At 42.9% G+C, this 288,358-nt stretch overlaps 2 protein-coding genes across 7 annotated transcripts in view; one reads left to right on the top strand and one right to left on the bottom strand.

The window, feature by feature from the left end:
- The window catches only part of LOC144506419 (glycerol kinase), a 102,366-nt gene extending 97,045 nt beyond the window's left edge, over positions 1–5,321 (top strand). The window contains exon 19 of the mRNA XM_078232527.1: positions 2,276–5,321. Coding sequence (XP_078088653.1) covers positions 2,276–2,295 — 20 coding nt within the window. The 3' untranslated portion in view covers positions 2,296–5,321. The remainder of the gene's footprint in view (positions 1–2,275) is intronic.
- A 106,519-nt stretch (positions 5,322–111,840) lies between these two features.
- tab3 (TGF-beta activated kinase 1 (MAP3K7) binding protein 3) lies at positions 111,841–231,393 on the bottom strand. 6 transcript variants are annotated; one of them, XM_078232520.1, is made up of 8 exons: positions 231,165–231,393; positions 167,879–168,074; positions 153,137–154,649; positions 150,066–150,226; positions 147,200–147,293; positions 137,169–137,261; positions 124,856–124,951; positions 111,841–113,629 (listed from the first exon to the last, which is right to left on the bottom strand). In XM_078232520.1, the coding sequence occupies exons 2-8, from the start codon at positions 167,978–167,980 to the stop codon at positions 113,481–113,483; spliced, it is 2,208 nt and encodes a 735-aa protein (XP_078088646.1). In that variant the 5' UTR covers positions 167,981–168,074; positions 231,165–231,393; the 3' UTR covers positions 111,841–113,480. The 6 variants fall into 6 exon arrangements, with proteins under 6 accessions (XP_078088646.1, XP_078088648.1, XP_078088649.1 ...); XM_078232522.1 differs by lacking the exon at positions 124,856–124,951 and adding an exon at positions 123,065–123,102; XM_078232523.1 differs by lacking the exon at positions 124,856–124,951 and having other exon boundaries at positions 111,841–113,626; positions 137,165–137,261.
- Positions 231,394–288,358: the final 56,965 nt, after the last annotated feature.

The following is a 288,358-nucleotide window of genomic DNA, read 5'->3' as shown; positions in this document are numbered from 1 at the left end:
AAAATTACCAGATTTATAAAAATAGCCAAGATGCAGTGAAAGGATTAAACTTCTTTACTTTTGGAGTTAAAAATATGCCCACTTTTTGACAATATATAATTGAGGATACATAATACATAAATATACATAAATTATTTTGCTTTCCAAGGTCTTAGCTCCAAAAGCTAAGATGGCAAGTTGCACAACAGAGGCAGTCATCTTCTGATGGAAGTTATAAGGCTCTGTAACAGTTACCCCATCAAAGAATTAATACATTATTAGTAAATAATCTTGAGCTGAAAACCCATAAATTGCTCTTTATAATATTAGTGGACAAACATTGAATAGAAAATCAAATAATCCTGGGTTCCAGTTCACTTTCCATTCAGGACCTTTTTTCTACAGTGCCCACGTGATCAGCCAAAACTGTTTGGAAAACTGTACTTAATAATTTATTTATTAATGTCATAAATAGGCTTACATTAACAGTGCAGTGAAGTTACTGTGAAAATCCCCTAGTCGCTACACTCTGGTGCACCTCTCCTGGCAGACAATGATCCAGACTAGTTGTTAATTAAATTGCTGAAGCTTCATTCTTCAGTCAGGAGACAGGCATGGATAATTGGCGGGTACTCTAATAGCTCACTATGACCAGTGGTGTCCACAAGGATCTGTGTTGGCACTTCAATTGTTGACCAGACTTGTTAAAGACGTAAATAATGGGATAGAAAGCCCCACATCCACACTTGTCCAAAGATAGATGACATTGTAAAAAAGTAGATGGAATCATATAATGTTCAGGTACACTGAGGGAGAATTTAGCATGGCCAATGCACCTAACTAGCATGTCTTTCGAACTGTGGGAGGAAACCAAGCAGACACTGGGAGAAGGTGCAGGCTCCGCACAGTGACCCAAGCGGAAATCCCTAGTGCTGTGAGGCAGCAGTGCTAACCACTGTGCCATCGTACCGCCACCCAGATTAGATCGGATAGGCTGACCAAATTATTGTTGGATTTCATTCTACAGATGTTTATGGGTGACTCTGCTGAACCTTTCACCAGCAAAATACAAGTTGATTTTTTAGCTGCAAATTATACAAATTTCTTCTTCTGGGAAGGCCCCAAAACTCCCAAGATGAAATCGAAAGTGATCCGATTAGGACAAAAAGTATCTCATATGAGGCATAATCCACATGAAAGACACTTTAAAAGCTTATTGAATTAAATCTCTGTTCAGGATGTCTACCAGTAGATTGGTGCTGGTACAGATTGTTACTAGTGACGAACCACATTCAACTCGGTGGGGAAAATTGGAAATTGTGGATGCATTGGAGGAAAGTGCCTCCACTTTGAATCTTTGTACTAATGTTGGCATTCACTATTTATAAAGTAAACCAGATCTTGAATTCAGCAAGGTAGATTGTGAAATATTTAGCTTTTGCTCAAATTTGTTAAGTATAAAACCCACATCGGGGGTTTTAATATTTTTGGATCTTGATTCCTGACTTAATTTTATTTCCATGTTTCATTCTAACTTGTCCGTTAGGTGGTGCATTTGCTATAGTACAAATTTTATTGTAACACAGAATGCTTGTGTCTGAGGAGGAAGAAGGGTATTTAATACTAAAAGGCTCGGATTACAGCTGTTGGCAGATGTAACCTAAAGAGCTGTCATGGGAACATCTGCTCTTATATGCAGGGTTTTACTGCCCTTCATGGTTGAGATGCAAAGTGAGCACATAATGGCTGCAGATCTCTGCATCCCACTCAAATAAGTGGAATAAACCCTTTGATGAACTGCAAATCAGTAGCTAAGCCAGGGAGTAGAATAATGTTCCAGAGCAATGTTAATTAACTGGTTTGTCTGTGTCATTAATTGCACTTGTAGGAGCAAACCTGTTTCTCAGGCCTGTAATTCTTCCATTCAGCTTCAGACAACTCTGTAGGTCATTGCCTTAGAGGAAAGTTGAAGCTTTAACCTTACTAATGTGCTGCTGGAAAATCAATATTGATGTGGATGGCTATACTATCACCATAACTCAATGTACACTTGAAAGTCCTTAAGCATTTGCTCTTGGCATCCTGCATCAAAACACACTAGATTTGTGTATGAGGGATGTGCTTTAATAGGAAAAACATGCAGGTTTCATATTATGCCAACAAAACTCTAATATAGACACTTGGTGGCTTGATTTAGAAATTCCTGAACATTTTGATGGATATCCACATTTGTCAGTCACCTGGCAGACAAAAAAAAATGGATAGTGTAATTCACTGTGTATTCTTTTCTTTCTAGGCACTGCAGAATTCCAATAGAGGTAATATAACTGGATAAAAAGATAACATGTAGTGCTTTGTGACATTTTGCCTCCAGATTGGCTAGAAATGCCTGGGAATGCTACAATTTTTAAAGAGCTGATTATTATTTTCTTATCAATTGTGATGTCTGGACACAGAGCATTACTTGAGAGTGCCTTTTTAGGTATTATCAAAATACAAATATATGCAGGTACTTAAATATCAGAACATAATAAAGAAATGGATCTGTGAACTCAGTACAAGAATTGCTGTGGAAAATCAGATGAAGTGGATGAAAAGAAACCCAAGGTGGAGTTACCAAATGTACTGTCTAATATTTATAGTCCAGGACTTGCAGTTTTGTACACACTGAAACTGTGGCTGTCTTTCACTGATTCCTTCCAGATGCTAGTGATTGTAGTAGAGTTGATTTGCAATCATTTGCCCTGCTAAAGCATCCTTTATGATAATATGTCTGCTGACAGGTCAGACGATGAGGACAGAAGTAAATGACAGTTAAATAAAGTTTAAGTTTATTTATTGTCACAAGTAGGCTTACATTAACACTGCAATGAAGTTACTGTGAAAATCCCAGAGTCGCCACACTCCGGTGCCTGTTCGGGTACCATGAGGGAGAATTTTAGCATGGCCAGTACACCTAACGAGCACGGCTTTTGGACTGTGGAAGGAAACCAGAGGACCCAGTGGAAACCCACAAAGAAACAGGGAGAACGTGCAGACAATGACCCAAGCTGGGAATTGAATCTGGTTTCCTGACACTGTGAGGCAGCAATGCTAACTACTGTGTCACTGTGCAAAGGAATGTTTTGAGTTATAAATATTTAAAAGTGCACACCTAAATAAAGACCGAATGGGGTGGGGGAGAACTAATCAGTAGCATAGATGGCCATAACAAAATCTCCAGCAGGTAGGAACACGTGATTACAGTTAGTTCTGAGACTATTAAAACTTAGAATGGCCCTGAGCAAACTTAATGTAGAGCCCTTGAAATGTAGTTATAGGTACTTCTTAATTGGCACATATGAAATTAGCAAAGGTTACTCTTTCCCCATACAGACAAAAAAATCATTTTTTTAAACCAGAGTTGAAGCAATGTGCCGAATATATGAGAACTGGTTCTCAACCAGGGTTCTATTGCCCTCTAGAGTTCACAAAAAGAATTCAAGGGGCCCAACAGAAATAAAAATGATAATATACCAATCAGAACCTAGATCAGGACAAATGATGGTTGAGATGTCTTTTCAATCAAGGAATGCCATCCAATGATGGTGAATCAAAGCTGGGATTTCTGTGCTAACAAAATACTTTTTTTTTAAATTGATGGAGTAGTGCCATTCTGGTGGGGTTTTTTTGAAGTTGCAAACTTGGTTTCACCTTCCTCTTCCGAATCCTTTATTAAACAGCAACATTAATATTTGGAAGACATTATATTATGCATGTATTGTACTACAGAATGAATGTAAACATGGATCTTGAAAAGTGTGTGCAAAGAGTTAATTACCTTTTTTCAAGCTTCAGTCTTTTGCAGTTATGAATAATCCAACAGATAATTCTTGCAGGTCATATAATGCCAGCTATTTAGAGTTCTTTAATCTAAACGGTCAATCAGAAATCCAACAAAGAACTCAAAAACACAAAGTTCTAATTCTTTGTGCAACTTGAATTCCTTTTGAATTATAGGGCTGTTCATCAATCATAGCAGGAGCAACAATAACATTTAATATGTGATGAAAGCGCAGGTTATCTTAATACTCATTAAAAGGAAACCCATGCAGTGCTAATATACTATCTGGAATACTTAACTGTGGTTGCATGATTTAGTATATATACCTAGAAACTGCTGAAAAAATATCAAGCAGCTATTAGACTGACACTGACTTTGGCCATTTTAGTTCTCAGAATGTTTGAAATCCACCTTAAATCTGAGTTACAGCAACTTTTGAAGAATTTATAAACCTATGAGAACAAAGTTTCTGTATTTCTTAAAATCATACAACGTAGTGCATGTGCTACTTTTAAACTTGTTTATAATATAATAAGCAAAGTCTTTTGTAATAATGTCCTATTTTAACAGCTGTCATTATGGCAACCCCATATATTCTTTGCTCTTCACTATTCTTCACAATACAGCATGATTGCTAACCTGGTAAAGCACCAAAATACATTTTTTCATGATTGCCTATTTTTAAAAACGAGCACAAAGTTGTAGTGGTCGGTCAGAAACTTTGCACTTCATCGTTGTAGAACCCTGGCATCAACTGCAGTTTACACATTACTGCTTCCAAAGGTGGTTGGATCTTGAGATAATGCATGGTATATTTAAGGCTTTACCTTTAATCTCGCCACTTCTTTCGCACTAATTAAAGATCAATAAATCCAATTGATGCTGTTGTTCAGGAGTATAATGAGTTTGATTTTAAAATATTTCATTGAATGTTTGTGTCACACTAAATCCCATTCTTCTGAAGTATGGTCAAATCTTTCTCACAATGCCATTGAATTACAGGGCTGTTGATCAATCATGGCAGAAGCATTTAATATGTGATGAAAGCATATTGCAGTGCAAGAATGGCCATTCCTTAAGCCTCTATAAAATTATCCATCAGTATATTTCAGTTTACTCAGCCACTACTCTGCCTGATGAGGCAGTGGACAATTGAACCTCTTCATTCAGTGGATCAGTTGTCAAGATTGTCCGAATAAATGATACATTCATCAATATGTATGAATGTTACAAGTTGTGATTTAGCATACTTTTACTCATGTCATTGAAAATTATTTATAGGAATGAATACAATATGGATTACTTGTAAATCAATATATTTATGCAAACTAGCTATTTTGAACAATACCTTCTTAAGTGAAAGTTGGGGAAATCAATTTTCAAAGAGGAAAAAATGATTTTTTTTTGTAAAATTGATTCTGGATTTTTTATTTACGATGTTGATTTCTATATATAAATATTTTATTTAAAACTTGTACTTATTAATTTGATGAACAATTTAATAAAGATATACACCACCACTTATGTGTTACTGATTTAACTTATTATTGTTCTCCATTGCTGCTTGCCACAAATGAAAAAGGCACATTTCTGTAGAGTAAAGCTTTCTCATATAACTAAAGTTTTAAAGTTTTTAAAGTTTATTTATTAGTGTCACAAGTAGGCTTACTGCAATGCAATACTGCAATGCAGTTATTGTGAAAATCCTCTAGTCACTATTGAACAATGGAGGGTAGAAATTGACTGCAAAATAATATGAAAGAATTAAATTACAAATGTGCTCTTGCTTTTGTTTGGCGCCTGTTCAGGTACACTGGGGGAGAATTTAGCAAGGCCAATGCACCTAACCAGCACATCTTTCGCACTGTGGGAGGAAACCAGAGCATCCGGAGGAAACCCACACAGACACGGGGAGAATATGCAGACTCCGCACAGACGGTGACCCAAGCTGAGAATCGAATCCGGGTCCCTGGTGCTGTGAGGCAACAGTGCTTACCACTATGCCGCCCCTAATTGATGCAAAAGAAAATTTACTACTAAATTTCTGGCTTACCTTTTACCTGCAGCTTATATTTTTTAACATTTATATCTTATATTTTTTTTAATTTCATTTACATACTCTTTATGTTGTCATACTTGCAATTATAAATTCCTTTCAGTGAGTGCAATTATTTAATTTTTGTTTATTACATTTCCAATCGCATCATTTCAAACAAAAGCAAGAGCACATTTGTAATTTAATTCTTTCATTTTTTCATATTATTTTGCAGTCAATTTCTACCCTCCATTGTTTAATAGTTTATTTGGGAACTGTTCTGCAGTATAAAATATTCCAGTTTCTATAATTCTTGTGCACACACCCAATCGAATTTTTAAAGTTTTTGTCCAATCTTTTTTGTCTGATTTGATTAGCCACTTTTCCCCAGCTCATTAACCTTAATTATGTGACTGGCAGAGCCAGTAAAACATGCCTTTGATTTTATAAAGGATTTGGAAGGTGACATGGTAGTCATACTGAACCTTCCAATGGTATTAGCAGGTATGAAGACACACGTTTACATTTTGATCAGGATTGCTCATGATTAGGTTAATTTCTTTAATTGTAATTTAGAATTATTTATCGACGGTGTAGCAGAGTTATAGCATATCCCTTCAGTGCACAGAAAGTACACTATTATACAAAAGTATTCAAATTTGCTTTGCTCATCGATGATCAACTAGTAATTAAAGAAAAAATTTAGCTCTAACTACCTCACAAACTCTTAAACTGAACTATTTAAAAGATGGTTGAGTTAAAATCCATAAATATTACTTCAAACGGTATGTAATCCTAAAAAAAATAGTGTTAACAAAATCTTACAGTAAAGCAAATTTAACAACTTTCAAAAGGAAATCTTATCATAAGGAAATTATCGGCCAGTAAGTTTGACGTCGGTGGTGGGCAAGTTATTGGAAGGTGTGATAAGGGATAGGATCTACAAATATTTGGATAGACAGGGACTTATTAGGGAGAGTCAACATGGCTTTGTGCGTGATAGGTCATGTTTGACCAATCTATTAGAGTTTTTCGAGGAGGTTACCAGGAAAGTGGATGAAGGGAAGGCAGTGGATGTTGTGTACCTGGATTTCAGCAAGGCCTTTGACAAGGTCCCTCATGGGAGGTTAGTTAGGAAGGTTCAGTCGCTAGGTATACATGGGCAGGTAGTAAATTGGATAAGACACTGGCTCAATGGAAGAAGCCAGAGAGTGGTTGTGGAGGATTGCTTCTCTGAGTGGAGGCCTGTGACGAGTGGTGTGCCGCAGGGATCGGTGTTGGGTCCATTGTTGTTTGTCATCTATATCAATGATCTGGATGATAATGTGGTAAATTGGATCAACAAGTTTGCTGATGATACAAAGATTGGAGGTGTAGTGGACAGTGAGGAAGGTTTTCAAAGCTTGCAGAGGGATTTGGACCAACTAGAAAAATGGGCTGAAAAATGGCAAATGGAATTTAACGCAGACAAGTGTGAGATATTGCACTTTGGAAGGACAAACCAAAGAAGAACATACAGGGTAAATGGTAGGACTCTGAAGAGTGCAGTTGAACAGAGGGATCTGGGAATACAGGTACAGAATTCCCTAAAAGTGACGTCACAGGTGGATAGGGTCGTAAAGAGTGCCTTTGGTACATTGGCCTTTATAAATCGGAGTATCGAGTATAAAAGTTGGAGTGTTATGGTAAGGTTATATAAGGCATTGGTGAGGCCGAATTTGGAGTATTGTGTACAGTTTTGGTCACCTAGTTACAGGAAGGATGTAAATAAGATTGAAAGAGTGCAGAGAAGGTTCACAAGGATGTTGCCGGGACTTGAGAAGCTGAGTTACAGAGAGAGATTGAATAGGTTGGGACTTTATTCCCTGGAGCGTAGAAGATTGAGGGGAGATTTGATAGAGGTGTATAAGATTTTGATGGGTATGGATAGAGTGAATGCAAGCAGACTTTTTCCGCTGAGGCTAGGGGAGAAAAAAACCAGAGGGCATGGGTTAAGGGTGAAAGGAGAAAAGTTTAAAGGGAATATTAGGGGGGGCTTCTTCACGCAGAGAGTGGTGGGAGTGTGGAATGAGCTGCCGGATAAAGTGGTAAATGCGGGGTCATTTTTAACATTTAAGAAAAACTTGGACGGGTTCATGGATGAGAGGGGTGTGGAGGGATATGGTCCAAGTGCAGGTCAGTGGGACTAGGCATAAAATGGTTCGGCACAGACAAGAGGGGCCAAAAGGCCTGTTTCTGAGCTGTAATTTTCTATGGTTCATAGATTCCTACAGTGCGGAAGGAGGCCATTTGGCCCATCAAGTCTGCACCAACCACAATCCCACCCAGGCCCTATCCCCATAATCCCATGCCTTTACCCTAGCTAGTCCCCCTGACGGTAAGGGCAATTTAGCACAGCCAATCCACCCAACCCACACATCTTTGGACTGTGAGAGGAAACCGCAGCACCCACCCCGACATCGGGAGAATATGCAAACTTCACACAGACAGTGACCCAAGCCGGGAATCTAATCCGGGTCCCTGGCGTTGTGAGGCAGCAGTGCTGCCCAACTATATATAATAAATACATGAGGGGAAAAATTACAGGTCATGGTTTAGAATTGCTGGATGGTTCTTTTAAAGGCATAATGGTCTTGGTCGCCTCCTTTGCTTTATTCTATGATTCTAGGTCAAAATTTAAGATTAGTTACAAATATGCAATTCACATTCCATCACATTCAAGTAGAATTTAGGGTAGAATATAATCTTAAAACTTGATTGATGGTGGTGACTGTAGACTTCACCCCCTACCAAGGCCTGGTGTAACACAATATCCAATAGGATGGATTAATCATGGAATGATGCCAGCCAGTAGTTAGCAGGCTCATATGGCATCTCAATCTAGTGGACAAGTTCATGCCTGCCACTTTGTTTATCAATCTGTTGCCCACAGAAACTTTAAAGACTGGAAAATGCTCATCAACAAACTTGTGCTGTGTTCATTGTAACTGACAACTGAATAAAAGGGAGTGGAACACACTTACACCATTTACTTGGCTTTGCTTTAAGGGAAATGGAAGCTGAAAAGAGCCAGTTGTTGCACTATCGCAGGGTAGCTAAGTAACAACAGAGCAAATAGGTCTTATCACAGTTTGAGTAAGTGCTCAGCTGTGGGTTAGATATACAAATTTGAGGAGCCATTTCTTACCAATCAACAATACCTGGAGCAGGAACAAGTTCTAAGGTGAGTAAATTTTAGTCAAAAACTAAATAACTTGGATGCCAGATAACAACTGATGAAAGAATAAAGTCTGTTCTATGTAAAAAAGAGGTATATTGAAGTTTAATATTTGATACAAGAGTTGAATTACATCTAAAAATTTACATGAGCAACATTTTCAAAGAAACGTTATGTGGCTTTCTTGCATGTTTATTAACCTTTATATTTAAAAAATTCCTGGGTTTTCTTTTCAGTAAATACACAATGGAGCAAGTTAACAAACCAAGGATTGAATTTTATGGTCCTGCTGGAACTGTTTTTAGACGGGGGTGGGGGGGGGGCGGGGGTTACCTTCTTCCCACCCAGCTCTGATTTGTTCCCCATTTAAATGATAGACTGGTGGGCATCAAACTTGGCAGCTTGCCCACTATTTTTAAAAAGATAACAGGCATTTGAGCTTGATTAACATGGGTCAGCTCAGGACTAGCATTTAACTTTGATAGGGGTTGGGATAGTGAGCAGTATGCATCATTCCCCTGCCACCCCCACCCACCACCTCCCCCCCCCCCCCCCCCCCCCCTCATAAGATTCAGCCCCAAAATTTATTTTGTCTGGATTAAGCTGAATTTAGATTTAATAATGTATTTTGTAACATCATTTTCTGCACCTAATGGAACATGAAGCAATCCAATTCTGCTGCGTCTATATCCAATGGATTGTCTTCTAGATTGGTCTGAAGCACAGTCCTTTGTTATGTGGTTAGGTTGTTATGAATCTCAACTCCTGAGGACATGTCAATCCCAGCCTCAATTTCCCACCCCAGTCAATACTCCTGACTTACTTAGGGGTGAGTACAAGCTCCATAGCTACGAGGCCCCACAAAAACTTCCTGTATATCCAGTTTCTAACCCAATTTTTACCAGAGGCCCATGAGTGTTAGAGTGGGATAGAACTGGAAGGTCCTTCATTATAACTTGCTGGGGGGTGGTGGGCAGACAGTGTCAAGGATAGGTCCATGGGGAACTCCATAGACAATATTGCAGAAGCAGAAAGAGGGACGGCATTGCTCGAGATATTCTTGCTATGACTGCATAGGCAAGAGGAGAAGAAGCAAGAGCAATAATCCAGCTGGAATTGTCAAATAAAAGCAAAATATTGCAGATGCTGGAAATCTGAGATCAAAATAGTGTCGAAGAGTCGTATTTGAAATGTTAATCCTGTTTTTCGCTGCTTTTTAGCGATTTCTGGTTTACATGAAGTTGTAGAGAGAGTTGAGGAGGGATATGGCACCATGTTCTCAGTCACAGAGAATTCCATTTGTGACCATGGTAGCAGCCAGCATAGCAGTAGTAGGGGAAGAAGTTTTGGTGGAGAGGTTTAAATGTGGAATGACAGGAAAAAAATGAACATCGATTTGAGAAATTACAACATATTCAAGGAGTTTAGAGAGGAAAGGGAGTTTGGAAATGGGGCAGCAGTTTACAAGAAGAGTGGGAGTGAGGGGGATATGATGACACATTTTGAAAAGGAGAGCATTACTCAAGGAAAAGACAGGAGGGCAGTGACCTCAAGGAGAGAAGGTAAACTGAGCTGATATGCAGGTTGAAATGAAGGATGAGGAATTGTTTGGTGCAGAGGTTGAAGGGAGTAAAAAAGATTCGAAAAACTGGAGGGGTGTAGGAGGATAATGGAGGACGAGGAATTTAAAAAGTAAAATTCGTGGAACAAGCTATGGGGTGGAATTTTCACAGAAAAATTCAAAGTGTTGAACGGTTTTCTCGCCAGTTTTTCCAGTGAGATAAGTGGTGGTAATTTATGGCACTCTGTGCAATATAGAGGCTATAACGTGATTCCTACCAATAGGAGACTGGGTGTAGCCTATTCACATTGAAGCTGGATACAGACTGCTTGGGGCACCATTGCCCCCCCCCCCCTCCATGGACCCCACCCTGGTCTCTGGCCCCAACCCCCTGATTGCTGGCCCCACCGACCAGCCCCCACCCAAAAGCAGAGTTCCCCCTTTCCCTCCCCTCCTACGGACCTCCTCCCCATCAGGCTCCACCCCCTTGGTGGTGCCTGGTGGACAATACCAGGGTGCCAGACTGGCAGTGTCAGGCTGTCACTGCCTAAGGAGCAGTGCCCGGACCTGCCCAAAAAACCTGGGGGGGCTTCAATCGTTGGCGGTCCCACTGGTGAGTCTATCATGTCTGGTCCCCGTTGATGGGAACCGTCTGTGATTCTCAGCCAGTGAGGACCTCTGCGAAAGGTAAGTGAGCCCGGACAATTACATTTGTTTTAGAACAGAGAACATAGAAAAACTATAGCACAAACAGGCCCTTCGGCCCACAAGTTGCGCCGGTCATGTCCCTACCTACCGAGGCCTGTATATAGGCTTACCTATAACCCTCAATCCTATTAAGTCCCATGTACTCATCCAGAAGTCTCTTAAAAGACCCTATCGAGTTTGCCTCCACCACCATTGATGGCAGCCGATTCCACTCACCCACCACCCTCTGAGTAAAAAACTTACCCCTGACATCTCCTCTGTACCTACTCCCCAGCACCTTAAACCTGTGTCCTCTTGTAGCAGCCATTTCAACCCTGGGAAAAAGCCTCCGAGAATCCACCCGATCTATACCTCTCAACATCTTGTACACCTCTATCAGGTTACCTCTCATCCTTCATCTCTCCATTGAGAAAAGACCGAGCTCCCTCAACCTGTCCTCATAAGGCATGCCACCCAATCCAGGCAACATCCTTGTAAATCTTCTCTGCACCCTTTCAAAAATTTCTACATCCTTCCTATAATGAGGCGACCAGAACTGAGCACAGTACTCTTAAGTGGGGTCTGACGAGGGTCTTATAAAGCTGCATCATTATCTCCTGACTCCTAAACTCAATCCCTCGATTGATGAAGGCCAGCACACCATACGCCTTCTTAACCACCTCCTCTACCTGCGAGGCCGATTTAAGAGTCCTATGGACCCTGAACCCAAGGTCCTTCTGACCCTCTACACTGCTAAGAGTCTTACCCTTGATATTATACTCCTTCATCCCATTTGACCTGCCAAAATGTACCACCACACATTTATCCGGGTTGAAGTCCATCTGCCACTTCTCCGCCCAGTCTTGCATCCTATCTATGTCACGCTACAGCTTCTGACATCCCTCCAAACTATCCACAACACCACCAACCTTTGTGTCGTCGGCAAACTTACCAACCCATCCCTCCACTTCCTCATCCAGGTCATTTATGAAAATGACAAACAGCAAGGGTCCCAGAACAGCTCCCTGGGGCACTCCACTGATGACCGACCTCCATTCAGAAAAAGACTCAGCTACAACCACTCTCTGCCTTCTGCAGGCAAGCCAGTTCTGGATCCACAAGGCAACAGCCCCTTGGATCCCATGCCCTCTCACTTTTTCGAGAAGTCTTGCATGGGGGACCTTATCGAACGCCTTGCTGAAGTCCATGTAAACCACATCTACCGCTTTTCCTTCGTCAACGTGTTTAGTCACATTTTCAAAGAACTCCACCAGGCTCGTAAGGCACAATTTGCCTTCGACAAAGCCGTGCTGACTACTTTTGAGCACACTAAACTTCTCTAAATGTTCATAAATCATGTCCCTCAGGATCTTCTCCATCAACTTACCAACCACTGAGATTAGACTCACCGGTCGGTAATTTCCTGGGCTATCCCTATTCCCTTTCTTGAATATAGGAACCACATCCGCAATCCTCCAATCCTCCGGAACCTCCCCCGTCTCCATCGATGACGCAAAGATCATCGCCAGAGGCTCTGCAATCTCTTCCCTCGCCTCCCACAGTAACCTGGGGTACATCCCATCCAGTGTCGGTGACTTATCTATCTTGATGCAATTCAAAATTTCCAACACATCCTCTTTCTTAATGTCGACAAACTCAATCTTCTCAGTCCACCGCAATCCTGTAGTACAACCACCCAGGTCTTTTTCCACCGTGAATACCGAGGTAAAGTATTCATTAAGCACCTCTGCTATTTCTTCCAGTTCCGTACAGACTTTCTCACCTTCATATTTTATAGGTCCCATTCCTTCACATCTCATCCTTTTACTCTTCACATATTTATAGAACGCCTGAGGGGTTCTCCTTAATCTTACCTGCCAAGGCCTTCTTGTGACCCCTTCTGGCTCTCCTAATTTCTTTCTTAAGTCCCTTCCTACAAGCCGTATACTCATCTAGATCCCTATCATCGCCTAGCTCTCTGAACCTATTGTACGCTTTCCTTTTCCTTTTGACTAGGTTCAGCACAGCTTTCGTGCACCACGGTTCCCGTAACCTACCAAAACCTCCCTGTCTCATCGGAACGTTGTCATGTAGAACTCCAGACAAACATTCCTTGAAAATCTGCCACCTTACTTCAGTACTTTCCCTCGAGAATACCTCCTTCCAATTTACGCCTCTAATCTCCTGCCTGATGGCTTCATATTTCCCCTTACTCCAGATAAACACTTTCCTAGCTTGCCTGATCCTATCTCTTTCCAATGTCAGCGTAAAGGAGATAGAGTTATGATCACTATCCCCAAGATGCTCCCCCACTGAGAGATCCGACACCTGTCCAGGCTCATTGGCCAGTACCAGATCGAGTACAGCCTCTCCTCTTGTAGGTTTATCCACATGCTGTGTCAGGAAACCCTCCTGAACACACCTAACAAACACCTCCCCATCCAAACCCCTTACCCTAGGGATATTCCAATTGATGTTTGGGAAATTAAAGTCTCCCATCACGACAACCCTGCTATTACTACATATCTCCAGGGTCTGTTTCCCTATCTGCTCCTCAACAGCCCTGTTACTGTTGGGCGGCCTATAGAAAACACCCAGCAAAGTAATCAACCCCTTCCCGCTCTGAATTTCCACCCACAGAGACTCCGTAGACAACCCCTCCACGGTGTCCACCTTCTCTACAGCTGTGACACTATCCCTGATCAGCAGTGCACCTCCCCCCTTCTTCTGCCTCCCTCTCTGTCCTTTCTGAACCATCTGAAACCCGGCACCTGAAGTATCCAGTCCTGTCCCTGTCCCCAAGTCTCCATAATGGCCACCACATCACACTTCCAAGCATCGATCCACACTCTAAGCTCATCCACTTTATTCACTACACTCCTGGCATTAAAATAGATACCATTGGTCTGAGCTCTCCCCTTCTCCATCACCCGTCTATTCTCCCTTTTACGCTGTCTATAATCCCTCTCTATTTGTGGGCTACCCTCCTCGCTCCCAGTCACCTCATCTCGATTCCCTCCCCCCAACCTTTCTAGTTTAAAGTCTCTCCAGTAGCCTTAGCCAACCTTCCTGCCAGGATATTGGTCCCCCTGGGATTCAAGTGCCACCCGTCTTTTTTATACAGGTCACACTTGCCCCTAAAGAGGTCCCAATGATCCAGGAACCCGAATCCCTGCCCCCTGCTCCAGTCCCTCAGCCACGCATTTTAATTGGAAACTCTACATCATAGCTACACCCTGGATGATATGGTCAGCCAATATCATTGGCTAACCTGATTTTCCTCTACCCCTCAAATTTCTGACTGGTGTATCATTTCACCAGGGTTAGAACATAGAACATAGAACAGTACAGCACAGAACAAGCCCTTCGACCCACGATGTTGTGCCGAGCTTTATCTGAAACCAAGATCAAGCTATCCCACTCCCTATCATCCTGGTGTGCTCCATGTGCCTATCCAATAACCGCTTAAATGTTCCTAAAGTGTCTGACTCCACTATCACTGCAGGCAGTCCATTCCACACCCCAACCACTCTCTGCGTAAAGAATCTACCTCTGATATCCTTCCTATATCTCCCACCATGAACCCTATAGTTATGCCCCCTTGTAATAGCTCCATCCACCCAAGGAAATAGTCTTTGAATGTTCACTCTATCTATCCCCTTCATCATTTTATAAACCTCTATTAAGTCTCCCCTCAGCCTCCTCCGCTCCAGAGAGAACAGCCCTAGCTCCCTCAACCTTTCCTCATAAGACCTACCCTCCAAACCAGGCAGCATCCTGGTAAATCTCCTCTGCACTCTTTCCAGCGCTTCCACATCCTTCTTATAGTGAGGTGACCAGAACTGCACACAATATTCCAAATGTGGTCTCACCAAGGTCCTGTACAGTTGCAGCATAACCCCACGGCTCTTAAACTCCAACCCCCTGTTAATAAAAGCTAACACACTATAGGCCTTCTTCACAGCCCTATCCACTTGAGTGGCAACCTTTAGAGATCTGTGGATATGGACCCCAAGATCTCTCTGTTCCTCCACAGTCTTCAGAACCCTACCTTTGACCCTGTAATCCACATTTAAATTAGTCCTACCAAAATGAATCACCTCACATTTATCAGGGTTAAACTCCATTTGCCATTTTTCAGCCCAGCTTTGCATCCTATCTATGTCTCTTTGCAGCCTACAACAGCCCTCCACCTCATCCACTACTCCACCAATCTTGGTGTCATCAGCAAATTTACTGATCCACCCTTCAGCCCCCTCCTTTAAGTCATTAACAAAAATCACAAAGAGCAGAGGACCAAGCACTGATCCCTGTGGCACTCCGCTAGCAACCTGCCTCCAGTCTGAAAATTTTCCATCCACCACCACTCTCTGTCTTTGATCAGATAGCCAGTTACCTATCCAATCGGCCAACTTTCCCTCTATCCCACACCTCCTTACTTTCATCATAAGCCAACCATGGGGGACCTTATCAAACGCCATACTAAAATCCATGTATATGACATCAACTGCCCTACCTTCATCAACACACTTAGTTACCTCCTCAAAAAATTCAATCATGCCCCTAAAGAGGTTATATGCATTTGTTTCCATATTTACCCTGATTGATCTACTTAACCCCCAGAGATTCTTCCCATGACTGAAGGGAAGTGTTTGATTAGTGAAAGGCTATTAGCCTGAGTCACTTGCCTCAGCTTTTGGCAAATGGTCAAACGGGTTTCATGAATATTTTCTGATGTTAAGTTCACCTCGAGTGTCCATTTCTGAACATTTCATTGTCTGAAGGCAGGAATGGTTTAGTCACATTGTTGTTCCATTTTCACATTCTATCCAGTTGTGGGTGCAAGCCTCCCCGGGAGGGAGAGTGATGGGGGTCTAAACTAAGACATGAATAGTGAAGGATTGTGAGGAGTTTATCAGCCACCAAAACTTCTAAATAATCACCCCAAGGAGAATGCCATAAAAGTTCTACACTTTTTATAACACACCAATACAGTTTTATTATTCAGTTGCTGATGTTGCGAATGTGTTGAAAGAACTTTGGAGATCCTGAAGTTTTGAAGAGGAAAGTAAGATAAATCCAGCACATTATTTAGTCACACTGGTAACAGAGTTCCCTGAAGGCCTGGAGATGGACTGTCTTGATATTCTCCTACACATAGTTTGATGCAGCACCCCAGATATGTGGCGCCAAGTGGGAAGACTGACAAAGACAGGTTACTTTATAAATTGGTGCAGAATGAGATAATTCCAGCTCTGTGGTTAAAATTCTTCTTAGTTTGCACTTTGATCCATCCATATTTTCTCCACACAATTGTCTCCAATGAAATGTGTTCAGTGTAGAAAGAATAATTTTGCTGTTTCTTTGACAGCAGCTAAACAACATAACATTTTTTCTTTGACATTTTAGAAGAATTATCACACTGGTGTATCACTGTGTGATTATGGCAGCATCCCAAAGAGTCACCATTCGAGAGATGCCTGATAGTTCCGTTCTTTCCTCTGGATTTGGTTCGGCAACACTGGGACAGCTACAACAGCCGCAAAAGAACAACACGGAGAATCTGAGAAAGAACCTAAAATATGACAAAAAAACACAAGCTTACAGCAATGACGATGGACCTGGAAAGAGGAGTATTGGCAAGAGTGGCGGCGTATGCCCCAGATTCACATCCAACCAGAGTTCTCAATGCTGCACGAGTAATGCAGAAGAAAATATCACGCATCTCCAAATGGAGCAGAGTGCTTCTATGGAGAATGTTTCTATGCCGCACTTCTTGCACTCATTGCAAGAGAAATCTTTATATCCTTGTAATCCTGAAGAACTAGAGAATCAATCATCAGGTATGCATCGTATAGTTAAACAAAGTAACCTAAAACATGCAGAGACACATCAACAACAAATTGAATCAGAGACAATAGATAATGTTATTGGAGATGAGCTTGGTGTTAAAGTCTCTTCAAGTCATCACACTTGTATTGATGCTACAGAAAGCACGGCCCCAGAGAAGCAAGTTCCATCTCTCTTAGAGAACCCTGAAAGATTATCTGACGCAGCAGTGGGAAGAAGCACTTGTGCAGATCACTCCAGTCCTAGGAGGTCACAAACAGAGCATTATCTTACAGAAGGCCATAATGAAACAATTCAATCGCAGACTGTACCTTACAGTGACAGTTTTAAACAGTTGATTAGTACACAGATCGAGAGTTCAGTGTCCCAGATTTCTTTCTCATCATCATCTTCATCATCATCATCAGCATCTATTGCATCACTGATAGAAGGCAGAACTCTGGGGTCAGAACAAATAAGTCATTGTGGAGACCCCAGTAATCCCTCTAGACACTGTATACCACAGACCAACAGCAGCATGCCCAACAAAGCTGAGGTAAGTGAAATCCCATACTTTTTTACCTTAAATTGGCTCCAATACTTTACAAAAAGAAAGCTAACGGCTAATTAATGATTTTTCTTTGATTTCAAATTTGAGCTTCCCAGGAAAATGTTCTCCACACAATCGCAATGCAAACCTCAACAGTTTTGGTTTACTTTTAACAATAATGGCTGGGATTCTACAGTCAGCAGTGAAGGAACAATGCTTGCTCTGCATTACACCTAGAGTTTCGTCTACTTTCCATGGGATTTTCCATAGCAATTTCAGATTACTGGAGATCCTTCATAATGCTGTGCCCTCTACAGGGAATCTATGCTGTTTATGAGTAATACAAGCAAAACGACATGCCTCTTCAACCAATCTGTTTATAGAAACATCACTGTGACATGCAGAATCTAAACCAGGAAATATAAATTAAAATATTTAATTCATTGTAAGATAAAGCAAAGGTCAGAAAAAGAAAGATGTGATCAAGAGAAAGATAAAATAGAAAACTTTTATAAACATTGATTTCATTTTGAATTTATTTCAATCCCTGATAAAAATTAAATTGAAAGCAATGAGATTCATTGTAAAAGGAAATTTTCATTAACAGAGAAATTGTTTGTGGCAGTAATCAAGATTTATCTATAGTGCGAAAAATTCATTTATATCTGAATGTGTCAGCCCAAGATTTCCCTATTGTGTTTGGTCAATAACTAGTGGGTAATTGCCCGAACTTTACTCTTTCCAGATATTAGTTTGTCCTAGAAAAGCAGGACAAATCTGTGAGCAACTTCCAGATTTCCATTGTTAACTAATAAACCAATGCCATATGTCACTATCCAATTTACACTATCATAACAGTATGCACTCAATGGGTTAATTCAATAGGGTGTTATTAAAATTAGCAGCAACAATATGGCAAATGAGCCTTGCCTGTTTTAATTCTCAGTTTATAACTGGTATTAACTAGTACAATAATAGGAAAAGAACCAGTTCCAGAGAGTGAACATCATTTGGAATTTAAACAGGGCAACACATTTGTACATCTAAGTTCATTTCCAGCATTTGAAAGACAGAATTACAGAATGTTCTAATTTTATTTTTTTCAATTTATTGATATTTTCATTTAAACACAATTTGCTGCTGTTATCAATTATCCATCCAGTAAGGCTGACTGCAACCAGAGTTTAATCAGAACTTAAGATGCGATATAACACACAAGTGATAAGCAAAAACATACAACCATGACAAATAGGTGTATAGCAATCCAGTCAAGACGGATGGGGGGGACAATCAGGCGTAAAGCCCTGATAATTATTTTTCATAGAATCCCTACAGCCTGCACCAGCAACAGCCCTACCCGTAACCGAATGTATTTACCTAGATAATCCCCCTGACACTAAGGGACAATTTATCATGGCCAATCAACCTAACCTATGTATCTTTGGAGTGTGGGAGGAAACCGGAGCACCTGGAGGAAACAGACGCACAGGGAGAAGGTGCAAACTCCGCACAGTGACCCGAGGCCGGAATTGAACCCAGGTCCCTGGAGATATAAGGCAATAGCGCTAACCACTGTGCCACCGTGCCACCCATAATGCCATCATAGATTTTTAAATGTATTTGAATGGCAATCCTGATGTTGAACACCGGGATTCCCATTATGTGATAGACGGGGACAGGGACGTTGGAACAGAAAATCCCGCCGCTGCAAACTGCGCTTTGGGACTCCTGTGAGTTTTCCTGCTCTGATCCCGTTTCCTCCCAAAAATGGGAGCGCAAAATCATCCCCAGGGTCTTTTTGTCCAATAAAGATATTCCTTATTATGAAATGGACAATACAATATTGAGTTCTTTGTCTTAACCATGGGCTGAATACCTGCCACTTCTGTAGTCCACCTGCCATTAACTTCTTGAATCTTTGCATGCACTTTGTCCTTGATCACTTGGCTCTTTACATCATCCTTTTCCTAACTCATCTCAAGTTTTTTTCCCCAACCAGTTCTATCCACCCATGAAAGTTTAATTATTCATAACTGTTCTATTATCATTTATTTATGCCCAAAGCTTTTCAATATGACAATTCAATCCAGATGTATTTACTTATCAGAGCCCTAGTGATTCCTGAAGTAATTTCTATTCCTGCATACTAATTAACTTTTACATTTCAACAGCCGTCCTAATTAAACCAGGTTAAATGAAAAACTTGACACAGCTTTGTAATGTTTGTCTATGTGCATTTATCCAGCAATAGCGCCTGTTCAGGCTGACTGCCATTCATTTCTCAGCTTTTTGATGAAGATCAAGTGTCAGACCAAGCCCAAGATGGGGTGCAATGCTTTGTCTTGTCAGCTTGGATCTTGTTTGTCTCTCTTGTGGGAACAATAAATTGGATTCAATTCGAATTTGGTTTTTGGAGCAAGCAAGGAATGGATTCGGGGTTGCCCGGTCCATTCTGAACATTGGCTTTGTAACTTTTAGAATGGAGTTAAAAAAATAAATTAATTATTAAAATTAAAAAGAAATCCTTTCCTCTGAATAATCATTCCATTAAATTTGTTTCTTGTGAAATTACACCCTCAGCAATTTGCAGTTAATAGAAACTTACCCCACCAAACCTATTCCTTCACCTATTTCAAGTTGATCAACTATATCCTAATCATATTTCAAATACCACCCATGATATTAGAGTCAAAGTATTTGCTTTTATGAATGTATTTGACTTCTAGGTTCTTACGTCTGAGAGAGTATACTTCAAGTTTCAAGCGCATGGCCTGCTTGCGTAGTTTATATTGACTATTTGGGTGTATTGACTATGATGAGCCAAATCTCGTTTCAACCTGGCAACTAGCTTTCACCATTAGATTTATTTTCTCACTCTTCAGCTGGAAATCCTTTTACACTGTAACTTGCTGAAAGTCTCAGTGAGGGTAACGAGATTTAAAGATTGAAAAATTAACAGAGGAAGGACTCAAATCAGGTACAGAAAGAGAAATAAAGAGAGGGAAAGAATGATTGAATTAAATGAGAGAGGAAAACACAGAAAGAAAAGTAAGAAAATAAATTTACACCATAGAGTCCCTACAGTACAGAAAGAGGCCATTCGGCTCATTAAGCCTGCGCCAACTCTCCAAAAGAGCATCCCACCAGGCCCTCCCTCCTATCCATGTAATGCCATGCATTTACCATGAGTAATCCACATAACCTACACAGTTTTGGACACGAAGGAATGATGTTTTAAATAATTCCTTTTCTGGGCCACAGAGATTGACTTTTCACGAACAATTCTCACCATATTAAAAGGGTGCATTCACTCTTAATTACCAGATCTAACTTGCTGCCGTGAGCTCAATGACCAATTAATAAACTAGTGATGGGTAATAAAATGCTGGCCTAGCCAGTAATGCCTACATCCTGTAAATTGATTTTTTAAAAAATGTAAATCCAACAAGTTCTTAACAATAATGGGGAGGCCAAGGGAGGGATGCCATTTATGTAGCGGCATAAATCAGTCAGTAAAATCTGGAGATTAGAAACTCAATACTATCCCTGAAGCTGCTGAATTTGTTAGTTTGAACATTAATAATGGTAGGCATTGGTGACACGCTGTTATTTTTCTAGCAAAATTCATCCCTACCCGTTTTAATTAATTCCCTAGTTAGCTTGATTTGTTTTACTATGATGATTTATTTAAACACCCAAAACATTATTTATCAATTTTGCGAGAGAGGGAGAACAATACATGTACAATATATATAAAGCAGTACATTGGAACATTTCTATTGTTTAGTTTTCATTTGTTTAAACAACTTATCCATATTAAGTGCCAGAAGCCACAGGACAATTCAGTAGATTAAAGCACTGGTGAGCACAGCTCAGTAGACTGTTTGAAAACCAATAGTTGTGACTTGGTTGAATTTAGTTACTTTCTGCCTCCTCCTGCTAACAACAGGAAACAGATTATTATCATAAACTTTATGTTCAGTGGACACTCTGCTGAAGAGTTTTGATGTTCCATCAGTGAATAACTCCAGTTCAGTATGTGAATTAATTCCAATCTGGTTGTTGTTATTTTCCACAGTGAGAAGCCTATTATAAACTCTTAAAAAGCAGCAGCAAACCACATAGAAATTTTATTCCATTTTTGGGGAGCAATGTAGAAGAAAAGATTTTTTTTAAATTGACAATTTCTGCTTATCTCTCAGCTTCCCATCCATTGTAAGTTTCATTTTTGTTGTTAGAATCATAGAATCCCTCTAGTGCAGAAGGAGATCATTTGTCCATTGAATCTGCATTGACAACAATCCACCCAGGCCCTGTCCCCGTAACCCCATGTATTTACCCTGCTAATTCCCCCTGACTCTAAGGGGCAATTTAGCATGACCAATCAACCTAACTCACACATCTTTTGGACTGTGGGAGGAAGCCGGAACATCCAAGGAAACCCACGCTGACAAGGGGCGAACGTGCCAACTTCACACAGGCAGTGACCCAAGGGCAAAATCGAATCAGGTCCTTGGCACTGTGAGGCAGCAGCACTAACCACTGTGGCCTCTCTGATTGTCAATTTACCTTAACCCAAATCATGGCAAGCATTAAATCTAGTCCACTTACCGCCAGTACCTTTCCAACTCCTCCCACAACCCTCCCTCTTGTGCCAAGTTGAAAAGTGGATGGGTGACATGAACTGCACATTGGCCATTCTTGGAAGTGCTGCTTAATTGATGTATCAGTATGCCATCATAGTTGAAGGTGTGGTAGCGTATCAAAGGTTGTTATGGGATGGTTAACAAATTCCAGTCCATTGTTCTGATGTTCTCCAGAAGCCTCCAGCTGCTTCCACCATGGCCACCACTGCTCCCCATATTGAGAACGGCATCCCCTGCTGAACTGGTGCTGGTGTAGTATCACTCATTCCTATCTGGCTGTGCTGGTGATCTTTGAATGGACCTGTGTGGTCAGTGTATCCGCCTGTCACTCACCAGAAAGCATGCAGTCAGAGGGGTCCAGCACAAGGGTTATTTAAGGAGCCAGGCACCCAATTTGCATATACGTCAACCTAGAATAATAAATCTAGAATAATTTCCGCGATTGTGATTTCTCTGTGAGTGGAAAGTTTGTGTTGTGTTGTGATTTGCTCGAAGAGCTGGTGATCAGTTCACAAAAGATTTGCAACAGGGATTCATAGAATCATAGAATCACTGCAGTGCAGAAAGAGGCCATTCGGCCCATCATGTCGGCACCAACCACAATCCCTCCCAGGCCCTATTCCCATAACCTCACATATTTACCCTGACACTAAGGGGCAATTTAGCATGGCCAATTAACCTAACCTGCACATCTTTGGACTGTGGGAGGAAACCGGAGCACCTGGAGGAAACCCACGCAAACACAGGGAGAATGTGCAAACTCCGCACAGACAGTGACCCAAGGCTGGAATTGAACCCAGGTCCCTGGCCTGTGAGGCAGCAGTGCTAACCACTGTGCCACCGTGCCACTGTGCCGGATTGGAGCAGCAGCTGCAATATCACTGGATCTACACAACAGGGTAATGGAATTGAACCTGCATTCTGCATGAGGGCCTTTGCCAAATGGATTCAGACTCCTCTGTGCTTTGACAGCAACTGTCTGTGATGTCAGCTAATCTCCCCTAGCATCTCAGTATGCATGCTCACCAGCATTCTCCAACATGCCTCCCCATTGAGATCCACATCTAATTCCCTTTGGTAGAACTTGTCTGCCATTTTGCCCTCTGGCATGTCAACTATGCTTTTTCCCCAGCCCAGCTGCAGCCCACTCATGCCCAGTGACTCAGCACATGCAGATCCCCACCTTATATTATTCTCCAAGATAAGTCCAGTTTCAGTGTCTGAGCTGAAGTGTTTGTTTCAAGTGACAGAGGATCCTTATCAGTGCTGTGTTGGTGCTCACTGTTGTCCTCCTTTGGCTGGTCAGGTGACATTTCCTAGGTGCCAGAAAACAGGAAATTGGAAAGGGGAGGATTGGGGTGAGGGAAGTGGGGTGGGGGTGCTGAAGAAAGCAAGAGGTCCATTGTCACACCATCAGCAGCTCGCTCTTCATGTCAGATAATCAGATAAGGATGAACTGGGAATTGAAGAGGGACATAAGTCAGGAAAATACCATCATCCTCATTTCAGTGCTGCCCGATGCAACAGATTCTGTTACAGGAAAATCATCACCTCAGCACAGTTTAGGAAATGCAGGGCTATGGTTCTGCTCTGTTCCCTACTATTGTCTGCCATCTTGTCCTGCAAGAGAGAGGACAGAATGACCATGATTATGTAGCAATGTGTTTGAGTGTTGTGCCTGTTATAGCAGAATTGTTGGAGGTATGGGGAAGCAACAGGAACTAAACGTGAGTCTGGCATCATTGGAATATGTGCGAGAGTAAAGTGGAGTATCTGGATTTTTGATATGAGTTCTGAGCGTTAGTTGAATGGTCGGGGTGTGGTGCATTGAGCAGTATGAGAGGTTAGTGTTGTGTTGGGTTGGAGGTTTCATGTGTAGATGTTGTCCTTGAGCACACGTGAGGTCATTAGACCCCTTGCGGCCCTGCTGCCTGGTTCTCAGGGCTAGAATCCAAGCGTTGATCTTCTTGTCCACCTGCTCCCAGTCCCTTTTGCGGGTTGTCCTTCAGGACCTCCTGGCACCCCATGGAACCATGGCATCCCTCTTCTGTCTACCTCCATGAGTAAGTCCTTGAGTGCCGCATAAGTGAATCTGGGAGCCCTCTCGCTCTCCTTCAGAATTGCAGAATGAATATTCTACAATGGCCTCCTAATCAACTAGTTTGGCAGGGGGGTGGAACCCAAAGCAGTAGGGAGACAGAAGGGAAGGTTGAGGACAGCACAGAAGTTAAAGAGAGCACGTTAAATAGTAAAGGCAGTGTCAGTAATCCTAATACTAGACAGGTCAGGCAAAAGCAGGACAGAGAGCAAGGGAAGTCCCGATTAGACTGCATTTATTTCAATGCAAGAGGCCTGATGGGCAAGGTAGATTAACTCAGGGCATGGATGGGTAGCAATGTGTTTGAGTGGGACTGGGATATTATAGCAATTACTGAAACATGGCTAAGGGAGGGACAGGACTGGCAGCTCAATGTTTCAGGATACAGATGTTATAGGAAAGATAGAACAGGAGGTAAGAGAGGAGGGGGAGTTGCACTTTTGATTAGGGAAAACATCACGGCAGTACTGAGAGGGGATATATCCGAGGGTTCGGCCACTGAGTCCATATGGGTAGAACTGAGAAATAAGAGGGGGGAAATCACTTTGATAGGGTTGTACTATAGGCCCCCAAAGAGTCAGTGGGAAATTGAGGAGCAAATATGGAAGGAGATTACAGATAGTTCCAAGAAAAATAGGGTGGTAGTAGTAGGGGATTTTAACTTTCCCAACATTGACTGGGACAGCCATAGTATTAGAGGGTTGTTTGAAGAGAAAGTTGTTGAGTGTATTCAGGATAAATTTCTCATTCAGTATGTGGATGGCCCGACTAGAGAAGGGGCAAAATTTGACCTCCTCTTGGGAAATAAGGAAGGGCAGGTGACAGAAGTGTTAGTGAGGGATCACTTTGGGACCAGTGACCATAATTCCATTAGTTTTAAGATAGCTATGGAGAATGATAGGTCTGGCCCAAAAATTAAAATTCTGAATTGGGACAAGGCCAATTTTGATGTTATCAGACAAGAATTTTCAAAAGTTAATTGGGGGAGTCTGTTGGCAGGCAAACAGACGTCTGGTAAGTGGGAGGCTTTCAAAAATGTATTAACCAGGGTTCAGGGTAAGCACATTCCTCTTAATGTGAAGGGCAAGGCTGGTGGAAGTACGAAACCCCGGATAATTCGGGATATTGAGGCCCTGGTCAAGAAGAAGAAGGAGACACATGACTTGCATTGGCAGCTGGGATCAAGTGGATCCTTGGAAGAGTATAGAGGGTGTAGGAGTAGAGTTAAGAGAGAAATCAGGAAGGCAAAAAGGGAACATGAGATTTCTTTGGCAGGTAAGGCAAAGGAGAATCCAAAGAGATTCTACAAATACATAAAGGGCAAAAGAGTAATTAGGGAGGGCTTCTTGAGGATCAACAAGGTCATCTATGTACAGATCCACAAGAGATGGGTGAGATCCTAAATGAATATTTCTCATCAGTATTTACTGTTGAGAAAGGCATGGATGTTAGGGAACTTGGGGAGATAAATAGTGATGTCTTGAGGAATGTACAGATAACAGAGAAGGAGGTGCTGGAAGTCTTAAAGCGCATCAAGGTAGATAAATCCCCGGGACTTGATGAAGTGTATACCAGGATGTTGTGGAAGGCTAGGGAGGAAATTGCAGGTCCGCTAGCAGAGATATTTGAATCATCGACAGCCATAGGTGAGGCGCCTGAAGATTGGAGCGTGGCAAATGTCATGGCTTTGTTTATGAAGGGCTGCAGGGAAAAGCCTGGGAACTACAGACTGGTGAGCCTAACGTCAGTAGTGGGTAAGTTGTTAGAAGGTATTCTGAGAGACAGGATCTACAGGCATTTAGAGAGGCAAGGACTGATTAGGGACAGTCAACATGGCTTTGTGAGTGGAAAATCATGTCTCACAAATTTGAGTGAGTTTTTTGAAGGGGTAACCAAGAAGGTTGAAGAGGGCAGTGCAGTTGATGTTGTCTACATGGACTTTAGCAAGGCCTTTGACAAGGTACCACATGGTAGGTTGTTGCATAAGGTTAAATCTCACAGGATCCAGGGTGAGGTAGCTAAATGGATACAAAATTGGCTGGATAACAGAAGACAGAGGGTGGTTGTAGAGGGTTGTTTTTCAAACTGGACGCCTCTGACCAGCGGTTTGCCTCAGGGATCAATGGTGGGTCCACTGTTATTTGTCATTTGTATTAATGATTTGGATGAGAATTTAGGAGGCATGGTTAGTAAGTTTGCAGATGACACCATGATTGGTGATATAGTGGACAGTGCAGAAGGTTATCGAGGATTGCAGCGGGATCTTGATCAATTGGGCCAGTGGGCTGACGAATGGCAGATGGAGTTTAATTTAGATAAATGCGAGGTGATGCATTTTGGTAGATTGAACCAGGGCAGGATTTAGTTAATGGTGGGGTATTGGGGAGAGTTACAGAACAAAGAGATCTAGGGGTACAGGTTCACAGCTCCTTGAAAGTGGAGTGACAGGTGGACAGAGGGGTGAAGAAGGCATCCGGCATGCTTGATTTCAGTGGTCAGAACATTGAATACAGGGGTTGGGACATCTTGTTGAAGTTGTACAAGACATTGGTAAGGCCAATAGAATACTGTATACAGTTGTGGTCATCCTATTATAGAAAGGATACTATTCAACTAGAAAGAGTGCAGAAAAGATTTACTAGGATGCTACCAGGACTTGATGGTTTGAGTTATAAGGAGAAGCTGGATAGACTGGGACTTTTTCCTCTGGAGCGTAGGAAGCTGAGGGGTGATCTTATAGAGGTCTATAAAATAATGAGGGGCATGGATCAGCTAGATAGTCAACATCTTTTCCCAAAGGTAGGGGAGTCTAAAACTAGAGGGCATAGGTTTAAAGTGAGAGGGGAGAGATACAAAAGGGTCCAGAGTGGCAATCTTTTCACACAGAGTGTGCTGAGTGTCCGGAACAAACTGCCAGAGGTAGTAGTAGAGGTGGGTACAATTTTGTCTTTTAAAAAGCGTTTAGACAGTTACATGGGTAAGATGGGTATAGAGGGATATGAGCCAAACCAAGGCAATTGGGACCATCTTAGTGGTTAAAAAAAAAGGGGCGGCATGGACAAGCTGGGCCAAAGGGCCTGTTCCCATGCTGTAAACCTCGATGACTCTATGATTCAGTACTGCTTCCCTTTAAAAGGAGATGACTGTCTGTACCATGTGCTGTCAGTGAGTGCACTTATGCCTTTCCCCCTACTAAGTAGCCTATAGTACAGCTCCTGCTCAGCATCATTACAATCAGGTAAATGAGGACGCAGAACCAAATCTGCATGCTGCCTATCTCCATGGCAACAGGCATGCACAGCTTGTGAATCACCACCACCAGGCCCAAAAATGACAGACCAATTCTTCAGTCTTTTGCTGTTCTTTTAAATTAGCAATCAACCTTCTGAAAAAAAAGGACTGCTTTACTAACTCGAATGGAAACATTAGTAGCAAGATTTATTTTCGTTTGGAACTTAGTTATTCTCTGTAGCTCTTTGTTGACAGTATTGTACATCCATTATCAATCCGATTAAATTGCTTCTTTTGACTACAGCATTTTCTCAAAGCTCCAGCAATTCGTTTAGTGGACAACCTAACACAAGCTCTTCCTCCATGCTATATGCACCAATTTAGAAACTGTTTGATTTTAAAATTAACCAGAGAGAATGCTTTAAGCTGGTGTGATGCCTCAAGAGATGAGCCTGAGCAGTGAGGAATGGATGTTACTAGGGTGATTTTTTTTTTGAGTGGATTACATTGCAGCCGGCACAAAATCTGCCAATTATTCCAGTTTGTTTTTTAAATGCATGCTGGGAGTGGCAAATCAGGAGTAGAAATGCAATTGGAAGATGAAGATCAGTGTATTGTTTGAGGTACTCATGACAAAACCCCCTCTTTTGGAGTGACAGATGAATTGTAGTCTCCAATGTGACTGCCATCAGTGTTAAAGCACAGCTGAGACACTGGCTCTGATGTATAGGGAAACGCATTGTTGCCAATTGTCAGCCTGAAGGCTACAGTTACTGAAGAAACTGGGTGTTAACAATCAACGTCTGAGACAAATGAACATGAAGGTAATGATTGAATTGCATCATACTGCTGTATGTGAGTCATAACCATCCTCATCTTGAATTATGTATATGGTTTGTGTAGTAAGGAATAATATTCAGTGTTTACCAACAGACTATGTGCCTGTTAGACTACACCACTGTGTGGTGCCTCGGTACAGAAGCAGCTGCGCGCTCTGCAATACAGCAGCAAAGTCCTCTTTGTTCTGAAATGACAGACCACCTGATTTCATTAAACACTTGTGTTCTGATTAACCTAGTAAAAGCTGTAACACATCTTCGCGCCACTGCTGGGAGGCTGTAAATGTGTTCGGTGGAGGCATCATCAATCATTTAAAGAAGTTTTCAAATGTAACTTAATAAAATATAAACTAATTAGGTTTGTTATGAAAATTGAACAAAGGAACTCAGGAATGACTAAAAAATAGCAAATATTAATGAGACGAAAAAGAAAATAGTCCAGGTAATACATACCTGTCTGCTCTGGAATATAGCAAGGAATTCAAACCTTTTAAATTAAGCTTCAACTTCAATGACTTTGCACCGACCTGCATCTTGTCCACAGAACTGTTCAAAAGTTCCAGACATGTGCAAAGTTCCTTGTTAAAATGACAAAAAATAAACAAAAGACATGTGTGACCATGGAATGAATAGACACCTCAAATCTTGTGACTGCTGCCTCTTTTCCAGATGCATTGAAGCTGCAGTTTTGTTTTGCTTCAATGTATGAAATTGATCTAAGATTTACATTCTGTGTGGGGTAAACAAATGGCCAACTACACTCTTGGCAAATATTTAAAGATGCAAAATAAATTAAAACTTGGAGAGGAATATATGTGCAGTTGTGATTACAAATGTTGCAGTATTTTTGTAACCTTGGTTTGTGCACTGTCATATGGGTAATATTTTCACACTAAGTGCAACATGGGATTTGCAGATTTTTGGCTGTGGTGGAAAATGTCAGTATTTTGTTGTAAACGACTTTTTAAACTTCACACAGCTCTATTTCACAACCCAGCAAACCTCAGAAAATGTCTTGTTAATTAATGTAGCACAGCAAAGCTTTATCCAGCATCCATTTGACATCAACGTACATTTTTCAGCAGAGACTGTGGTAGAAACAGGAAAGTTGGCTACTTCCTTACCCCACTACAGTAGCTACTATTGCGTAGGAAAATTCGGACAGCCAAATTGTGTAACTAACCAGTTAATATCTTTTGATGGTGTTCGTTGAGGGTTAAATGTTAGCCAGGATTCTGAGAGAAGTTCTCTGCTCTTCCAATGCTGCTATGGGACCGTTTGCATTTTGGAATCATAGAATAGTTACAGCACAAAAGGAGGCCATTTAGCCCATTGTGCCTATGCTGGTGTTCATGTACAATACAGCTGATCCCACTCCCCTGCCTGTTCCTCATTTCTGCCTCCATCACACTCTCATATATCACATTCTAACCACTTTCTTTGTAAAATAAGAAATAATTTTTACCTCATGTCACCATTGGTTCCTTTGCCACTCACTTTAAATTGATGTCCTCTGGTTCTTGACCCTATCACGATTGATTTTGAACATTACTATCCAATCTCCTCTCAACTTTCTCTTGTCTAAGAATAACACCAACGCCTTCCACCTATTCATGTGACTGACGTTCCTCATCCCCGGAACTATTTCAAGTAAATCTTTCTGCACCCTCACTAAACTCCCTACCACCAGATTCAATATCCACCTTCTCCGTCACTGGTGCATTGTGACTGCACTATGTATGGCTTCCAGGACACATTGTAGCAAGGCATTAAGGTTATTTTCAACAGCACTTCCCTCCTTCCCAACCTTTACCAGAAACCAAGATTTTTAGGAACATCATCATCTCTCAGTTCCTCTCACGGTCCTGATTTGGACGTGTGTCAACATTCCTTCGATGTCAATAAAGGTCAATGCACTATCACCATGACCACAGTGGTTCCTGAATGTGGCTTGCTACTGGATTCCCATGATAACTAAGAATGGCTAATAAATGATTTCGCAATTTTGTCTACAATGTTAAATTCTCCCTCTGTACTCAAACAGGCTCCAGAATGTGGTGACTGGGGATTTTCACAGTAACTTCACTGCAGTATTAATGTAAGCCTACTTGTGACACTAATAAATAAACTTAAAAACTTAAAACCTTCATATCCCTCCTAAAATGCAGTGCTCAGAATTGAACACCATGCTCCAGTTGAGGCTGAACTAGAGTTTTATAAAAGTTTATCATAACCTCCTTACTTTTGCACTCTACGCTTCTATTTATAAAGCCCAGGTTCCTGTAAGGCCTTAAAACCATTTTCTCCACCTGTCCTGCCACCTTCAACAATTTGTACACATACATCCTCATCTCGCCCTGCTCTTGCACCCTCTTTTAGTTTTACCCTTTATTTTAAATTGCCTCTCCTAATTCTTCTTACCAAAATGTGTCACCTTGCACTTTAATGCATTAAATTTCATTTGCCATGTGTTTGTCCAACCTGTCTATGTTCTTTTGCAGGCTATCATAATTCACAAAATTTCCAAGCCTTGTGTCTTCTACAAATTTTGAAACTGTGCCCTGCACAACCAAGTCTAGGTTATTAATATAGAACAAGTAAAGCAGTAGTCCCCTTGCCAACACTTGGGCAACATCACTATACACTTTCCTCCAGTCCAAAAAAAAACAACTGTTTACTATTGTCTCCATTTCCTGTCACGCTGCCAATTTTGTATCCATCCTAACACTGTGGTGAACCATAGATGGTTACCACTATGGGTACTGAACCATAGATGGTTAGCACTATGGGTACTTGTACATATGTTACTGTTGTCACTGTTGGGGTTAGGGGTGGGGTGTTCTACCTGTTGGTATTGTTCTGTGGTACACTCCGGTTGGCTCCGCCTACCTGTAGGAGTATAAAGGTCACTGCACTGCCGGGTGACCCTTTAGTCTGGGATTGTATTGTTATATAGTATGCTCCATTCTTGTTACTAATAAAAGTCTTTATTTCCTGAGTACGATCCAGCCTCCCGAGTGATTTAATCGCGCATCAAACACTTTCCCTTTAATCCCAAGGATTTCAACTATCTGGAGGGAAACAAATCCTTTGTCTAATACCTCATCCTATAAGACAAAATTTCCGCAGAATCTTATTGAACTGCTCGGATTTCTAGTGGGGCAACAATGGTTCCAAGACCATTGTTGCCCAATGTTGAAGTTGTATTGAATTGAAAAAAACTGGGATCCTGCAACTTTTAGATACATTGCACATAATTGTCAAAATTTTAAAAAATTCTCGACTTACTTCACCAGAAATGAATACATTTTATGTTGCTTTCAGGCTACAGAAATGGGGGTCACCCCAGACAGCCATGTGGCTCTACTGAGAGCCCTTCTGGCTGAAAAAGAGGAAGATCTCAGTCAGCTCAGCAAAGAACTGAAGAAGCTTCAGCACACCAACAAGCAACTATTGGAGGAACAGTGTTTAGTAATGTCAACAAATAAAAGACTTCAGAAGGAGGTAACTTTTCAGTTATCAATTTCTCTCTCAGTTCATGAAATGCACAGATGCGTAAATAAGGATTTCATACATGTAGAGAAGATAAAAGTTTCCAAAAAAAAACATTGGGAACCCATATAACATGGGCGGCACGGTGGCACAATGGTTAGCAGTGCTGTCTCACAGCGCCAGGGACCCGGTTTCAATTCCCGGCTTGGGTCACTGTCTGTGTGGAGTCTGCACGTTCTCCCCGTGTCTGCATGCGTTTCCTCCGGCTGCTCCGGTTTCCTCCCACAGTCCGAAAGACATACTGGTTAGGTAGGTGCATTGGCCATGCAATTTTTCCTCAGTGTCCCCAAACAGACACAATAACTTCATTGCAGTGTTAATGTAAGTTTACTTGTGACGCATAAATAAACTTAATGATGCTGTTTACACACTTCTCACCATCAATGCTTCATTAGTAGTTGGCTGATATTCCTTATGATGTGGAGATGCCGGCGTTGGACTGGGGTAAACACAGTAAGAACTTAAACAACACCAGGTTAAAGTCCAACAGGTTTATTTGGTAGCAAAAGCCACACAAGCTTTCGGAGCCCCAAGCCCCTTCGGGCTCCGAAAGCTTGTGTGGCTTTTGCTACAAATAAACCTGTTGGACTTTAACCTGGCGTTGTTAAACTTCTTACTGATATTCCTTAGCCAGGGAGTTAAATCGAGAATAATTGCGAGTAATGTGAAACAACAACCTGAGGCGAGGCCAAAAGGAAAAAAGCAAACAACTGTTTGCATATTTTTCAAAACTTTGTGAATAGGTTTGAAATGACAAAACAACCTTGTATTGATTTCCAGTTGTAATTGTTCAGCTTGCTTGTACAATTGAAAGAACACAGCGCCCACACGATAGCATTACAGCATAAACTGAAGAGAGTTAATTGGCTGTGCTACATCAGTGACAAAGAATTACTCCATAACATAAAAGGTTTGTTGTATTTGTGCACTTCAGAGATAATGGAGTTGGACAAATTGCTAGAATCAAAATATAGGTTTGCATTGTGAGCTCTTAATTAAACCCTGCCAATGATCAGAAGGAGAAGTAAAGATAATTAAGAAAAGTATTACTGCCCTCCAAGGTCGGTGCATTAATCCAGTGAGTAGCCAAATCGTCTTGGGTAAGGTCCTGGGATGGGAAATTAGAATGCCCACATTTATTTCAGGCTGAAGACCACTGGCAATTTTCAAATTGGTTTCCTGTATGACACACCTACAATATTAATGTACAAATCACCAAAGCCTATCTGGCCAGTGATCCTTAACTTTCACTTTTGTGGAGGAACCCTGCTGCTAATCCTAATTCTATTGAAATGCCTCCTGGACTATTTGAGCGATCACATAACACCACTGGTGTTTTTGGAGGAGGTTTGCTAAGCTGCATATCAAACTACAAAGATCATTTGAATTATCACTTATTTCCATAACTTTGTTATTCACAGTAGTGGAAACATAAGAACATAAGAAATAGGAGCAGGAATAGACAAAACAGCCTCTTGACCCTGTTGCACCATTTAATATGAACATGGCTGATTTTCTACCCAAATTCTCTTTCCTGTCCTCTTCTCATATCCCTCAATTCCCTGAGAGGCCAGAATTCTGCCTACCACAGCCTTAAATGTAATCAGTAATGGAGCACCAAAACTCCTTGGGGGGAAGACAATTCCAAAGACACTCAACCCACTGAGTGAATAAATTTCTCCTTATCTCAGCACTAAATGATCAACCCCTTATTCTGAGTGTGTGCCCCATGTTCTAGAATCCTCAGAGTAAGAAGTCTCACAACACCAGGTTAAAAGTCCAACAGGTTTATTTGGTAGCAAAAGCCACTAGCTTTCGGAGCGCTGCTCCTTCGTCAGGTAAGTGGGAGTTCTGTTTACAAACAGGGCATATAAAGACACAAACTCAATTTACAAAATAATGGTTGGAATGCGAGCCTTTACAGGTAATCAAGTCTTAAAGGTGCAGACAATGTGAGTGGAGAGAGCGTTAAGCACAGGTTAAAGAGATGTGTATTGTCTCCAGACAGGACAGTTAGTGAGATTTTGCAAGCCCAGGCAAGTCATGGGGGTTACAGATAGTGTGACATGAACCCAAGATCCCGGTTGAGGCCGTCCTCGTGTGCGGAACTTGGCTATCAGTCTCTGCTCAGCGACTCTGCGTTGTCGTGTGTTGTGAAGGCCGCCTTGGAGAACGCTTACCCGAAGATCAGAGGCCAAATGCCCGTGACCGCTGAAGTGTTCCCCAACAGGAAGAGTACACTCTTGCCTGGTGATTGTCGAGCGGTGTTCATTCATCCATTGTCATAGTGTATGCATGGTCTCCCCAATGCACCATGCCTCGGGACATCCTTTCCTGCAGCGTATCAGGTAGACAACGTTGGCCGAGTTGCAAGAGTATGTACCGTGTACCTGGTGGATGGTGTTCTCACGTGAGATGATGACGTCCGTGTCGATGATCCGGCACGTCTTGCAGAGGTTGCTGTGGCAGGATTGTGTGGTGTCATGGTCACCATTCTCCTGAAGGCTGGGTAGTTTGCTGCGGACAATGGTCTGTTTGAGGTTGTGCGGTTGTTTGAAAGCAAGAAGTGGGGGTGTGGGGATGGCCTTGGCGAAATGTTCGTCTTCATCAATGACATGTTGAAGGCTCCGGAAAAGATGTCATAGCTTCTCCGCTCCGGGGAAGTACTGGATGATGAAGGGTACTCTGTCTGCCATGTCCCGTGTTTGTCTTCTGAGGAGGTCGGTGCGGTTTTTCGCTGTGGTGCGTCGGAACTGTCGATCGATGAGTCAAGCACCATATCCTGTTCTTATGAGGGCATCTTTCAGCGTCTGGAGGTGTCTATTGCGATCCTCATCTGAGCAGATCCTGTGTATAAGGAGGGCTTGTCCATAGGGGATAGCTTCTTTAACGTGTTTAGGGTGGAAGCTGGAGACGTGGAGCATCGTGAGGTTATCCGTGGGCTTGCGGTACAGTGAGGTGCTGAGGTGACCGTCCTTGATGGAGATGCATGTGTCCAAGAATGCAACCGATTCCGGAGAGTAGTCCATGGTGAGTCTGATGGTGGGATGGAACTTGTTGATGTCATCATATAGTTGTTTCAGTGATTGTTCACCATGAGTCCAAAGGAAGAAAATGTAATCGATGAATCTAGTGTATAGCATCGGTTGAAGGTCCTGTGCGGTGAAGAGGTCTTGTTCGAACCTGTGCATGAAGATGTTGGCATATTGAGGTGCGAATTTGGTCCCCATAGCTGTTCCATGTGTCTGGATGAAGAACTGGTTGTTGAAGGTGAAGACATTGTGGTCCAGGATGAAGCGGATGAGTTGTAAAATTGCATCTGGAAACTGGCAGTTGTCGGCGTTGAGTACTGAGGCAGTTGCAGCAATGCCATCGTCGTGGGGGATGCTGGTGTAGAGTGCCGAGACATCCATTGTGACGAGGACTGCTCCTGGTTCAACTGCTCCATGTGTGCTGAGTTTCTGTAGGAAGTCCGTAGTGTCACAACAAAAGCTGGGGGTTCTTTGTACAATGGGTTTCAGGATGCCCTTGACGTAGCCGGAGAGGTTTTCGCACAAGGTCCCATTGCCCGATACAATGGGACAGCCGGGTGTGTTTGCCTTGTGTATCTATCGGCAGTAGAACAAAGAACAAAGAACAGTACAGCACAGGAAACAGGCCCTTCGGCCCTCCAAGCCTGTGCCGCTCCTTGGTCCAACTAGACCAATCGTTTGTATCCCTCCATTCCCAGGCTGCTCATGTGACTATCCAGGTAAGTCTTAAACGATGTCAGCGTGCCTGCCTCCACCACCCTACTTGGCAGCGCATTCCAGGCCCCCACCACCCTCTGTGTAAAAAACGTCCCTCTGATGTCTGAGTTATACTTCGCCCCTCTCAGCTTGAGCCCGTGACCCCTCGTGATCGTCACCTCCGACCTGGGACAAAGCTTCCCACTGTTCACCCTATCTATACCCTTCATAATCTTGTACACCTCTATTAGATCTCCCCCTCATTCAACGTCTTTCCAAGGAGAACAACCCCAGTCTACCCAATCTCTCCTCATAGCTAAGACCCTCCATACCAGGCAACATCCTGGTAAACCTTCTCTGCACTCTCTCCAATGCCTCCACGTCCTTCTGGTAGTGCGGCGACCAGAACTGGACGCAGTACTCCAAATGTGGCCTAACCAGCATTCTATACAGCTGCATCATCAGACTCCAGCTTTTATACTCTATACCCTGTCCTATAAAGGCAAGCATACCATATGCCTTCTTCACCACCTTCTCCACCTGTGTTGCCACCTTCAAGGATTTGTGGACTTGCACACCTAGGTCCCTCTGTGTTTCTATACTCCTGATGACTCTGCCATTTATTGTATAACTCCTCCCTACATTATTTCTTCCAAAATGCATCACTTCGCATTTATCCGGATTAAACTCCATCTGCCACCTCTCCGCCCAATTTTCCAGCCTATCTATATCCTGCTGTATTGCCCGACAATGCTCTTCGCTATCCGCAATTCCAGCCATCTTCGTGTCATCCGCAAACTTGCTGATTACACCAGTTACACCTTCTTCCAAATCATTTATATATATCACAAATAGCAGAGGTCCCAGTACAGAGCCCTGCGGAACACCACTGGTCACAGACCTCCAGCCGGAAAAAGACCCTTCGACCACTACCCTCTGTCTCCTATGGCCAAGCCAGTTCTCCACCCATCTAGCCACTTCTCCTTGTATCCCATGAGCCTTAACCTTCTTAACCAACCTGCCATGTGGGACTTTGTCAAATGCCTTACTGAAATCCATATAGACGACATCCACGGCCCTTCCTTCATCAACCGTTTTTGTCACTTCCTCAAAAAACTCCACCAAATTTGTAAGGCACGACCTCCCTCTTACAAAACCATGCTGTCTGTCACTAATGAGATTGTTTCGTTCTAAATGCACATACATCCTGTCTCTAAGAATCCTCTCCAACAACTTCCCTACCACGGACGTCAAGCTCACCGGCCTATAATTTCCTGGGTTATCCCTGCTACCCTTCTTAAACAACGGGACCACATTCGCTATCCTCCAATCCTCAGGGACCTCACCCGTGTCCAAAGAAGCGACAAAGATTTCTGTCAGAGGCCCAGCAATTTCACCTCTCGTCTCCCTGAGCAGTCGAGGATAGATGCCATCAGGCCCTGGGGCTTTGTCAGTTTTAATGTTCCCTAAAAAACCAAACACTTCCTCTCTTGTAATGGAGATTTTCTCTAACGGGTCAACACCTCCCTCCGAGACACTCCCGGTTAACACGCCCCTCTCCTTCGTGAATACCGATGCAAAGTATTCATTTAGGATCTCCCCTATTCCCTTGGGTTCTAAGCATAATTCCCCTCCTTTGTCCCTGAGAGGTCCGATTTTCTCCCTGACAACTCTTTTGTTCCTAACGTATGAATAGAATGCCTTAGGATTCTCCTTAATCCTGCCTGCCAAGAACATCTCGTGACCTCTTTTTGCCCTTCTAACTCCCCGTTTGAGTTCTTTCCTACTCTCTCTGTATTCCTCCAGAGCTCCATCTGTTTTCAGTTGCCTGGACTTAACGTACGCCTCCCTTTTCATTTTAATCAGATCCTCAATTTCCCTGGCTATCCACGGCTCTCGAATCCTACCTTTCCTATCTTTCCTTTTTACAGGCACATGCCTATCCTGCAGCCTTATCAATAGTTCCTTAAAAGACTCCCACATGCCAGACGCAGACTTACCCTCGAACATCCTCTCCCAATCAACATCCACCAATTCCTGCCTAATCCGGCTATAGTCAGCCTTCCCCCAATTTAGCACCCTGCCCGTAGGACAGCACTCATCCTTGTCCATTACTATCCTAAAGTTAACAGAGTTGTGGTCACTATTTGCCACATGTTCCCCTACCGAAACTTTGACGACCTGACCGGGCTCATTTCCCAGAACTAGGTCCAGTATAGCCCCCTCTCGAGTCGGGCTATCTACATACTGTTCCAAAGAACCTTCCAGTATGCATTTTACAAATTCCTCCCCGTCCGGACCCCCAGCTCTAAGCACTTTCCAGTCTGTGCCAGGGAAATTAAAGTCCCCCACTACAACAACCCTATGTTTTCTGCACCTATCCAGAATCTCCTGACATATCCTTTCCTCCACTTCCTGTGGGCTGTTGGATGGTCTGTAGTACACCCCCAGCATAGTGACTGCACCCTTCCTGTTTCTGAGTTCCACCCACAGCGACTCAGTACATGACCCCTCTAAGTTGTCTACCCTCTGCACCGCGGTAATATGCTCCTTAACTAATATCGCTACTCCCCCACCTTTTTTAGCCCCTCCTCTGTCTCGCCTAAAACACTTATACCCCGGAATATTCAGCTGCCAGTCCTGTCCTTCTTTTAACCAAGTTTCCGTCACCGCAACCACATCCAAATTCCGCATAAGCATTAAGGCCCTAAGTTCGTCTGTTTTACCCGTTACACTCCTCGCATTGAAGCAGATGCACTCCAGACCTCCAGGCCCAGTCAGGTCCTCCTCCTCCAGAGTGCTCCTCTTCTTAGCTAGCCTTGCCCTGGCCCCCAGCTCAACCCCAGCCTCAGTATTTACTGACCTCCTGTTTTGTTCCCCACCCCCCTGCCACACTAGTTTAAATCCTGCCGAAACACTCTAGCAAAACTCCCAGCCAGGATATTTGCTCCCTTCCAGTTCAGGTGTAACCCATCCTTTCTGTACAGTTGCCATCCTGACTTGAAGATTTCCCAGTTATCTATGAATTTAAAACCCTCCCTCTTGCACCAGTCCTTTAGCCACGCGTTCAACTGTAGAATCTCCCTGTTCCGAGCCTCACTTGCACTAGACACCGGGAGCAGTCCAGAGATTGCTACCCTGGAGGTCTTACTTTTTAGTCTAGCACCCAACTCCCTGAATTTCTCTCGTATGACCCCCCTGCTCTTCCTACCTACATCATTTTCACCAATGTGTACAATCACATCAGTTTGACTACCTTCCTTTTTAAATATGCTTCCTACCCTCTCGGAGACATCCAGTACCCCGGCACCAGGGAGGCAGACTACCATCCTGGATTCTCGTTCAGTCCCACAGAAGCGCCTGTCCGTGCCTCTAACCATTGCGTCCCCCACAACTATCGCTCTCCTAAACCCCTTCTTTCCCTTCCGGACCCCTGAGCCTGTCTCCGTGGAGGCGATCTGGTCCTCGTGGCTTACCCCTGGAGGGTCATCCCCCTCCACAGAATCCAAAACAATATACCTATTTTGGAGGGGGACAACCACAGGGGATCCCTCCACAGACTGCTCACTCCCTTCCCTTCTCCCATCTGTTGCCCATCCCTTTCTTTTATGGGAGACTGCCACTGGGGTACTTTCTGGCACATCACCCTTCTGACTATTACCCCTTCTAACCGTGACCCACGTGTCTTCCTTCCGAGACCCTGGTGTCACTACCTGACTATAACTTTTATCTATTACTCTCTCATTTTCCCTAACTAAACTGAGTTCATCGAGCCTCAGCTCCAGCTCCCTTACACGATCCTTCAGGAGTTGCAGTTCCACACATCTGGCACAGATATGGACTTCCGGGAGGCAAGTTGTCTCCAGGAACTCCCACATCCCACACCGAATGCAGTATACTGGCCTCCCACTCATACCAGCCATGTCCTTTTTAGTTTTTGGGAGATGAAACAAAAAGGGGGTGTAACCGAAGAAAAACAAACAAACAACCTTCCTTGCCTTCGCCGAAGCCCTGTGAGTCAAAGCCCTTACAGCTCACACTCTGTCCCCTGCTCACTCCGCTGCCCGCTAACGACGCTGCCCGCTCAAAGGTGCGGCCGACTTTTAAACCCTCCAAAACCTTCCCAGGCTGCTGCTGCTGGGCCTATTTCCTGTTTAGAAAAAAAACCCTCCGATTTTTTTCACAAATTTAACTGAAAAATAATTAAATAAATTAGTGCACAAACAAGCTCCCTTACCCTCAGCCTGCTCCTGTGGAACAATAAGATCTCCAATGCGGGGAGTACGTGGGATGAGAGCATGGAGGGTGCTCTGAAGGTCCGGATCAAAGGTCATGATCAGTCTGTTGAGTTGACGGGTGTGTTCTTTGGTCGGATCTGCGGGTAACTGTCTGTAGTGTTCCTCGTTGTTCAGTTGTCGGTACACTTCTTTGCAATAATCCGTTCTGTTCAGTATGACGATGGCCCCTCCTTTGTCTGCTGGTTTGATGACAATGTTGCGGTTGGTCTTGAGAGCGCGGATGGCGTTGCGTTGTGCTTGGGTGATGTTCGGGGCTGTCTTGTGGGTGCGGCTGATGGATCTGGTGTTGACGGACCTCCTGACGGCTTGGGCATACATGCCAAGTCGAGGGCAGCGGCCTTCCAGAGGAGTCCAATTCGACTCTTTCCTCTTCGGTTGCTGCACTGCGGATCTCTCTGTTGGCTGTTCCGGTTCATTGGCTGTCTCATTGTGTTCGCTGTTGGCCTCTTGGGGTTTGTGGAAGAACTCCCGCAGCCTCATTCGCCTGATGAATTCCTCTGTGTCTGCTGCGAAACTGATGGGGTCTATTTTGGTGGTGGGGCAGAAATTGAGCCCTCGGCTGAGAACTTCGATTTCATCTGGTTGAAGTGTGTAGTCCGACAAGTTGACAATGGACTTCCCTCCAGTGGTACTGTTTTCTACTGTGGTATCGGGGGAGGCTTGGTTGCTGCTGGTGGTGATGCCGAATTTCTTAAGTTTCCTGTTCTTGGTGTGCATGTAAATGGTGTAGTTCCTTTGTCTCGTCTGCTTGGCAGAGTTTTGCAACTGGTCTGTGTCCTGAGCGCAAGTTGAGAATATGGACTCTATCTTGGTTTCCAGGATGCGGCGTTTGCTGTAGAGTTGGTGTATGAGGTGGTTGAGGAGTGTGAGAGAGGTGCGACGGCAAAGTCTCTCAGCGTAGTCTGTGTTATAGGTTGACCTGAGTGGGTTCGTGATCTGTAGTCCTTTCGGTATCTTGTCTGCTTTCTTGCATCTTTGTAGAAACTTGATGTCTGTGTCAATATGCGCGATCTTCTTAGAGATCCTCTCCACTTGGAGCCAGCAATTTGCGGTGTCGATGGTAGTCATGATGTGGAGATGCCGGCATTGGACTGGGGTAAAACTGATAGCCAAGTTCCGCACACATGAGGACAGCCTCAACCGGGATCTTGGGTTCATGTCACACTAGCTGTAACCCCCACGACTTGCCTGGGCTTGCAAAATCTCACTAACTGTCCTGTCTGGAGACAGTACACATCTCTTTAACCTGTGCTTAACGCTCTCTCCACTCACATTGTCTGTACCTTTAAGACTTGATTACCTGTAAAGACTCGCATACCAACCATTATTTTGTAAATTGAGTTTGTGTCTTTATATGCCCTGTTTGTGAACAGAACTCCCACTTACCTGACGAAGGAGCAGCGCTCCGAAAGCTTGTGTGGCTTTTGCTACCAAATAAACCTGTTGGACTTTAACCTGGTGTTGTGAGACTTCTTACTGTGTTTACCCCAGTCCAATGCCGGCATCTCACATCTAGAATCCTCCACCAGGGAATGTCTACCCTTTCAAAACCCTTCAGAATTTTGTATGTCTCGAGGGCAGCACAGTAGCACGGTAGCACAGTGGTTAGCACTGCTTCTTCACAGCTCCAGGGACCTGGGTTCGATTCCCGGCTTGGGTCGCTGCCTGTGTGGAGTTTGCACATTCTCCTCGTGTCTGCGTGGGTTTCCTCCGGGTGCTCCGGTTTCCTCCCACAGTCCAAAGATGTGCGGGTCAGGTTGATTGGCCATGCTAAAATTGCCCTTAGTGTCCTGAGATGTGTAGGTTAGAGGGATTAGTGGGTAAATATGTAGGGATATGGGGGTAGGGCCTAGGTGGGATTGTGGTCGGTGCAGACTCAATGGGCCGAATGGCCTCTTTCTGTACTGTAGGGTTTCTATGATTTCTATGATTTCTAACATCATCTTTCATTCCTCTAAACAACAGAGAATAGGGACTCAATTTCCTCAGTCTCCCATCAGAGGACAACCCTCTCGTCTCAGGGACCATTCTAGTGAGTCTTTGGCGTACAACCTCCAATTCAAGAATATCCTTCCTTAAATATGGAGACCAAAAGTCCACACAACATTCAAAATGTTTTCTCATCAAAGCCCAGGGCAATTGCAACAAGACTTTCTTATTCTTGTTTTCCTATCCTCTTGCAATAAAGGCCAATATGCCATTGGCCTTCCAAATTGCTGGCTCCACCTGCACGCTGATTTTCTGTGTTTCTTGTATGAGCATATCCAGCTCTTTCTGAACATCAATATTTGAAAGTTCTATGCCTTTTAAAGTATATTCATTTTTTCCCATTCTTACTCCCAAAGCAAAAAACCACGTCAGTGATCTAGGGCCCCTGCCACCATTCCCACAGGCGGAGAGCTAATTCCTTTCTTCTTTAATTCAAGCGCTGGGGTCTATGGAAGCACCCCTCATTCCACAAATAACATTAGATCAGCTAAATTGTTACAGACCGGGGATCAGAGCTGGGACTCTCCTTTTAGGGGTCATTTACTCTGTGGATTTTATTTTGATGACAGATGGGGTAAGTGTCTTTCATTAGCAAGCTATAAATTATTTGGAAGGTTGAATATTCTATTAGAAAATTGGAACTGCGGCCAGATAGGTATACACTGAAGTCTTATCTACAATTATAAATTGCTTTAAAGCCCTATGTTTTATTGCTGAGCTTTCATGTGGCAGTTGCTGATACTGCCTGTGGCTGTGTTAAGAATTCTGGCTTAAATCCAGGTTGTTTAAATCTTGTATCTGCTGCGCCAGCCTCATCACCATGGCAACAGTGAAGCCTCCACTATTTTGGACTTCTTCAATTGCAACTTGATGAGCAATAAATGCTGGCCAGCCAGCGACGCCCATATCCCATGAATGAATTGAAAAAACTGATGGGGCTTATCAGCTAGACTATGAGCATTTTGATATTTAATCAAAGTCAAACAAACAGGACTATAAAAAATCTTCATAATTCAATATTCAGTTTTTATTTAGTTATCATTACTTCCTGAGCTACCTAATGCAGGTCGAATTGGTGACTCCAGTTTGATATATTCCTGGATACTTAATCATGTGATATAATGCATGGTGTCATAATCATGTGACATTTTTCCACTGTCTGGAAAGGATATTGCAATTACTTTAGTCAAGTATTTCATTATCACCAAGCCCCAAAAAATAGTTGGCTTTTGTTTTATAGTGTGCTGAATAACATAATTTATAATGCGGCATGGTGGCACAGTGGTTAGCGCTGCTGCCTCACAACATCAGGGACTCAGGTTCAATTCCGGCCTCGGGTGACTGTCTGTGTGGAGTTTGCATATTCTCCCCATGTCTGTGTGGGTTTCCTCCGGGTGCTCTGGTTTCCTCCCACAACCCAAAGATGTGTGGGTTAGGTGGATTGGCCATGCTAAATTACCCCATAGTGTCAGACAAACCTAGCAAAATAAATACATGAGGTTACGGGGATAGGACCTGGGTGGGATTGTGATCAGTACAGACTTGATGGGCCGAATGACCCCCTTCTGCACTGTAGGGATTCTATGATTCTGCAAATTAAAGGACTATTAAATAATAGAAAGATTTAAGAACAAGAAACACTTAAATAAAGAATATTTTTTACAAAACGCACCAATAATAAATAAAACCAAAACCCCAAAGCTACTTCAATTCACTGACTCCCATACCCAGTCAAGTACAAGTCTCGGGATGTGAGACTCAGTCCTTGTATTGGTATTCGTGCAACAAAGCTGTCTCAATCCTGGAGCCAATCCATCGGTGCCTGTAATGGATTGACGTAGCTCTCCTTCACCCCTCTCTCCTTTTTCACCCAATTTATGTTTCTCTCTCCATGGGTCATGTTTTGCCTCTCATTTTTCTCTCCCTCCCCCTATCTAGTTTATGTTGCTCTCTCTCCAGTTTGTGCTCTTGTTCTCTGCCTCTCTCCAGCATCTAGGCTATTTTTTGTTAGCTCCAGTAATCCTCACCACCAGCAATGAAATTATACATTCCAGCAGAGCTCTCACAAAGCAGTTTGGTTCCCAGCCATGAACATCCCGGGAATTGCACATGTGCAAAGAGATCATAGAAGCCCTACAGTGCAGAAAGAGGCCATCTGGCCCATCGCGTCTGCACCAACCACAATCCCACCCAGGCCCTATTCCCGTATCCCTACACATTTATCCGCTAATCCCTCTAACCTACGCATCTCAGGACACTAAGGGGCAATTTTAGCATGGCCAATCAACCTAACCCGCACATCTTTGGACTGTGGGAGGAAACTGGAGCACCCGGAGGAAACCCACGCAGACACGAGGAGAATGTGCAAACACCACACAGACAGTGACCCAAGCCGGGAATCGAACCCAGGTCCCCGGAGCTGTGAAGCAGCAGTGCTAACCACCTTTATGGGCGGCACGGTAGCAGAAAGAGCACATAAAGGGGCAATTTCCCCAGAGTCAGCAGCAATTCCACTCACAAGACTAATCATCCATTCCAGGAGATTCCCACCCAAAATAGCAGGAGGGGGAACTAAAATGTAGGGCTCTGAACAACAAGTGCTTTTACGAGATTTTCAGTCACAAGTTCAAGACATTTCCTAGTGGCAACAATGTAAGAACATGAGCATTGCTGAAAAAAAGAGACATGTCGAAGAGTTTTGTTTTGCACTCATCATTTTGCACTTGCAAGAATGCCAGTATAAAGGAAAAACAACAATTTATACTGTGAGAAGAAAATGCTGATCGGTTGACAAGTGGACCCTGATTGCATTGTCATGGAGAATGCATCAGTTGACAGTAACTGACAGATAATTACCAAACATTCTTTGAAATTTAGACCAAGCAACTTGGCACCGATTGGCCATTGCATTGCACTGGGGAATGAATCAGCAAATGGCTGTCACTTATTTAGATTAGCTGAAACAGGTGAAATGTGTGTATATGTTCTTTCTGTCTGCAAAGAACAGGGTCCTGTGTATTAATATGTGTGGCTTCCAGTACACACAAATGTGCCACACGAGAGCCTGACTAACAATATTAAATTGGTTGTCGGTGTAATTCTTACCATACACAGAATTATTTAGTGAATATTATCCAATTGCAAAATCACATCTAATGTTGGACACTGTTTTTTGAGTTTTGTAAGCACAGGCTTGTTAGATATGGTCAGTACCTTGCCCGTTGTGAACAGTGGCTGGGACGGCTGTTTGATACAATCCGCCAGTCTTTGTGACGTACGTCCTATGCACTCGGCGTCACACTGACATTGAAATTTATATACCACATTACTCGTTTGTGTGGTAGGCAGAATGTCTGTTTAGTTTGATGGCAGCATCCTGTTAGTTGCGAATACCACTCATGTTGCTACTGTATGGTATGAAACTAGCTTCATCTGTTGCTCAAATGTTTGAGATTCCTTTAATCTGAGGTAGCCTGGGCACTTTTTAGGGCTGAAAATGATGGCTTTAGACCCGTTCATGAGTTTGCAGCATATAATAGTCAGGGTAGTCATCACCCTGCCGAATGGGTTTGATGAGCCTATTTCAGCATCAAGCTTGCATGGTGAGAAAATAATTCGAGGCCCTATAAGGAGGTTTCCCATAAGGCCAATCTAGTAGAATGTGGAACTGTATGAATCTCAATGCGTGTATTGACCAGTGACAATAGGATTATAGTAAATCATAGTTGAAAACCCCTCAGCGGATTTCTCAACTAGCATGTAAAGGAAAGGGAGTTAGTTCATTTGACTAAGTCGTGCCTCACAAATTTGATAGAATTTTTTGAGGAGGTAACTAAGTGTGTTGATGAAGGTGGGGCAGTTGATGTCATATACATGGATTTTAGTAAGGCGTTTGATAAGGTCCCCCATGGTCGGCTTATGATGAAAGTGAGGAGGTGTGGGATAGAGGGAAAGTTGGCCGATTGGATAGGTAACTGGCTGTCTGATCGAAGACAGAGGGTGGTGGTGGATGGAAAATTTTCGGATTGGAGGCAGGTTGCTAGCGGAGTGCCACAGGGATCAGTGCTTGGTCCTCTGCTCTTTGTGATTTTTATTAATGACTTAGAGGAGGGGGTTGAAGGGTGGATCAGTAAATTTGCTGATGACACCAAGATTGGTGGAGTAGTGGATGAGGTGGAGGGCTGTTGTAGGCTGCAAAGAGACATAGATAGGATGCAAAGCTGGGCTGAAAAATGGCAAATGGAGTTTAACCCTGATAAATGTGAGGTGATTCATTTTGGTAGGACTAATTTAAATGTGGATTACAGGGTCAAAGGTAGGGTTCTGAAGACTGTGGAGGAACAGAGAGATCTTGGGGTCCATATCCACAGATCTCTAAAGGTTGCCACTCAAGTGGATAGAGCTGTGAAGAAGGCCTATAGTGTGTTAGCTTTTATTAACAGGGGGTTGGAGTTTAAGAGCCGTGGGGTTATGCTGCAACTGTACAGGACCTTGGTGAGACCACGTTTGGAATATTGTGTGCAGTTCTGGTCACCTCACTATAAGAAGGATGTGGAAGCGCTGGAAAGAGTGCAGAGGAGATTTACCAGGATGCTGCCTGGTTTGGAGGGTAGGTCTTATGAGGAAAGGTTGAGGGAGCTAGGAATGTTCTCTCTGGAGCGGAGGAGGCTGAGGGGAGACTTAATAGAGGTTTATAAAATGATGAAGGGGATAGATAGAGTGAACGTTCAAAGACTATTTCCTCGGGTGGATGGAGCTATTACAAGGGGGCATAACTATAGGGTTCGTGGTGGGAGATATAGGAAGGATATCAGAGGTAGGTTCTTTACGCAGAGAGTGGTTGGGGTGTGGAATGGACTGCCTGCAGTGATAGTGGAGTCAGACACTTTAGGAACATTTAAGCGGTTATTGGATAGGCACATGGAGCACACCAGGATGATAGGGAGTGGGATAGCTTGATCTTGGTTTCAGATAAAGCTCGGCACAACATGGTGGGCCGAAGGGCCTGTTCTGTGCTGTACTGTTCTATGTTCTATGTTCTATGCTCCATTTCAAATGTGAATTTGAGCACAGGATTAAGCCCATTAAGACATGCAAGGAATTATTACATGCAGCTGCGGATCGGGGTGGCACGGGGTGGCACAGTGGTTTGCTCAGCTGCCTCACAGCACCAGGGACCCAGGTTCGATTCCTGGCTTGGGCCACTGTCTGTGCGGTGTTTGCATATTCTTCCCGTGTCCACGTGGGTTTCCTCCGGGTGCTCTGGTTTCCTCCTACAGTCCAAAGATGTGCAAGTTAGGCGGATTGACCATGCTAAATTGACCTTTAGTGTCAGGGGGACTAGCTAGGGTAAATACATGTGGTTATGGGGATAGGGCCTGGGTGAGATTGTGGTCGATGCAGACTCGATGGGCCGAATGGCCTCCTTTTGCACGGAAGGGATTCTATAATCATAACAAACGTTTCATCCACATATCCGAGTCCACTTGCCAACCAATCAGCATTCTCTTTACACACAGTATAAACTGTTGTTTTCTCCTTGTATGGGTATTCTTGCAAAGTATCTTTATGAGTACAAGCTTTGACATGTCTCCTTTTTCAAAGATACTCAAGTTCTGTGTGAACTGTAAGAACAGTTAAAAGCAGAAAATTGCATTGTGGTATTGTTATTTATTCAAAAAAATTAGCAACTATATTGATATTGCTACCGCGGATTTCTTACGAGCTAATCACAGGAGACTCAGATTAGGTTATGATTAATTTTTTAACCTGTCCTGTTACCTTCAGCAATTTGTACACCTACATCATCTTCCAGGATTCTATAGACTCTAGAACAGTCCTTGCAGATTGGAGGATAGCCAATGTCATTCCAATGTTCAAAAAGGGAGGTAGAGAGAAAACAGGGAATTATAGACCAGTAAGCTTAACATCGATAGTGGGGAAAATTCTTGAGGACTTTATAGGCAGAGCGTTTAGAAAGCAGTGGCAGGATCAGACAAGAGTCAGCATGGATTTATGAAGGGGAAATCATGCTTGACAAATCTGTTGGAATTCTTTGAAGATGTAACTAGTAGAGTTGACAAGCGGGAGCCAATCAATGTGGTATATTTGGACTTTCAGAAAGCGTTTGACAAAGTCCCGCGTAAGAAATTATCGTGTAAGATTAAAATGCATGGGATTGGAGGAAGTGTATTGAGATGGAAAGAAAACTAGTTGGCAGAGAGGAAACAAAGAGTAGGAATTAATGGGTGCTTTTCAAATTTCCAGGCAGTAACTAGTGGAGTGCCATAGGGATCGGTGCTAGGACTCCAGCGATTCACAATATATATTAATGATTTGAATGAGGGAACAAAATGTAACATCTCAAAGTTTGTAGATGATACCAAGTTGGGTGGGAAGGTGAACTGTGACAAAGATGCAGAGATCCTTCGGAATGATTGGACAGGTTGGGTGAGTGGGCTAATCAATGGCAGATGAAGTATGATTTGGATAAATGTGAGGTTATTCACTTTGGAGGCAAAAACAAGAAGGAAGATTACTACCTGAATGGCTGTAAATTGGGAGAGGGAAGCGTGCAGCGGAACATGGGTGTCCTTGTGCATCAGTCACTGAAGGTAAGCATGCAGATGCAGCAGGCGGTAAAGAAGGCAAATGACATGTTGGCCTTCGTCATGAAAGATTTCGAGTACAGGAGCAGGGATGTGTTGTTGCAATTATACAGGGCTTTGGTGAGGCTACACCTAGAGTATTGTGTGCAGTTTTGGTCTCCTTTTCTGAGGAAGGATGTTCTTGCTCTCGAGGGGGTGCAGCGAAGGTTTCCCAGGCTGACTCCAGGAATGGCGGGACTGATGTATGAGGAGAGATTAACTAGGTTAAGATTGTTTTCGCTGGAGTTCAGATGAATGCGGGGGGATTTCATAGAGACTTATAAAATTCTAATAGGATTAGACAGGGTAGATGCAGGGAGGATATTCCCGATGGTGGGAGAGTACAGAACCAGGGACCACAGTCTGAGGATTCAGGGTAGACCATTCAGGACGGAGGTGAGGAGACATTTCTTCACCCAAAGAGTGATGAGCCTGTGGAATTCATTACCACAGGAAGTAGTTGATGCCAAAACATTGAATGAATTCAAGAGGTGGCTGGATATAGCATTTGGGGCGAATGGGATCAAAGGTTATGGGGAAAAAGCAGGATAAGACTATTGTGTTGGATGATCAGCCATGGTCATAATGAATGGCGGAGCAGGCTCGAAGGGTCAAATGGCCTCTTCCTGCTCCTATCTTCTTTGTTTCTATCCGCAGGTCCCTCACATGATTAGTGGGCGCTGCAGGTACAGGAGTACATTATCTACCTCCAAAATGTTATGTTTAAATTTGATCAGTTTCCTTTTAAAGTTTTGATTTGGTAGCTACGCACCTTTAAGAAGTTAGTTACTGTCCTATCGTATTCTGTTTGTCTGGAAAGACAGTCCAATAAAGAATTCTCATATACAGAAATCAAATACCCTTACTTGATTCCAGGCATTAACATGTTTTGTTTGCTTGTTCTTTATCTTAAGTTACATCAATTCAGTAGTAACTTGCTAAAAATTACATTGCACATTTTGTATCTTAGAATTGTTTCAAATTCAAGTAACAGTGTTGTTTGGCTGACACATTTCTATGAATGTTTATTTAATCTCTTCTTTGTTCTTTTGTCCACAGACGCTACATAGATTGTGTGCATTTTTATTCTCTTCTTAAATTCTCTTTAAATGTCAATTATTTTTCAATTTGTTTTTTGAAATACAAACTCATAGGAATTAAAATTAATTCATCAATTCCAATTTCTAAGGGCAGGCTTAGTGGGTTTTAAAAGTCAGATTGGTCAATGCGTTTACATCAGATATCCCATCGCAAGCACTTGTTTCTGGGATTAACATCCTAGCATGGAGCAAAATGGATTAATTCATTAGGACATGTCTGACAATTCAAAAACTTAACATTTTGTAATTCCTAGTTCTTGTAAAATTATAAATACATCTCCAGATGTTAATAGACAAGAATTACTTCTCTGCTAGTTTGCAAAGGGGTGGAGTAAAAATTCTCAGATGGATATTATTACGTCACCACTCTTCATTTGTTTTAATCTAACAAGAATTAGAGCTGGGATTCACTTTATTTTAATGATCTTTCCTTTTAAACCTATTTTCAGTATCCAATCTGAGTTTGTTTTTTATTGTGCCAGTTGTGTCAGGAATAACTCTTTGAACCTGATAACCAAAATGAATTATGTCAGCGCTTCTTGTGGTTCGTTTTTAACCTTTTGATATGCCTGTAATTAAGTCACAAGATAAGATTAATTTCCCAGAAAGATAAGCCCAAAACAGTCAAAATACAAATCTGTGAACATCAAAGTTTTTAAGTTTAGTTTATTTATTAGTGTTACAAGTAGGTTTACATTAACACTGCAATGAAGTTACTGTCCCCTAGTCATCATACTCTGGCGCCTGTTCGGGCACACTGAGGGAGAATTTAGCATGGCTAATGCAGCTAACCAGCACGTCTTTTGGACTGTGAGAGGAAATCGGAGCACCCAGAGGAAACCCATGCAGTCACAGGGAGAATGTGCAGACTCCACACAAATATGATCCAAGCTGGGAATTGAACCCGGGTCCTGGCACTGTGAGGCAGCAGTGCTAACCACTGTGCCACCGTGCCACCCCATCCACATAACACAAACAAAACACACAGATTCTCACATCTCATAAATTTCAAATAGTTAATTCTCAACATTCTCTCGCAGCTACAGCTTCTTGAAGAGACAGAGAACTACAAACTAATAATCCCTTGATTAAAATTAAAATAAACAAGATCCTCCATTCTCCTTATTCCAATGCCTGATCTTATAGGCATCGCCTATTCTGTGTTGATTCAAAATCTCAAGTGTGTTCTCACCACAACATATTAATCCTGAAAAATGTTTGCTCTTTATCTGGGGGTGATATAACAACACAATAAAATTCTCACACTTATTCCAAATTCCTCCTGACTATGCTTAAAGTTTCCACATTTAACTTTGATTTCCCACAAATCCAGAATTAAATCTTATATCAAATAACTTAGACACATACATATTCACAAGTTTCCGGGCGATTTAACAACAGATCAACTGTCTGCTGAAATAGTCAACTTTTCTACAGAACCTAAAGGGGAAGGGAAATAGTGGAGAAAACCTAGCATGCAATTTTGTCAATTTACGTAATTTTAGAAAATTTTTCTTGTTCTATTTTTCTTCAATTTTGCTCAAATTTAATCTCTTTTTTCCATCCTTTTCTTCTTTAAATCAATTTTCAATTTCCAATATTTGCTACTTAATCAAATTTGAAAGAAAAAGTGGTGAAATGTGAAATAACTCCTCAGAGGCCGGTGTCTCTTCACTAGTTTCCCTTCATTTAGAAACTTGTCTTCATTCCTAAGGGTGCTTCTCGTACAAATATATACATAGGTGAGACTCTCTGATTGGGCAGGCAATCCTTACCTCAATCAAGGAGCTCATACTCCAAGAGACCAACCTCATGGGCCTCATTGAGGTCGTTACACCCCTCTCCTCTAAGTCCAAGAAACCTTAGCAATCGTGCCTTATGGGTTTCTTGCAGTATTTTAGCACCGGGTCTGGTTCCTCCAACTCTGTACCCGACATGAGTGGGGTGTATCGAACAGGCGCTTGCCTCTTATCATGTGAGTGCCAGAGTTCTGGCTCACTCCATTCCTCGGGAGGCAATCATCCTCTTACAGCAATAACTATGAGTAGCCATCCCGAGAGTCCATTGCAGGTATCCTACCAGATTTATCTCTGCAGAGAATGGTTCTCTGTGAATGAATATATGTCAATTCCTATAAGCAAAACAGAGCCACGTATGAGCCTGACAGATTATCTTAGATTGGTTGTTACTTTTCCCCTTGGTAGAGGGGTCAATAACCAGAGGACATAGATTTAAGGTAATGAGCGTGAGATTTAGAGGGGATGAGGAAAGGTTTCTTTACATAGAGTGTGGTGGGAACCTGGAACTCTGCCTGAAATGGTTATAGAGGCACAAATGCTCACAACATTTAAGAAACACTTAGATGAGCATTAAAACGCCACATCATATAGATCAACTGCTAGAAAATGGGATTAGAATAGATAGGTGCTTGATGACCATGCAGACACAATGGGCCGAAGGGCCTCTTTCTGTGCTGTAAAGCTCAATGGGGGGTGGCGATCTTACCAAAGAAATTCTAAGTGCCGAATAAACGTGAAAATGGGAGAATCACACCAATTTTTTTGGACGAGTTCCCATAAGCTATCTTATGTCACTTAGAAGATCCTAAATGTGATTCTCGCCAGTAGAGGGAGTGGATGGAGTCTATTCATGCAGCGAAGCTAGTTGCAGACTGCAAGAGGGCCCTATTGTGCACACCTCCTGATCTCCCAGCACACTGTGTACAAGAGTACATACTGCACTGAGAATTTGTCACTCCCCCTACACCCTGGATATTGCACCCCCACCCCCCCTGATCACACCCCTCCCGATCACGGCTCCCCTGATTGCCACCCCCAATCGCAACACACTACCGCCAATCGCTGCTCCTGATTCCCTCCCAAATCGATTGCCACCCTCATTTTTCCCTTTCCCAAACCCGACCAATCACCGTCCCCGATTTCTCCCCCCCTCATCCCCCAGCTAATCGCGGCTTTCATTCAACACCACCCCCCTCCACCCCCCCCCCCCCCCCACCCCCAACCGTCGATCGCTGCCCCGGCAATCCCCCTTGCACAGTATGCAAGTCCCCACGCCCTGCTTCCTCTTCAGGCCCTACCCCCTTCAGGCCCCACCCCTTTTCTCTGCCTGCTGGCCATGGGCTGAACCAGGGTCCCAGTCTGACCAGTGCCAAACTGGCACTGCCCAAGGGGTACTGCCCACCCCTACCCCTGACCACCCAGGGGGGCTTCAATGGCCTCTGGTCCCACCAGCAAGGTAATCACGTCTAGTCCCCATTACTAGGTAGGTCATACATGTTCCTCGCTGGTGAGAACCTCCACTGGTGAGGCCAATAAGGCAAGTGAGCCCAGGTCTCACTAATAAAATGCAAATGAGATAATGAATATTTAAATCAGCCTCTCACCCTTTCCAGTGATTACACCGGCAGAACAGGGCCGGTAATATCACGAGCTGAAAGAAACCGAGCGTGACCTTGGTTTTTCACTTCTCATGCGATCTAATCGGCTCACCATGCCTCTCGATCGGCGTGAACAGCCAGTAAGATTGCCCTCTATGACTCTATCATTATATGACTCAAAGAATGTCCAGCCTATGTACATGCTATTGTACTGTGAGGGAAATTCCTAAACAACTTTGTTAATTGTGTGGTCAATAGAATGTCTTTTTAAACTGATGGCAGCATCCGGTTAGTGGAAAACACTGCTCACATAATAGAAATGTAAAATGGGTTGTTTACCCTGTTTTTTGTTTTCCTTTTAGCTTCATTATTATTGTGTGTTTTTAACAGTGAGTGGTGGCACAGTGGCACAGTGGTTAGCACTGCTGCTTCACAGCCCCAGGAACCCGGGTTCGATTCCTGGCTTGGGTCACTGTCTGTGTGGAATTTGAAGCTTATCCCCGTGTCTGCATGGGTTTCCTCTGGGTGCTCCGGTTTCCTCACACATTCTGAAAGACATGCTGGTTTTAGGTGCATTGACCCGAACAGGCACCGGACTGTGACAACTAGGGGAATTTCACAGTAACTTCATTGCAGTGTTAATGTAAGCCTGACTTGTGACTAATAAAGAAACCTTTTAACAGGCTGTATGACTTCAGGGAGTATCAAAACTCCATTTGATCCCCTCTGTGAAGTTCATTAGATGTTGCTGGTTTGTGATCACACATGTGGAACTGAGGCTAATTGTACTTCCTAAGCTCAGAGTCAAATCTGGAGCATTGCTGGTTTGTGTGGCTAAACATATTCATTGGTTAAACTCTCATTAGAGGGAGTTTTCCAAGGATATTCTTTATATAGCCCTCATTTGCACAGATAATTAACTGTAAATTGTATTCTAATTTAATGAGAGAGGAGGTATGCAAATATTCTCAGTCAACATAATGAGAACTCAAAGCCTGGGGATGTGCTCTTGCTGCAAGCATTGCTATGGAGCCAGATAGACCTGTTAATCTGGATCTGCAATTAGGTTTTATTTTAATATTGTTTGCTCAGAAAACATGAACATAAAAAAAATCAAGCTTTGACCATGAAAGTTATGTTGCTGAACAGGCACAATTTTAACAGCATTGTCCAGACATCTTCAGTGAAGACTAAAGCCACTTGGCGAGTGATCCATGATCCATATGTGAAATTAGTGAATAAATGCGTTAGGTGAAATTATAATTTTTTTGATGTGATTTTTCATTATTCTAACTACTTAGAGTACTAAAGCTATAGGAGACAAGGTTAAAGGAGATGCGTGTGATTCGAACCCCATTGCAGCTGCTGTGCTACAGAAACGAATTGGTAAGATTTCCTTCCATTTTTTCCACATGTTTAAAATACAATAAGTGCACACCTTTCTTTACATTTTAACATGGAATGCTGTTCCTCCAGTTCCTCAAAGCACCTTCATCTTCCAATGAGTCACTTTGCAGCCTTCTGCACTTGAGTTTGACAAATTCACACCATGAGCTCTGTCGTCCGTGTGATATTCTTCACAACCCAATCCCCCTGCAGGGCCAGTCTGTAATTCATTCTTATGTTTTGCTTTCAGAGAGTGCTGACCCTTATTCCGCTATTAACACATTCTGTTATCTGCTCTTTATGCACCTTTTAGCACCTGTCTCAGTCTTTAACACTCTCATTGCCACTCCCTGTCTTGTGCCTATGATGCCTTTGTTAAGTCGCTGCTGAGTTCCAGCCTATCCCTGATCTTTTATTTTGTTTCACTATAATCCATTACATTTCTACCTCTCCTCTGCTCTGAAGTAGTTACATGGACTCAAAATGTCAGGGGCAATTTGAACCCGCACTCTCCGTCTGCAGGAATGACAGCATGTGCCCAAAACCCTGCACCCTCGATGGCGCCACACGGCATCATTCAGTGCCTGTTAGAGTTCTTTGAGGAGGTAACAAGGAAGTTAAATAAAGGAGAACTAGTGGATGTGATTTGTTTAGATTTCCAGAAGGCCTTTGACAAGGTGCTGTATAGGAGACTGTTAAATAAGCTAAGAGCCCATAGTGTTAAGGGTAAGATCCTGGCATGGAAAGGAGATTGGCTGACTGGCAGAAGGCAAAGAGTGGGGATGAAGGAGTCTTTCTCAGGATGGCAGCTGGTGACTAGTGGTGTGCCTCAGGGGTCGGTGCTGGGATGACAACTTTTCACAATATACGTTAACGATTTGGAAGAAGGAACTGAAGGCACTGTTGCTAAGTTTGCAGATGATACAAAGATATGTAGAGGAATAAGTAGTATTGAGGAAGCAGGGGGGCTGCAGAGGGACTTGGACAGGTTAGGAGAGTGGGCAAAGAAGTGGCAGATGGAATACAATGTGGAAAAGTGTGAGGTTATGCACTTTGGAAGGAGGAATGGAGACATACACTATTTTCTAAATGGGAAAATGCTTAGGAAATCAGGAACACAAAGGGACTTGGGAGTCCTTGTTCAAGATTCTCTTAAGGTAAACGTGCAGATTCAGTCGGCAGTCAGGAAGGCAAATGCAATGTTAGCATTCATGTCGAGAGGGCGAGAATACAAGAGCAGGGATGTACTTCTGAGGCTGTGTAAGGCTCTGGTAGGACCCCATTTGGAGTATTGTGAGCAGTTTTGGGCTCCGTACCTAAGGAAAGATGTGCTGGCATTGGAAAGGGTCCAGAGGAAATTCACAAGAATGATCCCTGAAATTAAGAGTATTTCATATGAGGAACAGTTGAGGACTCTGTGTCTGTACTCGTTAGAATTAGAAGGATGAGGGGGGATCTTATTGAAACTTATAGGATACTGTGAGGCCTGGATAGAGTGGACGTGGAGAGGATGTTTCCACTAGTAGGAAAAACTAGAACCAGAGGGCACAACCTCAGGCTAAAGGGACGATTCTTTAAAACAGAGACGAGGAGGAATTTCTTCAGCCAGAGAACGTTGAATCTGTGGAACTCTTTGACACAGAAGGCTTTGGAGGCCAGGTCATTGAGTGTCTTTAAGACAGAGATAGATAGGTTCTTGATTAATAAGGGGATCAGGGGTTATGGGGAAAAGGCAGGAGAATGGGAATGAGAAAAATATCTGCCATGATTGAATGGCGGAGCAGACGCGATGGGCCGAGTGGCCTAATTTTGCTCCTACCTCTAATGGTCTTATTGTCTTATGAACCACAAGTGATGCTCATCCCTAGTCTGCAGCTTGTCTGTGACCACACAATGTGCTTCATGCAGGTGAGTTCCCGTTCCTTGGGGCACGCTCATGACAGCTACATCTTGGGACGCTCTCAGTTCCCAGCCGTCTTTGAGGGAGAGCGGCAACTAGAGAAATGGCTCCTCGGGGAAAGGGAGAACCCAGTCAGGGGGTAGCTGATGACGTCAGTGCGGAGGCCACAAGCACCAGCGGAGACTCATTACAATGAGGCTCACACTGCAATGCATGTGCTGGTCGAGCAGGCGATTGGCCTGCTGACGATGTTGGTCCAGTGCCTGAACCAGTCAGGGGATGCCCTTCAAAACAGCGTCCAGAGGGTCTTCCACATCATTGTAGTCTGCTGTGCTCTCCACCACTTGGTGCTGCAGAGGGGAGACCACCTGGACCAGGAGGAGATGGAGGAGCGTGAGGAGTATGTCAAGGAGGGCGGTGCGGGTGATCATGTAGAGGAGGAGGTGGAAGAAGCCCAGGCAGTGGACTGGGCCAACGAGCTTGGAATGGCTTCATAGTGTCTTGCTTCAGGAACAAGCAGGTCTAGGGAGCAAAGAGCTCTCCCAACATGGGGACTAATATCTAACCAGCAATGTGGTGCTAGCAGTATGCTCCCATGCTGTTTTCAGGCTTTATGGGCTGGGTGCTCAAGCTATTGGCCAGACTCTACACGGAATGAGGATGACTTGCATAGAGGGCAGGACGATGCTCCTCTCATCCTCAGCGATATGTCTGACAACTGCCTGACAGAGAGCTTAACGTGTCCTGCCATCGACTGGGGTTATCTTAGGGCTCAGAAACTCGGGATGCGCAGTGTCAGCTACGGCAGGCCCCGCCCACATCGGAGGTCCTCGTGTTAACATCCATCTTACAGCTGAAGTGGGCAGCCTGGCAGCACCTCGACAGCCCTTGGCTTCGTGATCACTAGAGAACACTGTTAGACATGAGCGGGGTGCACTTTGATGGAGGGGAGGTGAGGGGGGTTCATTCTTCCATAGATGGTGGGTGGGGAATTGGCTCCGGGAGGGGGAGTGCCAGCTGCAGCAGCTTCTTATTGTGCCATCAGTGTGGGAGGGGCATAGCGCTTCCATTCCGGGGGCCCCTGTGCCCCTCCATGGGATAGAGGGGCAGCTGGAATGTGACCCAAAAGCCCCGCCATCCTCTGGCGCTGATGCTCATGGATTCCCACCAGTGCCTGCACTATGCAGTCAGAGCCCCGCACCATGGAGCTCATGCCCTCAGACATGGAAGTCATGAGCTGAACATGTGGTGGACATCTCTTGTCATGGAGTGCACGTCCTGTGCCAAGGTCTCCACTGCGGTCCCCACCCTCGCAGTGATGGCACCATCTCCTTGGACAGAAGATGATGGGTTCCTCCATTCGGCCTTGAAGTCCGAGCAGGGATGCTGTCATCCCTTCCTGATGCTCGTGACTCTGCCTTTGCAGCTCCAATAGCAGTGGGACAACTGGGCCCAGGCGCACATCGTCAGCCAGGGTCTCAGCAGAGTACTGGGCTCTGGCATCCCTCCGAGTGCCAGTTCCTGGGATGTCCCTGCCTCTGCCTGCTGTGGAGCTTCAGCTGTGAGATGCTCACCAGTGAGTGACCCAGAAGCCTGTCTACTTAGTGATCCCACCGAGGTGTGAGTGTCTGTGGTGGTGCCGGGGTGGGTGATAGCTGTGATGCCTCTTCCATGGTGGGGTCCGAGAAGTCTCCCTTGGAGCTGCTGGAGTCCGTTGGGACCAGGGGGTGAGGATGGTCCGGCCTGTTTTGCTGATCGGCCTGCAAGAAAAGGGGCAAGGCATCAGTGGATTACAGCAGCTACAGAACAGTGCAGAAGGAGGCCATTCATCCCATTGAATCTGCACCAACTCTCCCAAAGAGCATCATACCCAGGCCCTCCTCTCCACCCTATCCCCATAACCCTGTGCATTTACCATGGCTAATCCGCCTAACCGACACATCTTTGGATGCTAAGTGACACTAATTTACCATGGCCAACTGATCTGATTACTCACTTGGACTTGAGGAATGACAGTGTGTCTTGAGGATTCTCACTTTTTTCTGCTGTCCCACTGCACCATCGGCACAGGTACACTCTTCCTCGGTCAACTCGAGGGCTTGTACCTCGAAACGAGTGAGGGTTCTGAGCCCATTCATGTGCGTTGTGGTTGAATTTGTCCTGCAATGACACAGATAGGGAGAGTGTGGGTGGTGGTCGCGAGATTGATGATGGTGATGAGGTGTGGCAGGCAGGGGGCTTGGGTGGGAGCTGGAGTGTGAGGAGCACAGCAATTACGGGGGGAACATGGTGATTAAGGGAGGGAGGGGGGAACCTGGCATCTGGTGTTGGCAAACCCGAAGGTGGCTGGGTGAAAGATGAATTTGGGGGTGCGAGAGCGGGGGGCCAGTGGGAGACTGGTGATGGTTCATTTACCCTGCCTGAGCAAAGAAGATCATTCATCTTCTGCCAACACTGCTGCCCTGTCCTCTTCTGGACTGTGCTTACACTGACCAGGGCTGCCGCTGCATCCCAGGCAGGGTGTGGTGACCCTGCTGGACGGCCGTCTCCTAGAATGGGGATAGAGTGTATTCCGCCTCTGTTCCACTGCATCCAGCATCCTGGTGTGGGCCTATCTGAAAAGCGAGGTGCGGGCTCCTTGGCTGCCATCCCCCGCAGTCATGGAACAAGCACTGGGGAGCTGTTTACGTGGAGTTTCCCAGTGCGTGCAGCAGTTAAATTGTTGTGGGGCAGGCAAATCATGCCACAGGTGCGTCCTGATTCTCGTGGGCATAAAATTATTACTAATGAGGCATAAACCTTGATCTGAAATCATGCCGGCACCGTCGGGGGAAATCACTCAATGTTTCATGCCGGAACCAACATTATGTCACTTCTTGGTAAGATTGAGAGAAACCTAGTGAGCAGTGAATCTGCCCTGTATTCCTCCTCCGCTTTAAGGTTCAATAAAGTCAACCGCAGAGGAATTGTCATCAGTTCCTATATTCAGAATTCAGATTATAGCAATAAATTATGTGGCCTTATGTGCCCCCTGAAATGTGAACACTTAACCGGATCCTCATGGTGCGTACCATCGGAGAAGTTGTCCATATGACACATTTTCAGGGAAAATATCAGAAAAATCCATGAATACTCATTTCACACTCAATATTACATTTTCCATTTAAATGCGGCTCACCCATATTTTATCTGTGAATTATTTAATGTAATCTAAGGCGTCAATTTCTGAATCGCGCAGTTTGAACAGTGATCCATCAGAAAGGATCTCTGCCTCTCCCATTCAGATACCCAAGCCAGATCAATGGGAGCAAAGCCAGTGTCTGGAACAATCACCCTGTATTTGTAATGAACCTAGACGGGTTCCCTCCAAGCATTCATCTAAAAAAATATTTCATTTACAAATGGCAGTTCATCAAAAATTGGGCAGGTACTAAATTTTAAAAATGTGAATGTCTCCCATTTACTCTTGGAATCGGGCTAAAAGCAGTGAGCCTGCAACTTGTGAAAGGCACGGTTTCTAACAATCATCTTGGTTGATATCATGAACATTCCTTCAATTTGAGGTCTTCCTTCAGACTCCTCTAAGTAATAATTATACTGGAGATGGGTGGCACGGTGGCACAGTGATTAGCACTAATGCCTTGCAGCGCCTGGGACCCAGTTTTGATTCTGGCCTCGGGTGACTGTCTGTGCGGTGTTGACATATTCTCCCCGTGTCTGCGTGAGTTTCCTCCAGGTGCTCCGGTTTCCTCTCATTGTCCAAAGATGTGTAGGTTGGGTGAATTAGCCATGGTAAATGCACAGGGTTGGGGGATAGAGAGGAGAGGAGGGCCTGGGTATGATGCTCTTTGGGAGAGTTGGTGCAGATTCAATGGGATGAATGGCCTCCTTCTGCACTATTCTATGGTTCTAATAGATACTTAGAAAAACCTTTTATTTTGGTAATTTACCATTGATAGAAACATTCCAAAATGGCACCTTTAAATCGTAGAATCCCTACAGTGCAGAAGGAGGCCATTCGGCCCTTCATGTCTACACCGACCACCCATCCAAGCCCTATTCCCATAACCCCTCATATATACCCTGCTAATCCCCCTGATACTAGGGTTAATTTAGCATGATCAATCAACCTAACCCGCACATCTTTGAATTGAGGGAGGAAACCAGAGCACCCAGAGGAAACCCACACAGACACTGGGAGATTGTGCAAACTCCACACAGACAGTGACCTGAGGCCAGAATTGAATACGGGTCCCTGGCTCTGTGAGGCAGCAGTGCAAAATGTGCCATACCTCCTACTGGTCATTGAGTGTCTGTACCCAAACTTTTCCTGTGTGTACGCAACAGGCTTGGATTTCTTCGAGACATCAGCTCCTTCCTCCGTGAATGCCTATATGTTACATGCACAGGAGAGAGAGATAATTATATATTGTAGAGTGTATGCAGAGTGGTGGGGTCTCCTTGTAAAGTAGAATGACACATGTGGAGAAGAGGTTTCCAAAAGCCAGGCCAAAGAGGCAACTTTGAAGGAGCATCTTAAAGGAAGAAAGAGGGAAGAAATCCCAGACCTTAGAGCTCAGCTCAGCTGAAGACATGGCCACGATGAGGGACTGGTAAAAATAGAAAATGTGCATGACGGCAGAATCAGAGGAGCACAAATATCTCAGAAGGAAGAAATTACAGATACAGGTAGGGACAAGGCTATGGATAAGAAAAGAATTAAAATTGAGGCATTGCTGGACTGGGAGCCAGTGTAGGTCAGTGTACATAAGGACGTTGGTTAAATGGAACTTGATGCAAATTAGGCTACAGCAGCAGAATTGTGGATCAGTTTGATTTCATATTTCAGTGGAGTATGGGAGGCCAGCCAGGAGAGCGTGGACATGTTTACAGGAGCACGGACATGGATGAAGATTTCAGCAACACACAAGCTGAGGCAGGTGTAGACGGGCGATGTTACAGAGGTGAAAGTAGGAGGTCTTGGTGATGGAGCAGATATGTATTTGGAAGATAGTGAACAATGTGGTTCAGCCAGTTGCCAAGGAAAGTGATAGAGTTACTTACCAGGGAACATCTCTGCTGAATATTGAAGACAAAATGCCTTTGGTTTTCCTAATTTTTAATTGCAGGAAACTTCTGCACATCCAGTATTAGATGTTACATAAGCAGCCTGACACATCAGAGACACTGCTAGGGTCAAAAGAGGTGGTGGTGAGGCAGAGCTGGTCACCCACAGCGTATATGTGGATTCTGATCTGTTTTGGATGATGTTGCTGAGTTATTGTGTTTATTTTCTTTCACCTCGTTGCAACTGAAGTTCTTGTTTTTTTTCAGAGGACTTAAAGAGTTATCTCAAGGATCTCCAGGAGGCCAATGATAGCGCTGTCAATGAACTCACCAAAGCTGATGAGGAAATCTCCCAGCTGAAAGGCGAACTAACTCAATTAAGATCGAAACATGCAGAAGAGCTACAGGATGCCAAGAAAGAGACTGACTACCTTAAAAATAAGGTGCTCAATTTTAAGAATTACTGACACTAAGCAGATAACATATATTTTTAAAAACCGTCATTGCTAAAGCAGCAATTATAGGAAAGCAAGATCAGATTTGGGTATGATAATTTACATTGTTGAGTAGCCTTACACCTGCCAACAAATCTTGAATACAATTGATGGGGAATAACTACAACTCCTGGAACTGTAGCTGAGTAAAGGAGTTAACCAGGTGAAATTCATCTTGCTTGGTGGGACAAAGAATAAAGAATAAAGTACATCGGAGATAGACATATTTCTAATTTTAAAAAAAGGAAAGAGGGATATGGGGAGCAGGTGGGGAGGTGGATTTGAGACCAGGGAGAGATCAGTCATGATCTGATTGAATGGCGGAGCAGGCTCGAAGGGCTGAATTTGCTTCTTTCTGTTCCTAATTCCTATGTTCCTATGTAACAGTTCCCCAGAAGGTAAAAGTCACCATAGTCCCAGATGACCATGGGCTGCTGTACCCCTTGAGGGGGAGAGCTGACTGGTGGTGATATAACTTGAGGATTACCACATCTCAAGCAAGGGGCAAGGCTGAGAAGGTAGAGCCTTCATGAATAACCTCAGGCGGTACAGGGATTGAACCTCTGCTGTTGACATCGCTCCACATCATAAACATGCCGCCAGCCAACTGGGCTAACTGGCCCCCAGAAGGATTCCCACAAACAATACCAAAAGAGGCAGCCAGCAACCCTGAAGAAAAGGCAGGGGTTAAATCCCTGTACTGCCTGAGGTTATTCATGAAGGCTCCACCTTCTCAGCCTTGCCCCTTGCTTGAGATGTGGTGATCCTCAGGTTACGTCACCGAAGAAAAGGCCCAAGATGTTAAGTCCAGACAATTCTGAGGCCTGAAAAAAAATCTTAGGATTATCGAGCGGTTACAGCAAAGAAGAAAGCTATTTGGTCCATAAAGTCAATGCTGCGTTTCTGCATGAGTCACTGAACTTGGCTCTTCCTCTGTCCTTTCCCAGGACAACATGTATAAACTTACCTTTAAGGGATAATTTTCTGACTCTGTCTTTGCTGTAACTATACAAACTGACTCCTTTTCGGGCCTGGCAAACTTGATGCCTTTAAAATGCACAATAAAAGGGCGGCATGGTGGCACAGTGGTTAGCACTGCTGCCTAACAGTGCCAGGAACCCAGGTTCGATTCCCGGCTTAGGTCACTGTCTGTGTGGAGTTTGCACATTCTCCCTGTGTCTGCGTGGGTTTCCTCCGGGTGCTCCAGTTTCCTCCCACAGACCAAAGATGTGCGAGTTAGGTGGATTGACCATTGGCCATGGTAAATTGACCCCAGTGTTGGGGTCTAGCTAGGGTAATGTGTGGGATAATGGGGATAGGGCCTAGGTGGAATTGTGGTTGGTTGCCGAATGGCCTGTAGGATTCTATGATTCTAAAAGGTTGAGTAAATAATAGAATCAAATTAGTTATGATATATGAAATCCACAGGTTATTAATACCCCATACATCAGCAATCCAGTGTGTGTTATTTACCCATTATATACAAATGATATTTTATTATAATTGGACATCAAAAGAAAATCAGGCTTGTTGGAAATGTAATAAAAATGAAAAATGCTAATTGTCTATAGAGTCATCATCTATTAGAGGAAGATAAGCTAAATGGAATTTATCTCAGGAAATCTGCTGCCCTCAATGCTGATTGACCTGCTGTGCATTTTTGACATTTTCTATTTAAACAATTAAAGCATTTGTTAAATTAGTGCACAGACTCCATCTAGTGGCTATTTGTGTTTCTTGCATAGTCTGAAGTGGTTTCCCTCAGTTCGGTCTCATATTTCCACTATATTCTATGGCCTATATTTTTCAAACCTTTCGCTGTGTGCAACTGCCATATTCCAGGGGACAGTCTTCCTTAACCTCTTGACAGTATCAGCTGTCCAAAGCAAAACAGTACCATCCATTGTAGAAAACATTTTTAGGATGAAACATCAACTGCAATAATGAGCTGGCATGCCGAGAAATGCAAGTATCTGATAGCAAGCAAAAACCTCAGAGATCCCAATCTGAAAACTTATACAGGAAATAGACAAAATCACCAGCATCTCATTGTGCTTCATTGATTCAGTGACTCGAATGTTAAGGTGTGGTTTATCAGCATGGCCCACTGATTTACTCTGGTTCCAACAATCTCAGATTAACAGATTGCATTCTGACCCATCCCGGCATACTTTGGAAGAGGATATTTTTGGCTTACTGGATGAAATCCAACAATTACAGAATGAGTCGCGAAAACTCAGAGAAGCCAACCACAGACTTGATGAAGAAAACCATCAACTGAAAGAAGTACTGTGGGATTTCAAGCAGCAGCGCGAATGGCTCTCGAAGAAAAGCTTCAAGAAAAAGACCGGCGAAGTTACCAAAAGAGGTATGATTCTAAAATTCTCAGAACCTCACAGCAATATTGATATAGTCAATAAAGATAGTCAACAACCTTATTATATATGACAGAACTCGGAACATTATTAATTGCTATTTGTAAATTAAATCTAAGTTTCAGTTTATTTATTAGTGTCATAAGTAGGCTTACACTAACACTGCAATGAAGTTACTGTGAAAATCCCCTAGTGGCCATGCTCTGGCACCTGTTCGGGTACACTGAGGGAGAATTTAGCATGGCCAATGCACCTAACTAACACGTCTTTGGACTGTGGGAGGGAACCGGAGCACCCAGAGGAAACCCACGCAGACACGAGGAGAACATGCAGACTCCACACAGACAGTGACCCAAGCCGGGAATCAGACCTGGGTCCCTGGCGCTGTGAGGCAGCAGTGCTAACCACTATGCCACCATGCTAGGATTTACTAATACCGTTCATGACACAAGAGATGCCGTACTATTATTTGTAAATGAGCAGAGGTCTTGATTTTCAGGCCAGCATTCTTTGTTGAAACATTCCTGCCAAAAGCATTTATTTGCTTGCAGTTTATGAGATCTTGCTGGTTATCTTATCTGCCTGTGCATAGGGACAACTGAATATTCATATTATTGCAAATCAACAATGCTCATTTCAGTGGTAAAGATAGTTTGGCAATAGTACTGGTAACATTAGATAAGCAAGGACAAGATTTAACACAATATTAATGGATTATTGTTTGCAAATCTCTTACCACCTTCTACTATGTTCTCATTTTCTTCTAATTGTTCATTTTAACCATAATTGCTCCCTCCTTTCCTAAAAACATAACTTCAGAATGGTTCATAACACTCTTCAGCATTTCAGTATCTTACTCAAGTTGACCACTCATCATATGCGAGCCAAGATACTAAAGATTATCACAGTTACACTTGATTCATTTTCCCCCAATGTCCACACACGTACTATGTAGCAGATATCACTAGATTATGATCAAGAGCAGGAAGCTTGGTTGATTTTAAATCCCTTCCCTGGGATTAACTGCTGCCAAGGATAAGATCAGCTAACTTGACACATACTTGATGTGTATGTAGGGCCTGGTGTCTTTACCCACTATATTATTAAGAAAGTCTTTTGTTACCAAGTTAGACATTTAGGGGAAGTTTGCAATAACAGAAATATTGACACCTGTCAAGATTCCTTTATTGGGAACCTGTCTCAGGGGCAGGGAATTCAGATGGTGTTCGTAAAGCAGAAGTGGAAATGAATAGGGTTGGGAAGCATTTTCTGATCAGGGCCAGTGTGATCTCCTGGACTCGTTTCGATCGCCTCAGGGGGTCGGAGAGGAATTTCCCAGATTTTTTTTTCCCCATATTGGCCCTGGGGTTTTCACTCTGGGTTTTCGCCTCTCCCTGGAGATCACATGGTCTGGAATGGGGGGGTGGGGGTGAGTTAATAGGTTGTGATGAACAAAGCATCGTAGCTGTGAGGGACAGCTCGGTGGATAGGATATTAGGATGTAGATAGGCTGGAAAATTGGGCGGGGATCCTGGATTCAGGATTCAATCCTGGACCGGGGAGCGGCGCGGGCTTGGAGGGCCGAAGGGCCTGTTCCTGTGCTGTATTGTTCTTTGTTCTTTGTTGTTTGTTCTTTGTTCTTATTATGAAAGTATTTTTGAAAAAAGAACTCAGAATAAGTATCGCTATATATAGGAAAATCCAGAAGCTCTATGAACTGTCGGATGCCAGTGAACTATTGCCTTACTTAGACTTTTTATCGTTATGTGAAAGTAACAGATGAACTGAATTGGGGCGTGATGAGAAACATGACATAAATACAATAGAATCATAGAATCCATACAGTGCAGAAGGAGGCCATTTGACCCATCGAGTCTGCAGTGAGAACAATCCCACCCAGGCCCTATCCCCGTAACCCCATGTATTTACCTTGCTAATTCTCCTAACCCACATATCCTGGGACACTAAGGGACAATTTAGCATGGCCAAACTACCTAACCTGCACAAAAAATAGATATTTATTTGAAGTTAAAACAAACATATAATTTCATAGGCTAATTCTCAATTTTAAATTAAATAAAATGGAAGAATCATTTAGCTTCTTGACATTACATTTTTAAAAATCAATGTTATTCCCCTATAATATGTGAAATTGGTGCTAAAATAATGGGCAACACGATGGCACAGTGGTTAGCACTGCTGCCTCAGAGCACCGGGGACCTTGGTTAGATCCCCAGCTTGGGTCATTGTCTGTGTGGAGTTTGCACATTCTCCCCATGTTGGCGTGGGTTTCCTCCGGGTACTCCAATTTCTTCCCACAGTCCAACGATGTGCAGGTTAGGTGGATTGGCCATGCTAAATTGCCCCTTAGTGACCCAGGATGCATTAACTAGAGGGATTAGAGGAGTAAAAGTGTGAGGTTGCGGGGATAGAGCCTGGTTGGGATTGTTGTCGGTGTAGACCCGATGGGCCAAATGGCCTCCTTCTGCACTGTGGGGATTCTATGATTCTATGAAAATAGATACAGTTAATTATATTGCATCAGCTAGCTATCCAGGGTATTGATATGGAAATATGTCCAATAAAGGAACATGGCTAATGAGTAATTTTTCCACAGGATTTAAATTTAAATTTCAAATCTTCAACTTAACGTTTTATGAGAAACATTTTTGTCCTTTGTGTAAGTGAGTTGGTAATTCTGTTAAAAGGTTTTTAACGAGCTCAATTTCAAGGTACATTTGATGTGGTCAGCTTTCATACGTCTTTGAAAATAGTGCTGTACATACAGGTTAAATAATGTGTTGCGATCCAAAGATGAAAGCTGCTATTTATTTTAATATATTTTTCATTGTATTTGATCGGTATCACAATCCACTAATTATTTCACAATTAATTTTTTACACTCCCACCTAACATTGAAAATTTACAGCACTGGCATTATTAAAAAGTGAACCCAACTGGTTCTGCATTATTAAATCTCTACTGTTTTTAATTTTTGGGATTCCTCCCTATTTCTTTTGCTGAATAATGTATGTGTCTTTGGTTTGCTAGACGGTGGTGCAACATCAGCACAGAAGTTAGAACGGCCACAAAAGGAACAAAAGGCTATCCGACAGAAAACCTCTTCTCTTCCATCCCAGTCCCAGGGAGCCTCCCCGTCTTCACAGCTCAGGTAAGGAAAGAGAGAGCTCGTTAATGTCTGCCACGATGGCAGGGTGACGATCGGTTGAAATTCTTCGGCTGTACCTGATAAGGTGGGTGAGTTTGTGAGTGGGTGGCAGGTTAAAAGTGTTGGAATTGTCAGCAAGTCACCAACCTACTGACCTCTCCCTTTAAGCTCAGTGTGATCAGAAGCCACTGTAGGTAGAGTGGGGTCAAATATTTTAAAATGTTAGGTATTCATTCTCTGCTCCTATAATCCTGATTCTGACATTAAAGGGTATGTGCATGGATTTCATGGAATTCACCAGAGACTGCAAGGTATGAGGGATGAGCCAGTGACAGGCAAGCTATGCTTTAAACATTGAGTTCTTACAACTGTTTCCTTGCCCAAGCGGAAGGGATTTCCTCATAGGTTTGTTCTGAGCAAGGGCTTTCACTGCAGTATTTTGTAGGTTGTTTCTGCTACTTTGAAGTCTATTGAGTTTGATCTATACTTCTAAGCTGTTAACCTTCAGATCAGCATGGGAGAACTGATACAGCTCTATCTTGGACTTCAGATAGAATGAATAGCCGCATCAGCAGCCTTCGCCTCAATCACTGCCACCACAGCACTAAGCTCCAGATTGCAGCAAACGATACTCTCATGCAGAATATAAAATCATGAAATATAAAGGCTGTCTGGACATGAATGAGCACCAGTGCCTCAGGAAGTTCCGGGTTTACTGTCAGGCGATTGCTGACATACCCAGCCTCCTGAAAGAGGACCTGCTGATAAGTGAATGTCCTATTCACCATCGCCATTCATTTCTTTGACTGGCTTCTTCCTGGTAATGTTTGTAGAATCTCACACTCTGCTGCCCACAATTGCATGTCCCATTGAACAATATCATGTGTGACAATGCTCAGCTCTTCTGCAGCCACCAAAAGATCATCTGTTCTGCGCAAGTACAGTAAGAGTTTTAACAACACCAGGTTAAAGTCCAACAGGTTTATTTGGTAGCAAATGCCATTAGCTTTCGGAGCGCTGCTCCTTCGTCAGATGGAGTGGAAATCTGCTCTCAAACAGGGCATACAGAGACACAAAATCAAGTTACAGAATACTGATTAGAATGCAAATCTCTACAGCCAACCAGGTCTTAAAGGTACAGACAATGTGAGTGGAGGGAGCATTAAGCACAGGTTAAAGAGATGTGTATTGTCTCCAGACAGGACAGCCAGTGAGATTCTGCAAGTCCAGGAGGCAAGCTGTGGGGGTTACTGATAGTGTGACATAAACCCAACATCCTGGTTTAGGCCGTCCTCATGTGTGCGGAACTTAGCTATCAGTTTCTGCTCAGCGACTCTGCTCTGTCGTGTGTTGTGAAGGCCGCCTTGGAGAACGCTTACCCGAAGATGTTGGACTTTAACCTGGTGTTGTTAAAACTCTTACTGTGTTTACCCCAGTCCAACGCCGGCATCTCCACATCATGACTGCGCAAGTACCCCAGGGAGCTGGCATGCTGCTTTGATCCTGGGCTAGTCGAGCTTCCCTGAGATTTACACATCTCAAAACAAAGTCATGACTCCTTGAAGACAAGGGTTACTCTCTGAAGATATGACTGATAGTACCTATGAGGAATCCAGACAGTGAAGCCAAGGAATAGAAAGCATCTGACCACCAGAGCTGGTATAGAGCAAGTAATCAGAAAGCTGGCGATGGGCGTCAGGTGCCTTCACTATGCAGCAGTCAACAGACATATTCATAATGATAGTAGTCTGCTGTGCTTTGTGCAGTAGTGATATCCAGTAAGGGGAAGATGCAGAGCAACTTCAGAGGAGGAGCAGTGTGATAAAGTTTACTTATTAGTATCACAAGTTGGCTTACATTCACACTGCAATAAAGTTACTGTGAAAATCCTTGAGTCTCCACACTCCGGCGCCTGTTCGGGTACACTGAGGGAGAATTTAGCATGGCCAATGCATCTAACCAGCACGTCTTTCGGAACGTGGGAGGAAACCAGAGCACCCGGAGGAAACCCACGCAGATACGAGAACGTGCAGATTCCGCACAGACAGTGACCCAAGCCAGGAATCAAACCCGGGTTCCTGGAGCTGTGAGGCAGCAGTGCTAACCACTGTGTCACCAAGCTGCTCTCAATGTGCAGTGTGCGGCAAGGGCAGCAGGAGCCCCACATATTGGTGCCTGGAATGACCTGATTCAGGCACACTTCACTTGGACTGAGGCAGTGTAACCAGCTGGTCCACAAATCCTGAACTCAGCCCCCAACACTGTGCAGTCCCAGAACATTTCATTGCTTTCATAAACACCCATTTTCATCCTTAACCCTTGTTCTATCATTCTTCACGAGGCAGAAGGCCACTTTGCAGACGGCAGGTAAAAACAGGTAAGACCAGTGAAACAGAAATGTAACATCGTATAAAACACCCAAACGTTTATGCAGCAGCAAACCCTCTGTCCTCCTTTTGCTACTATTCATTAGCAGATTTGGAGGCACGTATCCATGCTTTAACAACTGGGGAGATCTTGGCCAACATTCTCTGGGCTTCAAAGACTGGAAAAGTCCTACTACAAAGTGCTACACCAGTGCAGGAATACACTTGGTGGTGGTGGGGGCTATGGAAGGATAGAAAGGTCAGAGTCCCCACTCCCATGTCCAGATTTCCATGCTGGCCAAGAGCTGGAAAGCACTTTCCTGCACTCAGTGAGGCACTGAACAAACAAGCTGAGGCTTTCCTCCACTCTGCTTAAGGTGGCAGCTTGATGGTGCAAACCATTAGCGAGGACCAGCATGCATCTGGTTGACTGCCACTTCTGATGCTCCTTAATGGTGGCCACTCTTTCCAAAGATGTAGACATCAGGATACTTATGACAGAGACGGTCTCCTCCAATCTCTCTCAAAGCACGCGCCATGTTGCTGGAAAGACTGTGAGAACCCAGCACATTGCTGCTTTATTGATGGCTACTGAGGCCAGCATCTGTGTCCAGCTGGGATCCTGCACTATCCAACACGGATGCTCTACTGCTCTACCTGTCTCCAGTACGTGCTCCTGTATACCTGTGAAGTATGCTTCACCCTGTGATATCTGCCGTGGCGGTACCAATGAGGCATGTGACACTGTACCCTCTGAGTGAGTGATCTTCTTTAAAGAGTCTTTGCCCTCCTCTGACACCAGTTCGTGATGGACCTGTAGAATTTTAAAACATGAATTAGAACTGACTAGGACAACATCGTGCAGATCATCATATTTTGTTGTCTTGTGACATCAGCTCAAAATTAGTGTGTTTACATCATGTAGTTGTGTGACATTGAATTCTATCACCAGGTAACTGGGAGATCTCCATCTCCACTAGCCCTATATGCTGCAAAATGGCTTATGTCCATCACCACCTCTGTAGATGTCAAGGTGAAGATGATTGGAGGGCCACCTCCCGGTCTTCCCTTTCCCTTGTGTTCTGTACACTTTACCTCCAAGGAGAGAAAGAAGAGCATGAGAAGTAGATTATCTTGAGAAATTGGAAGGATATTTATGGAGGGTCATTGTGAGGGACTGATGTGGCACTGCATTAAGATGAAGGGGAATGTCAGGGTTGGCTGGTCGGATGGGTTTCAAAGAGGTGCCTTGACAGCTTGGGATGGGAAACTGCAATGAGGAATGAGGTACAGAAGGAGGCTTGGGAAGGTAGAGTGAATTGGTTTGAGGTAAGACACACATCACAATATAGTTAAACGTCACATGCTACTTAACGTTTTTGCTGTGAGGAGGTCATTGCACTGCTTAGTGACATTGTATCCAGTGGGAGCAACCCCCTGCTGCTGACTACCCTCAGCCACTTCCAACCATGAATGAAAGAGTGTGCTATGGACTCGAAATGTTAACTCTGTCTTTCCCTCCACAGATGCTGCCAGACCTGCTGAGATTTTCCAGCACTTTCTGTTTTTAGTTCAGTGTTTTGCTTTTATCATGCCATGAATGCTTGTTTTTACGAGACAAGCTTCTTCCTCCCCTCTTCAGAGGAGAGAATCTCCCTCTGAGCCCTTAGACCCCACAGGATCAACTCCAGAAATGCATCGCTGAAACATGTGTTGCTGCCATGCTCCATTGTGCCTCCGGTTCTGCAGCTTCTGGCTCTGTCTGAAGACCTCCACCATACTTGCAGTCTGACCCTTGCTGGGTCGCTTTAAATACTTCTGCTGAAATAGTCTTGTTCTAATTGGTCAGTGTAATGACTTTAACAAGGTCCACAAGGTGGGTTTTTCCTACAATCGACAATGGTTTCATGGTCATCGGTGGATTCTTAATTCCAGATATGTTTTATTAAATTCAAATTCCATCATCTGCCATGGCGGGATTCGAACCCAGATCCCCAGGACATTAGCTGAGTTCCTGGATTCTGGCGATGGGAAGTGTAGATTGGCACAGGCTGTTCTCTGGTAAGGATGTAAATGGAAAGTGGGAGGCCTTCAAAGGAGACATTTTGAGAGTGCAGAGTTTGTATGTTCCTGTCAGGATTAAAGGCAAACTAAATAGGAATAAGGAACCTTGGTTCTCGAGGGAGATTGTAACACTGATTAAGAGGAAGAGAGAGTTGTATGAAATGTACAGGCAACAAGGAACACATCAGATGCTCGAGGAGTATAAAAAGTGCAAGAAGCTACTTAAGAGGGAAATCAGGAGGGCTAAAAGAAGACATGAGGTTGCTTTGGCAGACAGAGTGAAGGAAAATCCAAAGAGCTTCTATAGGTATGTTAGGAGCAAAAGGATAGTGAGGGATAAAATTGGTCCTCTTGAAGACCAGAGTGGTACACTGTGTATGGAACCAAAAGAGATGGGGGAGATACTAAATGGTTTTTTTGCATCTGTATTTACTGAGGAAACGGGCATGGAGTCTACGGAAATAGGGCAAACTGGTAGGGAGGCCATGGAACCTTTACAGATTAAAGGGGAGGAGGTGCTCGCTGTCTTGAGGCAAATCAGAGTGGATAAATCCCCAGGACCGGACAGGGTATTCCCACGGACCTTGAGGGAAGCTAGTGTTGAACTTGCAGGGGCCCTGGCAGACATATTTAAAATGTCAGTATTCACGGGGGAGGTGCCGGATGATTGGAGGGTGGCTCATGTTGTTCCGTTGTTTAAAAAAGGTTCCAAAAGAAATCCGGGAAATTATCGGCCAGTAAGTTTGACGTCGGTGGTGGGCAAGTTATTGGAAGGTGTGATAAGGGATAGGATCTACAAATATTTGGATAGACAGGGACTTATTAGGGAGAGTCAACATGGCTTTGTGCGTGGTAGGTCATGTTTGACCAATCTATTAGAGTTTTTCGAGGAGGTTACCAGGAAAGTGGATGAAGGGAAGGCGGTGGATGTTGTCTACCTGGATTTCAGCAAGGCCTTTGACAAGGTCCCTCATGGGAGGTTAGTTAGGAAGGTTCAGTCGCTGGGTATACATGGGGAGGTAGTAAATTGGATAAGACACTGGCTCAATGGAAGAAGCCAGAGAGTGGTTGTGGAGGATTGCTTCTCTGAGTGGAGGCCTGTGACTAGTGGTGTGCCGCAGGGATCGGTGTTGGGTCCATTGTTGTTTGTCATCTATATCAATGATCTGGATGATAATGTGGTCAAGTGGATCAGCAAGTTTGCTGATGATACAAAGATTGGAGGTGTAGTGGACAGTGAGGAAGGTTTTCAAAGCTTGCAGAGGGATTTGGACCAACTAGAAAAATGGGCTGAAAAATGGCAAATGGAATTTAACGCAGACAAGTGTGAGATATTGCACTTTGGAAGGACAAACCAAAGAAGAACGTACAGGGTAAATGGTAGGACTCTGAAGAGTGCAGTTGAACAGAGGGATCTGGGAATACAGGTACAGAGTTCCCTAAAAGTGACGTCACAGGTGGATAGGGTCGTAAAGAGTGCCTTTGGTACATTGGCCTTTATAAATCGGAGTATCGAGTATAAAAGTTGGAGTGTTATGGTAAGGTTATATAAGGCATTGGTGAGGCCGAATTTGGAGTATTGTGTACAGTTTTGGTCACCTAGTTACAGGAAGGATGTAAATAAGATTGAAAGAGTGCAGAGAAGGTTCACAAGGATGTTGCCGGGACTTGAGAAGCTGAGTTACAGAGAGAGATTGAATAGGTTGGGACTTTACTCCCTGGAGCGTAGAAGATTGAGGGGAGATTTGATAGAGGTGTATAAGATTTTGATGGGTATAGATAGAGTGAATGCAAGCAGGCTTTTTCCGCTGAGGCTAGGGGAGAAAAAAACCAGAGGGCATGGGTTAAGGGTGAAAGGAGAAAAGTTTAAAGGGAATATTAGGGGGGGCTTCTTCACGCAGAGAGTGGTGGGAGTGTGGAATGAGCTGCCGGATAAAGTGGTAAATGCGGGGTCACTTTTAACATTTAAGAAAAACTTGGACGGGTTCATGGATGAGAGGGGTGTGGAGGGATATGGTCCAAGTGCAGGTCAGTGGGACTAGGCAAAAAATGGTTCGGCACAGACAAGAGGGGCCAAAAGGCCTGTTTCTGAGCTGTAATTTTCTATGGTTCTATGGTTCTACACCACTAGGCCATCGCCTCCCCAGTCCACAAGGTGGACCTGTTAGAGAATGAGCACTGATTGAGGCAGTTAATGCTGTCAAATCTGAGAGCTCTTCAAAGGTATGTAATTTGGAGGTTACTGGCACTCAGGGTTTATACTCCATACTGGGAAGTAATAACTATTGTAAATAAAGCTGAATTTGGTGAAAGGACACTGGCCTTGTGGGAGCTATTTCAGTCAGGAAACCGGAAAGTCTGATGCAGTGGTTGGATTAAAAAACCACTGACCAATGGATGGGTCAGGAATTTAGAAGTTCACCCCAAAGTTTTCAAAATTCATTTCAAGTGTCTTTTTTTCCCGCTCTCCAACTTAATATTTCAGGTGTCTCTCAATTTTAATGAAAGGAAGGTAGGTCGTCATTCCTTCTTGTTGAATGGTATTTTGCCTGTAGATTGACAGACTGCAGAATACTGAGCCTCTGTCAGCTCACAACTGAGAACATAGTCCAGTTGGCAGCATCTGTCGGAAAGTAGTGGGAGTGTAAGTGGATAAGTCTGTACGCACTATCAGCCTAAGTGTCTGTTTTGCAAGATATGCTATTGCTACATCAAGGCCAAATGGAATTGTGCTCAACTCCCCTGCAAGGGTGATGGAGATTGTTTATTTTCATTTGGAGACAGATTAACTTTATTATCTCTGTTTGTTTTTGAAACTGTTGGACAGATTTGAATATTTCAACGTTGAAGAGAAAAGTGGTCCAACCAAACCTCGCAAAGGAGTGACCTTGGATCAAAGGCTCCAAACGTGGGATGGTAAATTAATGTTGCTTAACATCAGTTAGTACTGTTTTGAAGGTCAATGAAATTAGAACAGCAGGTAAGAAAGATGTTCACAGATAATTAACTACATTTGATTAAGCCTTCTTTATGTGCAGTATAATACATGAATGAGAAAGGAGGAGGTCAACATTAACTTATAATATTTTAACCACTTATAGTGAGGACACAAGTTTCCATTTGGTGCCATACTTACCAAAACTTTTTGTTTTACCATTTCCAAACAAGGTGCAACACCACTCCAATCTCAGACATATCACACTAATTTTGATTATTTGTGGCCAATGTGATAAATTAATAAATTAGCGTGAAATTAGTTTTGCAGTCTGACATGTCTTTAGGATTGGTTTTGGAGATCTGATGTAGTTGAATTTCAGGGATTGATTTGAAGTGAATCCAAGTATGAATTCAGGTTAGATTTGTCTTTTTAAATAAAAATACACAGACAAAGATCTGAATATGTGCAGACACAAAGGGACACATTAACATTTGCTGTGCAGCCTGCTTTATATCATCCAGCAAAAGTTTCCCCTTTTTGCATTTTAACTTAGCATCTAAATCAAGACCACTTTGTTGCTCCTGATTCATTTCATATGAACATTTCCTCAGGGTTTCTCCTGATTGGTTGTCGACAGAAATCCCAGATAAATGCTTTTGCCCGTTTCTGCCCGTCTCCTACCAACATTACAACTGCCAACCAGGAGATATCACAGAGTTATTTGGAGGATAAGCTTGTGTTGTTTTGGTGCCTCTGTGTTGCACTGGATCAGGTTACATATGTATCTAACACTGAGTTTAACTTACACTGAACTGCTGTATTTTCTGCCCACAGATGAGGACAAAAACAGGGCTACAAGTAATGCTTCTCCAGTTTCAGTGGACAGTGACAACACAGAGGTTCTCCTCGCATCCTGCAACAATGGGACCTATAATCAGGTCTCAAATTCATACAAGCAACATCTTGGAGGTATTTACTAGCATGTCTTTCACTAAGAAACAAACAGCTTAGCTTTATTCCAATGTCTCCAAGCTAGATTGATTGATGGACTGCACTTTGTTTCCTCCAAACAACAAGATATGTGTGAATAAACTTTTGCCATTGTTTCCTGCCAGGCTAAGGGTATATTCACGGAATTAATGACTGTGATCTTTCCAGTCTCTATTCTACTCTGAAATTTCCTTTCTTGTTCCTCTTAGGTTTGATTTGCACAGCCCTACATGTTCTGTTGGTTTGGTGCATCTTCACACTCCATTGAAATCAAACCCCATTGCACCAAACCCTCTCTACTATTTTTCTCCAGGGCCTTGAAACTGCAGAACTCCTTAACCCTGTTAACCTTCTCTTCCAGTACTGAGCAAGTTTTACAATCCAAATTTAATTACACATCCCTCCTATCAGTTAGTCAAAACTTACCCCAAAGGAGAAGAGCCAGCTGCTCGATTGTATTACTTCCTGATACTGTAGTACTTTTTTTTTTAATTATATGAATTGAAATATCACCAGTCCTCAGTTGGCATTGTTATGGGAACAGAAATCCTATTTAATCAGCACAGAAAAAGGATCACAAAAGAGGTGAACTTGCCTTATTTGGTCTGCCACTGTGGCAAAATAGGAACATTTCTGTAATTTCTTTTATACACTTCTCAAATAGTGCTAAAGTTAAAACAGAATCTATTTTTTTCAATGGAAATTCAACATGAATGCCAGGAGACAAGTTATTTTTGGGATTAGATTATGTTACTTGGCTGCAAATTCTAAATGCTGATTTAAGTTGTGTTTGATACAGCAGGCACTCACAATTTTTCCGAGAATTCTGCCACAGTACATTTGATGATAGACAGCTTTGACCTCAGAAGTCTTAGAACTGGATAAATACTGGAGAATTTCTCCCATTGTCTTTCATGGAATCTCAGAATTGTTATGGCACTGGAGGAGGCCATTTGGCCCATCGTAACTGCACCGGCTCTCCAAATCAGCATTTTAGCTTAGTGTCATTCCCCTTCCTTACCCTGTATCCCTGAACATTGGTACATCCAAGTAGTTATCTAATGCCCTCTTGAATGCCTCAATTGAACCTGCCTCCAACACATTTCCAGTCAGTGCATTCCAGACCTGAACCATTTGTTGTGTGAAAAAGTTTTTGCTCACACCATACGTATCACCGCAAATCTGTGCCCTCTCATTTTTGATCCTTTTAAGAGCAGGAACATTTTCTCCCTATCTACTCTGTCCACCCCCCTCATGAATTTGAACATCTCGATCAAATCTCCTCTCAGCTTTCTTTCCAAGGAAATCAGTCCCAAACTCTCTCATCTATCCTCATAGCTGAAGTTTCTCATCCCTGGAACCATTCTTGTAAACCTCTTCTGCACTCTCTCAAATGCATTCACATCCTTTCTCTAGTGTGATGCCCAGAACTGTACACAATATTCCAGCTGAGTTCTAACTAGTGTCTGGTATAGGTTCAGCATAACTTGCTCTTGTACTCTATGCCCCCATTTATAAAGCCCAGAATAATATATGCTTTAACTGCTCTTTTCATCTGCCCAGCAACTTTCAATGATCTTTGCACATATACACTCAGGTCCCTCTGCTCCTGCACCCCCTTTAGAAGTTTACCCTTTAATTTATATTGTCTCTCCATGTTCTTCCTACCAAAATGCATCACCTCACACTTCTCTGCATTGAAATTCATCTGCCACCTATCTGCCCACTCTACCAACATGTCTATGTTCTTTGAAGTTCTGCACTGTCCTCTTCACAGTTTACAATACTTCCAAGTTTTGTATCATCCACAAACTTTGAAACTGCCTCTTGCACATCAAGATCCAGCTCATTAATAGATATCAAGAAAAGCAACTTCCCAATATCGACTCCTAGGGAATACCACTACAGACCTTCCTCCAGCCCAAAAAATATACATTAATCATTACTCTCTGCCAAAATTCAGCCACTTTTGCATTCAATTGCTACTGTCCCTTTTATCCATGAGCTATAAGTATTTTCACAAGTCTGTTGTGTGACCCTGTATCAAATGCCTTCTGAAGGTCCAAGTACACATCAACAGCATTACCCTCATCAACCCTTTGTGTTACCTCCTCAAAAAACTCCAGCAAGTTAGAGAAACACTGCAGCAGTTTATTCCTTTTCAAACTGCATGGATGAACTGAGGTGCATTATCCGTCTTGCATCTGAAAGAATGTTTCATCCAAAATTCTTGGCTCTGATGAGGTGCGAGAAGGGATATTTTCATTTCTTCAGTGACTTTTTTCACAGAATCATTCAGCACATGGAGAACATTTGGCCCATTGTACCTGTGCAATCCATTTGATTTGATTTGATTTGATTTGATTTATTATTGTCACATGAATTAACATATAGTGAAAAGTATTGTTTCTTGCGTGCTATACAGACAAAGCATACCGTTCATAGAGAAGGAAGCGAGAGAGTGCAGAATGTAGTGTTACAGTCATAGTTAGGGTGTAGAGAAAGATCAACTTAATGCAAGGTAAGTCCATTCAAAAGTCTGACGGCAGCAGGGAAGAAGCTGTTCTTGAGTCGGTTGGTACATGACTTCAGACTTTTCTAGCTTTTTCCTGACGGAAGAAGGTGGAAGAGAGAATGTCCGGGGTGCATGGGGTCCTTAATTATGCTGGCTGCTTTGCCGAGGCAGCGGGAAGTGTAGACAGAGTCAATGGATGGGAGGCCAATTGTTTGGGTGATGAATTGGGCTACATTCACGACGTTTTGTAGTTCCTTGTCATCTTGAGCAGAGCAGGAGCCATACCAAGCTGTGATACAACCAGAAAGAATGCTTTCTATGGTGCATCTGTAAAAGTTGGTGAGAGTCGTAGCTGACATGCTAAATTTCCTTAGTCTTCTGAGAAAATGGAGGCGCTGGTGGGCTTTCTTAACTATAGTGTCGGCATGTGGGGACCAGGACAGGTTGTTGGTGATCTGGACACCAAAAAACTTGAAGCTCTCGACCCTTTGTACTTCGTCCCCATTGATGTAGACAGGGGCATGTTCTCCTTTACACTTTCTGAAGTCGATGACAATCTCCTTTGTTTTGTTGACATTGAGGGACAGATTATTGTTGCCGCACCAGTTCACCAGATTCTCGATCTCATTCCTGTACTCTGTCTCGTCATTGTTTGGGATCTGACCCAGTACGGTGGTGTCGTCAGCAAACTTGAAAATTGAATTGGAGGGGAATTTATCCACACAGTCAGATGTATAAGGAGTATAGGAGGGGGGCTGAGAACACAGCTTTGTGGGACACCGGTGTTGAGGATGATCGTGGAGGAGGTGTTGTTGTCTATCCTTACTGATTGTGGTCTGTGAGTTAGGAAATTCAGGATCCAGTCGCAGAGGGAAGTGCCGAGGCTCAGGCCACAGAGTTTGAAGATGAGTTTCATGGGAATAATAGTGTTGAAGGCTGAGCTGTAGTCAGTAAATGGGAATCTGACACAGGTGCCTTTGTTATCTAGGTGTTCCAGGGTTGTGTGCAGGGCCAGGGAGATGGCGTCTGCTGTGACCTGTTGCAACAGTAGGCAAATTGTAGTGGATCCAGGTAGTCTGGGAGGCTGGAATTGATTCATGCCATGACTAGCCTTTCAAAGCACTTCATAATGATGGATGTCAGAGCCACCGGCCGATAGTCATTAAGGAATGCTGCTTGTTTTTTCTTAGGTACCGGGGTGATGGTCATCTTCTTGAAGTGGATAGGGACCTCAAATTGTTGTAAAGAGAGGTTGAAGGTGTCTGTGAATACTCCCGCCAGCTGATCCGTGCAGGATCTGAGTGCACGTCCGGGTACCCCATCCGGGCCAGTCGCTTTCCGTGGGTTGACCTTCGAGAAAGCTGCTCTGACATCTGCAATAGTGACCCCAGATACAGATTCATCCAGGGCTTCCAGGGTGGAGGGCATGCTCTCACTGACCTCTTGCTCAAAACAGCCATAGAATGCATTGAGCTCACCAGGATGGGGTGCGTTGGCGCCGGCAATTTTACATGCCTTCATCTTGTAGCCTGTTATGTCTTGCAGACCTTGTCATAGTTGGCGGGGGTCGGTGTGGCTGGCCTGGGACTCTAGCTTGGTCCGGTGCTGTCTTTTAGCATCTTTGATGGATCTCCTTAGATCATATCTGTTTTTTTTTGTATAGGTCAGTGTCGCCTAACTTTAATGCCCCAGACCTGGACTTCAGCAAGCAGTGGATATCCCTGTTTATCTATGGTTTCCGGTTGGGGAACACGCGGATTTGCTTCTTTGGCACACAGTCTCCTACACACTTACTAATGAAGTCAGTTCGTTCAGGCTGGTCACAGAGTTTTTAAATACTGACCAGTCACTGACTCCAAGCAGCCCCATAGGAGATCATCCGATTTATCAGACCAACATTACACGACTTTCTTTGATGGATTTTCCCGCTTCAGTTTTTGTTTGTAAGCCGGGAGCAGGAGCACAGCCTTGTGGTCTGATTTGCCAAAGTGTGGGCGGGAAATAGAGCAGTAGGCATGTTTGATATTTGAAATTTCCATTTGAAACAGTTATCCAATTAGTCCCATACCCCTGGACCTTTCACAGAGTCCTGCAAATAATTTTCCATCTTGTACTTATGCACTTCGCTTTTGAATGTTATTAGTGGATCTGCTTCCACCTCCCTTTCTGGCAGTGCATTCCACATCATTATACCAGCTGACTAAAAATAATTCTGCTCATGATCCTTCTTTTATCATTGCCTTAAATCTATGACTTCAAGGTATAGGCCCTTTTGCCAATGAAAAAAGTTTCTTCCTGTTTATCCCATTAAATTCCTCATAATTTTATAGGAAAATAAAAAGTTTTTTTTACATACACAAGAGCAAAAGCATTGATTCCAACTTTGCTTTAAAACATTGCACTGATTCAACAAGCAAAATAAACTCATTTTAGGAACCTATGACACCCTCTTCTTCACACCTGTATCCCTTTTTTGTACCTTTAACAATTTATTCAAATCTATAAATGTTCTGTCCCCCATTGTTGCTGAATGTCCTTAGGCAAACATCTGTTTGTAGTGCTGCTAAACTCGTCAACATATCAAATGCACTCATTCCATTCACACAGTCACTCTGTCCCTACCTTGCATTTTGCCACAATTTCAAAATATATAGCCAGAAGATTACCAGCAGAAAATATTTCGATTTCTGAGATATCCCTGATATTTGCATGACACCAATATTTTCCTGACCACGGAACTATTGCCTTCTTAAGCAGACCTCTTCTAAGACATATGGTGATAGTGTGCTGTTGATAAATATATATATATATATTCTTTTCCATTTTAAGGAGAATGTTTAAAATTCAACCTTTCGCTACAGGCGGTCGGTGTGTCTGGAAAAACATTTAGCTCAGATGCTGGGAGGGCAGGATAATTATTCATTTTAACCATGTAGTGTTTGCTAAGATAGATCTAATGGACTTTTGTTTAGAAAAAGAACAGTTCCCTTTGGGTTTTTGATTAAAGGAATGAAATGTGGGTTTAGATAGGCAGAATCATGTGATGATATGGTTAATGGGAGGAGCTAGGTCTGTAGCAGAGTAAAACAGCTTTTCAGTTCTGGCTGGGTTGGGCTTGTTTGAAGACAGACTTTTACAAGCTGCACTGAAGCTCATTCTCTCTTTCTGAAAGCTTCAAGACTGACCACACTCATTGGGTGGAATTCTCCCAAAAAATGAAGTGTGAAGTATCATAATGGTGCCTCTTGGACACTACCAAGGTGCCAGGCTGGCACTGCTCAAGGGGCAACTCCCTATCCCCAACCTACTGGAGGTGGGGGTTGGGGGGGCCTCAATGGCCTCTGTCCCCACCAGCAAGGTCATTAGGGTGGCACTATCACTGCTGTCTCACAGCACCAGAGACCTGGGTTCAATTCTGACCTCGGGTGACTGTCTGTGTGGAGTTTGCACATTCTCCCCATGTCTGCATGGGTTTCCTCCGAATGCTCTGGTTTCCTCCCACAGTCCAAAATGCGGGTTCGGTTGATTGGCCATGATAAATTGCCCTTAAGTGTCAGGGGGATTAGGAGGGTTATGGGGATAGGGCCTGGGTGGGATTGTTGTCGGTACAAGCTCAATTGGCTGAATGGCCTCCTTCTGCACTGGAGATTCGATGATGGGGACCAGCTTTAATCCCCGCTGGTGGGAACCTCTCCTGAAGGGGGCGGTGGGGAGGAACATTCACCGGCTCGGAGAATACTGTCCCAGGTGCGCTAATGATATTGAAATGGTGATTTCCACATGGTAACCAACCTTGTGCTGATTTCCAGCGAGAGGCTGATTACATTTTAAAAATGGCTTGGTAAAGTCACAATTAGCTGGACACTGGTCACGAATCCCGCTACAGGCCCCCCACTGACATTTACCACTCTGTTGTGCTACTCAAGCAGTGCAGCGGGCCGGGAAAATTGTGCCCTATTTGTAAGATTTGATAGGTGAGGGAGGGAAGGGAACAAATTACTCAGTTCATGTGGCTTTAAGATCTGTAAGATTATTGAAAAATACAAAATAATATGAGAACAGAATTGAATGTTATTGAAGAGATTACAAATCAGAAGACTGTTGAAATATGCATTTAGGAAATCTATCAAATTTGTTGATATTTTCTCAGCTGCTATATGTAATTAAAATACTTTGCATGCACTCTGATGCTATCCCAGTACTTTATTTGAAGAAAATACCACATCTTTTGGAATGCAAAATGTTTTCACGACTGTATTATACACAATTGACTAAAAGTATGGATTCAGAATTTTGAAACTTGAATCAGACTGTTTATGTGGTTAGTACCTAAGTGACCATCAACTTGATATTTTGGGCGTGATTTTCCCAGAAAAAAACAAAATGCCCAACAGGCAGGAAAACGGGCATTTTTCCCGCCTGTTTTTTGGGTGATGAATTTTAATGAATTTCCGGCACTGTGCACTCTGTGCCCTACAGAGACCATCAGGGGATTTACACCGGTAATGGGGGGTCCTAATCCAAGCACAGAGGCCAGCATTGGACTGCTGAGGGGGCAAGTGTACCTGCACCGATCTTCTACTATATCGTACACCAATCAACAACAACAACAACAAAGAACAACAAAGAACAATACAGCACAGGAACAGGCCCTTCGGCCCTCCAAGCCCACGCCGCTCCCCGGTCCAGGATTGAATCCTGAATCCAGGATCCCCGTCCAATTTTCCAGCCTATCTACATACCAATATCCTATCCACCGAGCTGTCCCTCACAGCTACGATGCTTTGTTCATCACAACCTATTAACTCACCCCCACCCCCCCATTCCAGACCATGTGATCTCCAGGGAGAGGCGAAAACCCAGAGTGAAAACCCCAGGGCCAATATGGGGGAAAAAAATCTGGGAAATTCCTCTCCGACCCCCTGAGGCGATCGAAACGAGTCCAGGAGATCACAATGGCCCTGATCGGAAAATGCTTCCCAACCCTAGTCATTTCCACTTCCACGAACACCATATGAATTCCCTGCCCCCGAGACAGGTTCCCAACTATCCGCAGTCTCGCTCTGTACTGGCACCAGCAAGATGATCATAGAATGAAGCCTTGAAACGAGAAACAAGGAACAATTAGCCCGCGCCGCTCCCTGGTCCAAACTAAACCACTCTTTTGTATCCCTCCATTCCCACTCCGTTCATATAGCTGTCTAGATAAGTCTTAAACGTTCCCAGTGTGTCCGCCTCCACCACCTTGCCCGGCAACACATTCCAGGCCCCCACGACCCTCTGTGTGAAATATGTCCTTCTGATATCTGTGTTAAACCTCCCCCCCTTCACCTTGAACCTATGACCCCTCGTGAACGTCACCACCGACCCGGGGAAAAGCTTCCCACCGTTCACCCTATCTATGCCTTTCATAATTTTATACACCTCTATTAAGTCTCCCCTCATCCTCCGTCTTTCCAAGGAGAACAACCCCAGTTTCCCCAATCTCTCCTCATTACCAAGCCCCTCCATACCAAGCAACATCCTGGTAAACCTCCTCTGTACTCTCTCCAAAGCCTCCACGTCCTTCTGGTAGTGTGGCGACCAGAACTGGACGCAGTATTCCAAATGCGGCCGAACCAACGTTCTATACATCTGCAACATCAGACCCCAACTCTTATACTCTATGCCCCGTCCTATAAAGGCAAGCATGCCATATGCCTTCTTCACCACCTTCTCCACCTGTGACGTCACCTTCAAAGATCTGTGGACTTGCACACCCAGGTCCCTCTGCATCTCTACACCCTTTATGGTTCTTCCATTCTCGATCGCCGGTCTCTTGCTCGTTGGCCCCAAACGCACTCTCTCTCTCATGCCCCACCCCAAGACATCACACCCCCAACCCCAGCCTCCAAGCGCCAGCCTGTCCACCAGCCCCCCACCCACCAATGCAGAGTTCCCCCTCATTTCCTCCACTCCTATCCCCCCCACCCCCTCGATCAGGTGCCTGGTGGATACTACCAGTGTGCCAGGCTGGCACTGCCAAAGGGCCACTGCCGCCCTTGACATTCTAGTGGGCCTTAATGGCCTCTGGTCCCACCAGTGAGACCATCACACCTCGTTGTGATGCTGCGACTCTCACTGGTGTGGACCTCCACCGGCGGGGTCAGAAACATTAACATTAACAAGCCCAGATGATTGAGTCCTGGGCTCGCTAAATAGATGCAAATCAATATTTGCACAGTGTAATCAGCCTTGCGTTGTTCCCCGGCACAAGGCTGATTACGTTGAAAAAATGGCCTGGGACAATCGTGATCAGCCAGATGCCAGTTGCGACTCCTGGTCGCGATTCCCATTTCTGACCACCCATTGACATTTCCCGGCCTGTTGTGCTACCCGAGCAGTGCAACAGGCCAGGGGAATCGCTCCCTTCATTAAAGATTAGTACAGAACCTTTTGATGAGAATGGATTAACAAATCAGCCTTGACCCAGCATGGTAGAGCTTGCGCAAAGCTAACATTTTTTTTCTCTCCTCCCTAGGTAGTCTGTTTGATCTAGGTGAGGGGAGCGAAGATGATAATATGTCATCGATAAGTCAGAGTAATGGATACCATCCGTTCCCAAAGACACAGTGTTCCAGTTCAACCCCCTGCAAATCCATACCTTCAACGCCTGCTTTTTGGAGCAACCACCCCAACAGGAAAAAAACAGTGAGGTTAGTGAGGAAAAGTCAGAGGCAATTGAATTCAGAGATCTCTGAAAAGATTGCTATTTTCATATTTTGTTGTAATGTTTCAGATCATCTACTCTCTATGGTATTTGTCAGATTTTATTGATTTCAATGGGATGAAGTACACATACATTCTATAATGTGTGAGTATTCTGCACATTACCACCCAAACATTTGCTCAAATGTCCCACCAAGCTGGCCAGCTAATAGATCACCCCGTAGTTCTGATCTGCATATCACAATGTGGTCACAAGTGGGACTTCACAACAGCTTTAAATTGATTAAACATCAATTAAAACATCTTTGTTGCAATGTTGGCACAGTGGTGAGCACTGCTGCTCACAACGCCAGGGACCCGGGTTCGATTCTGGCCTTGGGTGACTGTGAGGAGTTTGCATGTTAATAAGAACATAAGAACATGTTCTTCTCGTGTCTGCGTGGATTTCCTCCGGGTGCTCCGGTTTCCCTCCACAGACCAAAGGTTAGGTGGATTGGCTATGCAAAATTGCCCGGTAGTGTCCAAAGATGCGTAGATTAGGTGGATTAGCCATGGTAAATGCATGGGATTACAGGGATGGTGGGGTGTGGTATGGGCGCGGGGGTGGGGGGGGGGGGGGGGGGGGGGGAGGGGGGAGGGTTGCGATGCTCTTTCAGAGAGCATTACTTTTTTTTTAAGTGCAGTGTTAATGTTATATTTCAAAATACATTCATTCAATGTAGAATATCAGACATTATTCAACCATGAATATTTAAAGAATTAACAGTAATTGTGTATCAGCAATCTGGTTATCTATGTATACCTGATTTTAGACTTTGGTATAGGGATCATGCCTCTCACAGACATCATTAATCTTCAAAAAGAGATGAATTTCCCAAGAACCAATTGTGGGAGTCGAACGCCAAAATTTCACATTTTATGACTTTAACAAACAAACTAAAAATCAACATAGATAAAACTTTACCTAACAGGCCACTGAGACACCAAAGTAAAGAGAAAGGCAAGCTTCTCATTCTCCAACAATAGTCCCATTGTTATGAGGTTTGCTTCTCCCCGGTATGCCAGGTCAAAACTTTCAGTGTTCTTCAACAATTGTTCCACTATCTATTTGAGTTTTCCAGGTCCAATTATCAGCAGCAAGGCTTGGTGGCTCAATGTTTCCTAAATCTTCAAGAGTTCCATCTGTTGCCTTCCTTTTTAACAGAAGCTGAAGTCTCACAAGCTTCCTTGGTCACTAGTGTATCTACTTTCTCACAGCAGTAGCTTGTTTGTCTCCATGTCTCAAACAGCAGCTGTCCTTTTTCTGTGAGATTTCTGTGAAAAGGTGTTAAACTGGCATCCAACATATCAATGTGTTTTGGTTCAAGTTTCTCTCCCTGTGGAAACCAGAACACATGGACATGTCTCAGAGTTGAATCGTTCATTGTGACTCCACTGTCTCCCTTTTCAGAATATTCTGTTTCTGTTAAAGGGGATATTTTAAAACATATCCACATTGTAAGGTTCAATATTCATTATAGTTCTCCTACATATATATATCTACGCAGCCTTACTAAGGAATGGTAGATTTTTTTTAAAATTGAGGTTTGGTATTAAGTACATTCAGCGGGTGCGACATGGCTAAGATCTAGGGTAAAATTCCACTTACATTGCTTCAAATAATGGCCTTTAGAGATAAAAGAACAATGTTTTAGCCTACTCTGCAAACCAGTCCTCCTGAAGTTTGAAGTGGTTGAAATAGTACTGCAATGGTTTTAAGCCAAAAAGTGTTCTTTCTTTTAAATAGGTCCATTGATAAGGCAGTGCTGCCCCGACGTCCATTTGCTCCCAGGGACATTGCAGATCTGAAAATCGGGCATCTTGTTAAATTCTCCCGGCCTGCAGGAAAAATCAGCAAAGGAGTGATAAAGTACCTGGGTCATCTACCAGGTCGACAGGAAGCATACCTGGGTGTAGAACTGGAAAGTGATGAAGTAGGGCGACATAATGGAACATTTGAAGGAGTTCGTTATTTCATTTGGTAAGTTTTCATTCCAAATTTTTGGTCTGAAGCTAAGTATGTTTAAAGTGTGCGTGTTTCACAAAAACCTTTGCTTTTTTCAAATAGTGGATATAAAGTCTTGGAAAAATATTTACCACCCACATTTTCTGTATCACACTTTTGGTGCATTTCTGTAAAATAGCATTAATAAATATTTTGCTTGGCCACATTATTTATTGAGGATTTGATTTATTATTGTCACATGTATTAATGTACAGTGAAAAGTATTGTTTCTTGCGCACTATACAGACAAAGCATACCATTCATAGAGAAGGAAAGGAGAGAGTGCAGAATGTACTCTGAAGGAAGCTGGAAAAGAAAACACGAGTGCTGGAAAAACTCAGCAGATCTAGCAGCTTCTTGGGAAATCTACCGTTCCCAAGAAGTTATATATTAGCCACAAAAGGTTTCTCACTTCACAGATGCTGCCAGATCTGCTGATTATTGGTGTTTGTATTTCAGATTTTGATCTGATCTGATTTGATTTATTAGTATACAGTGAAAGGTATTGTTTCTTGCACGCTGAACAGACAAAACATACCGTGCATAGGGAAGGGAAGGGGAGAGTGCAGAATGCAGTGTTACAGTCAGAACTAGGGTGCAGGGAAAGATCAACTTAATGTGAAGTAGGTCCATTCAAAAGTCTGACAGCAGCAGGGAAGAAGCTGTTCTTGAGTCGGTTGGTATGTGACCTCAGACTTTTGTATCTTTTTCCCGGTGGAAGAGAGTATGTCCGGAATGCGTGGGGTCCTTGATTATGCTGGCTGCTTTTCCGAGGCAGCGGGAAGTGTAGACGGTGTCAATGGATGGGAGGCTGGTTTGCGTGATGGACTGGGCTTCGTTCACGACCCTTTGTAGTTTCTTGCAGTCTTGGACAGAGCAGGAGCCATGCCAAGCTGTGATACAACCGGAAGGAATGCTTTCTATGGTGCATCTGTAAAGGTCGGAGAGAGTTGTAGCGGACATGCCAAATTTCCTTATTCTCCTGAGAAAGTAAAGGCGTTGGTGGGCTTTCTTAACTATAGCGTCAGCATGGGGGGGAATCAGGACAGGTTGTTGGTGATCTGGACACCGAAAAAACTTGAAGCTCTTGGCCATTAAGCACACCTAAAAACTTGAAGCTCTCGACCATTTCTACTTCATCCCCATTGATGTAGACAGGGGCATGCCCTCCATTACGCTTCCTGAAGTCTATGACTACCGCCTTCATTTTGTTGACATTGAGGGAGAGATTATTGTCGTCGCACCAGTTCACCAGATTCTCTATCTCTTTCCTGTACTGTGTCTCATCATTGTTTGAGATCCAACCCACAAATGGTGGTGTCATCAGCAAACTTGAAATTCGAGTTGGGTGGGAATCTGACAATACAGTCAGAGGTGTATAAGGAGTATAGTAAGGGGCTGAGGGCACAGCCTTGCGGAGCACCAGTGTTGAGGATGATCGTGGAGAAAGTGCTGTTGCCTATCCTTACTGACAGCGATCTATGGATTAAGAAGTCTAGGATCCAGTTGCAGAGGGAGGAGCCGAGCCTCAGGCCACAAAATTTGAGATGAGTCTCGTAGGAATAATGATGTTAAAGGCTGAGCTGTAGTCTATGAATAGGAGTCTGACATAGGTGTCTTTATTATCTATGTGGTCTGGGGTTGAGTATAAGGCCAGGGAGATGGCGTCTGCTGTGGAGCTGTTCTGACGATAGACGAACTGTAATGGATCCAGGAAGTCTGGGAGGCAGGAATTGATTTGTGCCATGACTAACCTTTCGAGATTTCCAGCATCCACAGTATTTTGCTTTTATTTTGGGGGAAGGTAATTTGTTGAATACACAATAACAATATCCACAAACTATTAATGACTATTAGATCAATAGGGGGTCATAATAAAAGCAAATTACTGCGGATGCTGGAAACTGAGACAAAAAAGAGAAAATGCTGGAAAATCTTAGCAGGTCTGGCAGCATCTGTAAGGAGAGAAAAGAGCTGACGTTTTGCGTCCCGATGACCCTTTGTCAAAGCTTTGACACTAAGCTTGCACTAATGTTTTTGCGTCGCGGGCTGGGAAAATCGCGTGTCGGCCGATTCGTTCCTACGTTCCTGCCACACGCGCATCTCCCAGCGCCGTATATCCGGTGCCACCTGAGCCGCGCTGGAAACCGATGGGAACAGCAGCTAAATACTTTGCATCTGTTTTTAATCTTATTTTAATGTGATTAGCGGGCTCACGACTGAATTCTCCGGGCCCGCAAGCATCTCCCACTCCGTCAGGAGTATTTCACTCCAGCAGGGTTCAGACTAGTTTTCCACTTTCAGGGAACTAGCGGTTGACCCCCTGCTGGAGTGAAGGGGACGCAATTGGGGCCCCCCCTGGGAGTCGGGTGGTTGGGGGGTACTAGTGGGCATGGGCACCCTGGCAATGCCAGCCTGTGCCTCTGGCACTGCCCAAATGGTAAAGTGCCTATGCCTGGGGGCATTTTGGCACTGCCTGATCGGTCAGTGCCAAGGGCGTGGGGCTTGCTGGGGGTGGGGCCCAGGGGGGCAATATGAGGGAGGCCAGCATTATCAGGGCGGGCTGGGGTGGGGTGCGGGCAGATCGTCCCTGCAGCGGGGTGGGGTGGGGGCTGGAGATTGGGCTGTCCATGATGTTTGGGGAGGGGGGGGGGGGGAAGGGAAGATGGAGAGGGGGGGGGAAGACTGGGGTTTGAGACTGCCCGGGAATGGCCGGGGGGTGGGGGGGGGGGGGGCGCAATCGTACCATGGGAGGGGAGGGGGGGGGGTAGGTCTCAGCCTTCCCGGTGGGAATAGGCCCCGCCCCCCAGAAATTTAATGATATTCATGATTGTGACCTCTGCATGGCACAGAATGTGGGAGATTCTAGTGTGTACTCCCACTGGAAAAAAAAGTGTGATTTACTCCAGTTTTCCCGCAAATAAGACAATAAGAGAATCACAGCCAAAGTGTTTGCTGTGTGCATAGATATAGGCTGGTATTTTATCATCGGGCCTACTACAGGAATCGGAGCAGGCTAGGGGTGGAGAATGGGAAGGTCCATTTACCTCGGGCATCTCGAAGATAATGACTGGACTCAGTAAAATCCCACTGTTGAATAGAGGTTTTATCTTGCAAGAAGACCCAGTGATCGAGTTAATTCAATTTGTCGTAGAATTGGATTTGATTAGAATTAGACCGAAATGTTTTTATGTAAACTCCATACGTGCCAAACTAAAAATCTAGCAAAAAGTGAACATAGGCACCAAAAAGCTGACAACTCGAGCATAGCCCCGATTGTAAATCATCATGTGTAAAATTAATTACATGGACTTTGTAATTCAAGCTGCAGTCGTATTCAAGTCCTTATTGTATGCGAGGTGAAAACCCATGAGCACATGAAATCAGAGGACGGAAAGGTGGGGGTTTCGGGCTGGCCAGTGATTGAGCGAGCCAGCCAACTGCAGGCTGACAGTTCGGAGCCACTGTGCATGTGCAGAGGTTCGGTGGTTTCAGCCTTCCGGGTGGGAATAGACGCCGCCCCCTAAAATTTAATGATATTCACGATTGTGACCTCTGCATTGCACAGAATGTGGGAGACTCCAGTGTGAACTCCCACTGAAAAAACCAGAGTGATTTACTCTGGTTTTCCCGCAAATGCGACACTTAGAACTTTTTTGGGAGAATCGCGGCCCAAGTGTTTGCTGTATGCAAAGATACAGGCTGGTATTTTACCATCCCGCCTGCTACAGGAACCAGAGCAGGCGAGGGGTGGACAATGGGAAGGTCCATTTACCTCGGGCAGGATTTGACGATTTGGGGATGAACGAGGCTGCAAACTCCTGCCCCTATAGTATTTAACACCCCAAATAGATTCAAGTGAAAACTTTGGTGGCAGTGACTAACTTTCCAATGAAATGTAACTAATACTGCACGATCATCCCAAAAGCTTAACCGCATTTTCTGCTTTCTCCACAGTAAATTGAACAAAGGAGTATTTGTGAACTTCAATAAAGTTATTATGGCCTGGGAGTAGTAGGGAGGCCTGGGAGGTGGGAAAATTGCAGCAGAAGGAATACAACAGAGCTACCACCTACCCGATGTAGAATTCCTTCAATCGCAAGCAAGAAGCATCCTTTTTATGGAACAAAGTGATTCTGCTCATCTCATTTTATCATCTTGAAGATAATGACTGGACTCAGAAAAATCCCACTGTTGAATATAGGCTTTATCTTGCAAGAAGACCCAGTGATCAAGTTAATTCAATTTGTCGAAGAATTGGATTTGACTAGAATTAGACTGAAATGGTTTTATGTAAACTCCATAACATGCCAAACTAAAAGTCTCGCAAAAAGTGAACATAGGCACCAAAAAGCTAACAACGAGAATAGCCCTGATTGTAAATCATCACGTGTAAAATTAATTACATGGACTTTGTAATTCAAGCTGCAGTCGTATACAAGTCCTTATTGTATTAGAGGTGAAAACCCATGAGTACATGAAATCAGACGGAAAATTGGTGACATACCTCTAAGCAGATCCAGAAGACTTAAGCTTACTGGTTCATTTTACACAATGCTTCAACCAATGCCTCACACTTTCTCAGAGCCATCCCTTGCTTCAAACATTATTCTACCTCTTGTTATGATCAACGTAGAGACTAATAACTTTCAAAGCAAAATTTGAACTTCCCAGGTATTCAGTAAAAGGCACAAAAGATTTCATAATTTAAAACTTTTACTGTGACAAGTGCAAAAAGAACATTAATTAAACACTGCTTTATTTTCATAAGGAGCAGAAACTTTAAACTACTGAAATTTGCCCTTTTCAACTTTTAATGACAGCCAAAAACTCAATTTTGTTATGTTACCCAGTCTCTTTAGTAATTTGCAGCTCCAAATTGTGTTTTACTTCTGTTCTTTTCCTTTCCCAATACTATCTTCCACATTTACAAAACAAAAACAACATGTCCCAAAGGTGGTTTCTGTTATTACGATTTTGTGTGAGGAATGCAATGTTGCTCATGATCATGACCCTATAGAGATAAATTGAGAGCAGGTATACAGCTGAAATTGTTCCCGGGGTGACCAACATACTATCATCGGGTTTATTCAGTTTAACAGCCAATTAATCATTTTGCCAGGATTTTATTATTGAAATAACATTGTGTGCAAACCATTATCGTTTGGGTGATCCTTTCCATTGTTGTTATACATGTTGCTGTGTCTATCACAATCTCTTTTTATTTAATTTAATCTGTTAAAATGAACCACGTGTAAATGATTTACTATTAGATAATCGTGATGCAGTGTTTTTTCTAAGTCAATAAAGGAAGAGCATTCAATGCCATTTCAGATTTGTTTTCTCAAAATGCATGCCTCATTCCATACTTGTTCAATATGTGACCTGCCATTAAGAACATTAGTCCCAATTTTAACTTGGAGCAGCAGTAATGTAGGTGGAAAACAGTGCAGATCCTGGCAGCCTGAGAAATCTCATCTCCTGGGCCTTAGGTGCTCTATCAGATTCCAGCTTGAACCTGGTGGACCATCAGACAACAGGCCACTGCTGGAGACCAAAGTACCGATCATAAATACACGGGTAAATTGTTCAGAAGTCAGGTCATCCCTATTCCTCTTAGCCCCAAGTCCAATACAGTAAAATCACTTGCTTTCTTTCATTACTCATCTGGCTCTGACTCACCTTCCCAATTGATTGTCTTTCTAATCATAACTTTCCAGTTAAACTGGCTCAGGAAAATCATTTGGTGTTCTTCTTGCCTGCTTCGAGAAAAGATTAAAATTTGGAAGCTATGGGGAGAGAGCAGGGCCTCAACAGCCGAGCCTCATGGATGATTTTAACTTCCCATCAGGTTTCTGTTAGGTTGGCAGAGTTAAAGAAAAAGCCCGAATTATACCAAAAATAGGCTCAGTTCCATCATGGTGGAAAATTAACCAGTTTCCTGCTCTTGTTTAACCCGTACAGTTAAAATATTGCCAATTCTTACACATTGAAGGACTGGCAGACTGAAACCACAGCATTTGTTCCTGCCTCAAAAGAGATTTGCAACAATAATGCACCAGTGATGACGTGAATTGTGTTGATGGGGTTGTTTGTATTGCTGCTCGAGAACAGCATCATTTCATAGCAGTCACCTTGACTTGTTTCACACTGCTCTTTCTCCAACATCAGCAAGGGAGCTGAGACTTGACAAATTGAGAGCAGAAATTAAGTCAAGAATTAGAAGTACGTCGGTGCAATTACTATTTTTTAATAATGAATAATTGTCATTTCTTTTAGCCTTATTGTAGTTCAGTGCAATTTTTCCTCAGTTGGCATCGCCAATTCCTTAATGAGATCTAAAAAGTTCAAATAAAAATCCACTTTAGCATTACCAGCAGCGAGTGCAGAATTTTATTATTCATTCATAAGATGTGGGCATCACTGGTTAGGTCAGCATTTATTGTCCAAGGTGATGTGCTGTCCTCTTGAACTGCTGCCATCCACGTGTTGTAGGTACACCCATAGTGCTGTTAGGGAGGACTGACTCACAAACAGTGAAGGAATGGCAATATATTTCTAAGTCAGGATGGTGTGTTGCTTGGAAGGAAACTAGCAGGTGGTGGCCTTCCCATGCATCTGTTGCCCTTGTCCTTCTAGATGATAGGGGTCAAGGGTTTATAAGATGCTTTAAAAGGAGCCCTGTTGGTGATGGAGGGAGTGAATGCCTAAGGTGGTAGATGGTTTGTCAATCAAGCAGATTGGTGTTGAGCTTCTTGAGTGCTGTTAGAACTGCACTCATCCAGGCAAGGGGAGAATATTCTATCACATTCTGGACTTGTGCCTGTTGGATAATGGTCAGGCTTTGGGGAGTGAGATGGTGAGTTATTCACTGCTGCATCCCCAACCTCTTGTAACCACAGTATTCACATGGCTGGTTCAGGACAGTGTCTGGTCAATGGTAAACCCCAGGATGTTGATAGTGGGAGACTGAGCAATGGTAATGCTATTGAATGTCAAGGTGAAATGGTTAGATTTTCTCTTGTTGGAGATGGTCATTGCCTGGCATTTGCGTTGCCTGACTATTACTTTCTGAAAACCAGGGTTGCTTTATTGCAGCTTTACCTCCAAACTGGCCTTCTTGTGAATACAGCTGCTCACTGGAAGTTCAGGAGCATGAAATTAAACATAATGGATGCCACAATGCTGCAATTCACACTCAGCAACCAAAGATAGATTCCCATTCTACAGGAGAGAATAAAACAAAAATCACCAAATGCTTGAACAGATTTCATGTAACAGTCCTACATTAACAACTGCAGACTGAATTTCCACAAATCCTCTTTACTGAATCCCAGTATGGAAATTTAGCACAACAGAAAACCCTTTGTTTGTAGCTACTGTAACAAAACAGGAAAAGCAGGAAGTACTCACTTCCTGGGCAGGTGGTGAAGGGGTGATTAGCCTCACCACCATGTTTGCTCAATCTCTGGCTGAAAAATTCCCCATTTCAGGGCAAATTATTAAGGACTCCTCTGATTGCAAGAACATAAGAACATAAGAAATAGGAGCAGGAGTAGGCCATTTAGCCCCTTGGGCCTGCCCCGCCATTCAATAAGATCATGGCTGATCTGATAGTGGTTTAGTTCCACTTACCCGCCCACTCCCCATAACCCTTAATTCCCTTATTGATCAGAAATCTATCTACCTGTGACTTAAACATATTTAACGAGGCAGCCTCCACTGCTTCAATGGGCAAATAATTCCAGAGATTCACTCCCCTCTGAGAGAAGAAGTTCCTCCTCAACTCTGTCCTAAACTGACTCCCCCTTATTGAGGCTGTGTCCTCTAGTTCTTGTTTCCTTTCTAAGTGGAAAAAGTCCCTCTGCCTCTACCCTATCTAGCCCCTTCATTAACTTATATGTCTCTATAAGATCTCCCCTCAGCCTTCTAAACTCCAATGAGTACAGGCCCAATCTACTCAATCCTCATAAGATAACCCCCTCATCTCCGGTATCAACCTGATGAACCTACATTGTACTCCCTCCAAGGCCAATATATCCTTCCGCAAATAAGGGGACCAAAATTGCACACAGTACTCTAGTTGCGGCCTCACCAGTACCTTGTACAATTGCAGCAAGACCTCCCTGCTTTTATACTCATGCCCTTCGCGATAAAGGCCAACATTCCATTTGCCTTCTAGATCACCTGCTGCACCTGCAAACTGAGTTTTTGCGATTCATGCACAAAGGACCCTCTGCAGAGTAGCATGTTGTAATTTTTCACCATTTAAATAGTCAATTTTACTATTATTCCTTCCAAAGTGGATAACCTCACACTTGTCAACGTTATACTCCATCTGCCAGATCCTCGCCCACTCACTTAGCCTATCCAAATCTCTCTGCAGACTTTCTGCATCCTTCACACAATTCGCTTTCCCACTCATCTTTGTATCATCCGCAAACTTTGTTACCCTACACTAGGTCCCCTCCTCCAGATCGTCTATGTATATGGTAAACAGTTGAGGCCCCAGCACCGATCCCTGCAGCACGCCACTAGTCACCAACTGCCAACCAGAAAAGTACCCATTTATTCCAACTCTCTGCTTCCTGTTAGATAGCCAATCCTCAATCCACGCTAACACTTTACCCCCAACTCCATGTACCTTAATCTTCTGCAGCAACCTTTTGTGAGGCACCTTATCGAACGCCTTCTGGAAATCTAAAAATACCACATCCACCGGTTCCCCTCTGTCAACTGCACTCGTTACATCTTCATAAAAATCTAGTAAATTTGTCAAACACGACTTTCCCTTCATGAATCCATGCTGCGTCTGCTTGATCGAACCATTCTTTTTTCCAGGTGTCCTGCTATTTCATCTTTAATGATGGATTCCAGCAATTTCCCAACTACGGACGTTAAGCTAACCAGCCTGTAGTTACCCGCCTTTTGTCTACCTCCTTTTTCAAAAAGTGGCGTCACATTAGCTGTTTTCCAATCAGCCGGCACTTCCCCAGAGTCCAGCGAATTTTGGTAAATTACAACCAACGCATCTGCTATTACTTCTGCCATTTCTTTCAGTACCCTGGGATGCATTCCATCCGGGCCCGGGGACTTGTCTACCTTTAGTCCTATTATCCTACCAAGCACTACCCCTTTAGTAATAGTAATCGTTTTAAGGACCTCACCCCCTACAGTCCAACGACCGTCAATTTTCGGTAAGCTATTTGTGTCCTCTACCGTGAAGGCCGACACAAAAACCTTGTTTAAGGCCTCGGCCATTTCCTCGTTTCCCATTATTAAATCCCCCTTCTCGTCTTCTAAGGGTCCAACACTTACTTTAGCTACTCTTTTCCTTTTTATATATTTGTAAAAACTTTTACTATCAGTTTTTATATTTTGTGCTAGTTTAGTTTAATAATCTATCTTTCCTTTCTTTATCGCTTTCTTAGTAGTTCTTTGTTGTTTTTTAAAGCTTTCCCATCTTCTAATTCCCCACTGGTTTTGGCCACTCTGTATGCATCAGTTTTAAATTTAATACTCTCCTTTATTTCCTTAGTTATCCATGGCTGGTTATCCCTTTTCTTACATTCCTTCTTTATCACAGGAATATATTTTTGCTGAGTACTGAGAAAAATCTCCTTAAAAATCCGCCACAGTTGCTCAGCTGTCTTACCAACTAGACTGCCCTCATCCTATTGTACTCCCCTCTGTTCAAGCAGAGGACACTGGTTTGGGACCCTACTTTCTCACCCTCCATTTGTATTAGAAATTCAACCATATTGTGATCACTCATTCCAAGAAGATCATTAATTTTATCTGTCTCATTACACAGGACCAGATCCAAGATAACTTGCTCCCTCGTAGGTTCTGTAACATACTGTTCAAGGGAACTATCCCGACAGCATTCTAAGAACTCTTCAAGTCCACCGCGTCTGACTTGAGTCAACCAATCAATATGCAGGTTAAAATCCCCCATGATTATTGCTGTTCCGTTTTTGCACGCATCCATTATTTGTTTGTTTATAGCCCGACCCACCTCAAAGTTATTATTTGGGGGCCTATAGACCACGCCCACCAGTGACTTTCTCCCTTACTATTCCTTATCTCCTCCCACAACGATTCCACATTCTGCTCCTTAGAGCCTATATCGTCTCTCACTACCGTCCTGATATTATCTTTAATTAACAGAGCTACCCCACCTCCTTTTCCTTCCTGTCTATCCTTCCGAAATGTCTGATACCCCTGGATATTCAGTTCCCAGGCCTGGTCACCCTGTAACCACGTTTCTGTAGATCATGCCACTAGGTCATACCCATTTGTACTGATTGTCTCCAAGTTAATTAGGAACATAGTTGAGTACGGTGCTTTCATTACTTTTTTAAAAAAAGTACAAGTGCAAAACATGAAATGATTCTACTTTTAAAAATCTCTGGCTATAAAACATTACTCAATTTTGATCAGTTCTATCGATCTGCTGAAAAATATCTCCATCAAAGCAATCATGACTTCCATAAAGGAACTGAATAATTCCCGGCAGAGGAAAGACTTGCAGGGCTACAGGGCAGGAGAATCAGGCGGGACATGATGGCCTCTCCCTTCTCTGATTCCACTAAACTGTTGGTTACAGTAGAGTTCAACGATTGAATCATAGAAAGATATGGCATAAAAATAGGGCATTCAGCCCATCACACCTGTGCTGGCTCAACAGATCTAATTCTTCCTTTTTCCCAATAGCCCTATAAATACTTTTCTCTACAAATGCACCCAATATTGAGTGCTGTTATTGGATATCCTTGTCCCACCCTTTTAGGCAGTACACAATGACCACAACTTATTAGGTAAAAAAAGATGCTTCCACATGTCAGCTCCATAATATAATAGAAAGTTACCACTTCCTAAAATGCAATGATGAGGCTTTAATCCACAGGGTTTATTTTTCCTTTGTTTTCAATGCAAATTTTTTTATAACCAAACAACAAATTCAGGACTCTCAAATTTCAGAAATCAAAGCTGTCATTCTCCCAAGCAAACAGCTGTACAAGTCAATGCAATTGCTTCAATTTTGGTTAAACTAAAAAAGAGATTTGATGCACTTTCTAAAACATAAATCATGGGTTGCTAAGGGATCCAGGCATATTTTCAGCTGAATCCTTATTCAAAATCTTCAATACTGGTATGGCATCAGCAATCTAAAAACAAAATAGTACTATAATTATACAAGCAATATCTGGGTTAATAAATGCAGGTTCAATGATTCTAACTGACATACAGTTGCTTCTTTTTGTTGATTTATGATATGGAAAGCACAAAAAATAAAACTGGCTTCAACAAAAGTAGCAAAAATCTTAATGCACTTACATATTACGGCACAGACTTCAAACTCAAATTTCTGACAGAATGCAACCAATCTGTGTTATTCAATACAATACAAAGTTGATGTAAACACGATTCCATGCATGTTCATAACCAGCTTGTTTTACAAAACAGTTTTAAACTGGGAAGGGGGAAATGTAGAGTATATATAATGTTGCTTATAAATGATTTAAATTGAATCGGGCCAGATTGAAGTTCTTGGGAATAAGATTAGTATTTATGGTATGGATTTGGGTTCAGAAGGCTGTATAAAATATATACCATATTGTTGGGAGAATTCTACAGCGCCACTCAGTGGAAGTCAGAGGAATGAACATGTTTGGCAGTGAAAGATTTGTCCTTTCACATTGTCTCCTGCCGGTTCAATATGGCCTCCTGCGCATGTGCACTGCTCTATGCAAATGTCACTCTGCTGCACCCAAAACATGGGTTTTGTAGGCAGGAAATGTATGCAGGTCTTATTTTGGAACTATAGACTAAGGGCAGAAAAACGATAATAAATAATTACATTTCCACTAACAATGTTCAAACAGCACAGGCACCAAACCTAATAGCTGCTCTCACCGTGACTGGACCGGCTCCCCCTCCTAATATTTTAATTATAATCAAATTATCAATTAACCGTCATTCACAATTTACAAAAGGGGCAAGAAAAACGTTGCTGATGCAAAAGCAGAAAACTCTGGAGGCATTCAACGCAAGATGCTGCCTGAGTGTTTCCTTTCTTGTTCATCAGTTTGCTGCTTTAAATTACCCACATCATTTCTTAAAATAGTGCAAAAGGTTTTGTTGTTTGACACTGAATGAATTTCAATCTAGCAGTGTCAGGTCAACAAAATCCTGTTCTGCTGCTATCTGATACAATGTGCTCACGCCTAAGAGCTTGTAAGGCAGAAACTTGGCGGGGAAACCAGTAGAATGTGGATGTGCAGCATTGGCAGCAATGTTCTTTAGCCTTGGTGTGGATGTTAGCCATATCAGGAGGCTACAGAAAGGGTGATAGAATGGCTCTGCTTTGCACTGGGTTCACATTTTTCCACAAAAATTAAACAATTTTCTTAACATAACAATTGAGAACTGACATTGCAATGTTCGATCTAAAAGATGACTTCACCAGAGTCCCGTCCCCAAACAATTGGAACTGGACATGTTGAAAACCCTGTCAATTATGGTGAGAAGTTCTAGGTTGAAGAAAAGGGAGGGCATATCAAAGGTGAGTCTGGTAGATGGGAGTCATTAGAACAGGTGTGACGGGAGTGGAGAAATTATAAGTGACTGAAAGTTCAGGGTCATAATTGTTAACTAATGGAGGTGTTCCAGAAAGGTGTCTCCCAATCTGCGTTTAGCCTCTCCAGTTTAGAGGCAACCCCATTGTGAGCTTCACAAACAATTGGAACTGGACATGTTGAGAACCCTGTCATATATGGTGAGACATTCTAGGCTGAAGAAAAGGGAGGTCATATCAAAGGTTAGTCTGGTAGATGTGAGTCATTAGAACAGATGTGATGGAAGTGGAGAAATTGGGAGAATGGAATCGAGTCCTCAGAGGAAGCAGGATGTGAGAAAATATACGAAAGGTAGCTGTGCAATCTGTAGGTTTATTGTGGATATTGGCGAATAACCTATCTGCAGAAATGGAAATAGAGAAGGTAAGAAGGGGAAGGGAAGAGATTGTAAAGCCAGCTTCATCCTCCATACTTTGCTTTTGTAAGACCATCTTAAAGGTGGGTACATTGCTTTTAAATCTTCAATTGAAGCTGGCTTTACAATCTCTTCCCTTCCCTTTCTTACACTCGGGCAGCATCTTGCGTTGAATGCCTCCAGAGTTTTCTGCTTTTGCATCAGCAAAGTTTTTCTTGTCCCTTTTATAAATTGTGAATGACGGTTAATTGATAATTTGATTATAATTAAAATATTAGGAGGGGGAGCCGGTTCAGTCACGGTGAGAGCAGCTATTTGTTTGGTGCCTGTGCTGTTTGAACATTGTTAAGGTTTGATAAGGTGCCTCACAAAAGATTGCTGAAGAAGATTGGGTCACACGGAGTTGGGGGTAGGGTGTTAGCGTGGATTGGGGATTCGCTACCCGACAGGAAGCAGAGAGTCGGAATAAATGGGTGCTTTTCTAGTTGGCGGATGGTAACTAGTGGCGTGCCGCAGGGATCGGTACTGGGGCCTCAACTATTTACCATTTATATAGACGATCTGGAGGAGAGGATTGAGTGTAGGGTAACAAAGTTTGCAGACGACACAAAGATAAGTGGAAAAGTGAATCGGGTGGAGGGCGTAGAAGGTCTGCAGAGAGATTTGGACAGGCTAAGTGAGTGGGCGAGGATCTGGCAGATGGAGTATAACGTTGACAAATGCGAGGTTATTCACTTTGGAGGAAATAATAGCAAATTGGATTATCTAAATGGAAAAAAATTACAACATGCTACAGTGCAAAGGGACCTGGGGGGTCCTTGTGCAAAAACCCAGTCTGCAGGTGCAACAGGTGATCAAGAAGACAAATGGGATGTTGGCCTATATCGCAAGGGAGATAGAATATAAAAGCAGAGATGTCTTGCTGCATCTGTACAGGGCATTGGTGAGGCCGCAGCTGGAATACGGTGTGCAGTATTGGTACCCTTATTTGCGGAAGGATATATTGGCCTTGGAGGGAGTGCAGAAAAGGTTCACCAGGTTGATACCAGAGATGAGGAGTGTTGATTATGAGGAGAGACTGAGCAGATTGGATTTGTACTCGTTGGAATTTAGAAGGCTGAGGGGGGATCTTATAGAGACCTATAAGATAATGAAGGGGCTGGATAGGGTAGAGGTGGAGAGATTCTTTCCACTTAGAAAGGAAGCTAGAACTAGAGGGCACAGCCTCAAAATAAAGGGGGGTCAGTTTAGGACAGAATTGAGGAGGAATTTCTTCTCTCAGAGGGTGGTTAATCTCTGGAATTCTCTGCCCACTGAAGTGGTGGAGGCTACCTCGTTGAATATGTTTAAATCACGGATAGATGGATTCCTGATCGGTAAGAGAATTAGGGGTTATAGGGATCAGGCGGGTAAGTGGAACGGATCCACTTCAGATCAGCCATGATCTTATTGAATGGCGGGGCAGGCTCGAGGGGCTAGATGGCCTACTCCTGCTCCTATTTATGTTCTTAACCTTCTCTATTTCCATTTCTGCAGATAGGTTATTCGCCAATATCCATAATAAACCTACAGACTTGCAGAGCTATCTTTCCTATATTTTCTCACGTTCTGCTTCCTCGGAGGACTCAATTCCATTCTCCCAATTTCTCCACTCCCATCACATCTGTTCTAATGATTCCCATCTACCAGACTAACTTTTGATATGCCCTCCCGATTCTCCAACCTTATACTTCTCACCATGTCCAGTTCCAATTGTTTGTGAAGCTCACAATGAGGTCTCCTCTAAACTGGAGAGGCTAAATGCAGATTGGGAACACCTCCATTAGTTAACAATTATGACCCCGAACTTTCAGAAACGTATCATTTTACTCTTCACTCTCATTTTGATCTGTTTGTTCACAGCATCCTGCACTTCCAATGAACGTCAACGTAAACTCAGGGAACAGCATCTCATCCTTTAATTAAGTGCCTCCTGGACTGAACATTGAATTCAATAGTTTCAGACCATAATCATTGCTGCCTCTTTGTTTTTGGATGACAATTGCTGATAATTATTCTGCATATTCCCATTGACACCTCTTCTAGGCACATCTTTTTATTCGTTGGTTACCGCATTACCCTTTTCCCCTGTACCATCATGTCTTTGGTCATTTAAAGTCTCCTATCCTCCATCCTATCACAGACCCTTTTATATCACAGGAGTGCTACCATTCAGGAAGCGGCCATTTGGCCCCTTGTGTCTGTACCGGGTTGTTAAACATGCATTATGACTTGTCATTCACCTGCTTTCGCCCATAATCTTGCACATTATTTCTATTCAAATAACCATCCAATGAATGCATCGAATGAACCTGCCTCCACCACACAGGCACTGCATTCCAGTCCCGAACCATTTAGTTTTTTTTAAAAACCACATTCACTTTAAATCTGTATCCTCTCATTCTTGATCCTTTTACGAGCAGGAACAGTTTCTCACTATCTACTCTGTCCAACCCTCTCATTATTTTGAATAACTCTATCAAATCTCTTAGTCTTCTCTCCAAGAAGAACATCCCAACCTCTCTAATCTATCTTTGTAGCTGAACTTTCTCATCCCTGGAACCATTCTTGTAAACCTCTTCTGCACTCTCTCCTATGCATTAACATCCTTCCCACAGTGTGGTGCCCAGAACTGCACACAATATTCCAGCTGAAGATGATGAGAGTAAACTAGCTCAGTATATAAAAACAGATAGCAAAAGTTTCTACAAATATATAAAATGAAAAAGAGTGGCTAAAGTACAAAGAACAATACAGCACAGGAACAGGCCCTACGGCCCTCCAAGCCCACGCCGCTCCCTACTCCAAACTAGACCATTCTTTTGTATCCCTCCATTCCCACTCCATTCATGTGGCTATCTAGATAAGTCTTAAACGTTCCCAGTGTGTCCGCCTCCAGGCAGCGCATTCCAGGCCCCCACCACCCTCTGCGTAAAATACGTCCTTCTGATATCCGTGTTAAACCTCCCCCCCTCACCTTGAACCTATGACCCCTCGCGAACGTCACCACCGACCTGGGAAGAAGCTTCCCACCGTTCACCCTATCTATACCTTTCATAATTTTATACGCCTCTATTAGGTCACCCCTCATCCTCCGTCTTTCCAGTGAGAACAACCCTAGTTTACCCAATCTCTCCTCATAACTAAGCCCTTCCATACCAGGCAACACCCTGGTAAACCTCCTCTGCACGCTCTCTAAAGCCTCCACATCCTTCTGGTAGTGTGGCGACCAGAACTGGGCACAGTATTCCAAATGCGGCCGAACCAACGTTCTATACAACTGCAACATCAGACCCCCGCTTTTATACTCTATGCCCCGTCCTATAAAGGCAAGCATGCCATATGCCTTCTTCACTACCTTCTCCACCTGTGACGTCACCTTCAAGGATCTGTGGACTTGCACACCCAGGTCCCTCTGCGTATCTACACCCTTTATGGTTCTGCCATTTATCGTATAGCTCCCCCCTACGTTAGTTCTACCAAAATGCATCACTTCGCATTTATCTGGATTGAACTCCATCTGCCATTTCTTTGCCCAAATTTCCAGCCTATCTATATCCATCTGTAGCCTCTGACCATGTTCCTCACTATCTGCAAGTCCAGCCATTTTCGTGTCGTCCGCAAACTTACTGATCAACCCAGTTACACCTTCTTCCAGATCGTTTATATAAATCACAAACAGCAGAGGTCCCAATACAGAGCCCTGCGGAACACCACTAGTCACAGGCCTCCAGCCGGAAAAAGACCCTTAATAATAACACTTCCATTTCTACAAAGTCTCATCAAAAATGAAATCCATACATCCCTCTGACTTCTGTGACCAAGCCAGTTCTCCACACATCTAGCCACCTCCCCCTTTATCCCATGAGATCCAACCTTTTGCACCAACCTACCATGAGGGACTTTGTCAAACGCTTTACTAAAGTCCATATAGACGACATCCACGGCCCTTCCCTCGTCAACCATTCTAGTCACTTTTTCAAAAAACTCCACCAGGTTAGTGAGGCATGACCTCCCTCTCACAAAACCATGCTGACTATCGTTAATGAGTTTATTCCTTTCTAAATGCACATATGAATCTCACCTGATGAAGGGGCAATGCTCCAAAAGCTCATGCTACCAAATAAATCTGTTGGACTTTAACCTGGTGTTGTGAGACTACTTACTGTGCCTACCCCAGTCCAACGCTGGCAACTCCACACCTGATGGAATGCATCCCAGGGTACTAAAAGAGATGGAGGGGGAAATAGCAAATGCACTAGTGGTAATTTACCAAACTTCACTGGACTCTGGGGTGGTTCCCGCAGATTGGAAAACAGCAGATGTAACGCCATTGTTTAAAAAGGGAAGTAGACAAAAGACAGGTAGCTATAGGTCGGTTAGCTTAACTTCTGTAGTAGGGAAAATGCTTGAATCTATCAAGGAAGAAATAACAAAACATCTGGATATAAACCGTCCCATTGGTAAGACGCAGCATGGGTTCATGAAGGGCAGGTCATGTTTGATGAATTTGGTGGAATTCTTTGAGAACATTACATGCGCAGTGGACAATGGGGAACCTGTGGATGTGGTGTATCTGGATTTCCAGAAGGCATTTGACAAGGTGCCACACTAAAGGCTGCTGCATAAGATAAAGGTACATGGTGTTACGGGTAATGTATTAGCATGGATAGGGGATTGATTAACTACCAGAAAGCAAAGAGTGGGGATAAATGGGTGTTTTTCTGGTTGGCGATCAGTGACTAGTGGTGTGCCTCAGGGGTCAGTGTTGGGCCCACAATTGTTTACGATTTACGTAGATGATTCGGAGTTGGGGATCAAGTGTAGTGTGCCAAAATTTGCAGATGACACTAAGATGAGTGGCAGAGCAAAGTGTGCAGAAGATGCTGAAAGTCTGCAAAGGGATATAGATAGTCTAAGTGAGTGGACAAGGGTCTGGCAGATGGAGTACAATGTTGGTAAATATGAGGTCATCCATTTGGTAGGCATAACAGCAAAATGGACTATTATTTAAATGGCAAACAATTGTAGCATGCTGCTGTGCAGAGGGATCCGAGTGTCCTTGTGCCCTCTTTTTAGGTCAAACCAAATAAACAAACTCAGATTAAGTCAGGACAAAGTAAAAAGGGGCAGCTCCCCAAAAGGAGGATGAATCACAAAAAGTTGGTTTGCAGGTGCAGCAGGTAATTAAGAAGGCAAATGGAATTTTGTCCTTCATTGTTTGAAAGATAGAGTTTAAAAACAGTGAGGTTAATGTTGCAGCTGTATAAGGTGCTGGTGATGCCACACCGAGAGTACTGTTTACAGTTTTGGTCTCCTTACTTAAGAAAGGATATACAGGCATTGGAGGGGGTGCAGAGGAGATTCACTAAACTGATTCCGAAGTTGAGTGTTGACTTATGAGGAGAGACTGGAATTCAGAAGAATGAGGGGAGATCTAATAGAAACATACAAGATTATGAAGGGAATAGATAAGATAGAAACAAGGAAGCTGTTTCCATAGGCAGGTGAAACTAGAACTAGGAGGCATGGCGACAAAATAAGGGGGAGCAGATTTAGGACTGAGTTGAGGGTTGTGAATCTGTGGAATTCCCAGTGAAGTAGTTGAGGCTACCTCATTGAATGTTTTTAAGGCAAGGACAGATACATTTTTGAACAGTAAAGGAGTTGAGGGCTATGGTGAGCGGGCAGGTAAGTGGAGCTAAGTCCATGAAAAAAATCAGCCATGATCTTATTGAATGGCGGAGCAGGCTCAAGGGGCCAGATGGCCTACTCCTGCTCCTAGTTCTTATGTTCTTAATCAGCATTTTGTACTCTTGGCTCTTGCATTCTATGCCCTGATTAATAAAGCTCAGGATATTAAATGCTTAATTAACTGTTCTCTCCAACTGTCTTGTTGCCTTTCAATGATTTATGCACTTATACACCGAGGTTCCTCTGCTCCTGCACCCCGTTAAGAATTCTACCCTTTACTTTATATTGTCTATCCATGTCTTTCCGACACAAACACATTATCTCCCACTTCTCCTCATTGAACTTCATCTCCCACTTATCTGCCCACTCCACCAACTTGACTATGTCCCTTTGAAGTTCTCCTCAGTTTAAATTACTTCCGAGTTTTGTGTCACCTGCAAACTTTGAAATAGTTCCCTTAATCCAAATCAAGAAAAGCAAGGAACCGAATACTGACCCCTGGGAATCCACAACAAACCTCCCTCCAGCCTGAAAAATATCCATTAACCTCCATTGTGTCCTGTCACTCAGCCAACTTTGTATCAATGTTGTTACTGTTCCTTTTATTTCATGAGCTTTAACTTTGCTCAAGTCTGTTGTTTGGCACTTTATCAAATACCTCGTCAAAGTCTGCATACACCATTTCAACAGCTTTACCCATATAATCAAACTGCTCTGTTACCTCACAAAACTCAAGACAGTTAAACACAATTTGCCATTTATAAATCCATGATGCCTTTCCTTAATTCATCACATTTGTCCAAATGACTTAATTTTGTCCCAAATGATCATTTCTGGAAGCTTCCCCACCTCAAAACGTTAAACTGACCGACCTGCAGTTGCTGGACTTATCTTTTCACGCTTCTTTGAACAAGGGTGCAACATTTGTAATTCTCATAGTACCTGGCATCACCCCAAAGTCTAAGGGAAACAGGAAAATCACAGCCAGTCCCAGCGCATTTTCCACTCCAACTTTCTTCAGTATTCTACGATGCATCTCATCTGATCCTGGTGCCTTATTAACTTTTCAAATACAGACAACCTATCCAATACCACCACCTTAACAATTTTAAACTTTGCAAGTGTCGGAACTATGTCATCTTTCAACCATGCTTTGCATGTCATGTCCTTCCCAGGTACAGACAGATGCAAAGTATTCATCTAATTGCTCAGCTATGCCCTCCACCTCCATGTGTAAAAATCTTGGTCCCTGATCAACCCCACTCCTTTTACCATTTATATGCCTACAGAAGACTTTGGGATCCCCTTTAATATTGGATGCCAGTCTTTCTGCATACTCCCTCTTTGCTTATCTTATTTGTTTTTTCACTTCCTCGCTGAACTTTCTACATTCAACTTGATCCTGGTTGTATTACCCACATGACATTTGTCATAAGCACACTTTTTCTTCTTCACCTGAATCTCCATCTGTTTCGTCATTCAGGACTTGTTTTGTCATAGGAATATTCCTGGAAGGTGCCCAAACACAATTTCTTTAAAAAGTAGCCCATTGTTCAGTTATCATTTTGCTTAATAAGTTCAATAGTTAAAGGTCAATCAATTATGCTGAAATAAAACTCAACGTTGCCATTAATTTTAGTGGAAAGTATCAGTAAGTCATGACTTAAGACATTTTAAACTAATGTCTGTTCACCTCAGACATTTTTGCGTTAAGAAAATTCAAATTTGCCTCTGAAATTTGTGCATGATGTCAAAATGTAAACTCTCAAAAAACAAATAATATACAATGAATTTACTCAATCCCGAATGCTTGCAAATGTTAGCTTGAGTATGATTTAAGAGATTCTCTCAATTGGAGGATTTGTAAGTTTTAAAACAAACCTGCATTAAATAGACATTTTATATCCTGTTCGAGAGATATTTGTACCTGAACCCTTCCCCATTTCTAAAATTGCTTCAACTAGCTCACTGAATAACCTAAAGCAAACTCTGTGAGCTGTATCTGCAAATCAGAAACAGAAACTCAATTTCTTAATCAAGTACCAGCAAAGAACAGCATGCAGAGTGATAATTATAAGACCTGCATCCACAGCACTTCAGGCAGATCACTGCAGTAACTTTGTCACCTGGCCAATGCTAAACCACATTAGGCTACATCTGATGCCTAACTGCCTGTGCAGCAACTTCAAAATGTGGTTAACATGAGACCAAACTGAATTTAGAGCATTTCCTGAAACTAGCTTTTCAATTCTAAATGTTCAACATTTTAAAAATTAAAAAACATTGCTGCTTTCACTCTGAACTAACTATAATTTCTCCAATGTAAAGAGTTGCTGTATTTTGTCTGCAAGGTCCAGGTCTTCAAGTTATCTTTTTCCTATTTCTAGGCAGTAACAGAGAAAGCTCTCTCGAAGTCAATTTATCTTGAAGCAAGTTTACTTGCCAGTTAGCAATTTGCATCAAAAGCTACAACTAACCCATTCACTGCCAAACTCTATTCTACCTTCTGATTGGACAGATTCGACTTAAAATTCGGAATCCAATGGTATGGACAATACCACACCACCAGTTCTGAGGTAGGTCTGGGGAATTTTGCCCTAAAGAACGCCTACTGTTACGACCAGGATGGGAGGAATCTACAGATTACCCAGCCCCACTACTCCACAGGTCACACAGAATCCCTTCAGTGCAAAAGGAGGCCATCCAGCTCATCAAGCCTGTATCGACAACAATCCCATCCAAGACCTATCCGTGTAACCCCACATACTTATCATGCTAATCCTTCTGACACCAAGGGGCAATCTAGCATGGCCATTCTACCTAATCTAGTCTGCACACTTTTGGATTGTAGGAGGAAACCAGGGATCTCAAAGTAAACACAGACACGGGGGCAAATGTGCAAACTCCACACAGTCACCCAAGGCCGGAACTGAACCCGGGTCCCTGGCACTGTGAGGCAGTAGTGCTAACTACTGTGTCACGATGCCGCCCAAAAAAATCTTCAACTACTTGCTGATCATCGAATCAAACATTTACAGTCGTGCAGACCCTTCTCACAAGATGGATTGGTCATAAGGTGTCTTAAAACATGATTCCAAGTCTGGGGTTACTTCCAGCTCCAATACAATCCCTGCCATTAATCACAAATCAGGTTCCCAAATTGTGGCTATGACACAGGAAGATGGGGAAGGATTATCTAACCCAGAGTGCATTTTATTTTAAAAGGAAAATGCCCTTGGTGACATTCTCCAGTGGAGAAAGTAATTCCAAATTCCTTTTGGGATAAGCAAATCACTGAACGTAAATGATTAACATTTTATTTTGTCAATACTTCTGTCTTAAAGCTAACAGTAGGGGACATTCTTCAAAGCACCTGAATGGAAAGAGATCAAATATTTGCTCGATGAAGAGGAAACAAGTGGTAAGAGAAAGGGAAATCCATTTTTCTAGGAGACGTCAATTAAATAAAGTGGGAAGCCCCAAAACTGATTAGGTCAGAATGGTAAAAGTCATGCTTCAGAACAATGCACTAGAGAACAGAGATCTGACCTTGAACTGATACTAATTAATGACCCAGACATAATTTGGAAAATAGAAGTCATGGTCTGCTAGAGAGGAACAACCACAGCGACATTACATTTTAGAATCCAGAAATTTCAAAGAACGTCAGAGCAAGTTGCAGGAGTAAACCAATGGCCACTTGAGCCTGCTCTGGTATCAATGTAGATCTTCTGCCTCAGCTCCACTTGCCTGCCTGTTCTCTATATGCCTCAATTTCCTCATACACCAAAGATCTATTTCCTAACCTTGAATTTATTCAGTGACAAATCTTCCACAATACTGACTGAAAAAAAATTCTCACCTCAATTGTTAATGATTGAGTTCCTATCTTCAGACTGTATTTTAGATTCCTCATCCAGGGGAACAATCTCTTAGTGGCTACCCTGTCAAGCCCTTTCAGAATTTTTTATGATTCAATGAGATCACTTCTCATTCTTCTAAACTCCAGAGTGTAAGACCAATTTATTCATAATTGGCCCAGGAACCAATTTTGTCAATCTTTATTCCATGCCTCAATAACATGCATCCTTCCTAGATTGAGGACATCAAAGTACATACAAGTACTCCAGGTGGGCTCTCACCAAAACCCTATACAAATGTAGCAAGATTCCCTCATTATATTCCAACCCTCTTGTAATAAAGGCCATTGTCATTTGCCTAATTCCTTAATGTCACTGCATGCTAACTTGGTGTTCCTTGTATAGGTACACCCAAGTTGCTCTGAGCATCAACATTTAGAATTTTCGCACCTTTTAAAAATATTCTGCTTTTGTATTCTTCCACTTACTTGAGTAATCTCACACACCAGACATTGTACTCTATCTGCCACCTTGTTGCATTGTCAGTTACCCCATCTACATCACTTTGCAGATGAGAAGTTAGGTATATCACATCAAAAGGGTCATATCATATCACATCACTTTAAAGGAATTAAGGATGAATGTGAGGAAATTGTGGAGATAACTGGACAACTTGTTCAATACATCAGTACAGGACAAGGATGACCCTACTCAGCAAGCTCAGACTAAACAAGTGTGGCCCTATATGAAACAAAAGGCAAATCAAATCAAAGATTAAATAAAGAGGAAAAATTACCTCGACAACCCTGAGTTTGGAAAGAAACAAGTTCACTGGGATAAACACTTTTTATTCGTTCATGGGTTGTAGGCGTCCCTGGCTGGGCCAGCATTTAATGCCCATCCCTGAGGGCACTGAAGAGTCAATTACATGGCAACATGCTAAAAAAAATATAAAGACACAGCTGCAAAGACAAAACATACAAGCATTTTCTTCAGCACTTTGTAGCAAAAGTCAATCAGGGAAGAGATGTTTGGTCAGGAATTGGTAGCAGAATGATTATTTCCTACAAGTCAGGAGTAAACAACATGTCCTTCTACAAATCGGGAAAAAAACAATATATGTGATAAGGAATCATAGGCAGACTAAAAAGGTCTCAAAAGCAATAAATTCTTCAAGGTAAATGACATTTATTCCAGAGTGGCAACAGAAAGGAGGAGCACAGGGTGGTGCCCAGTTTTGTTTTTAAAAAGAAAACAACCACAGGCAATTACAAATGTATTAGTCTTGAATTCTGTGCAACATGATGGAATTGATCTTAATAAACTTGGATTAACTGTCCAATAACCAACACAAGCTCAGAACAGGATATTCCTGCCTATCCTTTTTGACTTCAATGAATTTGCATTTCCAATGGACCGAGGAAAACCCTATAACGTGTTGTGTTTTCAAAAGGCATTTGCAAATTCTACATTGCAGATTATAAGTTAAGATGAGAGCTGCAGTTATTCAGGGCAAATCTTGGGATTCATTTGAATATTACAGAAGGGTAAACAATGGTATTTGTTAAAGTTGTAGTGGGTCCTCCATCTGAAAAACCATTCCACATATTGATCAGCGTTTGTGAAGATTTCTCTAATATCAGTCCTAAATTTCTCCTTTACCTGCTTGGGCCTGTGTTTATTGTCCTATTCATTTGTCCTACTCATGTAATTTACTTTGAGGTAATTTCCTACAATTAGTTTTTCCACAATGTTAAATATAGTGTACGTCTAAAAGGTCACTTCTTGGAAGGGCAAGATACCAACTTATTGCTATTGAAGAATTTTATCTCTAATCTTTTCTGTTCTTTGTAATATCGGTACCAATGATGAGGTTTGCTGTTTGAAGTCTTCAGCCATATCAGGCTCAGTACGGAAATGAATAAAGTTTGTACAATGCTGTACCATTTGTTCTCAGGTTGTAATGCACTTGACTTTACCAAAAATACATGTTAAACGCTCCATTACTTTCCAAGTAAAACCAAGTAAGTTATTTTTCTTCACTTTGTGACTTTATTTGTAAAATATTGCGGCCACCAGAATGTTCATATATGTACCATACATGCACTGTCCCTATTAGCCTTTGCACAATTTTGCCTCCCGCTAAAACTTCAGACGAGATCATACATTAAACAATTATTTAAATTGTAGAGAGCAGAACCATACAAAGATAGGTGCTTCATGTGTAGAACACAAACATCCTATTCACTCTCAAACCTTTTTCCCATTCAGCTGTCCAGACCCAACAAATGTGTGATTTCACAAAGAACAAGTACTTTATTATAGTTATAGCAACCTGAAGCATTTGAACTAAACATCACCTTTAATAATACATTATAACATTGTATGCATAAAAGTACCAGCAAGTTCATAATGAACTTTGATTTGTGGGTCCAGCAAGTATCATTCTTTTGCGAATGAAAAAAAGTTCCAACAGTTCTCTTTTACATTTGCAGTGTGCGACCATTTAATTTCAGGCTGCGTTTAGCAAATTTTAGTACAGGCTGGTTTCTTAGTGATGTGCAAACTCACTCTCATTAAAGAGCTATTGATTACTAAATGCACCTACATGGAGAAGGTGGTGTACAAAACATATCTTCTGTGCTGTAAACAAGATGATTTCTTTACAGAGTGGAAGCTCAGGAATTGCTTAAGTAGCAGAACAACTCCCCGCGAGAATGGGTGGGTGCGAGTCTTGAGCAGGTTGTGGAATACTTGCCTTTGGCATAAGTTTGCTGTACAGTTATGGAGCAAGGCCTAAAGGAAGCTTTGTTAAAAAGAAATTAAAAAGCACACATGACTTTTAAAATTGAAGGAAAGGGCCCACAGCCTAAAATCATTTCCCTAATAAAGAGCATGCAGCACTGTTCTGATCTGCAAAGACTCAATTATTCACCAGTGTCAGTGATGTAGTTCAAAGGACACAGTACAAGCAAAAGGGATTGTTGATTATGATTGTATTTTAGAACACACAAAAGGCAATACCTCATCATCTGTCCATTGTGACAGTCTCATAAATTTAATATATAACTGATTTGTGTAAAGATTGCAATTACCCTGAAGAAAGCAGCAATTACAAGTAACTCAAGTCTTTTACCCTACTGTAGTGTCACTGCAGTCCCTTTTGCCTGCAAGACTGAGTCAATATGCTAACAGTTAACAGATGTAGCACAAGGGACAATCCACCCCAAATGAAAGCAACCAGAATCCTTCATGATGGGCATTTTTTTTTTGCAGATAGACTTTCATTTAGGTAACCAAATTCATCCTAAGGATAGATACCCTTCAAAGATAGGGCATCAAAACATCATCCCGACTTGTGATCCACAGGCCTAGAAGTGGCAACTGTGGTCAGCTTCACTGAAGACCATCTTCTTGGCAGCTGAATGTTTACCGAGTGCATCACATAAAGAAACATCACTGCGACAAGATGCTGCTTTAAAGTTTAGCATTTCTACTGTGATGCAGACAGCCACGATTGCACTGTGAATTTAGCTGACTTTCGATGTGCAGCAGATTTGAATTTTCATCTTCACTAAGGCCTGACAGATGGTTTACAAATGTTCAGCCCCCTTGCAGCCCCCTAAGTTGCAGGATCCTGCTTATTGGCAAGTGCAAGCCCACTTCGGTTCAAGTGTACCTCGGCATTTCACACTGTTCACACCGGTTCAGCGCTGGATGGTTCAGAAAGGTGCAGCTGTTGCAATTCCAAGGAGCACCTTCAAAATCCTCATCGCGTTGATGTGGCCTTGGGCTGTATGCCAAGACTGGACCGGCTTCTGCAATACAGATAAAGTTAAGTTCAGACATAATGGTAATTTCACACTATAGTCACCAAGTTTTCTGATTCAGAATAAATTTAATCAGTACAAATAACTTAATATTTAAGAAATAAATAAGAAATGTTGCTTGAAATTAAGTTTTTCACCCCTAACTTCAAGCATCTGCACAAGCACAATTACCAAAATATGTCTGCATTTGTCTCAAAATATTCTGCTGGCAATTATTTTTCATAATGAAATACTGGCACTCATTCTGCCAGATTAAGTTAAAAAATAATCCTCTGGAGAATCTAACAAACAGCATTTCCTTAACACGTGCTGAGTTTAAAAATCAAATCACAAGATGGCAAAGTTAAGCATTTCAAAAGCTTTAGGCCTATTTTTTACGACCAACCAATGCAATGTAGGATAGAAATACAGGTCAGAGTTTTCTATTGTACGTCAAGATGATGGTCAAGTGCATCAACCGCAGACTGTGTAAAAGAGCTGATTAATACAGTTCTTTCACCTCTAGTTCTTGGATTTGAACCTAAATGGGATGTGACTGTCCATCTGTGCTTAGTTCAGTGTAGGTGTGCCAGCAAATATCGAGTCTCACTTAAAGTCGCCACACAAATGGGAAATAAAAATTATCCTAGGAGTCGCATCAGACATTTGCTTGCCAGATAGGTTAAAGATGCATTGTCTGGAGAGTGTTGAAGGATCTTTCATTATCTAAAAGAGTCCTTGACCATGCAAATCTCAGAAGTATTGAGAACTGTGAGGATCATAGTGACAGACTTCAAGAGGACATATGTAGGAAGACACATAGCAGATAAAATTTAAAGCAGAGAAGTATGAAGTAATACATTTTGGTAGGAAGACCAAAAAGAGAAGCAATATAAAATAAAGGACAATTCTCAATAGGGTGCAACAGCAGAGACACTTTGGGTATGTGTGTGCAAATTATTGAAGGTGGAAAGGCAGGTTGATTAAGTGATTAAAAAGACGCACATGATCCTGCACTTCATAATAGAGTAAGAAGTTTAACAACACCAGGTTAAAGTCCAACAGGTTTATTTGGTAGCAAAAGCCACACAAGCTTTCGAAGCTCTAAGCCCCTTCTTCAGGTGAGTGGGAATTCTGTTCACAAACAGAGTTTATAAAGACACAGACTCAATTTACATGAATAATGGTTGGAATGCGAATACTTACAACTAATCAAGTCTTTAAGAAACAAAACAATGGGAGTGGAGAGAGCATCAAGACAGGCTAAAAAGATGTGCATTGTCTCCAGACAAGACAGCCAGTGAAACTCTGCCGGGATATTGGGTTCATGTCACACTATTTGTAACGCCCACAGTTGCGTGGACCTGCAGAGTTTCACTGGCTGTCTTGTCTGGAGACAATACACATCTTTTTAGCCTGTCTTGATGCTCTCTCCACTCCCATTGTTTTGTTTCTTAAAGACTTGATTAGTTGTAAGTATTCGCATTCCAACCATTATTCATGTAAATTGAGTTTGTGTCTTTATAAACTCTGTTTGTGAACAGAATTCCCACTCACCTGAAGAAGGGGCTTAGAGCTTCGAAAGCCTGTGTGGCTTTTGCTACCAAATAAACCTGTTGGACTTTAACCTGGTGTTGTTAAACTTCTTACTGTGTTTACCCCAGTCCAACGCCGGCATCTCCACTTCATAATAGAGGCATAGAGTACAAAAGCAAGGACGTTATGATGAACCTTTATAAAACACTGGTTGAGCCTCAATTGGAGTGGTGCACAATTCTGGGCAACACACTTTAGGGAAAGAGGGTGCATGAAAGGTTTACAAGAAAGATTCTGAGATGAGTGTTACGAGGAAATAGAAAAACTGAGGTTGTTCCCCTTAGGAGTAGAGAAGAATGAGAAGAAATTTGATAGAGACATTAACAAATCATGAGAGGTCTAGACAGAGTAGATAAGAAAAAACTGTTTCTGACAGTGCGTGGTTGAGAACTAGAGGTTTCAAATTTAAGGTGATTGCAAAATTAGCAATATCAACATGAGGAAAACTTTTTTTAGTCAGCGAGTGGTTAGGCACTAGATTGCACTGGGCAGTGCCAACTCATGCTCTGAAAAGAAATTGGATAAGCTCCTGAACAGAAAAATGCTGGACTCTAGGGAAAGTGCAGGGCAGTGGGACTAGCAGAGTTTTTTCTGAGAGAGCTGGAATGTGCTGAATAGCATCCTTCCATGCTATAACTCGTCGAGGCTCTTTCGACAGCACCTTTCAAACCCCTCACCTCTATTCCCGAGAATAGCATATGGGAAGACCAGCACCTGCTGGTCACACATTTTGAAAATATATTGCCGGTCTTTCACTTATGCTGAGACAAAATGTTGGAACTCCCTCAATAGCAATGTGGTTGCAGCTACAGCACAAGAACTGGAGCAGTTCAAGAAGCTGGTGAATCTGATGTGACGACAATAAATCTCCCCCAAATGTCAACAAAACGAAGGAGATAGTCATCGGTTTCAGGAAGCGCAGTGGAGGACATGCCCCTGTCTATATAATTTGATTTGATTTATTGTCACATGTATTAGTAAACAGTAAAAAGTACTGTTTCTTGCGCGCTATACAGGCAAAGCACACCGTTCATAGAGAAGGAAATGAGAGAGTACAATGGGGACGAAATAGAAATAGTCGAGAGCTTCAAGTTTTTCAGTGACCAGAACAACAACAACCTGTCCTGGTCCCTCCATGTCGACGCTATAATTAAGAAAGCCCATCAACGCCTCTACTTTCTCAGGAGACTAAGGAAATTTGGCATGTCCACTACAACTCTCACCAACCTTTACAGATACACCAGAGAAAGCATTCTTTCTGGTTGTATCACAGCTTGGTATGGTTTCTGCTCTGTCCAAGACTGCAATAAACTACAATGGGTTGTGAACGAAGTCCAGTCTATTACTCAAACCAGCCTCCCATCCACTACATGGTTGTTGGAAGATATTCTGAGAGACAGGATCTACAGGCATTGAGAGAGGCAGGAATGATTAAGGACAGTAAGCATGGCTTTGTGAGTTGAAAATCATGTCTCACAAATTTGATTGAGTTTTTTGAAGGGGTAACCAAGAAGATAGATGAGGGCAGTGCAGTTGATGTTGTTTACATGGACTTTAGCAAGGCCTTTGACAAGGTACCACATGGCAGGTTGTTGCACAAGGCTAAATCTCACGAGATCCAGGGTGAGGTAGCCAAATGGATATAGAATTGGCTGGAAGACAGAAGCCAGAGGGTGGTTTTAGAGGGTTATTTTTCAAACTGGAGGCCTGTGACCAGTGGTGTGCCCCAGGGATCGGTGGTGGGTCCACTGTTATTTGTCATTTATATTAATGATTTGAATGAGAATTTAGGAGGCATGGTTAGTAAGTTTGCAGATGACACCAAGACTGGTGACATAATGGATAGTGAAGATGGTTATCTAGGATTGCAATGGGATCGTGATCAATTGGGCCAGTGGGCTGATGAATGGCAGATGGAGTTTAATTTAGATAAATGCGAGGTGATGCATTTTGGTAGATCGAACCAGGGCAGGACTTACTCAGTAAATGGTAGGGCATTGGGGAGAATTACAGAACAAAGAGATCGAGGGGTACAGGTTCATTGCTCCTTAAAAGTGGAGTCACAGGTGGACAGAGTGGTGAAGAAGGCATTCGGCATGCTTGGTTTCATTGGTCAGAACATTGAACACCCGAGTTTAAACGTCTTGTTGAATTTGTACAAGTCATTGGTAAGGCCACACTTGGAATACTGTGTACAGTTCTGGTCACCCTATTATTGAAAGGATATTATTAAACTAGAAAGAGTGCAGAAAAGATTTACTAGGATGCTACCAGGACTTGATGGTTTGAGTTATAAGGAGAGGCTGAGACTGGGACTTTTTTCCCCTGGAGACTTGGAGGTGATCTTATAGAGGTCTATAAAATAATGAGGGGCATAGTTCAGCTAGATAGTCAATATCTTTTCCTAAAAGTAGGGTAGTCTAAAAACAGAGGGCATACGTTTAAGGTGAGAAGGGAGATACACAAAAGGGTCCAGAGGGGCAATTATTTCACACAGAGGGTGATGAGTGTCTGAAATAAGCTCAGTAAGAGTTTTAACAACACCAGGTTAAAGTCCAACAGGTATATTTGGTAGAAAATGCCATTAGCTTTCGAAGCGCTGCTCCTTCGTCAGATGACTTGTGGAGTGGAAATCTGCAGATGACGAAGGAGCAGCACTCCGAAAGCTAATGGCATTTGCTACCAAATAAACCTGTTGGACTTTAACCTGGAGTTGTTAAAACTCTTACTGTGTTTACCCTAGTCCAACGCCGGCATCTCCACATCATGAAATAAGCTGCCAGAGGTAGTAGTAGAGGCGGGTACAATTTTGTCTTTTAAAAAGCATTTAGACAGTTACATGGGTAAGATGGGTATGGGCCAAACACGGGCAATTGGGACTAGCTTAGAGGTTTAAAAAAGGGCGCCATGGACAAGTTGGGCCGAAGGGCCTGTTTCCATGCTGTAAATCTCTATGACTCTACACTTCCCATTGCCTCGGAAAAGCAGCCAGCATAATCAAGGATCCCACGCACCCCAGATATGCTCTTTTCCACCTTCTTCCATTGGGAAAAAGATACAAAACTGACTCAAGAACCGCTTCTTCCCTGCTGCATTAAGTTGATCTTTCTTGATAGCCTAGCTTTGACTATAACACAACATTCTGCACTCTCTCCTTTCCTTCTTCACGTACGGTATGTTTTGCCGGTTTGGCATGCAAGAAACATACTTTACACTGTATATCAATACATGTGACAATAATAAATCAAATCAAAGCTGGTGCATCACCATGACAATTAAAAGAAAGTTAAATTTTTAAACAGAGGACAGAAGCAAATAAGCAAAACTAAAAACTTCCTGAATGTCAGGCATCACTGTGCAGCCAGGAAAGTGGGGAAAACCTCTTTATGAGCAAGTTGCAAAGTGAAATATTACTAGCAAGTGTTGTACAAGAGCTTGAATTTGAACAACTTGCATTTAGTGTTTTTAGACATGATTCCCATTCGTTTACATAATGGGCAAGATACGGGATTAGGACCTGGCCTTTGCTCAGCACTTCCCCTGGACACCTCTTGTACAAGGATTTATGGATATGAACTAGGTGTGTGGGCCATTGCATTAAAGAAATAAAGGAGCAACAAAGTGATTATAGCAAGTCAAAAGGTGGTCTTCCTTCTCTGGGACACTACCACATATTGATTTAGGTATAAATTGTGATATATTTTGGTTACAGTCAATGCGCTACTGTAATGCAGTTAATGTAATGCAAATTGAATGCAATGCTCTTCCAAATAAAGATTTAAACTATTCTGAATTAGTTTTAATAGTCTCTGTTAAACTGAATCTAATTTAATTGCAAAATGTGGCATGGGACAAAATAGTACAATAAAGAAAATCCTATTTCATTTAGTAACACACGGAGAAATGAAATGCAAATATTTCAAATTTTGTTTTATACAAAAAGATCAGTCTACTAGCTTTTCAATTTCAAATGATTATTGTTTTGTGCAGCATTGATGGAAGTGAAGAAGTCTGATACAACTTTTTTTGAGATCTCCGATGCAATGGTAATAACTGCATTACAGTAGCGCATTGACCGTAACTAAAAGATATCACAATTTATACCTAAATCAATATGTGGTGTCCCAGAGAAGGAAGACTAAGACTAGCTTTTGACCCACTATAATCACTTTGCTGCTCCTTTATTTCTTTAATGCAATGGTCCCCTGTGCCATAATTTAGCTTAATCACTATTAAAATTTGTGGTGTGCACAGCTGCCAGTATACATTCATTTGCTGGACTATGATGCAGTGCAACATTTTTCTTTATGGATATTCAAGCTTCAAGATTAAAAACATGAAAATGAGAAACAGCCACAACTCTATAAGGAGTAAGGGAAATAGAATTGGTCCTGTTTAAAACCATAACATCAACAGCTTCACAATATAATTTAGAATTCATCACGGCCAAATAAATTGATTTTTTTAGGATTGCAAATATTTTGAAATGGCAGCACACGGCCAGACAATGTTCTGTAAGGTGAGGCTACAGAAAAGAAAAATCACAAATAAATGTATTTGGGTAGTTGCAAACATTAGAAGTGTCATAGCCATTTACATGTTTAACAGCAATTTCTCAGGCAATTGATAGGTTTGGCAATATGATTTAATTCGGGTTGTAAAGGAAAAGATGCATGATCTGCAGCAACAGGCTGCAAGTTCACCTAGTTCAGCAAACACTCTTGCACTGGCCCTGGCATTAAGACATCCAACACACAGGAACATATTTTTGGTATCTGGAGCAGTTGTCATTGCCTCAAGTTATCAATCGGTCATGGACAGACATGTGGGCCTGCTGCAATGTTCCAGTGAAGCTCAACGCAAACCGGAAGAACTGCATCTCATCTTCCGGCTTGGCACGTTACAGCCTTCCGGTCTCGAATTCAACAACTTTAGATTATTATCCCACCTCAACCACTTTGTTTTCATTTTATTTAATTTTTAACTGTTCTCTATCTTATATTTCCTTATCGTCTTTATTTTTCTTCTTCCCCCCCCCGCCTTTTCTTACCTTTCTCCCCCTTTACTTCTCAATTTTACCTCTCTCCCACGCATCTCCCATGTCCCCCCACATCTTCATCTGTCACAGTTTGCCCTCTGATTTCAGCCTCTCTGCCATTTGGCCTTTCACAGCTTCTATTGTCTCAATGGACCGCCATTAGCACCTCTAGACCTTTTCTCTTGTTTTTGTGGCTATGACTCATCTTTCATTCCCCCACTCTACTGTATAAATATCTCCCACTTTCTATGCCTTTTAGCTTTGACAAAGGGTCATCTGGACTCGAAACGTCAGCTCTTTTCTCTCCTTACAGATGCTGCCAGACCTGATAAGATTTTCCAGCATTTTCTCTTTTGGTGGGGATTTGCATTTTTTCAGCAAGGCTTTGAGGACATAGAACAGGGCAATGATGGCATGGTGGTTAGCACTCAGTGCCAGGGACCCGAGTTCAATTCCCAGCTGGAGTCTACACATTCTCTCCATGTCTACGTGGGTTTCCTCCAGGTTTCCTCACGCAGTCCGAAAGACGTGCTGGTTAGGTGCATTGGCCATGCTAAATTCTCCCTCAGTATACCTGAACAGGTGCCGGAGTGTGGCAAAAATAGAGGATTTTCACAGTAATGTAATTGCAGTGTTAATGCAAGCCTACTTGTGACACTAATAACTTTAAATATAAACAAGGGCTTACGGTATTTGTAGTGATCAATTTTGAATAATTGCCTATGCTCTAAAGAATTGCTCAGCACAAGACGTTCCGTGGCAACTTTAGGCCAGTGTATTCCCAACACAAAAAGCTGGATTATATTTACTTTTCTTCCAAGCAAATGTTAAACATGCACTTATCTATGGCTAAACTACTAATCAGAGTTGACAAATTTAGCCAATCTTACTTTCCCAGATGAAATACATTCCTCTGCCACTAACTACAGATATAAGAGGGTGCATTGCAAAATGGTCTATAATTAGATGAAATCTCTATTTTAGAGAATTCAAACAAACCATGCTTTAACTGACATTTTGAAAAATAATGGACATCTTGCGTGTGCCTGGAATTAAGACTTTTTGCTGCGTCTTTCAGCAGGATCATTTGCACTATAACTTGTTGATAGTGAGAATTGATAACAAGGGCAATTAGACATCTAGGACCAACAAGGTGAAACCAATGAGATTCCAGGATTCAGAAATAGAGGAACCATGAAGGAGGAAGGAGAACAGAATCAAAATCAGGGATAGAAAAATAAACGTGGAGCAGGAAAGAGGGATTAGTTTGACAGAAAAAAAACAAGAGAGAAAAATGCAAGCAAAAATAAAATTCCCTATGTTCCGGACTGAGACTCAGCAGTTTAAATTGTTCCCTTTCTGGGAACAGTAAAGATTGAATAACATAATTACATACTTAAAAGGGAACTTAGACTGTTAATAATAAGCTTTAATTTACTGTAGTGAGTTTGATGGGCAATTAATGCACAAATTCAGAAAGTGTTTAAAAATTACCAGGGAGGCAGATGACATGCTGTTTGTGCAAGGCAAAAGTTGGATGGACCATTGTATGCTGGAGAGTCACAACTCAGTGCATCTATTCTTCCTCTGAACATGTTGGCCAATTCATATCATGCATCATGAACCTAATTTTCTTTACAGGAAGCTGACTTTATAAATCTGCTGTGTACATCTCAGTATTTGATTAATATGTTAAACGTGTCTGCTAAGTCAGAAATGTCACCCACTTAGATCCTAGCCAATCTGGTTAATTGCAACTTCCATTTATTCAGCACTTTTAATTAAACTATTTCACAAAGGGAGTCGAGTCGAAACTGAGTCAGTCTTGGTTTCCAATAGCTTGTGATTAAACTCCTCTTTCAAATAGCTGAGTCAAAGTGATTGGTTTTAAGAAGCCTTTTAAAGTCCGTGAAGGAGAGGTGCACAGGTTTGGAAGGGCATCCTGAAGAACAGTCAAGATGATTGAAGACTTGGCTACCCACGAAGGAAAAAAAAACTGCTCTTATATCTGTCACATCTTCAGGATGTCCCAAAGCACACAACTAATACATTACTTTTGGAGTATAATGATTATTGCACAAGCAAAATAGGCAAATTGTACACAGGGAGGTCTGAAAACAGCAAAGAAATATACCACAAATTAATTTGGACACTTCTATGAATAACACCATGAAATTTCCAGTTGATTAGGCAGGTAGGATCTCAGTTTAATGGCTCATGTGAATGACAACATTAACAGTGCAGGAATCCATCAATGCTGCAAAGAACTATCAACCCAGATTAAGTTCTCATATCCTCATGAGGCTTCAAAGGCACAGGTCCTACCACTATTCAAGTACTGAATAGGAAGGAAAGGAGATACAAAAAAACAGAAAGAAGGATTGAGACTTTAAGCTGGGGGCGTTACATATAATGTGGGTGATGAGGATAAAACTTTTACATTTGATTTGTTGGGAACAGGAAATTAATGTAGATCAGCAAGGGCTGGGATGATGTGAAAATTGAGTTTAGTATGAAATAGGATGTCTGTGGCATAGTTCTGGGTGATTTGGAGTTCATGGAAGATGGAGATCTGATAACCATCATGTAGAGCATTGAAAAGACAGAAGATTTTTGGCAGCAAGGTTGAAGCTGGAAACGTTGCAATGATTAAAGTAAGCAGTCTTGGAGTTGGAGTTAATATGGATGTTGAAAATCAACTTTTGGTCAAACAGGTTACACATGGCAAAGGTGCAGCCAGGCATGAAGGTGAATTGGTGACCAAAGTGCAGAATTTTTAGTGGGTGCCACAAAGAATGGTTTGCTCTTACTTTCAACTGGAGGAATGCGTGGCTCAACCACAGTCTGTCTGCAAAAAAACAAGCATGAGTTTAAGGAAGGAGGAAAAGAGATGGAGTTAGGCTTTGTCAGCATACACAGGAAGGTTTACCCAGTGGTTGTAGATGATCTAATGAGGAAGGATGTAAGAATGGATAGGTGGGGAAACTATGGAGGTGAATGCAGGGACAGCTTTGCCAAAAATGCACCAATTGTCACCATGCAAGACTGTCCCACAGAGATGGATCCTGAAGGGGAGGTAATGGGGCAGGTTAGCACTGCCTAATACATTGAAAACTGCAGAGAGGTCGGGGAGGATAAAGCACCGTGGTCAAAGGACACAAAGTTACTGCCTGACTTATGGCCTAATGGTTGTCAGGTTATGTTATTCAAAAGCATAATTCAAAAAGGCAGACAATGCATTTTATCAATTACACGCTTTCCTACGATGTGCCAGCATGTAAAAAAAACACAACTCAGTCGGGAGAAAGAAATGCTGTTGAGTGTCGCAAGCATAATTCTGCAGCTGCTGGAAATTGGAAATAAAAAGCTGCTAAACTCAGTAGGTCAGGCAGCATCCATGGAGAGAAATAGTTAATGCTTTGAAATGTTAACTCCATTTCTCTCCACATTTGCTGCCTGGCCTGAGTATTTGCAGCACTTTTCCTTTGTATTTCTGTTTATAGTGTCTATGCGATATGCTACTAATGGTGTAGTTTCCATGAATATTTGTGGCCGGATAGTGGGGATATAGTGACTTTGGTGAAGATCAGGATGCAGATTCAGGAATTCTCTACTCCCAGCTTCCTGAATTTTAAAATCTTCAATGTCATCTGAAGATACTGAACTATCCAGCAGCACTGACTCAGCATTTTCAAAAGTTCAATTCAGATTTGCTGAATTTGCATTACTTGACTACATTTGCATTTGTAAAACATTAAACTCTATTTTGCTCATTACTAAATTCAAGTTACTGAATAATTCAAATTTTATAGTTCAAGAATATTTGCTTGCCAGTAGACTGCAGATTCCACTTCCACCCCTCCAAAACCTCTCAATCGTTTGACCCTTTCTCCCAGTATAAACAAATGGCTGTCAAATCCAAACTACATTTGCAAAACATTTGACATGGGTCATATTATGTTACATGAGAATTTTTGCTTTGGAAGTTCCTGGACCGTTAAGACTATAAATTGAAACAGTTATGCATCAGCTTCATAGCTCCTCCAGTGGACCAGGGAAAATTCACCCTTAATGCTGCAGGTAAAAAACCAGAGATCAAAGAGAAAAGCTCTGTCCAAAATCATTAGTATCCAGTATCTGTGACACTATGAAGTCTGAGGAACAATGCAGCATGAAAATCTCATTAGATCCTCTGCAGAGTGAAATTCCTTTTGAAGATGATTGGATAAAGGAACGCATCATTATTAGAACGGTGTAAACAGGAATTCAAATTAAACCATATCACTATGTTTACTATACAATTAGCAGACAAAACATGAAACATGAGAGCTATTACTCCAAATATAGTCAATAAAACTGCTTTCTTCAAGGGACCAATAGGCCAAAGTATCTTAAAATATATAATATTAAAAGCAATGACAGTTTAAAGAATTAGACAACATCAATCCAAGGTGCTAATTGAATGTTCAAAGTCTGAAAATATAAAAATCAAGAACAATAAGTTTATTTAAAAAAAACATTTTGGACTGGTCCTTTTGCCTTATGAGCTGAGAATATCTACTCCAATCTGGTAGTCAGGTGACATTCACGGAAGTACCCACCCTCAGCTGGAGCAGCCTGGAAATCAGAGGAGTCCTTCTTTAACTTTGAAGTCACACTAATTTTCCTTGCTTTTCTCTCTAGAGTACCTGAAGGGTCTGTACAAGACAAGTCATGAAGATTGAGAGGGATAAAGGGGCAAACCTCTGAAAACCTACATCACAACCCCAACACACACGTAAGACGCCACAACTAGATACAATACATAAAGCACATTTCTTAAACATTTATCTAGCTATTTCACACCACTAGGGTAAACTACTGAATAAAAAAAATCCAACAAAACATAAGAGCAGCTGACACCTTCATGAAACCCAAAGATTCATGCACAGACAATCCTGCACAGACATCATTGGTGGGATAGCACTAAGGTGAGAAAATAATTTACAAGTTCTTCAGTTTTGCTGTGAAGTATGCCCACGGGTTGGCCTCAAGTTTGGTTCAAGAACATCACTTCCACCAAAAGAATAATGGATTTTAACAGGACCAGTAGGTGTCGAAATAAATACCAGTTAATGGATGGATGCCTGTTGGACTATTAGATTGTGAAGACAAGTTTATGATATCAACCAGGGTTTTATCCTTCTGTATTCCCACAGGCTGCATTCATAAGCTCTTGAAACCTCAGGCTACTCAGGTGTTTGAATGTTAATATGAAGCTTCTAAAATGCATACTTTCAAAATAAATATACTGCACGTGAGGAGAATGTTACCACGGAAAAAGAAACCTTACAGGCCGAGTTATGAAACATTTTCATTTTGTGCATTTTAACCTACAACATGAAGGCTTGAGTTTAATCGGAAAGGATGCTCAGTTTAAAAATTAGTTTGTTAAAAAGGATGCTAATGTCAATTCTCACCCTGCAACACCTTTGTACAATTGAGCTGTAACAACTGGAATAGATTGGTATTATTCCATCTCCAATTCAACTACACCAACAAATAAATGATGCAGTTGATTTATCCCAGATGAATATTATTTTGAAATCTGACTTTAAGATTTACATTTTGTGAGACGAAGAATTAAATTGGAGTTGTGCAAATTTTCATCTTCTCCAAGTTGATATAAAAATTTTAACAACACGACACAATGAGGTTTTACATGCAAGTTCCTTCCAAGTCTTATTTTCTCATCCTGCTCCTCCATTTATGCCATACCATTTATGCTGAATGAGGAATGCACTTTCCACATTCAAGCCACATTGTCGACATCACCTCCTGTGCCTCAACAGCTAGTTCAAGTAAGGAGTGACTGGGATATCCTCATATTACTCTTCTCTTCAGCAGCATGGTGGCACAGTGGTTAGCACTGCTGCCTCACAGCGCCAGGGACCCAGGTTCAATTCCGGCCTTGGGTGACTGTGTGGAGTTTGCACATTCTCCCCGTGTCTGCGTGCGTTTCCTCTGGGTGCACCCGCTTCCTCCCACACTCCAAGATATGTGGGTTAGGTTGATTAGCCATGCTAAATTGACCCTAGTGTCAGGGGGATTAGGAGGGTAAGTATGTGGGGTTATGAGGATAGGACCTGGGTAGGATTGTTGTCGGTGCTGACTTGATGGGCTGAATGGCCTCCTTCAGCATTATAGATTCTATGATTCAATGAAACGACTTCATCTGTTTTCAATACTCGAGGACTGAAATAAAATCATGATTTCAATGTTTTACAGGGATAAAACCTGACTCCACTGCAGAATGCGATCAAACACCAATCTACCCCATTTAAACAATGAGAAAGCCTCATGTTTAGAATCACTTTCTACTATGCTAAAACTACAAATATAGGAGATATCAGCCATAAACCTACTACAAAAGCTTGACTTGTGTGATTGTGGAATGTAAATATTCTAACATCAAAGTTAAATGGAAACTTTAGCAAATGTTCGCTCACAATCAAATTCTCCACAACAAATTAGTCAGAAACAGTACTTTGTACAAAACATGGTTTCTTCTTCATGGGTTTGGAGAAATGAACAGGTCACACATTGTAACCTACAAAGCGTTGTGTTAATATGTCACTAATTATGGTTAATACTTTTTCCACTGGTTCCAGTTGTTTGTTGTTCCACTCCACTAAATCTCAATCAAGTCACAAGCTCAATAATAACTAAAACATAGTATCACATGAAATACCATTTACACCAGATTAAAACAAATTACTTGGACAACTTTCAAAAAAATTTGTATTTTGCAATTTCTCTGCTGCTCCCTTACAAAAACACTCCATAACTTCAACACTTAATCTAGGCTAGCACTTCAGTGCATTACTGAGACATTATCAGAGATGGCATCTTTTGGCAAAGAAACTGAGGTTCTACCTGCCTGTCATAGTGGCGACACATATCCGAGAAGAGGAGAATTCTCTGGGCCAACATTCCTCCTTTAGTCACATCACAATAAACAGGTTCATTGGTTGTTTTTGCATTTGCTTTTTGTGGCTTCAGCATCTGGCTACAGAAGTGTCATCTTCAGCTGTCCCTAGATTCAATTCGGTTGTGAGTTTCTGACACGGATCCACAGGTAACTATGGTGTGGAGATGCCGGCATTGGACTGGGGTAAACACAGTAAGAGTTTTAACAACACCAGGTTAAAGCCCAACAGGTTTATTTGGTAGCAAATGCCATTAGCTTTCTGAACAGGCCGATAGGCGATTCAAATATCTTTGGGCACATGGGGCAGGATGTCCCACGAGGTAGACGGATCTAGAGTGCAAGATTTGCTTCCTTTCCTTCTCTGCCACCACTCTGCCTCATCATTAAGACTTTGCATCCATTCTAATGGACAAGTTGCTGCTATTTTGAATGATTAGTAGCAAGCTCCTCACAGTCATTAATGTCAATTCTGCTGAACTTCAAGGAGAGTTTCAGAGTGCCTTTGGACCATTTCCTTTGCCCTTCTGGAATGCTCCATCATTTGAGAGCTGAGTAAACAGAACATAGGGAGGAGATGCTCTCCAGCCATTCGATCAGAGTATCTATTTCAGTGAAGTTGATTTTATAGGACTTTCGCCCAAATGCTTGTGGAAATGGCTTTAAGAACGACACTAGCATTTGCTGAACAGTCTGCTCATGAAATCCAGAGGATGCAACTGGAGCATCACTGCTGGAATTTCCCGAGCGCTCTAATATGTTGCTGATACACGGTTCAGGTTGCACTGCAGTACAGTAGTGTGTGTTATCTGCTCTCCACAATAGAACTTTTGCTGATTTGGCGGTATTTGCCATCTACTGCGCTTTGCAGTAATTTATAGAAAGCCAAGCTAGCGCAGGTGATTCAGTGCTGGATCTATTCATCAATTTGAGAAATGTGTCTGTCAAAGCATGGGAAGTGCTCAAGCATATTCAAGAACCTCTCCTTCAACATATATGGGAGGTAGAAAATTTCACTTCCCAGATGTGCGTTGATCTGAGTTTTGTTTTGGCAACATTTAAAGACAGGCAGAGTTTCTTGTATGAATAATTGAAGAGATTGACAGTGAGTTTGCAAATCTCATGTACAATGGATGAAAACACTGCGGTCACCTACAAACTGTAGATCATGCATGGCTACGATGGTCAATTTAGTTTTGGCACGGAAGTGACTGAGGTTAGAGTTTTCCATATGCATGGTCTTTAACACCGACACCAGCGGACAGAAGATCTTTGACGGTGTGAATAGCCGCCATCAGATAGATTGTAAATAGTACGGAGACTATCACAGATACAGATCAAGATTTTGAAGGGAACTGTTTCAGATCTCTCAAGATAGTTGCCATTATACCATCAAGAAACAATGCAAGGTTGTGATAAAGCTTTTTGGACATCAAAACTTTTGAAGAACAATTCACAGAACTATTTAGTCAAATACTTCGGTCGTGTTGGTGAAGGTTGTTGTTTTTCCCTCATTCATTTGATTGCTTGTCGCAACTGTCACTGTCTGTGTGGAGTTTGCACATTCTCCTCGTGTCTGCGTGGGTTTCCTCCGGGTGCTCCGGTTTCCTCCCACAGTCCAAAGATGTGCGGGTTAGGTTGATTGGCCAGGTAAAAAATTGCCCCTTAGAATCCTAAGATGCGTAGGTTAGAGGGATTAGCGGGTAAATATGTGGGGGTAGGGCCTGGGTGGGATTGTGGTCGGTGCAGACTCGATGGGCCGAATGGCCTCCTTCTGCACTGTAGGGTTTCTATGATTTCTATGAACTCTCCCATCGATGCTGGTTCACCCTTGGATACCATCACAGGGTACTGCTGAGCTGTTGGAATGCTGCCTTCCTGACTTGTCACCTTGGATTGTTTTGATAGGCAATGTAGGCTGCTCATTTTTGTTCCAGGAGATGACTTTCAGCATAATTTTCATCGAATCAGCCACAAACATGTTGATTCAGCCATTGGTCGACTGAGCAAAAGAGTATTTGAGGACCAGGATTTCAAACCCAAAGCCACGATAAAGGTTTACCAGATAGCAGTGATCCCCGTGCTGTTATATGCTTCAGAGACTTGGACAACCTACAGCAGGGCACTTCATAACACTGGACAAGACTTACTAGCAGTGCGTTTGTAAAACCCTCCAAATCCAGTGGCAAGAAAGGTTGCTCAAGAGCAGCATCCTCTCCCAGGCCAAGGAGCCCATCAATGAGATACTGATTATTCAAAACCAGCTCCACTGAGTGGAACATGTCATTCACATGCCTGACACAAGACTTACACCCGCAAAGAACTCCAGAAATGATCAAACATCTTTGCCAGCTCACAGGAGACCCTGCCTTGGGCCCAACCAAAGTGGACATGGCTCATCCAGGAAGGCACCAAACACAGAGACCTTTTCAGGAATATATGTGGATGAAATTTGGAAGGAGCACGCAAACGTCTAAGCAACCCATCTAACCAATCCTTCAACCAGACGTGGCAGATTGCACAGTGGACTTATCAGCCATCTCAGCACCATTGAACCAGAGTGGAAGCAAATTATCCTTGATCCCAAGGAACGCCTTAAAGCTAACGTGGCAAATGTCATGATTCCGGGTGTGCTGTTGAAGGAAGCTTGGCATCCTGTATTGGGTATGCATTGCTGCCACTGTGCATCACTGGTGGAGGGAGTGAATGTTTAAGTTGATCGATGGAGTGGCAATCAAATGGGGTGGCTCAGTACTGGATGGCATCAAGCCTCGAGTGTTGTCGGAACTGAACTTATCCAGGCAACAGAAAAGTATTCCATCACACTCCTGTCCGTCTTGTTGATGGTGTTCAAACTTTGGAGAAGCAAGGAGTGAGTTACTATGCACAGAATTCCCAGCTTCTGACCTGCTCTTATAACCACAATATTTTTATTGCTGGCCCAGTTCAGCCGCCATTCAATGGTAACCTTAAGCTGTTGATAGTGAGGATTCAACAATGGCGCTATTGAATATCAAAGGGAGATGGTTAGATTCTCTCTTGTTGGAGATAGTCAGTCTGGCACTTGCGCCATGTGAATGCTACTTGCATTTAACAGCCCAAGTCAAGATATTGTCCAGCTCTTGCTGCATATGAACATGGACTACTTCAGCATCTGAAGAGTTCTGAATGGTGGTAAACATGTCAGTGAACATCCCCACTTCTGAGTTTGATGTAGGGAAGGTCATTGATGTTGCAGCTGAAGAGGGTTCAGTCTCGGACAATACCCCGAGGAACTCCTGCTGCAGGCTCCTGGGACTGAGATGCTTGGCTTCCAACAACCACAAGTATCCACAAGCACCGATTTCTCTTCTTGATCCAAGCATGAGCTGCAAAGTACATATATGCTTCAAACTGTCTACCATCACATGACTCCATCTCGCCTCAACTAATCTGCCGCTGAAACCCACACCTGCGCCCCATCTCTAGATCTGAGTATTCCAATGCTCTCATCTTGCACTCTACATAAACTTGAGCTCATCCAAACCACTGTTGCACCTGTCTTGTTCATCCATTGCCCTATGCTTCCTGTAAGAAGTTTCAAAACACCAGGTTAAAGTCCAACAGGTTTATTTGGAATCACGAGCTTTCTGAGCGCTACTCCTTCATCAGGCATCACTCACCCCATGAAGTAGCACCACTCCAAAAGCTCATGATTCCAACTAAACCTGGTATTGTGAGACTGCTTACTATACCCAACCCAGTCCAATGCTGGCATCTCTGCACCTGTGCTTCCTCGCTGATATTGCATTTTAAAATTCACATCCTTGATTTCAAATCCAACTGTGGACATGCCTCTCCCTAACCTCCTCCAAGCTAACCACACTCTCAGGTCTCTGTGCTTCCCCAGTTGAAACCACAATGACATTTTAATTGCTCTATTATTGGTGATTGCACTTTCAGCTGCCAAGGTCCAAACTCTGGAAATTTCTCCCTAAACCTATCCGTCTCTCTTATTAGCTTAGGACATTCCCTAAAACCGGTCATCTATATTAATATTTACTTATGTGGCTTCATCTCAAATTTTATTTGAAATTACTTATGTTGAGCATCTGGAGATATTTTACTATGTCAAAGATGTTACATAAATGCAAGTTCTCGTTACGATATAACTACCAGATCGTCTGTGGTATTGCTTAAGATGTTATTTTATAAATGAAAGAACACATGTTACAAGATGTATTAGAGTGACTTAATTTTGGTAACTACATAGTATTTTGGTAATTTTATGCTGTGAAGCTTTTGGAAATACCCTAATTATAGTTGCTATGGAAATAAAAGTTCTTCCTTTATATCAACAGCTGTTCAGTGGTAGCTTGTCCACTCCCATTGTAGTTCATATCTTGCTGTATCAAGATCGTGCTTCGTGGGCAGCACCCATCACTTGAGGCAAGAAGCACAAGCTGATATACTATATTTAATACATCATACCAAAAGGTCTCGCATGGTATTGCTCGAGATATGTAATACGTTTAAGAGCTAGGCTAAATAATTGCGTCCCTTTACCAAAAAAAACCTCATTCCGCACTTTACTTTCCAACTGCAGGCCTTCCCTGCTTTTGTCTCTTATTTAAACATAATGAGCTACCACCATTAAAAACCTTCAGACATCCTACCAAGAGTTTGCTAGGCAGTGCCAGCTTTTCAGTGCAATTCATCTGAAATTGATGTACCCGACTAAACCTAAAAAGTTTTAAGCAAAAATTACATTATAGGCAAATCAAATTTCCACAATTCTGTGTGCTACTTTCAAAGCATTGCACAATAAGTAAAACTGACCATGCCCCAGGACAAATTAATCACTGTTGAGAGTTCCTGCTAAGTATCATTTACATGCTTTCACAAAGGCCCTAAAAATTAAGCTGTCAATGTTGGGCACAAGGAGACACTTAGAAATGTTTTAAAAACTTCTGATCTTTAAAAATTTACTACAGAACTGACACCAATACAACTAGCAAACGGTTCTGCATGTTTTTTAAAAAAAAGTTATTTTCAGCAATTTAAAATCAGGTTACTCAGGTGGTGGATCAACACTACTCACAAATGCTATAAACAGTACTTTCAGCTAGGCGTTTAATCAAACTGAACCGAGTTACCACTCAAATATATCTTGAAGCAAAACTTGCTTTTTAAGTCACATTTTAAAACAATGCACAATTGTTTTAGGTCATGACCAATTGTGCATCCTATAAACTAATTTGAGCAGCAACCAGAGAAAATAACACTCAAGAAAGGAACAATTTGCATCAGAATTGCTGAGTTTATTTAAAACAGAAATGTTACGTGCCACACTTTGGTATTTTGTGCAGCCATTCTCTGCTAAGTTTTGATAAGAATCGTAAAGAAACAAAAAGATAGCTTGAGAAATTTGAATGTCAGGGTTTTGGTAGGTTAAAGTTTACAGGTTAAAACTAAGGCTTTAAGTGGCAACAGACCATTAAACCTGCATATTTAATGTTGTGAAATAGATTGTTTTTTGTTCAAAACCAAACTTGCCCCATCTGAAAGTTGAGCGAAAAATGGCAAAAAAAAACATTGCCCAGGGCATTTAAGTGATTTAGAGGAACGATAAGACCAAATATTAAGTGACAAGAGGTTGTAAATCAAGAAACTGTGCAAGTGTAAACATAATTGCAATTAGTAATTTTTGCTTGATTTTTAGTTATAACTTCAGGCGTGCTACAAGAAATCCATTTCTTTTGTGAGTAATGCCACAAATCAAATAATGATGCAGCACAGGTGGTGGCGATTTGGCAGGTTGTATTTGCACTAGCAATTCATCCCATTCCATGTTCTTTGCCAGTAGCCCCACAAATGTATCCCCTTTAAGTATTGATCCAATTGCCTTTTCAAAGTTATTCTTGAAGCTGTTTTCAACACCCTTTCTGACAGTGCTTTCTAGGTCATAACTTGTATAAAACAATATTTTTCCACACATCGCCTCTATTCTTTTGTCAATTCCCATAAATCTGCATCCTCTAATTACCAGCCCTTCTTTCAGTTATTTTTTTTTAAACAAGTCATTTGCAGTGTTTCAAAATCACTTCTGTAGGAGGTCAGACCTGCTGAGTTTATCCAACATTTTCTGTTCTTACTCTGGCAGTGGATTCACACCAATTAAAAAAGCTTTACAAAAAACCCACTTTCAGTTGTTTTATCAAATTGTACTTGGTTATCCTTGAAATATATAAAGGAACATTTTTAAAGCATGTTCCTTAAAATATACATTTTAAAATGATGCATGATTGCACAAATTCATGACAGACTTTTAATTTAGCATGAGTTTGAGTAGCAACTAGGAAAATGTACATTCAGAACGGGCACAACTTGCATCAGGTCTCTATGATTTTGAACAACTTTTCATTCACTTTCTCGGTTCAATCTCAAGTAACTGAGATCTTTATTCCCCTGAAAATATTCTAGTAAATGTCCTTTGCACCCTCCCTAAAGCCTTGCTTGACCTCTTTCATAAAATGTGGTGTGCAGGATTGAATGCAATTCTCCAGCTGGAGCAAAATCAGTGTTTTGTACGAGCTCGCCACCATTCATTGCTCTCTGCCCCTTAGCCAATCTCATACCCATGTGGCCACTGCCTCTCTAATTCCACATTATTAACAAGTCTATTATGTGGAACTTTATTAAATGCTTTTGGAAAGTCCATAAGCAAAAGTCCTTTTCTTTAATTAAGGGCTGATTTAGCACCTCAGCCGTACCCTCTGCCTCCAAACCCATTCTTTGACTATCTTTTTAAAGTTATGTTTATAAAAATCTTTTGGGATCCATTCAATGTTACCTGCTTATCTATTTTCACACGTTCTCAGCCCTTCTTTTCCTTTTCCAGTTTTCCAATACTTTTGTATTTAGCTTGGTCATTTATCTGTAAATCTTTGATTCCAATCCACCTGGGCAAAAACTCTTTACAACTCAATGAAATTAGTGCTCCTCTAGTTGAATATTTTCACATTTGATTTTTCACCGTCATATTCTGTAACAACTCTAAGCCTAATAATATTGTGATCACAGTTTTCCAAATGTTCTCCCACTATTAATATCTGCCTTAGTCTTTAACATTTTCATCACCACGATCTTTTTCTTATGGCCAACTCATCTTTGTCATTTAATCTCTCCCGAGCTCCAACCTGTCTCTGACTTTCTATTTTGCTCCACCTGCTCTCTTCAATAACATAAAATCCATCATATTTCCACTGCTCTTCAGTTCTAAAGAGTTAGAACATAGAACATAGAACAAGTTAAGTTTGCTGACGACACCAAGGTAGGTGGTGTTGTGGATAGTTTGGAGGGATGTCAGAAGTTGCAGCGAGACATAGATAGAATGCAAGACTGGGCGGAGAAGTGGCAGATGGACTTCAACCCGGATAAGTGTGTGGTGATCCATTTTGGCAGATCCAATGGGATGAAGCAGCAGTATAATATGAAGGGTACCATTCTTAGCAGTGTAGAGGATCAGAGGGACCTTGGGGTCCGGGTCCATAGGACTCTTAAATCGGCCTCGCAGGTGGAGGATGCGGTCAAGAAGGCGTACGGCGTACTAGCCTTCATTAATCGAGGGATTGAGTTTAGGAGTCGGGAGATAATGCTGCAGCTTTACAGGACCCTGGTTAGACCCCACTTGGAGTACTGCGCGCAGTTCTGGTCACCTCATTACAGGAAAGATGTTGAAGCCATTGAAAGGGTGCAGAGGAGATTTACAAGGATGTTGCCTGGATTGGGGGGCATGCCTTATGAGGATAGGTTGAGGGAGCTTGGTCTCTTCTCCCTGGAGAGACGAAGGATAAGAGGTGACCTGATAGAGGTTTACAAGATGTTGAGAGGTCTGGATAGGGTAGACTCTCAGAGGCTATTTCCAAGGGCTGAAATGGTTGCTACGAGAGGACACAGGTTTAAGGTGCTGGGGGGTAGGTACAGAGGAGATGTCAGGGGTAAGTTTTTCACTCAGAGGGTGGTGGGTGAGTGGAATCGGCTGACGTCGGTGGTGGTGGAGGCAAACTCGTTGGGGTCTTTTAAGAGACTTCTGGATGAGTACATGGGATTTAATGGGATTGAGGGCTATAGATAGGCCTAGAGGTAGGGATATGATCGGCGCAACTTGTGGGCCGAAGGGCCTGTTTGTGCTGTGGCTTTCTATGTTCTATATAGACTTAATGTTCAACTCTTGCTTCTCTCTCCACAGATGCTGCCAGACCCGCTAAGATTTCCAACATTTCCCTATTTAGTATTCTCTTATGTGCCCGAAATACCTTGGTTAGCTATTTGCTTCACAATTCCCTTGTCTGCATGATCTCCATTTCTGAACTATTCTTTACTATTGGGGTTTGTCTTTGGCAGCATTTTGCACAACTTGCATCTCCTCTGTAATTCTTCATCCTGGGGTCCTTTCCCACTAAATCAGCATTTTGTAATATACAGTAGCTTCGATAATTAGAAGTGTCCAAGAATAGACTTCAAAACAGGGCAGGTTTTCAAACACATGAAAGGATTGAGGCTAGGTAAAGATACAACTAAGTCAACCAAAAAAAAGATACATCCTTGTGACAGGATAGTCCGTCTAACAGGAATTGTTGGTAGCAAGGTAGCATATGATCATCAATTGTTTACAACCATTGTTCTAGTGTAACTGCTCTGAACTAGGGATGCACAATATCAACTTTTTGGAATCTACAAAAATAGGGATAAAGGTTATTTGTCAAAGTACCTTCAGGAGGATAGAGTGTAGAAATATGGACATTAGATAAAAATTTAATGAAAATAAACGTGAGATTCATTTTGGAAAGAACAAAAGCATACAGACTAAATGCTAAAACTTCTAGAAGGAGTAGAGAAACAGACACTTAGGGATTCAAAATTACAAATCTTTACAATTGGGAAGCTAAGTTAATAAGATCGGGGGAAAAAGTTTGAGGTTCGAGATTTCATGAATAGGGATATCAAGTACAAAAGCAAAAAGTTAATGTCCGGTTTTAAGTACCTGTCTTCAGGATAGATATCATTGAGGGTGTGGAGGCTTGGTTAGATTAGTTTAATTAGGGCCTCTTATAGATCTCAATAAAAGCTCAAAAAGCAATCAGGTGGAAAAATCTAAATCCGAGATGTTTTTGCTGAAGTAACCATGAGAAAAACAGATTTCACTGAACAATTAACCAGTGACATAGAGAGATAAATTTATCACAAAAACATCAAGGGGATTTGACGGTCAGCAGCATATAGACTATCCAAACAAAAGAACAAAGAAAGTGGATAGATTTTTTTTTGAAGTTGAGATGGAACTAGGTTGATTGTTCTTTCATGCATCTGGAATAGAAGTGAGGGGCCAAACTGTCATCTCAAGATCTTGCAAAAGTGATACAATTCATAATTTGTACTTACATCTATGTCATACTTTCAAAACATAGTTACAGATCTAATCAAAGGCCTAACTTGATCTATTTTACTTTCTTACTAGATTAAACCCTACTCATAAATTAGGGTTGTGTATTGTATCTTACTCAAAACAACCCCACCTCCTCTCCAACATCTAACTAATTGAAATTGCAAGGAAACAACCTACCATTTAATGCATTTTATGTAGTTCAAGTACAGGCATAAGTAGACTGAATTTTGTCCCATCAATTCTATTAAGAGAATGTTCTCATTGAATGGAGGCTACCTCCACTCTAATGCCATCCAAGAGTTTACTTCTCTATTATTTGGGTGTAGATGGATAATCAAGACAGCTGAGGTATATCCCATTTTCTCATGGACGTAGCATGGGAGTTAATAATTAGAATAAGCATTTTCTAATCCATAGTGCTATCCCTGTTACAGATTAAAAGTCAAAACAGTCTAACACATTTGTAAGAAAATAAACATCAAGAGCAACATTGAACATACAGTATCAGTTAGTAACTTACCTTTTTTGCTATGCTTTGGGGGAACAGCTCCTACAGGGCCAGTGAGTCCAATGTTGTCATAAAAATTATTAATGGCTTTTGGGTCAAAGTTCCCTGAAATTAATACAAATAGAAAGAATTAAGGGACAAGATTTCAAGCTAACTTTTAAAATAGCATTCAAACAAGCACAAATTACTAAAACCTGACAAGCAACAGTTTAATTATGGAACTCAAGTTTGGGATGAGGCAGGAGGAATATAGGCTGCGCAAGGGGATAGAGCAGTTGAGATGCGGGGCATGGGAGGATAGGCCAAAGAAGATTGGAGTGCAGTGCGATGTGGCAAAGGCAGCTGGAAGAGCAAGTGGGAGGAGTGAGGAGAGGTGACCTGCTGAAGGGAGGGGAAGTAGGAGATGTGAGCGCATACTTCCATTTATTTTGTGTTTTCCAAGAACCTGTTGGATTTATAGGAACCTTTATATTTCCAACTACTAGAGATTAGACACTATTCATTATACATTGTTTTACCATATGGCGCACAGGTCCTTTTGCTCTTTTATCCAAAGTTAATAACCTTATATTTATCCACAATATATTTCATCTGACATCAATCTTCCCAATCTGTCTTCCTGCACTACAGTACTTTTCGTAGTTTATTAATTAAAATTTGTTCATTCCTTTCTACATTCCAATCTGTGTTGTCTGTAAGCATTGATACCCAAAATCCACATTATTATACGAATAATGGTCTGAAACATTCATAGAAGCATATATAAAAATAAGAGTAAGCCATTTGGCCCTTCAAGTCTGCTCTGTCATTTATTATGATCAAGACTGATCATCAAATTCAATACTCTGATTCTGCCTTTCCTTCATATCCCTTGATCCATTTAGCTCCAAGAGCTAGATCTAATTGCTTCTCGAAATCGAACAACATTTTGGCCTCAACTGCTTTCTGTGGTAGCAGATTCCACAGATTCACAACTCTGGCTGAAGAAATTTCTCCTCACCTCGGTCCTAAAAAGTTCTCCTCACCTCAGTCCTAAAAAGGTTTACCCCTTATCCTCAAACTATGACTCCTACTTCTGGACTCCCCTACCATCAGGAACATTATTTTTGAATCTACCCTGTCAAATAGGCACTTATAAAAAGATCTAACAGGATTAGACAGGGTAGATTCAGAAAGAACGTTCACCTCTCACTCTTCCAAACTCCAATGAATAGAATCCTAGCCTCATATGACAGTCCTGCCATCTCAGGAATCATTCTGGTAAACCTTCACTTCATTCCCTCTATAGCAAAAGCATCCTTTTTCAGATAAGAAAACCAAAGCTGCACACAATACTCCCGGTGTGGTGTCTCAGCAATACACTATACAATTGCAGTAAAGCATCCCTATTCTTATACTCAAATTCTCTCGCTATGAAGGCCAACGTATCATTTGCCTTCTTTATTGCCTGTTGTAACTGTGCACTTACTTTCAGTGATTGATGAGGACACCAAGGTCTCACTGAGTATGCACCTCTCTCAATTTACAGCCTTTCAAATAATAATCTGCCTTCCTATTTTTGCTACCGAAGTGGATAACCTCACATTTATCCACATCATACTAAATTTGCCATGCATATGCCCACTCACTCAGCCTGTCCAAACCATGCTGAAGCATCTCTACATCCTCCTCAGCTCTCATCCTTCCACCCAACTTTGTAACAGCTGCAAATTTGGAGATAATACATTTAGTGCCCTCATCCAAATCATTAATATATGTGAAGAGTGGGGTCCCAGCACAGACCCCTGCCGCCTCTAGACACTGCCTGCCAATTGAAAAAGGGCCAATTTACTCCAACTCTTCGCTTCCTGTCTGCTAACCAGCTCTCAATCCATCTCAACACACTACCCATAGTCCCATGCGCTTTAACTTTACAGTTATCTGCTATGCAAGATGTTGTCGAAAGTCTAAATAAACCACATCAACTGGTTCTCCCTAGTCAACTCTACTAGTTACATCCTCAAAGAATTCCAGTAGAATTGTCAAGCATGATTTCCCTTTTGTAAATCCATACCGACTTGTCTGATTATACCACTGCTTTCCAAATGCTGAGGAATGAAATATTCGATAATGGATTATACCAACTTCGAGTATTGATGTTAGGCTCACTAGTCTTTAGTTACCCGTTTTCTCTCGACCCCCCTTTTTGAATAGTGGGCTTACATTAATTATCTTCCAATCTGTGGAACCATTCCAGAATCTAAAGAATTTTGGAAAATGACCACCAGTGGATCTACGATTTCGAGGGCCACTTCCTTAAGTACCCAATGTAGAAGGAGGCCATCTGGTCCATCGAGTCTGCACCAATCACAATCCTACCCAGGCCCTATTCCTGTAACCCCACATATTTACCCTGTTAATCCCTTGACACTAGTGTCAATTTAGCACCAATTAACCTAACCTGCATATCTGTGGACTGGGGGAGGAAACCGGAGCACCCGGAGGAAACCCATGCAGACATGGGAAGAATGTGCAAACTCCACAGTGACCCAAGGCCGGAATTGAACCCGGGTCTCTGGCGCTGTGAGGCAGCAGTGCTAACCACTGTCCCATTAATTTCCCCAAAACCATACTTCCACTAATACTGATTTCCTTCAGCTCCTCACTAAAACTTGTGTTTCTCAGAACTTCCGGTATATTATTCATGTCTTTCTTTGTGAAAATAGAAGCTAAGTACTAATTTAGCTCAACAGCCATCTATTTGTTCCCAATTATTCATTCCCCTGTTTCTGACAGTAAGGGGCCGACATTCATTTTTGTCAACCTTCTCTTTACATACCAATAGAAACATTTAGTCAGTTTTTACTTTCATGCTCGATTTTCCCTTTCTTAATCAATCCCTTGGTCCACCTTTGCTGAATCCTCAGGTCTATTGCTTTTTCTTGCCAATTTGTATGCTTCTTCTTTGAATCTAATATTATCTCCAAGTTCCCTTGTAAGCTATGGTTTGGCCACAGTTCCCTTTTCATTCTTGCGCCAAATAGAAATAAAACAACTTTTGGAGTTCACCCATTCACTCCTTGAATGCTTGTCATTGCCTGTCCAACAATCGATACTTATATAGCACCCCATCATCTACCGCACTTATATTTCTGGACTTGCCCATTATATAATCATGAGCGTGTTTTCACGCGGGGAAATTACAAGGATTTCCAAAGCCGTAACAAAATGTTGGTGGCTGCCAGGATGAAGCACAGCCGGTTCAAAATCGTTCCAACTGTGGCATCTTGCGAATTAATTTATTGTATTCTTGTTTCAAACTATGCACTAACCTATTCAACAATTATTTTTTAAAAACTCAAAAGTTTGCTTTACAATTTCAACAAAGTTTTCTATTAGCCCAACTGGGTGCTGACATACACAGAATAAACAAAGCGTGCCAAAAAAATAGGTTAAGTGAGCCAAGACTTTGGATAGATGCTCCCAAACTGCAACTTCAGGAGGTTTCCAAGCAACAATGTTAAGAGGGATGAAAATTAATTCAAATAGCTGGAGATAAAGAGGCGCTGATGACATTAGCGAGGAAGTTTAAATAAGCTGTCAGTTCATCAACTGGCATTTCTGAACCTTTTTACAGTTCATTGTTCAGTAATATTTTACATTGTTTCATTAATAGAAAGAACTTTACAGACTTATTGGAAGATTTAAACTTAATTTCTTAGGATCAGATGTTCACTAAAGACATCTACCTTATACACATGTAAAAGTCAACATTTTCAGACTAGCTTTTTGACCAAAAACCATGAAGTTCACTTTTACTTTAATATATACAGCATGGCGAGCAACCATACCGGATTTTAAGAGATGGTCCAGTAATCAAAGTGATCGTTGCTTTTCCCATTTCAGACCTTAACTTTGCACCTATGCAGTATGCACCGACACATTTGTACTGTTCCTAGCTGCCTGACCTGATTATTTGTCCAGTAATAACCCCGGCGGCACTTTGCTCTTACAGGCTCCCATGCAGCCAACACAGTCATGGGATTGTCAACACACCCATGCACCACCAAGTTCACCAGCAACCCTTGCCCCATAGTGTGGTTCCCCTCCACCAAACCATCCCTTAATTTTTTTTCTGACCAGAGTTGGTCACCTTAAAAAACTGTGTCAAGCTAATGCAATATAGGCTGTTGGATTTATGGATACAAATTCGAAAGTTGACATTTTACATTTTAAAGTAAAATATTGTTGAGGGGTCATATGACCTTTCTTTCCTGTCAATTTACATGGAACTACACAAGGCCCTGAAGCTAATCTTCATGTCTGGACAAAACATTCGAATGCAAATGAACTTTCGGAACATTTCATCAAGAAGTCATTAAAATGCAACAGATCTTTACTCTGGGTAATTACTGCCCTTATCCAAATAATTAAAATAAATTGGTTATAATACTGCTTGCAGACTTTTCGGCTTCTAAGTGGAATTTCAAAGAATGGGTGTGAAAAATGATATGTGAATGGGTGAAACTCAAACCCTGTTGTGCGTCAATGGCTTAGGTACCAGAAAGCATTTGTGAGGATAATGGCCAGAAACACATAGGTCACATGACAGAAACTAGGGTTTCAGACAAGGACTTTAATGAGACATTTTTGGAACAGAAGGGGAAGAAAGATGCAGATCAGTGAGGGAAGAGGTCCTGCATAAAGAATCATCAATAGGCAGAAAATTCAGGCTGGCCTTTTTTGTTCTATTTGTGGAACCAAATCAAGTTTCACTACAGGAGCTTTTTCACATCTTGCCTGGAGTAAAGCAAGAGAAAACCTTCCACTACAAGCAGTGAACCACAGTAAATTCATCTTCCTAAACCTCCAGGCTCTATTTCATCAGTGGATCATAAAAGGAACTATTGGCTTTCAACATTTCATCTTGGAATCTTCAAACAAAATTCAGATTGAAAGCATGATAACATCTCAAGATGGATTAATAAAGTTCAGATGGGGGGAGAAAAAAAAAATCAGTGGCTACTGAACAGCTTGATTTGCATGTCAAGTAATGTCATGCAGACCTGCCAGGATTACTTGAACCGTAGGCATCAAGTGATGAAAACAGGAGATGGAACATCACCAAAAAAGGAATGGACAACAAAGCACCACAGACAAATGATTGAAAATGAGATTAGCCCTTTGCCTCAGCATACTGGTTTCCTGTCGGTTACATATTACTCACTGAGTATCTAGGACTATAACAGCAAAATCTTAGATATGAGACCCAGCCTGTGTCAAATTAACTGATGTTAGCCAGGACATTATTGGGCCACTCAATTGTCCAAGTGTCCCACTTTTTTATTGTAGCACCCATGCAAGAAACAGTTTTGAATTTCAGGTAAGGAGAAAAATTGGTTCAGCTTTGATGCTCCTGCAGCTGCCTAGTTTGTCAAGATTTAGGAGTACATAATGTCTATTAAGCAAGATCCAAGAAGCTTAACAGCCACTTTGTCAATCGCCTGCAAAGAACAGAAGGGCAGAAAAATATGGAAAGAATAAAAAGCTTTTAGGCCCAATGAAACAGTTCATATGGAAAATGTGAAACCTTCACCAATCGGAGCGTACGTACACTGATTTCTCACAATAACTTGGGGGGAGGGTTTGGTGGAGGGGTGGGTTAAGGTAGATGGAGCAATGTTTCAATAAAATATAGCTGAGGCAAAGCAAAGTTCAAAAGTAACAATGACACATAGAAGAGCCTTTCAAAAACCATTCCACCACATAAACACCTTCATTTCAAACTAAACATCTGGAATAAAGTATTTTCTTTCATTGAACACTGCGATGTCCTATTTGGCACATTTTGTTGCTGTTAGCATGCGAGTTTGCACTGCTAGCAGAGCAACACCAATCTGGAACAGAAATGTACTGGACTATGAAGGTCATTTCCCCCTAAATCAGAGGCTCACCTGAATCCTACACCCTTGACCAAATTTTTGATAAATGAACCCATCAAACTAATTGACAAGTACTGCAATGTCAGGAAATTCCTGTCTGATTAAGTTCACAGTTTTGTCTACTTATGTGACCCTAAAATATAAAAAAAACTAGACTAGTTTTATTACAGTATTACACTACAAAACTAACATTCTCACATACTTTTAATAGAAAAATGTAAGTAATTAAATATGAATGATTTTGCTTACTGAGGTGTAATTTCTATCCAATGTTTTTACTTTGTCTTTTGATTTTCTCTACCTATTCTAATTATTCACACCATGCCTAATCTTTAGTCCTGAAAAGAATTATATTCAAATTCCTTTCACCTTTTTTCTCATTTTCTTCACTCCAAATATCCACTTTGGAGAATGAAACAACACTTTAAAAACTAACGTTCAAACCGTAATCTCAGGTTCACAGACCATGCAACATAGTGGTAGAAGAATTGAGAAATGACAGTAAACAGATGCAACGTCAGGCAGAATAGAATTAGTATTATCCAATTTAGGATGACTTGGTTACAAATATTTGTGCTGCAAATAGAAAACTGCCCCATTCACTCATATTAATATTTTTCATGTGGATGAGCTCAGAAACAAAGGGTCATGGTGGCCACCATCCTCTGCAAGAGGTGCTGCCTGCATTCTGATCATCCTGTAGGAATGACCAAACTATGCACAATATTCACAGGACTTCCTCATCCCAATAAAGTTTCCCAGGTTATGACCAGATTTATTACAAGTAATTACAAAAATCAACTTGTTCTAGAAAGGTCAACTGTCTTCGGTACTTCCTGTTTTCTGAACAAAAACTGTGCTTTCATAGAAACCATGTATCAATGCAGTTTCCTTTAGCTACCCCACGACATACTTTCTTGGATCACCCCCTTCTTCTGAAGGGTACTGCAGCAGGGTGAATTTAACATAACAAAGATTTTTACTCATGAAAAGCATTAAATAACAATCAGAAATAATTATGCCAGTTCAAGACATTCAGACATAAGATTGGGAAAGACTTGGATTGTGATAAATGACAAAATGTGGTTGATTAAAGGAATGAACATATAAATGCATACGGAAACCAGAACTAATAGCAATAACTGCAGTAGATACAAAACAAACTTGATTGACGTGTTAAATCAACCACTTTGGACTAGAAGAGGGTATTTTCTAAATGGTGAAAAACTCAAAAATGGAGGCCCAAAGAAACTTGGGGGTACGTCATCTGCATAGATCATAGAATGGTACAAAAAAACTAAAAGGTTAACAGAAAGCTGGCCATTACATCTAGAAGACTGAAGTACAAGCAGAAGTCATGCTTCAAGAATACAAAGCTTTGGTTAGAACATACTTTTAGTATTTCAGAAGTGAAATTAGGAAACAGCTGCACGTGCTAGATATTTGGAACAACCTTCCTCAAATGGCAATTGATGTCAGATCAACTGCTAGTTTTAAATTGAAGATTGATAGATAATATGTCAAACCCAAAAGGTATTAAAGTAAGGGCTGTGGGACAAAGTTGGATGTGGAATAATGTTGCAGATCAGCCACTGAATATCAAAACAGACTCAAGAGACTAATCTGTCTACTCTCATTCCTTTTTCCTGCCAAAACCTTTTAATACGTAATGGATATAAATAGATGAAAAAAGGAGAATGTTCAAGCAGGACAATGATGAAGAATTCAAGTCAAACAACATTGAGGTTTCATGCATTCATGGATAGGGGCAAAAGCAATACGAATGTTCTGTGCTCTGATATTTAGTAAACTCTTAAATGTCCCTTGGCTCATGAATTTAACCATCCTGTGTTTGAATAATGTTCAATTCTACATAAAAGCTTAAACACATCCACATTGTCACTAAGACCATCTATTCCCACCTCCATAATAGCACCAACTCCATCCTTGCCTCAGCTTTTCTGCTCTAGAAACCCTCTTCCTTGTCTTTGGTACCTTTAAACTTCACATTCCAATGCTCTTCTGGCTGACTTCACATCTTCCATCCCCCCCAAGCCTCAAGTTCATTCAAAGTTCTGTTGCCCAGATACTAACTCTCACCAAGGCCTGTTCAACCCTGCGTTCAATGAACTACAAAAAAACCCCCAGAAAATGCTGGAAAATCTCAGCAGGTCTGATAACATAACAGCATCTGTGGAGAGAGAACAGAATAAAGTTTCAAGTCTGGATGTCTGTTTGTCAGAGTGGATAAAGCCAGCTCTATTCTCTCTCCACAGGTGCTGCCAGACCAGCATTTTCTGTTTTGGTTCAGATTCCAGCATCCACAGTAATTTGCGTTCATCTCAATGACCTATACTGGTTTCCAATTGAGCAATGCCTCAATTTTAAATTTCCCATTCTTGTTTCCAGATCGCTCCATGGCTTTACTGCTTCCCACTTTGATAATCTTCAGCCCAACAAGCTTTTAAGATTCCTGCACTCCAAATCTGTCCTCATGTGCATCCCCAATTTTAATCATTCCACCAACTAAAATTCTGCCTTCCACTGCCAAGGCCCCAAGCACTGGAATTCCCACCAGCCTCTCCATCCTCCCCAGCCCACCCAAATGTCTCCACTTCTCTTTCTTCCTTTAATGCACTCCTTAAAATCTAGCTCGTTGACCAAGCTTTTCGTCATCTGCACTAATAACTTGTAATGTGACTCAATCTCAAATTGCATTTGATAACATCCCAGTGAAGTATTCATGGAATGGTAGGGCGTTGGGGAGAGTTATAGAACAAAGCGATCTAGGGGTAGGGAGTTCATAGCTCCTTGAAAGTGGAGTCACAGGTGGACAGAATGGTGAAGACAGCATTCGGCATGCTTAGTTTCATTGGTCAGAACACTGAATACAGGAGTTGGGACATCTTGTTAAAGTTGTACAAGACATTAGTAAAGCCACACTTGGAATACTGTGTACAGTTCTGGTCACCCTATTATAGAAAGAATATTAAACTAGAATGAGTGCAGAAAAGATTTACTAGGATGCTACCGGGACTTGATGGTTTGAGTTATAAGGAGAGGCTGGATAGACTGGGACTTTTTTCTTTGGAGTGTAGGAGGCTTAGGAGTGATCTTATAGAAGTCTACAAAATAATGAGGGGCAAAGATCAGTTAGATAGTCAACATCTTTTCCCAAAGGTAGGGGAGTCTAAAACTAGAGGGCATAGGTTTGAGATGAGAAGGGAGAGATACAAAAAGGTCCAGAGGGGCAATTTTTTCACACAGAGGGTGGAGTGTATCTGGAACAAGCTGTCAGAGGTAGCAATAGAGGCGGGTACAATTTTGTCTTTTAAAAAGCATTTAGACAGTTACATGGTAAGATGGCTATAGAGGGATATGGGCCAAACGTGGGCAATTGGGACTAGCTTAGTGGGTAAAAAAAAAAAGGGCACAGTAAGTAGTCTCGCAACACCAGGTTAAAGTCCAACAGGTTTATTTGGTAGCACGAGCTTTCGGAGTGCCGCTCCTTCATCACCAGTGCTCCGAAAGCTCGTGCTACCAAATAAACCTGTTGGACTTTAACCTGGTGTTGTGAGACTACTTGCTGTGCCTACCCCAGTCCAACGCCGGCAACTCCACATCAAAAAAAAAGGTGGCACAGACAAGTTGGGCCGAAGGGCCTGTTTCCATGCTGTAAACCTCTATGACTTGGTGCTGTATTATGTTATTAGACACTATAGAAACAAAAGTTGCTGTTGTCAACAAATAAGAAATTTAAAATAGAAACACACAATACTGGAAGTGTATTCGTCCATTGTAGCAGAGCAAATTTTGCATTTCAGGTCTCATAAAAGATCGTATACCTGATAAGTGCTTCCTGTACAATGCTGACTGAGCAGCAATTTCAGTCTTTTTTAAAAAAAAGCAGAAGTACATTTGCACAAGTAAACTGGTGTTACCTATTCACATACTACGTTGAACATAGACAGCATACACAACCACACAAGTTAATGTGCAAGAACAGTTTCATTAAGTTTGCTTATCCGGTCATGCATCAATTGTCATTAGCAACGAAGAGTAGGCATTAAAACCCAAGCAACACATCCCTTACCCTCATGAAATGTAGTAAAGACCACAAACCTCTGGACTGTAAAAGGTCAATTTCTTTCAAAGTACAGTCAATGTCTATTTGAAGTTGTCGGTTTAGACTTCGTAATCTAGTCATCTCCTCTGGCTGTGAAGGCAAAAGAAAACAGTGATAGCCCAAACTATTAAAATTAAAACAATTCAATATACTCATGTGCTCAGATTTTTGATAGACAATTCACGACGAAGGTGCCCTCGTATAATATTGGCCGACATCACAGATACCAGACATATTACATTACTGCTGTACACTTTGAATTAGCAGTTGTTGAATAAGATGATGCATCTTACGTGTAGCAGTCAGGACATCATCAGATAGCACAGATGACATAACCAACCCAGCAAGAACTAAAATCCCTGATGCTCATCCATTTGCTGTAACCTAACTTTCCCAGAATTTTAAATGTAATGGGAAGGAAATCTTCTGTTGCTTTCCATGGAGAAAAGAATCCAGCACAAGATTCAATGCAAGCTCTATGAAAGAATCATTTTCCCAATAATGCAATAATTCCCAATTTTCCCCATAAAAAATATGATTGAAGAATAGATGATGCATTTTCAAAGTATCGAGAGATAACAAACAAACCAGAATGGGTCCATGGGAAACTGCACGTGGAGTATATGTTCGCTTCAAAAATCTTCACTTTAAAAATAATCATGAGTACACCAGCTTGGACAAGCAGAAAAACAGTATCGAAGATTGTTAAAACTTTAGGGTGACTGAGAAGGGATTATCAATAACATTCTGTAGCCAATCAAAAAAAAGCCATAGTCTAAGGCACTTATCTCATCACTAGTTCCTAGACTTAGCACTAAAACTTCTTATAAAAATAGCTGTTCTTCTCTCTGATCAACTATAAAGTGCAAGAAGTGCAGAAAACAACTTTACCCACAGCCATATTTTTGTTATGCAAAAATTAAGGGTTACAGAGGCAGATGCAGTTAGGATACTGCCAATATCTACTCGAATGTCAGAATAGGCTTGTCGGGCCAAATAGCCTATTCTCATTCCAAGGTTCTAACAGGTACAATTGGAAAGGTCAGGCAAAAACTACTTCAACCAATTTGGATGAAATTGCCTGCAATCAATTGCTGTCTTATTAGCTTTGTTGCCTGCCTATTACTCCTTAAAATATGGTCAGGTTCATCTCCTTACTGGAGACATAAAAAGTTGTTGCTTCCATATAACAATTTTTCACAAAGGAAAATGTTGAGGGAGCGGTGCTGAAACAGACAGTTATCTTTCAGGATACAAGCACGAACATAATAACTTCATAGAAGTATCTAATGTGTGGAGTTAGAAACTAGATGGTTAGTCCTTAACCTACATTGCTGGCAGAATGTCAAAAATATAGTGGAATTGTTCAATCTACTACCATCATAGTGGCCCTCTGACTTAAAAAAGTTGGATTGCAGCAATAAATAAGTTGAGCAAAACATTATGTTTAACCAATTCCCAGCAGTTGGGCTTCCTTCAAAAGGAATAGCTAATTTTAAAAAAATAAGAATTTACATACATGGGGTCCATGACATACAAGGAAACCAGTCAGCCCAACCAATCCATGTTGGTTTTTATGCACCACTAAAGCCTCCTCCTATCTTTTCTCATCTTAACTGATCATAATCATTTCCCCGTCACCCTTAAATGTTTGCAAATCTGCTGTCCTTTCTTGCTCTGGCCTACATGCGACTCCAGATCCACAGCAATGTGGTTGACTCTTAAATGCCCTCAGGGATGGGCAAAAAGAGCTGGCCCAGCCAGCACATGAAGGAATGGGAAAAAAAGCTTGTGAAAATACTCCCAGCATTTCTGAAGTGAGAGTTCTAGGATTTTGACCCATTGACCACAAAGGAAAGATAATATACATCAAGCTGAAATAAAACAAATCATCTCAAAGACTATGATAATCCCATGTATGTGATGCCAGTTTCCTCTTGTATGAAGTCAAATTCATAAGACTATCATGCATCAATGCAGTACTGTGCCTTAAATTGAAGTAAAATATTTAATATCTTGATGCAATATTTAACACATTTTTTCAGGAGAAAAGATGTATTCATTGAGCAGCAACTTGGGCCAGCACACTGGTTGCACAGATACAACATTTGCAATACTCTCTACCAATCACTTCACAAAATTTAGGTAACTTTAAACAGAGTAATTAACTGTTCACCTCCAAACCCTCAATGCAGTGCTGCACAAAAGGAGGATTTTACCCAATGCCAGCTGCTGAATGTGACCTTCACCATCATCCAAGCTTGACTGACTCATTGGCCAAATGACATCTCAGCTCCGTAAAGAAAAATCATAAATTTCTCTCAACATCAAAGTCGTTCAGAAAGGTTAAAAAAAGCTGAAAAGGTTAAGAGTAAAGATTTTATTTTGATTCCGTCATTCCTACACCTTTCAAATGTACAAACCATCAGAAAATTTGTTAATTCTATCTGGAAAGTGAATTATTTTTTAAAGAAGTTGCTGAAAACGTGTCATATTGGGTCTCAGTCTAAAAAGGACAACACCAACAGGTGCACGGTTTGTCAGAGAGGCAGAGGAGGAATACAGAACTTTGAGGTTCGGGATGATAATTCAAAGATATTTCAATTAGTGAGTTTAGTAGCAGCTTAACTTTAAATCATGTAGAAAGGTTGGGTAGAATGTAGTAGCCATACCACTGTGAAATATAAACAATATAAACAGAACGGCTTCACAAGCAGGAGTTGATGACCTCGAAAGAGTACCATACAAGTCATATCCACTTCGATGACTTAGCTCAAGATATAAAGACCCACAGAAAGTTAAAACCTAAATGTCCAAATTATTTACTTCCCAAATAAACAGCATTTTAAATAGTGTCCTTACTGTAGGTATTGATGTATTCGAGTTCACTCTCCTCAACCGTCGTTGCATTAAATCATATTCCATTTCATTGACCTCGGCCTTCAGCTTCTCCAGCTTTTGCTTTTCCAGGTTTAGCTCTTTTAGCAATCGCTCCATTCGAGCTCTCTGATGGAGCAAAAGCGCTAAAGACACATTGTAAAAATCAGTCACTGAGCAGAAAAAGTAATATCTTGTTCAGACGGACAAGTATTAAAACCATTACTCGGTATGGAAATAACCCTGATTAAGCCAACGTTGAGCAGGTTAGATAAACTCAGGCTATAATCTTTTCCATCAGTCTTCTCTTCTCCTCTCAAACAAACGGGAAAAAAAAACTAATTGCCCAATTCAAATATGATTCTTCTGTCAGTGACTCAAACATCCAGAATAAGAAGTACATCCAAAATGAAAATTTTCTTTGTACATTCGGGGTCATTATAAAAATACATGTCAAGGGCTCACTGTGTGCAGAGAAAAGAATTTACTTTCAGCAGATTAGTCATAACCCTCTTTACTGATAGTACAGATAAGCATCAGTGTCACAAAGATGCAAAGACAGCAATTCTTGCCAATGAAGTCTACAGTGGGTTTATAAAAATGATTAAGACTTATCCATTCCCAAAGCAATATACTGTAAACTATTACATGCATTCTGTATTAATAATAATTTTAATTACAATCCCAGAGGCATTTCACTCTGTTAAACACTTTACAATAATATTCCTGCAAATAGGCCATACAACTGACTGTTCACTACAATTAACTTAGCAAAATTATTAAAGCTGTTCAAGTTAATTTGCGATTTACAAAATGAAAACTTACATTTTACCACGAATCATTTAAATAGTCTCATTTCCATGCACTTTCCTCATAGCCCTGAAAATATTTTCCCTCTAAAAATGTACCAAATTTTGAATGCTCCTATTGAATGTATGCTTTCTCCACACTTTTCAGGGAGTACATGACAATGATAACTGACTATTCCAGGCTGCTCTGCCACCACAAAACACACTGCGGCGGTGCACGTTGGGTACATATTACCCAATATGTTAAAAAAAGTTTCTGCATGCACTTCTAATATACAACACAAAGCTCCAGTTTCCAAAAACACAATGATGGGGCTTAATTTACAGAGTTTATTTTTCCTAGTTTCAATGAAAATTTTTTTTAAAAATAGGGCTTCTCAAATTTTTCCAATCAAACAGCTATGCAAATTATTGCAATTTTCTAAAAGAGCTGTATGCCTCAATTTTTGATAAAACTGGAAGAGATTTTATGCACTAAAACAGAACTATGGGATCCTGGGATATTTTGCTGAATCCTTATTGAAAATCTTTATCATTGATATGACATCAGCAATTCTGAAAGAAAATAGTGCAATTAAATAGCCAAGATGTGGGTTAATAAATTGAGTTTCAATGATTCTAACTGGCATACAATTAGAAACAATTGCCCTTTTTTGGTGATGTAGGGTATGTGACTTTCAAGTGAAACATTTTGTTCTATAACCGAGTAGCTATTCCGGCTTCCACATCTGTAACCTTAGGCTAAGTGCAATGCAGAAACCATTCCAACAACCTACAAAGAAATCAAATTTATTCTACAGGAAAGTATCTACTTACTTACTCATAACTTCACCACTTAAAGAGTTGACACCTTCCCTCATCAAGTGGAACAAATTCAATTGCTCAGGGCTGACACAGGAAGCACACAATGATTTAAAAAGAGCTTGGATGAAGTGAGGTGCTCAACGTTCAGTGTAAAGTTTATTTATTAGTATCACAAGTAGGTTTACATTAACACTGCAATGAGGTTACTGTGAAAATCCCCTAATCACCACACTCCGGTGCCTGTCCAGGGACACTGATGGCCAATGCACCTAACCAGCATGTCTTTCGGACTGTGGGAGGAAATCAGAGCACCTGGAGGAAACCCACGCAGGCACGGGGAGAAACGTGCAGACGCCGCACAGACAGTGACCCAAGCCAGGAATTGAACATGGGTCCCTGGCGCTGTGAGGCAGCAGTACTAACCAAGCCACCCCCAGAATTTTATAGCTACAATCTTGCTTCAGTGGAACACAGGCTGAAATCAGGGGGTCAGACTAAAGCAGAACACAAGACAGGGAATAGGAAGAGATTCTGGTCAAGAAAACACCTCCTTCCAAACCATTTCCTTCAATTTCTGTGCTTTTTTTGGCTTCTAATTCTGCAATCACAGCTAAATAATCTTTGTTCAAAATGATCCACATTCATTTAAAATAATTAACCTAGATCTTTGTTCAATCTTCAACAAAAACAAGTTGAATTTGGCTGTCTTTTATAAAGTCTTAGAATAACCCTTGTTTACTTTCTCTGGTCTCTCTCCAACGTATTAATTTCCTTTTCAATAGGGAGGTTGGGTTCCAATCTTGCTTTGCAGGAGTGTTAAAATTATCCATTTCAACATAAAACAAATGTTTTTCCAATGGTCAAGCTGAAGGAACTTAAACTAAAACCGGTTGACAAGGTGAGATTGAAAATATTGGAGACAATCTTAGGCATCCTCTCTCCAAAAACACACCTGACAGCTATTAAGTGAAGATATCAAGGATATGGAGCGAAGGCAAATAAATGGAGTTACGGTACAGATCAGCCAGGATCTTATTCAATGGCAGAGCTGACTCATGGTGTTGAAATGGCCTACTGTTCATTTTCATGCACAAATTCAGGTAACCTCTACAGCAGTTTAGACATTGCATGAACGCAAACTACCCATTGTTTCAATTAAGTTCGGGATCCAAACTAATTTTTAAAGGGCAACTTAACATTTTTTCCTTGCACAAAGTGGAGAAATAAATCTGTCTACAGCAAGCTTATGAATTTTATTCTTAATTTAGAATAAGAGGAACTTATCGAGACTGATAGCGGCAGCACATATCCAATAAGTTTTAAACTGTGTTGCCTTATCTCTCATATATGCTGTAAACTGCACGAGACATAACACAATATTTAACTTGTGCTCTTGCAATACAATGTATAAAAATACCAAAATCTTAAGATAGCATACTATACCTTGAGTGTAAGCATAGTCATCTGATCCTGAACTCGACTTTCGCCGCTGCTCTTCATTTCGTTTGACACTAGATCCCGTTACTGCTGATATTGGTTGTATAGGTTCTGGGGCTCCAGGATGCTCTCCATGGCAATCAACTAAATTCAAGATACTCCCAGGGTCAAAAGTAGGCGACGCCACACCTCGTGAAATTGAAGGGGGCCTGTTTGGGGAAACTGTAATTTTGAAGGTGTATTTAGTATTTGGCTGAGTTACAACCACACGAGGAGAGTTCACTTGGTTACTGCCAGCAGTTGTGGACCTAGGTCGTGATGGTTGATGGTGAATATACGTCGGTGGTACACTATACACTGGCTGTGGTTGAACAACACTCATTTGTCCCGACATTCCTCTTGACGGTGAGCTGGAAGGTGAATTGGTAGCAATATAAAGCGTAGGCTGACTCCGTAAAGCAGGTTGACTGCTTACAGGGGATGAACTTCTTGTAATGCTGGCACCAGATCTTTGGGGTGTTTCCAATTTGATTTCTATCTGGTTTTTCATAGGCCCTTTAGATAATCCAGACACAGAATAAGGGATGTAGGACAATGATTGACTGCTTTGTTGTGGATAATTCTGTGGAGGCTGGTACGGGAGGTGTGTCATTGTAGGAGAACTAATAGGCATGAAGACATGGGAAGTCTGATGACCTTGTTGGTTGGCTTGTACCTGATGCTGTGGAGAACTGTAAGGTGAGCTGAACTGTGATGGGGGTGGCGACCGAAATGCTTGCTGAGGAAGCTGAGGCTGTTTGGGAGAATACTGAGAAGGCTGATAGGTTTGCTGCGGTTGATAAACTGGTGGAGGATGATGATTATACTGTGGAAGAGGGCACTGGCTCGAAGTCCAAGCTGTGTTCTGCGGAGTCTGTCGTCCAGATGCTGGCCTAATGTAAATAGAATTACCAATCCCATAGGGAGTATTCTGCATCTGTGATGGACCACCATGTATGTGCAAAGCAGTAGGAGCAGTCTGACCAGATGGCACATTCTGTGACAAGGTTACGGTAATAGGGTTCATGGTGTACCGAGGTATGGGCTGATATGTTGGAGAAACACCTTGCATAGGTGATGCGTTCATGCTTGGTTGAAGGGAAGTTGGCTGTTGAGATGGTGGGGGAGGCGTACCTGTATTTCGTCCCTGGTCACTGACAAAGAAAGGGTTGTAGCCAGATGGATTGGCTACAATTGCAGGGGCAGAATGTGGCTCCTGTATTAGTCGCACAAGTTGTTTACCACCTCCGCGTTGAGGGTCAATATGGCCATCACTTGTGCTATGGACCAGCGTTCGACCACCATTGATTTGACCCCCATCCCCTGCCTGGTATGTTGCTGGAGGCTGGATACCCAGGTTAATCTGCAGCATGTGGTTCCTGCTCATTCTGGCATCATCAGGGCTGTGGAACTCCCCATAAAGATATTTGCTGCTTTCTTGGGCAAGGGCCAAACAACAGGCTTCCAGATTACTGTTATTCTTAATTGAAAAAGAAATTTTAAAAATGTTGAGTCATTACAACATTATTGCAGCTCACATTGCAACCTGTGGACAGTTTCAAACATGCAGATGAATTTTAATATGAATCCAATGTACAAGAGAAAAATATTTATCCGACAATGTAATAAGGCTTAAAATCATTGGCGTTTTAAAAATACAATGCAATGCCATGATGGGGAAGAGCTATTCTTTTTGGCAAAGTAACGGGGAAGAGTTGAGTATTGTGAAATGAGAAGTTGGCTTGTGGCTATACATTCTCACCAGCCTAGCGATTTGAAGGCAGTACAGATTAAGCATGAAAGAGAAAAAAAGCCACTTGAGGTGTTTTTGCACACCAGTAGCATGTGAAAACGTATGTTAGAAGAATCAAATCAAGTGGGCTGGAAGAGGATGGAAAAAATTGTTTGCTGTTGGAAGATACATATCAAATGTAACTGAAGGACTCATACCACTCTTTGGTGGGGTAGTCTTAAATGCCAGTTTACCAATACTCAAAGAATGCAGAGGAAAGTCCCGCCATTTGTGGGGGTTACATTCCCGCAAAACTTTGCAAATGGCAAAATCACAAACGATGAACATACTTCACAACTGAAGTCAATGAGATAGGTTCCAACCATTCTAAAATTTGACATACTTAAAGGATTAAAGGCAATAAAAACTATGTTTTTAATAAAATTAAAGGAGAATTTACTGAATAAGTTGTTTAATTAAAAAAACTTCTCACTTAGAGAATGGAGATGCACTGTAATCAAGAATTAAATCACAACAAGGAACACCCATATGCAAACAGTGGCAGATGATATATGCACCGTGTGCACTTTCTACTGCAGAAAACATGTCATGGACATCTTTCTTCTTTAAAAAAAACTTTATTTAGGCATTCGGCATTTTCTAAAGATGGTCTGTTTTTCATTTTTAATACAGTGGATAAGTGAACATTTTGGCCCACAATGGGTGAATTTGTGTACAAAGACTTTTGCGTGGATAAGTAGTCACAAACAGCAGGACTTTACTGCATATCAAAATGCACTTTCACTCAAATCGGCATTAACATTGTAATTCATGAACCGTCTGCACTTCTTAAACTTTTCTTTTCTAAAGGTTGAGTCCAAGGAAAACAAATGACAGCTAACCTTTATGCCTTTGATACAAACAGTGAATACTATTTGTTTTGACTGATACAAATCAGTGTACCACAGAACACAGGAACATAAGGAATGGAAGCAGGAGTAGGCCCTTCAAGCCTGCCCTGCCATTCAATACGATCATGGCTGATCCATGCCAGCCTCAACTCCTCTTTTGTGCCATTTCCCCACAGCCCTCTAATCCTCAATCTATCAAATATTTATCCATCTCCATTTTAAATACTTCTAATGATCCAGCCTCCACCACCCTTTGGGGTAGAGAATTCCATAGATTCACCACCCTCTGCGAGAAGAAATTTCTACACAGCTCAGTTTTAAACGACCAGCCCTTTATCTTGTAGCTATGTCCTCTTGTTTGAGCCTCTCCCACTGGTGAAAACATCTCACCATCTACCCTGTCAAGCCCCCTCTGAACCTTGTACATTTGAATAAGATTACAGGCAGGGGCCATCACAGTCAAGTCCTATCTCAGTATGCACTTTACAAAATGAGTTCACTCAATAGTAATGAGTACCAATTACCCTGAACATTTTCCTCAGTCTCACCAAGTTAAAAATCAAATCTGGAACCTTAATCAGTACGGTTCAAGTACCTTACCTTTGCAAAGGAGTGAAGCACTAGGTCATAGCCTCTCGAAAAAAATTTAATACAAATCTTGAACTATAACTGTATTAAACAATGCAAAGTTCAATGCTAGCCTGTAAATCAGAACAACAATGTTTCAGTTCCAATCAAAAACATGCAAGTTGATATTCTGGTGTACAAAACAATTACAAATCATTTTCTGACTGTTACCATTTAATAAATCAAAATGTCTGTTCTTCACACTTGGCATTTTATCCCTATAGTGCATCACTGGTACAATATAATATTTCAGGATGCAAAATTTGGGCTATGGTAGTGATAAGTCTACATAGGTGATTCAATCAAATTGAATAAAATCTAGATGACAGCACAGAGTTTTAGCATCTCAGACCTAGATTTCAATTATTGCAGAATGATTGATCAGCAAAATCAATATAGAGGGAGATAGTAAGAAGTTCATTTGAAAATAAAATACAAGTGTGGGCGATTTTCGTTCAAACCCGAAAAATGATTCCATTGCACAAATCACACACCATTCAGCAAGAAACTGGAGGATTTTCCTCAGAGAATATTTGGGTGCAAAATTAGAAAATAATACATTGGTGCAGTATTTATGCTTACTTAAGGCTGAAGTTTATTTATTGGGGGAATTTTAAAACTGCACCTGGCCAAAGCTGTGCTAACCAGAGATATTTCATGCTGCAAAAAGCAAAACAAATTTAATCTCTCCAAATGCCAGAGTTCTTCATACCAAAATTAGTACAATATTCCCTCTTCCCCCACAGGAGGGCACAATAAACTACACACCAGATATATGTGCACATTCTACTACGTGAGAGATCAGTCAGAATGAACTTCCGTAACGTATGATCAACGGTACAATCTCCCATATTAATCCTGTGAAACTTCCTAGTACCAGAGACACACTCAACAACACAATATGGCCAACCTTCAAACTCAACTTTATTTACGTTTTTAATGCCATGGTTTTGATATACAATATTGCATTTGTTCAAAACATCTCTGAAAAATCCTAATGAATACATCTACAGAATATCTTAGTTATTAATTGTAGCCTTCTTGCTGCACAGACTATAGTTCTGCAATCATACAATATACTCCCCCATACAAACCATTTTCTTATACCTAGTTGTCACTAAATTCAAGTATTTTCTTCAAATTCAATAACAGCAACAAAAAGTGCTTTGTCTAGTATCAGTGTCTGGTAATAGCAACGCTAGCATGGATTTTAGCCCCGAGGGGCATTCCTGCGATGGGTGGAAGAGGGGGTGGCCTCGCTGCTTTGAGATCAGGAAATCCAGAAGAATAGATTTCCCTAAACATCTAGCAATTTTTAATTCCAGGACGTTTTTAAATTCTTTTTCTTCACCTGCAGGCAGCCTGAATGACTAGCTACAGGTCAGTCAGGAGAGGGAAGCCGATAGCACAAGGCCACTACTGAGAAGAGCAGGAAGTTCTCGTGGTGGTCGCTTGGGGGCAGGAATGGGATCACATGCAATCATTGGTGGGGGAAGCATGATAATTTACTGGGAAGCTTATTGGACCTGAAGGAAATATTCTTCCTCTTGACCCACAAGCAGTGCTGCAAACGTAATTACCTCAAATTCAGCCCTTCTCACTCTCTCTTGTTTTCTATGCTTACTTACCCCTGGAGAACGTAACCAATGTGAGTCAAAAATAGTGTCATTATTAAAATAAAGGTATGCAGCTTCTTATAATGCTTAAATGTTAGACCCGCGTCACCTCCTGTGAGCAGATTAATTGCTTGTCCCTCCCCTCATCCCATCTCCATTAAAACCAAGTGCGTGGTGTTTTTTTTTTGGGGGGGGGGAAAGAGATTAAGATTCAGTCCATTATTCTCAAATTAAGTATCCAAACAAACCAAAAAGATGATATGCTTACAGTTACTGCTATTACACTGTGATTTGTAGATTTTTTTTTTAAGGCGATGTACACAATTTCATAATTTGTTTATAAAGCTTATTTTAATATATGTTCAGCATTCTGTGGGGTACCTAGATGCATAAGAAAAGTCCAAGATTAGAACAGGCAATTGGAATCAACTGAAGTTTATTCTACCACTGAATCCAACTGTATCTGAACTCCAGTTTCACTTCCTCCAATGTTGTATCTGGAAATTGCCCAAACCGAAATAGCTCCCAATGTTCAAAAGTATATTTTTCCCATTTATATACTCTGCTCCGCTTTTGCGCTATCACCTGGGATATCTTACCTGCACTGTTCAATTTTTAATAAACTTGGAAAAGTCCCCATTTAATTGTCTTATCAGACTGTACAATAATGTTTCTTCAACTTATATTTATAGGTAATTCCCTTACAATATCGTCTCTTATACATGGGAATCTTTGCTACAGCATTGGGGCAAAAGCTAGAAGCAACATTCTAAGACTGATCTTGCCAGTGCATTGGAAAACTTTGGAGAAGCCTTTACTGGCTTGTATCCTACTGTTCTTGCTGTATATCTGTTGTGTATTGAAGACACGATCCATGGTAAAGCCTTCGGTTAAAAAAGAATGGAGCTTTATTAATGGTGCGAGATCTCTTCCATGGCTGCTTCTACTCTCGGTTTGCTGCGCTAGGTTTATTACACCACTTCTGGTGCTGACAGCATCTTTTTAAACTCCTTTTGACAGCCTATGTCCAAACGTGAACAAAAAGGGCTGAACTATGGAGGTGAGGCGAGGGTGACTGTCTTTGATATCAAGGTCACATTTGACAGTGTGAAAGTAGCACTAGCAAAATTGGAATCAATGGGAATGATTGAGAAAACTCTTTGCTGGTTGGAGTCATACCCAACACAAGGGAAGATGATTGCAGTTGTTGAAGGTTAATTATCTCAATCTGAGGACATCACTGCAGGAGTTCCACAAGGTGGTGTCCTCGGCTCAACCATCTTGAGCTGCTTCATTGATGAATCTGTCACTATCAACACTCTGGGGCTATCACTGACCATAAACCAAACTGGACTGGCCATATAAATACTGCAACTATAAGAGCAGATCAGAGGCTCAGAGTCTTGTGGCAAGTAACTCAACTCTTGACTCTTCAAAATCTGTCCACCATCCAAAAAGCACAAGTCAGCAGTGAGATGCAAACAGTCTCCACATGATTCCACGCGTAGCTCGAATAACACCAGAGGCTTGATCCCATCCAAGACAAAGCAGCCTGCTTGATTGGTACACCATCCACAAACATTCAATCCCTCCACCACCAACACAGTTGCAGCAGTATATACCATCTACCAAATGCACTGCAGCAACTGTCCAAGGCCCCTTCTCCAGCACCTTCCAAACCTGCGACCTTTACCACCTGGAAGGACTAGAACAGTAGACACATGGGAATTCTACAACCTTCAGTTCCCCTCCAAGTCACATATCATCCTGACTTGCAACAATGTCGCTGGATCAAAATCCTGGAACGCCTAACTAAACAGGACTGTGGGGATACCTATACCACATGGATTGAACATAGAACATAGAAAAAATACAGCACAAACAGGCCCTTCGGCCCACAAGTTGCGCCGGTCATGTCCCTACCTACCTAGGCTTATAGATAGGCTTACCTATAACCCTCAATCCTATAAAGTTCCATGTACTCATCCAGAGGTCTCCTAAAAGACCCTATCGAGTTTGCCTCCACCCCCACTGACGGCAGCCGATTCCACTCACCCATCACCCTCTGAGTGAAATACTTACCGCTGACATCTCCTCTGTACCTACTCCCCAGCACCTTAAACTTGGGTCCTCTCGTAGCAGCCATTTCAGCCCTGGGAAAAAGCCTCCGAGAATCCACCCGATCTATACCTCTCAACATCTTGTACACCTCTATCAGGTCACCTCTCATCCTTGGTCTTTCCAAGGAGAAAAGACCGAGCTCCCTCAACCTATCCTCATAAGGCATGCCAACCAATCTAGGCAACATCCTTGTAAATCTTCTCTACACCCTTTGAATCATTTCCACATCCCTCCTGTAATGAGGTGACCAGAACTGAACACAGTACTCCAAGTGGGGTCTGACGGGGGTCTTATAAAGCTGCATCATTATCTCCCGACTACCAAACTCAATCCCTCGATTGATGAAGGCCAGCACACCATACGCCTTCTTAACCACCTCCTCTACCTGCAAGGCCGATTTAAGAGTCCTATGGACCCGGACCCCAAGATCCTTCTGATCCTCTACACTGCTAAGAGTCTTCCCTTGATATTATACTCCTTCATCCCATTTGACCTGCCAAAATGGACCACTACACATTTATCTGGGTTGAAGTCCATCTGCCACTTCTCTGCCCAGTCTTGCATCCTATCTATGTCACGCTGCAGCTTCTGACATCCCTCCAACCTATCCACAACACCACCAACCTTTGTGTCGTTGGCAAACTTACCAACCCATCCCTCCACTTCCTCATCCAGGTCATTTATGAAAATGACAAACAGCAAGGGTCCCAGAACAGATCCCTGGGGCACTCCACTGGTGACCAACCTCCATTCAGAAAAAGACCCATCTACAACCACACTCTGCCTTCTGCAGGCAATCCAGTTCTGGATCCACAAGGCAACAGCCCCTTGGATCCCATGCCCTCACTTTCTCGAGAAGTCTCGCATGGGGGACCTTATCGAACGCCTTGCTGAAGTCCATGTAAACCACATCTACCGCTTTTCCTTCGTCAACGTGTTTAGTCACATTTTCAAAGAACTCCACCAGGCTCGTAAGGCACGATTTGCCTTTGACAAAGCCGTGCTGACTACTTTTGAGCATACTAAACTTCTCTAAATGTTCATAAATCCTGTCCCTAGGATCTTCTCCATCAACTTGCCAATCACTGAGGTTAGACTCACCGGTCGGTAATTTCCTGGGCTATTCCTATTCCACATCCGCAATCCTCCAATCCTCCGGATCCTCTCCCGTCTCCATTGACGACGCAAAGATCATCGCCAGAGGCTCTGCAATCTCTTCCCTCGCCTCCCACAGTAACCTGGGGTACATCCCATCCGGTCCCGGCGACTTATCTATCTTGATGCTATTCAAAATTTCCAACACATCCTCTTTCTTAATGTCGCCAAACTCAATCTTCTCAGTCCACCGCAATCCTGTAGTACAACCACCCAGACCTTTATCCACCATGAATACCGAGGTAAAGTATTCATTAAGCACCTCTGCTATTTCTTCCGGTTCCGTACAGACTTTCTCACCTTCATATTTTATAGGTCCTATTCCTTCACATCTCATCCTTTTACTCTTCACATATTTATAGAACGCCTGAGGGTTCTCCTTAATCTTACCTGCCAAGGCCTTCTTGTGACCCCTTCTGGCTCTCCTGATTTCTTTCTTAAGTCCCTTCCTACAAGCCGTATACTCATCTAGATCCCCATCATCGCCTAGCTCTCTGAACCTATTGTACGCTTTCCTTTTCCTTTTGACTAGGTTCAACACAGCTTTCGTGCACCACGGTTCCCGTAACCTACCAAAACCTCCCTGTCTCATCGGAACGTTGTCATGTAGAACTCCAGACAAACATTCCTTGAAAATCTGCCACCTTACTTCGGTACTTTCCCTCGAGAATACCTCCTTCCAATTTACGCCTCTAATCTCCTGCCTGATGGCTTCATATTTCCCCTTACTCCAGATAAACACTTTCCTAGCTTGCCTGATCCTATCTCTTTCCAATGTTAGCGTAAAGGAGATAGAGTTATGATCACTATCCCCAAGATGCTCCCCCACTGAGAGATCCGAAACCTGTCCAGGCTCATTCACATGCTGTGTCAGGAAACCCTCCTGAACACACCTAACAAACTCCTCCCCATCCAAACCCCTTACCCTAGGGATATTCCAAATCGATGTTTGGGAAATTAAAGTCTCCCATCACGACAACCCTGTTATTACTACATCTCTCCAGGATCTGTTTCCCTATCTGCTCCTCAACAGCCCTGTTACTGTTGGGCGGCCTATAGAAAACACCCAGCAAAGTTATCAACCCCTTCCCGCTCCAAACTTCCACCCACAGAGACTCCGTAGACAACCCCTCCACGGCGTCCACCTTCTCTACAGCTGTGACACTATCCCTGATCAGCAGTGCCACTCCCCCACCCTCTTCTGCCTCCCTCTCTGTCCTTTCTGAAAGATCTGAAACCCGGCATCTGAAGTATCCAGTCCTGTCCCCAAGTCTCCATAATGGCCACCACATCACACTACCAAGCATCGATCCACACTCTAAGCTCATCCACTTTATTCACTACACTCCTGGCATTAAAATAGACACCATTGGTCTGAGCTCTCCCCTTCTCCATCACCCGTCTATTCTCCCTCTTACGCTGTCTACAATCCCTCTCTATTTGTGGGCTACCCTCCTCGCTCCCAGTCACCTCATCTCGATTCCCTCCCCCCAACCTTTCTAGTTTAAAGTCTCCCCAGTAGCCTTAGCCAACCTTCCTGCCAGGATATTGGTCCTCCTGGGATTCAAGTGCCACCCGTCTTTTTTGTACCCCTAAAGAAGTCCCAATGATCCAGGAAACTGAATCCCTGCCCCCTGCTCCAGTCCCTCAGCCACGCATTCATCCCCCACCTCACTTTCCCGTGGCACAGGCAGCAATCCTGAGATTGCTACCTTTGCGTTCCTCCTTCCCAACTGTCTATATTCCCTATATTCTCTTTTCATGATCCCTTCCCTCTTCCTATGTCAACGGTACCAATATGTACCACGACCTCTGGCTCCTCTCCCTCCCGCCGCAGGATATCTGGGACACGATCAGAGACACCCCAGATCCCGACACCAGGGAGGCAGACCACCATCCGAGACTCCCGTCTGCCTCCGCAAAAACGCCCGTCCGACCTCCTTACTGTTGAGTCCCCGATTAATACTGCCTTCCTCTTCCTTTCCTTCGCCCTCTGAGTTACAGGGCCGGACTCTGCTCCAGACACACGGCCACTACTGCTTCCCCCAGGTGGGTTGTCCCCACAGCAGTACTCAGACAGGAGTACTTATTGTGAAGGGGCACATTCACCGGGGTGCTCTCTATCACCCGAGCTTTCCCCTTCCTGGACGTTACCCACTTGTCAGCCTCCCGTGGCCCCGGTGTGACCACCTGCTGATAGCTCCTGTCTATCACCTCCTCATTTTCCCTAACCAGACGAAGATCCTCGAGCTGCAGTTCCAGTTCTCTAACATGGTCCCTTAGGAACTGCAGCTCGACACACCCATCACGGATACGGACATCCGGGAGGCCAGGAGCCTCCAGGACCTCCCACATCCTACATTGGGAACAACAGACTGGCCTCACACTCAATTTCCCTTCTTATTTCAAGGAACACAGAGAAACGTACTGAATTAAACTTACTCCGCCGCGCCCTTTCCACATAAGCCCTCAGAGCCAAAGCCCTTCAGCTCTCACTCTGCTCCCTTCTCACTCCGTTGCCCGCTCTCAACGCTGCCCGCTGGACACTGCGGCCTCCCCTTTAAACCTCCCACACGGTAAAAGAAAATTCAAAAACCCTTCCCAAAACACCCCGCGCGCGGCCTACTTCTGGTCTAGACTTTAAAAGTTTAAAAAATAAATAAATAAACAAACCATGCCCATGAAAAAGTGATTTAAAAGTTGATTTCTTACCCCAGCACTCCTATAACAAATAGCTCCTCCTTGCCTCTCTCAGGATGAACAATGAGGATGATCCCCCCAGGTAAGTAGCTTTTATATTAAAAGAAAATTCAAAAACCCTTCCCAAAACACCCTGCACGCGGGGTGTGTCAAAATCCTAGAATGTCCTCCCCAACAGTACTATGGGTCTACCTACACCACACAGATCGCAGCGGTTCAAGACGAAAGCTCACCATCATAGAACAAAGAACAAAGATTACAGCGCAGTACAGGCCCTTCGGCCCTCAATGTTGCGCCGACCTGTGAAACCAAAGCCCATCTAACTTATACTATTCCAATATCATCCATATGTTTATCCAATGACCCTTTAAATGCCCTTAATGTTGACAAGTTCACTACTGCTGCAGGCAGGGCATTCCACGCCCTTACTACTCTCTGAGTAAAGAACCTACCTCTGACATCTGTCCTATATCTATCACCCCTCAATTTAAAGCTATGTCCCCTCGTGCTAGCCATCACCATCCGAGGAAAAAGGCTCTCACTGTCCACCCTATCTAATCCTCTGATCATCTTGTATGCCTCTATTAAGTCACCTCTTAACCACCTCTCTAACGAAAACAGCCTCAAGTCCCTCAGCCTTTCCTCATAAGACCTTCCCACCATACCAGGCAACATCCTGGTAAATCTCCTCTGCACCCTTTCCAATGCTTCCACATCCTTCCTATAATGCGGCCACCAGAACTGTACGCAATACTCCAAGTGCGCCCGCACCAGAGTTTTGTACAGCTGCAACATGACATCATGGCTCCGAAACTCAATCCCTCCACCAATAAAAGCTAACACTCCGTACGCCTTCTTAACAATCCTATCAACCTGGGTGCCAACTTTGATCTTAAGGGCAATTAGGGATGGGCATTAAATGCTGGGCCTAGCCAGTGATGCCTATATCCCATCAATGAATCAGGGAAAAAAATCATTCATTATTTCTTCAAGTCCCTTTCTTAGTATCCCTTGCTAATTTAATTTCATTCACTGCAAACTTACGACTCACATTTTTAACTGATGTGCAACACTCAAGTTTAATTAATTCAATTGTCAGTCTGCATGTCCTATCACTTTATCGACCTATCGGCTTGGGTCACTGTCTGTGTGGAGTTTGCACATTCTCCTCATGTCTGCGTGGGTTTCCTCCGGGTGCTCCGGTTTCCTCCCACAGTCCAAAGATGTGCGGGTTAGGTTGATTGGCCATGCTAAAATTGCCCTTAGTGTCCTGGGATGCGTAGGTTAGAGGGATTAGTGGGTAAATATATGGGGGTAGGGCCTGGGTGGGATTGTGGTCGGTGCAGACTCGATGGGCCGAATGGCCTCTTTCTGTGCTGTAGGGATTCTAAGATTAACTATTTAAATGCTAGAATCCATTATTAAAGAGATGATAATAGAGAGATGATAGCAGGATATTTTAAAAAATCATAATACATTCAGAGTCAGCATAGTATTTTGGAAAGGAAATCCTGTTGGACAAATTTAGAGTTCTTTGAGGGTGTAACAAGCAAGGTGAATAAAAGGGAACCAGTAGATGCAGTGCATTTGGATTTCCAAAAGGAATTTTGGAATGTGTAACATAAAAGGTTATTACACAAGATAGGAGCTTAATTTCAGAGAAAACATAATAGCATAAATAGAGCACTAGCTAATTAAGAGGAAATAGAGGCGCGATAAATAGGGGGTAATTTTCAGGATGGTAAAATGTATCTAGTGGGGTGACACAGGGATCAGGGCTGGAGCCTCTATTATTTACAATCTATATTAATAACCTAGATGAAACGACTGATTGTGGCCACATTTGCTGACAATATGAAGAATAGTCGGATGGCAAGTTGCAAAGAGGATATAAGAGTAAAGTGAGTAGACAAAAATTGGGAGATGGAGTATAACGTGGAACATGTGAGGTTATCCACTTTAACAGAAAGAACAGAAAAGCAGAATATTAGAGAGGCACTACAGAATGTTGCAGTAGAGAGACCTGTGTGTTCTTGTACATAAACCACAAAGTTAGTATGCAGACAGAGTGAATAATTAGGACGGCAAATTGAATGCTTAAAGTTTTAAAGTTTCATTAATCAATCACAAGTAGGCTTACATTAACACTGCAATGAAGTGACAGTGCAAATCCCCTAGTTGCCACACACCAATGTCTGTTCAGGTACACTGAGGGAGAATTTAGCATGGCCAATGCACTTAACCAGCACGTCTTTTGGACTGTTGGCCTTTAATGCAAGGTGGAGGGAGCAAAGAAGTAGGCAAGACTTGTTACAACTGTACAGGGCACTGCTGAGGTCAGATCTAGAATACAGAGCAAAGTTTGGTAACCTTAAGAAGGGATATAATTGCATTGGAAGCAGTTCAGAGAAGGGGCACTAATCTGATTGCTGGGATGAGGGGTTTCTCTTAGATGGAAAAGTTGAACAGGTTGAGTCTATATTTATTGGTTTAAAGAATGAGTTTATTGAAACATAAGATTCTGAGGGGAATTGACAGGGTTGATGGTGACAGAATATTTCTTCTCGTGGTATATTTAGAACTAGGAGCATGGTTTCAGAGTAAGTATCCCAGTTAAAACTATGAGGAGGACTTTCTTCTCTCAGAGTGTCATTCATTGATGTTAAGCTGAGGAGCCAGCAATGCAACATCGACACCCATTTTCCCTCCTGCAAAATTACACTTGTGCCTAGTGACATCCCCATGGTGATGATCAATACCAAATTTCTTCCTTGGGCTCCTTCACCAATTAAGAGTGTATATTCCTAGGAACTACTTTGGACAGTAATTGGTGACAATTTGACTTTTTCAATTTGTACAACTAACAGGCATCGTTTGCTTCTTTACTTGTCCCATTACAGTCTCATTTTTGCCTTGCAACATCATCCTTTTGTCATTTCATCGCTCCGGTCTTCAACCCCATCACAGACCTTCCCCTGGTTCTTTCCTTGCCTCTGTACTTAAAACTCGTGACATCTCTTAACTTTGCCCAGTTCCGATGAAAAGTCATCGGCCTGAAACATTAACTCTGTTTCTCTCTCCAGGTGCTGCCAAACCTAAGTGGCTTCAACATTTTCCATTTTTATTTAGGATATATTTCATCTGACACAGGTGATGTTAGCTATAAGTCTTCATAATGTTAGCATCCTTTTAAAATGTAGTTGAAAATCTTTGATATTGGACATATTACAGAAATTGCATAGCAAATAATCTTCAACTTTTTAAACAAAGTCTCCAAGAAATATTGCTACTTTTTAAACTTGAAGTTAGAGACAAAACTAACAGTCATCTTTAAACTACTCTTATGATACTGCAAGAGCAGTGTGCTATATTGTGCTGGGCAGAACTCATCCTCTGAAGTTTTCTTACATCTCAAATACTCCCTTCAGTTCTCGGAGTTCCGGTGTCTTTTTTATTATAATTGAGCTATTTCTTCATTTATTTGACTGACTTTCTTTTACATATTTTTAAGTTGTGTACATATATTTAAGTGTATAAACTTGCATACTTCTTGAAAATCATCCCAATCATTTTGTTCTTTTCAGTATAAATTATATACATTCTGCATGCTCCTAATGTATCAAGAGACAATGCCAGACAATTGTTTCGGAGACAAGCGAGTCAAACAACTTTGACTGTAGTTAGAGATTGTCAAGCCATAGCTGGAGATCTTTTGCAATTGATTTAGCATCTATGCAATGATTTAAAGCAGCACAAAGAAAAAAAAAACGACACCAAGCTTCTACTTTACTGCTGTTCCAAAATAAAAACATTTAGCAGCTGATGGGTCCTATTTTAAACACAGTACCTGCAGCATGCACTGAGACACCACTCCTTCTGGGATCTCAGGGAAGCGCTGCCGGAGGTCATGCAGCATCTGCATATCAATCTGCTGGATGCCCTGCGCCATTGTCAGGATTGGATGGATATACTGGAACAGTTACAGGGGATGGATGTCAATGGGCCTGCCAGTGCCTACAGTCCTCCGACCCTTCTGGCATTTTCTGTACAGAGAGAGAAAGACGAAATAAAGTGAAAATTTGAGGAATGGATAATACACTGAGTTTTACTGCTAGTCAGAAACACAGGCTAACCACCACCCACATACAAAGCACACACTTATGCACATCATCAAAAAGTCTCCAATTGTAATTAGTTCTAGGGCATTTAGAGTGCAGTGACTTATGCAAATATAATATTTAGCACGTATTAAATTTGTTCAAGGTTCTTCCCTTATCTAGTGGATGTTAAGCAGTCTCATGGAAAAGCCGAATTCTCCAAAGTAACCAGATAAATGAGGCAGAAACAAATTTAGTTATTTCAAATATCTCAAGATACAGAATCTCAAACTTTGAGTAACTACACAAATGATGTTTGTAAAATATACTGCACAATTTAAATGCGTACAGAGATTGAAGCATTACAGTGTGCATAAAAGACACAATATGCCAGATCCAGAGACTTGCAACTCAGCAAAAGGCTACCAACGTAAGTAACCTGACAAGTAGGCAATGTTGGACTCGCATTTAAAAAGCTGTACTTTTTATTAATCATCAGTTACAACAGAGACTCACTCAGTTCAGTTTTACATAGCACAGAAATAATGCTGACTTTACTGTCAAAGCAGTACAAACAGAAAAGCATTTTCACTTTCTGGTAATAATGTTAAGTTGAAGAAAAACACAACAATATACATGCATTTTCAATTGGACACACAACTATTGCTAAATGACATCTGGTTCTTATTATTTTTGATGAGAATAGTAATACATGAGATTACTAAAGTCAATATTTCTAAAACTTTGTGGTAGGCTTTCACATTGCAATCTATATCCACCGGATTCTATACAAGCCAATATGAAACAACCTCTTCTAGGTATCTTGCTACTAATACACTAGAAGGCATTTCTACTTATAGCCTACATTTTGATGATGACCTCAGGCACCAGGCACTGGACATCAAAAGGGCAGTTTAAAAGTTGTCCCATCTCAATAATATTTTTGTATCATTTAAGTTAGTGTCACAAGTAGGCTTACATTAACACTGCAATGAAGTTACTGTGAAAATCTCCTAGTTGCCACACTCTGGCACCTGTTCGGGTACACTGAGGGAGAATTTAGCATGACCAATGCACCGAACCAGCATCTTTCAGACTGTGGGAGGAAACCCAAGCAGACACGGGGAGGATGTGCAGACAGTGACCCAAGCCGGGAATCAAACTCAGGTCCCTGGCACTGTGAAGCAGCAGTGCTAATCACTGTGCCACCATGCAGTATAAACTGCACATTAACAAAAGCTGCATACACTGTGCTAAAGTTAGCTAATCATTTTAAGTACAATATTATATAAATTGTGTGACAGCAAAAATAACTTCATCCAAAAAATATTCTGCAAGTGTTTTCTGGTTTTTCTACATGAACAGTGGAATCCAGGGCAGCAATTTGCAATGATAGGAAATCGACAAGGAGAGATGCCCAATAATATAAAACCTTAAACTTTCAACAAAGGCAAGCAAGTCACTGCCCATATTGGCTTACCGAAGGACAAATGCCAAGTGGCCACAATTGAAGGTATATGTAACAAGAAGTTTAAAATATGGAATCAAAGAAAAATGAATACTACCGCATGCTTTTGCTAACTTTCTTTAATTTCCAATTAGCTGCAACAAAAACAAGCATTAAGCTTATGCTCCTCCTGTGATACTTTCAAATTACCTTGAACTTCATACCATCTTGGGGGCAAATCAATAATTTATCTTCACTCAAGGCACTTTATACTGCAGCATTTGTTCAATTTACAACAACTAAATGATCAAACACTGTTCATATAGAACAAGAGTATAACTGACAGGACACCAAATCCTCTTCAGGGAAGTGTCAGTCAGCCTTTATTCTCCTGCAAAAATAGAAGCTTGAAACATAATTGATGATCATAGAATCAAATAGTTTGGTAGTGCAGGCTATCATATGGCCTAGATTTGTCCGCGTGAGAAATTCTATTAACCCCATTCCCCATATCCAACAATCTTTTTCTTCTTTGGATGTGTATCCAATTCCTTACAAAAGCTGAGAATGAATCTCCATCCACCACCATATCATGGAACATATTCCAAATCCTACGTGGTCAGTGTATAAAAACAAGCTTACCCTCATATCTCCTTTGGGTCTTTCACCAATCAGCTGGAAACAGTTTATTTTTCTTCACTTGATCAAAACTGTTCATGATTTTGAATACTTCTATCAAATCTCACCCACAGGCTTTGGACAGGGCATGGAGCTGGTCACAGAACAGACCACCAGGCAGTGGTTCTCCAATCACTTTTCTATGGATGTGAGGCATGGACAGCCTACCGATATCACATAAAACTAGGCGGATTCCACTTTCAAATTTAAAGTTTAAAGTTTATTTATTAGTCACAAGGAGGGCTTAGATTAACGCTGCAATGAAGTTACTGTGAAATTCCCCAAGTCGCCACACTTTGACACCTGTTCAGGTCAATGCACCTAACCAGCACGTCTTTCAGCCTGTGGAAGGAAACCAGAGAACCCGGAGGAAACCCACGCAGACACGGGGAGAACGTGCAAACTCCACGCAGACAGTGACCCAAGCTGGGAATTGAACCCTGGCGCTGTGAGGCAACAGTGCTAACCACTGTGCCACCATGCTGCCCAAGATCTACCTGCAACATCAGGTGACAGGACAAAATCCCTAATATTCAGACATAGCTGACCTCACATTTCTGCCTACTCCCAATAACCTTTCATCCCCTTGTTAATCAAGGGTAGAATTTTACCAGCATGCCCACCCGAGGTTCGTACAATCCCGCCCGAGGCCAACGGAGAATGCCGTTCTCCGAGCCTCACTCGCCCCGGAATCGGGGCGGGCGTGCTGGTAAAATTCCGGCCCAAGAGTCTCTCTAGTTCAGCATTTAAAATATTCAAAGATTCTGTTTCCACTGCCTTTTGAGGAAGAGTTCCAGAGACTCTCAACCATCAGAAAAGAAATTTATCCTCATTTTTGTTTCAAACAAGTGACCCCTTATTTTCCCTAGTTCTAGATTCCTCTCCACATCCACCCTGTCAACAGCCCTCAGGATCTTAAAGGTATCGATCAAGTTGCCTCTTGCTCTTCTAAATTCTAGTGGATACAAATCTAACCTCTCCAACCTTTTCTCAAAAGCCAACCCACCCATTCATGGTATTAGCCTAGTAAACATTCTCTGAACTGCTCCTTACATATTTACATCTTTTCTTAAATAAGGTGACCAATACTACTGACACCAAAGTTCTGGAAGGTGTAATGTATCTGATCTAAAGAGCATGCTCATCAAAGATCAGCTTTGCTGGGTTAGCCATGTGGTTCATATAGCGGGTTCCCACATACCAGAGACTGTATTCTAAGCCAGTTGATAAAAGAACCCACACCAGAGGACATCCTAAACTCAGATATAAAGGCATTCTGAAAGCCAATCTTGACAGGGTGATTCTCCCAAAAAAATTCTCAGTGTCGGATTTTTGGGAAAACTGGAGTAATTCACGCTGGTTTTTCCAGTGGGAGCTCAGACTAGAATCTCCCACACTCTTGCATTGCTGGGTGCACCAGTGTAAATCACGTTGGAAACCAGTGGGCAGGACCTATTCCCACTGGAGAGGCAGGCAGCAGAGTGCTGAGCGGGCCACTGCGCATGTGCCAATCTGTCAGCGCCAAGATCGGTGCATGTGCAGTGGCCCGTCTGCCGGCCTCCTGATTGCTGGCCAGCTCGACCAGTGCGGCACACAGAACTGGATGCAATACACCATCAGCACAACACAAAGCCAGTGCCTTCACCTACCCCACCAACAGTGGTTTCATGTGTAATATTTATAATTGAATTGGTAAATTAAGATTTGCCTCATTACATCGAGGCCACGTCAAACTAGACAGTAAATAATTGGTAAACATTTATCCAAAGCAATGGGAGAATCCATATCAACTTCTTCTTGGCCCATTCTGTTAAGGAAAGGAAACCTAACTTCTCCAGTCTATCCACCTAAAAGTTAATTTATTAGTGTTACAAGTAGGCTTACATGAATATTGTAATGAAGTTACTGTGAAAATTCCCTTGTCGCCACACTCCCGCACCTGTTCAGGTAGAGAGAGAGAGAAATTAGCATGGCCAATGCACCTATTGAACCAGCATGTCTTTCGGACTGTGGGAGGAAACCAGAGCACCCAGAAGAAACGAACAATGACCCAGGCTGGGATCGAGCCCAGGTCCCAGGCGCTGAGGCAGCAGTGCTAACTACTGTGCCACTGTGTCGCCCTGTAATTATAATGCTGATCCCTGGAACCATTTCAGTAAGTTTCTTCTATATGGTCTCCAAAGCCTCAACCTCTGTCTTAAAAGTGTAACGCCCAGAAGTGGGCACAATCGAAATGAGTTCACATGTCTGGTTAATGCTGGCAGTTACATTTCTGTGCAGTATAAATGGAACTATAATTAGATTGGATTAAAACATTGAGTTGAAATATGATTACAGTTGTATCAAATTTGAATTATGTAAATTTCCACAAATGATACCTTCATTGTTCCACAGTGCCAAAGACAGCAAAGTCTCATGTTTGACAGCAAATCAAAAATTGCAGAACTACAGATAAATTAAGTTTTGCTCAGTTGATAAACAGATCTTAATAAAATGCCAAATCTATGCTGCAACTTGCCAGAAATAGATTAGGATTACAAATTGACAAACATCTGGAATTAAAAACAATCGTTTCTTATGGTTGACTCAGTCACTATAATTACCAGCTGCTCCCAACTATCCTCAAAATTACAACTACTTGTATTTTAAGGGTTCTCAGAAAGCTAGATGGCAAAAAGAAAAACTATGTTCCACAGATAAATTCTGCAATTTAATTAGCTGATTCCAAACAAAATCTCAACCAAATGTTGGACACAACACATTAGAATTTAGTAAAAAGGAGACAGTTGTCAACTGTGCAGAAAGTATGAGAAAGCAAGTTTGGAATTGGAGTTTATGAAAATACATTTATATTCATTATGAGGGGGAAGCAATTTTATTTCACCTAGGTCAATTTCAACACCTGCAATATTTAATAAATTGATGATACGCCAGTCCAAACCACATGCACAGCAGCCAATATTGACTAGCTATTCGAACAACTTCATGCAATATGTTCAGATTTATTTATGATACCTGAAGCTGCACGTGCACCCTAACCAACAGACTGAAGTTCTGAGCCAAAAAACAGAATTGGGGAGAGATAATATAGTCGCATCCGATACAACATATCCCAATTCAGGATGAGAATCCAAGGCACCTTAGGGAAAACATCACATCAAAGACAGCCAGGACTGATCTTCTGCCAACAGTTGCAACCAGCATTGAACATTGTAGCTCAGCATCATCAAATTGCAGTGACGGCAAAAATGGGACATGTGGGTCTCAAGATGCATGCACATTTCTACTGCACCATTCCGAAAAATCTTTACTTCAACATCAAATGCAACATCTTCATTTTTATTGATTATTTCCCATGCCTATTCATTTCCCAATAAGTTAGTACTCGAGGCAGGAAATTTTACTGGGTTTCTTACAAACTTCAGTCTCAGATGAGCAACAACAACATTTATGCTCATTTCTCAAAACATGTACCTGGCAACCTTTACAACAAAGAAAGCAAGTATGGAACTGGGTTGTTGGGAAATAACTGACTCACGAAACAGGTTGACAGTACATCAAGAGTTATTAGTCGGACAGGTTTCCCTTAACCAACATCAACATTGAAAGGCCATGATGAAAAATCTACTTGCAGCAACCCTTTTCAGTGAGGGAATTAAATTCCACAAACCTCAGTAGAAAGTGACTCAAAAATCATCCAGACTATTTCAGTGCATCCAAATGTCAAAAACAAGCCTTCAAAGCTATAACCACTGTTTGGAATGGTGTCCTGGAGGCTTGTACAGAGTTATGTGGTTAAATTCATGAAGTCACATACACCTTTGGAAAAGAGTTTGCTGATAACAGCTGACTTAGTAAACCGACATGTGCACTTGCACCAGATGACACACAGGTAGCAGCACAAAGAGAAAGAGAACCCTGTATTGAATTATATAAAGGAAATGTAGGAAAGATTCTGAAATTTGTTGCATCGACAAAGGACCTTTCCTTTATTACTTTTATGCAGGCATTGAAGATGTGATGAAGGTAGGAAGGAAGTTTGCCAGAATGATACCAGGAATGAGGAAGTTCAATTATTGTGCAGAAACTAGGATTGTTCTCCTTAAGAGCAGAAAAGTCCAAGTGAAGACCTAATAGAAGTAGTCAAAGTAATGAGAGGCATGATGGAGCAAGTAGGGAGAAACTATTTACTCTGGCAAAAGTGTCAATTTCAAATAATTGGCAAAAGAACCAAAAAAGGGAAATGTTTCTACACAGAGGCTTGTTTAGGTCTGGTACACATTACCTGAAAAAATGGTGGATGCAGATCCACAGGAATGTTGAAAAATCAATTAAACATGGACTTGAAAGAGGACAAATTTATAAAGTTACTGGGGGAAACTGAGATATGCAAGTAAATAGGACTGCCATTCCAAAAAAACCATTAGATACATGATAGGCTAAATGGCCTTTCTCCTGTGCTGCAAGATTCTATGATTCTTTCAGTCAGCTTCTTTCAGTTAGAAAACCTGAAATGGATCAAGTGCACTGTTATGCACACAGACCATGGAATCAGTCCTTAAATGCAGAAACAAAAAATGCTGAAAATGCTCAGGTTAGGCAGCATCTGTGGACAGAAACATCGCAGTTCCTTGGCAACTTAAAGGTCACAGTGCAGGAGTGGGATGAGAAATCATTGCAGATGATTCTATGACTGCACCTCGATAATTAAAAACTGAACCTATTGAAGGACGTTGCGATCTCACTCAGAGGGGGCAGCAAAGGAGAGGTGTAAACTATGGACAAGTACTGAACCTTAATGAGGGACAGTGAGTCACAGGTATACCACACGAGATATAACTTGTGATTTTATTCAGGGCCATCTCTGCTGTGGCCAATCTTAAAACCTAATTGGAGAAGTTTCAATATAGAGCTATGTGAAAGATACGTACTGAATTTGGAAGTGGCAAAATGATGAAGGACTTTGTAGAGAAAACAAAGGTTGGAAATAGATTGGTAATTTGATAGAAGAGTGTGAACAAAAGCTGCTGCAGATGGTAGAACAGGTTGGGATTTTGTAGAGGGAATTCTGCCAGTCGATTGTAAATTAAGTGTGACAGCATGAGAGGAGATGGAAGTGTTAAGAATTTCTGCTAGCAATCGGGGACTGAAGGGAAAATTTGATGGTCAGCAGTTTAGTATGAATAGGGACCCAAGAGCAGAAGGTGGGTTCAAAATCAATTTGGCTGTGGGAATGGCAAGAGAGGAGAGGTTGAAAGAAAGTTGCCAAGGCATGCTTACAAGAATCAAATTTCACATTTCAAGTAGCGAAGCAAATCTTAATATAGTATGCAAACACTAGAATGGTAAAGACAGAAGAGAAAAAGGCTCTTGGCCGGGGACAGGTATCGGCCCCATCATTTAGACTGCTAACTACTGGCTCAGGATCTCATCCCAGTGATGGGGATTCATGGTCTCCCAAATCAAGAAATGTCAAAACAAATGGTGTGTCACAAAGAGGAATTTTTTTTGCATAGTAAAAAACTGTACCAAGTTGAGATATAATCTAATTTCAAGCATAAAGCATAAATTATCTTATGCATAAATAATAAAATATGTTTCCTACATCAAGAAAAATGATTTTATTTTCTGCCTCAAAGGAAGAGGGGTAAGATTTTTAAAAACTCCTGAAATATTTGCAGTGCTTTATTTGATTTCAGATTAAATAATGGCGAACAGTGCACTTTAATTATCTCGTTTTAATATTCTTCCTCCTCCTTACGTACCTCACTAACTTTATAAAAATGTCATATTTCATTTTACTTGTTTCTACTGGGGTGCTGCACGCCTGCATATTACTTTGATAGTGGTGCACATGACAAAATTCATTCCACACATGGATGGAAAAAATAGGGGGAACATTGGGTGGCAAGGTTAGTGTACATATGGAAGCTGATGCTGTGTTTTCGGATGTTGCCACCTGATAAGAAAAGGGGGGGGGGGGGGGGGGGTCTAGGATCAATCCCTTGGGACAGAGGACAGAACAACATCTAGTGCAGACAATTCTGACTAGAGTTTAGGGAAGGATGGAACTAAACCGGTGCAATCCTATCTAGTTGGGTGCCAATGGAGAGACATTAGAGGAGGGCGGTGCAGTCAACCAGGTAAAAGCTGCGGACAGGCCAAGGAGGATAGTTTACCTGTGTCACAGTCACTTTAGGTGTAATTTGTGATTTGTAAACAATTCTTGCATCTGGTTACAGTTCACTGCAGTAGGCGGCCAAGAATTGAGAACTGCTTGCAAACAATTTTGAATCTTTCAGCAGTTTAAAGCCTACATGCAAAAAACGTACATTGAAGAACTGTTTCCTGCCACTGCATTATTTTTAGAATCATGTTGCACAGCACAGTCCACACACACAAATTTTTAAAAATAGCAGAGAATAGAATTGCACTTCCTCATCATACAAGCTTTCACATGCAAGAATATAATGAAAATTAAACTTCAAATTTGGGAGGCAGATACAGAAAAATAGTTGGGAGACAAGAAAATGAATATGAAAAAGGAACTATGACTCTGCAAAATGAAAAGAGGGATGGCTTAGGAAATACACTACTTTTTAAAATAATCTAGTTATGAATCATAGAATCCTACAGTGCAGAAAGAGGCCATTCGGCCCATCGAGTCTGCACCAACCACAATCCCACCCAGGCCCTATCCACATATCCCTACATATTTACCCACCAACCCCTCTAACCTATGCTTCCCGGGACACTAAGGGGCAATTTAGAATGGCCAATCAACCTAGCCCACACATCTTTGGACTGTGGGAGGAAACCGGAGCACCCGGAGGAAACCCACACAGACACACGGAGAATGTACAAACTCCACACAGACAGCGGCCCGAGCCGGGATTCGAACCCAGATCCCTGGAGCTGTGAAGCAGCAGTGCTAACCACTGTGCTACCATGCCGCCCAAAAGGGTCTTCAAAACAAATAACTGGAATTGGTGACCAATTACTAGAATTTATTTTCAAAATTAAATAATTTTCATCATATGGCTCACCAGGGCGGTTGCATTTCTCCATAAAAAGGATGTTCTGCTTCTTTCAGCAAGGTGGAGGAAGTATAGTAGCAGTAGCAGAGTGCCCATGGTTATTAGGTACTGGGCAGCATTTACAGTTCTTTCCTCTTACCTCCCTTCCTATCCTTTCTCTTTAAGTCACACTATTGTGCTGAACTTGAGCACATAAGTTTTTAGAAGCCTGAATGCTAACTAAACATGCTAATGCAATAATTGTAGGTTCAGCGATGGCTTGAAAGGTATTTTTTCCAAAGCATCTAATCACTCCAATTAAAAATCCTTGAGAAAACAATAACTTGTCACAATATACATAGGTACAGAATACCAAATATTACAAACTTACGCAAAACAGCTTGAATTCAAAAATTGAGATATTTGATTACATCTATTTGTAGCATATTGAGTTTACCAAAATGATATTACAAGAAATCAAAATAAAATTACAAGCAAGCTAATGCATAATTTTCAAGTTCTTTACTTCGAACTGAAGACAGTTTTGGCCTGTTATGCCTTTGACAGCTGTAGGCCACCAGTCTGATCATAAAGCAATCTAAAGGGAGGGCTTCAATAAACGTTACACAGTGTATATATATAATGCTCTAGTATTTAAGGATTTAACCCAAGTGCAACTAAAAAATAATGCAAAAGTTTCATAAATCATAAAAATATGTTTTTGATATTGGGAAGTACTATTTAGCGAACTAAACCCCATTGGCAATTTTCTCCTTCTTTTGAGTTGTTTTTAGCAATCACAAAGCAAACCATTCAAGCCCCCTGAAGATGTGGCAGCCCAGAATCAGAAAACTAATTTTCTGACTGCAAGGTCTGCAGAGAAATTGGGCCAAAATCTTTTCCAAGGACCAAAAAAGTAAAATGGACAGCCGAGGGACTGCAACTTTTCTTCACAGGCACACGAATATCCCTGTCTCAGAGGGTATTTATAAAACAATACATGCTTTTGAAATACACCATTTGAATACTAATGGAGCAAGGGGCTTATTTCCCACAATTGTGATAAAATAAAAACTGCAAGTTTTGAAAAAGCAATTGTGAAATGTAGATAATGAATAATTGTGAAAATTCACAAAACCTCATGCTAACAGTAACTGGTTGAAAAATGAGTAGTGAAGCATATCCAATAAACCATCAGTTTAAAACTCTTCTATGTCCAAAGTTGATTTTTAAGAAGCTTCCCATCATAAAGTACATTTCTGGAAAAATGTGGGCCTTCAGACGACCACAAACACATTATGCAATGTACAGTATGCAAGCTGGCAACAATTTTGAAATGCAAATTTCCTGCTGGCGCTCCACGAAGACTGTTGACTTCCTATCGTCATCACATACACGAATGACATGCAGAACTTAGTAAGGACCTTGGGGAGCAGATAACAACTGCATTTATATACCATCTTGTACATAATAAAGTGGTCCAAAAGCATATTTCACTACAGTACTGTATCCACAGGCTGACAAAGTGCAACAGTATAAAACAGGCCTCAACTTCGCCAAATACTTCGGCAGCTCTTTTTCATTAATTTCTTAATGAAATTCTGACATACATTGCACAAAACTGGGTAATAAGACCGCTCCATAAAAATGGAAGTACCAGTTTAGGATCCACCCCAACACACACTGTTCATCTAAAGTTGTAAAAAAAAATCCATACTAATAGAAAAATTGATGACATTATAAGAAAATTGTGTCTAACATGGATAAAAGCATTGTGAAGGTAAAGGAACATAATTAGTACAACATTTTCATAGTGACTTCAAAATATAATTTAAATTGCATATTAGACACAATTCAAGAGATGTTATTTGACAATAACTGTCTTGGGAGCATTATGACATCTGATTAATAATCACAGATGGCTAGCAGACTACAATAAAACTGCAGACTGATGTATTAAAATTATCCTTTTCATACATGCCTTAAACCCATCACGTTTTCATAGACCTGTCACAGTTTCAAAGGGAAAAAGGCAAGTATTGTGATCAACAATTTTACACTAAAATCAGATGCAATATTTACAATAATGAAAACAGAAAATACTATAAAAAAAACCTCAGCAGGTCTGGCAGCATCTGTGGAGAAAGAAATGGAATTAACATTTTGAGTCCATATGATATTCTTCAGGGATTGTATTTATATAGCCCTTTTAACAGAATAATGAATTCCAAGTGCTTGACAGGAGTATTATGGGACACAATTTATCTCTCAATGCAATGGAAATATGAGGACAGATGACCCGCAAGCTTAATCAAAGAGGTAGGTTTTAAGGAGGGGCTAAAAGGAGAAAAGAGAGGAAGAGGTTTCAGGCAGGAATTCTAGAGCTTCCAGCTTCAACAGCTGAAGGCATGGCTGCCAAAGATGGAATACTCAATAAGCCTGAATTGGAGGCGCACCCATATCTCAGAAGATTATAAAGTTAGAGGAGATTTCAGAGATAGGAAGTATTGAGGGATTTGAAAACAACCATACAAAGCTTCAAACTAAGGCTTAAATGGGAGCCCATTTAGGTCAGTGAGCACCACTAAATTAATTAAACATAAATGAGCCAAGGCTCTGTTTCAACATGATATTTGTTGTACTACAGTTAGAAAAGATACATTGGTCTCGCTCTTGGCAGAGGGGAAAATGGTCCAACTGAGATAAGATGCTTTCTTGACAATTATTGTCTGCTTGGTAGGACTCCTGCCTCAGAGTCAGAAAGTTCTGAGATCAAGCACCACTGGGATTCAAGCACACAATATAGGCCAACAGTTAGTATTAAAGGAAATGCCACATTATTAGAGGATGGTCTTCTGTGAAAATACATGTTACATGTGAAGATACATATTATTCAAAGTAGGTCTTCCCTCAGTCTTTCTAGAGAATGCTTTACTTTACAGTATATTCCAATTGGAGCACTAGTTTCTCAGGTAATGCTTTCTTCTGGTCAATAATACTGTCCACAAGAAACCCTGGAGGGAATTCAGAAGAAACATTATTACCCAAAGCATGGGAATGTCGAACTAACTTGCTATCATGGGAAGTGTTTGAAGCAAATAGTATAGATGCATTTAAGGGGAAGTGAAAAGCATAGGTCCATTTAAGAGGAAGCTACACAAGGATGGAGGGGAAAGGAGAGGAATTACAACGATACAGAAAAAAGGAGGATGAGTTGAGTGAAGCATAAACAATCATGAACTGGTTGGGCTGCATGGCCTATTCGTGTGCAGTATATCCAACGCAACTGATTGAAAACATCAACCTGATCAGTAGATGGCACGGTGGCACACTGGTTAGCACTGCTGCCTCACAGCACCAGGGACCCAGGTTCAATTCCAGCTTTGAATGACTGTGTAGAGTTTGCACTTTTCCCCATTTCTACGGGGGTTTGCTCCGGTTTCCTCCCACAGTCCAAAGATGTGAGGGTTAGGGGTATAGTAGGATAAATATGTGGGGTTACCGGGAGAGAGCCTGGGTTGAATGCTCTGTCAGAGAGTCAGTGCATACTCAATGGGCCGAATGGCCTCCCTCTGCACTGTAGTAATTCTATAAATATTCAGCAAAAAACATCCAACCCCTTTATCATGAGGAGGGTAGATTATTATTGATTTTATTACCCAAATAGAATTGAAGATATTTCATTACCATGCAGATTCACATAACCTTCGATGTTTCTGCATAAATCGTGGCCCTTCGCTCTACCATGCCGACCAGTTTGATTTCCACATTGGAACGATTCACTTTCACTGTTTTGCCCTTTTGTTACCAGGTGGTTTAATATTTTTCTTCAAGTAATTATCTGATCCCCACTTGGTTAATTTCATTAGCCATTTGTAGTTTATTTAATAACCCATTTGCAATGAAAATGCTTCTTCTAAATTAATTTTCTCTTGCACCTTAAGTATTTTGATTCTAAGTTTATTAGAGTTAGCTTGCTCTGTTGGTAACACTTGTTTGAGTCAGCAGGTTGTAAGCTCAAGGTGAGCAACAGAAACCCGAGGACGTAAACTATGCTGACATCTCACTACAGTGCAAAGGAACTGCTGCACTGTAGTGCCATCCTTCAGATGCAATGTTGAACTGAGGTTCAGTCCGTCTTCTCGGGTGTACGAATAGGATCCAATGGCACCGTTTGAACAGAAAGAACTTTTGGCATCCTGACCAATATTTATCCCTCAATTACCAAGTATCTGGTCATTTTTCTCAGTTATCTTCCTGCGCTGATTGCTGCATCTCCCTACAAGTGACAATACTTGGAAAATTCTTAATTGTCTTGAAATCATGAAAGCACTATAAAGTACAAGTTATACATTTGCTTCCTACTCATGCACATATCCTGCAATACATTTGAAGACATTAATGAAATTGTGGATGAGAATATCTATCCTTTGGCTCAGCATCAATTTTTGACTGATCATACCTTGAGTGAAATTCTTGGGATGTTTTTCAATGTTGGAAGGGCAAATTAAGTAAAAATTGTTGCAAGCTGCATCTTTCCACAGAGACCCATCTATGTTTCCAGACAGTTCTGAATTGTTTAATTCAGAAAACATCATATGCAGTCATTATGGAGCTTTGTTTTATATCACCAAATGCTGGAAAGCACATGCTTTTGGATCACAATAGTGTTAGGGAATGTAGAGATAGCTTAAATAATTTATATTTGTATTGTGTGTGTTAGAAATAATGTATAAATTTCAGTTTAAGCTAACTGGTGATACTATATTTATTTGCATAAGGGTGAAAACTTCTGTTTAGCATCATGTTAAAAAAAATGTGCCTTCAAGTCTGTAGGTTTAATTTCACTTTAAACTTTGCCTGCATTATAATGAAGGTTTTCCAACTAAGCTTTTGCTTAGCTGCCAGAGGTTCACATTAAAAAACAGCAGCACTTGAGTTTCAGTTTGGAACCAGGTAACCCCGAGGCAAAAAGCATTCCATGGAAACAGCTAGAACAGGCAGGACAATGCACAGTCAGAAGGCCAGTTCCAAGCTAAAGAACAGAAGATTCCAGAAACTAGAAAATGGAATAGAGGAAAGTCCAGGGCGGCTGTGAAGTCCAAGAAAGTTAAAGGAAGGAGCAGAGAAAGGCTCCCAGTTAAAGATAGGGTTGTAAGGTACAAATGTCAACTAGCAAGAAGCCAGACATCTGAGGTGACCCGAAGGTTGGTGACACCTTAATACAGTCTGCAAAGCAGTGGTGTTCTGTTGGCATGGCTGGGTACCTGAAAGATTGCAGGGTAGCTTGAATACATGTGGTGATCTAGGGCAGAGGAATACCGAAAGGAGAGGTTGAAACCCTGGAGGTGGATTATTGGTGAAGGCATCCACGAGAAAGCCTCGTGTGGGAGAAGATTCCAAAATATGTTCTTTGAGTGGAGATTGGAAACCCCAGTTGGAAGACAGAGTTCCGGTGAAATCAATTGGTTCATGGTGAGAGCGCGATCTGGGGGAACAGATAAGAAATCTGCAGAAGTTGTACTGGGTGGCTGGCACCTGTCATTTGGTTTCAGAGCATGGTGTGTCTGCCCTCAATAAGCACACAGTCCATGTAAACCAATACGCAAACTATGAACATATTATGTACAAGATATATTTTGTAACTTGTGTTATCTTTACAAATCTGTATGTCTGTAAAGGTATAGCTGGGGTGAAGGAGTGGTTTATTATAGCTAATCTCTTGTTTATAGAATCATAGAATAGAATCATAGAATCCCTACAGTACAGAAAGAGGCCATTCGGCCCATCGAGTCTGCACTGACCACAATCCCACCCAGGCCCTACCTCCATATCCCTACATATTTATCCACTAATCCCTCTAACCTACGCATCTCAGGACACTAAGGGAAATTTTAGCATGGCCAATCAACCTAACCCGCACATCTTTGGACTGTGGGAGGAAACCGGAGCACCCAGAGGAAACCCACGCAGACACTAGGAGAATGTGCAAACTCCACACAGACAGTGACCCAAGCCAGGAATCGAACCCAGGTCCCTGGAGCTGTGAAGCAGCAGTGCTAACCACTGTGCTACCGTGCCGCATTAACAAATTATTATTTTGTTAAAATTCATTAGCAGTCCTGTGACTTTGTCCATCAAGACTCCAAACTAAACAAAAAATGTGACGATCTATCAAGATCTAACTTGTCTAGAAGTATCAGTTGGGATTGTAACAATAGTTTGATTTTGTCACTGTTAGTTTTCTAGGCCAAGCAGATACAAGAGTATAATATCATTACAAAGGCAAAATACTGTGGTTGCTGAAAATTTACTGGAAACATTAACTCTTGTCCATTCCACCAATACCAGACATACTATTCACAATATTTTCTGCTCTTATTTCTCCCATGTCTGCATTTCGAACAGGTGCTCCGGTTTCCTCCCACAGTTCAAGGATGTGTAGGTAGGTGGATTAGCCATGGTAAAGGTGCGGGGTTACGGGGATAAGGGTGGAGGGAGGGCCTGGGTGGGATGCTCTTGCGGAGAGTCAGTGCAGGCGTGATGGGCCTAATGGCCTCTTTCGGCATTGTCGGGATTCTATGGTTCTATGGAATATTACAATTAGCAGAGAGAAATTGCAGAGCTGGATTGGTAACAGATGGGTTACAGTAGCTGTAACAGAAGAAACACTGGTTAGTGAGCATCATGACGACCCCAATCTTGCCCTCTTGAGGTGGAAATAAAGTATACAAACACAGATGCGCACACCATTTGGGCTCCCACTGTAGCAGCTATTCTGTCTGGTAAAACTATTTGTTCTTCCTTTCTTTGACCTATAACAGTTTTATTAATATCTCCATATATATGTATAGTTGATATCCGACCACCGATCTCAACCAAGGGGCTAATAACATTTGGTTTCCCACTAATCCAGCAAAATTCAACAGTTCCACAACAGGAACAGAAACTTTCTGCATGTGCCTTCGTGTGGGGTGCATGGACTGTGTCCAGTATTCCTAATGTTGGCCAATGGCTGCCTTATTTGATGGCCTCAGCCTTATTCCCACATGCTCTTCATTTGCCCAAACATTAACACACAAACTGAAGAACCCAAGGTTCAGGTATGTTTAATTCATAGAATTCATAGAAACCCTACAGTGCAGAAGGAGGCCATTCGGCCCATCGAGTCTGCACCGACCACAATCCCACCCAGGCCCTACCCCCACATATTTTACCCGCTAATCCCTCTCACTTACGCATTTTAGGACTCTAAGGGGCAACTTTTAACCTGGCCAATCAACCTAACCCGCACATCTTTGGACTGTGGGAGGAAACCGGAGCACCCGGAGGAAACCCACGCAGACACAAGGAGAAAGTGCAAACTCCACACAGACAGTGTTTAGGTGACTCTATTGCACATTTAAAGGAAAGAAAGACCCAATTGTCTGTGTGTCCCAATTTGCTCAAAAGTGAATCTTACTTGCAAGTTCCTGTGCTGCAGATGGTGCATCAACGCTGTTCAACAGGATTATCATTAAGAGCTTTGTCAAAATATATACAAATTGTACAGCTGCATAATGTCAAACTAACCTTTCAAAACGTATGCTCAATTTAAATGCAATCAGTGCACACTGGCTTAAACTGGTCTTGCCACATTCCAATAAACATGCTCAAAGAAAATTTGTTGGACGTACTGCAATAGAAACTATTGCCAAAAAAGCACATGGGTGGGATAATTACACCCAGGAGGGCAGAACCAAACATTAGTTTCTGGAGCATGTTCAGAGCATTACAGTAGATATTTAACTCAATTTTGCACAACTGTAATTTGAGAAGTCTTCACTTTTACCAGCTGTAAAATTAGTGCGTGCGTGTCTGAGGTAAATATTGTCTAACTGGGAAGTAAGAGAAAGCAAAGTTTCTGTAGTAGCTGATTGTTTGATAATTGCTCATGATGCACCTTAAAGGCACTTTATACATACAAGTTGTTGGTGATGCATTCTTGGAACCTCTCCCTAAGAGGGGAGAGGATTTCCCTTTACTGGCATTTTCACCACTGACAATTCATTAAGACAGAAATTACGTTTGAAGAGATTTCTATGGTCTCTAAATACCTGAAGCTGACCTTTTGACCTGTAGCATTTGTTATTCTGTTTGATCAGGTCCGAGGCTTCAATTCTAGTCCATGAGATAAACCCATTTCAGGCGAGAGAGATATGAAACTACATATATTGTAAAAACATTTAACAATGAATCTTCTGAATACATCTCATAAATAGTACTAAACGCACCAATATATTGCAAATTACTCAAATCCCTTTTGCCACTTCAGTTTTAATGCAATTTCACTGCAGCATTAAAATTTGTAAATGAATTGACTCCGCAGTCCTGGTCTTACCATGCAACTCACAATCGTTAAGATGCCGGCTTTGTGCTGCTGCAGGACAGTCCAGTTTGCAAATGACAACTGGCAGAGAAGTCCAAAACTTAGCGAACTCAGCAAGTTCGAATTTGCTACTTAAGATTGCACAACACATGTGCAAGTCATCACCATATACAATTAGCTGCATATCATCTTAATAAATAGTCTTTGTCCCCAAATATATCAAGGCATTTTATATTCTGGTTTTGACCAAAATACCCCAGCTGATTAGTTAACTTCCAAGATCGACATTGTAAAGGCTTTTTTAAAGAAAGCAATATGTAAAAATCACTTTAAAGCAGCAAAAATTTTCCCCTAAAAGAATGCAAAATCTGAATGCCCAAATTCAAGAGTCAGAAGACTCCAATCAGATTGATCAAGTGCAGAGGTAGAGCACAATTAGGCTTGGACAGAGGGATACTATTTTTTGAAAATGTGTTTTCAGCATGCTCAGAGCATGCAATTTTAAAATTATAGATAAACTGAAGGTTGAGGAAATGAAAGTTTGCACAGCACTGTGCACAATGTATCCTTTCGAAACATGTCAACTGAATCTCAGCAAGCCAGCATAAATGAGCTATATAATGCAAAAAAAATTGGTAATTGAATTATTCCAAAATAAACAAATTTGATCTGGACTTAACTGTTGAACAAGGATCATCTCATAAGCTTTTAAGTCATAAGGAAGTTATCGCTGAAGGCTCTTCATGACTTGTAGTTCTCCAAGTAGCAATACCAAGAAGAACGGATGCAAATGTTAACCCATTTCCTTCAACTTATGAAATATTCAGACTCATTGGTAAAAGTCAGGAAAGATGTAATTTTGCACATTTTGGTGTAAAAAAAACACTCCATCTTCCATGCAGGAAAAATACCAAATAGGCAAAACTTTGACAGTTGTAAAGATTGGACACACATAATACAACACCGTATATTTATAAAGCACCTTTAACATGGGAAAGATCCAAATGCTGGACAGATGGGCAATCAGACAAAAATCAACACCAGTTCAAAGGTGCTGATACTATGCTGGGTGGCATGGAGGGTGGAAAAGAGTCCGACCTGGAGAGAGAGAGAAAAGAAGTGTGGGCCGGGAGAGTGGAGGGAGGGCTAGAGAGGGAGGACTAGAGATAAAGGGGAAAGGAAGGGGTGGAAATTGTAAGCGGACAAATATTTGCTTATAAAATACTGGATGCAAAATAAACAGGCTAACAGAAACTGGAGAGGTAAAGCTAGGTATCGTTGGTGTATATGTAGAACTTGATGTCTTCCAATGGTGTCACTGAGGGATAGCATGCAAATAAAAAATAGGAGCAGGCCAAGGATAAATCCCTTGGGTACTGTAGAGGTTAATACTAAAGAGCTGACAAGAGGAGGCATCGTAGAAGATCCACTGTAGAATTCTGGGGCTCTTAAAATAGTGGTATGGGACCTTTTACAACTACCCAAGGAAGAAGTCAGGACTACATTAAAATCTCATCTGAAACACAATAATTCTCAATTCATCACTTTCAGCAATGTCAGCCGGGGTTCATTGGAAGCACTCTGGCCGAGTCAAAGTTTGTGGGGTCAAGTCCCACTCCAGGACTAGCACATAAAACTCTGGGCTGAGAATCCAGTGCAGTCTCTTGGGTGGGACATTAAACTGCCTTCAACAGGTGGACATAAAAGATCACATAACATTATTTAACATTACCAATACCTATTCCAATATATGTGACAATGACAAATCAAATATTTTTGAGGGGTCCTATGTCCTGGCCAATATTTATCCCTCAATCAATGTCACAAAGCATAAATGTTTGTGGGGGCTCTCTGTACTGGGTTTCTTACAACAGTGATTACAATTGAAAATGGCTTAATTGGCTGCAAAGTGCTTGGAACATCCTGAGGTTGTGAAAGGCAAGTCTTTGCAAGTCTTTTTTTCTTTCAGTATTCTACTGAAATGCAAGCCTGTGATTATGTGCCCGAGTCTCTGCAGTGAGACCTTTGAGCTCAGTGGTATCATCTGCACTGACTGTAAGAAAACTTTGCATTTTAATGATTTCCACTCGATGATTAACTTCGGAACATAGGAGCAGGAGTAGGCCATTCAGCTCACTGAGCCTGCTCTGCCATTCAGTATGCTCATTACGGATCATCCACTTCAATGTTTTTCCCCCCACACTACCCCCATTGTCCATTTACAGCATCAGTATTTAGAAATCTGTCAATCTCTACTTTAAAAATACTCCGTGACTGAGCTTCCACAGGCCTCTCGGATAGAGAATTCCAAAGATTCACAACCCTTTGAATAAAAAAAATCTCCACATCTTGGTCTTAAATGGCTTCCCCTTATTTTGAAATTCTGCCCCCTGGTTCTGGACTCCCCTGATGTGGAGATGCCGGTGTTGGACTGGGGTAAACACAGTAAGAAGTCTCAACACCAGGTTAAAGTCCAACAGGCTTATTTGGTAGAACAAGCTTTCGGAGCGCTGCTCTTTCATCAGGTGAGACTCACCAGGGAAACATTTTAATGCATCTACCCTGTCTATCCCTAAGTATTTTGCAGGTTTTAATGAGATCACTTCTTATTCGTACAGGCCAGTTTCCCCAATCTTTATAAGTCAGTCCCGGAAGAACTCTGGAAAGGTATTATTGCCATAGAAGGCGTGCAACGAAATTCACCAAAGATGGGGGGTTCAAAACGACACACAGTACTTCAGGTGTGGCCTAACCAAGGTTCTATTCAATTGAAGCAAGATTTCACTACTCCTGTACTCAAACCCTCTTGCAATAAAGGCCAACATACCATTAGCTTTCCTAATCGTCTGCTGCACCTGCATGTTAGCCTTCAGTGACTTATTGATGAGGACACCCAAGTCCTTTTGTACATTTACACTTTCTAATCTCTTGCCTTTTAAGAAATACTTTGCACATCTGCTCCTGCTACCAAAGTGGATAACCTCACATTGTATTTCATCTGCCATGTTCTTGCCTGCTCACTAAGTCTGTCCAAATCCCCTTGAAGACACATTGCATCTTCTTCACAACACACATCCCTACATAGCTTTGCGCCAATTGCAAACTTGGAAATATGGTATTTGCTCCCCACATTCAAATCATTGATATGTATTGTGAACAGCTGGGATATGGATCATCAGGTCCCAGGAACTTATCAACCTTTAGTCCCATTAATTTCTACAATACAACCTTCCTTACTGATACAAATTTCCTTAAATTCCTCCTTTTCCCTAGTTCCTTAGAGCTCTCTGGGAGATTTCATGCATCTTCTTCAATGAACACACATAAAAGCAAGCATTTCGCTTCTCTGCCATTTCTCTATTGTCCATTATAAATTCTGCCTATAATGGACACATTTGACTTAGTCAACCTTCTTTAAAACAAATCTATAGAAGCTTTTACAGTCTATTTTGTGTTTTGCTAGTTTACATTCCAGTCTCCCTTTCTTTCAATACCTTGCTTGTTTATTGCTGCATAACCTTAGAATATCCAGTTTAATCTAATCTATTGTACATATCAATTACTTAAAATAAACAAGTACTTCCAGCTTTCAAATGGAATACTATAGTTATTCAACATGCGGGTGTGCCTGCATTTTGCAAGGCTCAAAGGTTTGTCAGTTAAGTGACAATGTATTGTACCTTACTAAATCAACTATCAATAACAGAAGTTGGGTGACAAAATTTGTAATGTCATTGATTCATTCAAGACTGGTCACAAATTAGGGTTCAAATTTAAACATGTGTGTGGGAAACATTATACTGCATAAAATACTCCACTTGGTCCAGTATGCACAAAATTAAAGCTTAAAAATTACTTTAAGTTGGGGATATTCAACATATGGCTTACAGACAAATATGGTCCATAAGATCCTTTCATCTGACCATAAGCCACCTACTGGTTCTGCTCAATTAACCATTTAACTTAGTTACAGTTCTGCTTCAACTACTTAAATCTCCTGGTCCTTAAAGATATCCAAATTAATATATTTAGATGAATTAGGGAAGAGGCTGTGTCACCAGTCAGCTGGACTGGTAAATCTGAATTATTGGGAAAAATAAATTTAAGCTTTGCAGAGATGGAAAAGGATTTTTTTTTTGCACAGTGGCTTATAATGTGTGCATTTGGAGCAACTTGCTTTTCTATGTATGGGTCTAGCTTTCTTTATATATACACATTAATACAGGAGTGGACTTGTTGCGTGGCGTTCTTGGTTGCAGTGCGTCTGGATATTTCTAAATTTTCCTATGCATTAGAATATCTAATTGTGCAGGCAGTGCATCGAGTACAGTATTTGTATTGTACCTGGTGAGGAGGAAGTATTTGGATTTCAGATATGATCACGCAGCCTACTCACTGGTTTCAACTCATGCATCCGGTGCTGAGATCCAGAAAATTGGACATCTCTGCCTTAGATGAACAGATTTTTTACAACAATTATCCTTTCTGCAGTAAACAGTTTGTTCCTTAACTGTTTGAATTGCATTTCAGCTGCACTTTTCTCAAACCATTTTCTGTGCAAAGTAGTATTTATTTTACTCAGGTGAAGTCAGGCAACCGAATTAAAAACCTGAAGAAATTGAAACAAGTACTTTGCCAAGGTACATACACAACTGATGCCACTAACATCCATTTATCACATTTGGAAATTTAAAATTTTAGTTTAGAAGGAAGGTAGGGATGGCAAACAACAAAATTGAAGGCAGTAATCAAAAAATGATTAAGAATACAAGCAAGCAACAAATTCAGCACAAAACACTGAAAACTAAAAGAAATCAGAACCAAAAGCATATTTCTGAAGGAATTTGAGGTTTGTTTTGAACTGAAATGCTGAATTTTTCACCAGAAAAATATTTGCTTTCTTCTTCTGTCCAGAAATGAGCTTTATTGCATGAGTGACTAGAAATCACTCGTGCAATAAAGTTTTATGTTTCACAAAAACAATTGCTGTAAAAGGTTAGGTCTCCTGTCATTTTTATTATAAGTTGAAGTTAGAGTATAACTGCACATCACACTACTGGGACACAAACCTGGTGCAGCAGCAGATCTACAAGATAGTTATCCTTCAAATTTGAACTCAAGTAAAAACAACTAATTGCTGGTGCGAATTGCACACGGTTTTAATTGTTTCCATGTTCCTTCAATTCCATTTTCTGGGGTTAATTCATGGATGTGCTTATCCAGCTCGACAACATGGGATCGGTTGGGCAATGAGTGTTTTTATTTTGCATTATTTATGCAATAAGTATTTTTTCTGTGGAGCATATTTTATGTTATTGGTGAATTGAATGACCTTGGTGATTTTCTGAGTTTACTTGTTGATTCAAAATGAAAATTCATGTGCATTAGTGGGTCTCAATTTATAAGTTTGTATGTACAAAGAACAAAGAAAATTACAGCACAGGAACAGGCCCTTCGGCCCTCCAAGCCTGCACCGACCATGCTACCCGACTTAACTAAAACCCCCTACCCTTCCAGGGACCGTATTCCTCTATTCCCATCCAATTCATGCATTTGTCAAGACGCCCCTTAAAAGTCACCATCGTATCTGCTTCCACTTCCTCCCCTGGCAACGAGTTCCAGGCACCCACCACCCTCTGTGTAAAAATCTTGCCTCGTACATCTCCTTTAAACCTTGCCCCTCGCACCTTAAACCTATACCCTCTAGTAATTGACTCTTCTACCCTGGGAAAAAGCTTCTAACTATCCACTCTCTCCATGCCCCTCAATCTCGTAGACTTCTATCAGGTCACCCCTCAACCTCCGTCATTTCAGTGAGAACAAACCAAGTTTCTCCAACCTCTCCTCATAGCTAAAGCCCTCCATGCCAGGCAACATCCTGGTAAATCTTTTCTGTACCCTCTCCAAAGCCTCCACATCCTTCTGGTAGTATGGCGACCAGAATTGAACACTATATTCCAAGTGCGGCCTAACTAAGGTTCTATAAAGCTGCAACATGACTTGCCAATTGTTAAATTCAATGCCCCAGTCAATGAAGGCGAGCATGCCGTATGCCTTCTTGACTACCTTCTCCACCTGCGTTGCCACTTTGTGACCTGTGTACCTGTACACCCAGATCCCTCTGCCTATCAATACTCTTAGGGTTCTGCCATTTACTGTATATTTCCTATCTGTATTAGACCTTCCAAAATGCATTACCTCACTTTTGTCCGGATTAAACTCCATCTGCCATCTCTCCGCTCAAGTCTCCAACTGATCTATATCCTGCTATATCTTCTGATGGTCCTCACCGCTATCTGCAAATCCACCAACCTTTGTGTCGTCCGCAAACTTACTAATCAAACCAGTTATAAGAACATAATAAGAACACAAGGATGTCCCGAGGCATGGTACATTGGGGAAACCATGCAGACGCTACGACAACGGATGAATGAACACCGCTCGACAATCACCAGGCAAGATTGTTCTCTTCCTGTGGGGGAGCACTTCAGCAGTCACAGGCATTCAGCCGTGGATCTTCAGGTAAGCATTCTCCAAGGCGGCCTTCACGACACATGACAGCGCAGAGTCGCTGAGAAGAAACTGATAGCCAAGTTCCGCACACGAGGATGGCCTAAACCGGGATGTTGGATTTATGTCACATTATCAGTAACCCCCACAGCTTGCCTCCTGGGCTTGCAGAATCTCACTAGCTGTTCTGTCTGGAGACAATACACAAGTCTTTAACCTGTGTTTAATGCTCCCTCCACCCACATTGTCTGTACCTTTAAGACCTGGCTGGCTGTAGAGATTTGCATTCTAATCAGTATTCTGTAACTTGATGTTGTGTCTCTGTGCACTGTTTGAGAGCACATTTCCACTCCATCTGACGAGGGAGCAGTGCTCCGAAAGCTTATGGTATTTGCTACCAAATAAACCTGTTGGACTTTAACCTGGCGTTGTGAGACCTCTTACTATATCCAGGCTTCCAGACTGTATCACATGGTAAAGCAGATGCAAGGTTAGCTCTCAGCTCAGAAGATAGTTGTCACTAAGCTGAACCCTTGCTGCCCCATGACTTGGAAACAACATCTGTATCAGGGACAGAGGTTCCCATAGAATTGAAGATTACAACAAAGTGATGCTATCCTGCTATTAGGTTCATTCAAGGTTCCCTGCTCTGCCCAAATAGGTCTCCCACTTCGTGTAGTCTGCAATACATATATGTAACAACTCCCAGCTTTCTGGCTGGAACACAATGTGTCACTTTTTCTCATTTCTTGCAAAAGAGGAAGTGCAGTCAACCAACTCTGTATTCATGTTAGAATTCCTCAAAACTATCATATGCATGAACTTTTCTGACAAATCATTGAAACCTTTTGTCGAACACCTGAAAATCCACATACACTGCATTCCTTTATCTATCCAGTTATTTCTTCAAAAAAAATTAACGTAACTTGCCTTTAATAAGCATAGAGCAGCTGATTTTCCTCAGTAAGCTCATGCATTCCTAAATGCTCACGAATTTGACCTTAAATTATGAATTCCAAGGGTTTGCCTACAACTAAAGTTAGACTAACTGGTCTTTAGTTAATTGGTAAATTGTTACATGAGATGCTGTCCAATATCAAGGGACAATTTTCATATTTAAGATGATTCAGAAGATGTAACAAGCACCTCTGTCTCAGAATTGATACAAACATATTTTGCACTTCACTTTTGGGCATTACCTATCATGTCTCAAGGTACTACTTCAGTAGCACGACCATTTGGAAATCAGCAGGTATGAGCAGTGATGGATCCTCCAGCTCCATTTTTCAAATAGGTCTAGTTACTTACTGCTAAGTTGCCACTAACAAGTTCGGAACCTTCAATGTTGAAACAGCCTCCCTACTTGTAGTACATTTTTAAAAAATAGTTTTGCCAGTTCTGTTGTCTTCTGGGAATTTCAAAGTCAGACCTCCAGAGACTTTTCTCCTCTTAATTTTGCCTTCCTCCAAACTACTTATTTTTGAAGTTTGTCTTCTGAATATTGCGTTTTATTGTTTTGGCAGTCAGTCAAACCTTTTAGTGTCTGAGATCAAGCATCAGGATGTTCCTGTCCCTGTTATCAATTGCTGCCTCCAGGGCTCTCCTCCCACCCTCTTAACAATTTTAGCAATTCATTAGAGTTCAAACTGCAAAGACAGAAGCTAGCAACAGCTATGCATAAAAAGGAAAACATAAACCAATTAAATCACTGAACATTAACTTGAAATATGGTTTGCAACATGATAAAGACATACAAAATGGGTAGAAATTAAGGATGAGATCTCAGCCTCTGCAATTTGCCTAGAGATTGAGCTCACCCGTCCCAGAGCCACTGCTCATAGCTGAAAAGGTAACAACATACCTGCCCCTCTGAGCAGGGGCAAGAAAACTAATTTCTCTCTTCAATCTACTGGCAACAGTCCCAAGTTTAACTCCCTTATCAATTTATTGAGCAGTGACTTTATTTTTGATATTTAGCTTCTCAAAGCCTTTCATAATTTAAGAAACCTTAATCAGATTTTTCCTCAAGCTTCTGTTTCAGGTTCAAATTTTTTGGAGCCACCTCTAACCCAAATATCAGTGAGTGAATTTTCACTGTACCCTTTTAATGGCTCCAATATCTTTTTTTGTAATGGTATGGTCAGAAACTCATACAATACTTGGAACTGTGGGCTAATATCTTACACAAATTCAACAGTACTCAATTACCTATAAATTCAATGGCATAAAATACAAAACTCAGAACCCAATTGCCTTTGTGTGACCTTTTCTAACTGCATAGTTTTTAAGATCTACATACGTGCCTCCTGTGATGGTTTTTCCATGCTATTAAGAAAGCTACTATTTTAGGATACACTATACTATTTCACTACATTAACCAAAATGTGCTACTTCACATTTCCCTGCATAGAACCGCCAACTTCCATTTCAGCAAGATAAAAAGGGCACTAAACCAGATAAACTGGAAGGAAAACATTTCAAAGAAAGCAGTAGACAAATGATGGAATGCTTTAAACAAAGAAATTATTAGTGTATAGACCAGACATGTTTGCATTGGGTAAAAATGATACAGCAAAATGCTGGAGTTCAAAAGCAAAATACTGCGGATGCTAAAAAGCTGAAATAAAAATAGAAAATGCTGGAAATAGTCAGCAGATCTGGCAGCATCTGTGGAGAGAGAAACAGTCAACATTTCAGGTCTAAGACCTTTTTTCATCAGAAAACTGCTGGTAAAGCTGTAAGATCCTTCAATGGGAGAGAAATTAAAATGAGACTTTTTTTTGAAAAGCAATTAGCAAACGTGGGGATAATAAATAATACAAAAGATGTAGAAAATGAAGGGCACGCAAAATCCAACCACTCAAGATGGGGGCCAATAAAAAATTCTATGTTGGAGGAGGGAGCAGCACAGATTGTAAATGAGCACTCGGGTCCCATCATCACAGAAATACAATAATACAAATGGAGATGGAACAATTTGAGATACACCTATATATAAGGGAGTAGCACTGAAAATGCTGATGGAACTCAACGTGAAAGAGATTCCTGATGGAATGCATGCTAGAATACTTCAAGAAATCCGGAAGGAATTAGCAGGCATTTTGACCACAGTTTTTAAATACATCCTTGGACATGGAAGTCATGTCTGGAGAATACCTTGGAACCTATTCATTTAAATAGGTGAGAAAGGAGTAAACCTGTAACTATAGAATACAGAAAGTCATTATCAATAAGGATAGCCAACATTGATTTGTAAAGCCAAATCATGTCTTACAGGCAAGTTCACTGATAAACGTTAGATGTTGTGCATAGGATTTTCAAAAAGGTGCCTCACAAATGGCCCTTTTTGTTTTAAAATGGCACACTGTTTCCCAGCTTTTTGTAAATAGGAGATTCCAAGCAAATCATTAGTTAGGTGGCTGTTCAAATATTATATTCAGTTTTGGGCTTTTACATTTGGAAAAACATCAAATCCAGGAAGAGGGTACAAAAGAAATTATGTTATGAATCTGAATTGTTAAGTCGGTTTTTGTCTCCATAGATGCTGCCAACCTAATGTGTATTTTATTTTAGCTGCTATTATTACAGAAAGATTCAGATGGCCACCAACAACACATGGATGGAATGATGGCAGAGAAAAGGGAGTTTAATTTCCTAGGAAACTGGGCCCACTTCCAGGAAGGATGGCCTTCACCTAAACTATAGAGGAAACCATGTCATTGCAGAAGACAGTGGCGAAAGATTTGAACTAGTTAAGAGTGGGAAAGGAAAATCAGCACAAATCAAACTGAGATAAAGACCAGCAGGTCTCATGGACAACTGGGAACAGTTTTCCAAATAAGAGTTCTGTACAAATTTTTAAAAATCAGTTCCAATCACAAATTTAGCTTAAAGAATATGATACAACAATAAAAGCTGGTTGTAAATAGAGCAAAAGTAAAAGTAAAATACTGCAGAGGCTGGAAATTTGAAATGAAAATAGAGAATGCTGGAAAAACCCGCAGCATCCATGGAGAAAGAAACAGAGTTAATGTTTAACTCTCATGCGTCTCATGCACAAGGACCTGGGGGTCCTTGTGCATGAGACGCAAAAGCCCAGTCTGCAGGTACAACAGGTGATCAAGAAGGCAAATGGGATGTTGGCCTATATCGCGAGGGGGATAGAATATAAAAGCAGGGATGTCTTGATGCACCTGTACAGGGCATTGGTGAGGCCGCAGCTGGAATACTGTGTGCAGTATTGGTCCCCTTATATGAGGAAGGATATATTGGCATTGGAGGGAGTGCAGAGAAGGTTCACCAGGTTGATACCGGAGATGAGGGGTTTGTATTATGAGGAGAGGCTGAGGAGATTGGGTTTGTACTCGTTGGAGTTTAGAAGGATGAGGGGGGATCTTATGGAGACTTATAAGATAATGCGGGGGCTGGATAGGGTGGAGGCGGAGAGATTCTTTCCACTTAGTAAGGAAGTTAAAACTAGAGGACACAGCCTCAAAATAAAGGGGGGTCGGTTTAAGACAGAGTTGAGGAGGAACTTCTTCTCCCAGAGGGTGGTGAATCTCTGGAATTCTCTGCCCACTGAGGTGGTGGAGGCTACCTCGCTGAATATGTTTAAAGCGCGGATGGATGGATTCCTGATCGGTAAGGGAATTAAGGGTTATGGGGATCAGGCGGGTAAGTGGTACTGATCCACGTCAGATCAGCCATGATCTTATTGAATGGCGGGGCAGGCTCGAGGGGCTAGATGGCCTACTCCTGCTCCTATTTCTTATGTTCTTATGTTCTTATGTTTAGAGTCGAATGACTCTTCGGAACTTGAATATAAATTGGACATAATTGGGAGCTAAATAATCCAGGCTACTGGATCTTTTGAAACTACCAACAGCAATACTAATATAAAGCCATAATCACTGCAGCAGGAAAAAAAATGGCATTAATCAGTGGATAAAACAGTGTGGTTATGATGGAAGATTTTATTTTCCCCCAAACTGGGAAGCAGCACAAGATTTGATGCGGCCTTGTCACCTAGATTGGCAACTGGTTCTGAGGCAGGAAATGGTGTAGGAATTAAAGGGATGTAATCTGGTTCCTGTGATGTCATGGTGTTCCTAGAAATCTGTACTGGACCCGTCAGCTTATCCAATACAATGACCTGTTTAAAGTGCAGAGTTGGGTGTTCAAGTTTGCAGGTGCCACCAACTAACTTGTGTGGTTAGCAGAAGGAAGCCACAAAGGGATGTAAATGTGCAAAATAATTGCAGGGTTCAGGGTAGGGTATGCAATGTCCTCAACTTTCCATCTAAGACAGACAAATTGGACTATTTTCTTAATGATAAACTAGAAATTGTGAAAGAGCACAGGGATTTTGGTATCCATGTACAAGGATCATTGAAAACCAGTGCTCAGGCATAAGAGTGTTCTTCAAGAAAGTTGGATTAGGGAAGTGAGGAAAACATGCTTCAATTGTATAGGGCATTGGTCAAACACTATATTTTGGTGATCACCTATGGTTCAAAGGTGTACTTTGCAGATTCACCAGAATACCAGGGCTTAGAGGGTTAAATTATGACAACAGGATAAAGGTGATCTAATCAAGATCCTTAAAATAAGGCATTTCATAAGGTCGATACAGAGGACATACTTTCTTCAGTAAGAAAATACAGATTATAAGGGGCATAATCTTAAAATTAGAGCTAGACCACAAGTGTAATCAGAAACTACTTTTTCATAAAGTAGAATCCCCAAACACATTCCTAAAACACAGTGGGCTTTGATTAAGATGAAATTTTCAAAATGGAGATCAATAAGTGATTGCTCAATTAGGACATCTCGGGATAAGACTTTCTCCTATTCCTGTGAATGACGCCTTGCGAGTTATTTCAGAGAACCAGCATAGGTACAATGGAACAAATGATTACCACTTCTGCTGCAAATTCTAGGAATCTGCTTAACTGCTCACTCTGCTAATTTGACATTGCCCTCAGTATACAGTTTGCCAGGACTCCTAATTACAACAAACTTTTGCATCATTCCTCTTGGGTCAATATCGAATTAATCTGATTTTAGAAAAATAAAATAACATCTCAAACTTCCACAGTGTTTGATGAAGCCCCACACAATTGACTATGAAGATTCAAGTATACAGTATTAAGGGCAAACTAGTGTTTTGGAATGAAGAGATGACTGAAGGCCGGAAATGCAGTAGATGCAAATAGATATTTCCCCAAGTTGCAAGATGTAACTAATACAATGCCCCAGGGTCTCTTCACTCAGAACATAAACTCAGGTGCAAAGTAAAGAAAAATTTACAAAAATTGTTAAATGTGGAGAAGTGATTATGGCCAGGTCCCCAAAAATTTCAATGAAATTAATGAAACATTTCCTGAGTTCACAAATCTGTGCCGAGTGTCATTGGGACTAATGGGAACAAACATTTCTAAACTTCCAATTGTATTTTATCTCGTCTTCAGCTGTTTTCCTTTACGTGTGTTACTAACTGATCAAGTGTTTCCCAACTTTTTTTTAATTAGGGTGTAAAATTTGCCACCTGCTCATTCCTTTCAAAGAATCCAAACTTGTTTGACACCTTTACTTTCAATTTAAAACAGTCTTTCAATATCTTCATGACTTCACCCTCCTGACCACAACAGCATACTCCAACACTACAACCACCCCCACATGTACTTTGTGCAGCCTACATTCCTCTCTTCACACATCCCACAATGAGTTATGTTTGCAGTTATCTCAACTCTACTTCCCCCCCCCCCCCCCAAGTCTTGCCCAAGATTTTTTGCCCCAGCCACTTTCTCTCTCCTGCTTTAAAACTCACCTCCGTTACCCCTTCTAATATCTCCTCTGTCTACACTTCCCACTGCCTCGGCAAAGCAACCAACATGATTAAGGACCCCACGCACCCCGGACATTCTCTCTTCCACCTTCTTTCATCGGGAAAAAGATACAAAAGTCTGAGGTCATGTATCAATCGACTCAAGAACAGCTTCTTCCCTGCTGCCATCAGACTTTTGAATGGAACTACCTTGCATTAAGTTGATCTTTCTCTATACCCTAGCTATGACTGTAATTCTGCACTCTCTCGTTTCCTTCTCTATGAATGGTATGCTTTATCTGTACAGCGTGCAAGAAACAGTATTTTTCCACTGTATATAAATACATGTGACAATAATAAATCAAATCTTGAGCTCTGTATCTATTTAACAAAATGGGCAGAGAACAATTTATTGGAGATAATTACACAGTAACACATTCCTTGTATTCCTTTGAAAATCAAGTGTACGCTTAACAAAAAAGTGAAGAGTGGGATTAATACCCAAGGTTTCAAATATATAATATTTCAAATATATAATATATAATAGGAAGATAAAACCTTTAAAATAGTTATCATAATTCGGTGTTATAAATAGGGTTTGGAGTACAAGAGCAAAAAGTAATGAAGAATTTATACAAGGCATTAGTTAAATCACATTTGGAATACTGTGGGAAGCTCTGAGCATGTCATTACGGAAAGGGTATTAAAGCACTAGGTGTAGATTTAACCGGATATTAGGAATAGAAAATTATGAGATAAACTTGTGATACAGGGTCAATTTTTCCCAGAGAAGGCAAAGAGGAATTTCAATAAAGAGTTTTAAAATTATGAAGTGCTTTGACAGATTGAATTACGACCATTTTCTCTGGTTAGGAAATCAATGATGTAGGGATCTTTAAGAAATTGAGTAGTCGAATTTTCTTCATGTAGAGATGCTTTGCCACAGGGAGAGATTTAAAGCACACGTATTTCTTTGAGAAATTGGTTAAATACTGGAAGCAGAGGAAGAGTGCCATAGCTATGGTAGAGAGAATGGGATTAGTTTTGGATTGCTCTCACAAAGATCCAATATAGCCAAATGGCTTCCTTCTAAACTGTATCATCTTGCAACCGAATACAATTGTTTAGAAAGTATCCACAATGAACACAATTGCTTGTAGAATAACACACAAATTGGAGCTACATCCATTCTGGTAATGAGTCTTCGGGCAGATATCGTTCTGGAGCTAATCAGGGAAGAGGACAAATATACACTACCTTCACAGTAGTTCAAAAAAAAGTTCCAAATTATCTCAGCAGCCACAGGCAGACCTCCTTCAGGTTCCAACAGTGCAACCTCTGTGACAGATCTGCCATTTAATAAAATGATCTGACAACGGACACAGTTCAGACTTGAGAACATGTTAAAGGAAGGGTGTGTCCATTCTACCGCAACACAAGTAATCAATGCAAGCAAGAACACAATCATATTGAAAATCTTAAATTATCAGTTCTGAAAGATTATTCTACATTGCTAGTGGAAACGCCATACTTATTGTACAAGGAACGTACTTGCAGTGCAAGTAGACTGCACATTGCACTTTAATATCATCAACAGAATGGCTTCAATATCATTCACTTGCTGGCCCCTGTTTAAAGTCATTTTTAAGCTAAACATGCAAATGAAAAAGGTTCATTGTTTAGCTCTTCTGAGGTTAAGTGCACACCGCAGTATAAAAGTCTGACAGTTCCCAGCTCAAACTGAAATCTGGTGCATTCCAAATGGTTCTTGTGCAGCAATTCCAATATCTGGGCCCTCCAAACACAAAATGAAGGATTGATAGTTTTTGGTATTGATTGCTTGAAACTCAGCACATTTTGGTCAAGGAGAAAAAAAGTGTTAACCAGGTTGTCACATACTAATTTTTGCAAAGCTGATAAAAAGTGTTATGCTTAAATATTTTCATAAACATTTTACATGTATTTAAATACACCATATGAAATAATGTGCTTCCATTATCCAAAACTTCCTGACATCTTGTGAAACGAGACCTCACTGCAGGTGACAGATCTAACATCAGAGTTAAATAATTGTTTTAATCAGCTATGAAAGGTAGAACCTCAGTTGGCACTCGTGTGAAGATGACGATAGAACATCACTTAAAGGTTAACTCTTTACGCAAAGAAATGCAACTGGCCATCTTATAAACTTCGATGCAGTGACAATAAATGCTCAAAGCAAAATCCAAACATTGAACTAACAACTGTCATTTATATATTCACAACAGAGGTGAAGCAAAATTTTCTCTCTCAATGAGTCTTTGGAATTTTCTTCCTGAAAAAAAGTGTGCTGGTTGAGTCTTTGAATATTTTTAAGGCAGAGGTGGATAGATTCTTGGTAAGCAAGTGGATGATAGGTTATCAGGTATCGGTGGGATGCAGATTTGAGGTAACTATCAGATCAGCCATGATCTTATTAAATGCCAGAGCAGGCTCAAAGAGCTGAATAGCCTACTCCTGCTCCTGGTTCATACGTTCACATGTATGGCTGCTTTTAAAACATCCCATCGTGTTTCACAGGAGTATCAAACAGGAGGACAGCTGAAAAAACTCAGGAATATCCCGAGGAGGTTCAACAACCCTGCCAGCTGATTGAGTCCTCGGCTTGTGACTGACCAAAACGGAGAAGGCTCTTTCAGGAAGGTACCAAACACAGACTTCATCGGGAACACATAGAAGCAAAGTCAACAGGTTAGAGAGAACACAAGCCTCCCAACAACCCATGTACCCAACCCTTCAAGCACTACCTGCCCTACATGTGGCAAGGGTCTATGGAGTACACATTGGACTTGTAAGCCATCTCAGAATCCATTGAACTGGAGGGGAAGCAAGTCACCCTCTATCTTGGCCTAAGATGATGATCAAACAAAGATCGAGAAAGTTGCTTGTAAGATGCTGTCTTCATCAATTTCCATAAGTGATTGGCCTTAATGGATAGGATTCCTCTTCTGCATGTAATAGGAATAGGAGGCTACCAATTAAACATAAATGATATTCCAAAATAATCGGCACAAGGATCCAAAAATGTGAACTAATCTTGTATCACACTACTGTTCCAAAACATATCTCAAATCCCAAAATGCTTTTTCCTCCTTTGTCATCTTGATTCTACTTTATTCAATTTGCTTTGTCAATGCTGCATTTCATAACTTCCATTTATTTTCTACAATTCGATTATCGACAGGTTATATATTGACGAGAAAGAGCTAAAAGGAATTCCCAGCTTAAATTTAGATTACCTGCATGAATTTGGATTTCTGAGAGAGTTCTGCAGGATTAGGCATTCCAGGAGATAAAGGACCCCAACTTTTCTCAAAAGCCACTATTCTGCAAAAATACACTGCTCTGGACTGTCTACTATCTCAAGTGCCCATACTATTGCAAACATGGGCAGCACAGTAGTTAGCACGTCTGCCTCTCAGCGCCAGGAACCCGAGTTTAATTCTGACATCGGGTCATTGTCTGTGAATGTTTACACATTCTCTGTATCTATGTGGGTTTCCTCTGGGTGCTTTGATGTCCTCCCACAGTCCAAAGATGTGCAGGTTAGGTTAATTGGCCATGCTAAATTCACCTGTATCAGGGGGATTAGCAGGGTAAATGGCTGAGGTTGCGAGGATAGGGCCTGGGTGGGATTGTGGTTGGTGCAGACTCGATGGGCTGAATGGCCTCCTTCTGCACTGTAGGGATTCTATGTCTTATTGCTTGGAAAGAGAATGAAAAAATCTGAATGTGACTTAAGCTGCATACACCCTTATTTCTGATCTCTTTCTATGACTGCAGGAATGCACAGACGTTTGGAAACTGGTGAAATATCAAATTTCAGCCTAAGCTTTGCTAGATTGCAGTTTAAAGATAGTAGCCTATATTTATTGCTATAGATCAATTTCTCACCTGTTTGTTATAGGGAAATACATGTTAAATTCTAGGTTTTATTTACAATTAGAATCCTTGTTGTTCTCTACTGGAATGCAACATCAACCATGGAAACAGAAAACAAACACAGAAAGGCTTCTGCTGAAGCTAAAAGGAAGATAATAACCCATAGAATCTCTACAGTGCAGAAAGAGGCCATCCAGCCCATCGAGTCTGCACTGACTCTCTGAAAAAGCATCCCACCTAGGCCCTCCCCTCCGCCCTATCCCATAATCCTGTGCATTTACCATGGCTAATCCACCTCACCATCACATCTTGGGACACTAAGGGGCAAATTTAGCATGGCCAAGCCACCTAACATGCACACAAGGATGAACAAGCAGCTTGGGCATGAATGCAGAATTTGCAGTATTTATGACTGGATGAATTTCCCTGCTGTTCCAACTTTTGGAGTATATCTTTGTACATTTGAATGACGCTCAGGGCCAAAAAGGGCACCAGACAAGTGCAGAAGTAAAGGTGAGTAGAAGGTATGAGAAATGGACCTGAAAGATAGTAATGAGAAATATAATTTTCAGCTGCACTTTCCAAGGTACTACTTGAATATATTGGTTAAAAATTAGAATGGTTACGAATGTGGAGTTGGATTTGAACCATTAGACATACAATTCAAAAGGGACATTGCCAACAAACACTCAACCATGAAAAGCATCCTCCAAGAAGTACACTCCCTATTTTCCAATGTGTTAATTATGGTCAGAGAAAGTGCAACAGCAATTTAGAAAGTATAGTTACCCAATTTATGGCCAAATAAAGAAGATTGTGAAAAACAAAATCTAGAAGCTAGAAATGGGGGATGAGAATCATGTCTGCCCTGTTACTCAATCATGGCTGATTCGATGGATCGAATGGCCTAATTCTGCTCCTCTATCTTATGGTCTTATGGACTAAAGGCAATGGAGAAGAAAAAAATACTCTTTAATGTTCTTTTTAAAAACAATTTAACAATACAGAAAGTAGATTTCTATTAATGCAGATTATTAATTGTATTTTCCACACCGGATTTTTAGACAAAAAAGTCAATTGGTACTTAACCAAGTGACTAGGGTTCAACCAACATGGCTGATTCTCATTAAAAATAACCCAGATTTTCCTCATTTGATTGAAAGTTTACCTGGAATGGAGGTACCCACATATATAGTTCAGCAGCCTTAAGAGACTTTGTCTCAGGGATAATTAGTGCTCCATTACTGCATGCTATCTTATTGCTTAGTCCAGCTCACATCCATTCCACAATGAAAGGCTGCATCTCAGCACCACCTCAGCAACCACAACAACTTTAATATCTCCTTTAATGCAAAAAGTACTAAGGTGTTTCACAGGAGTGCAATCAGGCAAGCACTGATAGAGCAAGTGCTGATGACAGAAAGCTCGAGAGCGAAATTCAGATTTTAAGGCCTGGTTGGAAAGCTTGGCTGCCAAAAGGAGGGGTGGGAGTGCATGAGACAAGAAGTAGAGGACACTACAGAGATTGAATGGAGCAAGACTTTTAATGGATTTGAATTGGAGAAAGAGGGTGCAATATTCCTGAAATTGCACAGAGTGTTGAATCAAGAAGCTGTCTGAAACACACCGCCTTCACTGCCACCTTTTTACGCCTGATTTAACAGCACATTGTGCAATTTCAGAGTGCTGGTGAGAATCACAGCAGACTGGAGGGGCAGGCCTAAATACACCAACAAGGCAGGGAATCTGAGATTGGGGCGCCCTTTACTCAAAATTAAATTTAAGGCTTCCCACCAGTGAACACTGGGACCACACCCTGCCAATGAGCATCAGGACCATCACCACTTCTCCCCCACCCGAGCATTGCCAGGGTGCAATGTCCAGGCATGTCAACTCCGAGGGGGCACGGGCACCTCATTATAAAAACCCAGGTTTTCTGCATCAGGACTGCGTCAAGCCCAATAATCAGATGTAAATCTATTAAAATGGCAGGAATGGGGACGATAGTGCAAATCCCATTTTGGCCGCTCATGAGATTTAGTGGTCATTATGGAATTTGCATCCATGACCAATGGGGTCGCTAAACTTGAGATTTTGGTGGACTGTGGGCCAATGCAAGTCAGAGAGCACAGAATTAACGAGTAAATGCGACTCAGTGCTGATTACAATACAGGCAGAGTTTTGAATGAACTCAAATTTAGTGGAAAATGGGAGGCCAACAAGAGTGACTTGGAGCAGTTGAATCTGGAGTAGTAAAAGCATGGGGTTTCAGCAGCAGGTGGGTTGGGGTAGGAACAGAGTGCAGACATGCATTATTAGGAAGATGGCCTTACAGTGGAGAGGATACAGGATCAGAAACTGAGCCAGGGCCATGGAGGTTCAGCCCAAGATAGTGAAGAGGGAGGGTGTGGAATTGGTCATGTGACACCAGAATCTGACAGGACAGAAGCTAATAGCAATGGAGAGACGTTATAGTGAGACTAATAGCGTAAAAAGGCAAGTTTTCATCTTCAGTGATTTCAACTTTATTTCAATCTGGAGAAATACAGATTTGCATTTGCAAGCTCAACTGTACGTGCAGACTTAAAGTTAGTTTTAAAGAAATAATGTTATTAAAGGGCAGAAAAGTATGGACCAGCTGTGTTTTTTGATGCCTGGAATGCGAGGGGCCTCAGTTACTCCGGCTAGTTACTGGCAGAATCAACTTTAATCAAGGTTAACAACAAGATTAGCATTCTTTAATACGGTATACGTACATAAACTCAATTAGATGACCCCCCTCAACTTCCCAAATTCAAGGGAATACAAGACATGTTTATGTAACCTGTTGTCATAATTTAATTACATACTCCCATGGTCAATATATTCTTTGAGTTTAGTTCATAAAACTGAGAGCACTGCAGATGGAATCTGAACAATACTCAGTACGACTCAAACACAAGTACATGTCAAACTCATTATCTCTGAACATTAAGAAACCATAGAATCCCTACAGTACAGAAGGAGGCCATTCAGCCCATCGAGTCTGTACTGACTACATCCCACCCAAGGCCCTATTCCCATAAACCCACACATTTCCCCTGCTAATCCCCCTGACATTAGGGTCAATTTAGCATGTCTAATCAACCTAACCTGCACATCTTTGGACTGTAAATATTGGAATATTTTCTTTCCTGAACCCACAGTAAACCACCTCATTTCTTCAAGGAATAGCTTTTGCATATTCCATGTAAGTTATGCCCCTCAATAACATTAAAACTAACAGTAACTTTGAGTGTGCACATGCAGTTGAGTTTGGAAATGCAGAATTTCCAGCAGTGATCTACACTTCTCCAGATAGTGCGCTGCTGCCGTCTCTCTAGATCGCTGAACTGATGAAAATTTGCCTTTTAATGTCATTAGTCTCACTATAAAAACCCTTGGAAAAGGTTGCTGAATGAGGTACTAGTTGGGTTTTAAACAACATAGTAAGATAATTATTGTTGAATAGTCACCGTAGCCCAAAACACTAATTATATATTTGTGGAATGTCAAGATTCCCCATTATGATTTTAAAATTACATTAAAAAACACATTAACATTCTTTTTAACACACGTAAAGTATATCCCAATTATTTATTTACCTCTTTATATCATTTTAATTAGAAGTGGAAAAATTCAGTACATTTTACTTCCTGGTTTGCTGCCTGCAAGAATTCTAGAATGTGATTGGGTATTTATACCCTGTTCAATGACATTATGATTGTCAGATGCCTGGAAATCCTTTTAACTTGGTGCCAGATTAGAACCAACATCAGGAAAGAGGAAACCCGCAGCACAGAGATCGCTAGATCTTTGTGGGCAGCTTTCTTCGAAGTCATTTTTCTGCTGACCACAAAATCAAGACCAGTGTGTTTCAGCCACATGCTTTCTTCATATTTATACATCCTTTGCTACATCAGAAGTTTTTCTTTAAAACATCCATTCACAAGTTATGGGGCTCATTGGCAAGGCCAGTTCTTACTGCCCATCACCAATTCCCCATGAGAAGGTAGTGGTGAACTGTTTTGAGCTGCTGCAGTTCGCATGGTATAGAAATTCCCATAATGCGGTTAGGTAAGGAGTTCCAAGTTTTTGATCCAGAGAAAATTAAGGAAACAACACGTTTCCAAGTCAGGTTTTTGGTGGTAGTGGTCACAGATTTGGGGAGGTGCTGAAGAAGCAGCCTGGACAAGTTTCGCCTGTGCATCTTGTAGATGTTGTATATTGCAACAACAAAGGGATTGAATGCTTGAGGTGCAGGATGGGGTGCCAATCAAGTGGGTTGCTTTGTTCTGGATATTGTTGATCTTTCAATGTTGTTGGAACTGCGTTTTTCCAAGTAAACTCCAAAACACCCCTGACATGTGCCTTGTAGATGATGGAAAGTCTTTGCACATTCAGGTGAATTACTCATTACAGTGTATCCAGTCTCTGACCTGAGTTTGCAGTTTTTAATATGATTGTTCCATTAAGTTTCTGTTTAACGATGGAGAATTTGATAATGGTAATGCCTCCAAGTGTCACAGGCAGGTTGGTAGACTCCTGTTGGAAATGGTCATTGTCTGATACCTGTGTGGCTCAATGTTATTTGCCATTTATCAGCCTAAGCCTAATTGGGCATGAACTGCTTCATTACCTTCAGGTCAGTAGTTAACTCCCACCAAAATACTGAATATTTTGCAACTCCTTGGCTCTTCCCAGTATTTCCACTGTCTGATCACTCTTTCATTGCACTGCTATAATTGCCTCAGCCCTTGCATTACCTAACAGTTAGGATGTTCTTGTCGCCTGAATGGATGAGAACAGGGACTACAGGGAGAATGAGCAAACTGACCACGATACCATGGTACAGAGGACCATTCGAAATGGAGGAGTAAAAAGAAATGTAGTTGTCGTAGGGGATAGTATAGTTAGGTGGATAGGTACTACTATCTGCAACAAAGATTAGGCATTCCAAAGATTCCCTACTGTTCCCAGGGTTTAAAACATCCCCAGGGGGCTGGAGAGGAATCTGGAATGAGGGGAGAAAGATCCAATTGTTGTCTCTATGCGGGTGCCATAGGTTAGACCAAGAAAGAGGTTCTGCTAATGGAGGATGAATAGATAGGAATAAAATTAAAAAGCAGAACCACAAAAAGGTAAGGATCTCTGGATTATTACCTGAGCCAAGAGCTAATTGGCACAGGGTAAATAAAATCAAGGAGTTGAATGTGTAGCTCAAAGATTGATGCGAGAGAAATGGGTATCAATTCATGGGGAACTGGTACCAGTATTGGGGGAAAAGTGAGTTGTTCCATTGTCCTGGAGAACGGTATAACTTGTGCTGCAGAGGAGGTGGGTACAGAGGAGAAAGTGTGTACAGGAGAGGAAAAATTTAGAACAAGAAAGTACATGACAATAGTACAGGGTAGCATTATCTGTCATGCCAACCAGAGCATGACGGGGGTACAAAGCATACAAACATGAGAATGTACCAATGAACAGGGTCAGAGTAGGGAGAAATAGTAAAAAGACAGAACTGAATTGAAGGCACAAATGGAGATAAATGGGTATGATGTGATGACCATTATGGGGACATTTTTAAAATTTCATTTACAGAATGCGGGTGTCGCTGGTTGGTCCAGTATTTATTGCCCATCCCTAGTTGCCCTTCAGAAGGTGGTGGTGAGCTGCCTTCTTGAACCACTGCAATGCCTGAGCTGTAGGTACACACAGTGATGTTAGGGACGGAATTCCAGGATTTTGACCCAACGACAATGAAGGAACGGCAGTATATTACCAAGTCAGGATGGTGAGTGGCTTGGAGGGGAACTTCCAGTTGGTATTCCCAGGTATCTGCTGCTCTTGTTCTTCTAGATGGTGGTAGTCATGTGTTTGGAAGGCCAGCCAAAAGAACCTTGGTGAATCCTGCTCTGCATCTTCCATCCCCTTATCAAAGAATCTATCTTTCTCTGCCTTAAATCTATTCAGACTCTGCTCCCACTGCTTTTTGAGGAAAAGAGCCAAAACCTCACTACCCTTACAAAATAATTTCCCCTCAACTCTCTGTCTTAAATGGATGACCCCTTATTTTTAAACGGTGACCCCTAGTTCTAGATTCTTCCAGAAGAGAAACATCATTTCCACATCCACCCGGTCAATTACCCTCAGGATCTTATACGTTCCAATCAAGTCACCTTTTACTCTAAATTCCAGCAGATACAAGCGTAGCCTGTCCAACCTTTCCTCATAGGACAACCTGTCCATTCCAGGTATTAGTCCAATAAACCTTCTCTGAACAGTTCCCAATTCAATTACATCCTTCCATAAATAAGGAAACTAATACTGTACACAGTACTCCTGACGTGGTTTCATTAATGCTGTGTGTAACTGAAGCATGACCTCTCTACTTATGTATTGGATTCGCCTTGCAATAAACAACTTTTTATTAGCTTTCCTAATTACTTGCTGTATCTGCATACTAATCTTTTGTGATTTATGCACTAGGGCACACAGATCTCTCACCGTTTTATTATTATTCTTTCTGCTAATTTCACATTTTCCCACATTATACTCCATTTGCCAGATTTTTGCCCAATTACTTAATCAATTTATATCCCTTTGTAGCCTCCTTACATCTTCTTGACAACTTATTTTCCTACCTTTGTATCATCAGAAAATTTAGCAACCATATCTTCACTCATAAATGTTAACAAAGATATATTCCACTGAGCAAGAAAGACTGAGAAAGGTGAACGGTCCATACCTAGCTAAGGAAGTTAAGAAGGTAACAAATTGAGAGTAAAGATGTACAATGTTATCTAGATTTGTGGTAGACCAGAATCATAGAAATCCTACAGTGCAGAAAGAGGGCATTTGGCCCATCGAGTCTGCACCGACCACAATTTCACCCAGGCCCTACCCCCATATCCCAACATATTTACCCGCTAACCCCTCTAACCTACACATCCTAGGACACTAAAGGGCAATTTTAGCATGGCCAATTAACCTAACCCGCACATCTTTAGACTGTGGGAGGAAACCGGAGCACCCGGAGGAAACCCACGCAGAGACGAGGAGAATGTGCAAACTCCACACAGACAGTGGCCCAAGTCGGGAATCGAACCCAGGTCCCTGGAGCTATGAAGCAGCAGTGCTAACCACTGTGCCGCCCCTACAGAATCCCTACAGTACAGAAGGAGGCCATTCGGCCCATCGAGTCTCTACTGACTGCAATCCCATCCAAACTCTATTCCCATAACCCCAAATATTTACCCTGCTAATCCCCTGACACTAGGGGCAATTTAGCACAGCCAATCAATCTAACCCACACATCTTTGGACTATGGGAGGAAACCGGAGCATCCGGAAGAAACCCATGCAGACGTGAGGAGAATGTGCAAACTCCACACAGACAGTGACCCAAGCGGGGAATCGAACCCAAGTCCCTGGCACTGTGAGGCAGCAGTGTTAACCACTGTGCCACCATGCCGCCCCAGAACTTTAGAAACTAGCAACGGATGACCAAAATAAAATTAAGGAATTACAATATGAGAGTAGCTGAGCAAGAAACATAAAAAGACAGTGAGAGTTTCTACAAATACGTAAAAAGAAAGGAGGCAACTAAGTAAATGTTCACCTGCTTGGTACTCACTGTAAGCTCAAGCACTGGAGATGAGCAGTGAGAGGCAAGGAGAGGAACTTTGATTTTCAGGAGGTAAACAGAAGAGGCTGTGAACTGGAGGGCCCACAGCGAGAGAGGACCAGGGAGTAGTAAAGGTCACAAACTCGAGGGCCCACAGAGCGGCAGACCAGAGTGAGATGAAGGAGCAGGGAGCAGCAGAGCCAACTCCATAACAATGCCAATCAGGTGACATGGCCCGACATCAGACCCTGCATGAAATGATTTTAGAAGGAAACCTGCATTGCTAAATGCAAATACCAGCCCCGTTAATTGACTGACATTAGAGAAGGACGTAAAATGAAATAATTTAAAATGCGGACTTACTGTACAATGCAAGAAAATATGAGGTTTCACATCAGCAGGGAGAATAGAAAAGCAGATGCAAATGGAGAGCAATTACAAAATGCTGCAGTAGAGGGACCTAGTTGTCCTCATACATGCATGTATCACAAAGTTAGTGTGCAGGTACAGCAAGTAATTACGAAGACAAATGTTGGTATTTAGAGCAACGTGGTTGAAGTTTAAAAGTAAGGCGGTCTTACAACAATGATACAAGGTGCTAATGAGACCAAACCTCAAGAACTGCATACCATTTATGATGATGAAAAGTCACAGGCCTGAAATGTCAATTTTGTTTTCTCTCCACAGATGCTGGCTCCACCTCAGCAGCAGAATTGCAAACCACCACAATCTGTAGTCTCAGAGCATGGTATTTATCTCATTCTATCATTACAATCAAGCTAAAGAACTACCCTGCTCCACTGACAAATATAGGCTTGCATCCCTGGAGCAACACTAGGCATATCTTAAAATGAGATGCCAACCTGGTGAAAAATAAAAGATCCTGAGGGGATCTGATAGAATAGATACCCAGAGGATGTTTCCTCTTGTGGAGAGACTAAAGCTACAGGACATATTCTAAAAATAAGAGATCTCCCTTTTTAAACAGCGATGAGGAGAAACTTTTTTTCTCCCAAAGGGTCATTGGTGTATGGAATTCTCTTCCCCTGAAAGAAGTGGAGGCTGCATCTTTGAATTTATTCAAGGCCGAGTTAGACATATTTTTGTTAGTCAAGGGTTGTGGAGGGCAGACAGTAAAGTGGAGCTGAGAAAACAACCAGATCAACCATGATCTTACTGAATTGTGGAGCAGGCTCAAAGGGCCAAATGGCTTACTCCTATGTTCCTATGAAGATAAAACACTCGGATTCAACACTCGGCCTTTTAGCCAAGATCAAATGTTGGATCAAGCCCGAGATGGGGTGCAATGCCTTATCCTGTCAGATTGGATCTGGTTTGTCTTTCCTGTGGGGACCATGAATTGGATTCAATTGGAATTTGGAACAAACAAGGAGATGGATTTGGGTCCACCCAGTCCACTCTGAGCATTAACTTTGTAACTTTAAGAATGGAGTAAAAAAATTTTAAAAACAGAACTATATGCATGCTAAACAGTGATGTAACATGCTATAGACAGAGTTAAGCAATCCTACAGTCTGAGAGCTGTGGGGAGGGAATTCCAGAGCCTCAAATCCAGGTAACTGAAAGCAAGATCACCATGGAAAAGCGATTTTAATAGATGCTCAAAAAGCCAAAATTTGATAAGTGCAAATATGCTAGAAGGGATGACAGAGACGAGGAGAGCCACAGCCATGAAGGGATTTTAAAACATGATACTCACAATTCTTTTTAGAAGACAGACCATTTTATATTCAGAACTTTTCAAATCTGTACAATTACTCAGCAAATAGTTGGAAAACAATACTTGCTGATTAAATTAGACTGAGCTCTCATGGGTAACATGCACAATATTATCTGAAACAATTAAAGGACATCATATACATGCTATGATATTTAAAGAGCATCTCCTGCATTTTCTGGGAGGGTCCACATGAAGCTTGTTAAAAACTAAGTCTTTGATGTGGTTTTGCCACTCAAGGAGAATTGATATCTCTGCTACGCCACAGAATGGAGGCAGTCCAGAGAAGGTTCACTCAGTTGATCACAGGTTTGGAAGGATTTTCTTATGAGGAGAGGTTGAGTAGGTTATAAGACCATAAGATACAGGAGCTGAATTAGGCCATCTGGCCCATCGAGTGTACTCCACCATTGGATCATGGCTGATATGTTTCTTAACCCCATTCTCCCACCTTTCCCACGTAATCTTTGATCCCCTTACCAGTCAAGAACCTATCCAACTCTGTCTTAAATACACTCAATGACTTGGCCTCCACAGTCTTGTGTAGCAATGAATTCCACAGATTCTCTCCCCTCTGGGTGAAGAAATTCCTCCTCATCTCAGCTCTAAAAAGGGTCGTCCCTTTACTGAGGCTATGCCCTCAGATCCTAGTCTCTCCTACTAATAGAAACATCTTCTTCGTATCCACCCTATCCAGGCCTTTCAGCATTCTGTAAGTTTCAATGAGATTCCCCCCCCACCCTCATCCTTGGAGTTTAGAAGAGTGAGATGACCTTATTGAAACATATAGGGTTCTCAGGGGGCTTGACGGGGTAGATCCTGAGAGGTTGATTCCTTTTGTGAAAGAGTAAGGGCTGGCCATGTAAGATAGAGATGAGGAGGAATTTCATATCTCAGAGGATAGTGAACTATTTATTGTAGAGGCTGTGTCGTTAAGTATGTTCAAGGCTGGGACATCCAAAGAGGGTAAAGCAGTTGATGTGGTGTATATGGATTTCAGTAAAGCGTTTGATAAGGTTCCCCACGGTAAGCTATTGCAGAAAATACGGACGCATGGGATTGAGGGCGATTTAGCGGTTTGGATCAGCAATTGGCGAGCTGTAAGAAGACAGAGGGTGGTGGTTGATGGGAAATGTTCATCCTGGAGTTCAGTTACTAGTGGTGTACCGCAAGGATCTGTTTTGGGGCCACTGCTGTTTGTCATTTTTATAAATGACCTGGATGAGGGTGTAGAAGGATGGGTTAGTAAATGTGCGGATGACACTAAAGTCGGTGGAGTTGTGGACAGTGAGGAAGGATGTTGCAGGTTAGAGAGGCTGATAGATAAGCTGCAGTGCTGGGCTGAGAGGTGGCAAATGGAGTTTAATGCGGAAAAGTGAGAGGTGATTCACTTTGGAAGGAGTAACAGGATTACAGAGTACTGGGCTAATGGTAAGATACTTGGTAGTGTGGATGAGCAGAGAGATCTCGGTGTCCATGTGCATAGATCCCTGAAAGTTGGCACCCAGGTTGATAGGGTTGTTAAGAAGGCGTACGGAGTGTTAGCTTTTATTGGTAGAGGGATTGAGTTTCAGGGCCAGGAGGTCATGTTGCAGCTGTACAAAACTCTGGTGCAGCCGCACTTGGAGTATTGTGTACAGTTCTGGTCACCGCATTATAGGAAGCATTGGAAAGGGTGCAGAGGAGATTTACCAGGATGTTGCCTGGTATGGTGGGAAGGTCTTATGAGGAAAAGCTGAGGGACTTGAGATTGTTTTCGTTAGAGAGAAGAAGGTTAAGAGGTGACTTAATAGAGGCACACAAGATGATCAGAGGAGTAGATAGGGTGGATAGTGAGAGCCTTTTTCCTCGAACGGTGATAGCTAGTACAAGGGGACATAGCTTTAAATTGAGGGGTGATAGATATAGGACAGATGTCAAAGGTAGGTTCTTTACTCAGAAAGTAGTAAGGGCGTGGAATGTCCTGCCTGCAGCAGGATTTAATAATGGGAAACGAGGAAATGGCCGAGACCTTAAACAAGTTTTTTGTGTCGGTCTTCATGGTAGAGGACACAAATAGTTTACCGAAAATTGACGGTCGTGGGACTGTAGGGGGTAAGGTCCTTAAAACGATCACTATTACTAAAGAGGTAGTGCTTGGTAGGCTAATGGGACTAAAGGTAGACAAGTCCCGGGGCCCGGATGGAATGCATCCCAGGGTACTGAAAGAAATGGCAGAAGTAATAGCAGATGCGTTGGTTGTAATTTATCAAAATTCGCTGGACTCTGGGGAAGTGCGGGCTGATTAGCTGTTTTCCAATGTGACGCCACTGTTTAAAAAAGGAGGTAGACAAAAGGCGGGTAACTACAGGCCGGTTAGCTTAACGTCCATAGTTGGGAAATTGCTGGAATCCATCATTAAAGAAGAAATAGCAGGACACCTGGAAAAAAATGGTTTGATCAAGCAGACACAGCATGGATTCATGAAGAGAAAGTCGTGTTTGATGAATTTACTGGATGTTTATGAAGATGTAACGAGTGCAGTTGACAGAGGGGAACCGGTGGATGTGGTGTTTTTGGATTTCCAGAAGGCGTTCGATAAGGTGCCTCACAAAAGGTTGCTGCAGAAGATTAGGGTACACGGAGTTGGGGGTAAAGTGTTAGCGTGGATTGAGGATTGGCTATCTAACAGGAAGCAGGGAGTTGGAATAAATGGGTGCTTTTCTGGTTGGCAGTTGGTGACTAGTGGCGTGCCGCAGGGATCGGTGCTGGGGCCTCAACTGTTTACCATATACATAGACGATCTGGCGGAGGGGACCGAGTGTAGGGTAACAAAATTTGCGGATGACACAAAGATGAGTGGGAAAGTGAATTGCGTGGAGGATGCGGAAAGTCTGCAGAGAGATTTGGATAGGCTAAGTGAGTGGGCGAGGATCTGGCAGATGGAGTACAACATTGACAAGGGTGAGGTTATCCACTTTGGAAGGAATAATAGTAAAATGGACTATTATTTAAATGTTGAAAAATTACAACATGCTACTGTGCAGAGGGACCTGGGGGTCCTTGTGCATGAATCGCAAAAACTCAGTTTGCAGGTGCAGCAGGTGATCAAGGCGGCAAATGGAATGTTGGCCTTTATCGCGAAGGGGATGAGTATAAAAGCAGGGAGGTCTTGCTGCAATTGTACAAGGTACTGGTGAGGCCGCAACTACTAGAGTACTGTGTGCAATTTTGGTCCCCTTATTTGCGGAAGGATATATTGGCCTTGGAGGGAGTGCAGAGAAGGTTCACCAGGTTGATACCGGAGATGACGGGGTTAGCTTATGAGGAGAGAGAGATTGAGTAGATTGGGCCTGTACTCGTTGGAGTTTAGAAGGCTGAGGGGAGATCTTATAGAGACATATAAGATAAAGGGGCTAGACAGGTAGAGGCAGAGAGATTCTTTCCACTTAGAAAGGAAACAAGAACTAGAGGATTTAGCTTCAAAATAAGGGGGAGTCAGTTTAGCACAGAGTTGAGGGTAGTGAATCTCTGGAATTCTCTGCCCATTGAAGCAGTGGGGGCTACCTCGTTAAATATGTTTAAGTCACAGGTAGATAGATTTCTGATCAATAAGGGAATTAAGGGTTATGGGGAGCCGACGGGTAAGTGGAACTAAACCACTATCAGATCAGCCATGATCTTATTGAGGCTCGAGGGGCTAGATGGCCTACCCCTGCTCCTATTTCTTATGTTTTTATGTAGTGTACTCACCAACATTAAGGGCATTTAAATGGTCATTGGATAAACATATGGATGATATTAGATGGGCTTTAGATTGGTTTCACTGGTCGACGCAACATCGAGGGCCGAAGGGTCTGAACTGCGCTGTAATGTTCTATGTTCTATTTGTAATCATTAAGGGAATCGAGGTTATGGGGATAAGGTGGGAAAGTGGAATTGAGGATCATATCAGATCAGTTAGGATTTCATTGAATGGCAGGGCAGACTAGACTCAATGGGTTGAATGGTTTACTTTTGCCCCTATATATTATGGTCCAAGTTTTGAATCCATTCCACAAATTTGCAACCTCAGCCAAGGCAAGACAGCAGGATGAGATACTTCTCTGCAGTGAGCGAGGGGAGAAGAAATTATGCATAACTATTGATTAACATAAGATCGACAGATATCGGGACCCTGGGATCGTGTTTTCGAAATCCTTAATGGGGAGGGGGACCAGCCACAAGTTGTGGTTCACATAGGCACTCAAGACATAGGTAGGAAAAGGGATGGGGATGTAAGGCAGAAATTCAGGGAGTTAGGGTGGAAGCTTAGGGTTAGAACAAACAAAGTTGTTATCTCTGGTTTGTTACCCGTGCCACGTGATAGTGAGGAGAGGAATAGGGAGAGAGAGCAGTTGAACACGTGGTTACAGGGATGGTGCAGGAGGGAGGAATTCAGATACCTGGACAATTGGGGCTCTTTCTGGGGTAGGTGGGACCTCTACAAACAGGATGGTCTGCACTTGAATCAGAGGGGTACCAATATCTTGGGGGGGGGGGGAAATTTGCTAATGCTCTTCGGGAGGGTTTAAACTAATTCAGCAGGGGGGTGGGTACCTGAAGTGTAGCTCCAGTGTACAGGAGGTTGAGAGTAGTGAGGTCATGGATGAGGTTTCAGAGTCACAGGAGTGTACTGGCAGGCAGGCAGTTTGAAGTGTGTATACTTCAACGCCAGGAGCATCCGGAATAAGGTGGGTGAGCTTGCAGCATGGGTTGGTACCTGGGATTTCGATGTTGTGGCCATCTCGGAGACATGGATCGAGCAGGGACAGGAATGGTTGTTGCAGGTTCCGGAGTTTAGATGTTTCAGTAAGTGCAGGGAAGGTGGTAAAAGAGGGGGAGGTGTGGCATTGTTAGTCAAGGACAGTATTACGGTGGCAGAAAGGACATTCGATGAGGACTCATCTACTGAGGTAGTTTGGGCTGAGGTTAGAAACAGGAAAGGAGAGATCACCCTGTTGGGAGTTTTTTTATAGACCTCCGAAAAGTTCCAGAGATGTAGAGGAAAAGATTGCAAAGATGATTCTGGATAGGAGCGAAAGTAACAGGGTAGTTGTACTGGGGGACTTTAACTTTACAAATATTGACTGGAAAAGCTATAGTTGGAGTATTTTAGAGGGGTCGGTTTTTGTCCAATGTGTGCAGGAAGGCTTCCTGACGCAGTATGTAGATAGACCAACAAGAGGCGAGGCCACATTGGATTTGGCACTGGGTAATGAACCAGGCCAGGTGTTAGATTTGGAGGTATGGGAGCACTTTGGTGACAGTGACCACAATTCGATTACGTTTACTTTAGCAATGGAAAAGGATAGGTATATACTAAAGGGCAAGAGTTATAGCTGGGGGAAAGGAAATTATGATGCGATTAGGCAAGATTTAGCTGGCATAGGTTGGGGAAGGAAACTGCAGGGGATGGGCACAATTGTAATGTGGAACTTGTTCAAGGAACAGCTACTACGCGTCCTTGATAAATATGTACCTGTCAGACAGGGAGGAAGCAGACGTGTGAGGGAACCGTGGTTTACTAAGGAGGTTGAATCTCTTGTGAAGAGGAAGAAGGAGACTTATGTTAAGATGAGACGTGAAGGCTCAGTTAGGGTACTTGAGAGTTACAAGTTAGCCAGGAAGGACCTAAAGAAAGAGTTAAGAAGAGCCAGGAGGGGACATGAGGCAGGTAGGATCAAGGAAAACCCTAAAGCTTCCTATAGGTATGTCAGGAGTAAAAGAATGACCAGGGTAAGATTAGGGCCAGTCAAGGACATTAGTGGGAAGTTGTGCGTGGAGTCTGAAGAGATAGGAGAGGCACTAAATGAATATTTTTCATCGGTATTCACACTGGAGAGGGACAGTGTTGTCAAGGGGAGTACTGAGATGCAGGCTGTTGGACTGGATGGGATTGATGTTCATAAGGAGGAGGTGTTAGCAATTCTGGAAAGGGTAAAAATAGATAAGTCCCCTGGGCCGGATGGGATTTATCCTAGGATTCTCTGGGAGGCTAGGGAGGAGATTGCAGAGCCTTTGGCTTTGATCTTTGGGTCGTCATTGTCTACAGGAACAGTGCCAGAAGACTGGAGGATAGCAAATGTTGTCCCTTTGTTCAAGAAGGGGAGTAGGGACAACCCTGGCAATTATAGACCGGTGAGCCTTACTTCTGTTGTGGGCAAAGTATTGGAAAGGATTATAAGAGATAGGATTTATAATCACCTAGAAAGGAATAATTTGATTAGGGATAGTCAGCACGGTTTTGTGAAGGGTAGGTCGTGCCTCACAAACCTTATTGAGTTCTTTGAGAAGGTGACCAAAGAGGTGGATGAGGGCAAAGCGGTTGATGTGGTGTATATGGATTTCAGCAAAGCGTTTGATAAGGTTCCCCATGGTAAGTTTTTGCAGAAAATACGGACACATGGGATTGAGGGCGATTTAGTGGTTTGGATCAGGAATTGGCTAGCTGTCAGAGAACAAAGGGTCGTGGTTGATGGGAAATATTCATCCTGGAGTTCAGTTACTAGTGGTGTGCCACAGGGATCTGTTTTGGGGCCACTGCTGTTTGTCATTTTTATTAATGACCTGGATGAGGGCATGGAAGGATGGATTAGTAAATTTGCGGATGACACGAAAGTCGGTGGAGTTGTAGACAGTGCGGAGGGAAGTGGCAGGTTACAGAGGGACATAGATAGGCTGCAGAGCTGGGCTGAGAGGTGGCAAATGGAGTTTAATGCAGAAAAGTGTGGGGTGATTCACTTTGGAAGGAGTAACAGGAATACAGAGTACTGGGCTAATGGTAAGATACTTGGTAGGGTGGATGAACAGAGGGATCTGGGTGTCCATGTGCATAGATCCCTGAAAGTTGACACCCAGGTTGATAGGGTTGTTAAGAAGGCGTACAGTGTGTTAGCTTTTATTGGTGGAGGGATTGAGTTTCGGAGCCAGGAGGTCATGCTGCAACTGTACAAAACTCTGGTGTGGCCGCATTTGGAGTATTGCGTACAGTTCTGGTCGCCGTATTATAGGAAAAATGTGGAAGTGTTGGAAAGGGTGCAGAGGAGATTTACCAGGATATTGCCTGGTATGGTGGGAAAATCCTATGAGGAAAGGCTGAGGGGCTTGAGGTTGTTTTCGTTAGAGAGAAGGTTAAGAGGTGACTTAATAGAGGCATACAATATGATCAGAGGATTAGATAGGGTGGATAGTGAGAGCCTTTTTCCTCAGATGGTGTTGGCTAGCACGAGGGGACATAGCTTTAAATTGAGGGATGAGAGATATAGGACAGATGTTAGAGGTAGGTTCTTTACTCAGAGAGTAGTAAGGGCGTGGAATGCCCTGCCTGCAGCAGGAGTGGACTCGTCAACATTAAGAGCATTCAAATGGTTACTGGATAAACATATGGATGATATTGGAATAGTGTAGATTAGAGGGGCTTTAGATTGGTTCCACTGGTCGGCGCAACATCGAGGGCCGAAGGGCCTGTACTGCGCTGTAATGTTCTATGTTCTATGAAGCAACCTAACTAAATTTCCTTTTGCTACAACTGAACTTAAAAAAGGCACAGAAAGGAGTTCTGAAAACCGTGATACTTTCTCTCAATTCTATGTATCCAAGGCACCATAAAAGGTTACTTACTATACATGCTTGCTGATTAAATAGGCTGGTATTTAGTCAACATACAAGTCGAATAATGCCTGGTACCATTAATCCACCTTACGACGTACAATAAGAATTACTGTGTGTTGAATCACTGACCAAGAATTGTAACTTCATAGTTTATATTCACTGCACATCTCACTATTTGTATGATATACATAAACAAAAACTTATGCATTTTAGAGTCAAGCAAGCTCGGTATAACATGAGCAAAAATTCTCTGAATCTTTTGCCTTCCTATCCAACATTTTATTGATGGTAGAGCATTTGAACCAAGTTCTGATTGTCACTTCCTTGCTGCTGTCTGTTATTCCCTCGTTGTCACCATCAATTAACCCCCATTAAGTTCAACAGGGAAGTTATTCACGTCATGTCCAAACTTCCAGCAGTATACAGTGTTGAAAAAAAGATAATCAGAGAAAGGAAAAAATCTTCATTAATGGTTAGGGCAAAGTCTTTGCAAACCACATGCAGATTGACAAATGGTAATAAAACAATTTATTTTAAAACTTTTTGTGCTTTGCTAGATGAGTGAACACTGGTGTTGGGGAATGGAGCTCTCCAGTTCACACAGCCAGTGAAACATTCCCAGAACAGATAAAGCACAGCCAAGTGCACATTGTTAGAGGAAATGAGGGAGAACTACAATCTACCTCAGTCCTAAACTTGAAAGTCTCCCCCCACCAGTGAAACACTTGCTTACACCAGCCAAAGGTTGTTAATTGCTGCCAAATTAGCACCATGCCCATGAGGAACTGGAACAAGACTGCTCAAATTCACAGGATTCTTGCAGCTCAGATGAAACTTTTCAACACTTAGCCCAAGTTGAATTTGGACAGAAGTCTCAGAAGTGAACTCCCAGTGTTGAACCTAGTGCATTGTCAAGTTCCCTCTTTCGACTTTATTTTATGACAACAGCTCAAATTCAAATTAGTTCCATCCTCTCAATATACATTAGAGTTTTGACTTTCTTCTCCAGTAACCCTGAACCATTACAAATATAGAAACATAAAACTAGGAAGGCAGAAATTGTTTGTTATTCCTGACCTTAAGAATTAAAAGGGGTACCTTGCTTGCATTCTTTTTAGGCATCTTAAAGGGAATATTTTAATGAAAATGAAAAGACAGACTACATTATTTCATGGAGCCTTACAAAAAGGATTTAATAATCTATTTCAGACAGACATTACATTACACACCGAGACAAGTAGATAAAAGAAACAGCAACAGCTGTAAAAATTACCAGTCAAACAGTGGATGTTATCGGTACTAATTCCAAAACCTGGACTCCCTATACAAGCCATTCGAACAATGGCTATCCTTGGGTACCATAAACAAGACACATGTAAAAGGGCTCAAATGCAGTTTATATTGGAACATCATGATCCAACATACTGCACATATTTATTGTAAATTGACAAATACACCATGATCAGGTACTGATGCCACAAGTCTTTAGAATTAAGTAATAAGAGTGGGCAAACCTACAGATGAACGGCTTGACCGCTATTGGGAAAGTGAACTGCCTGCTCCTTTTGACTACATAAGCATGTGTTCAGCAGACATTTTCCCAGACCGACCAATTTTCTAATTTCAGTTCAGTGCAAGATGCAATGGAACTGAATGAAGCAGTCAATTTCAACATTATGATCTCAGTTGTAAGTAATTAGATGCTGCACCTGCAACGAGCAATTTCAAGAAAAAGGTGCTTATACTGCGGAATGCACTGCCTGAAAGGCTGGTTGAAGCAGATTCAATATTGAAGGAAATTCAATATATTCCAGAGTTGTGGAGAAAGAGCAGGAGAGAGGGACTAATTGGACAGCTCGTTCAAAGAGCTGACATGCAATAGACAGTCTCCTCCTGTCCTATACCATTGTAATGTAAATATACGCGACAAAAGTATATTTGTGAAATACACCAAGATTCATTTTTCTAAAGAAGGTAGGTCATTTTTTTAAGTCTTAGAATATGGCTAGCCATCAGGTCTGACCTCTAACATTAATGTGGAGATGCCGGCGTTGGACTGGGGTAAACACAGTAAGAAGTTTAACAACACCAGGTTAAAGTCCAACAGGTTTATTTTGCTACCAAATAAACCTGTTGGACTTTAACCTGGTGTTGTTAAACTTCTTACTCTAACATTAACACAGTTGTGAAGTGGATGCTGAAGACAGACATTCTACCATCCTAGACTCCATCTGGCTTCAAGTTTTCCAAATGATTATCGTGAGATAGTGAAAGGCTTTGGAAGAAGTGATCATATTTGGGCACCTCAAACCCACCCAGGAAGCCATCCATTACATCACAAGTCTTTTCAAATGAAAACTGTTGTTAATACAAGGGATATTTGACTCTAAAGTTTCACAACGGGGATTCATGTAAAAATTATCAGTGATGCACATTTTTACAATTGAAGTTCTTGTGCTCAAGTCAACAGGATTTAACATCTTGAGCATCTATTTGATACATGATCCCGGTGTGATCACACAATACAACTTTGATGTAAAAAGAGCTGCACCAATAGTGCACAAATCATAGCATGCATTTCTATGTTATATAACAACTCGTAAAAATCAACAGCACAAAGTAGCTAACATAAACACCAATGTGACATTGCTTTTTCTGAAGATTTCAATACAAGTATTGTTACACAATGCATGTGCAAGTTTTTGGATGTAACAGGTTGGTTAAACAAAAAATAAGCTTCTTTAAGCATTATGCATGACCCTGTAATCCATAATGTGCATAGCCCCACTAACTACATTGTTTTCATGGTTAGGTTGTAGTAGCTGCATACACAAATACATTGCATATTACTGAACTAAATCTTGGCCTCTTAAGGTCAAACCAAATAAACAAACTCAAATTAAATCAGGACAAAGTAAAAGGGGCAGCTCCCCAAAAGGAGGGGGAACAGCCCGAACAAAATCAAAGTACAAAGGAAACTTAAAAACATCAAATTAAAATGTGATTATCAGGGTCAATAACGCACCCCAACCCCTGCGGTGCCCAACAGGCACGGAAGGCGTCAACCGCACCCGTGGACACCACATGCTCCCTCTCCAGGGACACCTGGCCGCGAACGTAGCCGCGGTAGAGCGGCAGACAGTCAGGATGGACGGCCCCCTCGATCGCCCGCTGCCTGGACCTGTAAATGGCGCGTTTCGCCAGGCCCAGGAGCAGGTTCACGAGGAGGTCGCCATCCCGACCCTCCCCTTTCCGCACCAGGTGTCCGTAGATCAGGAGCATGGGACTGAAGTGCAAGCAAAAAATCAATAAAAGGTTCTTTAGGAAAACAAAAAGGGAGTGCAGCCTAAGACACAAAACATAGACATGGTCCCTTTATGAATATTGTTCACAATTCTTACATTTGTATAATATCTAAAATGCTCTTTACAAACTAAGTTTCAAATTGTAAATTGGCAGAAAAAAAGCTTTCAATTAATTTGTTACAGTCAGAGAAAGAATTGTATTTATATAGCACCTTTCACTACTTCAGGCCATCTAAACAAGGCAGCCAATTTGCACACAGTAAGCTCCAACAAACACCACTGCGATAATGACCAGATAGGCTCTATTTATGTTGATTGAGGGTTAAGTAGTGGGCAGCAAGCCAATGATAACTTCCCTGCTCTTTGTTTTAGCATCATGGGATCTTTCACGTCCACCTGCAAGAGCAGAAGTCACCAGGTTTCAAAGAAACAATGCATGAATGGAAGTGAAAACCTGGCTGGAGTTAAATCACTCTATCCTATCGATCCTATATTTTTACTTTTTTTTCTGCAATTCAGCCCACTTTTAATGAGATTATTATAGCCTTTACGTTATTAACTGCTTGAGCATACTTTTGAGCAGAGCTACCTAAAGTAAAATGGAACAAGATACCCAGATAAAATGGAACAAGATACCCAGATAAATGTGTCGTGGTCCATTTTGGTAGGTCAAATGGGATGAAGGAGTACAATATAAAGGGAAAGACTCTTAGTACTGTAGAGGATCAGAAGGACCTTGGGGTCCGGGTCCATAGGACTCTAAAATCGGTCCCGCAGGTGGAGGTGGTGGTTAAGAAGGCGTATGGTGTGCTGGCCTTTATCAATTGAGGGATTGAGTTTAGGAGTCCGGGGATAATAATGCAGCTATACAAGACCCTCGTCAGACCCCACTTGGAGTACTGTGCTCAGTTCTGGTCGCCTCACTATAGAAAGGATGTGGAAAAGATTGAAAGGGTGCAGAGGAGATTTACAAGGATGTTGCCTGGATTGAGTGGCATGCCTTATGAGGATAGGCTGAGGGAGCTCGGTCTTTTCTCCTTGGAGAGACGAAGGATGAGAGGAGACCTAATAGAGGTGTATAAGATGTTGAGAGGCATAGATCGGATGGACTTTCAGAGGCTTTTTCCCAGGGTGGAAATGTCTGCTACGAGAGGACACAGGTTTAAGGTGCTGGGGGGGTAGGTACAGGGGAGATGTTAGGGGCAAGTTTTTCACACAGAGGGTGGTGGGCGAGTGGAATCGGCTGCCGTCAGTGGTGGTGGAGGCGAACTCAATAGGGTCTTTTAAGAGACTCCTGGATGAGTCCATGGAGCTTAATAGGATGGAGGGTTATAGGTAGGTCTAGAAGGTGGGGATGTGTTCGGCACAACTTGTGGGCCGAAGGGCCTGTTTGTGCTGTAGTTTTTCTATGTTCTATGTTCTAAGTAGAAATCAAATAATTTAGTGCCACTGGGGGAATAGTCAGAAGATGTCATTTGTTTCCCTAAAGCAATCACAACATCAATTGGGACCACCTTTAAGGTCTATCCAATGTTTTGAAACTATTCAGGAAAGGAAACTACGTTTCCTTTGGCGGGCATGGAAATTTGTGCTTTTGGTGTGCAGTGTCAATACAATACTTTTCACTCTATCCCAATACGTAGAAACATAGAAAAACTACAGCACAAACAGGTCCTTCGGCCCACAAATAAAATCAACATTGACATTCAAGTTTCTTGGGCTGTAATGAATTGCAAAGTGGAGCAATCTATTTTCAACCACTCCGCCAGTAGAAAACAATGGAGGTTCAGCGCATGAAGAACACATTGCATTGACTATGAAGCAGGATATTATTCAAAGCTACTAAATAGTATATGGATTAAGACAGAAAATATTGTAAATAAATAGCCATGTTTGCACCTGGAAGTATGGTAGCATCTGAACAGGCTTTATATTGCCAGTAACTGTGTACCTTAGAATGACAATGCACATGAATGGAACTACTATATTTACTAAACCTGAATATGCAAAAAAGCTCATAATGCCAGTCTAGAAAAATCGCCATGCTGTATTATACGTACATACTCTAACTATTTAACAGGGTTCCTTAGTCATTACTAGCCCCTATTACAGCATCACAAATTAAATTCATAGATTTCCCAGATTTGTGAGCCAGCTTTCCCAACATTATGGCTCTCGTAGCTTGATACTTCAGTATTGTGTTGTTTCACACTTGTTATTTTGACTTGTGTACAATAGAAAAACTTACATTAAAATTGAAAAGTTTACTTAAAACTTAATAGTGTCAATTATGCAACAAGGTTACACTGGCATCAACTTGTGCCACCACAAAGAGGGCTGGACTCTTGGTTAGCGAAAGCTGGACTTGGCACTTTGGTAATACACAACCAAAACAAAATCATACTGCAATTCAATTCTAACAAACTGACAAAGCAAGGACACAGCATGAGCGACTAATCAAAACCTGCCACTGCCAAACAGAAAATCTTCGCTTTTGCAAAATAAATGACCAGAATTGAGTGATGCCTCCTGACCACATTATTACAAGACGTGACACACTAAACAAATACAGGAGGAACTGAGGGTTTAAAATGTTGTGTTTGGCATGGGGTGTGTGTGCATGTATGCGCGTAGTAGAGATACATCCCTCTCCCAAAACAGGACTGTTAGCAGGGGGAAGAATGTTGGTTAAGCCCAAAATCATGGGGGATGCTACAAGGGGATGAGAAATGATGGGGACAGCAAGACTGGGGGGGGTGGCGCGGGGGGGACCTGCCAAGAGTGGGGAGCGGGAGGACCTGCCAAGAGTGGGGGGCGGTTGGCACAGCGGGAACTGCCAAGAGTTGTGGGGGCGGTGCCGCAGGGGGAACTGCCAAGAGTTGGGGGCGGTTGGCACAGGGGGAACTGCCAAGAGTTGTGGGGGGTTGGCACAGGGGGAACTGCCAAGACTGGGGGGTTGGCACAGGGGGAACTGCCAAGACTGGGGGGTCGGCACAGGGGGAACTGCCAAGACTGGGGGGTCGGCACAGGGGGAACTGCCAAGACTGGGGGGTCGGCACAGGGGGAACTGCCAAGACTGGGGGGTCGGCACAGGGGGAACTGCCAAGACTGGGGGGTCGGCACAGGGGGAACTGCCAAGACTGGGGGGTCGGCACAGGGGGAACTGCCAAGACTGGGGGGTCGGCACAGGGGGAACTGCCAAGACTGGGGGGTCGGCACAGGGGGAACTGCCAAGACTGGGGGGTCGGCACAGGGGGAACTGCCAAGACTGGGGGGTCGGCACAGGGGGAACTGCCAAGACTGGGGGGTCGGCACAGGGGGAACTGCCAAGACTGGGGGGTCGGCACAGGGGGAACTGCCAAGACTGGGGGGTCGGCACAGGGGGAACTGCCAAGACTGGGGGGTCGGCACAGGGGGAACTGCCAAGACTGGGGGGTCGGCACAGGGGGAACTGCCAAGACTGGGGGGTCGGCACAGGGGGAACTGCCAAGACTGGGGGGTCGGCACAGGGGGAACTGCCAAGACTGGGGGGTCGGCACAGGGGGAACTGCCAAGACTGGGGCGTTGGCACAGGGGGAACTGCCAAGAGTGGGGCGTTGGCACAGGGAAAACTGCCAAGAGTGGGGCGTTGGCACAGGGGGAACTGCCAAGACTGGGGGGTCGGCACAGGGGGAACTGCCAAGACTGGGGGGTCGGCACAGGGGGAACTGCCAAGACTGGGGGGTCGGCACAGGGGGAACTGCCAAGACTGGGGGGTCGGCACAGGGGGAACTGCCAAGACTGGGGGGTCGGCACAGGGGGAACTGCCAAGACTGGGGGGTCGGCACAGGGGGAACTGCCAAGACTGGGGGGTCGGCACAGGGGGAACTGCCAAGACTGGGGGGTCGGCACAGGGGGAACTGCCAAGACTGGGGGGTCGGCACAGGGGGAACTGCCAAGAGTGGGGGGTCGGCACAGGGGGAACTGCCAAGAGTGGGGCGTTGGCACAGGGGGAACTGCCAAGAGTGGGGCGTTGGCACAGGGGGAACTGCCAAGAGTGGGGCGTTGGCACAGGGGGAACTGCCAAGAGTGGGGCGTTGGCACAGGGGGAACTGCCAAGAGTGGGGCGTTGGCACAGGGGGAACTGCCAAGAGTGGGGCGTTGGCACAGGGGGAACTGCCAAGAGTGGGGCGTTGGCACAGGGGGAACTGCCAAGAGTGGGGCGTTGGCACAGGGGGAACTGCCAAGAGTGGGGCGTTGGCACAGGGGGAACTGCCAAGAGTGGGGCGTTGGCACAGGGGGAACTGCCAAGAGTGGGGCGTTGGCACAGGGGGAACTGCCAAGAGTGGGGCGTTGGCACAGGGGGAACTGCCAAGAGTGGGGCGTTGGCACAGGGGAACTGCCAAGAGTGGGGCGTTGGCACAGGGGAACTGCCAAGAGTGGGGCGTTGGCACAGGGGAACTGCCAAGAGTGGGGCGTTGGCACAGGGGAACTGCCAAGAGTGGGGCGTTGGCACAGGGGAACTGCCAAGAGTGGGGCGTTGGCACAGGGGAACTGCCAAGAGTGGGGCGTTGGCACAGGGGAACTGCCAAGAGTGGGGCGTTGGCACAGGGGAACTGCCAAGAGTGGGGCGTTGGCACAGGGGAACTGCCAAGAGTGGGGCGTTGGCACAGGGGAACTGCCAAGAGTGGGGCGTTGGCACAGGGGAACTGCCAAGAGTGGGGCGTTGGCACAGGGGAACTGCCAAGAGTGGGGCGTTGGCACAGGGGAACTGCCAAGAGTGGGGCGTTGGCACAGGGGAACTGCCAAGAGTGGGGCGTTGGCACAGGGGAACTGCCAAGAGTGGGGCGTTGGCACAGGGGAACTGCCAAGAGTGGGGCGTTGGCACAGGGGAACTGCCAAGAGTGGGGCGTTGGCACAGGGGAACTGCCAAGAGTGGGGCGTTGGCACAGGGGAACTGCCAAGAGTGGGGCGTTGGCACAGGGGAACTGCCAAGAGTGGGGCGTTGGCACAGGGGAACTGCCAAGAGTGGGGCGTTGGCACAGGGGAACTGCCAAGAGTGGGGCGTTGGCACAGGGGAACTGCCAAGAGTGGGGCGTTGGCACAGGGGAACTGCCAAGAGTGGGGCGTTGGCACAGGGGAACTGCCAAGAGTGGGGCGTTGGCACAGGGGAACTGCCAAGAGTGGGGCGTTGGCACAGGGGAACTGCCAAGAGTGGGGCGTTGGCACAGGGGAACTGCCAAGAGGGGGGGTTGGCACAGGGGGAACTGCCAAGAGGTGGGGTTGGCACAGGGGGAACTGCCAAGAGGGGGGGTTGGCACCAGGGGAATTGGCAAGAGTGGGGGGGAGTGGCCAAGAGTGAGGGGGGGGGTGGCATGGGGGGAACTGTCAAGAGTGGGGGGGAGGGGGCGGTGCAGGGAGGAACTGCCAAGAGTGGAGGGGGTGACGTGGGGGCAACTGCCAAGAGTGGGGCGGTGTGGCACAGGAGGAACTGCTAAGGAGGGGGGGGGGGGTGGAGGGGAACTGCCCAGAGTGGAGGGGGCACAGCACAGGGGAAGCTGCCAAGAATGGGGGTGGGGGGTGGCACAGAGGGAACTGCCAAGAGTGGGGGGGGGGGGGGAGAGAAAGAGTGGTACGGGGGGGGGACAGACCGACTGTCAAGAGTGGAGTGGGCACAGCGCAGGGGAAGCTGCTTTTGGGGGGGGGGGGGGGGGGGGGGAGAGGAGGAGGAGGAGAGTGACTCAGGGCAGTCCTACCAAGTCCTGTGGCACGGGGATGCCGGGGCCGGCGCGGGGATGCCGGGGCCGGCACGGGGATGCCGGGGCCGGCACGGGGATGCCGGGGCCGGCACGGGGATGCCGGGGCCGGCACGGGGATGCCGGGGCCGGCACGGGGATGCCGGGGCCGGCACGGGGATGCCGGGGCCGGCACGGGGATGCCGGGGCAGGGGCCGGCACGGGGATGCCGGGGCAGGGGCCGGCACGGGGATGCCGGGGCAGGGGCCGGCACGGGGATGCCGGGGCAGGGGCCGGCACGGGGATGCCGGGGCAGGGGCCGGCACGGGGATGCCGGGGCAGGGGCCGGCACGGGGATGCCGGGGCAGGGGCCGGCACGGGGATGCCGGGGCAGGGGCCGGCACGGGGATGCCGGGGCAGGGGCCGGCACGGGGATGCCGGGGCAGGGGCCGGCACGGGGATGCCGGGGCAGGGGCCGGCACGGGGATGCCGGGGCAGGGGCCGGCACGGGGATGCCGGGGCAGGGGCCGGCACGGGGATGCCGGGGCAGGGGCCGGCACGGGGATGCCGGGGCAGGGGCCGGCACGGGGATGCCGGGGCAGGGGCCGGCACGGGGATGCCGGGGCAGGGGCCGGCACGGGGATGCCGGGGCAGGGGCCGGCACGGGGATGCCGGGGCAGGGGCCGGCACGGGGATGCCGGGGCAGGGGCCGGCACGGGGATGCCGGGGCAGGGGCCGGCACGGGGATGCCGGGGCAGGGGCCGGCACGGGGATGCCGGGGCAGGGGCCGGCACGGGGATGCCGGGGCAGGGGCCGGCACGGGGATGCCGGGGCAGGGGCCGGCACGGGGATGCCGGGGCAGGGGCCGGCACGGGGATGCCGGGGCAGGGGCCGGCACGGGGATGCCAGGGCAGGGGCCGGCACGGGGATGCCAGGGCAGGGGCCGGCACGGGGATGCCAGGGCAGGGGCCGGCACGGGGATGCCAGGGCAGGGGCCGGCACGGGGATGCCAGGGCAGGGGCCGGCACGGGGATGCCAGGGCAGGGGCCGGCACGGGGATGCCAGGGCAGGGGCCGGCACGGGGATGCCAGGGCAGGGGCCGGCACGGGGATGCCAGGGCAGGGGCCGGCACGGGGATGCCAGGGCAGGGGCCGGCACGGGGATGCCAGGGCAGGGGCCGGCACGGGGATGCCAGGGCAGGGGCCGGCACGGGGATGCCAGGGCAGGGGCCGGCACGGGGATGCCAGGGCAGGGGCCGGCACGGGGATGCCAGGGCAGGGGCCGGCACGGGGATGCCAGGGCAGGGGCCGGCACGGGGATGCCAGGGCAGGGGCCGGCACGGGGATGCCAGGGCAGGGGCCGGCACGGGGATGCCAGGGCAGGGGCCGGCACGGGGATGCCAGGGCAGGGGCCGGCACGGGGATGCCAGGGCAGGGGCCGGCACGGGGATGCCAGGGCAGGGGCCGGCACGGGGATGCCAGGGCAGGGGCCGGCACGGGGATGCCAGGGCAGGGGCCGGCACGGGGATGCCAGGGCAGGGGCCGGCACGGGGATGCCAGGGCAGGGGCCGGCACGGGGATGCCAGGGCAGGGGCCGGCACGGGGATGCCAGGGCAGGGGCCGGCACGGGGATGCCAGGGCAGGGGCCGGCACGGGGATGCCAGGGCAGGGGCCGGCACGGGGATGCCAGGGCAGGGGCCGGCACGGGGATGCCAGGGCAGGGGCCGGCACGGGGATGCCAGGGCAGGGGCCGGCACGGGGATGCCAGGGCAGGGGCCGGCACGGGGATGCCAGGGCAGGGGCCGGCACGGGGATGCCAGGGCAGGGGCCGGCACGGGGATGCCAGGGCAGGGGCCGGCACGGGGATGCCAGGGCAGGGGCCGGCACGGGGATGCCAGGGCAGGGGCCGGCACGGGGATGCCAGGGCAGGGGCCGGCACGGGGATGCCAGGGCAGGGGCCGGCACGGGGATGCCAGGGCAGGGGCCGGCACGGGGATGCCAGGGCAGGGGCCGGCACAGGGATGCCAGGGCAGGGGCCGGCACAGGGATGCCAGGGCAGGGGCCGGCACGGGGAAGCCAGAGTGGAGGCTGTTGGGTGCTATTGAGAGTGAGGAGGGGTTGAAGGAATTGGGAGGAGGGGTGAGGTGGGGGAGGGATGAAGCTGCTGTTGGAGGTGCTGAACCCCTCCTCTTCCCCCTTTCCTAGATACAGACACCCCTCCCCTCCTCCACCACTTACCGCCTTTCATTCCTCCCAGACTTTCATTCCTCCCAGCGGACAGGCGCTGTCTGCCGGCTGCCCCTCCCCTGGGCAGCTCGATCCGGCCCAGGCCAGCGCCACCAGCCCAGCCCTGCAGGCCGATCCCCCTGCCTGCCTGCCGGCTCCGCCGCCTCTCTCTCTCTCTAACTTATTAAAAGGCCGGAGCCAAAATACAACATGGCGGCCAGAGACCCGCTCTCGCGAGACCTCCTCCCCACCGGGCGCGACTTCCGGTTTCTGCCGCTCGTGCTCGCTGCTGCCACCTACAGTCCGCGCAGCCGCAGTGCCTGGGACACAGAGGCAGTGTCATTAATTCAGATATAACTTTGCTGCAGAAGCAGTTGTTTAAAGTTTATTCATTAGTGTCGCAAGTAGGCTTACATTATCACTGCAATGAAGTTACTGTGAAAATCCCTTAGTCGCCACACTCCGGCGCCTGGTCGGGTACATTGAGGGAAAATTTAGCATAGCCAATGTACCTCACCAGCATGTCTTTCAGACTGAGGGAGGAAACCGGAGCACCCAAAGGAAACCCATGCTGGGAGAACGCACAGACATTGAATTCAGGAGTTGGGACGTCTTGTTGAAGTTGTACAAGACATTGGTAAGGCCACACTTGGAATACTGTGTGCAATTCTGGTCACCCTATTATAGAAAGGATATTATTAAACTAGAAAGAGTGCAAAAAAGATTTACTAGGCTGCTACCAGGACTTGATGGATTGAGTTATAAGGAGAGGCTGAATGGACAAGGACTTTTTTCTCTGGAGCGTAGAAGGTTGAGGGGTGATCTTATAGAGGTCTATAAAATGAGGGGCATAGACAAGGTAGATAGTCAATATCTTTTCCCAAAGGTAGGGGAGTCTAAAACTAGAGGGCATAGGTTAAGGTGAGAGGGGAGAGATACAAAAGTGTCCAGAGGGGCAACTTTTTCACACACAGGGTGGTGAGTGTCTGGAACAAGCTGCCAGAGGTAATAGTAGAGGCGGATACAATTTTGTCTTTTAAAAAGCATTTAGATAGTTACATGGGTATGATGGGTATAGAGGGATATGGGCCAAATGCGGGCAATTGGGATTAGTTTAGGGTTTTTTTTTAAAAAAGGGCGGCATGGACAAGTTGGGCCGAAGGGCCTGTTTCCATGCTGTAAACCTCTATGACTCTATGAGACAGTGACCCAAGCCGGGAATCGAACCTGGTTTCCTGGCACTGTGAGGCAGCAATGCTAACCACTGTGCCACCCTCACCGTGCTGTAGTCATTATCTTCAGTCACCAGAAGCACCAACCACACATTTTGTTTTCGTCTTAAGTTTAGCTGTTTTCATCCAAGTCACTATTAAAAACTATTTGTTTAAATTGATTTGCAAACCTTGTCTGAATTTGCAATCTAATTCTTACTGTGGATATTTCATTTACATGAACAGTTGATTGCGTGAGCATATAAACGAGAATACAAATAAATAAAAGTAAAGTTGAAAAAAACTCAGGACACAGTTTAAGAATAAGAGAAGTCGCCCTTTTAAGACAGATGAGATTTCTTTTCTCAGCATGTCAGTAGAGTCTGGAATTATCTTCTTCAGAAGGTTGTGGAAGCTTTATACAAGGCTGAGTTAGATCGATTTTTATCCGACAAGGGAGTCAAATGTTTTGGGGGACAGACAGCAATGTAGAGTTGAGACCTTAACCAGATCAGCCATGATCTTATTGAATGGTGGAGCAGGTTTGAAGGACTGAATGGCCTACCCCTAAGTCCTATGTTCCTACGTAAATCACAGTGCAAATCCAATGTTGCCAAAAGTGCAACTTGCAGAAATATTTTAATGTAATTTTAACTTTTGCTTGATATTTCAGAAAAAGAGGATTCCCCATTTTTAAAAATATCTTTAGTTTTAAAGGAGCGTTGCAAAATCCTGGTAAAGTTTTTTTTAAATGATTATTTCAAAATGAAAAATTGTGAACAATAAAGTTTATGATGACATTATCAATTATGGTTGCTGTAAAAAGCACTCACAACTTTAAAATCCATATCAATACTTTTAAATGCTCTGACAAGAAAAACTATACCAAAATAGTTGCTCAAGGGTACAAACAGTTTATTTTACTTTTTGAAAGGCAGAGTTATTTTCAAGAAACATTCATCAGTATGGATACTCTAATGAATTTTTAAGTTATCCATTGGTCAGCTTAAGTCCTCAATTCTCATTGCCAAGGAATTATCCGTAGGGACACTTAAACCTCTTTTTGGATATTTTAATGTTACCACAGAGCCAATAGTAAAGGCACTGGTTTTCCAACATGTAAAAGCAAAAGTGTCAAACTTCAGAAGGTTCTTTGACTTCTAAATTAGAACATCTATTATTTTCCCGAACATGCTGTTAATAGGACAACTTCCCATTTTGTAGCAGGTATGCTATCTTAAAGGGTGCCAAATTCTGAGCTGTATGCATGTAGACTTCCTTTGCACAAGGTACCTTGCGCAAACAAAAAAAGACAAATAGAGATGGGGTGCACTGTAAAATGATGTGGAGATGCCGGCGTTGGACTGGGGTAAACACAGTAAGGAGTCTAACAACAACAGGTTAAAGTCCAACAGGTTTATTTGGTAGCAAAAGCCACACAAGCTTTCGGAGCGCTGCTCCTTCGTCAGGTGAGTGGGAGATCTGCTAACAAGCAGCAAACAGGGCATATAAAGACACAAACTCAAGTTACAGAATAATGAATAATGATTGGAATGCGAGTCTTTACAGCTAATCAAGTCTTAAAGGTACAGACAATGTGAGTGGAGAGAGCATTTAGCACATTTTCATTATTCTGTAACTTGAGTTTGTGTCTTTATATGCCCTGTTTGCTGTTTGTTAGCAGATTTCCCACTCACCTGACGAAGGAGCAGCGCTCCGAAAGCTAGTGGCGTTTGCTACCAAATAAACCTGTTGGACTTTAACCTGGTGTTGTTAGACTCCTTACTGTGTGCACTGTAAAATGCATTGTAACATGGTAAAATGAAATTGTGAGCCAAATTCATTTTTGTTGCAACATAAATGGAAGGTCCTCCCTGGAATGAGACTCCCACCACACCCTTTACACTGGAATAAAATTTCAGTCATCTTCTACATTGGAATGGGACTCCAGTCATTCTCTACACTGGAGCAAGACTCCCAGGCACCTTTTACAAGGGAGTCAGATTCCAAGACACCGACACGGGATTGTGACTCCCAGACACCCTCTACATTGGAGCGAGATTCCAGTCATCCTCTACCCTGGAACAAGACTCCCAATCATCTTCTACATTGGAGCGAGACTCCCAGTCACCTTCTACATTGGAGTGAGTTTCCAGTCATCATCTAAACAGGAATGAGACTCCTAGTCACCCTTTACACTGGAATGAGATGCACACTTGAATGCAACTCCCAGCCACTCTCTACACTGGAGTGAGCCTCACAGTGTCCTCAACAACATTTTGATAGTGTGGGTGGATGGGTGGATCTGCCATGTCGTAGTTTGGGAATCGGGCACCTCTGATGCCACTTAAACACAACAGTACTTATTAAAGGGAAGGTGCTGTTTAATACTCAATAAATGGCAGATGATTAAAATTGATTCACAATCATATCAGTAACAGGAACCAGTTTGGAAACTCACAGAGAAACTGGAGAGATTGGGGGGCTTAATATTGGAACAAAACCTGGTTCTCCTGAGGAAGAAGGCCAGGATAAAAAGACCAGCATTCCTCAGATTAATAAAAGAGAAGGTCTGGAGTATAGGTTTAATTCAAGGGGACCAGTTTGTTTTTTGTGTCATAAAAAAGGATATGTAAATACTGAATGTTGGAAGTGAAAAATCAAGACTGTGACATTGGTATAACTGCACTGTATCCTAGAACACTGTCCTAGCAGGTGAAACATATGACAAGTCAATAGGTTCTCCTGTATTTACTGCCGGAGTAAATCACGGTGCCTTAGTTTTATGTCTAAGGGTGAAGTGTTCCAATTGTTGTCTGGTGAGAAAGGCAAGTCAACTGTTATCCTTAGAGATACTGGAGCGACAGTGTAATTGATGGTGGCTGGTGACATGAAGCTCCCTCCAGGAAGTTCACTGAATAAAATACAACTACATAATGCTAAATCCAGCTACCCGAAAATCAGTGATGTCTGAGAACGACATACCTTTAAGCCGCCATGCATGAATCCTTATTAGATGAGCAAAATAAGTTACTGGTGAGATGGGCTAGGTGCTGCATTGGCATGCTGACTCGTTATCAGATTTACGTGCTCCTCTTTGCCTGCACTCCGAGTTACTCATATTTTGTCAATTGCATTGTTAAGGTTGTTAATGTCACGTCGATTACATTGGTAAGGTTAAGAGAACCAGTTGATGTGTATGTATAATTTTGGTATCCATACCTAAGGAGGAAGGTACTTGCCTCAGAGGGGATGCAAGCAAATGTTCATTCAGTTAATTTCTGAGATGAGACGTTTGTTTTTTGAAAAAGGATTAAATATAATGCAATTAATAAGAATGAGAGGTGATCTCTTGAAACGTAAAGTTCTGAGAGGGCAAGTTAGAGTAGTTGCTGAGTGGCTTTTTCCCCTGCCTGGACAATCTGGAGATAAAGGTCATATTTTCAGGATAAGGGATCAGCTATTGTGGACTGAGATGAGGGAATATTTTTTCAATCAGAGGGTTGTGTATCTTTGAAATTCTGTACTTCAGCGGATTGTGGATACTCAGTTTTTGAGTTTATTTAATACTGAAATCAATAAACTATTGGACTCTAAGGAAATCAGGGGAGATGGATATATGGCAGGAAAGTGGAGCTGGAGTCAAGGATCATCCATAGTCATATTGATGGCAGAGCAGGCTCAAGGGGTCGGATAGTTCAGTCCTAATCCTATTTCTTTTGTTCTTATAGAATAGGGCAATTAAACCTTTTCTATCAACAATAAAAATATATGGTCAATAATGAATTACCAGTGGGCAGTTTCTGCCCTTGAATCATCCCTCTATGCCTATTTTTTGCACAATTGTGTGTATGTAACCATCCTGAAACTTGGAATTAAAATGAATTTATTTATTGTGAGACACTTGTGGAAACATAGAAACATAGAAACTAGAAGCAGGAATAGGCCATTCGGCCCTTCAAGCCTACTCCGCCATTATTTTGATCATGGCTGATTATTGAATTCAATATCTTGTTCCCTCCTTCCTCCCTATATCCCTTGATCCCTTTAGCCCCAAGAGCTATATCTAATTTCTTCTTGGGATCACACAACCTTTTGGCCTCAACTACTTTCTGTGGTAGTGAATTCCACACATTCACCACCCTCCGGGTGAAGAAATTATAGAAATGAAGAAATTTATAGAAAATGTATTTCAAGACAGGAGTCAATGTTATCACTTCGTTATTTTCAGGACTTCATCTTTCTCAGTGACTAAAAATATTTAAAGGTAACAACATATTTTTACTGCATAGAATCATAGAATACCTACAGTGCAGAAGGAGGCCATTCAGCCCATCAAGCCTGCACCGACCACAATCCCACCCTGGCCCTATCCCTGTAACCCTACATATTAACCCTATTAATCCCCCGGACATCCCCCTAACACTCAGGAGCAATTTAGCATGGCCAATCAACCTAACCCGCACATTTGTGAACTGTGAGACAAAACCGGAACACCCGAAGGAAACCCACGCAGACACGGGGAGAATGTGCAAATTCCACACAGACAGTCACCCAAGTTGGGAATCAAACTGGGGTCCCTGGCACTGTGAGGCAGCAATGCTAACTGTGCCACCGTGACACCCCCTTTTTTAAAGAGATGGCAGAGGAACTAAATTCTTATTTTTTTTCTGTCTTCACAAAGAAAGATATGAATGGTGTGCTGGAAGTTCTGAGAAACATAAGTTTTTGCAGTTCTCTGATTAACCAGAGGTGTAGCTGTAGACAGAGAAATATAATTCAAGTTTTAACTGGAAATTCTCAAAGAACAAGACAAAAAAAAATCAATTTTTCAAATACAACAACATGCAAATACTTTTTGGATATGATTATTATATGGCAAACATTTTCACATGTTTAAAATCCTTCGGTGTCACTAACAGGTACAACATGGCCTTAATTCCAGCCCTTCAGAATTAATAAATGGTTAGGGTTTCCAGTGTTGTGGCAGTTTATGTGATCTTTGTTGTAGCATGTGCAAGTTGCCACAACAAATAGAAAGAGAAAGGAAAGCAATAGAAGCGGATGAAAGGAAGATATAATGACAGAAGGTAAATTACAGAAGGTGTATATGGATACCAAAAATTGGAAAGTGCTGATTTTCAGTTCCATTGATTTAAAATGAAAACTTGGAGAGATGTATCAGAGGAGATTTTACATTATTACCCAAAGTCAAATATATCTCCAGATATCTTTGCATCTTCATATATTGCATTAAAGGGTAATAATGGGTGATTTTGTGATATTTTTGAGTGACATTTTAGTTCCAGGATTCCGATGCTGAATTCCAGGTTGGGAACCCTAGAGCAAATTTTCAAGGAGGCAGTCAATTAAGAGGCTGCTTTGGGGAGCCCCGTAGAATTAAGGATGGTGGGTGGTCTCTACATTCAGGAAGGTTGATGAGGCTGTGGGTGGCGGGTAGGCAACATAACCCTGCTCCACAAATGTGGTAACAGAGTCTAGGTGCTGATGCAAGTGTTTTGCTAAAAAAAATGAAAGAATTATGAGGTAGTGAGTTCTCACAACAAAGAGATAGACTAAAAACAAATCCTGACATGAACTTCCAGAATACAAAGCTCTGTGCTGTGTCCATGATTTTTTAAAAATACAATCAGGCTTATTTAAATCAATAACTGTTAAACAGATATAATGGGGGGTATTTTCCCATCCCGCACACTACAGGAATCATAGCGGGAATCATTGCGAACCATGCAAAGGTCCGTTGACCTTGGGCGGGGTTTTCCGGTTTTGGGACGAGCATGGCCGGAAAATCTCACCCAATGATTGAGAGTAAGATCTCCTTGCATATATCCCTTTTTAAAAATCTTCTTCGATGATAGCTGTCTGTGATAAACAAATATATGGTAAATGCATGAAACATTTCAATGAATTGTAAATGTCTTGATTGATTTATTAAATGGAAGTCTTGTTCCACAATGTGTAGTGCTCCTTCTTCTGAACCAAAAGCTTTGGGTTTGAGTGCAACTCCCGGGCTTGATGGTCACGGAAGGTACATTCACAATGTGGTCAAACAGGTTGATTGTCAATCTGTAAATCCTTCCAATACACCTAAGGCAGCAAGTAAGAGCAGCAGGGTCTGCTGGTCAGCCATCCTAATGTGGCGTGGCACTGCTCAAGCATTAGCATCTGGAGACAGGCTAGCAACTTGTTCCAGAAAAAAACTAGCTACTGTTATGAATGTGCTAGCAAATTCAAAGCCACCAGCATTTCAAAAGGTATTTCATAAAATGTGAGTCTCAGTAATGAGATTAACAGAGTAGACCAGAAAAATACATTGTTCTGCTAATAGGAAATACTTTGGGTCGATCATTGCACCATCCAGGGAAGGCATATATATGTTAATCTTTTAGAACTACAGAAGCTGAGGGGACAGGCAGCAAATACACAGAAAGAACGATCAAAAATAAATAATAGTATAATTCGCAATCTTTTCATGGAAGCAGAGAGACAGGTTGCCTGAGGGGCAGGTTTTCCATATAGCAGCCTGTAAGCCTCTTCTAGCTAGCAGGCAAGAAGCAAGAGTGCAGAAACCTTTGTGGAGACAGTTAAAACCATATTTTTGCTGACCCAAGAAGATACTTTTCCCAGAGTAACTCCTTAATCATACACAGTGTGGTAACTATAAGCTGGCCTTTACTTATAAATTTATTGAAGTGGATGTTGTTTGGAAACAGGGAAGTCCTGAAAGAGTTCAGATCTCGTAAACATATTTTGGATCAAATGGGTAATTTCTAATTCAACTGTGTGAGTCTGCTTTGTAATGCTTATGTAACTGTCTTAGATCATTATAGTCCTGTTTGTGTATACGTGTTTTATTTATTGTAATAAATAGTCATTTATTGTAATAAATAGTCTTTAATAAGTGTTATACTATGAATGGGCTAATAACTCTTCTCACTGGGTCGAACACGTGGCTCCTCACACCATTCCTGCAAACAAAATTGTACACCACCACAAACCTGCGTTCCAGGTTGGGACACCCACGCAGATAACATCAGTCGTGTTTGTGACATCACAGATGGAGCATGTGCTCCATCTACCTCATGCATCTCTAAATGTGAGAAGAGAAACAAGAAGACTGCTTTTCTAAATTTGATACATTAAATCCTTTTTTGCAAGCGTTTCTGTGGAAGTCATCTAGTAATGCAATTTGAATGATGCTTTAAAATCTTTTTCAATTCTTCAGGTGCAAGGCTCATGCATTTTTCCAGTCAATGCGACAGGCACTTTTGCTGAGGTGCAAAAGCTGCCTCATCAGGTGCAAGTGTTGAAGCTTAAATGGCAAATGTTAATTAATGAATTTTTAAAATTAAAATGATTAACTGTTAAACACTGGGCAGTATTGCTAAATATTCTTCATCTGTTTTAAAGTTCTTTTTCCAGAATATTTTATGTCCTTTTTTCAAATCATTTGTTCTGCTGCACTTTAATGCATATACAATAATGAAGCAAATGGCATAAATACACTTCCAGTTATCCACTTTTGCAGTATTTTAATTAGGATCAAGTTTGCATCCCGTTCTTAGCTGCTTGCCAAACTTGATAAATTAATTAATATGGTTAAAGGAACAGAACAGTTAAGTGGATAAAATTGCTTGGTAAATTTATTATTCATTTTACCATCTTGTGTTGTATCATCCCTTAAATTTCAATTACTCTTTTCAGAAAATCTGGTTACATTCCTGAAATCAGTTATAGAATTTTTGATGATTTTTAGAAAATGTTCAGTAATTCATGAATTACACTAACCGCAATTAGTACAGTTTTATTTTGCTTTATTAGACAGATGGAGGTAGTTGGTGGGATTTTACAACCTCGCTCGACCCGAGACCGAAAAATCAAGTGTGTATTAAATAAGAGTTAAGGGATAATACTATACATTCATGCTTCAGGTATGGAGCCTAAATTGGGACCCCATGGGCCCGATTTTACCATCACGTTGCGTCTGTTTTCGGGCGCGAAAACTTGGTAAAATCAGGCGTGAGGCGAGTAGTATGATTCGCACGCATTTCCACGCTTGTTCCTCCTTTACCAAGGCCTGAAAATGGGCACGATCGGGACCGCATTTGCATGCATTTAAATTGACTTAATGGGCTGCACGCCCAACCCTACCGGCACTTCCCCCTTTACCATTGCATTCGCCCATCCAGAATCAGCGCGAAACAGACATGCTCCATAAAAGTCCGATTCGGGTGCTCCAGTTAGTGAGGGGGTAAGTGCTGAGTGTCCAACAGCTCTCTGCTTGAGATTGGGGGTGGTGGGGGTAAGGAGGGGTCCGGTGCCACTCTGCCTGAGATCAGTGAGGGGAAAGGGGGAGTCCGCTGCCACTCTGCTTGAGATCAATGAGGGGGAAAGGAGGGGTCCGCTGCCACTCTGCCTGAAATCAGTGGGGGGGGGGGGGGAAGGGGGGAGGGGCCCATGATCGGTCTGAGTACCGGGGGGATGGGGAGGATAAGGGGGTCAATAATGTTGTGGGGATAGGGCAATGTCTGTGGGGGCTAGGGGGCGGCATTATCTGGCCTGGGAGCTGTGGCAGGGGAGCCGCATTCTATTTTTATTTTTCTGCGCATGCGCAGTTGGAGGTGGCGATTGGAGCTGCAGGATTTCGGGCACGTTAAGCCCCACCCACAGGCCTCTGCAGCGTGATTCGGAATCGCTGATATTTTTGCAGGCAGAGTGCGTATGGGGATGCCTGAGAACAGGTCTAAAAGTTGGATCTGAAACACTCCCAGTTTCAACTCCGCCCAGCACTTAGAATTAAAATGGTAAAATGAGTTTCTTTATGGGAACTTATTAACTAACCCAAGGAACTATCCTTTTTTAAATCTGCACTTGTAGTTACAGAAATTAAGGGGGGGGGCGATTCCTCCAAAAGTGCTGAATTGGTGGGAAAACTGGCCTAGATCATGACTGTTTTTTCAGTGCAACTTCAGACCCGAATCTCCGCACTCTGTGCACTGCAGAGGTCCCAATCGTGAATATCATTAAAAACCCAGGGGGTGGGCCCTATTCACGCCAGAGTCTGACAGTTCTGGAACTCTGCGCATGCGCAGTGGCCCTGATCTGTCAGACTCCCCATTTGCTGGCCAGCTCGATCGTTGGCCAGCCTGGGACCACCGCAGTGCTGCCCCTCCAGCACCCCCCCATGGCCCAATCGCAGCCCCCACAACAATTCCTGGGCCAGCCCTGACCACCCCGCCCAAGACCGCCCCGATGCCCAGCCCACACTGCCAGCAGTGGCAATCCCCCCACTCCCTCCACCCTGGCAGAACACCCCCCCCACTGACCCCCCCTGGGGTCAGACCCCCCCGGGAGGCAGACCCCCCCCCCAGTGGACCACCATCACCCCAGCCCGCCCCGATTGCTGGCCTCCTTCCAGCCCAGACTGACCCCATGCATAGGGGGTCCTGCTACCGCTATCCCCACCAATCGCCCCTAGGCCCCGCCCACAATAGGCCCTGCCCTCTTGGCCCTGCCCAATGCCTGGTGGGCTGTGCCAAGGTGTCCCCTGGGCATGGACACTTAGCCCCTTGGGCATGCCAGGGGGCACAGGCTGGCATTGCCAAGGTGCCCATGTCCAGAGGACACCACCCCCCACCGCCCAACCCCCAGGGGGCCCCAATTGCCCCCCCCCCCTTCACTCCTGCAGGGTCTCTTGCTAGTTCCCCAAACTTGGAGAGCTACTCTAAACCCCGTCGGAATGAGGTACTCCTGGCGGGGTGGAAGGTGCTGTCGGGCCTGGCAAGTTCTGTGTCGGGCACAATAGTCACATGTAAACTACATTTAAAATACATTAAAAACAGATTTAAATCACTTGTTTCTCTTCCCGCCGGTTTCCAGTGCGGTCTCGACTGCGACTGTTCTCTGGCTCTGGGAGACGTGCATGCGTCGGGAACACGTGTGTGAATCCAGCAAAATGACTGACACGCGATTCTCCCGACCAGAAAATTTGTGGGTCGCAATGGGAGAATCGCCCCCTAGCTTCCAAAGATTTAGTTTTGTTGACCAATCCCTTATTGTGCAAATTCATATTGAACTGTTACATTCTTGTGGTATTTTTCTGTTTCAGTAGAATTTGGTCTACTAGTTTTAGCCTGAGTGATATTTACTGCTCTTAGGGAGAACATTGGAGTGAGCATTCTATGTTGCCTCTGTCTGTAGTCCCAAAGTAAAAAAGTAATTGTTAGTACTGTGCCATATTGAAACATTCTCATCACTTTGAGATAAATGCGTGACTCAGACTGGTGTGGGAGAAGTGGGTTCCTATTCATGGGATACTGACACCAGTACTGGGAAAAATGGGACTATCTACACCTGAACCGTGCTGGGACCAGTGTTCTTGCGAGCCGCATAACTAGGGAGTAGCGAGGATTTTAAACTAAATACGGGGGCAAGGGATCAAATTTGGGAAGATGTGGCAAATCAAAGAGCAGAGACAAGGCAAAATAGAAAGGTATTATTATGAGAAATGGAAGAGAGACCATGAGGAAGGGAAAAAGAATGCAAATCGAACAATAAATCAACAGGTGAGATGAATGGTTATAAAATAACAAAAGGATAAAGCTAAAAGCTCTGTATCTGAATGCACATAGCATTGGAAACAAGATAGATAACTGAGAGTGCATATAGAAATAAGTAAGTATGAATTGATAGACATTATGGAGACATGACTGCAGGAGGACATGGATTGGGACCTAAATATTAAAGGATTTTTAGGAAGGACAAGAAGTGACGAAAAGGTGGAAATGCAGCTATCTTAAAGTTCATTTATTAGTTACAAATAGGCTTACATTAACACTGCAATGAAGTTGCTGTGAAGATCCCCTAGTCTCCGGCACCTGTTCAGGTACACTGAGGGGGAATTTAGCATGGCCAATCCAGCCATCCAGCACATTTTTCAGAGTGTGGGAGGAAACCAGAACATCCGGAGGAACCCCACGCAGACACAGGGAGAATGTGCAAACACCACACAGACAGTGACCCAAGCCGGGAATCAAACCTGGGTCCCTGGCGCTGTGAGGCAGCAGGACTAACCACTGTACTACCATGCCGTGACCTAAGTTCAGGAAACCAGAATGTTGAAATGGTTTGGATAGAAATAAGAAAACTTAAAGGCAAGAAGTTACCTATGGCAGCACCTACAGGCCCCCTAATAGTAACCACATAGTAGGGTGGAGCAGAAAAGAAAAAATAATTGGAGCTTATCAGAAAGGTACGGCGATAATCATGGGAGATTTTAATCTACATATAGACTGGAAAAGTCAGATGGGCATTAGAACATAGAAAAACCACAGCACAAACAGGCCCTTCGGCCCACAAGCTGTGCCGAACACATCCCCATCTTCTAGACCTACCTATAACCCTCCATCCTATTACTTTCCATGTACACATCCAGGAGTCTCTTAAAAGACCCTATTGAGTTCGCCTCCACCACCACTGACGGCAGCCGATTCCACTCGCCCACCACCCTCTGTGTGAAAAACTTACCCCTAACATCTCCCCTGTACCTACCCCCCAGCACCTTAAACCTGTGTCCTCTTGTAGCAGACATTTCCACCCTGGGAAAAAGCCTCTGAGAGTCCACCCGATCTTTGCCTCTCAACATCTTATACACCTCTATTAGGTCTCCTCTCATCCTTCTTCTCTCCAAGGAGAAAAGACCGAGCTCCCTCAGTCTATCCTCATAAGGCATGCCGTTCAATCCAGGCAACATCCTTGTAAATCTCCTCTGCACCCTTTCAATCTTTTCCACATCCTTCCAATAGTGAGGTGACCAGAACTGAGCACAGTACTCCAAGTGGCGTCTGACAAGGGTCTTATATAGCTGCATCATTAACCCCGGACTCCTAAACTCAATCCCTCGATTGATAAAGGCCAGCACACCATACGCCTTCTTAACCATCTCCTCCACCTGCGGGGCCAATTTCAGAGTCCTATGGACCCGGACCCCAAGGTCCTTCTGATCCTCTACAGTACTAAGAGTCTTTCCCTTTATATTGTACTCCTTCATCCCATTTGACCTACCAAAATGGACTACGACGCATTTATCTGGGTTGAAGTCCATCTGCCACTTCTCCGCCCAGTCTTGCATCCTATCTATGTCTCTCTGTAACTTCTGACATCCCTCCAGACTATCCACAACCCCACCAACCTTCGTGTTGTCAGCAAACTTACCAACCCATCCCTCCGCTTCCTCATCCAGGTCATTTATGAAAATGACAAACAGCAAGAGTCCCAGAACAGATCCCTGGGGCACACCACTGGTGACCGACCTCCATTTAGAAAAAGACACGTCTATACCCACTCTCTGCCTCCTTTGGGCAAGCCAGTTCTGGATCCACCGGTCAGCAGCCCCTTGGATCCCATGCCCTCTCACTTTTTCTAGAAGCCTTGCATGGGGGACCTTATAGAACGCCTTGCTAAAATCCACATAAACCACATCTACCGCCTTCCCTTCGTCAATGTATTTAGTCACATTTTCTAAGAACTCCACCAGGCTTGTAAGGCACGATCTGCCCTTGACAAAGCCATGCTGAGTATTCTTGAGCATACTAAACCTCTCTAAATGCTCATATATCCTGTCCCTCAGGATCTTCTCCATCAGTTTACCAACCACTGAGGTTAGACTCACCGGTCGGTAATTACCTGGGCTATCCCTATTCCCCTTCTTGAAGGGGAATTGATAAGCTCAAGGTAATCAGGCAGAGTTAACATGGTTTTGTGAAAAGGAAATCATGCTTAACCAGTTTTTTGGAGTTCTTTGAGGAAATAGCATGTGCTGTGGATAAAGCGGAACCAGTTGATATACTGTATTTAAATTTCCAGACAACATTCGATAAAGTACCACATCAAAGGTTATTGGGAAAATAAAAGCTCATGTTATAAGGGGTAACATATTGGCATGCATAGAAAATTGGCTAGCTAACAGAAAGCAGAGAGTTGCATAAATGGATCTTTTTCAGGTTAGCAAGATGCAATGAGTGTTGTGCCACAGGAATCAGTGCTGGGATCTTAAATGTTTACAGTTTATATAAATGACTTGAATGAGGGGATTGAAGGGGTGGTTACCAAATTTGCTGATGACCCAAAGACAGTAAGGTAAGTCATGAAGAGGACATAAGGAGACTACAAAAAGATATAGGGAGGTTAAGTGAGAGGCAAAGATTTGACAAATGGAGTATAATGTGGGAAAATGTGAAATTGTCCATTTTGGCAGGAAGAATAATGGTGAGAGCTTGCAGAGCTGTGAGGTGCAGAGGGATCAGGGAGTCCTAGTGCATGAATCTCAAAGTGCTAGTATGCAAGTACAGCAAGTAATTAGGAAAGCTAATAGAATGTTATAATTTATTGTGAGGGGAATTGAACACATTCATATAAATGTAGATAGAAAATAGAAGCAGGAGTAGGCTATTTGGCCCCTTGAACCTGCTCCACCATGCATTATGATCACGGCTGATCATCAAATTCAATACCCTGATCCTGCTTTCCCCCATATCCCTGGATTATTTTAGCCACAAGAGCTATATCTAATTCCCTCTTGAACTTACACAACATTTTCATAGAATCCCTACAGTGCGGAAGAAAGCCATTCAGCCCATTGAGTTAGCACCGAGCACAATCCCGCCCAGGCCCTATTCCCGTAATGCAACATATTTACCCAACTAATCCCCCTAAGACTAAAGTCAATTTATCATGGCCAATCAACCCCACCCACACATTTTTGGACTGTGGGAGGAAACTGAAACACCCGTAGGAAACCCACGCAGACACAGGGAGAACATGCAAACTCCACAAGGACAGTGACCCGAGGCCGGAATCGAACCCAGGTCCTTGGCGCTGTGAGGCAACAGTGCTAACCACTGTGCCACCATGCTGCCCCTCAACTATTGGCCTCAACTATTTTCTGTGGCAGTGAATTCCTGGGTGAAGAAATTTCTCCTCACCTCAGTCCTAAAAGGTTTCACACTTATCCTCAAACTATGACTGCTAGTTCTGGACTCCCATACCATCAGGAACATTTTTTCTGAATCCACCCTGTCTAATCCTGTTAGAATTTTATAAGCATCTATGAGACCCCTCTCACTCTTATAAGCTCAAATGAATATGATCCTTTCGACTAGTCTCTCCTCATATGACAGAACTACCACCCCAAGAATCAGTAAACCTTTGCTGCACTCCCTCTATAGCAAGAATATCCTTTCTCAGATAAGGACACCAAAATTGCACACAATATTCCAGGTGTGGCTTCACCAATCCCCAATACAATTGTAGAAAAAACATCCTATTCCTATATGCAATTCCTCTCACTATGAAGGTCAATATACCATTTGCCTTCTTTACTGCCTGCTGTACCTGTACGATTGATACACAAGGACACCAAGGCCTCACTGAGTATCCACGTCTCTCAAGTTACACCCATTCAAATAATAATTTGCCTTCCTATTTTTGCTACCAAAGTAGATAACCTCAGACTTATCCAAATTTTACTGCATCCGCCACGCATATACCCACACACTCAGCCTATCCAAATCATACTGAAGCATCTCTGCATCCTCCTCACAGCTCACCCTCCCACCCAACTTTGTATAATCTGTAAATTTGAAGATAATAGATTTAGTTCTCTTGTCCAAACAATTAATATATAATGTGAGCAGTTTAGGTCCTAGCGCAGATCCCTGCAGTACCCCACTAGTCAGTACCTGGCGATCAGAAAAAGACCCATTTATTCCAACTCTTTGCTTCCTGTCTGCTAACCATCTTTCTAGCCATCTCAATTACCTGCAATCCCATGTGCTTTAATTTTACATCGTAATCTGCTACGTGATACTTTGTTGAAAGTCTTAATAAACCACATCTACCGGTTCTCCCTGATCAACTCTACTAATTATAACCTCAAAGAATTCCAGTAGATTTGTCAAGCATGATTTCCCTTTCATAGATCAATGTTGACTTTGTCTGAAAGTACCACTGCTTTCCAAATGCTGAGTTATAAAATCCTTGATAATGGACTCTAGCAACTTTCCTACTACCGACATTAGGCTCACTAGTCTATAGTGCCCTGCTTTCTCTCTACCTCCCTTTTTGAATAGTGGGCCTACTTTAGCTACTCTCCAATCTGTAGGAACCATTCCAGAGTCCAAAGAGTTTTGGAAAATGACGACCAATGGATGTACTATTTCTAGGGCCACTTCCTTAAGGGCTCTGGGGTAAAGTTTATCAGGCCCTGGAGATTTATCCGCCTTCAATCTCATTAATTTCCCCAAAACCATTTCTCTACTACTACCAATTTCCTTCAGCTCCTCATGAAAACTTGTGTTTCTCAGAACTTCTGGTATATTGCTGCTGTCTTCACAAAGTAAAACATGAATAAAGTACTGTAAGCAGGGTTTTTCTTTTACGAAGTAACAAAGATTCACTCAGAAAGCTAATGTCACTGGTACAAAAGACATCTTTATTAAGACCAGAGGCCAATGGGAGAAATCATCTCGATGGTCACAAATGCAGAATACCTGGATCTCTCAGACAAGTTCTGAAGTTATCAGTAAAAACAGAATGGTTATACATTTTCCTTATCAGATTTTCCACCTTCATTCGTTTAAAATTAATTTCATTTAGTATACACACATCAATATAAATCTCTGTTGAGTACCTCAGCCAACTGCATTGTACCCGCTTGCATGATGGTATTTCATTCATCCATTAAGCTTGGATGCTAGCTCCCTTCTTGGCTCAAGCTACCTCCCTGTTGCTTGGTTACAGTAGACGTCACCATAAAGGTCAAAGTGGAAGTTCCCACCATCTCACTGCCAAGCTGAATAGACATGTGTTCCTGCGTCCAGGGGCATATATATTCTGTGTCTGTGCAATGACTGAACCTAATCATTATGGTTCAAAATGTGTTCCCTGATAAGAATTTTCAAGATATAAGTTTTGCTAGCCTTTGGGTTCCCAGGCTTTTTCCTTGCCAATTTGTATGCTTCTTCTTGGATTGTAATACTATCTCTAATTTCCCTTGTAAGCCATGGTGTGGCCACAGTTACCTTTCTACTCTTGCACCAAATAGGAATTAAAAATTTTTGGAATTCGCCTATTTGTTCCTTAAATGCCTACTATTGCCTGTCCACTGCCTTTCCTTTCAATAATGTTTCTCAGTCCAGAATAACCAACTCATGCCTCAACCATCAAAGTTACTTTTATTGAGATTCAGGACCCTGATTTCAGAATCAACTACCTCACTATCCACCTTGATAAAGAATTCTATCATATTATTTTGATTTGATTTATTATTGTCATGTGTATTAGTATATAGTGAAAATTATTGTTTCTTGCGCGCTATACAAAGCATACTGTACATAGAGAAGGAAAGGAAAGAGTGCAGAATGTAGTGTTACAGTCATAGCTAGGGTGTAGAGAAAGATCAACTTAAGAGAGTTTAAAAGAGAATAAAGTAGAATAAAGTTTTAGAAGCATAGAACGAGAGTAATAGATCGAATTAGAGGCTATGCTGGGCACAACTTGCAAGAAGTCGTCTCGCTCCAGTGCCATCTTTAAAAAATCTATGGTCACTCATCCCCAAGGATACTCTCACAACTAGATTGCCAACTAATTCTTTCTCATTGCAGTCCAAGATGGCCTGTTCCTTGTTGGTTCCTCAACGCATTGGTCCAGAATTCCATCCCAAACACTCTCCAGAAATACCTCCTCTATTGTACTGTGACTAATTTGACTCACCCAATCTATATCAGATTAAAGTTTCCCATAATAACAGACATTCCTTTATCACATGCATCTCTGATTTCCTGTCTAATGCAATTGCCAACATTACCTCTACAATTTGGTGGACTGTATGCCACCCCCACAAAAGTTTTTTGCCCTTTGGTGTTTCTCAACTCAATCCGTAAAGACTTCACATCTTCTGTGCTAATATTTTTCCTTGATATTTTATCAATAACTTATTTAATCAACAATGCAACTCCACCATCTTTTCCTTTCTGTCTGTCCCTCCTGAATACTGAATAGCCTTCAATGTTTAGTTCCCATCCTTGGTCAACGTGGAACCATGTCTCCATAATCCCAACTATATCATAACACTTTACATCTATCTACGCAACAAATTTATCCATTTTATTTCAAATGCTCCAAGCATTCAGGTACAAAATCTTAAGGTTAGTCCTTTTTAACATTCCTTGTCCCATTCCTATAATATTTTAATGTATCCATATCTGATTCTGGCCTTTGATTTCTCTGCCTATCACTTTTCTTATTCTCCTTGTTGTCTTTTTCTCATGTTCTTGATTCCCTTGCTCCGAATCCTTACATAGGTTCCCATCCCCTTGCCATATTAGTTTAAACTCTCCCCAACCACTCTACCAAGTACACCCCCAAGGACATCAGAATAATAAAATAGGGAGGTTATGCTTCAGTTGTACAGTGCACTAAAAAGACCACATTTGCAGTATTGTGTACAGTACTGATCACCCTATTTAAGAAATGATGTAATACATTAGATGCAGTTCAGAGAGGGTTTACCAGACTAATACCTATAATTAGGGAAAGGTTGGGCAGGCTAGGCTTGTATTTTCTGCTTAGTAGAGGAAGAGGCAACTGTATTGAAATAAAGAAGATCCTGAGGGTCCTGACAGGGTGAATGTGGAGATAATCTTTCCTCTTGTGAGAGAATCCGGGACTAGGGGTCCTGTTTAAAAATAAGAGGTCGCTGAATTAAAATAGAGATGAGGCACAATTTTTCACTGGGTTGTGAGTCTTTGGCACTCTCTTCCTGAAAAGGTGGTAGAAACAGAGTCTTTGAATATTTGTAAGGCAGTGTTGGATAGATTCTTCATAACAAGGGGTTGCTAGGGTATCAGGCGTAGGTGGGATGCAAATCTGAAGTTGCTATCAGATCAGCCTTGATCTTATTAAATGGCTGAGCAGGTTCGAGGGGCTGAATTTCGTGGACTCTTTGTTCGTATGTTCATATGAGAAAGGTTGCAAATTTGAACTTGGAAGAAATTGGAATCAGTTTATAGAAAGTGCTTTTATGCAATGAACATGAATTTAAAATTTTGTTGAAATCCTGAATTGTAACAACGATATGTGTAGAAAGTAATAGACACAATTTATTAGTTGAAACTTTTATATGTGGATTCCCTAACTGGCCCTTGACTTCATTAAGTTAAAGTTTCTGAGTGATGTTGGTAGTTATTAATGGGGTTCCCTGGAGACCAGGTATTGCCGAAACCTCTGTCAATACAAAGACTCACGAAAGCCAGTGTTCCAGTTTAAAGACATATCTTTTATTTGACCAGCGATCGCAGGGAGAGATTGTTGAAAAGTCCTAGGCCTCTCCAGACGAAGAGCAGCCTGGCCTCTCCAATAACTCTGACATACAAAGCTGAGGATAGATCAATTATATATTTATCTTATCAAATTCTCCCACCTTTTGTTAGCTTTGAATCAATCATCTTCAATACATATAAATCATTAATAACACCTGTCACATACTTTAGCCAATTGCATTTTACCCTCTGACATAATGGGATTACACTGGTCCGTAAAATCCAGAAGCTTCCTACCCCTATTGCTGATTCAATTTCCTCTATTGCTTAGCAACCTCAGGCGCTGAGCTACAAAGAGCAAAGTTAATATTCCCACCAGTTTTCACCACGTCATCACCAGCCAAACCAGACAAATGAGTGTTCTCACGTCTGAACAGGCATTGTCTTATCTGAGCAGTGAATTAATCCTATTCATGAAACTGCCTGGAGAACTCTGCTGTTAGCAACTCTCGTTGATAAGAACTTGCACATTCCATTGTTTCTGAAGAATGTGGTTCTGTCTGTAAGTCCCCATACCATCATGCCTTGCAACAATCTGCTCTTGGCTGAAGTGCACAATTACTTTATAAAATACAACTAATACATTCAAAATATCAAAATACGTGTTTACATCATAATCACTTGTTTAAATCTCTTACTGCATTCACATATGTGTAAACTGTTCCCTTGTTAGCTTATAAATCTGATTTAGAGTCATTTAACTCAATGCTGGTAGTTCTGTTAATGCCTTAAATGCCAAATGGTTTAAAGTTTTCTCTAACCTACTAGGATTTTCTCCCCAACAGGGCTATTTCTATTCTTCAATTCCATTTGTTATATCATGGAAATTTGTTTTAATACAAATTTACTGCATCATTAATGTCCAAAACTAATTGCAGCGATTACTGGCTTCACCAATGCACTTTGAAACAGTTCAGTTTCTGATTTGAAAGTACCCACCTTGTAGCATGAATAATCATTGTGCCAGATTTTGCAGCAGCAGCAAATCTAATAGAGTTTGCTTCTTGTTAGACTTGCCCTCACACCCTAAAACTCAGACAATTTTTGCTCTTGTTTACCGAAAGTGTGAGTTGATGGCATTGCAGAGAAGGAAACAGGGCATCCAGAAACCGGGTGTATATACATCCTTAACCAATCAGATTAAGTGCAAGTTAGAGTGGGGAATTGAAAGAGGAAAAGAGGGAAAGAAAGAATAGATCAAGCGAGGAAGAAAAGAGTGACCGGAAGTAAAAACAAATGTGACATTTCAAAACTCTTCCAATCTTTTAACAACTGAAGGAATGAGACTCAAGGGGCTGAATGTTTTGCAGCGGGCAGGGTAAAAGTCAAGGACAAAATGCCAGCACTTGGCCAGCTTGCCACAACCATTTTTTAAATTCATTCATGGGACATGAACATCGCTGGCTAGGCCATCATTTATTGCCCATCCTTTGTTGCCCTTGAGAAGGTGGTGGTGAACTGCCTTCTTGAAATACTGAGGTCCACAGTTTTCGGGCCTTAACTGGTTTGAGTTGAGACTTCCACCCCCAGTCAAATGGTCAACAGGTCTCCTGCCCCAGCAGCCATCAGGAAATGTAGCTGCTGCTGGGACCAGATGTAATTCCGATCAGGAGATGCTGATGGCGCCTGGACTTTAATTAAATCCAGGACATTGTCAGGGTTAGGTGGGTGGTGGGGTTGGGAATGACAGGCAGTGGGGAGAGGAAACGTGTTTTGGAGGGAACCCCTCAGGGGAGTCTCCAGTGAACACAAGGTGCCTAAACAGGAGGCAACCACTCCATCTGGCCTGGCTACAAGGTTGCCCTGTTATGGGGAAAATCCCAGTGGTGGGGGGAGAAGGTTCTTAAGTGGTCATTATTGCTCATTTGAGAGCCTAAATTGGCCGGTGCGCAAACAGGCTACCTGACGCTGCCTCTATTAAAAGTAATAAGCCCACAGAATGTGGACAGGCAGCCAACAAATATGTCACCACTGCTTTAGTGCTCAATTTAACGCCCCACCTCCCTGCTAAGCCATCCCCAGGGACAGGGATGTACAATTCAGCCCTACACTTCCAACAGTTAATTTTCAGTGCCAGAGGCATTGAGTTTCAGCAATTAACAATTATCATATTGTTAGAAAGATGCTTATGCTTCAAAGGGAAACTGTAAATCTGTAGCGGTTTTTATCGTACCTACCACACATATACAGCAACATCAATTCAGGTTAATGGATGAGGCAGATGGGAAATACCATTCTGGTGAAGCTGATGGCAGAGCAGTGCATTTCAGGTAACATCTTTGGATATTGACATTTAACATCAGTCTGTTCCTCATCTGCAATCATTTATGCTTATGCTTAATTGAAGGCAAGAATGATCAGCTTCAGCATTATTTTGACAGCAAAATCTGGCCCGTAGTGTGTACTATAACAGATTCAACATTTTTTGTGGTGTTGTACATTTTGTGCTTTTGCTGGCACTAGTGATAAATTGTGATAATAAAAGCTTGTGCTGAGTATGTTTGTTAGACGCAATATAATCCTACAGATAAAATTATCTAGAAAAATTGCTTCAGTTTTATTTTCACAGTTTTATGACATCATCTGCCATCCTACCCTTATTTTCTATTCATCTTGCGCTCATTATGAGATTAAGCTAATTAGTGAGGAGGATTTGACTGCTTTATAACTCAGAGTTGATTTAACATTCTGGGCAGGAACTTGATCCAGTGGCCTCTGTGAATAAAAGCAAAAAAGGCCCTTCTGATTTTAATATCCAGACCTGATTATTATCACAACTTGCATTTATATAGCACCTTCAATGCTATAAACAATCCCAAGGTGCTTCATAAATGTTATCAAACAAAAATTTGACACCGAGCCATGGAGGTCAGACGACCAAACTTTGGTCAAACAAGTAAATTTTAAGGAATGTTGTAAAGGGGGAAATGAAGTGGAGAAATTTAGTGAGGTAATCCCAGCAATCAGGGCCTCAACTGTGTAAGATATAGATAGCTGCCAATGGTGGAGTGATTAAAATTGGGAACATTCAGGAGACCAGGATTGGTGGAGCACAAAGATCCTGAAAGTTGGGAGTGAGGACTATATTGCTGGAGAAGATTACAGAGACAGGGAAGGGGCAAAGGGCATACAAAGATTTGACAACAAGGATGAAAATTTTTAATATTGAAGCATCGTTTAATCAGGAAACAAGGTAAGACAGTGAACACATGGAAGATGTGTGAACAGGACCTGGTGAGATTTAGGACATGGGCAATAGAATTTTGAATGGCCTTACATTTGAGGAGGGTAGAATATAGAGGACAGCCGGGAGTGCATTGGAAAGTCAAGTCTGGATGTAACGAAGTGTGGATGAAAATTCAGCAGCAAATAAGCTGAGGCAAGTGTGGAGTCATAGAAGCCCTACAGTGTAGAAGGAGGCCATTCAGTCCAACGGGTCTGAACCAACAACAATCCCATCTAGGCCTTATCCGCATAAGTCCACAGACTCATCCCACTAATCCCTCTAACCTATGCATCCTGGGACACGAAGGGGGAATATAGGATGGCCACTGCACCTAACCTGCACATCTTCGGACTGTGGGAGGAAACCAGAGCGCTCGGAGAAAACCCACGCAGACACGGGGAGAACATGCAAACTCCACACAGACAGTGACCCAAGCCAGAAATCAAACCGAAGTCCCTGGAGCTGTGAGGCAGCTGTGTGAACCACTGCACCACCGTGCTGCCCCTGATGATGTTATGGAAATGGAAAAAGCTCGCGTTGGCGATGATATGGATTTGTGGTAGGAACCTCATCATGGAGTCAAATAAAACACTAAGATTGCAAATACTCTACTTCAGCCTCAGAGGCAGTCACCAGGGGTGATAGTTTGCAATGATAGGGAGCAATCAAGGTTTGATTTATTGAGGAGTTTGATGATGGCAGATTTGAAGGCAAGCGGTAGTAGCTGAACAGTTAGAACCATTTATAACAACCTAACATAACTAAAAATAGATTTTCTGTTCTCTCCACAGATGTACTCTGACACATTAAGTATTTCCAAGATTTGCTAATTAAGTTTGTGAAAATTGTGGCTTTGTTTTTAATCAATATTCAGAGTACAAAATAGCAAAAGCTTTGAAATTGATAATTAGGGAACAGAACCGTGACACATTGGCATGGAATTCTTGTGTCTCTAATTTTAACTAAGTGTTACAATTGTGAGGTTTATAAATTTATTACGTTTTGGATTTGTAACTTTAACTCAAGGAAAAAAGTGAGGGGTCATGTGGCCTGTTCTGAAGCCAGCTTGATAAGACTTTTGGGGTGGTTATAGATCAAAGAGTTATAGATCAAGTGATAATCCCCATTAAGGTCATGGGGAATCATTGATTGCTCTCCCAAGTATGGCTTGTTGAGTATGAGTATGAGTTCTTGTGGTAACAGGCTGTGGCCTGCCCAATCTCCAGTGAATAATGCTCGCATTTCCCATTTGTTGCCAAAAGAGGGAGATTTGCGTCAGAGGCCATAAAATTATGAAACTAGACAGGAAGTCCCTCCACAATACAGTGAGGAGCAAGCACATCTGTGCTGTACTTGTAGTCATAGGGACCATCCTTGTCAAGGCTACTAAAACAGGCAAAATGCATACTGTCCGGGCCGAAGGGCAAAGTCACCTCAGGACAGGACTTTACAATTAAACCAGCCTGAGAATGAGGAATTGATACAGTTAAATAGCATTGCTGCACCCAGAGTGGCTCCAATCAAATGTAAACTCCAGGTAAATGACCACCCCTTTGACATTGAGGTAGACACAAGAGCTGCTGTATCTAATATTGGGGAGCAAACCTTTAGGCAACTTCGAGGCTAGATTGACCACATACACTGGGGAGCTCTTACATATTGTTGTACCACCGTAACCCCAGTTATGCACGGGCAACAGACCATCTGACTCCTCCAAATAGTCGTGCAAGGATCAGGGCCCTGACTTTTGGGAAGGGACTGGCTGGAGAAAATTCACTTAGATTGACAACAGATCTTTAAAATGGTTACTGGCAATTTAAGCAAAGTCATTGGGAAGTATCCCAAAGTGTTCCTGGAAGGCCTCTAGAAGATTAGAGGCAATAGGGCCAAGATCTATGTGAACCCAAAAGACAGACTTAAATATTTCAAGGCACAACCAGCCTTACATGCCAAAGTAGAGGCCGAATTGGAACGTTTACATACCCAGTACAATTTGCTGAATGGGCTGAGCCAGTAGTCTCAGCTGACAAGGAAAACCAGAAGGTTCCACCAGCAACCTCATTGCACCTTGGGAATGGCCAGATTGACATGCAATGGATGGCCTCTACTATCACTTACAATACCATAAAAGAAACTCTGTCAATCTTTTCGTACAGTAAGAGCTTTAACAACACCAGGTTAAAGTCCAACAGGCTTATTTGGTAGCAAATACCATTAGCTTTCGGAGCGCTGCTCCTTCGTCAGATGGAGTGGAAATGTGCTCTCAAACAGCAATCTTTTAGTACACATGGTATACCCAAGGTTCTTGTGACGGATGACAGGAGCCCATTTACCAGTGGGGAGTTTCAGACCTTCATGAGTACGAACGGAGTAGGGCACATCTGCATGGCACCCTATCTCTCATCCTCAAATGGCCTGGCTGAGCGGGTGGTCCAGACATTCAAAAGTCACATGAAGAAACAAACCACAGCTTCTCTAGAAACTTAGCTTGCACATTTTCTTTTCAACTGTGAGACTATGCTGCATGTGACAATGGAAATAGCCCTGGCGGAACTATTGATGGGCCATGCCTTCAGACTAGGCTTAGCTTGTGACATTCCCATATTTGGCCCACAACATTGAGTCGAAACAAGAAGCCCAGAAAAGGGGCCATGATGGTCAGAGACCAGATAGAGACTTCAAACTGGGAGATAAGGTCCACATGAAGAACTTCAGTGATGGCTGCCTGTGGATTCTGTGAGTTATCCTCAAGAAAACAGGACCGGTGTCTTATGAAGTTAAAAACCAGGGAGAAGACATTGAAGAAGCACAAAGATCACCTCCGTCACAGGGAACCCTCTGCAGAGGCAACTGTTTCTTTGGATGAGCCACCATCGGCGTCCTTCACACCGACCTGTGGACAGGAACTCCATCCTCTAAAACCCGAGATCCAGTCATCTGGATGATGAGGATTCTGGATCGGACATGGAGACAGGAGGTGGCGGACACCAAGTCAGAGGTCACCACTGAGAACAAGCCCCCTGTATTGGCTCTTCGATTGGTCCTGTTGAACCAGAGTCCCAGATAGGGACCAACGTGTGCTCACCACAGTAGTGGTTTAACTTTGCATTCTGTTATAAATTATGTTCCTTTCCAGTCGGGCTTCCTGAGTCATTACACACAGTTTGTATTACTGGAATGACATTGGAAGGTCTTCATGGTTCGAGACAATGACAATGGGCTCCCGTCATCCGCCTGCATTCACAATACTCTGAGGGCCCAATTTTACCATTTAGATTCTAAGTCCTGGGTGGACTTGAAACTGGGAGTATTTCAGATCCAACTTTTAGACCAATTCTCAGGTGCCCCCATAAGCACTCTGCCTGAAAAAATATCAGCAATTCCGAATTGCGATGCACAAGCCTGTTGGCGGGGCTTAACATGCCTGAAACCCTGCAGCTCCGATTGGCGCCTCCAACTGCGCATGCGCAGAAAAAAAATGATAGAATGCTTCTCCCCTACCACATCCCTCCCAGGCCAGATAATGCCTCCCCGGCCCCCACAGACATTGCCCCACCCCACAACATTACTGACCCCCTTATCCCCCCACCGCCACCCAGACCGATCCATAAGACCATAAGACCATAAGACATAGGAGCGGAAGTAAGGCCATTCGGCCCATCGAGTCCACTCCACCATTCAATCATGGTTGATTTCAACTCCATTTACCCGCTCTCTCCCCATAGCCCTTAATTCCTCGAGAAATCAAGAATTTATCAATTTCTGTCTTGAAGACGCTCAACGTCTCGGCCTCCACAGCCCTCTGTGGCAATGAATTCCACAGACCCACCACTCTCTGGCTGAAGAAATTTCTCCTCATCTCTGTTCTAAAGTGACTCCCTTTTATTCTAAGGCTGTGCCCCCGCGTCCTAGTCTCCCCTGTTAATGGAAACAACTTCCCTACGTCCATCCTATCTAAGCCGTTCATTATCTTGTAAGTTTCTATCAGATCTCCCCTCAACCTCCTAAACTCCAATGAATATAATCCCACGATCCTCAGACGTTCATCGTATGTCAGGCCTACCATTCCTGGGATCATCCGTGTGAATCTCCGCTGGACCCGCTCCAGTGCCAGTATGTCCTTCCTGAGGTGTGGGGCCCAAAATTGCTCACAGTACTCCAAATGGGGCCTAACCAGTGCTTTATAAAGCCTCAGAAGTACATCCCTGCTTTTGTATTCCAAGCCTCTTGAGATAAATGACAACATTACATTTGCTTTCTTAATTACGGACTCAACCTGCAAGTTTACCTTTAGAGAATCCTGGACTAGGACTCCCAAGTCCCTTTGCACTTTAGCATTATGAATTTTGTCACCGTTTAGAAAATAGTCCATGCCTCTATTCTTTTTTCCAAAGTGTACGACCTCGCACTTGCCCACGTTGAATTTCATCAGCCACTTCTTGGACCACTCTCCTAAACTGTCTAAATCTTTCTGCAGCCTCCCCACCTCCTCAATACTACCTGCCCCTCCACCTATCTTTGTATCATCGGCAAACTTGGCCAGAATGCTCCCAGTCCCGTCATCTAGATCGTTAATATATAAAGAGAACAGCTGTGGCCCCAACACTGAACCCTGCGGGACACCACTTGTCACCGGTTGCCATTCTGAGAAAGAACCTTTTATCCCAACTCTCTGCCTTCTGTCTGACAGCCAATCGTCAATCCATGTTAGTACCTTGCCTCGAATACCATGGGCCCTTATTTTACTCAGCAGTCTCCCGTGAGGCACCTTGTCAAAGGCCTTTTGGAAGTCAAGATAGATAACATCCATTGGCTCTCCTTGGTCTAACCTATTTGTTATCTCTTCAAAGAACTCTAACAGGTTTGTCAGGCACGACCTCCCCTTACTAAATCCATGCTGACTTGTCTTAATCCGACCCTGCACTTCCAAGAATTTAGAAATCTCATCCTTAACGATGGATTCTAGAATTTTGCCAACAACTGAGGTTAGGCTAATTGGCCTATAATTTTCCATCTTTTTTCTTGTTCCCTTCTTGAACAGTGGGGTTACAACAGCGATTTTCCAATCCTCTGGGACTTTCCCTGACTCCAGTGACTTTTGAAAGATCATAACTAACGCCTCCACTATTTCTTCAGCTATCTCCTTTAGAACTCTAGGATGTAACCCATCTGGGCCCCTCCCCCCTCCCCCCTCCCCCCTCCCCCCTCCCCCCCCTCTTCCCCCTCCCCTCCCCCCTCCCCCCTCTACCCCCCCTTCCCCCCCCTTCTCCCCCCCCCCCTCCATCCCCCTCTCCCTCCCCCCCCTCTTATATTTTCACATAGAACATCTTTGTAGGCTATTTTATCAGATGCATTGATCTGCTTTAATTAAACATGATAACATTGTTGTTAAATAGTAGGCAAAGAAATTTCATACAAGAATATCACAAATAAAATGTCGAATTTCTTTCCGGTTCTTTCACCTGAGATCAAGAATATGTCTTTGGATAATGTGCTAACAAAAGTAAAACCCAAACAAGTTGGGGCAGGATTTTCCTCCCCCTCTGTCATGTGTTTCATGTTGGCAGCAGGTGGTGCGCCGCTCGCTGGGGGCAGGACCTTGTAGTTGTGCCGTTGTCAATGGGGTTTCCCATTAACTGCACCCCTCACCGCCGGGAAACACGGGACCATCACTTCACGCCGACATAAGCACCAGTGAGATTTTGACGTCTGAAACTGTTTGAAAATCTTCAAAACCTGATATTTAATTGAATGCGAAATATTTCAATTTCTAATGTGTCCCTTCAATGCCTTTGCTGTGTCTATTTGTAGCAGAGTTCTGTATCTTCACCCCTGGGTAGTAATCTGGGAGAACCATAAGAGAACTCACCCGAGATGAAAACAATAAGAACAAATTGGTGGACCAGAAATACTCAATCTGTCTGAACCAGACAAGAGTTGTTGTTCATAAATTGGCTGATGAAGATACCCTTTCATGGAAGGACAGCGTGATTAAAATGTTAATTGATGCAGCATTCATCAAACTAATTATGTCTTCCAGCTGGAGTCATCTGTAAAAACAGTCTGTTGGAAATTCCAGAAAGGAAATACAGCTATTAAATGCCATTAAAATAAAACTAAAATACTGCCAATGCTGGAGATGTGAAATAATAAAAGAGAATGCTGGAAACAATCAACCAGTCAGACGACAGCTGTGGAGAGAGAAAATCCGAGTTAACGTTTCAGCTTGATGAGCTTTCATCAGAAAGTGAGATTTTAGAGATGAACGATTTCAATACAAGTACAGACGCAAGGAATAGGGGTTGGAGGAAGCAGGGAAAGAACAATAGGGGCTGGTGTGTAGATTAGGGAGGAGGGCAGGAGTTATTATATAGCAAAGACGGATAATAGTGCGTCAAAATGGACAAGATCATCAGCGAATGAGAAATGGGAGGCATTAAAAGAAGGAATAGTTAAGGTATAAACTAAACACATTGTCATAAAGGGGGAAGGCAGAGCATCTAAAGTTAGAACTGACGACTGAAAATATAGGTCTAAAAGGTCTTGCAGAGGTCCTGATGTGCGAACCTATCTGGAAATGGCATAGCAGGTCTAAGCTTCCGATGCAAAATTCCCCCACTGCTTTGGACCCTGAGTGAACATCTCTAGCTTTAGTTCAGAGTCAGAAACTTGGGACAGATCTGCACAACTAACCTGGATAATTACCTAGGAAATGTTTGACATTAAAACCTAGTCTAACACGTAAGACCTGCACAATTGACATCCCAGCTGCCTACCCCCCCCCACCTCAAATCAATCCCCAAACAACCGACTACCTCCTTCAACCATTTGACCACCTCCAGCACCCCACCGACTTCCCTCCATGTTATTGATTACCCCTCCGACCACCTAATAACCTCCTAACTATTCCACACATCCCGACCAACTCCTGACCAACCTAACTACAGCCCCTGATTCAACCCGACTACCCTCTGACCACCCAACTACCCACCGAACACCAATTCCCCATCACCCGATGAACACTCCCATCATTCAATAGAGAACTCAGTTGAATACGAGCATTACAAGGAGACTGAGAAAGAAAAGAGGGCCCAAGGGGCTGTGTGAAAATAGATTAGCAGAGGTAAATCACAGCGCTTCAGATTTTAACTTTGATTTGTTTCATATCTGTTCCTCAGTTAGTGAGTACTACATGTTTTATCCAATCTCTTCCATGAAGGTTTGAATTATAAGGCTAGGACATTTTTCCCAGAGTGTAGGGGATGAAGGGTGACCACAGACATTTATAAAATCATGAGGGGCATAGATAAAGTGAATAGCTAAGGTATTTTCCCCAGGGTAGGGGAGTCCAAAACAAGACGCTGTAAGTTTAAGGTGAGAGGAGAAAGATTTAAAAGGGACCTGAGGCGCAACTTTTTTGCAGAAGGAGGTGTATATGGAATGAACGGCCAGAGAAGGTGGTGGACACGGATGCAATTAAAACATTTAAAAGACATTTGGACAGATACATGGATAGGAATGGTTTAGAGGGATATGGGCCAAACGCAGGCAAATAGGACGAGTTCTATTTAGGAAACCTGGTCGGCATGGATGAGTTGGGCCGAAGGGCCTGTTTCCGTGCTGTATCTCTATGACCTAAATTCCTGAGTCACCATATTAATGTGCACTCCATATATTATAGCCAGTCAAGTCTGTTCCCTCCATAAATTATGTATATGTGTTTTCATCATTGATTTTGGCTAACTTGGTTATTTTTCTGAAAGGAGTAAAATTACTCAGCAATAGTAAAGATATTTTAAGAAGCAGTCAAATACAGCTGCCTAGCCATATAAATCCCATTATTTAACCTTTACCATTGCTTTCTGTGGATGATATTTCAATGGCCCCAGTAACACTAGAACTGTTATCTCCTATAGAATATTTGGTTGTGCATTTCCCTAATATCACTGCAACCTTCAAGCTTGTCCATTATCAGCTATTTTTGTTCAGAATATGTTTCACATATCAACTACGCTGTCAGTAAAAGAAATCTTCTATATTCTTGTCTTGCCCTTTGATTCTTTCTTCCTAAGTCATGACATATCATTCCATGCTCACAGTTCCAACTATCTGTGTTCTTATAGAGTCATTAGTCTTGCTTTTTAGAGGTTGATCATACTGTTGATTCAGTGTTTTCTTAAATGAAGACCAAATTCTGACCTGTGAGTTTCTCTTCAGAATTGCAACCCTACGTCATGGTCTCACTCACAATTCATCAATGTTTTTTCAAAGGTAGGGTATCCAAAACTCCAGACAATATTCAAAGTTAGAATGTTTGATTTTGAGAGTTATTAAGGAAGACCTGGAAATTGTCACACTGAGTTCTTCCTCCCCCTTCTAACTCTAAGAAAACTAGAGCTTTACACACTTGGAAGGCTTGTATTCCTTATCACACAATGTCCATTTTGGGAAAGTGTCCTTGAATGGTGGTGTAATAATCTTACCAAGGCCAGTCTTCCGTCACCACTCACCCTTTATTTACAGTGTGACCTGAGTGCCGTTCAGTGGCTACAGAGTGCAGGTCAGCCCCAAGTCTTTCGACTGCTGGCCTGAGTGAAACCAATAGGTTTTAAATCCCCTATTGGGTGAGCCTCCACTCGCCATATTCTACAAGACTCACAGGGTAATCTATTGATGATCTGCCGTGCCATCATAGCGGATGAAAAATATGAGGCATACACAAAGGATACATACATCTATATATCACCAAATATATCTAATTAAAAACTGGTGCCAGCTTCAGTTAGCGTCTGTGTAATAGTAAACTGGCTTAATTGTTATGATCCTTGAACAGATAAAACAAAGAATTTTGAGGAACTATTAGTAACAGAAACCCTTGTTCCTTGTGGCAGTTTAGCTCTCAAAAGAGAGAAGCAATGGTGGAAGAAATAGGTTGAAAAGGGGTTAATTTGTAATTTAAAAAACAGCAGAAGCTATATTTCCACATTTGCTTTCTCTATTGAAAGTGGGCCTCTGAAGACAGATAACACCTGCATTCTTATCATGCTCCAAACCCTTAGAGAAATGATACCTAATTGAAAGTCTGGTGACCTGGGAAAGTGAGATAAGGAGCCGGAGAAAGTGCAAAGCAAGATATTTGAGCAATGGAGTTATCTTCACCCATGTCGCACAATAAAAATATAATACAACTACCCATTATTTTGGTACCCTGTAGTTTGGAGATTTAAAAGTTATTCATGAATAAGGCAGATCAAGTCATGTTAAACCTGCCTGCCATATAAGGACATTTGATAAAGAGACTAAAAAGCTTTTACATGTGCATGAACCCATGAATTATAACAGGAATTTGGATTTGAAGATTCAATCAACCGAATACTGAGCTCAGAATATGTTGAAGTACATATTCATCAATTATATTTGTAAGTGCTATTTTAAGTGTATGATAAGTACTGGTGCATACACTATATACTTTAAAACATCTTTCAGCACGTAATCTTAACATTTCAAGAACCTTATTATTTGAAATAGATCAAACGTCTATCTAATCAGAAATTATCTAACCATAAAACCTTAAACTGATCTTATAAAATATTTTCATCAATATAATGCTTTTCACAACCACTGAACATCTCAAAGCCCTTTATAGACAATTAAGTACTTTAGAAATTTTGTCACTGTTGCTATGTGGGAAACAAGGCAGCATATTTTTGCACAGAAAGATCCCAAAAACAATCGTCTGATATGTTCATCCAGCAGTATGGATACTTCAGTTGCAAGCAATAAAAGAATTAACTTCACAAAGTAAATTAAAGATGAAGGTTTAATAAAGAAATTTCATTACATCAACACTCAGGCCCTGGACCACACAAGCTTCTCACAATCCCCATCTGCTTTCTATTTATACCGGGTCAGTTGATCACCATATCATTTTGCCATTGGTTACATTGCCTAATAGGTCAGCTGACTCTCACAGCATGTTACCATTAGTTATAACAGATTCCAATGGTATCATTGGTTACATTATAACATGATAATGACCAAATAATCTGTTTTTATGATGTTCAAGTGAAGGCAAGTGTCCAGGTGAGGGCAGCAGAGCAGCGAAGGTGATTGGCGGTTGCAGGTCACATTTGCATAAGTGCAGTCACTGTGACCAGAAGGTGGTTTGTGGAGGAGCTGCTGTGAAGGGACAGTTGATGGGTACGTGGGACTGGGATATTATAGCAATTACTGAAAAATGCTAAGGGAGGGATAGGACTGGCAGCTTAGTGTTCCAGGGTACAGATGCTATAGGGAAGATAGACCAGGAGGTAAGAGAGGAGGGGGAGTTGCACTTTTGATGAGGGAAAGCGTTACGGCCATACTGAGAGGGGATATATCCGAGGGTTCGGCCACTGAGTCTATATGGGTAAAACTGAGAAATAAGAAGGAGGAAATCACTTTGATAGGGTTGTACTATAGGCCCCCAAATAGTCAGCGGGAAATTGAGGAGCAAATATATAAGGAGATTACAGGTCGCTCCAAGAAAAATAGGGTGGTAATAGTCGGAGATTTTAATTTTCCCAACATTGACTGGGACAGCCATAGTATTAGAGGGTTGGGTGGAGAGAAATTTGTTGAGTGTATTCAGGAGGAATTGTGGATGGCCTGACTAGAGACGGGGCAAAACTTGACCTCCTCTTGGGAAATAAGGAAGGGCAGGTGACAGAAGTGTTAGTGAGGGATCACTTTGGGACCAGTGACCATAATTCTATTAGTTTTAAGATAGCTATGGAGAATGATAGATCTGTCGCAAAAGTTAAAACTCTAAATTGGGGCAAGACCAATTTTGATGGTATCAGGCAGGAACTTTCAAAAGTTAATTGGGGGAGTCTGTGGGAAGGCAAAGGGATGTCTGGTAAGTAGCATGCTTTCAAAAGTGTGTTAACCGGGGTTCAGGGTAAACACATTCCTCTTAGAGTGAAGGGCAAGGCTGGCAGAAGTCGGGAACCCTGGATAACTCGGGATATTGAGGTCTGGGTCAAGAAGAAGAAAGAGGCACATGAAATGCATAGGCAGCTGGGATCAAGTGAATCTCTTGAAGAGTATAGGGGGTGTAGGAGTAGAGTTAAGAGAGAAATCAGGAGGGCAAAAAGGGGACACAAAATTGTTTTGGCAGATAAGGCAAAGGAGAATCCAAAGAGCTTCTACAAATACATAAAGGGCAAAAGAATAACAAGGGAGAGAGTAGGGCCTCTTGAGGATCAACAAGGTCATCTATGTGCGGATCCACAAGAGATGGGTGAGATCCTAAATGAATATTTCTCATCAGTATTTACTGTTGAGAAAAGCATGGATGTTAGGGAACTTGGGGAAATAAATAGTGATGTCTTGAGGAGTGTACACATTACAGAGAAAGAGGTGCTGGAAGTCTTAAAGCGCATCAAGGTAGATAAATCCCCAGGACCTGATGAAGTATATCCCAGGACGTTGTGGGAGGCTAGGGAGGAAATTGCAGGTGACCTAGCCGAGATATTTGAACCATCAATAGTCACAGGTGAGGTGCCTGAAGATTGGAGAGTGGCAAATGTTGTCCTTTGTTTAAAAAGGGCTGCAGCGAAATGCCTGGGAACTACAGGCCAGTGAGCCTCACATCTGTAGTGGGTAAATTGTTGGAAGGAATTTTGAGAGACAGGATCTACAGGCATTTAGAGATGCAAGGATGGATAGAGACAGTCAGCATAGCTTTGTGAGTGGAAAATCATGTCTCACAAATTTAATTGAGTTTTTTGAAGGGGTAACCAAGAAGGTAGATGAGGGCAGTGCAGTTGATGTTGTCTACATGGACTTTAGCAAGGTCTTTGACAAGGTACCGCGTGGTAGGTTGTTGCATAAAGTTAAATCTCATGGCATCCAGGGTGAGGTATCTAAATGGATACAAAATTGGCTTCTTGACAGAAGCCAGAGGGTGGTTGTAGAGAGTTGTTTTTCAAACTGGAGGCCTGTGAACTGCGGTGTGCCTCAGGGATCAATGCTGGGCCCACTGCTATTTGTCATTTATATTAATGATTTGGATGAGAATATAGGAGGCATGGTTAGTAAGTTTGCAGATGACACCAAGATTGCAACGGGATCTTGGTCAATTGGGCCAGTGGGCTGACGAATGGCAGATGGAGTTTAATTTAGACAAATGCGAGGTGATGCATTTTGACAGATTGAACCAGGGGCAGAACTTACTCAGTTAATGGTAGGGCGTTGGGGAGAGTTACAGAACGAAGAGATCTAGGGGTACAGGTTCATAGTTCCTTGAAAGTGGAGTCACAGGTGGACAGAGTGGTGAAGAAGGCATTCGGCATGCTTGGTTTCATTGGTCAGAACATTGAATACAGGAGTTGGAATGTCTTGTTGAAGTTGTACAAGACATTGGTAAGGCCAATGGAATACTGTGTGCAATTCTGGTCACCCTATTATAGAAAGGATATTATTAAACTAGAAAGAGGGCAGAAAAGATTTACTAAGATGTTACCGGGACTTGATTGTTTGAGTTATAAGGAGAGTCTGAATAGACTGGGACTTTTTTCTCTGGAGCGTAGGAGGCTGAGGGGTGACCTTATAGAGGTCTATAAAATAATGAGGGGCATAGACAAGGTAGATGGTCAATATCTTTTCCCAAAGGTAGGGGAGTCTAAAACTAGAGGGCATAGGTTTAAGGTGAGAGGGGAGAGATACAAAAGTGTCCTGAGGGGCAATTTTTTCACACACAAGGTGGTGAGTGTCTGGAACAAACTGCCAGAGGTAGTAGTAGAGGTGGGTACAATTTTATCTTTTAAAAAGCATTTAGATAGTTACATGGGTACGATGCGTACAGAGGGATATGGGCCAAATGCGGGCAATTGGGATTAGCTTAGGAGTTTTTTTTAAAAAAGGGCGGCATGGACAAGTTGGGATGAAGGGCCTGTTTCCATGCTGTAAACCTTTATGGCTCTATGTTAATTGTCGGTTAAGTATTTGTGAGAACTGCAGGAATTCCTCCTATTCATCTTTGACATAGTGTCATGGGATCTTTTAAGTTCACCTGCGAAGGCAGTCGGGAACTTAAGTTTCATCTAAGAGATGGCACCTCACACATGAGTCGGATTGGTTGTGCAGTCAGAATTCCTGACACTTGCTTATTAAACAAATCTTCTATGGAGAGCTTGAGTCTTTGTTCTGCTCTCATGACGGTCAAGGGAAACTCTACAAAGATGCCTTATTTCAGAATTTTGATATCGACTCTACAAGTCCTGGGAGAAGCTCTGCCAGGATCGCTGCACCTGGTGCAACCAAACAAAAAGGGAGTGGTCTCCTTCAAAAGCAAGTGCATATCAGAAGCAGAGAGGAAATGCGAAGGTGGGGGTGGGGTGGACTCCAAGCCAACAACTCATTCAAAACTCAATTGACTATGGTGTCCTGTCCTAGCTGCAGCACAAACTTCCAGATGCAGATTGGCTTTAACAGTTACCTGTGTATCCACTGAACCCTTGCTAATGGTGGATATGCTCAGATTAAAGGATGAACATCACTCCTTCAGTAGTGGAATGTCAGCCTTAATTCTTGTGTTCATGTCCTGGAGTGGGACTTAACCACTAAACCTTGGAACACTTAGGCAAGAGCACTACCAATTGAACCACAAGTGACACAATAATATTGAATTGTCCTTTGTTAAACTAATAAAATGCTGGCAGTTATAGTTTAGGAAACTTATTTGTCCAATGGAATGCCACCATGGAAAGCAATCAAGTGACTGAATTCATCACCTTGGTTGTTCATTGACAGATGTATCTTCTAAATGGGCTTTCAATGGATTAATGTACTTGCACATACAAAAGAAGACGTTTACAAATAGCTGAGAAGGAAGAAAGACTTGCTTTTATATTCCTCTAATGTTCTCAGGACATGCTAAAATCCTTCTCAGCCAACCAATTATTTTTGGTGTTTACTCATTGTCATCATGAAAACATGACATTCAATTTATTTAGAGCAAGGTCTCACAAATAACAATGAGGTAAATTACCATTTAGTCTCTGCTGGTGATGTTGATGCAGAGTAAATGTTTACCAAGAAACCAACAAATCACTGAACAGTGGATTTTTTGACATCAAGTTAATCAGAGTGCCAAGGATTCAGTTTAACATCTCATCCAAAAGGGGCACCCTGGGTGTGGTGAACCATCGTTGGTTCCCACCAGGTAGTACTGAGCCAGGGTCTGGCCAGTATGTATATGTGTTGCTGTTGGGGTTAGGGTTGGGTTGTTCTACTTGTTACTGTTGGGGTTAGGGTTGGGCTGTTCTTCCTGTATTATAGTTATTATGGTACATCCCAGTCGGGCTCCGCCTCCTGGGAGAGGTATAAAGGTCACTGCTCTGTCTGGGACCCCTCAGTCTGGGATCGTGTACTATATATGGTAGCTTCGTTGTAATAGTAAATAAAAGCCTTTATTTCCTTGAGCACCTCAAGCCTCGTGAGTAATATCGCGCATCAATTTTATTTACTATTAATTAAACTCTCGTCGTTAAAAAAAAAAGGAAAACGATACAGAGAGTATGGAGCAAATGTTAAAACCCGAACGTCTTACACTGGACCCACGTGCGGCGGGCGCCTCTAACACCTTCGACCACTGGTTGAAATGTTTTCAGGACTACCTTGCAGCCTCCGCAGCGGTCACCACAGACGACAACAGACTCCAGGTCCTCCACGCGAGGGTAAGCGACGCCGTATATCTCGCGATCCGTGCGGCCACCGACTACAAAGGGGCCCTCGAGCTTCTTAAGAAGCGTGACATTAAACCGCCAAACGAGATGCATGCTCGATATCTCTTAGCCACTCGACGACGGCAGCCCGGCGAAACGACGGAACAGTACGCGTGCGAGCTCCTACAGCTAGCCAGGGGCTGTAACTGCAAAGCAGTGTCGGCAGACCAGAACATGAATGACCTCGCTCGAGATGCATTTGTGGCGGGAATCGGATCATCTTATATCCGACTCAGACTGTTGGAGCAAGGTAATCTTGATCTCACTAAGTCGATAGAACTAGCGGATACGTTGGAGACGGCCTCCAAAAGTCTAGCGTTGTATCCCGAAGACCACGTGGAGACAGTGTGGCAGGAGCAGTCGCAGATCCCTCCTCGTCCCTCGGGTCCGAAAAGCTGTGTGATGGCGTGCCCACGCTCGGGCCTGACGATGGCAGCAGCTCCAGGCGGCCCGCGGTGTTACTTCTGTGGGGGAGTGAAGCACACTCGGCAGCGATGTCCCGCTAAAGTGGTGTTGTGCTCCGCCTGCAGTAAGAAGGGGCACTATTCGAAGGTATGTCGATCCAAACTTACTTCCAGGAACAGCAGTGCGGCCTGCGACTCCCCGGAGCCCGGTTCTTCGTCGTCGGCATCGTCGAGGGTTTCATCCACGTGCGAGGCCAGGATGCCGCCATTACAGACGACGGAGTCGCAAGAGATGCACGACCACCAGGGGTCGCTGATTTTGGCGCCATCACCCACGTGCGACCTATGGGAGTAGCCATTTTGGTCGGCACCAACCGCGAACGACCAGCAGGGGTCATCTTCATCCATCTCAGCTGCCTGCAGTGGCGCTCACGAACCAACGGTGGCGTCGATCATCCTGGACCAGGCCAAGCCTCACAGACTCGACAAGTCTATGATGGACATACAGGTAAACAAACGCTTGATTTATTGTCCGTTTGACAGCGGGAGCACGGAGAGTTTTATTCACCCAGACGCTGTGAAGCGGTGTGGCCTCCAGATCCAACCTGTTAAGCAGACGATTTCGATGGCATCAAGGTCCCGGTCTGTCACCGTGCTAGGGAGTTGCGTGGTAAATTTAATGGTGCAGGGCACGGTTTACGAGAGCTTCAAGCTCCTGGTGTTACCGCACCTTTGCGTGCCAATACTCCTTGGACTAAATTTCATGGTCCACTTGAAGAGTGTAACCCTACAGTACGGTGGGCCACTCCCTCCGCTTTCAGTGGGAGAACAGCAGCCTCCAAATTGCCCAATGCGCCCCGCCTGTAGCCTCTCGACGCTGAAGATTACCACACCCAACCTGTTCCAGAATCTTGTGCCAGGCTGCAAGCCCATCGCGACTAAGAGTAGGCGTTACAGCGCTGAGGATCGGATCTTCATTCGATCTGAAGTTCAGCGGCTCCTCAAGGAAGGGATCATACAACCCAGCACTAGTCCATGGAGAGCGCAGGTCGTGGTGGTCAAGAGTGGGAACAAACCCCGGATGGTCATTGACTATAGTCAGACCATTAATAGATACACGCAGCTGGATGCGTATCTCCTCCTGCGCATATCTGACATGGTCAACCAGATTGCGCAGTGCCGGGTGTTCTCCACCATAGACCTAAAGTCTGCCTACCACCAACTCCCCATTCGCCCAGAGGACCGACAATACACGGCTTTTGAGGCGGGTGGTCGCTTGTATCACTTTTTCAGGGTTCCTTTTGGTGTCACCAATGAGGTCTCGGTCTTCCAGCGTGCTATGGACCGAATGGTGGACCATAACGGACTGCGGGCTACCTTCCCGTACCTGGATAACGTCACCATCTGCGGCCATGACCAGCAGGACCACGATACCAATCTCCTTAAGTTCCTACGCACTGCATCTCGCCTGAATCTGACCTACAACAGGGAGAAGTGTGTATTTCGTACGCACCGCTTAGCCATCCTCGGATACGTGGTGGAAAACGGGGTCATTGGCCCTGATCCAGACCGTATGCGTCCCCTCCTCGAACTTCCCCTGCCCACTAGCGCAAAAGCACCGAGAAGATGCTTAGGCTTCTTCTCTTACTACGCACAGTGGGTTCCCAATTACGCGGACAAAGCCCGTCCGCTCATCAAGTCTACCTCTTTTCCCCTAGCACCAGAGGCTCGATTGGCCTTTGATAAACTAAAAGCCGACATCGCGAAAGCCACGATGCACGCTGTTGATGAGTCCATCCCCTTTCAGGTGGAGAGTGATGCATCTGATTTCGCCCTGGCCGCCACACTTAACCAGGCGGGCAGGCCCGTCGCCTTTTTTTCCCACACCCTCCAAGGCCCCGAAATTCAACATTCAGCGGTGGAAAAGGAGGCCCAGGCCATTGTGGAGGCCGTCAGGCATTGGCGCCATTACTTGGCGGGAAAACGGTTCACCCTGATCACGGACCAGCGGTCCGTGGCGTTCATGTTCAATAACACGTTACGGGGCAAGATCAAGAACGACAAGATCTTGAGGTGGAGAATCGAACTCTCCACCTATAATTACGACACCATGTATCATCCAGGGAAACTCAACGAGCCCTCGGATGCCCTGTCGCGTGGAACATGCGCCAGTATACAGGAGGACCGTTTGCAGGCTCTCCACAATGACCTCTGCCATCCAGGGGTCACTCGGCTCTACCACTTTATAAAAGCCCGCAATCTACCCTACTCGGTGGAGGATGTCAGGTCCATAACGAGAAGCTGTCGGGTATGCGCGGAATGCAAACCGCACTTTTACCGACCTGACCGGGCACAACTAGTCAAGGCCACTCGTCCCTTCGAAAGACTGAGTGTCGACTTTAAGGGCCCCCTTCCCTCGACAGATCGGAATGTGTCCTTCCTCAACATCATTGATGAGTACTCGAGATTCCCTTTTGTTATTCCCTGCTCTGATACATCCGCTGCCACGGTTATCAAGGCATTTCGTGATCTTTTCACCCTGTTCGGGTACCCCTGCTACATTCACAGCGATGGGGGCTCGTCGTTCATGAGCGATGGCTTGAGGCAATACCTGCTCTCATACGGGATTGCCTCTAGTAGAACCACGAGCTACAACCCTAGGGGTAACGGGCAGGTGGAACGTGAGAATGCTACAGTCTGGAAGGCTGTCTTACTGGTGTTGAAGTCAAAAAGCCTTCCAGTCTCCCGTTGGCAAGAGGTGCTCCCTGATGCGCTCCACTCCATACGCTCACTCCTGTGTACGGCAACCAACGCTACTCCCCATGAGAGGCTGTTTTCATTCCCTCGGAAGTCTTCCTCTGGGACCTCATTACCGTCTTGGTTGACGTACTCAGGACCTGTCCTCCTGCAGCGACATGTTAGGGCCCGCAAGTCCGACCCTTTGGTCGAACAGGTCCATCTCCTCCACGCCAACCCTCAGTATGCCTATGTGGCATACCCTGACGGGCGAGAGGACACGGTCTCGATTCGAGACCTGGCGCCAGCAGGGGACGTAGAAACCCCTGTCGCTCCCACACCTACTGTTAGAGATCCCCCAACTATTGTTTCCCCTCCTGACACGGCGTGGGCGGCATCGGGACCATTGCTTAACCCTTTTACTCCCGTGGACAGCTTGCCTGAGTCCAGGAGATGGTCTCCACTTCAGGGCGTGTCGGAACTCAACGGATTATCATCACCTCGGGGTCAACCGGCCCGTGAGACTGTGGAGGAACCGTTGGACATCGCCTTGGGGAGAATGCCACCGCGAGTGCCTACTCCGGTGTCATCACCGGTGTTGAGGAGGTCACAACGACGGTGCGGTCCCCCTGACCGTCTGAACTTATAGACTGATGACAAATTATTCTGTGTTTTTTTTTGTACCCCGCCGGCCTTTGTCTTCAAAGGAGGGGTGAATGTGGTGAACCATCGTTGGTTCCCACTAGGTAGTACTGAGCCAGGGTCTGGCCAGTACTACGAGTCTGTATATATGTTGCTGTTGGGGTTAGGGTTGGGTTGTTCTACTTGTTACTGTTGGGGTTAGGGTTGGGCTGTTCTACCTGTATTATAGTTATTATGGTACATCCCAGTCGGGCTCCGCCTCCTGGGAGAGGTATAAAGGTCACTGCTCTGTCAGGGACCCCTCAGTCTGGGATCGTGTACCATATATGGTAGCTTCGTTGTAATAGTAAATAAAAGCCTTTATTTCCTTGAGCATCTCAAGCCTCGTGAGTAATATCGCCCATCACTGGGCAACACAGCACCCCTCACAGTCGTAGACTCCATTTTCAACTTTCTTCACCTGAAGGAAACCACGCATGTGGGACAGACAAAATGAGAGGAATGGCCTACCCTTATTGTTCTGCTGCTTTCCTGTTAGGTCCCATAATTAATCTGTTCCATTACGCAGGTCAAGTGGACACCCATCCCAAGGCAGTAGGTCCCAGATCAGAGCTGGGTAACAGGGTCAGTATTTAACCTGCTTTTCTAGTCCGAGGCCCATTCAGAGAAGAAGTGATGTTTCTGTTGGGCCAAATCTGTCAGGAGTTTTAGATTTCTTCCTGGGTCAGATAAAGCAAGGATGCTCCTCTAGTCACCAGAAGGAAATTGTGGGCCTCTTACTCCAGGCTATACTCTCTCGCCCAATCATTTTCAGAACCGTCCACTTATTACGCCAGATACCGTTCCAGTAATTCATGACTTTGTCCTCTTCCTGTGCTCTTACTCTCCTTGTTAAGAATTGGGAAAAAAATAAGACTAATAAAAACAAAGTTAAAGTAGGGACTTGATTCGAGGCAAACAGTTGGAAAAATGATGCAATGCATATTAGCCTCAGTGGAAAACAAGTATTTTACATATGTGATTAGAGAAAACAATGGGGCAATAGAAGTAGTAAGTTCAAAGTGGAGAGATGAGGAAATTGATACATACCTGCCAAAAGTTGACTCCACATGGGGTTCAAATCAAAGAGAAAGAAATTGTATAACTGTAGAACACCAAGAAGAGAGACATGGCAAAGTCAGAACTGCAGCAAATTGCAGCTATAGTCTCCTGAGAGAAGCAGCCATTTTCTGCCTTTGCTGAACTGAAGGTTATTTCCCAGACATGGCCACCTTAACCTGGTAGTGGTAATTATTTGCTTAGAGTTATTTATATTGGATGTTGTTTGGGAAAAGGGGTGACTCAGAGTTCAAATAAACATTGTAGTGGGAATCAAGGGCTAGTTTCAGGTAAAATTACATGTGTATAGCCATCAATATCCTTAGTGTATTATAGTCCTTATTGTTGTGTGTGTTTTTAAGTTAATAAATATTCTTCATTAATTGTTTACAGAATGACTGGGCTGTTTCCTCACTGGGTTGTAGATCGTTCCTCACATAATACCAGAAAAAAACACAAAAGCCATAATGAACTGGTGTTCCAAGTTACCCTTCTGGGTTTTTGGGATACCCTTACATTTAACTTCAGCATGGTTCATAATATCCTGTCTGCCAATGTATGGGACTCTGATTAAAGTCATGGTAAGAATCATGGAATCCCTACAGTGTAGAAGGAGGGCATTCCACCCGTCAAGCTTGCACCAACAACAATCCCACCCATGCCCTACCCCCATAGCTCCACGTATTTACCCCATTAATCCTCGTGGCACTACAGGACAATTTAGCATGGCCAATCCACCTAACCTGCACATCTTTGGGCTGTGGGAGGAAACCAGAGCACCCAAAGGAAACCCATGTAGACTTGGGGAGAATGTGCTTTTCCAGTTGGCAATCAGTGACTAGTGGCGTGCCGCAGGGATCGGTGCTGGGGCCTCAACTATTTACCATATACATAGACGATCTGGAGGAGGGGACCGAGTGTAGGGTAACAAAGTTTGCGGATGACACAAAGGTGAGTGGGAAAGCAAATTGCATGGAGGACACAGAGAGTCTGCAGAGAGATTTGGATAGGCTAAGTGAGTGGGCGAGGATCTGGCAGATGGAATATAACGTTGGTAAGTGTGAGGTTATCCACTTTGGAAGGAATATTAGTAAAATGGACTATTATTTAAACGGAGAAAAATTACAACATGCTACTGTGCAGAGAGACCTGGGGGTCCTTGTGCATGAATCACAAAAACTCAGTTTGCAGGTGCAGCAGGTGATCAAGAAGGCAAATGGAATGTTGGCCTTTATCACGAGAAGGATGGAGTATAAAAGCAGGGAGGTCATGCTGTAACTGTACAGCGTACTGGTGAGGCCGCACCTAGAGTACTGTGTACAATTTTGGTCCCTTTATTTAAGAAAGGATATATTAGATTTGGAGGGGGTACAGAGAAGGTTCACCAGGTTGATTCCAGAGATGAGGGGGTTAGCTTATGAGGAGAGATTGAGTAGATTGGGCCAGTACTCATTGGAGTTTAGAAGGTTGAGGGGAGATCTTATAGAGACATATAAGATAATGAAGGGGCTAGACAGGGTAGAAGCAGCAAGGTTATTTCCACTTACAATGGAAACAAGAACTAGGGGACATAGCCTCAAAATACGGGGGAGTCAATTTAGAACAGAGTTGAGGAGGAACTTCTTCTCCCAGAGGGTAGTGAATCTTTGGAATTCTCTGCCCAATGAAGCAGTAGAGGCTACCTCGTTAAACGTGTTTAAGTCACAGATAGATTTTTAACCATTAAGGGAATTAAGGGTTATGGGGAGCGGGCGGGTAAGTGGAACTGAACCCACTATCAGATCAGCCATGATCTTATTGAATGACGGAGCAGGCTTGAGGGGCTAGACGGCCTACTCTTGCTCCTATTTGTTATGTTCTTATGTTCCACACAGACAGTGACTCAAGGCTGGAATTGAACCTGGGTTCCTGGCGCTGTGAAGTAGCTGTGCTAACCATTGTGGCACCGTGCTAACCTATAAGGTGGTCCGGTGTTTAAGATTGGCAGGGACAGCTCTGGACTCCAGAGTTGCACCAACCACTTCAGGACACCAGACACTGTATCTGCTCCCCCTCTAAAACTGGGAACATTTTGTTACATGCCTTTTTATTTAGCGTTTGTTTTGCCTAATGTGTTTTATGTAACAGATAAGCTGTTAAAAATAACTTTTAAAAATATTGAATCACCATGTCTTTTTTTCACAAAACTTGTTGCAACCACTTTTTTGAGTTAAGAAGAACGTTCTGATGTGAAGATAATAACTGACCTTCCTTCCTTCTTGTAACATCTGTGGAATTTCTGGAAACACAAGAAATGGAAAGTTAGGATTGGACTTTAATATACACTCAGTCACAGCAAGGTCCAAAATTCCTCAAAGAGGTCTGGCCGGGAGTCCAGAAATAACCCTTTCTCCAGAATATAAATTTTAAGCCTTCAGCACTCCCTTTCATCTTCAGTAACTTTGAAATCCACTGCGGCTGCAAACATTGTTTTTGTGCACTTTGACTTCAGATATCATAAGGTCCATACTGAGGGCTGTGTCCCAGTTATTTTTAAACTGTTGGTCAACTTTTCGCACTCTTCCAAGTCAGAGAATATGTTGTCCCGTGTAACAAACTGTTCCAAGCCAAGAACCTAAGACACACTTTTGATTTGATTTATTATTGTGACATGTATTAGTATACAGTGAAAAGTATTGTTTCTTGTGCGCTATACAGACAAAGCATAGCGTACATAGAGAAGGAAAGGAGAGAATGCCGAATGTAGTGTTACAGTCACAGCTAGGGTGTAGAGAAAGATCAACTTAATATAAGATAGGTCCATTCAAAAGTCTGTTGGCAGCAGGGAAGAAGCTGCTCTTGAGTTGGTTGGTACGTGACCTCAGACTTTTGTATCTTTTTCCCCGATAGAAGATGGTGGAAGAGAGTATGTCCATGGTGCGTGGGGTCCTTGATTATGCTGACTGCTTTTCCGAGGCAGTGGGAAGTGAAGACGGTGTCAATGGGTGAGAGGTTGGTTTGAATGATGGACTGGGCTTCGTTCATGACCCTTTGTAGTTTCTTGCAGTCTTGGACAGAGTAGGAGCCATGCCAAGCTGTGATACAACCGGAAAGAATGCTTTCGATGGTGCATCTGTAAAAGTTGGTGAGAGTCATAGCGGACATGCCGAATTTCCTTAGTCTTCTGAGAAAGTAGAGGCGTTGATGGGCTTTCTTTACTATAGCGCCGGCTTGGAGGACCAGGACAGGTTGTTGGGGATCTGGACACCTAGAAACCTGAAGCTCTCAACCAATTTCTACTTTGTCCCCATTGATGTAGTTGGAGATCTTGGGAAGAAGCTGCTCTTGAGTTGGTTAGTACGTGACCTCAGACTTTTGTATCTTTTTCCCCGATAGAAGATGGTGGAAGAGAGTATGTCCATGGTGCGTGGGGTCCTTGATTATGCTGGCTGCTTTTCCAAGGCAGTGGTATTTGCTACCAAATAAATCTGTTGGACTTTAACCTGGTGTTGTTAAAACTGTTACCCCATTGATGTAGACAGGTTTCAAGGTGCGGCCATGGGTGGGGCAGGGCGGTGGAGCCGGGGCAACTGTCATTTAGACTGCTGATCACTGATAAGGTGGGGGAAGATTGCTGCCAATCACTGGGACATCCCAATATCTGTGGGTTGGGGGAAGGGGGCCTGTCTATTAAAGTTGAGATCCCAATCTCTGTGGGGCTGGTCTTGCCAGTGTCTTTATGCCCCGCCCTTAGATATGGCAATGCAAAACACATGCCCTTGCTTTTTTTGACAGTATCAGAAGATCTGGGGAGAAACCCTGGCTCTTTCTCTGGGTGTTGGTTTTCAGTTAGAATCTGACACTGATCTGAAAATTCCACCCAATACATTTTGTCCCAACATTCAAGTCATCAAATTGCTGCTATATGCATTGCAGAGTGATTGTTTTGACACCTATTACTTGAAATGAATCAATCACATCAAAGTTTTAGGCTGTAATTGCTGTCACTTTTGTCTTTCTCCTCAACATAACTGGCAGCTCAGTTTAGAGAAATCTGGAACTGCTTCCCTGGTGAAGGTCATGGGGTGAGGACAAATTCCCTCTGACATGTGCTGGCAGAGCTTAAAGATATGAAAACTTGGGCAGTAGCAGATTTGTGTGAAACACCTCAGATTAACTCTCTGATCATTCCATCTCGAGCTCCCCAGAGGTGAGAGAAATTTGGGAAGAGTACACTCTCTAACACCTCAGCTCCAAAACTTATTGATTTATTTATTAGTGTCAGAGGTAGGCTTATATTAACACTGCAATGAAGTTACTGTGAAAACCCCTAGTCACCACACTCAGGCGCCTGTTTGGGTACACTGAGGGAGAATTCAGCATGGCCAACGCACCTAATCAGCACGTCTTTTTGGACTGTGGGAGGAAACCGGAGCATCCGGAGGAAACCCACGCAGACACAGGGAGAATGTGCAGACTCCGCACAAACAGTGACCCAAGCCAGGGAATTGAACCCAGGTCCCTGGCACTGTGAGGCAGCAGTGCAAACCACTGTGCCACCAATCCTTAAACTGCTACAATGTGAAAAGTAAGCAAACTAACAATGTTCTAAATCAAAGATAATGCATAAAAATGTTGGTTTGCCCAGAGGTTATGCTGGGAAAGATAAAAGCGCTCATATATAGAAACATACATAGAAAACAAAGGCAGGAATAGGCCATACAGCTCTTCAAGGCTGCTCCGCCATTCATTATGATCACGGCTGATCATCAAATTCAATACTCTGATCCCGCTTTCCCCCATATCCCTTGATCCTATTAGCCCCAAGTGCTGTATATAATTCCTTCTTGAAATCACGACATTTTGGCCTCAACTATTTTCTTTGGTAGTGAAAAAAGTTCTCCTCAACTCAGTCCAAAAAGGATTTATCTCCAAACTATGACCCTAAGTTCTAGACTCCCCCCACCAACAAGAACATTGGGCCCAATTCTCCCATCGTGACGCTAATTTTTTGGTGCGTCGGGTTGGGAGATGCACGTGTCGGTATTTCGTGGGATTCACGCATTGGTTCTTGACGCATGCACGTCTCCCACTGCCAGAGAGCAGGCGCAGTCGAAACCACGCTGGAAACCAGCAGAAAGACGAGGTTAGTGATTTTAATCTGTTTGTAATGTAATTTAAATGTGATTATTGGGCCCGGGACTGAATTCTCTGGGCCCGATAGCATCTCCCACCCCATCAGGCGTATTTCACTCCGGCAGGGTTTAGAGTAGTGCCCATGCCCAGGGGGCACCTTGGCACTGTCCATAAGCATCGTGCAGTGTGAAGGGGCGGGGCCTAGGGCGCAGTTCCAAAGGGGAGAGGGTCTTTTGTGGGCTCGGCTTAGGGATCATTTGTGGGGGTGGAGGGGTCCCGCTGCCACTCTGCATGGGGATCGGTCGGGACTTGAGGGAAGCCATTGATCGGGGCAGGCTGGGAGGAGTGCTTGCCTTCATCGGCCAGGGTATTGAGTTTAAAAATTGGCAAGTCATGTTGCGGCTTTATAGAACCTTAGTTAGGCTGCACTTGGAATATAGTGTTCAATTCTGGTCGCCACACTACCAGATGGATGTGGAGGCTTTGGAGAGGGTACAGACAAGATTTACCAGGATGTTGCCTTGTATGGAGGGCATTAGCTATGAGGAAAGGTTGGAGAAACTTGGTTTGTTCTTACTGGAGCGACGGAGGTTGAGGGGAGATCTGATAGAAGTCTACAAGATTATGAGAGGCATGGACAGAATGGATAGTCAGAAGCTTTTTCCCAGGGTGGAAGAGTCAATTACTAGGGGGCATAGGTTTAAGGTGCGAGGGGCAAGGTTTAAAGGAGATGTACGAGGCAGATTTTTACACAGAGTAGTGGGTGCCTGGAACCCGTTGCTGGGGGAGGTAGTGGAAGCGGTAGTGACTTTTAAGGGGCGTCTTGACAAGTACATGAATAGGATGGGAATAGAGGGATATGGTCCCCGGAAGGATAGGGGGTTTTAGTTAAGTTGGGCAGCATGTTCGGTGCAGGCTTGGAGGGCCGAAGGGCCTGTTCCTGTACTGTAATTTTCTTTGTTCTTTGAAGATACCAAGGTCTCATTGAACATCCACCTCTCACAATTTACACCCATTCAAATAATAATCTGTCTTCCTATTTTTGCTACTGAAGTGGATAACTTCACATTGACCTATATTATACTGCATCTGCCATGCATATGCCCACTCACTCAGTCTGTCCAAATCATGCTGAAGCATCTCTGCACCCTTTTCACTTTTCCACCCAACTTTGCATCATCTGCAAATTTGGAGATAATACATTTAGTTTCCTCATCCAAATCATTTATACAATATAATCAGTTGGTGTCCTAGCACAGATCCCTGTGGCACCCCACTGCCAGTCCAGTCACTGCCTGCCAATCAGAAGACCCATTTATGCTAACTCTGTTTCCTGTCTGCTAACCAGCTTTCTACCCACCTCAAGACACTGCCAGTAATACCATGCACTTTAATCTTACAACTAAACAACTTAAACAGCTGGCATGCTTTTTTTCTCTTTTGAAATGATGCTGACAGCAAATGTTCTTATCTATGAAGCCAGTTGGTGGCAATATTAGACAGGGATTGCTTCATTGTAAAATGAGTGAGAAAGTGTGGAATGCAAAAATGCAAGGTTTAAATGGAGGAGTACATAAGCAGACCACGAACCATTCAAAATCAAAGAAATAAGGGAGAGAATTCTAGGACTTAAAGGATAAGAGGCAAATATTTTCCATTGGCACAAATGTTTACAACAACCTTGGATTGCCACGTGGGTAATTTAAATTCGATCTCAAAAGTGAAGCACTGATGATTCATCCACTGGACTTCCCAATAACTGAGCAAAATACTTTTGTAATAAGTTTGAATAAATGCCTTCTTATTGCTTTCTAAAATAATATATACACATATTTTGTTGTATTATATTCTTTTCTGTTTTTTAAAATAGTGTCATTGGACCTTCCACATCCACCCAAGAAACCATTTGTGGTCTCAGTTTATACCCGTACAACTCAGTGATTAAACTCATTGACACAAAGAGCTGAGCCATTGAGCAGAAATGTTCAAAGCAATTCCAGTAAAAACCGTAGAATTGACATTTAGTTTTACTAGCCAATGTTGTAAGATTGGTTCTTTAGATGCCTCATTATGACTTGTATATTTAAACATGAACCATTCATTGTTAGTCTTTACATAGAAATAAACATAGAGAATAGAAGCAAAGTAGGCCATTCGGTCCTTTGAGCTGACTCCACCATTATAATCATAACTGATCATCAAGTTCAATACCGTGATCCCACCTCCCCTCTCCCTTGCTATCCCTTGATCCCTTTGGCCGAAGAGTTATATCTAATTTCTTCTTGAAATCAAAAAATGTTTTGGCCTCACTACTTTCTGTGGGAGTGAATTCCACAGATTCACCTCTCTCTGGGTGAAAAAAATTATCTTCACCTCAGTCCTAAAAGGATTTACCCCTTATCCCCAAACTATGAACCCTGGTCTGGATTCTCCCACCATCGGGAACATTGGGGGCGATTCTCCCATTGCGACCCATAACTTTTCTGGCGGGTCGGGCTGGGAGATGCGTGTCATTGGCCTTATTCGGGGATTTGCACGTGCGCTGGGAATGCATGCGCATCTCCCAGCCGGAGAACAGTGGAGACCAGACCACGCTGGAAACCAGTGGGAAGACAGGTAAGTCATTTGAATTTTTTTTAATGTATTTTAAATATAATTTACATTTCATTATCAGGAACTTGCCAGTCCTGATTGAATCTCCCACCCCTCCAGGAGCACTTCATTCCGGCGGGGTTTTGAGTAGCTCCCCACATTCGGGGAACTAGTGGGAGACCCCGCTAGAAGGAAGGGAGGGCAATCGGGGTCCCCCTAGGGGTCAGGTGGTGGGGGGTGGTGTCCCCTGGGCATGGGCACCCTGGCAGTGCCAGCCCGTACTCCTTGCCACTGTCCAAGGGGCAAAGTGTCCATGCCCAGGGGCACCTTGGTACTGCCCATTGGGCATCGGGCAGTGCCAATGGGGTGGGGCTTACTGTGGGCAGGGCCTAGGGGTGATCATTGGGGGTGGGGGGGGTCCCACTACCACTCTACATGGTGATCGGTCTAGGATGGAGGGAGGGCAGCGATTGGGGCGGGCCTGATATGGGTAGGAGGAGGAATCAGTCAGGGGGGTTTGCCAGGGTGAGGCGATGGGGGGAGCGCCACTGCTGGGGGTGAGCTGGACATGGGGACTCTCCGGGGTGGGGGGGGTGTCGGGGTGTCAGGGCTGGCCTGGGAATTGTTGTGAGGGCTGCGATTGGGCCTTGGGGGCGCTGGAGGTGCAGCACTGTGAGGGTCCCGGGCTGGCCAATGATTGAGCTGGCTAGCAAAGGGGGAGTCAATCAGATCGGGACCAAGGGCAAGCGCAGAGTTCCAGAACTGTCAGACTCCGGCGTGAATAGGCCCTACCCCCCCCTAGGTTTTTAATGAGATTCACGATTGTGACCTCTGCAGTACACAGAGTGCGGAGATTTGAGTGTGAAGTTGAACTGAGAAAATAGTCGGGATTTAGAACAGTTTTCCCACCAATTCAGCACTTTTGGGAAAATCACCCCCATTCTTTCTGAATCTACCCAGTCTAATTCTGTTAGAATTTTATAAGTTTCTATGAGATTCACTTTTTTAAACTCCAATGAATATAATCCTACCAAATAAGTCTCTCCTCATATTACAGTCCTGCTATCCCAGGAATCAGCCGAGTAAACCTTCGCTGCACTTGTTCCATGCAGATAGTGTTCCAGAGTGTTCTCTCTGAATCTATTTTTTTTAATTCATTCGTGGGATTTGGGCATCGCTGGCTGGCAAACATTTATTGCCCATCCCTCATTGCCCTTGAGACGCTATACATCATATCGTGGGTGGTGTTATTCTAATCCCTTTTTATTGCTTCCTCTGCTGAACACCTTTCCATTATAATAGCATGAAGACGTATTATACAATAGAAAACTTCCCTCCCTTCTAACACAACAACATTTTTTATTTGCTATTCCTTCTCCCCACCTCAAGTACCGACTTTATAAATTCAGACAGAATTGAGGCTTGACTGTTCTAGATCTTGCTTGGTCACATTTGGAGGGATGGTAGAAGTACTCAGAGTGTTTGGTATTTAGCTATCCCCATTTAGTTTGCTTTTTGTCCTTCTTTGAGTTGTGTTTCTCATTGTTGACAACTCGTCTGTTTTTTTCAGATACTGCAGGTTTTTTCCATTCCTTCCAAAAGGAATATACTCGTTGTTTATTCCAAGAGTGGACTCAGAGGGCCCGATTCTACCATCAAGTTGCGCCCGTTTTCAGGCATGAAAACTTGGTAAAGTCGGGTGTGAGGCGAGTAGCGCGATGCGCACCCACCTCTGTGCCCGTTCCCCCTTTACCAACGGTTGAAAATGGCCGCCGTCTGGATATTTGCATGTATTTAAATTGACTTAATGAGCTGCATGCCCAAACTTACCGGCACTTCCCCCTTTACCACCACGTTCGCCCGTCCAGATTTGGCACGAAACAGACATGGTCCGCAAAGGTCCGATTCGGGTGCTTCAGCTTTTGAGGAGGTAAGTTCCGAGCTTCCAGTGGCTCTCAGACTCAGATCGGCGAGGCGGGTGGGGGGGGGGGGGCGGCGGCAGGGGCAGGGAGGTCCACTGCAACTCTGCATGCGATTGGTGAGAGAGAAGGGGGGTTCACTGCCACGCTGCATGCGATCAGTGGGGGGAAGGGGGGGTTCGCTGCCACTTTGCGTGTGATTGGTGGGAGGGAAGTGGGGGTCCGCTGCTATTCTGCGTAGGATCAGTTGGGGGGAAGGGGGGTCTGCTGTCACTTTGCGTGCGATTGGTGGGGGGAAGGGGGTCTGCTGCCACTCTGCGTGCGACCAGTGGGGGGGGGGAAGGGGGCCACGATCGGTCTGGATAGTGGGGGGAGTGAGGGGGATAAGGGGGTCAGTTATATTGTGCGGGTGGGGCAATGTCTGTGGAGGCATTAACCGGCCCGGGAGCGATGTGGCAGGGGAGCGATTTGCAATTTTAAAAAATTGTGCCTGCACAGTTGAAGGCTTCGATCGGAGCAGCAGTGTTTCTGGTGCGTTAAGCCCCACCCACAGGCTTGTGCAGCGCGATTCGGAATATCTGATTGTTTTTCAGGCAGAGTGCGTATGGGGGCGCCGGAGGACAGGTCTAAAAGCCGGATCTGAAACACTCCCAGATTCAAGTCCGTCCAGCACTTAGAATCAAAATGGTAAAAACTGGCCCAGAGCTTCTTTTTTCATGGTGTCCACTGACATAACATATTTGCAAATGGAACTTCCATTTCCATTTGTTTCACAATTTCAACCAAACATTTTTCTGCCTTTTCAGTTTCGGATAGTTTTGCAAGCTTATAAATCTCACCATTCAGCTCAATGATTTTTAATACATCTAAAACATCCAGTGCTTTTTCTTCTAGTTCCTTGCACTTCAGTATCAGATTTGCATGTTCTGATCTTATTTTTGCCTATTCTTTCTCTGTCTGCTTTGTCCTTTTCTCAGTCAACTGATTTTTCAGCTCTTTGGTTCGTTTCTTGTAACTTTTGGCTTCCTCCTGGAATATGGAACTTTGCTGAATCTTCTCTTTCAACTGGTTTTTCAGAATGACATTCAATTCATTTTGCTTCTCTTCATAAACTTCCAGTGGAACAAACTTTGATCTGAGCAATTCTTGTAACGTGCAGATTTTCCAATAGATTTTTCTTTTCTTTGTGAAGCTCACTTGCTTCATCATGCGTTTTCCTGTAATTGAACAAAGTATCCTTAGGTTCCACCAGTCTGCTGCACATTCCTTTTGATCCAAGTTGAGAGACAATCAACTATCCTTTCAACTGTTTGTTTTCTTGTTGACCTCTCGCCAACTTACCCTGGGTATCAGTGCATCATCTGGTTGACTTCGCTTGAATCTTGTGCTTCAAATCTTCCAGTTCAGCTCTGATATAAACATTTTCCTTTGGAACAGCTTCTTTCACTTTTTGCATGCTTTGCTTCTTTTGAGTGATTTAAGATAGCTTTCCTTCATTCACAGCCAAAATGTGCACTCCAAAATTCCATATTTGAGTCTTTCAGCTTCTTCTCATTATTTCATTCATCTGCCCTAAACTCTTTGATTCATGCATTTCATTGCACAGGTATTGTCGGCTTTACTTAAATATTGTCTCCCACACTCTGGAGTCTTCTGTCTCCTTTGCTCTGGATTCCTTTGGCTCTTAAACTCTGGGGTTTCTTGTTATTGGGAGCTTTCCTCTCTCTGAGGTCTCTTGTTGCCCTCAGCACATTACCGGAAGTTGCCTCTCCCTAGAGTCACTTGTTGCCCTCGGTGCTTTACTGGGAGCGAACTTGACCACTTTTGTGTAGCCATTTCATTATCCAAGATGAACCTGGCTTTTCTAATTTTCTGTCCAGGACTGTTTGCTTTTCCTTTACAAGTATATTTTTAAATGTTGTTGTCCCTTTAAAATTTTGAATGCAGTAACCATATATTTTTTTAATTCCACCTGTCTGCAGCCGACGGTTTTGTCACTATGATTTTCCTGTGCTTCCCTGATATTGGCGGGCTATTTGGCCATCACAGCTGCTTTTTTTTAAAATTATCTAAACTTTTAGAAGTATTTTCTTCTTTAAAAACTAAACCACTGCAGGAACTTTGTTTCTAATGTCCGATCCTTCAGGACATGCAGTATCATAGAATCCCTACAGTGCAGAAGGAGGCCATTCGGCCCATCGAGTCAGCATTGACCACAATCCGACCCAGGCCATATCCCTATAACCCCTTGCATTTATCCTAGTGAGTCCCCCTGACACGAAGGAGCAATTTAGCATGACCAATCCAGCTAACCTGCACATCTTTGACTGTGGGAGGAAATTGGAGCACTTGAAGGAAACCCACGCAGACACGGGGAGAAAGTGCAAACCCCTCGTGGACAGTAACCTGAGGCTGAAATTGAATCCAGGTCACTGGAGCTGTGAGGCAGCAGTGCCAACCACTGTGCCATCGTACCGCCTGGTGCTGACTTTCACAACTCAAAGGAGCACAAAAAGCAAATCAAATGGGGATATCTAAATATAAGACACTCTGGGCCCGATTTTATCATCGTGTTGCACCCATTTTCAGGTGCGAAAACTTGGTAAAGTCGGGCGAGGGGCGAGTAGCACGATCCACGCCCACCTCCGCGCCGGTTCCACCTTTACCAAGGCCCAAAAATGGCCACGATCGGAACTGTGCATGAAACGGGTGTGACGGCCATTTAAATACATTCCATGCATTTAAATTGACTTAATGGGCTGCACACCCAACTTTACCAGCACTTCCTCCTTTACCACCACGTTCGCCTATCCAGAATCCGTGCGAAACAGACATGCTCAATCAAAGTCTGATTCGGGTGCTCCAGTTAGTGAGGAGGTAGGTGCATAGCAGCCGACGGCTCTCTGCTTGAGATCGGTTGGGGGGGTGTCTGCACTCTACCTGAGATCAGTGGGGGGGGACCGCTGCCACTCTGCCTGAGATTGGTGAAGGGGAAGGGGGGCCAGTGCCAGTCTGCCTGAGATCAGTGGGGGGGGGGGGGGGGGGGGAGAGTAGCCCGCTGCCTCTCTGCCTGAGATCGGTGGGGGGGGAAGGGGAGGAGGGGCCCGCGATCGGTCTGGGTGGCAGAGGGGTGGGGGGATAAGAGAGTCAGTAATATGGGGGTGGGGCAATGTCTGTGGGGGCCAGGAGGAGGCATTAGCTGGCCCAGGAAGGATGTGGCAGGGGAGCCGCATTCGATCATTTTTTTTCTGCGCATGCGCAGTTGGAGGTGCCTATCAGAGCTGCAGGGTTTCGGGCACGTTAAGCCCCGCCCCCAGGCTTCTGCAGCACGATTCGGAATTGCTGATATTTTATCAGGCAGAGTGCGTATGGGGGCGTCTGAGAACGGGTCTAATAGTCGGATCTGAAACACTCCCAGTTTCAAGTCCACCCAGCACTTAGAATGAATATGGTAAAATAGGGCCCTCTGAGTATTTCTACCATTCCTCCAAATGTGACCAACCAAGATCTAGAACTGTCGATCCGCCAGACTGTCTGAATAGATAAGCGTTCTGATCAAGTCCTTTTATTTTTAAACTTAAAGGTACAGCACTTCTTTCTTTAATTCTGTAGGTTCTTCATTTTAACATTTTGTTTTTAACTTCAGCTCGGCCACCTTGTGTTATATGGTGCCGACTAGTGCTGCAGTTTTCCTCCAGCTGCCCTATGTATATGCTGAGTTGTGAGACAGCTACGTATTCTATAATGTAAGTACAGCCTCTGTTTTTATAATATTTGCTCACTGTTTTGAGAATGAACCAAACCCTTTGACTGTGTGCCACCCAGGGTCAATTTTTCGCCATTTTACCCACCTGTCTTTGTGATCTGACCAGGTTTTTCATTTTTACACGCAAGGTTCTTGCAATGAACTTCCACTCACGCTGGCGAATTCCTCAACCTCTAAGTCTGTAGCAAAACTTCTTCAACTTTGCCTTTAATTTTTCACCTTCGATACACATTTCTCTAGTTCGGTTTCATCTGCTCTCAGGTTTTCATACCTTGGGATGCTGTGAATAAAATGCCACCTTTGATAGCACTGCTGATACTCACCATGTTATGTTCCACAGCTGATATTATATATTTTTGGAGTTCCCATTGCTGTCAATTATGTTGTAATATGGTGTTGTCTGTGGTGGTTCAATGAGGAGGAGGCTATGAGTTGTACATTTAAACAAGAACCATTTGTTGTTAGCTTTCAAGTGTATTCACATCCCAGATATCATCATGCATGGTGCTTCTCAATGCAGCTAGGCTTCCAGAGTGTTCTCTCTGAGTCTATTGCCATGTGACTCTCTACATTATACTGGGGGGAGTACCATCTTTGTCCCATGTTACCCCTTGCTTTGCTGAGCACCATTACATTACAATAGCATGCAGGCACATAGTACAACATCAGTGGCATGCAGGTATATAATACAACATAGAAACATAGAAAAACTACAGCACAATACAGGCCCTTCAGCCCACAAAGTTGTGCCGAACATGTCCCTACCTTAGCGATTACTAGGTTTACCTATAACCCTCTATCTTACTAAGTTCCATGTACTTATCTAAAAGTCTCTTAAAAGACCCTATCGAATCCGCCTCCACCACCGTTGCTGGCAGCCCATTCCACGCACCCACCACCCTCTGAATGAAAAACTTACCCCTGACATCTCCTCTGTACCTACTCCCCAGCACCTTAAACCTGTGTCCTCTTGTGGCAACCATTTCAGCCCTAGGAAAAAGCCTCTGACTGTCCACTCGACCAATGCCTCTCAACATCTTATACACCTCGATCAGGTCACCCCTCATCCTTCATCTCTCCAAGGAGAAAAGGCCGAGCTCACTCAACCTATCCTCATAAGGCATGCCCCCCAACCCAGGCAACATCCTTGTAAATCTCCTCTGCACCCTTTCTATGGCTTCCACATCCTGCCTGTAATGAGGCAACCAGAACTGAGCACAGTACTCCAAGTGGGGTCTGACCAGGGTCCGATATAGCTGCAACATTATCTCACGACTCCTAAATTCAATTCCTCGATTGATGAAGGCCAGTACACCATACGCCTTCTTAAC

This window comes from Mustelus asterias, chromosome 17 (genome assembly GCF_964213995.1).
Source record: "Mustelus asterias chromosome 17, sMusAst1.hap1.1, whole genome shotgun sequence".
Lineage (NCBI taxonomy): Eukaryota > Metazoa > Chordata > Chondrichthyes > Carcharhiniformes > Triakidae > Mustelus > Mustelus asterias.
The sequence above is the reverse complement of the archived record's forward strand: the minus strand, read 5'-3'. Positions and strand labels throughout refer to the sequence as shown.

What these genes read in the sequence shown, in the direction of transcription:
- tab3 (XM_078232520.1), bottom strand. Translation starts at nt 167,980, where the DNA reads ATGGCGCAGGGCATCCAGCAGATTGATATGCAGATGCTGCATGACCTC. An exon ending in TGACTATGCTTACACTCAAG is followed by an intron (nt 150,227 to 153,136) that starts GTATAGTATGCT and finishes ATGTGTCTTTAG; the next exon opens with CGCTTTTGCTCCATCAGAGA. An exon ending in CCCAAAGCATAGCAAAAAAG is followed by an intron (nt 124,952 to 137,168) that starts GTAAGTTACTAA and finishes TGTCTTGTACAG; the next exon opens with ACCCTTCAGGTACTCTAGAG.